General features: G+C 48.9%; 9 protein-coding genes and 1 long non-coding RNA gene across 17 annotated transcripts; 7 read left to right on the top strand and 3 right to left on the bottom strand.

Annotated features, from left to right (window-relative positions):
* BUB1B (BUB1 mitotic checkpoint serine/threonine kinase B) lies at positions 14,631 to 65,445 on the top strand. Of its 3 annotated transcripts, XM_021097818.1 has the most exons (23): positions 14,631 to 14,911; positions 18,031 to 18,177; positions 22,478 to 22,537; positions 22,957 to 23,101; positions 27,705 to 27,901; positions 33,817 to 33,983; positions 35,945 to 36,159; positions 36,332 to 36,423; positions 37,858 to 38,087; positions 43,150 to 43,262; positions 44,175 to 44,290; positions 44,846 to 44,895; positions 46,575 to 46,635; positions 46,755 to 46,860; positions 52,186 to 52,460; positions 53,298 to 53,431; positions 54,247 to 54,387; positions 54,714 to 54,814; positions 57,716 to 57,865; positions 59,353 to 59,495; positions 62,469 to 62,640; positions 63,419 to 63,525; positions 64,900 to 65,445. In XM_021097818.1, the coding sequence occupies exons 1-23, from the start codon at positions 14,877 to 14,879 to the stop codon at positions 65,129 to 65,131; spliced, it is 3,189 nt and encodes a 1,062-aa protein (XP_020953477.1). In that variant the 5' UTR covers positions 14,631 to 14,876; the 3' UTR covers positions 65,132 to 65,445. The 3 variants fall into 3 exon arrangements, with proteins under 3 accessions (XP_020953477.1, XP_020953479.1, XP_020953483.1); XM_021097820.1 differs by lacking the exons at positions 44,846 to 44,895; positions 46,575 to 46,635 and having other exon boundaries at positions 14,646 to 14,911; XM_021097824.1 differs by lacking the exons at positions 44,175 to 44,290; positions 44,846 to 44,895; positions 46,575 to 46,635; positions 46,755 to 46,860 and having other exon boundaries at positions 14,646 to 14,911.
* Positions 81,051 to 119,158, top strand: PAK6 (p21 (RAC1) activated kinase 6). Of its 3 annotated transcripts, XM_021097791.1 has the most exons (12): positions 81,051 to 82,529; positions 83,246 to 83,326; positions 86,024 to 92,036; positions 92,567 to 92,688; positions 105,171 to 105,379; positions 105,971 to 106,627; positions 113,938 to 114,435; positions 114,522 to 114,655; positions 115,005 to 115,131; positions 115,245 to 115,370; positions 115,840 to 115,974; positions 117,598 to 119,158. In XM_021097791.1, the coding sequence occupies exons 5-12, from the start codon at positions 105,176 to 105,178 to the stop codon at positions 117,763 to 117,765; spliced, it is 2,049 nt and encodes a 682-aa protein (XP_020953450.1). In that variant the 5' UTR covers positions 81,051 to 82,529; positions 83,246 to 83,326; positions 86,024 to 92,036; positions 92,567 to 92,688; positions 105,171 to 105,175; the 3' UTR covers positions 117,766 to 119,158. The 3 variants fall into 3 exon arrangements, with proteins under 3 accessions (XP_020953450.1, XP_020953445.1, XP_020953461.1); XM_021097786.1 differs by lacking the exon at positions 86,024 to 92,036; XM_021097802.1 differs by lacking the exon at positions 86,024 to 92,036 and having other exon boundaries at positions 81,051 to 82,694.
* Positions 118,123 to 125,852, bottom strand: ANKRD63 (ankyrin repeat domain 63). Its single transcript, XM_021097815.1, has one exon. The coding sequence runs from the start codon at positions 124,217 to 124,219 to the stop codon at positions 123,065 to 123,067; it is 1,155 nt and encodes a 384-aa protein (XP_020953474.1). The 5' UTR covers positions 124,220 to 125,852; the 3' UTR covers positions 118,123 to 123,064.
* On the bottom strand, positions 126,607 to 153,063 carry PLCB2 (phospholipase C beta 2). Of its 3 annotated transcripts, none has more exons than XM_021097762.1 (32): positions 152,792 to 153,063; positions 147,157 to 147,234; positions 146,520 to 146,588; positions 145,355 to 145,495; positions 145,128 to 145,207; positions 144,991 to 145,044; positions 144,809 to 144,884; positions 140,798 to 140,898; positions 140,473 to 140,639; positions 140,235 to 140,381; positions 139,910 to 140,067; positions 139,552 to 139,634; positions 139,202 to 139,286; positions 138,461 to 138,623; positions 138,208 to 138,341; positions 137,989 to 138,085; positions 136,944 to 137,028; positions 136,678 to 136,802; positions 136,039 to 136,193; positions 135,351 to 135,515; positions 134,676 to 134,775; positions 133,936 to 134,040; positions 133,677 to 133,771; positions 133,461 to 133,536; positions 133,185 to 133,229; positions 132,832 to 133,063; positions 132,580 to 132,745; positions 132,391 to 132,467; positions 132,200 to 132,295; positions 131,613 to 131,670; positions 130,826 to 130,912; positions 126,607 to 130,509 (listed from the first exon to the last, which is right to left on the bottom strand). In XM_021097762.1, the coding sequence occupies exons 1-32, from the start codon at positions 152,873 to 152,875 to the stop codon at positions 130,309 to 130,311; spliced, it is 3,585 nt and encodes a 1,194-aa protein (XP_020953421.1). In that variant the 5' UTR covers positions 152,876 to 153,063; the 3' UTR covers positions 126,607 to 130,308. The 3 variants fall into 3 exon arrangements, with proteins under 3 accessions (XP_020953421.1, XP_020953432.1, XP_020953442.1); XM_021097773.1 differs by having other exon boundaries at positions 129,528 to 130,509; positions 133,185 to 133,226; positions 152,792 to 153,059; XM_021097783.1 differs by lacking the exon at positions 152,792 to 153,063 and adding an exon at positions 152,041 to 152,728 and having other exon boundaries at positions 129,841 to 130,509.
* On the top strand, positions 165,879 to 168,734 carry INAFM2 (InaF motif containing 2). The gene has a single exon (XM_013985582.2). It carries the CDS (start codon positions 166,116 to 166,118, stop codon positions 166,575 to 166,577), a length of 462 nt encoding a protein of 153 aa, XP_013841036.2. The 5' UTR covers positions 165,879 to 166,115; the 3' UTR covers positions 166,578 to 168,734.
* Positions 174,498 to 183,836, bottom strand: C1H15orf52 (chromosome 1 C15orf52 homolog). Its single transcript, XM_003353393.4, is given in 12 exon segments — positions 174,498 to 178,383; positions 178,466 to 178,508; positions 179,085 to 179,184; positions 179,581 to 179,634; positions 180,207 to 180,265; positions 180,571 to 180,770; positions 181,424 to 181,549; positions 181,641 to 181,796; positions 182,382 to 182,489; positions 182,774 to 182,887; positions 183,679 to 183,764; positions 183,767 to 183,836. Coding segments are annotated over 12 exon segments (1,659 nt in total). The 5' UTR covers positions 183,822 to 183,836; the 3' UTR covers positions 174,498 to 177,825.
* Positions 186,564 to 188,127, top strand: LOC110261415. Its single transcript, XR_002345440.1, has 2 exons — positions 186,564 to 186,741; positions 187,962 to 188,127. It is a non-coding gene; the product is annotated as an uncharacterized LOC110261415 (long non-coding RNA).
* DISP2 (dispatched RND transporter family member 2) lies at positions 195,691 to 226,562 on the top strand. Its single transcript, XM_005659749.3, has 11 exons — positions 195,691 to 195,982; positions 200,734 to 200,780; positions 202,772 to 202,779; positions 204,513 to 206,635; positions 212,852 to 213,181; positions 213,466 to 213,495; positions 213,647 to 213,770; positions 214,036 to 214,151; positions 214,339 to 214,463; positions 214,767 to 214,864; positions 216,804 to 226,562. Exons 4-11 carry the CDS (start codon positions 206,523 to 206,525, stop codon positions 220,068 to 220,070), a joined length of 4,203 nt encoding a protein of 1,400 aa, XP_005659806.2. The 5' UTR covers positions 195,691 to 195,982; positions 200,734 to 200,780; positions 202,772 to 202,779; positions 204,513 to 206,522; the 3' UTR covers positions 220,071 to 226,562.
* On the top strand, positions 228,299 to 241,515 carry KNSTRN (kinetochore localized astrin/SPAG5 binding protein). Of its 2 annotated transcripts, none has more exons than XM_005659751.3 (9): positions 228,299 to 228,862; positions 229,026 to 229,120; positions 233,323 to 233,452; positions 234,258 to 234,305; positions 235,935 to 236,052; positions 236,248 to 236,341; positions 238,090 to 238,145; positions 239,147 to 239,221; positions 240,366 to 241,515. In XM_005659751.3, exons 1-9 carry the CDS (start codon positions 228,654 to 228,656, stop codon positions 240,495 to 240,497), a joined length of 957 nt encoding a protein of 318 aa, XP_005659808.1. In that variant the 5' UTR covers positions 228,299 to 228,653; the 3' UTR covers positions 240,498 to 241,515. The 2 variants fall into 2 exon arrangements, with proteins under 2 accessions (XP_005659808.1, XP_005659809.1); XM_005659752.3 differs by having other exon boundaries at positions 228,301 to 228,862; positions 235,947 to 236,052.
* IVD (isovaleryl-CoA dehydrogenase) lies at positions 247,889 to 261,983 on the top strand. Its single transcript, NM_001167635.1, is given in 12 exon segments — positions 247,889 to 248,041; positions 250,268 to 250,357; positions 250,570 to 250,621; positions 254,287 to 254,456; positions 255,808 to 255,901; positions 256,106 to 256,242; positions 257,650 to 257,746; positions 259,041 to 259,134; positions 259,614 to 259,695; positions 260,718 to 260,822; positions 260,924 to 260,996; positions 261,850 to 261,983. Coding segments are annotated over 12 exon segments (1,281 nt in total).

Raw genomic sequence — 279,663 nt, 5'->3', positions numbered from 1 at the left:
GCGAACTACACCACAGCTCACAGCAACACCAGATCATTAACCCACTGAGGGAGGCCAGGGATCAAACCTGCATCCTCGTGGATACTACTCAGGCTCGTTACCCACTGAGCCACTATGGGAGCTCCAAAACAATTATTTTAAATATGTGGAAGTGTTCACAGGAAAAGATGGCTATAATGGATGGATAGAAGAGTTGTTTCAGGAAAGAAATGTAAACTCAAAAACAAAAAACAAATGGAAGTTCTAGAACTGAAAATATATTTAAAAAAAACCCTGATTTTAATATTTTGAAAAAATATTTAAAATTTTATTGGATTGGCATAATAGCATATTGGACACTGGAGAAGAAATTATCAACAAACTTGAAGACAAAACTATCAAAATTAAAATTAAACCAAATTGAAACAAAGAGGAAAAAATTAGTGAACAGAGTATCAACAACTGTAAGATAATATCTAGTAGTCTAACATGTGTAATTGATGTCTCAGAAAAGAGAGGAGGACAAATAGTGCCAACACACTTTCTGAAGAAATAATAGCCAAAAAATTACAAATTTGATGAAAAGCATCAACCTACAGATTCAAAAAGCTCATCAGATCCCATATAGGATAAAACACACATAGGTATATGACAGTCAAATTGTTGAAGACCAAAGATAAAAAGCAGCTAGAAAAAAAAGGAATATTATGAATATATGAATGATGACTAACAGTAAAAATAATGCATGCTAGGAAACAATGGAATAACATATAAGGAAAAAAAAACAGAAAATAGAGAATTTTATATCCAAGAAAAAAAAATACCTTCTAAAAATGAAAAAGTTCCCTTGTAGCACAGCAGGTTAAAGATGGAGCATTGCTGCAGCTGTGGCACAGGACACAACTGCAGTGTGGGTTCGATCCCTGGCATAGGAACTTCCACATGCCATGAGTACAGCCAAAAATAAATAAATATATAAAACTAAAAAATAAAAATGGAAAAGAAAGACATCTTCAGATAAGCAGGAGCTGAGAGAAATCACTGCCAGCAGACTTGTACTTCAAGACATACTAAAGGAAGTTCTTTAGGCTGAAGAGAAATTATATTAGTGGGAAAATTAGATCCACCAGAAGGAATGAAGAGCATTGGAAATCATAAATATGTGGATAAATATAAAAAATTATTTTCTTTATTTTAAAAGAACTGATTGTTTAAACATTAGTAATAGCTATGTATTATGGGTTTTTTTTTTTTTTTTTTTTTTTTTTACATATACAGAAGTGAAATAGATGACAGTAATGGCCAAATGACAGGAAAGGGCAAATGGAAGCTTACACTATTTGCAAAATGGTACAACATAGATTCAAAATAGACTGTAATATGTTAAAGGTGTATATCATAATCCCTAGAGCATTCCCTAAAAATAAAACAGAACATATGAACCAATAAAAATTAATAGCAAAATGGGAGACTTGAACCCAAACTATATCAATAATTAAATTAAATGTAAATGGACTAAATGTGTCAAAGAAAAGCCAGAACTTGTCAAACGAGTTTAAAAAGCAAGATCAAATAACGTTTTTTTTACAAGACATGTACTTTAAATATGAAGACAAAGTTTAAACCAGCTATAATGGAAAAAATAAAAATCTTTAAAAAAGACAAAGTAAAGGATGTAAAAGTAAAAGGATAGAAAAAGATGTATCACAAACACTAATCCTGAAAAATAAGTCAGGTGGTATTTATGTCAAATGAAGTAGATTTCAGGACAAGGAGTGTTGCCAAAGGTAAGAGGAACATTTTATAAGGATGAAAAGGTCAATTATTCAAAAGAAATAACTATCCTAAATGTGTGTGCAACTAATAACAAAGTTTCAAAACACAATAAAGCAAAAGTTGACAGGCTAAAGGGAGAAATAAATAAATCAATAATAGTAGTTGGAGATGTTATCACTCACTCCTTTCTCAGTAATGGTAGAACCAGTAGACAAAAACTCGGTTTTTGTTTGTTTGTTTGTTTGTTTTAGGGCCACACCAGCAGCATATGGAAGTTCCCAGGCTAGGGGTCGAATCAGACACAGTAACACCAGATCTGAGCTGTGTCTGCAACCTGCACCACAGCTCATGGCAACACCAGATCCTTAACCCACTGAGCAAGGCCAGGGATCGAACCCGCATCCTCATGGGTCCTAGTCGGGTTGGTTAACCGCTGAGCCATGAGCCACGACAGGAACTCCAGACGATTTGAATACTATCAACCAACCTAATCTAACTGACATTTATTGACCACTGTAACGATAAATGTAGAGGGTATATTCTTTTCAAGTACACTAGGAACACTCATCAAGATAAACCATACACTGGGTCCCTAATATCTAGACATGCTTCTACCTCAGGACCTTTGTTGTTGCTATTCCCTATCCCTGGAAAAATCTTTCCTTGGCTGTCCATATGGCTTATTTCTTCACAATATTTATGTCTACTAAAATGTCACCTTTTTAGGAGGAACTTCCCTGACTATCTTATTTTATAGCTCCTCTCCGGAGCAACCCCCAGTTTTTCTTTCTGTGGTCCCAGGGGAGTTGGCTATCCTTGGAGTGCCAGATCTGGGATGTGCCCATTCTTCCCTGGCTTGAGCCTCTGAAAGGCATTGCCCAAATACTGCAGCTTGTCAAGAGCAGTAATAAAACCAGGCACCAGTTGCCTCAACATGGCCCTTTCTATTACTGAAAAGTTACAGATGGTGTAGAATGTGTAATAAAGGGCTCAGATGTCCCTGAGAATTTGACCAGGCAGCCAGGAGAGCAGGAAAATGAAAGAAGAGAAGACAACTGACGGACAGGGGCTAGGAAGGGGAGAAGAAGGAGCTACCATCACCATAAATTATTATCATAAACATTCTTTCTGTGTCGAGGTCCTACCACTGGTGGCTATTAGCACTCCATGTCACCTATATCTCTCCCCTTCTCTGCAGCATCTACTCATCAGAGGCAGAAGGCATGGTGACTGAAACCAAATAGGTTTCCAAGGCAGCATGTCATGTTCTGTCCTCCCAGGGCAATGGCAGCTGAATATCAGCTGGGGGAAATGTGTGATATCCACATAAGACCTACACTGAAGAGCTTATGGTCTAATGGGGATAGTATAACAGACCCACAAAGATGTCATTTCAAAAGTGCATTGCGTCTGTACTGTATACCCACTTCCTGGCTCAAGCCAACGTTTAAGGAGTGCTATGCTGAATGCCTAGTACAGTGTGCCCAAACCTTATTGAATCACCTGGAGATCTTATTGCAACACAAACCACACTTTGATTAACAAGGCTGTAGAAGATCCAAAGAGGAAAAAGACCAAGTTCCTGCCTTCACTTTGTTTAAAATCCAGACAATATAGCATGAGAGAGGGGGTAAGAAGGTGTAGCAAAGAGAGAGGTGATCTCATTGGTTTCAATCAAAAAGCACAAGATATCAAACCTCAAGCCACCAGGAGTTCCCATTGTGGCTCAGCGGTAACAGACCCAACTAGTAAACATGAGCATGAGGGTTCGATCCCTGGCCTTGATCAGTAGGATAAGGATCTAGCGTTGCCGCAAGCTATGCTGTAGGTTGAAGATGCAGCTCAGACCCCACATTGATGTAGCTGTGGCATAGGCAGGTAGCTGTAGCTCCGATTTGACCCCTAGCCTGGGAAATTCCATGTGCCGAGGGTGTGGCACTAAAAAGCAAAGCAACAAAAACAACAACAACAAAAGCTCTCAGGCTACTAGACAGATGTAATGCCTGAGGGCATTTGGCAAGAGAGAGGGTTGGGTGACAAAAAATTAGAGAAGTATGGATGAAACCAACACATCTGTGATCCAAGGGAATATGTTGTTGGGGTCCTCACTTTTCCTCTCTCCCTTCTGATGGAAATAGCTGGAGAGGGAAAAAAAAAAAAAACCCATTGCGTCATGGCCAGTATAGATGTTTTACCATAGGCAAAGGGCACCCAGGGTTGGTCTTGGGGAGCCTCGGAGAAAGGAGCTGGAAGAAGGGCAGCAGAGGGAGGGGCATAAGGACCCAGGTGTGGACTCCTTTTATATAAAGAGAGGACCAAGGGGTCAGGGAGAGCTTCACTCATTCTGGCTTAGTCTATAATTCTTGCCATTTCTAAGCCTGGAGCCCTGCTTGCTTCTTTCAAATCAGGCCTGCTCTAATGGGTGCAGATTTTGGTACAGCCTTAAACATAACTCGTGTCTTGATGATGCAAAGCTAAGACTGAACGCTGTCAGGCTCATCACTCAGTGTCTGTGCAGGGCAGGAAGCATCATAGAACTATGGGATTTTAGATCTGGAAGTTCCTTCTTTGAGCCCAATACCTTCCCTTTGGCTACTGAGAACAGTAGAAGTTATCCTAGACTGCAACCCCCCAAGCATGATAGAGGGCCAGTGGGAGTGGGGCCCAAGAGGTACCATCCCAGAGTTAGGAAGGCACTGTGTCCATATTTGCCTAGGATAGTCCCAGAATGTAATGTACAACCACTACCCAAGCATAATGATATAAAAGTGTCCCTTTCACTACCCATCACTACTGTTATTTTAGACAATCATTTCCAGGGTCATCCTGGTATACTTCCAAGTTTCTGACTGCAAACTCTGAAGGGTGGGGTTGCTGAGCCCCTGCCCAGGCCACATGGGGACTTCCTTCCTTCCTTCTGGACACACCTCCAAGATCCAACAAAGGAAGGAGAAGGGGTCTGGGCTCAGGACTCTGTAGGGAGCCCAACTTGATCTCAGGGTAGCTCTAGAAGGGTAGAAAGGGGCCAGGAAACACTCTTAGGCTTACACAAGATAGGATACGGCCCCTGGATGCACCAAGTCCCAGCCAGGCCTGTTTTATAGCTGATTCAATACGCCTTGCTGGGGAGGAGCAGGGCTTGGGATAGGGCCCACACCGCCTCAATATTTACACTGTGACCTTAGACTTCTTTCTCCTGGGGTGAACCAGGGAGACAGCAGGGACTGTATAGTGGAGGATCTGGACCCAGGAAGCTGATGGAAGGTAATTAATGACAATTAAAACTACAATCACTCTATTCATTGACTATTCATATTGCTGCAGGTTGCCTTCTATACCTGGGGACTGGCTCTAGCACAGTTGAACTATAGGCCTATGAAGAGGGCACATTCCTAGGAATTACCTGCCAGACTTGCCTTCCCATGGGCTGCAATCTGGGCCTTTGCCTCTGAAGGAGCCACAGTATCTTCCTTCCATGGTAGCTGATGGCCCTGACTCAACTCTCTCCTCCCTTTCTCCACTATCACGTGCTGCTCCCCGAGGTGGGAGGCAAACTTCATACAAGCCTAAGGCGCTCCTGGGACCCAGGTGTCCAGAGGTTCCCTAGGCCTCAGGGAGGGACCTCACCACAGTGAGTATGATGGAGCAGGAGCCAAGTGATGAAGCCTAGGGCTGGTTCCTCTGCTCAGCTGAAAGGCCTTTCACTTAGCTCCCAGCAGATAATTATCTTACCTTTGGCAGACAATTAACAAGGGGACCAAATTGCAGCCAGCAGCCAGCACCCCAAGACCTGTGCTCCTGAGGACTTCGTGGAGCAGAGCCACCATGCCAGGCATGGCCTACCTCCCCACAAAACAGTCCCTTAAGAGAGAAACTGCCTCTACCTTGTTGAAGCCAGGGTTATTTTGAGTTACCCAGAGCCAAGCCGAAGCCAGCTATAAGGACATTGAGACTTATTCTTCACACTCCATTTATTTCCAAAAATAATTTGAAATAAATTACAGTAAATGAGAAATAAATGACAGACTCATGCAAACAAAGAGACATAAATAAGAGACATATAATGAAAATGGGTGGCAGTTTTTCCAGAAGATGAGCAGTAAGGGCAATTATTGTCATTGCATGCAACATTTCACATCTAACTTCCTGGCAGCCAAGTCTAATAAGGGGTACCCAAAGATGTAACATATCTCTCATCATCAACATGGGTGGTCAGACCAGGCTTCTACCAGGGGTACTGCTGGCATGTCACGAAGCAAAGTTTCACTTTCAGTAGCGTCATACCACAGGGAGGAAGTAAGATAGAAATCTGCGTTGGATGGTGGCTGCATTTTGCCCACCTGCCCCACTCGATTCTCTTTCCATTCTTTCCCCAAAAGCATCCTAGAAGGACTGTATCGACCAGCCTCTTGCCCTCTGACTTTGGGTTGGTTTGGCTATTGAAAGGTCCCGGTAAGAGGTCAGAAGATGGGAAGAGGATTTGTTGATTTAGCCACTGAGTGACTGAATAAAGGAATGGGAGTTGGGTTGTACTCTCAATTTTGCTCCCATTATACCTTGTGACCTTCTAGCAATAACTCCTCTGAACCTTAGTTCCTTGTCTGTCAGTTGAGAGAGTCACCCTAGAAGGTCTGTAAGACCTCTTCCCATTCTGACATTTAGCGATTTTTTTAATTCCCACCACTGTCCAAAGAACTCCTGCTTCTGGAGGTGTTTCTTTGGATTGAGACATTAGCTATCGAGATATCATATCTCATGTTAAAATGCACTTACACCACCTGGTGAGGTTATCATAATAAAAAATCCATCAGGATCACAGAGGGAAATTCTTTGGTGTTTAGATTAAGCTGGTCTCATGCAGTGGTGTCTAGAGGGAGGCAGCATAGGAGAGGTAAGCGTTCACACAGACAGGATTGAAAATCTGAAGCTAGGTGTACTGTGTACTCTGGGACTAATTGAGATCCTGAAAGAAATAGAAAGGAGGCAAGGAGCCTGGGTAACTGGAACATAGGAGACATAAGGACAGTGGGGAATTGTGGGGGCACAGAAAGTTGCCAGAGAAAACACCATCGACTGCCTGTGTCTGTCTAGCGGAATAGCTGAGCACAATGAGTCAGCCTGTGGATCAGCAAGTTTGTGGATCACAGACCAGCTGTGGGGTAGGGGGTGGGGCAGGGGCTGATACCTTGCGGGGCTGGGCTGGGGGACCAGAGGACCTGAGGGAGGCACCTCTGGGCTCTGGCTTGTCAGGATGTGGCCTGGAGCCATGATACTCCATGGGAGAGTCCTTGCATGACTAAAACTGAGCAGAAGAGGGATGAGCCTGTCGCCCGTGCCTTCCAGATCCCCCTCCACTCTGCATGTGCAAGGAAGAGTCAGACCCAGTGCAAGGAAAAAGTCTGACCCGAGGCAAGTGGCATTTTCTCAGGGTTCCTACTTTTGTCTTTTTGCAACAACTTGCCATGTTCTCTCCCCCTCACAGATATTTTTGCCATGAATATAATGGTATCACTTTATTATTAGTCGCTCATCCTGTGTGATTCACTTAAAAAATAAAAAAAAAAAAACAACTCCAGGTACATTAGATTAATCACAATCCTCAGTCTATAGCCCTCTTTCTTCACTGATCCAGGCATAGCCAAACTTTGTGTTTATTTAGATTTAATTATATTTAGTTGGAAATAATATAAGAAACACCAATGCACACCCAGTGCTAGAGCTAAAATAGGGATCATAGCCAACTCTACCTATGTGCTCCTCCTTCATCCTATCCCTCTTCTGGCCACCCACTACCCTCCATAGAGGGTAGTTATTGGTTTGTTTTTGGTTTTATGTTTTTGGCTGCAGCATATGGAAGTTTCTGGGCCAGGGATTGAACCAGCGCCACTGCAGTAACAATGCTGGATCCTTAACCCACTGAGCCAGCAGGGTACACCAGATTTTTAAAAATTTGCTCTCCAAGGCTGATGAAGTGTCACCTACTGCTACAGTTTATTCACCGCAACCCATTCCTTCTGATTTCTAATTGGCTGAATGTGCTCATGCTCAGAGGGGCCCCTCTGACAGGTCTTCACTTGAAATGAAGTCAGATTGCCCACAAGTATATTTCCCATTGTTTAAAAATTTTATCTATGCCAGGAGATCCAGCTGTGGCTCAGCAGTAACGAACCCGACTAGTACCCATGAAGACGTGGGGTCAACCCCTGGTTTTGCTCAGTGGGTTAAGGATCCAGTGTTGCCATGAGCCATGGTGTAGGTTGCAGAGGAAGCTCAGATCCTGTGTTGCTGTCGCTGTGACACAGGCTGTCAGCTGCGGCTCTGATTTGACCCCTAGCCTGGGAACTTCCATATGCCACAGGTGCAGCCCTAAAAAACAAAACAAAATTTATCTAAGCCAGGGTTTCTCAACCTTGGCACTACTGATGTTTGGGGCTGGATCATTCTTTGTTGTGAGTGGCTATCCTTTCCATTGTTGGATATGCAGCAATATACCTGGCTTCTACCCACTAGATGCTAGTAGCACCCACCCTCCACCTCCCTAGTTGTGACAGTCCAAAATGTCCCCTGGGGGAGGAGGCAAATTCTGTCCTCATTGAATACTATTGATCTAAGCAAATATTTGGCAATAATCAGCTTAACAAATTCAGCAGATAAAATGCTCTCCCCCAAATACATGCACATTTGTGCTATAGAGCCTTGCTTCAAAGAGTGTGGTCTTGAACCAGTACCTGGGAACTCATTACAAATACAGACTCTCAGGCCCTGTCCCAGAGTCAGCATCTGCTTTGTTGTTGTTTTGGTTTTGGTTTTGGTCTTTGGTTTTTTTGGCCACACTGGTAGCCTATGAAGTTCCCAGGCCAGGGACTGAATCCAAGCCACAGCTGCAACCCATGCCATAGCTGGATCCTCAACATCAGATCCTTAACACACTGCACCACAGCAGGAGCCCCAGGATCTCCATTTTAACAAGATCTCCAGGCAAGGAAGTGTGAGGAGCCCTGCTGGAGATTACACAAACGGGCACCCTTGGAATAAAGTGGGCCTAGATGCAGTGCTTCCCAACAGGAGAATTTACTGCCATGTGGGGTGGGGGGCAATCCATTGTTCTGCAAGGTTGTCCCCTGCTTTGAAGGACATCCCTAATCCATCTCCATTAAATGTCCACATAGCACTCCCCAACCTCTGAGGCAAACAGAGCTACCCTTACCCTCCAGATGCCCTATGGGGAGCAGGACCATCTCTGGGTACAACTCCTGGAGGGGAATGTTTCTTGCCCTATGGACAATTTGTCCAACAACGAGCCTGCCTCCGTCTGCAGATGTGTCCAGAAGGCAAGAAAAGAGGAAGGAGTTAATGCATTATAGTGTTCTTGACCACATCCCCAAGGGGTAAGGGAGTCAGCTGATGAGCACTGGCCAAGGAAGAGCCATGCCATCCAATGCCAATGGGAACATGTCGGATCTGGGGCAGTAAGAAGGGAATAGGGGAGACATGCAGGAACCCTCTGGGAGAGACCGAGCTGCAAAGTGCAGCCCAACCAGTCAGACCAGCTAGGGCACTTCCTCCCCCCACCCCGTGTCATCTTCCTCTTTTTCTCTTCTTTCCTCTTCTTTCTCTTCTCTCTTCTCCATCCTTTCTCTTCCCACCCCCCCACCCCGCCCACCCACCCCCTGGCAGCCTCACTAGCCTAATCAGGATAAAGAAAACACATGAAAACAGCTTGGCATCCAAGAGCAGAACATGTCTGGAGTGAGGAAGGGAATGCACCCAGGTGGGTGAGGTGTCCATTCTGTGCCCTACCCTGCCCCCTGCTCACCTGGAACAGGGAAGGAGATGTTCAGGCCCTTCCCAGAGCCAGGACGACTAGGAGGCTCTGTAGCTGGGAAATGTGAGAATTCTGTGGAAGAGATCCAGCTTCCAGACTGCAGCTGGACGCCTGCCCTCGACTGAAGCAGAAGGGGCTCGGTTTGCCCTCCTACCTTGCTGTTTGCTAGGTGCAGTGAGTTGGGGCTTCCTCAGCCAGGTCTCCACACTTCCCCTAAACACAATCTGTCTTGCCTCGGAAGGTGTGCTGTTCATTTTTCCTAGAAGGTACTTCCTCTCCTTCCAGTATCTCCCACTCGTTTTATAAGACCCATAAGGAGGAGTTCTTTCTGCACTTCCTTTCCTTCTACCCTCCTGGTGTGGGGCACGTGTGTTTGGGGGACCACAGGAAGTCATAATGGTAGGAGCTCTGAGTTCCCCTAACTCTGGGCACACACTGGGTTTTAGTTCATAAGCTGCCATGTTATAGAATGTTTTTTTGAGCACAGGACTTGTGCTATTTTTTGTATATATATGAAAATGTTTCCATACCTGTCAGGTACAGCACCTGACACGAAATATTTACTGTTTGTTGACTGAATGAAGTGTATCCTGGAGTGCTTGGTCTAACAAGGTCATATGCCAACTCTTTTCTTTTGCTTCTGTCAGTGTGGACAGAGCAAGGTCCTGGGAATTTAATGAAGAGCAAGAACTGCCACACCCAGCCTCATGGATCTGACACTCCAGTGAGGGACACAGCAAGGAACACAGCCTTTCACTGCTCAGAGGAGCCAGCAGGCCCATTTCTTTGTTCACAGTTGAGGAGGAAACCGCCACCCACAAATGGGAGGGCTGAGCCTCTTTCATACCTGTCTATGAGGTGGGCTCTTCTCCAGGACAGCCACCAAAGGTAAAACGTGTCCAGGGTCTGTTTGTTCCTGACTCACATCTCCCTGTTGGCAAAAGCCAGCCTCTCAAACACCACAGCTCTCCTGGTGACATAGTGACCATGGCTGGCAAACATCCCTGCCTCTTCCCTTGGAATGCCCACTTTCTTCTCTAACTCTTTATTAAGGGGCTAGATAGAAAATCAGAAACTGGATCAAACTGATCCATTTCTGCCTTTAGCTGTTAGGAGATGTTTTCCTTTTTCTTTTTTTTTTTTTTTTGTCTTTATGTCTTTTGAGGGCTGCACCCGCAACATATGGAGATTCCCAGGCTAGGAGTCCAATCAGAGCTACAGCTGCCAGCCTACGCCACAGCAAAGCAAGATCTGAGCTGCATCTGTGATCTACACCACAGCTCACGGCAACACCAGATCCTTAACCCACTGAGTGAGGCCAGGGATCGAACCCGCAACCTCATGGTTCCTAGTTGGATTGTTTCTGCTGCGCCACGACAGGAACTCCTAGATGCTGTTTTTCTAACTCCACCTGTCTCTGGATTCTCTTCTCCCTCCTTCAGTTGGGAGCCTATGTTGGAAGAAAGACATTGAAACTTCCCAGAGGCAACATGGCCTGAAGACCTCCGTGGAGAAGGGAAGCTTGTGTGCTTCTGACCTGGCTCAAGAGCCCAGGTGGTTCTCATCACTGGCATGTTCACGCCCTGGAGTGAGTGTGGGATTCTGAAATGTGAAGAGTTCCTCTCACATTGCTCTCAATGTGGTCCAAAGTCAGGTTTCCCATTGACCCTCAGACTCAGAATTGTTTGAAGAAGGGAAGAATGTTGACCAGTCCTGAAAGGACCCACACCTCCAAGCAAGGATCAAAAAAGGACAGGCTTTAGGCAAGAAGGTGGAGGTGGGAACAGAAGCCAAACAGCTTTTCACCTCACTTAATTCTCTGAATCATCTCACATGGAGCCATAGCTAGCTTCTCACTGTGCAATCCAAACATTTCCAGGCTTGGCTCCCACATTCAGCCAAACTAAGATCTTTCTAACCATCTCATTCTCTGCCAGCCTGGGGGCCTCTGACCTCTGGCCATTTCTTGGAAAAGCAACACATAGCCCAGATCCACAGAATGCCTCCCATGACTGGGCCCCTTAGAATTTCAGAAGCCAAATTTCTCCCGCCCCCACTCCACCCTCCTATCAGCTTTCCCACATCAGTTGGCTCTGACCAGAGCCATCCTAATTTTGCCCCCAATTACCTCCTTGAATAAGGACAGACCAATCAACTTGTTCCTCAGGCCTCACTGGTATGGAGCCACAAGGGCACAAGTCAGAAAAATGCCACACACAGTGCTTCGTGTGATTAGAAAGAGGAGGCCCCTCTGGGTGAATTTTTCCAAATACCTCCTCTGAGTAAATGAAGCAGGAAGAAGTGTCCCCATTCAAGCCATTGGCCAGGCACCCTTGCCAGGCTTAGCATAACTGGTACATATCTATATTCAGCCCTGAATCAGCTACCTTTTCAAAGCCTCCCCCAGGTCCTCTGGGTGTTTTCCAGAGCTTTTGTGCTCACCAATCAGTCTGTTTCATGCTGTCACCCCCCAGAATCTGCCATGTTCTTTCTCTCCTTCTCAAGCTCCCTGGTTGATGGCTTCTACCTCTGAAGCCACTGGAGGATGTCTTCCCTCTGCTGGAGTCTGCTGTGATGAATATTTGGGAACTCTCTAGATTCTTCAAGAACTTCCTGGAGCACAAAACTCTGGTTGGGCTAATTCCAAGGCAAAACAGCCTAATTTTGCACTTAGTATTAGCAACATAGCTTATTAAGCTCTGCACCGTACCTTGTTTCTTAATAGCCCTGACATAGGACTGCTACTGTTCTCAGCTTGTGATCCATTTTGACATTTTGGTTCTTTTCTGCCAGATGCAGAAAAGTTGATAACTGGTATCTCTTTCTTCAGTATGTGTATTTCTTACATATATCAGTGTGGAAATTCTGGGTCAGACAATTTCTAATGGCTTGAGAAGGGCACTTTTGCAGAAAAGCAGAAGCAGAGTCTGGAAAGAAGTTTCCATGGAACTGAAGAGAGAGGAACCTAGCTCCTAGGAGAGTTCTCTAATACCCTGTCACAACAGCTACTGTGAGATGCAACCAGGCAGCAGCCAATAGCCCCCAGCCCCGGGGCTAATGCATCTTTTCACCCTTCACCTCCCTTCCTCTTGGCAACACAAGATGGTTTGGATTATTATGCCTCCTTCTCATTGGTTCTTCCACCTCAAGACACCTCATCACTGGTAAATACAAGATGCAGCTGCTACTCTGATTGGCTGATCTGTTGCTGGGGTAAAAGCCAGCATGGTGATGCTGCTTTGCCAGATGTGGTCTCCTTCAGGCCCTGAATATACACCCCCATTAGGTCTCTCTTGACCTTCCTCCCACCCCAACATAGTCCCTCCCTCTTCTTGTGGTTGCACAGTAAACAAGCAGTTCGTCCAAGGGTTCCCTGGAGACCCTGAGGTTTTCATCTTTGCAGTCTTTGGCCTGCTAAAGTAGGATTTTGTATAATCCATGAATGCAAAGTTGAGGGAAATTAGCCTTTGACAATCAAGAACACACACATCTCCACAAGACCAAGCAAGAGATCATAGATTTTCTAACTAAATCCCTCTAACAGCCACTGATGCAGATAGGTAGGGCTTTGCATGTACGTGGGTGAAAATGAGAGGCTTCCCAGTCCCCAACTGCTACCAGTTGCCACTGCACCTGAAATTCCACAATTAAGATTTTTTTCCGTTATGAATTTTCTTCTCCTGGGACTTACTATGGAAATACAAAGAGCCCAAAATCTGCTCTGAAAGATGCGTGAAAAGGTTTCTTTATGGTCAAATAAGTTTAGAGATGACAACATATTTTAGCACCCCCTGTAGTAGGCAGAATATTGGCCCCCAAAGACATCCATGTCTTAATCCACAGAACCTGTGAATATGTCACCTTACGGGGCAAAAGAAACTTGGCAGATGTGATTAAGCTTCAGGACCTTGAGATGAAAGGTCATCCTGGATTATGTGGATGGGCCCAGTATAATTACATGAGCCCTCAAAGCAGAGAGATTTTCCTTGACTGCACCCAGTGAAAGAGACACAATAACAGAAGCTGGGTCAGGGAGATGCTAGGTTATTGGCTTTGAAGATGGAGGAAGGGGGACACAAGCTAAGGAATACCTGCGGATGTCTGTAAAAACTAGGGAAAAAAGTAAACAAATTGTTTTGAAAGGCCTCAAAAAACACAGTCCTGCTAACACTTGTTTAGCCCAGTAAGACTAGAGTCAAATTTCTCACCTACCAAATTGGAAGGTAGAAAATTTGTGTGGTTTTAAGCAACTAAGTTTATAGTAGCTTAGTAGAGCAGCATTAGAAAAGGAATACACCCCCTCTCTCAGGGATTCATAGTGTGCTTGAGCTATTAGGGGCTCTTGGAAGCCTCTCAGGACTCCTGTGTAGCTGGACTTGTTCAAAAGTCGCTGCTCCCCTGGTCACATCTGATCCCATCATAGTTTCTTCCTCAGGAAATCAACTGAGACTAAGAATGTCTGTCGAAGCTAGTCTGCTGGAAGGGAAAAGAGGCAAAACCTTGAGAGCCGTGGCACAGCTGATTTTTCTGCGTGGGACTGTCCAGCGGAGGAATAAAGGCACTCCCATCTCATTATGGATGAGACAAATTGAAGGTCAGAGAGATTACGTGACTTGCTTAAAGTTGCTCATTTCACACGGCTTTTACAGAACAAGAATCCAGCTTTTCTCAGTTCAAGCGTTGGGCAGGAAACAGCTGGGTCAGAGCCGCCTAAGAACTCTAGACACATGCGAGACTTGGGGCAGACAGCAGTGTGTGGTCATAGCCTGGCCAGCCACCCCAAAAAAGAGTCAGGCTAAGCGCACGCACTCAAAAATATCTCACTATACTGAAGACATCGGATAAATCCTAGTGCTTCAAATGTCCCTCACGGCGCAAAGATTAGCTCTAGAGCCGGGACGCGGAGAGCACCTGCAGAGAATTTACACCTCTTAAGGTCGCGGCACCTGGACAGCCAGAGTCTTCAGAAACTACGACTCCCATTATGCACCGCGACCGCGGGCCCAAAGTCAGGATAAATTACAAGTCCCAGAATTCCTTGGGTGAGAGGCGCGAGCGCAGAGGAGCGGAGGGGCGTGGCACGTCGTCTGCGCGGGACCGTTAAATTTGAAAGTTGGCGGCTGGGCGTGAGGGCTTGAGGTAGCTGGTTTGTGAGGGGGTCTGGTGTGTGGTTTCGTCTGGGGGCACTCCGGTCGCTTAAGTACCTCAAAGGGCAGGTTGCAGAAGGAGGCCCAGGAGGTCTGTGCCTCAGAGGAAAGGCCCACGGCAGTTCGAGGTCCTGAGCCGGGAATGCAGGATGGCGGCGATGCAGAAGGGAAGCGGTGTTCCGAGGTGGGTACCGGAGAAGGGCGGCTGGGAGCCGAGCCTGCGAGCCCCGCGGGTGCCTAGCAGGTGACACCGGCACGGTCTGGAGAACAGGCCCGGCCGGAGCCTCCCTCCGGCTGAATTCGGACGCAAGGGACGAAGGTGAAGGCGCAGGGTTAGCACCGACCTCAGTGGGGTGCAGGGCGCATGAGAATCCTGCTGCATCCACCTTCAAAGCCAAGGAGGCTGCGGGACACCAGCGGTCCAAAGCGCATAGAATGTGTAGTGTTGTTTGTGTTTGTATCTCAGCCCAGCCATATGCTAGCTGTTTGACCTTGGTCACGTCTTAATATGGAAATGATGATATTAAAGCTACCATGCCAGGTTCTGGGAGAATTCAAGTATTAGTAATGTGACTACCTCCAATTAAGGGCTCAGCAAACTGTAGACGTTATAATTAAGCTGGTAGCTTAGTTAGAAATCTAAAATGCCCTTCCTTATTTATACACATTATCAGTTCTTCAGGGTTGGGTTTCTATGTGCATTTTCAGTAGAGGGGTACACAGTACTTAGATAAACGCCATTTCACGAGCTCGTTAATTCATGCAGGAAATATTTGTTAACCACCTGCTAAGTGCTAGGTGCCACAGATATTACAAAAGACAGAAAAATCCCTACCCTCATGAAAATTGAAGTTCTGGGGCAGGTTGAGGGTAGGGGCAACAGACAATAAACAAGATAAATAAACTAAAAGTTAGATGGTGGTCAGTACTTTAAAAAAAAAAAAAGTGGGGAGGAGGGTTGGCTCAATTTTGACCCTTCTCTCACTGAGAAAGTATCATTTGGTCAAGACTTGAAGGAAACTCAAGGCCTAGTCATGCATATACCTGGGGGAAGTACAAAGGCTGGAGGGTAGAGTTGGGGGAGGGAGGTGCACTGGGTGAGTTGCTGGAGGAAAATGAACCAGAAAGTAAAAGGAAATGAAATTATAAAGATAAGGATTCAGGCTTTGTAAGGACCTGGCTTTTACTGCGTAGTTGAAAATTATTGGCAGGTTGTTTTTGTGTTTTGTTTTGTTTTTTAAGAGCCACATCTGTGGCATTTGGAAGTTCCCAGGCTAGGGGTCAAATCAGAGCTGCAGCTGCCGGCCTATGCCACAGCAAGGCCAGATCCTTAACCCGCTGAGTGAGGCCAGGGATCAAACCCGAGTCCTCATGGATTCTAGTCAGGTTCATTACCACTGAGCCACAACAGGAACTTCATGAAAGTTATTGGAAGGTTTTGAGCAGAGGAGAGGAAAGACATGATCTGATATTAGTTTAAATGGGATCACTTTGGCTGCGGTGTTAAAAAGACTAAAGAAAGGTAGACAAGAATGGAAGCAGAGAGACCAATTTAGAAGTTAATGAAATAATCCAGGCAAGAGAGGAGATGGTGGCTTGAGCTAGGCTGGAAACTGTAGAGATGGTGAGATGAGGTTGATTTCTGAATAAGTTTTGAAGGTAGAGCCAACAGGACTTGCTGAGTGACTGAGGAAGAGGGCCGCAGGAGGGGTGTTGAGGATGGCATTAAGATTTTGACTTGAGCAGCTGAAAAATGAAATTGCCATTTATTTGATATGAGGGAAGGAGCAGGTCTTTGAGGAGGCAAGAGGAGGAGGGAGGGAGGAAGCAGTCCCGGCTCAGTTTTGGACATTTAACAGAAGTAGTTTCATTTTAAGAACAAGGGAAATCCAGATGAACACAAGAAATACTTAATCAGTTCTTACTAGTGTTAGATCCTGTATTAGATGAGGATACAAAAATAAGTGACATGGCCCTTATATTTACATGATTCACACAAAATAATTAAAAAAGTATGAGTAATTACAACCTAAATTGTGAATCACTCACAGTTAACTTTCTTGAAGGGAGTTTTCAATTCTCATCTAGACTGAGGTCACATAGAACTTTCACTTTATTTTGAAGAATAGTGCTTATTCTGTCTCTCTGTTTTAAACTCAGAGATAGTGTCTCAACCGTAAGTAAGGTTCTCTTTGACCATTGCAGAGCTCTGAAGTTCAGAGTACATACCCTTTATGATGATTAACTCCAAAAAACTTTTATAAATTCCCCTCATAGACAGTCCCGTCGTGGCTCAGTAGAAACGAATCTGACTAGCATCCATGAGGACACAGTTTCGATCCCTGGCCCTGCTCAGTGAGTTAAGGATCCGGCATTGCCAAGAGCTGTGGTGTAGGTTGCAGCTGCAGTTCAGATCCTGCATTGTTGTGGCTGTGGTATATAGGCTGGCAGCTACAGCTCCAGTTCGATCCCTAGCCTGGGAACCTTCATATGCCGTGGGCACAACCCTAGAAAGACCAATAAATAAATAAATTCCCCTCGTAGGCTTAATAGAATTGGGGGAGCAGTTTGTGACCAGTTAACAGTACTTTTGTCTGCTTCTGCTCTGGGCTACTTATTTATATAAACTTCATTTTTAAGTCATCACTTGAAACATGGGATGTTAGTCTGATAAATAGTTTGCTAATTTTTTCTTTTTGCCTTTTCTTGAGCTGCTTCCATGGCATATGGAGGTTCCCGGGCTAGGGGTCCAATCGGAGCTACAGCTGCCGACCTACACCAGAGCCACAGCAACGTGGGATCCAATCCTCGACCTATACCACAGCTCTCGGCAACGCCGGATCCTTAACCCACTGAGCAAGGCCAGGGATTGAACCCGCAACCTCATGGTTCCCAGTCGGATTCGTTAACCACTGTGCCACGATGGGGACTCCAACAGTTTGCTAATTTTAAACTAGGTGATGCGTTCAGTGGGAGGCACTGAACTGTTTTTTGTCTACTTTGCCAAATTTATAATATTTCTTTCTCCTCTTTTCTTCCTGCTGTAAACTTTATTCTTATAGTACTGTCCACAGTACCCTAGCCACATTCTCTCTTCTGTTAGGCAATACTAGAGCCATAAACTTAGAAACCAGGTCACAGAAAGGCTCAGAATCTTAGGGTTATAGTAACATTACTAATGTGCCAACCCACTATATGCAACCAAAGGTCATGAATGATCATTTTCCTGAAAACATTTATAATGACCTAGTGTAAAATAACTCAGTATTGGTATAAGATTTACTTGTGTTCACCTTTTCACAGTGAAGTCACATCCTTGGAGGGAGATGAATGGGAGCTGAGTAAAGAAAATGTCCAACCTTTAAGGCAGGGGCGGATCATGTCTACACTTCAGGGAGCACTGGCACAGCAAGAATCTACCTGTAACACCACTCTTCAGCAGCAGAAACGGTGGGTGTGTAGAATGGTTGGTGCCCAACCTGCCATCATTTATCCTCAACTGTGCTGGGTGATACCGGTGTGGATCCTTGCAGGGTAGAATAAGTAGTACTACTCTTCAAAAGATGGTAGCATGAGAATCTGTTACCTTCCTGCTTTCCTACCACATAGCAGCTATCTAAAGGTCTCAAGTGCAATTAAGAACAAGAGCTATAGGATTTCTTTATTTTTGGCTGCACCCACAGCATATGTAAGTTTCTGGGCCAGGGATCAAATCTTCCACAGCTGCAGCAAGGCTGGATCCTTCACCTACCGCATTGGGCCAGGGATGGAACCTGTACCTCAGGAGCTACCAGAGCTGCTGCAGAGGCAACTCATGATCCTTAATTCACTGTGTCACAGTGGGAAATTCCAACATAGGATTTCATTTCATTGTAGAGCAGCCAAACTCTTAATATTGATAGAAATAATGAGAAACTTCTCATAAAGGGGAACTGATAAGTGAGTATCACATTACAATATTTCCCCAAAGTATTCTGTCATTCTGGATCCCTAAACAGAATTAACTCTTTGAAAGTAATCAATTAAAGAAATTGCTTCCTTTGATTCTGAGTAATGGATGGAGAATGAATCTGCTATTATTTATATGTACTCAAATATTAACTTTCTAGGAAAGTGTTTTTGAGAATGCGCCACAGCTTAGGGCAACACCAGATCCCTAACCCACTGATCAAGACCAGGGATGAAACCTGTGTTCTCATGGATCCTAGTTGGGTCCGTTACTGCTGAGCCATAAAGGGAACTCAGATTGGTGGACATTTAGATTCTTTTCAGTTACATGCTTTAAGAATAAAACTGCTATGGACGTTCTTGCTTAAGGCTTTTTGTGGACATAGATTTTCATTTCTCTTGGAATAGAATTGCTTGGTTATAGAATCCACGTATGTTTAACTTTTTAAGAAATTGTTGGTTTTACAAAGAAGTTGTAACATTTTACACTCCTGTCAGCATTGTATGAGAATCTTTTTGCCCTAAATCTACTCCCGTATTTGGTGTGGTCAGTTTTTTTCATTTTGGCCATTCTGGTAGGTGTAGAATATCATTATGGTTTTGCTTCTGATCTTCTAGGTGACTAATAATGGTGAACACTTTTTTCACTTGCTTCTTGGCCATTTATGTATCTTCTTTTTGCTGCATTTGTTCAGATGTTTTGCCTAGTTTTAAAACTGGATTGCAGGAGTTTCCTCATTTCCCGTGGAAATGAATCTGAATAGCATCCATGAGGATACAGGTTTGATCCCTGGCCTCGCTCAGTGTCTTAAGGATGCAGTGTTGCTGTGAGCTGTGGTGTAAGCCTGCAGCTGTAGCTTCAATTTAACTCCCAGCCTGGGAACCTCCATCTGCTGATGGTGTGGCCCTAAAAAGACAAAAAAAAAAAAAAAAAAAAAAAGGGATTGCAGAAGTTCTTTATACAGTCTATATATAAAATATGTTACAAGTATTTTCTCCCTGTCTATCTGTTTTCTTGGTGGTATTTGTTTAAAAGCAGTTTTTTTTTAAATTTTGATGAAGTTTAATTAATTAACGTTTTTCTTTTTAGTTCTTTTTGTGTCCTCTCTAGGAAATCTTTGCCTGCCCTAAAGGTGCAAAATATTCTCCTGTGATTTCTCCTAGTAACTTTTTGTTTTAACTGTTATGTTTATGATTCATCTTAAATTTATATGTGTGTATGTTGTGAGGTTGGAGTAAAAAGTCTTTAGCATCTACCCCCACCCTCACATGAATATCTAATTAATTGTTCAGCCTACATTTGTTGGAAAGGTATTTTTTTTTCCCTTAAATTGCTTTGGGGTGCTTGTCAAACATCATTTGATTGTATATGTGTGGATCATTTCTGGACTCTATTCTGTTCCATTGATTTAATTGTCTTTTATCCAGTTATGTATCATCTTGATTAGCTTTATATAGTAACACTTGAAGTCAGGTAGAGTGAGTTATCCAACTTTTGTTGCTCTTTTTAAAATTTTTTTAGCTGTTTTTGGTCCTTTGCCTTGCCAAATTTTATTTTTTTAATTGAATTAAATTTTTTTTTTCTCTTTAGGACTACACCTGCAGCATATGGAAGTTCCCAGGCTATGGGTCAAATTAGAGTTGCAGCTGCTGGCCTATACCACAGCCACAGCAATGCCAGATCCAAGCTGCATCTGTAACCTACAGTTCAGCTTGCAGCAGTGCCAGTTCCTTAACCCACTGAACAAGACCAGGGATTGAATCCACATCCTCATGGATACTAGTCAGGTTTTTAATCCACTGAGCCACAACAGGAATTCCCTGCCTTTCCAAATTTTAAAATGATTTGGTCAGTTTCTAGAAAAGAGATTACTGGGATTTTGGGTTAGATTGTCTTTTGTGTGTGTGTGTGTGTGTGTGTGTGTGTGTGTGTGTGTGTTTTCTAGGGCCACACCCGAGGCATATGGAGGTTCTCAGGCTAGGGGTCTAATTGGAGCTGTAGCCACCAGGGCCACGGCAATGCCGGATCCCGAGCTGCAGGCTGCCACCTACACCACAGCTCATGGTAACACCGGATCCTTAACCCACTGAGCAAGGCCAGGGATTGAACCGGAAACCTCATGGTTCCTAGTCAGATTTGTTAACTGCTGAGCCACAAGGGGAACTCGAAGATTGTCTTGAATTCATAGATAATTTTTAGAGAATTGCTGATTTTTATCAGTAGTATCTTAGTTTGTTTTTTTTTCACCCTCTCTGCAGATAATCCCCTCATTACCTCACACTTAAATCACCATATTAGCTACATAATTGTGGCCCCTTCTCTAATTTCTCCTATTCTTATGGGAGAAGATTAATCTTTTTGAAATCTTTACTTATTTTCATAGTCAAGATACTCTTCAGTTGAAGAACCACTACTGGCTTGAACAGATGGAATCCAAATTCTTTAAATTTGTATTTAAAGCATGCCCTTCTTACCTCTCCAGATGTTTCCATTATTCCCAAAACTACCTTAGTTTCCTCTGGATAAACTCTCCCACTTTGACAACTTTATTCAATACTGATTTCCTTCTCTTGGAAGACTCCCCTTTTCTTTCAAATCTAATGGTTCCTTCAGAGTCCCACCTTCTAAGATTGCTTCTGTGATACCTCCTTTTGACTTTATAAAGCCCTTAATATCTGTTCCTGGCAATTGTAATATACTGTATGGCTCTGTATTGTTAGTTAGTTTTTCATTTATGTGCTTTCTTATTAGAGTATAAATTCCTTTGTGTCAGAAACTATTCTTATTTTTTATGTCAAAGTCAAACATAACCCCTTATACAGTTTTTATTGATTAATCACTTATCTAAATTGTGGTTTGTTACTCAATACTTCCCCTGTTCTAACTGTCAATCTTAACTTAGTCTTAGCCCTCTGCATTTCCACACTCTCTACAAAGACATATTTCACACTTTCTCTAAAGCATTCCTCCAATTTATATACGGTATAATTCTCTGATGTTATTCATGGAATTTTTCTTTAAGATCCTTATTTCTATATATTTGTGTGTGTGTGTTTCTTTAATACTATCATATACATATAAAATAATAGTTACCGTTTTATTATTTACTATGTCCAAACACTTTACACTTAAAATTAGTCAACCTCAGGAATTTCCATCATGGCTCAACAGTAACGAACCTGACTAGGATCCATGAGGTTGCAGGTTCCATCCCTGGCCTCATTCAGTGGGTTAAGGATCCAGCGTTGCTGTGAGCTGTGGTGTAGGTCATAGACGCGGCTCAGATCCTGTGTTGCTGTGGCAGTGGTGTAGGCTGTCATCTGAAGCTCTGATTCGACCCCTAATTTGGGAACTTCCATGTGCTGTGGTGCGGCCCTAAAAAACCAAAAATTAAATTAAAAAAATATGAGTGAACCTAATAAGATAGGTACTATTATTACCCCCATTTTACAGATGAGGAAACTGAAAACAGAATTTAAATAGTTTTTCTAACGTCACTCAGCTAGTGATTAATGGAACCTAGAGAGTCTTGGTCAGAGCTTTAAACTGCTCTGTAGTACTGCTTTTCTGCATGTTGTCTTGGAATTTCTCTAATTTCTACATATTTTATCTCCTGTTATGTTGTCAGGCAGAATCTTGATTATTTCTGTGCTTTTTGTTTCTGTTTAACAAACCCTCAAATTCCAGTGCAGCATCTGGACTGGTATTAAACATTTAGTAAATGAATAAAAATGAAGGGACACTTGTTCATTTGGCTCTTAGCACTATTGATTTTGCTAACATTTTCTGTTTAAATTTCAGGGCATTTGAATCAGAAATTCGATTTTATGCTGGAAATGACCCTCTGGATGTTTGGGATAGGTGGGTCTTTTTTATTTAAAAAGGGCAATAGAAACTTAACAGATGAGTCCTTATGGACATGCTTCTCAAACTGGGGTGAGTGGAGCACTGTGGAGTAGGGAATAGTGTTTGGGGGACACGAAAAAAAAAGAATAATCAGTGTTTCTTCCTGAGGTATTTGGGATTGAAGAAATTTCAAGCTCGTGGTATGTGACTGTGAGCTTAACCCTTCTATCACCATCCTCATTATTTCCCACAGGCACATGTTAGCAATATTTGGAAAAGTTTGAGGGGTACAAGCTTAGGGCATGTCATTGAGGACCTCTAAATAAACATACTCTCAGTATATTAGATATTGCTGCTTTAAAAAGCCTAGAATGGGCCTTGGAGTAAGACATGTTAAACTTTAAAAATATTCTTTTCCTTCTCTTCCCATTCAGGTATATTAATTGGACAGAGCAGAACTATCCCCAGGGCGGGAAGGAGAGTAATATGTCAACTTTATTGGAAAGAGCTATAGAAGCATTACAGGGGGAAAAACGGTATTACAATGATCCTCGATTTCTTAGTCTCTGGCTTAAGCTGGTAAGTAAGTCTAAGTACCATCTGAGTTTAAAAATTAAACCAAAAGATTTTCTCTGGAAGTACCTTGTACACCAAAAACCTGAGCCACTTAGTAAATACTAAGTATTTAATAAATACTCAATATTTGTTAAATTATTTCTATTTTAGAGATGGATTTTACTATAAGTTTTTTTGTGTTTTTTTTTTTTTTTTTTTTTTTTGTGTGTGTGTGTGTGTGTTTTTGCTATTTCTTGGGCTGCTCCCGCGGCATATGGAGGTTCCCAGGCTAGGGGTCGAATTGAGCTGTAGCCACTGGCCTACGCCAAAGCCACAGCAACAGGGGGATCCGAGCTGCTTCTGCAACCTACACCACAGCTCACGGCAACGCCGGATTGTTAACCCACTGAGCAAGGGCAGGGACCGAACTGGCAACCTCATGGTTCCTAGTCGGATTTGTTAACCACTGCGCCACTATGGGAACTCCTATAAGTATTTTTTTTTTAATCCCTTTAAAAGTGGTCGTAAGGCTGTGTATTTCCGTAGGCGTGCGGGATTGGGTCATTTGTTGATTTTCTTTTCTTTTTTTTTTTTTTTTTTTTTTTTTTTTTTGTCTTTTGTCTTTTTGTTGTTGTTGTTGCTATTTCTTGGGCCGCTCCCGCAGCATATGGAGGTTCCCAGGCTAGGGGTCAAAGCGGAGCTGTAGCCACCGGCCTACGCCAGAGCCACAGCAACGCGGGATCCGAGCCGCGTCTGCAACCTACACCACAGCTCACGGCAACGCCAGATCGTTAACCCATAACCCACTGAGCAAGGGCAGGGATCAAACCTGCAACCTCATGGTTCCTAGTCGGATTCGTTAACCACTGCGCCATGACGGAAACTCCTGTTGATTTTATTTTCAGTTTATTTATTTAGTGATTTTTATTTTTTCCATTATAGTAGGTTTATAGTGTTCTGTCACTATAAAGCAAAGTGACCCATTCACACATATATATACATTATTTTTCTCACATTACTCTCCATCATGGTTTCCTGTGCTGTATAGCAGGATCTCATTGCTTATCCACTCCAAATGCCATAGTTTGCATCTCTTAACCCCAGACTCCATATTTGTTGATTTTTAAACATCGTTGGTCCATGCAGCTGTATTAGGGAAGGATGTATAGGAGCCAACACATGGCAGTAGTAGAATTTTGGGGGGAACATCTTTTGTAGGTGATTCCGGTATCACTTTCTCATCTGTCCTGAGGTTTCTTTCACCTAGTATATTAACCTGACCACTTGATACTGTCTTTTTGACATGTAATTCTTGTAAGAACACTCAGGATTTTTTTATGAAAACATCTTCGTAAAAATGATGACTAGGGTTTCTTTGACATTAATGTCATTGCATTTATCCTAAAAGAGATTAGAAAAAAGGAAGTGATAAATATTTAGAATTTTAGGTGATAGGATTAGATGTTGGATAAAAAAATAAGTATGTAAAAATAAAAATTTTAAAATAAATTTGTTAAAAATTGGTAATTACATAATTCTGGATAATAGAATATTTATAACACTCATTGTAATATGATAAAATACACTGGAAATTAATAAGATTTCTGGTTAAAGGAGTTCCCATCGTGGCTCAGTGGTTGACAAATCTGACTAGGAACCGTAAGGTTGCGGGTTTGATCCCTGGCCTGGCTCAGTGGGTTAAGGATCCGGCATTGACATGAGCTGTGGTGTAGCTTGCAGATGCAGCTCGGATCCCTCGTTGCTGTGGCTCTGGTGTAGGCGGTGGCTACAGCTCTGATTAGACCCCTAGCCTGGGAACCTCCATATGTCGCGGGTGTGGCCCTAGAAAATACAAAAAAAAAAAAGTTTTCTGGTTAAAATATATCTCTTGAGGAGGACTTATCTTAAACTTGAAATTGTTACTAATATAGGAAGTTAGGTGAATCTTGAAGATATAACTATCTTGACTTCTGCAGGATACTTGACGTATCTTGGCATCCTTATTGACAAATTGGAGAAATTACTCTAGGGATAATAGTTACAGGAATTGATAACAAAGGATGGCATACAAAGAATGCTTAATGGATTTGTTAGTATAGAGTTTATGGTTCCCGGTGGTTTGCTAATGGATTTTGTTCTTTATTCTATCCCGCATAATATTCTTCTATGTGATTTATAAAAAAGTCGAACTAGATAAATCACTAAAGTTATTTTTAATCTCAGGATTCTATTATTATATTTAGTTGGAGCTCTTAAAAGTAACAATTGGAATACTTTCTCTGTTCTCTTGTGTTAATCTGGTGTTTGTTATTGAAGAGCAAGGATTATTATAAAGTAAAAAGCATAGTCTAGACTAGTGCTACCGAGAGAATGGTCTGTAAACTGTTCAAAATAAGTACAAAAATTGAGAAGAAAGCACTTAGAAATTTTGTTAACAATTTGGCATTGCCACATTTAAATGCACGATCATTTTTCTGGTAACTTCTATTTTTATTGTATATTTTAAAAATATCAGTCAATAATGGAATAGAAACTTTTAAACACCCACACACCTCCAAAATTATCCCCTTCACCACAGGTAATCTAAGAAGTGCTGGTCTAGATAACCCTCAAATTCAAGTGATCAGCTCTAGAGTAATAAGCAGTAATCTGAACTTTTACCTGGATAACAAGGTGCATATTAAATTTTTTTGCTGTCTTTTTCTTAGTCAAGAGGAATAACAAATGGGTTCCTCACACTACTCTTCTGCTTTGCAGAAAGATTTCTCCACTTAGTGTTATTTTTGTAAGGGATAAATCTACAATCTAGCTAAGGAAAAATTTGTTCTTAGAAAATATCCAATATTTTTAGTTAAAAGTGTAAAATTGTTTTAGTTTGGCTTTTTAAGGGTTGCCAAAAAATATGTTTAGCTTTTGAATCTATTCATCTAACCATCTTGTCCTTCTATTTATATTATTTATTAAATGATATCATTTAGCACTTTGGAATAACCTGATCTATATTGGCTGTCCCATGCTGAACCAGAGCTATTCAGAGAGCCGTTAATGAAGTACAGTCAATTTTAAGCTTTATTTATGTAGTAATAGCTGTCAAGGACTGGGTCTTACACTGGTAGCACAGTCAGAAATATAACTATGCTTGAAATAGCATCACATATGGGAAGACATGACTAATTTGGATAAGCAGAAAAAATTCAATAAAGTACTGATTGTTTTTGTAAATATATAAGTGGGGCATTTCATTTATTCAACCATTTTCTATCAGACCCTGGCTAGGGACAGAAATATAGTTGCTAGCAAGTTTTCTGCCTTTGTAGGACTTGCTTTATTGGGGAACATAGATGGTAAGCAATTAATTGTAAGTATAACAAAAGGGAAGGAGGGAAAATTGTGAGTTGTATGGTAAAGTATACAAGGAGGACTTAACTGAAGATAGACAATCGGGAACAGATAGATAGGAGAGAAAATGCGTAGTAAATGAACAGAAAAAAAGTTACCCTCTGTAGTAGTAAAAGAACTCTTAATTAGAACACTGAAATACTACTATGAAAGTAGACTTTAAAAAGTATTATCTGAGAAATTATACTTGGGAATTACTAGCATTTTAAATGTATACAACCCTCTTAGAAAGTAATTTACTTTTTAACATAGTTCTACTCGTAGGAACTTATCTTGAGGGTATAATGTAAAAGGTGGTATGCTTAAAGATATATATTGTACAATTATTTATAGTTGGGCAAAATTGGAAGTGGTTTGTCAAAAAATAGGGAAATAGTTAAATAAATGATGGAAGATCTGCTAGATGGAGCATTGTTCATTTATTTGAAAATAATAGTGAAGAGTAAGTAGCAATATGGAATAATGAATGATGCACTGTTAAATGGAACAAAAAAATGGTACATATAGTATCTCCAATGATTATTTGGCACATAATAGACAAAAACCCTTTTATCTGGTGTTAAATGGTATATGCTCCTTTTTTTCCTTAAAAGAAAAAAAAAGACTAAAGAAAATATTAAAGTATCAAAATACTGTTAATGGCATGGCATTTTTAGTGATTCCCCCTGCCATACCCCTTCTTGCTCCTGGAATTATCTGCATTGTATCTGGTTTTATAAGGTTCCTTCCAAAATATAGATTTGACCATGTCATTTCTTTGCTTATAGCTCTCCTACCCCAACACATATCACATTGGCCATCAAGTAAATTTTAAATGGATTAACTTGACATTCAAGACTGGTCAGACCTTTTTTTCCAAACTCCTTATCTTGCCTACACCCCTATATACTTTTAGTCTTCTGTGTCTTTGCTTATGCTATTTTCTCTGTCTAGAATGCCCTTCCTTTCCCATTCTCTACCTTATATAAGTCTATTTCTCCTTAAGGGCCTGACTCAAATGTCATACTTCTTGAAATCTTTCCTCCTCATCTCTTTTTCTTACAAATTAATCTCTTACTTTCATCTACTTTTTAGGTCCTCCCAATGTATTCCTGATAATGCTGTATTATAATAGATACATTTTTTTCAATGCAGAAGCTACATATAGTATCTCCAATGATTATTTGGCACATAATAGACAATAAATGAAGAGAACTTGGTTAACTGCTAATGCTTTGAATTGTTACAGGGACATTTATGCAACGAACCTTTGGATATGTACAGTTATTTACATAACCAAGGAATTGGCATTTCACTTGCTCAGTTCTATATCTCATGGGCTGAAGAATATGAAGCTCGAGAAAACTTTAAGAAAGCAGATATGATATTTCAGGAAGGAATTCAACAGAAAGCTGAACCAATGGAAAGACTGCAGTCCCAGCACCGGTAAACTGCTTCTCTTGAACTTGTTGTCTTCACTCTTTAAAACTAATAGCTATAAACAGTTGTTTTACGTCTGAATAAAGTACTCTCCATGAATTGATAAATTAACTTAGTTATAATCAAATTTTTATTTAAATATTGATGAGTTACTAATAAATGTTTACATATTTGCCTATTTCATATTCAAATAGGCAAATGTTTAATTATTTTCTATATACATGGATTTTGCCATATGTTAAAATATTTAAATATTTTAATATTTTAACATGCAGTAAAATCTGCTTTTTGGTGTACAGGTCTCTAAGTTTTCACAACTGAATAAAGACATGTAACCGTTGCCATAATCAAGATATAGAATAGTTTCATTACTGTAACATTCCTTAATGCTGTCCCTTTGTAGTCAACACCTAATCACAGTCACAACCCCTAGCAACCACTGATCTTTTTTTAGTCCTATAGTTTTGCCTTTTCCATAATGTCATATACATTGAGTCATACAGTATATAGTCTTTTGAGTCTGGCTGCTTTTTCATTTAGCATAATGCATTTGAGTTGTAAGAGTTCTTTATATAGTCTGAATACAAGTCTTTTGTCAGATAAGTGATTTGAGAATCTTTTCTCCCAGCTTAGATCTGGGAGTGTCTTTTATAGAACAAACTTTTTAATTTAATTTTTTTTGTTTTTTTTTTTTTTTTTTTTTTTTTTTTTGTCTTTTTGCTATTTCTTTGGGCCGCTCCTGCGGCATATGGAGGTTCCCAGGCTAGGGGTCGAATCAGACCTGTAGCCACTGGCCTACGCCAAAGCCACAGCAACACGGGATCCGAGCTGCTTCTGCAACCTACACCACAGCTCACGGCAACGCCGGATTGTTAACCCACTGAGCAAGGGCAGGGACCGAACCCGCAACCTCATGGTTCCTAGTCGGAGTCGTTAACCACTGCACCACGACGGGAACTCCCCAAACTTTAATTTTAAAGAAGTTTAACTTACCAGTTATTTCTTGTATGGATCATGCTTTTAGTATATTAGAGAATTCTACATAGCTGAAGGAAACAAAGATTTTTCTTTTACGTTTTTATCCTGAAATTTTATAGTTTTACTTTTTACATTTGAATCTGATCCATTTTGAATTAGCTTTTGTAGAAGGTATCAAGGTGCTTTTTTTTTTTTTTTTTTTTTTTTTTTTTGCATAGACGCCTCTGTTTATTCTTGTGCCACTTGTTGAATAAGACCCTCCATTGAATTACCTTTGCATCTTTGACAAAAATCAGGTGATCATATTTGTGTAGGTTTATTTCTGTTACTCTGCAGGTGTGGAAATCAAGTAATATTGAGTCCACTAATTATGTTCTTTTTAACTCTTCTAGTTCCTTTGACTTTCTGTATAAATTCTAGAATCAGCTTTTTGGGATTTTCACTAGTATTGTAAAGGTACAGGGTATATTTCTCCACTTATTTAGAGCTTTTATTTCTTTGAGTGGGCCTTGGTAGTTTTTGTCTTTCAAGGAATGGGTCCATTTCATCTAAGTGGTGAGTTTATGGGCATAGAGTTGTTCATCGTATTCCTTTGTTATCCTTTAAATGTCTGTAGTTTACATAGTGACTTCCTATCTTTCATTTTGGATATTAGTAATCCTGGTATTGATCTTTTTTCTCTGTCATTTGGGTAGAATTTCTATTCACCTTTTTAGAGAACTAGGTTTTAGTTTCATAGATTTTTTTTTTCTCTTTCTTTTCTTTGTTTTTTGTTTTTTGTCCTTTTAGGGCCGCACGCACAACATATGGAGGTTCCTAGGCCAGGGGTCTAATTGGAGCTGTAGCTGCCGGCCTGTGCCAGAGCAGCGGCAATGCCAGATCTGAGCAATGTCTGCAACCCACACTACAGCTCAGATCCTCAACCCACTGAGCAAGGCCAGGGATCAAACACACAACCTCATGGTTCCTGGTCGGATTCATTTCCGCTGCACCACAAGGGGAACTCCAACTTGCCCTTTTTCTAATTTAAGGTGAGCACTGATTTCTAGAACTTTCTTTTCTAATAGAAAAATTCTAGAGTTCCTGTCATGGCTCAGTGGAAACGAACCCAACTAGTATCCAAGAGGATGTGGGTTCAATCCCTGGCCTCGCTCAGTGGGTTAAGGATCCAGTGTTGCCGTGAACTGTGGTATAGGTGGCAGACATGGCTCAGATCTGGCATTGGTGTAGGCTGTAGTGTAGGCCGGCAGCTGTAGCTCTGATTAGACCCCTAGCCTGGGATCTTGCATATGCCATGGGTGTGGCCCTAAAAGGACAGAAATAAATAAATTTTTTTTAAAAGTAAAAAAATTCCAGGAGTTCACGTCATGGCGCAGTGGAAACAAATCCAACTAGGAACCATGAGGTTGAGGGTTCAATACCTGGCCTCGCTCAGTGGGTTAAGGATCCAGCGTTGCTGTGAGCTGTGGTGTAGGTCGCAGACACGGCTCAGATCTGGCATTGCTGAGGCTCTGGTGTAGGCCGGCGGCAACAGCTCTGATTAGACCCCTAGCCTGGGAACCTCCATATTCCGCGGGTGTGGCCCTAGAAAAGGCAAAAAGACAAAAAAAAAAAAAAAAAAAAAAAAAAAAAACCCTCCATCCAAGCATTGCTTTAGGTGTATCCCACAAATTTTGATGCAATACTTCATTTTCATTCCATTCAAAATGTTTTCTAATTTTCCTTATGTTTTCCTTTTGATCCATGGTTATAAAGAAGTGTATTATTTAATTAGGAAACATTTGGAAATTTTTCAGATATCTTCCTGTTACTGATTTCTAGTTTAATTTCTTTATGGTCAGAAAACATAATTTGTATGGTTTTAACTCTTGATTTTATTAAGGTTCATTTTCTGGCCCAGTATATGGTCTCTTACGGTGAATGTTTTATGTATAGTTGAAAAATGTGTTTTCTGTTTTGGAATGAAATGTTCTATAAATGTCATTTGATCAAGTTGATTGGTAGTCTATTCTTGTCTTCTGTATCCTTGCTGATTTAGGAATTGTGTTTTTCTCAATTCTCATAATATCTTTTATACGGTATATTTAGAACATTTTAATGGAATTATCAGTTATGTGGGACTTAGATCTATTACTCTTTTTTTTTTTAAGTTTGTTCTCTGTCCTTTGTTCCTCTGTTGCCTGTTTCCTATCTTCTTTTGGATTATTTGAACTTTTTTTTTTTTTTTTTTTTTTTTTTTTTGTCTTTTGTCTTTTTGTTGTTGTTGCTATTTCTTGGGCCGCTCCGCGGCATATGGAGGTTCCCAGGCTAGGGTTGAATCGGAGCTGTAGCCACCGGCCTACGCCAGAGCCACAGCCACGCGGGATCCGAGCCGCGTCTGCAACCTACACCACAGCTCACGGCAACGCCGGATCGTTAACCCACTGAGCAAGGCCAGGGACCGAACCCGCAACCTCATGGTTCCTAGTCGGATTCGTTAACCACTGCGCCACGACGGGAACTCCTGAACTTTTTTTAGTATTTTATTTTATTGATGTTTTGACAGTTTCTTAGTGGTTGCCTAAGGTATATAGTACATATACCTACTGTCTACTTAGAGTTAATATTTTACCACTTCAAGTAAAATATAGAAGCTTTATAAACATATAGCTTCTTTATCTTCCCTACTTTTTGTTGTTGTTGTTGTTGTTGTAGTTGTTGTTGCTATTTCTTGGGCCGCTCCTTCAGCATATGGAGGTTCCCAGGCTAGGGGTCGAATCAAAGCTGTAGCCACCAGCCTACACCAGAGCCACAGCAACGTGGAATCCGAGCTGCGTCTGCAACCTACACCATAGCTCATGGCAACGCCAGATCCTTAACCCACTGAGCAAGGGCAAGGATTGAACCCGCAACCCCGCAACCTCCTGGTTCCTAGTCAGATTCGTTAACCACTGCGCCACAACTGGAACTCCTCATCCCCCTTTTTTTTTTTGTAATGTGTTGATTGTCAAAATTTTTTTTCTTTAACATTGCTTTTCAGCAGTTTGTGTTTAGGTGTGATTACCTTTATGTTCATTTGGGGTTTGCAGGGCTTTTTGAATTTGTAGATGCATGTCTTTTTATAAAATTTGAAAAGTTTTCAGCCGTTATTTTTCTATACGTTTTATCTTGGGATTTCAGTTACACATATGTTAGCCTTTTTGATACAGTCACACAGGTCCCCGAAACTCCGATAATTTAAAAAAATTTTTTTAACCTTTGTTCCTTCTATTCTTTATGGTAACCAATTTTTATTGATTTGTCTTCAGGTTCATGTATTCTTTTCTCAGCCATCTCCATTCTGATATGGAATATATTCAGTAAATTTTTTATTTCAGATACTGTGTTTTTCAGATTTGAAAATTCCATTGGATTCTTTTTTATAGTTTTTGTATCTGCTGAGAACTTCTGTCTTTCCATTCATTTCAAACATTTTTGCTTTTTTCTTATGATGCATCATAATAGTAGCTGCTTTAAAATCTCTGAAAAGTCTAACACCTGGGTCTGTTTGTTGATTTTTTTTTTTTTTTCCTTTGAGAATTGATCACATTTTCCTTACTCTGTGTGTCAGGTAATTTTGGGTTATATCCTGGACATTTATCCTGGTATTATTAGACTCTGGGTCCTCTTGGTTGATGATCTCTGGAGAAGTTGATATCTTTGTCTTATTAGGCAACCAGACATCAGCTATCATAATTCTTTTTCATCTTATATGGGTAGTGGTTCCAGTGGTTCCAGTGGTTCCAGTTCAATTTTCAAGACCTTTGAGTCTATCCCATATGTCTGTTGCTCCAGGGTAGTCTAGGACTTAAGCAGTGGTTTGTATCATAGTTCAGTTCTCAAAAGCCTTTTCTGTGCTGCTTTGGGTCTGTCTTGTATATGTATAGCTCAAGGGTGAGTCCCGGGCTTTGTGCCAGTACAGAGTTAGGAGGTCTTCTTTTTCAGCTCATCCTCTCCAATATTTCTCCATATTCATTGGCCCTCAGAGTCCCCTTTTCCCAGTCCTCTGGCCAGAAAGATGGGTTTTCTCTGGGAGTTTTAGCTTTCCACACCACCAATTAACAATTCAAAACCATGAGGAAAAGAGAAGAAGGAAAGAAAAACAAAACAGGAAACAGCCCTGCGTGGGTTGTTTCTTCAAGTTTGATTCCTCTCCACAGTCCACTTGCTTTTGTTTGCTTTTCAGAGACCTCAGTTGCTTGTTAAAATTTTGTCTAGAATTTTTAATTCTAATCAGTGAAGAGAGAGAGGCTACTGTGGGTTTATTCCATCTTGGCCAGCATTTGCAGTTTATTCAGTTTTTTTTTACCCTTTTGTTAACACTTAAAACTTTGGCAGCCACACAGGAAGTTTAGTCTTCAAACTTATGTTGGTTTTGCTAAAGTAAAATGTCATGTTGTATGCAACTTCATTTCAACTGATTCAGGAAAAATGGTGGCATGACGAGGGCAGGGTGGTGGTGGTTGGAGTCTCTGGAGAGAGAGAGAAATAGAGGCATATAGTAATAAAATAGATTTAGGAAAAGGGTGTAAGTGTGCTTTTTTACTCTTTCAACTATTTTGTGAGTTTAAAAGGTTTTATAATAAAAAGCTAATGAGAAACTCTGATCTTAATAAATTCTGTAATCTTAATCTCACTCACTGTGATTTAATTCTGAGATCAACTGACCAATGCTCTTCAGAATATTTTTAATTGGTCAAATTTGGACATATGTTGAGGGGGGAGGCTAAATCATTCTAGCCAAAACCGTCTCTGATTTCAAGGTGGCTTTCTTTATTCCTGAGAGAATAAACACTTTCATTGGCTATTTCTATGTATTTCTTCCCCTATCCCACTCTTCTCCCTTTTTTGGTTAACAAATTAGAAAATTTGAACCTGATGGGTAGTGTTCATTTCATCAAGTGTTAATTGTCCATACTCTTTAGACATTTCCAAGCTCGTGTGTCTCGGCAAACACTATTGGCACTTGAAAAAGAGGAGGACGAAGCTTTTGGATCTTCTGTACCTCAACGAAGCACATTGGCCGAACTAAAAAGCAAAGGGAAAAAGACAGCAAGAGTTCCAATCAGCCGTGTAGGAGGTGCTCTCAAGGGTAAGTTTGTTAAGTATTATGGAAAGCACTTAGTCTTGGGTGGTGGGCAAATCATGTAAGGAGATCATGTATAAATATATATCTGGACATTGTCCTAGTGTTCTGCGTATTAGGTAGCAAAAAAGAAGTCTAAGGAGAACTAAATAGTGTGCAGTAAAGCTAAAACATGCCAGCATTTTGTGTCTTAATTTAAAAAAAAAAAAAAAAAGCCTATTCTGGGACCCTTATAATGGAAAAAGAAAAGGAAAGGAAAAACCTAGTATGTAGGAAGTATCTAGAGTTTCTGAATTTGATTTGTTAGTTGAAAGAAGATATGCAGTATGCAGGTGGTATTAAAGTAAAGCTTAGACGTACCAAAATCTCAAAGAATGTGTTATCTTGGTGTTCAGCATTTGGGGGGGCAGAAACTGGGCTCTCTTTGTATACCTAAAGATGATCAGCAGTAAGCTTTTTATTTATTTATTTATTTTTGTCTCTTTTTTGCCATTTCTTGGGCCTCTCCCACAGCATATGGATGTTCCCAGACTAGGGGTCGAATCGGAGCTGTAGCCACCAGCCTACGCCAGAGCCACAGCAACGTGGGATCTGAGCCGAGTCTGCAACCTACACCACAGCTCACGGCAACACCAGATCCCCAACCCACTGAGCAAGGCCAGGGATCAAACCCTCAAACTCATGGTTCCTAGTCAGATTCGTTAACCACTGAGCCACGATGGGAACTCTGAGCAGTAAGCTTTTTTAAAAATATACTAATTTTGGAGTTCCCGTCGTGGCGCAGTGGTTAACGAATCCGACTAGGAACCATGAGGTTGCGGGTTCGGTCCCCGGCCTTGCTCAGTGGGTTAACGATCCGGCGTTGCCGTGAGCTGTGGTGTAGGTTGCAGACTCGGCTTGGATCCCGTGTTGCTGTGGCTCTGGCATAGGCCGGTGGCTACAGCTCTGATTCAACCCCTAGCCTGGGAACCTCCATATGCCGCGGGAGCGGCCCAAGAAATAGCAACAGCAACAACAACAACAACAAAAAGACAAAAAAAAAAAAAAAAAATACTAATTTTTAGGGAAATTTTAGGTTCACAGCAAAATTGAGTGGAAGCTAAAGAGAGCAGTATGCTTTTATTAACCAGATTTATAGCAGATAGACATGTAGACCATATGTTTAAAACTCTCTTATCCCTTTCCTGGTATCAGTTTTTAATGTTCAAAATGTTCCTTGCAAATCAAGAATTAGGGAGTGAGTATAGTCCTAAAAAATATTTCATCCAGATTGTGATGAAGCTTGATTCTAAGAAGCAGCCCCATTAAAGAGAATACCAGTAATAAATAGGGTAATTTGTTTTTTCTAGATTCAGTACATTTTAGCTAATTTCTATCAGGAAAAATTTTTTATTATTATTGCTGTCTTTTTAGGGCCACATCTGTGGCATATGGAAGTTCCCAGACTAGGGGTTGAACTAGAGCTGTAGCTGCCAGCCCATGCTATAGCCACAGCAATGTGGATCTGAGCCACATTTGTGACCTACACCACAGCTCATGGCAACACTGGATCCTTAACCCACTGATCCAGGCCAGGGATCTAACCCATGTTCTCATGGATACTAGCTGGGTTTGTTACTGCTGAGCCACATTGGGAACTCCAGGAGAAAATTTTAAACTGAAAAGTGAAGGTTAATATCAGGTTAGTCTCTGATAAAATTAGGTGATGTTAGAATGATGACTGAAGGAAGATGTAGAATTTGTTTTTTGGATATCTATGAGTAAAAGATTCCAGTTGAGGGTAAAGAAGGGGACGGTATAAGTATCAAAACCAGAATGGTCTATTAAGGGGTTTTTTTACGTATTATTTTTTAAAAATCTCTTTTGAGTCTATGGTAGTAGCAATAATCTTTATTTGGGAAAGAATTAGGTATACCTCATTGGGCATTAAAAGATTTTTCATGAAATTTTAATATTTTTTCCTTTAGCTCCAAACCAGAACAGAGGACTCCAAAATCCAGTTCCTCAACAGATGCAAAGTAATTCTAGAATTACTATTTTTGATGAAAATGCTGAGGAGGCTTCTAGAGCAGAGGCATCTAAGCCTACAGTCCAGCCATGGATCGCACCTCCTATACCCAGAGCCAAAGAGAATGAGCTGCAAGCTGGCCCTTGGAACACAGGCAGGCCTTTGGAGTATAGGGTAAGGACTCTTAGATCCAGTGTATTTGCCAACGTAACAAAGACTTCAGAGTTGGAGTGGAGGAGTACTTTTAGCATCTCATTTATTTCCTCTTGAATAATCAGGCACAGTCTGCATATGTTGTGTCAGAATGTAAAACTATGATAATTTTGGTTTTCTTCTTCATCGCCAGCCTCGGGGCAATACAGCTTCTATGACAGCTGTACCCTCTATGCTTCCCAGTTTTACTCCATATGTGGAAGAGACTGCACAACAACCAGTTATGTGAGTTTGGTTTCCAGATATTTTAAGGAATTATTAAGAGTGGGCAGGGGCGCTTATCCTAGTTCCCAAAGGCATTTTTTTTTCTGCGGATGAAAGTAACCAAAGTTTTGTTTCCTTTGTATGTATATTTTAGTGTGTTAGACCATTTGCTGATATTCTTATTAAGGAATAAACTTAATAGATTTACATGTACATTGATGTCAAAGATAGTCACTGTGATTTAGGTAAGATGTTCCACCTTTATTATTGACAGTAATTGGAAATTTTTGCAGTTTTTCCTCTTAACCTGCTTTAATCTTTCTGGATTTCTTTTTCCTTTTCTTCCTAACCTTCAGCATTTCTATTTATAAGAAAAAGTATAAGTGATGATTAGATAATCAGTAAGTCTAAGATTTAGTCTAGTAAGTAACATTGTGGAGTTCTAATACTAGGTTGTATTCTGTATCCCATTGCAAGGCTTTCCTCATAACTAATCTAAAACCCCTCACTACATACTAGATATAATGTTTGTGTGGGTTTTTCATAGAGTCCTTTATCAGTTAAACAAGTTGAAAAAGGCTTTTAAGCATGTAGATGTTTGGACCATTTAAAAGTTCTGATGGAGTGTTTCTGAGGTGAGGATCAAGTATCTTTTGTTGTAAGAGGGTATATAAGAAAATAAAAGATAGATAAGTGATTCTGATTAATAGCTGGATTGCGAACATTTGCCCTGTCCTGATTGAGGTACTTTATGTTTCATTCTTTTAAATCTGTATTACCACTCTGACTTTTCCCTCTCAGCTGAGAAGCTTGAATTTCACATTATCCATTCCCTAGATGGTATATTCCTAACTCTCTTTTTGGTGCTAAACAGTGGGATATGGGCTATATTGCATAGGCTAATTTGTTTCAGACACTGAGTTTGATTAAGACATGATATTAAGACTTATTTTTATCTATAAATAATAAAAACTATTTGATAGCCCTAACAGCTAATTTCCTTCCTCTTCATACTAGCACTCAGAACATAATTGTCAGTGGACCGTGAAAATTATTTTTGACCTCTTTTCTCAATCTTTTTTGCTTTTTAGGGCCACATCTGTGGCATGTGGAAGTTCCCAGGCTAGGAGTCAAAACAGAGCTGCAGCTGCCAGCCTACGCCACAACCATAACGATGCCAGATCCAAGCTGTATCTGTAACCTATACCACCACTCGAGGCAACACCAAATCCTTAACCCACTGAGCAAAGCCAGGGATTGAACCTGCATCCTCGTGGACACCAATTGGGTTCTTAACCCAATGAGCCACAATGGGAGCTCCCTTATTTTTGTTTTGTTTTTTGAAATCAGTCACATATAGCCTCACTATTAATATTGTTGCTGTATTTTGTCAAAACATGTAAGAAATAACTCATATGATCTGTATGGTGAGTAATAAATATCTTCCTTTTTTAGGACACCATGTAAAATTGAACCCAGTATAAACCACATTCTAAGCACAAGAAAGCCTGGAAAGGAAGAAGCAGATCTCCTGCAAAGAGTTCAAAACCATCAGCAAGAGTCCGAAGAGAAGAAGGAGAAGATAATGTATTGTAAGGAGAAGATTTATGCAGGAGTGGGAGAGTTCTCTTTTGAAGAGATCCGGGCTGAAGTGTTCAGGAAGAAATTAAAAGAGCAAAGGGAAGGTATGTGAATTGATCTAGTTCAGTTTGTAAATATAATTTAGTTGTAGGAAGGTTGAGTTGATACATTGAGTCTGAGGAAAATCACCCAATTGTATGTACCTTTATGTACAATGCTTCTAAGGTTTCTGTGTTTCTCTATGTAAGCTGAATTTGGATTGCTTCTTTCCAATACTGAGCAAGTTTACATTCAAAAGTAAAGGAGAAGAAGCTCTGAACTGCATAAACAAGTCATATTTCCCTGCAATAGGCAGACAGCTATAATCCTTGAAATGTGTACATGTATATGTCATGCCTCTCCATTAAGTGCTTTTCCTAATATTTTATAGATATTTCACTTTTGATACTTTGCCTGAAATTTCTCCCAGGGCTTGTTTAATATAGTCATTTAGATGATTTTTATTTGTGCTGTTTATTAAAGACATTATCTTCTTTAATAGTTAAGGGAAGGGAAGTTAAGGGAAGCTTCATTATAAATTGAAAAACTGGGAATTTGGGGGAAGTAGTACTGATTCTAAAGCCTAGAAGTGCTGGGGCAAGAGGTAGAGCAGAATGGGCTGAAAGTAGGGAAGTATAGCATTTGGAGCTTAAGGCATTAGAAAATGAGGGCGAGTACAGAAAAGGACATAGAGATTAGGCATTTTGATTAAGATCTATACCAAGAAAGAAGAAATAATTTTGTCTTTTTTACTTTTTTTTTTTTTCTTTTTACAGCTGCACCTGTGGTATGTGAAAGTTCCCGGGCTACAGGTCAAATCCGAGCTGCAGCTACAGGCCACAGCCGTGGCAGTATTGGATCTGAGCTGCATCTGTGACCTACACTGCAGCTTGCAGCAGTGCCAGATCCTTAACCCACTGAGCAAGGCCAGAGATTGAATCCACATCCTCACCAATGCTACATCTGGTCCTTACCCTGCTGAGCCACAATAGGAACTCCTATTTGTCTTTTTTAAACATAAGCATCCAAGGTAACCACCTATTGCAGCTCAGCTCACTTAGCAGAATATGACATCCGTAGGACTAGGTGGGAAACTTAACCATCACTTATAATTGATTTGAGAAAAAAATCATTTCAGAGTTCCAGATGTGACAAACTAGAAGCAAATGTCTGTAAAGCAGACTTCTAGTAAGTTTGGAATTGCCTGTGTGTGTGTGTCTTTTTTTAGGGCCACACCTGTGGCATATGGAGGTTGAATTAGAGCTAAAGCCACCAGACTAGGAGTCAAATTAGAGCTGTAGTCATAGGCCTACACCATAACCACAGCAATGCCCAGGTCCAAGCTGCATCTGCAACCTACACCACAGCTCACAGCAACGCGGGGTCCTTAACCCACTCAGTGAGGTCAGGGTCATGGATACTAGCTGGGTTCATTACCACTGAGCCATAACAGGAACTCCTAGAATTGCCTTATTCTTACATCAGCTAGTGCCAAGATTGACAGAAGTGCTCTGGGCTCAAATAATATATTGAAAAATGGAATCTGTGTGTCCAGTAGTAGACAGGGAATGTTAAAAAAGCAAGGAGCTAGTTAAGTAAAGCTTTTTAAAACTGGAAATCACCCCAGCCAAGAAGTAGGCGAGCAGTATAGCTAAATTGGAGCTGGGAAAGGAACTGGGTACTCAGATTAAAACTACTGTTCCGTAAAGGGAAGGCTCTAGCTAAACAAGGTATATAAAAGTAAAATAGTACCTTTTACTCTCAACTAGCCAGAGAAGGACCTGAGCTAGGGTTAGTTGGGATTCGAGTGGTTAAAAAGAAGTATTGACCTCTGAGGATATTTTAATACTCATTTGAGTATTAAAATATCCTCTGAATCTAGTTTGTACTCTTGTCTCTGAATCTAGCTTGTACTCTTATAAATCCTCATGCCTATAAGAAAGTGTTTTTTTGTTATATTGAAAACTAGCTTCAAAGATTACTGCTAACTACTCACTCTCAGGCAAGGATATGAGAAGTGAGGAAGCCCACAAGCAGGGCCCAAAGACAAGATGGTTATTCTTTCTGCCCATTGCTACTTCCTAACCATTTTCCCCTTCCTCCTTCAAAAAGTTTCTTTTGGATTTATGTCTTCCGATGTTTTTTTGCTATCTCTCAAGCCTCCTTAGACTTTCTCAACACTCTCTAACATTCATTAACTGACTAAGCACCTGGCTCATACCTTACTTTTTAACCCCACACCATCCACTATACTGTATTCACCTGGCAAAACCTCAACCCTGGTTAAATCCACCTATCACACTCTGTACTTGGATCCAAGTAGTTTAAATGTAGCTGGAGAAAAATGCAGTAGTATATATTGGTCTCATTTAAAATTCTTTGACTACAGATCTCAAATGAGCATTTACCAGTACTTAACGGTTCTACTAGTATCTTGGTAGGTCAATTTCTTCTTTCTGCTAAACAATTTTCTCTCATATTTTAAAATCTTCTACATACCGGTCCCTTCTCACTTATGATCTTATTTCTAACTTCATTAAGAAAATGTAAAGGGGAGTTCCCTTGTGGTTTAGTGGGTAAGGAATCCAATTAGTATCCCTGAGGTTGCAGGTTCGATCCCTGGCCTTGCTCAGTGGGTTAAAGGATCCAGCATTGCCACAAGCTGTGGCCTAGGTCACAGATTCAGCTCAGACAGGGCATGGCTGTGGCATAGGCCAGCAGCTGGAGCTTTGATTCTAGCCCTATCCTGGGAATTTCCATATTCCACGGCTGTGGCCCTAAAAAGAATGGAAGGAATATAATGGTAACTCCATTTTCTTTCACCAAATCTACTATATCTGCAGTCTGTACCTATACACTAACATTCTTTCTCTTGAAATTAATAGTTATCTCTTCCTGTCAAAGGAGTAGTCCTTTTTCCTTCCTTCTTCAGCATTTTCCCTTTTTACTAAGCATTCTCACTAATTTATCCAAATATACTGTCTCCATTCTTGAAGAAAAACAAAACAAAACAAAACTCAAACTCCATTATCCTCTTTCTTTTGTTTTGTTTTGTTTTGTTTTTTGTCTTCTTAGGGCCACACTGGCAGTATACAGAGGTTCCCAGCCTAGGGGTCTAATCGGAGCTAGACCCCTACTGGCCTACACCACAGCAACACCAGATCTGAGCCGCATCTGCGACCTATACCACAGCTCATGGCAATGCCGGATCCTTAACTCACCTAGCAAGGCCAGGGATGGAACCCTCAACCTCATGGTTCCTAGTCAGATTCATTTCCACTGCGCCAAGACGGGAACACCTCCATTATCCTCATTCTTCTGGAGCTGCTACCACTTTTTTATCCTCTCTTTCACAACACAATTTTGGGGGACTTGTAATCTTTTTATTGCCTATTGATTTCCTCCAGCATCCCTTCTAATTCCAGTGATCACAGTGACCAGAAACCTCCTTTTTGCTAAACCCAATGGCTCTTTCTCGGTCCTCATCTTTATTGACCTCTATGCTTCTTTTGGCACAGTTGATGAAATACTACTTTATGAAATGATTTTCTTGGCTTCTTCCTAGATATGTATTCCCTCTCAGTTTCCTTTACTATTGTTCTTATTCAGGAGCTTTTCCTGAGGCCCAGGAGAATATCCTGGAATATCCCAGAATATCCCAATTACCTTTTCTTTCTACAACTTTCTTCAGGTAATAGAATAAATACTGTTTTCAAGCCATGGACTATCAAATTGATAACCCCATCCCTGACATTTCACCTGAACTCCAGATTCATGTTTAGTTGCCTGCATCTACTTGCTATCCCAATAGACCATTTAAACACAACGTTGCTGAAACAGTTACTGATTTTTGTCACAAACCGTATCCCAATATGCAAGTGTACCTCAGGTTTCCCCATCTCAATAAAAGACATCACCATACACCCAGTTAGTTCAAGCCAAGTAAAGTCCAGAAGTCATCTTTGATGCCTCTATCCTTAGTATCCCCCCCGCATCTAATGAATAAGCCTATCAACTTTACCACCCAGAAATGTTGTAAATCTTGGGAGCTCCTCCTGTGGCACAGTGGGTTAGAAATCCGACTGCAGTGGCTCAGGTCACTGTGGAGGTGCAGGTTCTATCCCAGCCAAGCACCGTAGGTAAAGGATCCAGCGTTGCTGAAGCTGTAGCATGGGTCGAAGCTGTGGCTCAGAATCAGTCCCTGACCTGGGAACATGCATGTGCCACAGGTGCAGCCATATAAAAATGTTTTTTTTTTTAATGTTGTAAATCTTGAATTTATTACCATTCCCATTATTTCCTTAATCTAAACCATAGTCTTTTGGCTGGACTACTGCAATTAGACTTTCTACCCTCATTCTGGCCCTACACAGTCCATTTTGTTCAGATTATTTTTTTAAATAGTCAGATCATGTCTCTCCTTTACTTAAAATTCTCCAGTGTTTTTTCGTTGTCCTAGAATGCAGTATAAACTCTTTACTCCTACATGATCTGGCCCATCCCTACGTGTCCAACCTCATCTTTTACTTTCTTCCCTCTTACTATGCTACAACCATGTTGGCCTTCTTTTGGATCCTTGAACACAGTGATCTTGTTCCTGCATTAGGGCCTTTGTACCACCTAGTCCTTTGGCTTAGAATCTTTCCCTAGATCTTTATATGACTGGCCCTTTGTCATCCAGCTTTCAGCTTTATAATGTAGCTTTTTCTTAGCTGATCTTCCCTCATCACTGGTCTTAAGTAGCCCCCGAACTCTATCCCCCTACGCAGTCACACTTTCTTACATCACCTATTTTATTTTATTTTTAACAATGATTTTTTTTTGTTAATTTCTTTGTTTGTCCCCTCCAAATTGAATGTTGGCATTGCATGACCAAGGACTTTTTGTATTATGTACCACTAAAACCTAAATCCTCAGAGTTGTGCTTGGCATATAATATTCTATTTTTTATTGACTGAATAAATATAAGAATAGAGACCTGGACCTCAAGTTGAAGACTTTGCTCCATTTGTATCATTTTCATCTGTAATATTAACGTAAATGTTGAAGACATGAGCCTCAAAGACAGCTTTTGACAGAATAAATTGCTATGCAGAGTAATGCCTCAGCCAACTTTACTATTTCTAGCTGAGCTACTGACCAGTGCAAAGAAGAGAGCAGAAATGCAGAAACAGATTGAAGAGATGGAGAAAAAGCTAAAAGAAATCCAAACTACTCAGCAAGAAAGAGCAAGTGATCAGGTTATTTCTCTTTTTTCAACATATGAAACTAATGTTTATTGAGATAGATTTAAACAATACAAAAATATAGAAGGTAAAAGCCCTACCAGTACCCATTGTGAGTTTCTGGTAGTTTCTTAGCTGTTAGTAGCAGCCAAGTTGAGCAGGAAAGTAATTTAACAGATGACTTTATTTTATTTTATTTATTTATTTTTTTTTTTGGTGTTTTTTTTTTTTTTGTCTTTTTGCTATTTCTTTGGGCCGCTCCCGCGGCATATGGAGGTTCCCAGGCTAGGGGTCGAATTGGAGCTATAGCCACTGGCCTACGCCAGAGCCACAGCAACGCGGGATCTGAGCCGCGTCTGCAACCTACACCACAGCTCACGGCAACGCCAGATCCTCAACCCACTGAGCAAGGCCAGGGACTGAACCCGTAACCTCATGGTTCCTAATCGGATTCGTTAACCACTGCGCCACGACGGGAACTCCTTAACAGATGACTTTAAATAGAATTTGCGTTACAGCAGTGATTGGCACAACATTGTAAATCAACTATACTTTAGTAAAAAATAAAAAATGATAATAAATGGAACTTGTGGCATATAAGTGATGCTTTGACTTAATTATACTCTGAACCACTGTTCTATTACTTCTGACATTAGCTTTTTATTCTAGTCATGTTCCATTAAAATGGGATTAACCGAAGAAATTCCGTATGTATATGCTTGCCACTCCTCAGTTGACTACAACAATACCAGTTTATACTAGGAACATAAATTATTGGAAAGAACTTTTATGGTACAAACATTTTATATGGTTGGTGGATGTCTAGAGGAAGAATATAGTAAAGTTGATTTTGGGGTTAAAACTTGAAAATAGGTAGCATTTTCTAGATAGGAGAGACACACTGATTTTGTTTCTTTAATGCAATAGCAAGAAGAGAAGATGTCTACAAAGGAGACAGCTGAATTGCGAATTGCTTCAGAGTCTCAGGAAATACCAGCACTGTCTCTATCTAATTCTGCTTACCCAGTAAATGCTTGTGCCAGGTAGGACCACACTGGTGGAAGGAAAGATGCTTATAGGGGGGCATTTAGAACAAACCTTTGACTCTCCAGTGACTTAAAGTCTCTGACTTTTATGGTATTAAGACATGATTTTTATAAGCTTTGATGCTGATGTGGGAGGTCTGGGTACTGGCTTTTTTCCATTAAAAAATACATTTCTTATTTAAAAAATCAAATATAAATAATTTTTTAAATGACAATATCATACAGTCTACCACCAAGAGGTGACTACTATTAACATTGGTATATCTCTCCTTAGGTGTTGCTTAGGTTTTGTTTTTATCAAAATGAAATTTTACCATTTTGTAATCTGCTTATATTGTTAATGTAACTTAACATCTACAATCAAACATATTTCTATAGTAATTTTAATAACTGAAGGTTTGGTCTTAAAAAACTTGAATTGGTGGTACTAGAATTTTTTTTTATCTTAGAATGAAGAAGATTCTGATTAAAAAGAGCCTCTTGGACTTTTAAAAATTAAACAATTCTTTCTGTGAGTACTAAGCACATGTTTTAAAACAAGTTTCTTCACAGGGAAACTTCACTTGCAGAAAACATTTGGCAAGAACAACCTTGTTCTCAAAGTGAGTTGTATTTGGCAATCTCATGAAGAATTTGCTGGTAACAAATGCATTATGTAACAAGTGTAAATACTTTGCTTGATTATGTTAAAAGGAGTTGAAAGAAGGCAGAGAGGGAAACTAAGGTATTGCTATCTTTGAATCATTGAATTCAGTTATAAGCATATAATTCAAGATAGGATAGACATTTGAAAGCATATTTTTGTAAAATAACTCATTGCTTTAAAATGTTTGTAAGTAGATATTTAAGTAAATGTAAATTTGAATTTATACTAACTACAAAATAATTTTCCACTTTAGCTAGGATACTCGATGCTAAGCATTATCAGTATCCCCAGTAGCCAAGACTGAAAAGTGGTTTTTTGGAAGAAAGTAGGGGGGAAAAGCTTAAAACTAAAGCTACTTTAGAGTCACATCTGTTTATTTTCAGAAACATGTTAAAAGTCATAGAAACATGAATATCTTTCTATAAGTATTAGAAAAAAAATTAGTAGAATCTGATTAAACCTCTAATTCTAAACATCATTTTATAGGAAATGACAAAATAAATAAAGGAGTACCTGTCGTTGCTCAGCAGAAACAAATCTGACTAGTATCCATGAGGATGTGGGTTCAATCACTGGCCTCGGCTCAGTGAGTTAAAGATCTGGTGTTGCTGTGAGCTGTAGTATAGGTCACAGACATGGCTCAGATCTGGCATTGCTATGGCTGTGGTATAGGCCAGTGGCTACAGCTCTGATTTGATCCCTAGCCTGGGAACCTCCATATGCCATGGGTGCAGCCCTAAAAGACCAAAAAAAAAAAATGTATAGGAAATGCAAAGCATGAAAGAACATGTGAAACAAGAGAATATAATGGCAAAAATTCCAGCATTTATGGGCAAACAACCCAGTTTTTAAAAAAAAAAATATTGCTAACAAAAACCCTGTAGAATAAAAGCAATTTAAGAGGCATTTCAGCTAGTCACAGGGTATGAATCTACTTCGCATTTCTAATTCACACTTTCTGAAAAGTTTCTGTAAAATGTGAAACTTGTGACTGGGTATTTAATACTCAGAAATTGTTGATTCTATAGGTATCATGTCTTAAGATTATGCCTTTTAAAAAGATGCTGTCAGAGTTCCCGTCGTGGCTCAGTGGTTAACGGATCCGACTAGGACCAAGAGGTTGCCGGTTCAATCCCTGGCCTGGCTCAGTATGTTAAGGATCTGGTGTTTCCGTGTGCTGTGGTGTAGGTCGCAGATGCACCTCAGATCCCCTGTTGCTGTGGCCTAGGCTGGCCACTGTAGCTCGGATTAGACCCCTAGCCTGAGAACCTCCATATGCCGTGGGTGCAGCCCTCAAAAGACAAAAACTAACTAAATAAATAAAGAGGCTCTCTTTAAGAAATATGTACTGGCATATGTACAGATACATTGATGTAGTGTTTTGTTTTTACTTCAAAATAATCCAGGGTTGAGTTAGGTTTGGGTAGTTGTGGTGGGGTGGGGAATAAAGAAACAAAATCATCCATGTTTAGATAATTATTATTAAATGATCTCTACTTTTGTGTGTTTGAAATTGTTTATTGTAAAAGACAGATTATCTTTCTGCTTCAAACAGAATGTTTATTGGACTAGTTGTCTTGAAGAAGAGTAGGGCATTTACTCTCTAGAATATAAAGCTAGTCTCTCTTTCTATAGGTTCCAGTGTACCTTTCTCCATTTTTGATGAATTTCTTCTTTCAGAAAAAAAGACTATCAGGTTTGAAGTTGTTTGTTTTAACACTTAAGTTTTCTATTATTATAAATGAGGATGAAATAGGGGGTTACTGATAATCTATGTTAAGAGAAAAATTGCTAAATGGAATATGTCTTTTCCAGTCCTTCTGCAGATCCACCACGAGTTTTAGCCCAACGAAGACCCCTTGCAATTCTCAAAACTTTAGAAAGCATCACCTCGAATGAGGATGTATCTCCAGATGTTTGTGTAAGGACCAATATCCCTAAATTAATATAAATGGACTAGAGGATTATTTCATTCGATTCTCACGAAAGTTTAGGATTAAAATGAAAATTGCTGGCTTGAAATAAGCACATGGAAAGACTCTCAACACTTTTGTTATCAGAGAATGCAAATCAAAACCACTCCAAGAGGAGTTCTCCTCGTGGCTCAGCAGTTAATGAACCTGACTGGGATCCATGGGGATGTGGGTTCGATCCCTGGCCTCACTCAGTGGGTTAAGCATCAGGCATTGCCGTGAGCTGTGGTGTAGGCCTATACAGCTCCAATTCGACCCCTAGATTGGAAATTTCCATATGCCACAGGTACAGTCCTAAAAAAGGCAAAACAAACAAAAACCACTCTAAGATACTGCACACATGCACTAGGTTGGCTATAATAAAGACAGAAAATAACAACTGTTGGTGAGGATGTGAAGTAACTAGAACCCTCATACATTGCTGATGAGAATGTAAAATGGTGCACAATTTTGGAAAACAATTTGGCAACTCCTCAAAAATGTTGAAGATAGCATTGCCATATGATCTAGCAATTCCCTCCTAGGTATATATCCAAAAGAATTTAAGACATGTCTTCACAGGAGTTCCTGTCGTGGCTCAGTGGTTAACGAATCTGACTAGGAACCATGAGGTTTTGGGTTTGATCCCTGCCTTGCTCAGTGGGTTAAGGATCTGGTGTTGCCATAAGCTGTGGTGTAGGTTGCAGATGTGGCTTGGATCTGGTGTTGCTGTGGCTGTGGCGTAGGCCGGTGGCTACAGCTCCAATTAGACCCCTAGCCTGGGAACCTCCATATGCCACAGGTGCGGCCCAAAAAAGACAAAAAAATAATAATAATAAAAAATATGTCTTTACACCAAAAACTTGACATGAGGAGTTCCCATTGTGACACAGTAGGTTACGAACCCAATTAGTATCAGGTTTGATCCTTGGCCTCACTCAATGGGTAAAGGATCTCATGTAGCCATGAGCTGTGGTGTAGGGCGCAGACACAGCTCAGATCTTGAGTGGCTGTGGCTGTGGCATAGGCCAGCAGCTACAGCTCCAATTAGACCCCTAGCCTGGAAACTTCCATATGCTGAGGGTGTAACCCTAAAAAAAAAAAAAAAAAAAAAAAAATTTACATGAATGTTTATAGCAGCATTATTCATAATAGCTAAAAAATGGAAACAACCCAATGTCCATCAACTGATGCATGGATAAACAAAATGTACATCCATACAATAGAATATTATTCAGCCATAAGAAGGAATAAAGTACTGATCCATCTTACAACATGAATAAACCTTGAAAACACTTTGCTAAAATGAAGCCAAACACAAAAGAACATGTATGATTCCATTTTTGTAAAATGCCCAGAATAGGCAAATCCATAAAGACAGAAAATAGGTTAGGGATTTCTAGATGATTAGGGAGAGAGTGGATTAGATAGTGACCACTAATGGGTATGGTGTTTCTTTTGGGGGTGATGAAAATCTTCTGGAGTTAGATAGTGGTGATGGTTTCACAATCTTGTGAATATACCAAAAACCAGTGAAATGCATTCTTTAAAAGGTGAATTTTTTGGTATGTAAATTACATTTCAGCTTTTTAAAGTGGGAGGACAGATCTCTGTCTTAAAAGCCAAGGATCTTTGTTCTTTTTATATAAAAAATTTTTGTGGCAGTGAAAGAATTAGGTGGACCAATTATTTTTTTGTAGTAATATTCTATTTTAACCACTATGGACAAGTGACATGATACTACTTAGGATGAAAAGACCTTGCATATGGGAGTTCCCGTCGTGGCGCAGTGGTTAACGAATCCGACTAGGAACCATGGGGTTGCGGGTTCGGTCCCTGCCCTTGCTCAGTGGGTTAACGATCCGGCGTTGCCGTGAGCTGTGGTGTAGGTTGCAGACGCGGCTCGGATCCCGCGTTGCTGTGGCTCTGGCGTAGACCGGTGGCTGCAGCTCCGATTCAACCCCTAGCCTGGGAACCTCCATATGCCGCGGGAGCGGCCCAAGAAATAGCAACAACAACGACAAAAGACAAAAAAAAAAAAAAAAAAACTTGCATAGACATTCAAGTCAAAGTAAATAAACTTTATTAGTGACATTTCATGAAGTTTTAAACTAGCATCTGGAAACTTGAATTCAGATTGAAGAGAATTCAGTGTGTTTAATCTGAAGACTTTTAAGGGGAGACATGATCAGTATCTATATAGTGATTTAAAACAGTATATTTTCTACATCCTAGGGAATGAATCACTGGGGTAAACATTTTTAAGCATATTTTTTTGTTTACTTCTTTATTGAGGTATAATTTATATCCAATACTATGCAAATATTAATTGTACAGGTAGGTGAATTTTTACGTATGTAAATATCTATGCAATCTTCACCCATATCAAGATAGAGAAATTTTCTAGCAACCCAGAAGAACCTCAGGAGCCATTTATGACTATAAATACTCAGGCCTCATTCCAACCATACAGAATCAGAATTTCCAGGATAAAGCCCAAACATGTATTTTTTCGTTTTAAATATTTTTCCAGGTAATTCTAACATAGATAATCCACTGACTGCTATGAAATGATGTAGAAGAATAATTAATTCTATACTGTGTTCCAGAAAATATCACCAGAGAATATGATAAATAGATAAGCTGGATTTAGAGGAAGTAGTTCTAGGTTCAGCTGTTCAAGGATGGACTAAATATATAAAGGAATAAATTTTAATCTAGTTTTTTGTCTTAAAACTTATATTTGAATTTTATCAAGTACCTCTTAAAAAATTTTTTCCCCTTAAAAAAATCATATTGAAAGTGTCTAAAAGGACCATAAGTACTATCTGCATAAATGTATTCTTAGACGATAGTGATATATTTTACTCTAATCTTATTTTTTGTTTCATTTATTGTTTCTTCTTGATGTCTCTCTCGCCTCCTTAATAATGTTGAATCAGAAATTCAGAGTGTATATCATATTGGTAATAATCTAGATTATTAGTATCTAGTATCTATAAGGATTAAATGAAATAGGCACTTTTGTGTACTTCAGGTAAATGTATTAAAGTGGTACAATCTCTCTGAGGGCAGTAGGCAGTGTATATAAAGAACCTTAGTGTTCATGGAGTACCCATCGTGGCTCAGTGGTTAGCGAATCCGACTAGGAACCACGAGGTTGCGGCTTCGATCCATGGCCTTGCTCAGTGGGTTAAGGATCCGGCATTGCCATAGCTGTGGGTGTAGGTTGCAGATGCAGCTCGGATCCCGCATTGCTGTGGCTTCAGTGTAGGCAGGCGGCTACAGCTCCAATTCGACCCTTACTTAGCCTGGGAACCTCCATATGCCCTGGGAGCAGCCCAAGAAATGGCAAAAAGACAGAAAAAAAAAATTCAGAGTATATGTCATATTGGTAATAATCTAGATTATTAGTATCTAGTATCTATAAGGATTAAATGAAATAGGCACTTTTGTGTACTTCAGGTAAATGTATTAAAGTGGTACAATCTCTGAGGGCAGTAGGCAGTGTATATATAAAGAATCTTAGTGTTCATGGAGTTCCCGTCGTGGCGCAGTGGTTTACGAATACAACTAGGAACCATAATGCTGTGGGTTTGGTCCCTGGCCTTGCTCAGTGGGTTAAGGATCTAGTATTGCTGTGAGCTGTGGTGTAGGTTGCAGACGCAGTTCGGATCTGATGTTGTGGCTCTGGCGTAGGCTGGTGGCTACAGCTCTGATTAGACCCCTAGCCTAGGAACCTCCATATGCCGTGGGAGTGGCCCTAGAAAAAGGCAAAAAGACAAAAAAAAAAAAAGAACCTTAGTGTTCATGACCTTTTTGACCTGATAGTTCTACTTTTATGAATTATTCCTAAGAAAATTAGCATATTCCTAAAGATTTAAATCTACAAGGATATTTAAAATAGTTTTGTGATAGTGAAAAACAGAGAATAGGAGTTCCCGTCGTGGCGCAGTGGTTCAGTGGTTAACGAATCCGACTAGGAACCATGAGGTTGTGGGTTCGGTCCCTGCCCTTGCTCAGTGGGTTAACGATCCGGCGTTGCCGTGAGCTGTGGTGTAGGTTGCAGACGTGGCTCGGATCCCGCGTTGCTGTGGCTCTGGCGTAGGCCGGCGGCTACAGCTCCGATTCAACCCCTAGCCTGGGAACCTCCATATGCCACGGGAGCAGCCCCAAAGAAACAGCAAAAAGACAAAAAAAGAAAAGAAAAAAAAAGAAAAACAGAGAATAACCTAAAACAGTGGGTCAACTTCTGATAGACCTACAGTCTTAGCATCGTGTTTCTAAATAGTTTTAAATAGCACCGAAAATATGCTAAAAATGGGAAGGAATAATATAGGCTAGCATATATGCTATAATTTCACTTGTTTTAAAACCTCTTGGAGTTCCCATCGTGGCTCAGTGGTTAACGAACCTGATTAGTATCCATGAGGACGTGGGTTCGATCCCTGACCTCACTGTGGGTTAAGGATCCAGCATTGCTGTGAGCTATGGTGTAGATCACAGACATGGCTCAGATCTGGTGTTGCTGTGGCCCTGGCATAGTCCAGCAGCTGCAGCTCCGATTGGACCCCTAGCCTGGGAACCTCCATATGCCACGGGTGTGGCCCTGAAAAGACACACACACAAAAAAACCTCTTGCATGCACAGGAATTGCTTGTGCTCATATTTTACCAGTTATAGCAGTTGCTTCTGGGGAGTAGTAGTTGGAGTGGAGATGTAGGGGGATCAAGTGCAGGAGAGAGACTTTCACTGTATATCTTTTTTAACCAGTACACTTTAAAACTATCTGTATTTTAAAGCAAAGGCATGTTTTAAATGTTTTCCATTATTTTGTACTTTGTTTTCCATACTTTCTACCATGACCATGAATTACCTTTAAGAAAAAAAGTAATAATTAAATATTTGTCATAGAAGAAGACTTGAAAACTAGGAAGATAGCAGATTATTAGAACATTTTCTAGGCAAAAGCCAGGAAAAAAAAAGTTTTAATCCTCTAGTTCCCAGGTGAAATTGGCTGGGTAAAAAAATTTGTCGAGTATTTTTCCTTTGTGTAGAGAATACTCACAGTGTATTTTTTTATGAAATATAGTTTGTTGTTTTTGTGATAAAAAGCCTTTTCCCTCACACATTATGTGCTTTTAAAAATTATCTTTCCCTAGAGATTCTGATATGATACCTTTGTACCCTGTGTTAAAAATCACTTAGTTAATATGTCTCTTTCAGTAAAAAGATAGGCCATTCATATGCTCATTGAAATGTTTCAGCTACATTTTATATGGTTTTTATTTCAGGATGAATTTACAGGAATTGAGCCCTTGAGTGAGGATGCTATTATCACAGGTTTCAGGAATGTAACTATTTGTCCTAACCCAGAAGACACTTGTGACTTCGCTAGAGCAGCTCATTTCGCATCCACTCCTTTTCATGAGATGATATGCTTGAAGGATCTCCCTTCTGATTCTAAGAGACAGTTGCAGGAAGAAGATCTAGATGTAAAGACCTCTGAGGACCAACAAACTGCTTGTGGCACTATCTACAATCCAACTCTCAGCATCAAAAAGCTGAGGTGAGATGATTTTATGTTGTACACACCAGATTGTTTGAGGGCTCTCTTATTCTGTGTGTGCTTGTCAGCTATAGCATTCAATTATCAAGCTCTTACTATCTGCCAGGTACTGTGCTAATTAAGTGCTTTACATGACAGTAGGACTCCGCTGGATAAAGTGTCAGTAGGATTTAGTAATTGATGAATTGAGGGTTAGAAGTAAATTTTCCTGTTGTGGCTCAGCGGTAACAAACCTGACTAGTCCTTGAGGATGCAGGCTCAATCCCTGGCCTCGTTCATTGGGTTGAGGATTTGGCATTGCTGTGAGGCAGTGAAGGTCACAAATATGGCCGGATCCTGTGTTGATGTGACCATGGTATAGACTGGCAGCAGCAGCTCCAATTTAACCTCAGCCTGGGAACCTCCATATGCCACAGGTATGGCCCTAGAAAGACTAAATAAATAGTTAAATTGCATTTATTAAAAAAAAAAATTTTTTTTTTTTTTTTTTGGTCTTTTCTAGGGTCACACCGAGGCATATGGAGGTTCCCAAGCTAGGGGTCCAGTCAGAGCTGTAGTTGCTGGTGTACGTCAGAGCCACAGCCACAGGGGATCTGAGCGTTATCTTCGACCTACACCACAGCTCACAGCGATGCCAGATCCTTAACCCACTGAGCAAGGCCAGGGATCGAACCCGAAACCTCATTGTTCCTAGTCGGATTCATTAACCACTGAGCCACGACGGGAACGCCTATAAAAAATTTTTTTAGTGAGGCTATTGAATATCAAATAAAATTATAATAAATATAAGTCTATATATTATTCCTATGAGGATTGACTCATTTGTGGTTCTTTCAGCCCAATTATTGAAGACAGCCGTGAAGCAACACACTCCTCTGGGTTCTCTGGGTCTTCTGCCTCAGTTACAAGCACCTCCTCCATCAAATGTCTTCAAATTCCTGAGAAACTGGAGCTCACTAATGAGACTGCAGGTAGATTTAAGTATAACACTTGTAAGCAAATTTCTACATGTCTACACTTATTTATCATAGCAAACTAAGCTATGTGTATTTCTTCTATACAAAAGTTGCCATAAATCGTTAACTCCTTAGAATAAATGAGTACTAACTGAACTCAGTATCATAAAGGAATGAGATACATGATTATTGTTATGTTAGCAGTGTTGATCATGCAATCTTGGTTTTTTCCCTCTTTCTCTGCTATAATATCCACTTTAAGTTCAGCGGGTAATTTTTTTTTAATTTTTTAATTTTTTGTTTTTAGGGCTGTACCTGTGGCATATGGAGATTTCCCAGGCTAGGTGTCCAATCGGAGTTGTAGCCATCAGCCTACACAACAGCCACAGCAACTCGGGATCCAAGCTGCAACCTACACCACAGCTCACAGGAACTCTGGATTCTTAACCCATTGAGTGAGGCCAGGGATCAAACCACATCCTCATGGATGCTAGTCGGGGTTATTAACCACTGAGCCACAATGGGAACTCCTAGAGGGTAATTTTTTTTTTCCTTAGGGCCACACCTGGAAGGTATATGGAAGTTTTCAGGCTAGGGGTGGAATTGGAGCTGCAGCTACCAGCCTGTGCCACAGCCACAGCAGTGCCAGATCCGAGCTGAGTCTGCAACCTACACTGCAGCTCACGGCAACACCAGATCCTTTAACCCACTGAGCAAGGCCAGAGATTGAACCTGCATCCTCATGGATACTAGTTGGGATCTTAACTGGCTGAGCCACAAGAGAAACTCCTTTTTTTTTTTTTTTTTTTTCCCAACTTCTTTCCCCCCAGATGGCCCTCCTCAGTCACCCTGGTGTTCACAGTATCGCAGACAACTGCTAAAATCCCTGCCAGAGCTGACTGCCTCTGCAGAATTTTTTATAGAAGATCGACCAATGCCTAATTTGGAAATAGAGAAGGAAATTGAATTGGGTAAGTATCATTGAATGCATGTCCTTTTGTGTATGACAGTATACAAATAAGTGATTATTTGTACTTGAAATTGCTACTTAAGCACAATCAATATTTCTAGATTGTAAGAAACAGCATTGTAGAAGTTGACACTTTGATAAGTTCATGTCCCATTAACAAGGAATTCTGTCTTCTCTTTCAATATTTAACAAGTGATTTTTCAAATTATTCTACATGCTACCAACTGGCAAATACATAATGCCTTTAGCCCTTAAACCAGGAAGTAAAAGTTAGGGGGCTGTGCATATTCACAGTGATTTTTAAATGGAATCAAACCTTCTCAACAGATAATGAGGATTACTGCATTATACAAGAATACCTGACATGTGAAGATTACAAATTATTCTGGGTGACGCCAAGAAACTCTGCAGAGTTAACCATAATAAAGGTGGGACTGATTTTTTTCATCTCAATTACTTTGTAAATAATGTGGGTTGAAGCAGTAACTGTGGCCCCCTGGTACTATCAAATCCTTCTACTAGTCTAAGCTTCCTTATAGGAAAGTCAGTGATGCATCAAGAAATCACTCTCTGTTGTATTGCCAAGATCAGATACCAAAGATGAGAGGGTATTGGAGTTCCCTAGTGGCTCAGCAGGTCACTGCTGTGGCTTGGGTCACTGCTGTGGCACAGGTTTGATCCCTGGCCCGAACTTCTGCATGTCGGGGGCATGGCAAAAACAACAACAACAACAAAAATTAAACATTCCCCCATCCCAAAAAAAAGAGAAAAATGAGAGGGCATTGTGTAAATTTCTAAATTTTTCCAAACATGTTAGGTAGTCTATCAGTTTTATCTTTTTGAGAACATCTCTCCTGAAATTTCTAGGCCTGCTCCGATCTGGGCAAATTACATTCATTCTAAGCTACACTCAGTATGTTACCCTGAAATTTTCATTCACCATTGTCCCGGGGATTCACATTGTCTCTTTTTTTATATTGAATGTCCAGTTACATTGGATCCTATTTTTTCTCCTTCTTGGTTTAAGTCCTCATATTTTAGCTTCCTGAGAAAGGATGCATAGGACGTAATTTTTTGAAACCTTGAATGTCAGAAAATTTCTTACTCCACATCTTTATTTGATTGGTAGTTAGGCTGGATATTAGAATTCTAGGTTCAAAACTTGTTGCTTTTTATGGCTGCACCCACGGCATATGGAAATTCCCAGGCTAGGGGTCGTATCAGAGCTACAGTTGCTGGCCTATGCCACAGGCACAGCAACGCAAGATCCTTAACCCACTGAGTGAGGCCAGGGATAGAACCCACATCCACATGAATACTAGTCAGGTTCGTTACCACTGAGCCATGACGGAAACTCCTAAAAACTTTTTTCCTTAGTTTTAAAAATGAACTCCATTAGCTTTAGGCTTCTAACATTGCTTTTAAAATCTTTTGCCAGTCTGTGTGATTCCCACCCCCGGATCCTTGTAGGATCTTTTTTTTTTTTTTTTTTTTTTTTTTTTTTAGGGCCACACCCACAGCATATGGAAGTTCCCAGGCTAGGGTTTAAGCCACAGCAATACCAGATCCAAGTCACGTCTGCAAACTACACCACAGCTCACAGCAATGCCAGATCCTTAACCCACTGAACGAGGCCAGGGACCAAACCCGCAACCTCATGGTTCCTAGTCAGATTCATTTGTGCTGTGCCACAACAGAAACTCCCCTCATAGAATCATATGTTTATCCCCAGTATTCTGAAATTTCAGTTACACACTTTGGTAAGTCTTCTCTGTACTCTCATTGAGAATTCTTTTTATTAGGATTTGGGATCTCCTGAACAGATTCTTTAAAAATCTTATCTTTCTCCATCCTTGGGTATTTATCCAGGAAAGCCGAATAGTTATGTCCATAGAAATATTTATTTTTTTTGTCTTTTTGCTATGTCTTTGGGCTGCTCTTGCGGCATATGGAGGTTCCCAGGCTAGGGGTCGAATCAGAGCTGTAGCCACTGGCCTACGCCAGAGCCACAGCAACGCAGGATCCGAGCCACGTCTGCAACCTACACCACAGCTCACGGCAACGCCGGATCGTTAACCCACTGAGCAAGGCCAGGGACCGAACCCGCAACCTCATGGTTCCTAGTCGGATTCGTTAACCACTGTGCCACGACGGGAACTCCCCATAGAAATATTTTAATCCAGTATTTATTGCAGCTTTTTTTATTCATAATAGCTGAATATTGCAAACAAATGTCCTTTAACAAGTGAATGGATAAACAACCTGTTTTATCCATACAATGCAATGTTATTCAGTAATTAAAAGAACAAACAAATGCTTTGTGTAACAGAATGGATGTTTCTCAAAATATTCTGATTGAAAAAGACTCAAAAGGATATATACTGTATTAGGCTAACCTTGTTAAAGATGTGCTGGAACAAATCTCACTTATATAGATGGTCAGCATTTTCTTGGGGTCAGAGTTAAGAAATAGGGATATCTTGGAAAGAGAATATGAGATTTGGGGAGGTGTAGTAATGGTCTGTGTTCTAGGTTTCTATGTTTTGAGTGTGGTAGTAATTGCCCTGAAGTATATATGTGTCAAAACTCATTAAATCTTATCTTTTTTTTCTCCTTTTTTCTCTTTGTCTTTTTGCTTTATTTTCTGGAATGCTTTGTCAACTTTATTTTCAGACTTTTTACTGGGTTTTTTCATTTCTTTTATACTGTATTTTATTTGTGAGAGCTCTTCTTTTAATTCTTTGAATTTCCTTTGTAGCATTCTGATTGTTTCTTAGGTGAAATATTCCTTATCTCTGAGTATATTAATGATGCTTTTTTTTTTTTTTGCCCTGCATCATCTGTTTCCTTTTGTATGTTTTTCTCTCTCTTTCATGTTAGACGCTTTTTTCAAATCTTTGGCCCTCGCTTTAAGTGTGGGACTCTAAGAAGACAGTTGAAAGTTCTGTGTATATGGAGGGACTTTGACAGCTGTAGACCTCACTGTACAGTGATCTCACTTGGCCCTTTAGTTGGAAAATCCCCAATCTTTACGTCTTTTCTCATGAGTTTATCAAATTCCTCAGAGAAAATTTCTGGTCTCCCACCTGGAGCATATAATCCTGGCTGCTTAGCCTCCTGAAAGCTGAGTAGAGAAATTAGTCTAAAGAGTAGAGGGGAGCTCTATCCTTTACTAAAGTTTATGCCTTTAAAAATATCCCTTTATTAGTAGTTCTTTTGGGATATCAGAAGGGCTGGAGGAAATCAGAAGGGCTGGAGGAAATGTTTTCAATCTGCCAACCAAACCTATAGATTCTAATGGCTCTTATTTTTAAAATGTTTTCCTACAGGTATCGTCTCAACCTGTCCTATGGGACTTTTATATCAACCTCAAGTTAAAGGAGCGTTTAAATGAGGAGTGTGATAATTTGTGCAGCTGTTACCAATACCAAGATGGCTGTATCATTTGGCACCAATATATAAACTGCTTCACCATTCAGGTTTGCAATAATATGAAATATTTAAAGTGTTCAAGTAGAGAGATTTGTGCTCCATTTAGCAAAAAAAAAAAAAAAAAGTAGTACGGAATTCCTTTTAATCTTGTAGAAATAGAGAAAATAAATTATGAGTTTAAAGCATTGACTATTTTCTTTTCCTAGGTTATTTTGACCAAAAACCTCTTTTAACTTCATTAGGTCAAGTTTCAAGCGTATACAAATAACTATGATCATTACTAGCTCATGACTGCACTTGTTTTCAGTTCCAGGTCTGATAATTCCAATATCCCTGCCATTTTTGGTTTTGATTCTTGTTTTGTCTCTTCAAATTGTATTTTTTGTCATTTATTATGCCTTCCTTCCTTTCTTTCTTTTTGTAATTTTTTTTTTTTTGATAGCCAGACATGATGTACTGGGTAAAAGAAATGGCTGTGAATAGGCCTCAAGTAATGTGGTAATGAGGTGTGGGCAGAGGGAAAGGGTTGTGCAGTGCCATGATTTATCATCTTCTATAATGAGCCTGTGCCTTTGGACTGTGAACTTTACAAGTTTCTCATTCTTACCCCCCCAACCCCACCCCCTGCACCTACCCTGGCTAAAGTGGGCTGGAACTGGGTATTTCCCATCCCCAGGTCATGTAGTCTCTGATAATACTCCAGCTGATGAGGTTCTGGTTAACTAGTTTCCCCTGAAGGCAGGTCTTGTTAAGAAGAACAGAGTGCTCTGGCCTATTCCAAATGATTTCTCTTCCCCTTCCATGCCAGACCACAAGGGGACTTTTTCTACAGTATTCACTATGAGAACCTGGTCTGGCTTCTAGAGATAAAATTCACAAAAATGTGGGGGGGCCCCCCATGCTTACAGATCCTAGAAGAGTTAGTAATTTTTCAATTTGTTTAGCTTTTTACTTGTTAGGACAGAGTGGCAACTTCCAAGCTCCTTACATGTGAAATAGAAACCAGAGGTCTAGTTTTGCCACTCTTGTTTTATCTATACTTCCCTCGCCCCGATTATTTTTGGAACCCAAACACAATATATCATTTTATTCTTTGGAATTTTCTTAAGGTTCTCCTGCCCCCCCCCCTTTTTTGTTTAGTGTTTCCAAGGTTTTTATTTCTCATCCCTTATTTTTAATTGAATTACAGTTAGTATAGTGTTATATTAGATTCAGGGTACAACATAGTGATGGTTTTGCTGCGTATTTTGATGGTAATATTCTCCAAAATGGTTGGAATGAGGATATTTTAAAACTACCATTTATAGAGCACCTATTATGGGTTAGGTTCACCCTGATACTCTTCATTCATTATTTCATTAAATCCTTATAAACAATCTTATCAGAAAGCAGCATTGTTAAAAATGGGACAAAAACCCCACCTACAAAGGAGTCCATGTTTTAACTACATGGGCTTAGAGCAGCAGTAAGCAAGGTATTGAGTGTAAGTAGTAACCCCAACTTAAGAACTAATTTTCTATCCTTCTGTTTCCAGGATCTTCTTCAACACAGTGAATTTATTACTCATGAAATGACAGTGTTGATTATTTATAACCTTTTGACAATAGTGGAGAAACTACACAAAGCAGAAATAGTCCATGGTGACTTGAGTCCAAGGAGTCTGATTCTTAGAAACAGGTTGGTGCTTTTCATTCTCTTATAATTTTGTCAGCTTTGTCTTAAAACATGGTTAGTTGCCATTTTCTTTTGCCTTTTGATAAATGCCATATTAATGAACATAGTATGTTAAGATAATATTTGCTGTCTAAAAGTCAGTAGCCACCAGAAATAGTTTTTTAAAACTCAAAAAGGAGTTCCTGGTGGCTCAGCGGGTTAAGGATCTGGCACTGGTTTGATCCCTGGCCCAGGAACTTCTTCATGCCATGGGTATGGCCAAAGAAAAGACACATTGAGGAAATAATTCAGAAAAAAAAAAAAAAAAAAAAAGAATTAACCACTCTATTGTGATGATTCCTGTCAAGAAGAGATATAAACTATGAATATTTGGGGAAATGTAAAGATGATTGTTTAGTCTTTGTGGGGAGCCAGTACAGAACTAGTGAGGATGCTAAGGCACTGCTCAGTTTCAAAGACCAAAGCTTAAGTCACAGCAAATTGAGATAATTGCCAAGAGAAGTAGGTAAAGCCAGAGTGCAAATGCAAACCATGCCAAGAAAATTAAATCCAGTTTAGCCATCAGGTTCAAAGGATGAGCACAGAACCGGAAATAAGAAATGAAGCCCAAATAGTAAGAACTGAGAAAATACAGAAAACATTGAGGTATAAACAAGGCAAAGAAGGCAGACAATTTTTGTTCTATGGAAAGGATTAGAGGACCAGCGCACCCTTCTAGCAGTCATTGGTCTTATGGTATTTAAGTATAGCAGTCTGGTTTAAAGATACTTTGTCTGCCCCAACCTTGTATCTTAGGTAAGCAGCTAAACTTTCTCTCTGAGGTCATTGGTGTACGCTACAAGCTGGAATCATTGTTTACATTTCTCTTGACTATTTATTCTGTAAGAGGAAATTGAATTAGACTAAATCATAGTTGGCATGGAAGTTAAAAGAGCCCTCAATGTATTTCTGCAATTATAACCAAAAGAACTAGAGCATACCTTCTTTCCTGAGATGGCAGAGGTTTCCCCAGGCATAAGACAGCAGCATTTCTCATCCAGGGCACCATGGGTACTTTGAGTGAGGTAAGTCTTTGTGAAGGCCAGTTCCAAGCACTTCTGGATGTTTTATATCTACTACCCCCATAACTATCCCCAACTCTATTAAATACAAGTTATTTCATAACTTGTCTCCCAGCCGTTATGATCACCAAAAATCTGCCTGTATGTTTCTAAATATGAAAAATCCTTGAATAATACGTTTTTATTTTCATTGTGTTTCACAATACTGAAATTTTTGAGGGTATTCCCAGAGTTCTCAGGATTTCTTTTTTTTCTTTTTCTTTTTTTTTTTTTTTTGTCTTTTTGCCATTTCTTTAGGCCACTCCCGCAGCATATGGAGGTTCCCAGGCTAGGGGTCAAATCGGAGCTGTAGCCGCCGGCCTACGCCAGAGCCACAGCAACGCGGGATCCGAGCCGCGTCTGCAACCTATACCACAGCTCACGGCAACGCCGGATCGTTAACCCACTGAGCAAGGGCAGGGACCGAACCCACAACCTCATGGTTCCTAGTCGGATTCGTTAACCGCTGCGCCACGACGGGAACTCCCCAGAGTTCTCAGGATTTCTCATGGAAATTGTAGGCAAAGGGATTTTCTGAGCCCTTTTAGGATTGGGCATTTGAGTGCTGTGTATTCACATAGCCTTCTCTCAGTCACTGGAGTACTCCAAGAAAGCACATAGTGTTGAAGCGACATTGCCTATTACTTCATCACAACTTTTGAAATTTGATAGGGAATTTCATATGGATTCACAAGGAATTGAAAGAGCCTTTTGAAATCACTTAATGCAATGTCTCTCTCTCTCTATCTATCCCTCTCTCCCTCCCTCCCTCTGTGTGTGTATGTGTGTGTGTGTGTAAAATGAAATCCAAAAAAGTGGAATGTCTTGCCCATGGTAACAGTGAATGGCTGATTAGAGAGCTAGGAGATCTTCCTTCTTCTTTTTATTAATCTAAGAAACATTTTTTCCTACCTCTTCCAAGTTTTGAAAATATTTTGGTATTATAGTTTTATGATGGCCAAAAAAAGAGTTGCATCTTGTAGTAAGGAAAAATGGGAGCACTTGAAATTTTTAAAGTAAAATAGATTATTCTGTGCTGTGGAGGTGTATGTGATGGGATTAATCCTGTATTTAGGAATATAAGACCTGCCAGTGATATCAATCAAGGATTTGAAAGAACTGAGAAAAGCAGAGAAACAAACGGAACACATAAAAATCCATTCTTCTCTCACATAAATAGTACCTGTTTTTTGGAAGAGTATCTTTATTGCATGAAATAGATAAGCCCAAGAAAAATATAATAGCAAGTTAGTGCTATAAAGTTTTTTGGGTTTTTTCGGAAGTAATCGTTGGAATTACAGATAGAATATGGTGTTAGTTAACAATATTTTGTAAACGTGTCAATTTACAGGATAAAAACAGCCTTACGCTGTTTTCGATTAAACTCTGGGAAGGAGGGATCTGAATGACACTCAGAAAACCTAATATATGATAATGTATCATAAACAAGAAAGGCTATAACACCTATAAGAGCTTAATTTCCTCCATCATAATTCTTGTCAGTGTATAAGTCATTCCTGTTGTAGTTTTAATATGTACAGTGCAAGGCAGAGACCTGCACTCTACTTTTAGTACTTTATATAATATGGAAACTTGATAAATGTTCTGTGGTGGTTATGTACTATGATTTAGATATAGTTTATGTCACTAATCTTGACATTTTCTAGTTGGGAGGACACTTACACTGCTCTTACAGGTGCATTTTCATAACTAACCACTGGAGGGAGTTGTTTGCATAGCTAAGACACACCTGCAGTACCTCCTTTTTTCTTTTCTTTTTTTTTTTTTTTTTCCCTTTTTTTTTTTTAAAGACCAGCTATGCAGCTCGTTTCATGGCCTCTATTTTATTATCTCTTTCTCTTAAATCTGGGCTTAGAATCCATGATCCCTATGATTGCGATAAAAACAATCAAGCTTTGAAGATAGTGGACTTCTCCTACAGCGTCGACCTTAGGGCACAGCTAGACGTTTTTAACCTCAGCGGCTTTCGGACTGTACAGATCCTGGAAGGACAAAAGATCCTGGCTAACTGTTCTTCTCCCTACCAGGTAAGTGTGAAAACAAGCCTGAGCAAATATGGAGAGGGTTTCTTAATCTCTTTCTTATCTTGAAAGCTTGTATTTACTGATACTTTCTCTCCTGGAACAGATGACCTAGTTTTTAGATATCACCAAGTCAAGCAAAATATGCCATTTTTCTGTCACAACACTGAAGAATATACACATACACGTGCAGACACATGCCTAACTCAGTAACCGAAGTGTCAGGGCCATTTCTACCACTTAACCTGTGTGGTCTTTTATAAATCATTTTCTGTAATCTTCTGTGTAAAATAAAGATAAATAATCTGCGCTGTGTACATCAGAATTCTTGTGAGGATTAAATGAAATAATATATATAAAAAGAATAGTAGGACAAATGTAAAATGTTTTATGTGGTGGCAGTATGTGCAAAAATCCCTTCTGATTCGGTAGTGGATATATGGCATTTGCTGATTGAATACGTAGGATAAACCTGAACTAGTCATGTGGACCACATTTAGATCACAGCTGGAGTCCATGCAAATTCAGTAGGTGTACAAATTTGACAGTCCGGATATTTTTGTCATCTTTTGTTCTTAAGGGTACTTCTTAGAGTTGACTCTACTGATCATTTCTTTGGGCAGTTTCTCCCTTTACTATAAGGGTAAGGAACAGTTTACTAAAAATGTATGTCACAAAATAAACTTAGTTAAGCACTACAATACCTATTAACTTCCTACATATATAAATTGGCATGATATTAGCAGAGAATTACTTTAGCTGATGGTGCTTTTTGTGATTTCAGGTAGATCTGTTTGGTATAGCAGATTTAGCACATTTACTATTGTTCAAGGAACACCTACAGGTCTTCTGGGATGGGTCCCTCTGGAAACTTAGCCAAAATATTTCTGAGTAAGTATTTGTGATATCAGGGTCTTTGCCTGTCCAAATAATTTTCTCTTTATCTTGTGTGATCTCTGCTTCGATAGTTAGTCCAAATGCCCCACGATTTCATTAATTTTAACCATTTTTCATTAAGAGTATCAGTGGAGCACCTAGTGCAGGACAAGGGAATTGCTAATTAAAAGTAGGACTCAAACTATTCAGACATCATTCTGGACCTACACATATCATAGACATACAGATTGCGACTGTGTTATGGAAGCCTCTCAATTTAGAAGTCTTAATAGAAATGTTTTGTGAGAATAATTTTCTAACCAATTGGTTTTAGTCCTGTATCCCTTTTTAGTAGCTATTATCAAACATTAATAAGCATCTCTTGAAGAGAGTTAAATTTCTTAATTTAGAAAATTACATACTGATTTTAGGCTATTATTTATTTAATGAATGGGTGAAACCAAAGCAGAGAGCTGAATCTCCTTGGTAGAGAAGTAAATACGCTCTTAATAAGAGCTTCATGGTCTTAGAACCTCAGTACTCCCTCAAGCCTGCTCATGAAACTTACTAAATATCCCGTGTTCCACTTTAGCTTATCATAGCTAATAACTTCCCAGAACAAGCTTTCAATGTTGAAAATTTAATACCCCTTCACCTCCATTTTCCCCTCCCAACAACTGAATTGTATTTTTCTCTTTAATTCAGAATTTGGCCAGTCTTATTTGTCTCTAACATGTACTTTCAAAATAGGTTTGAAATACAATTTAAGACATATAGGATAGATTCAGGTATCTCATTTGGTTATGGTTCTAGATGGATCTTATACAGACAGAAGCAGGGGCATCTAGTGGGGTTTCCTAACAGCCTTGCCTTATACAATAATAGAAGCTTCTCTGGTTTAAAAAAAAAAAAAGTACAAACATAGATTTAAGCAATAGTTACTTCAAGCTTAGGGTTCTGAGAAGGTTGTAAAGATAATAAACACTGGGTAGAGGGAGAGAGGAAGTTGCAGTCTGTCTAATGACCTAGACTTTAGGAAAGTTAGAGGAGACAAAATTCATTTTTCTTCTCTTGGTAGAAAAGTGCTGCATCTTCATACATGGAGGAAATTTATAGATTCAGATGAAAGGTTTTCTTTCTCTTTATGTGCATTGCATTATGGCTTTTTCCACCAGGATAGTTTTTTTGTTTGTTTGGATTTTTTGCTTTTCTTTTATAGTTACATTTTGGGCTTTCAAAAGACTACTTTAATGATCTCTAACCCTAGATATCTAGATATTACCTTAAATCATGTTGGTGCATAAGTGTACCACTGAGTTAAACACAGAGAGAATTAATTCTAACTCTTATATGCCTAATCTTGATGGATATGGTTTTATATATTTTTAGGCTAAAAGATGGTGAATTGTGGAATAAATTCTTTGTGCGGATTCTGAATGCCAGTGATGAGTCCACAGTGTCTGTTCTGAGGGAACTTGCAGCAGAAATGAATGGGGTGTTTGACACCACATTCCAAAGTCACCTGAACAAAGCTTTATGGAAGGTAGGGACGTTAATCAGTCCTGGGGCTTTGCTTTTCCAGCAAGATAGGCAGTCAAGTCTCTCACAGATTCCTGCCTAAAACCAATGGTTGTACTGTGTAACAGTGGACCCGTACATGCTATGATTTAATTTAGGTACACTACTAACACTTTTTTACTTTTTGGCAGAAGTATATTTCTAGGTTACTGGCATTTTCTACTTAACACTGTACCTACTCTTGGCTTTGTTTAACAAAGAACTGTTTTATACTAAATGGACTCCGTATTAATGGGTACCTTATTGCCATTTAACATATTTGTCTCTATTTTTCCCTGTACTTTTCCCATTTGTAATTTGTGACATGTACCCTTATGATCACTGTATTTTGTAAATAATAAAATTGTATTTGTTAAATTGCTGCTTCTAACATCTCATCTACTTTTTGCCAAGTGAGATAATAAATGACCCAATTTTGCAGACTGGAGCTACTTTACTATGGAATTTATATGTTCTAGACTTGGATCTATTTTGATAGGATCATAACAAGACAGAATAGCCAACCATTCCTTTAGGTGTCCCTGACCTTCAACTAAATGATCTAGATTGAAAAATAGATAAAGTAATTTACACAAGCCCAAATTTTCTTAAATTTCAAGTGGAAAAATTGAAATTTTTTGTGTTTATATTTTTATCATATTTTAATGTTTTCATTTTTTATCCACCAAGCCCCTTGGTCTACTTATATAATCTAGTGCTGCAACTGCTACTGGGTCTCTTGGTTAGGACTATGAGTTAGAAGAGGTTTTGAATGGGCTTTCACAACCTTTAAGAAATGGAATAATCATTCTGTTATATGCACAATTACTTGGTGGGGGAAGGAATAGAAGTGGGTTTTGTTGTTTGGAAGATATGAAGTGGCAAAAGGTTAGAATAAAAAGATGACTTTTAAGCACGGAATCATTTGGGAGAGAACAGGTCTAGATGAAGTATCTGACCACTAAACAGAAGCATGAGTTACACCAGGTCTTGGGGGTAGGGAAGAAAATTGGTAGAAAATGATGATGAAAATTACCTATTTCACATCTAAATATCAAAATTATCAAATGTGCTTCTGTGCTGGTGCTTGATTATATTTTTCCTACTCTAGTTGTCACTGTTACTGCTCTAAGATTGCTGGAAAGCAGAAGATTCTAAGTATATCTCAACTAAAAATATTTAAGCATATATAGTTAAAGCACTGGAATATGACTTGGATCTGGAAGATGATCAATGTAGAAATTTTGCTCTTAACCAAAATGTGACTTTTTAAACCTTTTCATGTTTGCTTCTCATACAACTAAGAATATACAATTATATGCCTGCTTCTTTTATGTAATTGAACCCATCCACCCCTCTCACCCATCTATTCTCCTCTTCTCATTTCTCAGTCCACCGCTTGACACAAGGTCATTACTCTGAAGCTGGGTGGTATATTTAGATTCTTTCTTAACATAGGCTTAACTACCATCCAGTGAATGTTACAGCAACCTTAATAGCAAGGCTGACAAACCACTGGTCTATGGATAAAGCTTTGTTTCTGAAAGTCCACTCAAGGAAAGAGGAAGACTTGCGGAAGCTAATTTATTAGAGAACTTGCAACTCTTGCTACCTCTTCCTCCATTCCTCTTCCCCCTCCAATCCTGACCCTTTTTTGTAGAGGGGAGAAGATAGTACCTGACCAATTAGTGCCTCTGATGTCTTCGTTTTCTCTTTGCCTGAGCTTAAAACCACAAAGCGGGCGCATTTCCATTTCCCTTATATTTTATGTTGTTTGTCTTGAGAAAAGGAAGCCTCTATTTGTTGGCAGAAGCTTCAGATGGTTCTTATTTCTTGTCTCACTTGGGCAGAAATAGAGTAATGATGGACCTGAGAAAAAGAACGAAGCTGAAAAGACAGGGTTTTGTTTAGAAAGAGACCATGGAATATATAGTGCCTCATATTCACAAAGTGCACATCCACTAATCTACTGTTAGAGCCTTCATCCCCCTCTGACAGTTGTATAAGAAACCTTCCACCCAAGTCAGAAATGCCCTAACTGATGCCAAGCCTGAATCTGAAAATAAAAAGATTTCCTATAGCATTAGGACTCTAGACTGTTAGTTGGGCTCTTATTTCAAGGTAGATAAGAAAGCCTTTCAGAGGGTTAGCACAAGGCTCTTTGAAATGATGCTTATGTTTAGGCTAAAGTCTCTAAGCAATGACAGCAAAGAAATGCTTCTTTTCTGTTGCATTGGAATTCATTCTCCAGCTGCAACTCTAATGCCAAATTTGCTTCCAATCTGGCTCCTAATATTAAGACTTCCCTAGTGAGGAAAGTATTTTGTTTGTTTTGTTTTGTTTTTTTCTCTTTTCTAGGGCCGCTTCCCACGGCATATGGAGGTTCCCAGGCTAGGGGTCTAATCAGAGCTGTAGCCACCGGCCTATGCCAGAGCCACAGCAACACGATCTGAGCTGCGTCTGTGACCAACACCACAGCTCACGGCAACGCCAGATCCTTAACCCACTGAGCAAGGCCAGGGATCGAACCCGAAACCTCATGGTTCCTAGTCGGATTCACCAACCACTGCACCACAACAGGAACTCCCGGAAGGTGCATTTTTTTTAAAAAAAAATGTAATGTGGCAAGCTTCGACCTTAATGAGGTTCTTGGTTCCACCAAAGACACAAGAAGCTATGAATATTTAATAAGATAAAGGTGGTATTTCAAGTCAGTTTGGGAAAAGATGAATTATTGAATAACTGATGTTGAAACAATGGATTAGAATTTGAACTCTTATCACCAGTGCCACTAGTTCATATAGCACCTTTGTGCAAATTAGAAAGAGAGCCCTTCCTCTAGTGAATTCTTTATTTATCATAGCTTGACTAGATTTCAGTCCCCACTTACCCCCTCAGCCTGGTGCCCTTGTGCAGTAAGGGCATATACAGTGGTATTTCTTGTATCACTACTTATCTGCAAAAAAAATTTTAGATAGATCAAAAATGTTAGTAAAACTACTGAAAATATAAAATACTAGATGACTTGTGATTTTTTTGTCTTTGTGACATAAAACCAAGATTTGCACAAAAAGGTTGCTATTTATTATCATAATAGATTAAAAAACAAAATCTATGAGTTCCTGTTGTGGCGCAGCAGAAACAAATCCAACTAGGAACCGTGAGGTTGCAAGTTCGATCCCTGGCCTCACTCAGTAGGTTAAGGATCCAGCATTGCCATGAGCTGTGGTGTAGGTTGCAGTCACGGCATGGATCTGGCATTGCAGTTGGCCAGCAGCTGCAGCTCTGATTTGACCCCTTGCCTGGGAACCTCCATATGCCATGGGTGCAGCCCTAAAAACAACAACAAAACAATAACAACAACAACAAAATCTAACCTAGCCACCTATCTCTCCCCACTCTCCTCCCCCCAAAATACCCTAAACTCAAACTGGGAAAAATTACTGCTACACATTTATATCATCTTTCTCTTGCATTATTTCAAGGTCCCAACTATTCTGTTTCCCCCATCCACCTCCAGTCATATCAGAACCCTCCAATGGCCTTCCATCTCACATGGTGCAAAATCTGAAGACCAATCACAGCCTGCAAGACCCTACCCCCCTCTTCCCTGACTCCTCTTTTCATTGCTCACTCCACTGTACCCTTCCCACCTCCTTTCTGTTCCTTAAACATGGTGACCTGTTCCTTTATGGCCTTTTTGCTTTTCATTTCCTCTGCCTGGAATATTCTTTCCTATACCTTCACATGGATTATTCCCTTACTTCCCTTCAGGTGTCTTCTCAGATCTCCACTTTATCAGAGGTCTTCCCTGGCCTTTATCTACAAAAGAGCATCCCATGCATGCAGTGCTCTTCTGCTGTTACTCTATCCCTCTTTATTTTTGCCACAGCACCTGTCACCTATTTTTTTCATTGCAGATATTTTTTTATTGTACATGTATATTTTATGTGTATACTCTTTCCTCCCGTTTCCCACTACTAGAATTTATGCTCCTTAAGGGCAAGGATTTACTTTGTTCCTGGTTTTAACTCCAGTGCCTAGAGGACTGAAAAAGCACTGTTTTACCCAGGGTACCAAGAAACTCTTTTTTTGTCTTTTTTTTTTGCCATTTCTTGGGCTCTCACGGCATATGGAGGTTCCCAGGCTAGGGGTCGAATTGGAGCTGCAGCCACCGGCCTACGCCAGAGCCACAGCAACGCGGGATCCGAGCCGGGTCTGCAACCTACACCATAGCTCATGGCAACGCTGGACCCTTAACCCATTGAGTAAGGCCAGGGATTGAACCTGCAACCTCATGGTTCCTAGTCGGATTCGTTAACCACTGAGTCACGACGGGAACTCCCAAAAAACTCTTTTAAAAAAGTTGAAAACCAATAGAAATAGATAAAGGGCATGAATAATCCACTAAAAACATTTTGATGGCCAACATATTAAGTGTTCACTCTTACTCCTAATTAAATAAAATGCAAAATAAACCTGAAATTTTCATCATCTACATAGTAAATGGTTGAAAATTGTATTTCTGAGGGTGAGGGAAACAATCACTCACATATTATTAGTGGAAGTGCAAATTGGTACATTAGCAGAAGGTGATTGGGCACTGTTTATTAAATTTAAATATTCATTTTCTTCAGCTGAGAAATGTTTTATCTTAAAGAAGCATTGGCACAGGTGCTCAAAAATAAAGCACTCTTTGTAATCTTTGTCCTCCCTGCTTCCAAGGCTCATTAGTTCCAAAGGGATAATCAGTGTGACAGACCCTGGGAAAAGAGGAGTCCTGGAACTCTTGCAGAAGTGATATCAGATTTCTATGGATGGCAGGGTGCCTTGGCACTGGTGCAGAAGCCCAATCTTCCAGTTTGGCATAAGCCTGTAGATGGCAGAACCTGAGTTAAGCTTTGGAAGTTGAGTTAAGCTTTAAAAGTTGAACTCCAGGTATTTCAGCTTATGTTGAAATAAAAAAGTTGAGGGTGAAAAAGTGATTGCCTTTGGGGAGAGTGTATAAGAGTGGAGAGGGGAACAAATGAAGGCTTTTACTTTTTAATTTGTATGTTTCTGAACATGTTGAATATTTTGATTATTCTTTTATGTCTATGGGATAATCTAGGCTAAGAAATTATAGGCTATGGTTTTGTCATCCTTTCCCTTCTCCTCATTTAACAAAAAAGTAAAGCCTAATAAGTGTTTAGGTTTTTTTTAGTGGGAAATTTGGGAGACTTTATTGTCTAAATATAAAAGCAAGATTAATTTGGAATTAAAATGAGAGAATGAAAACAAATTTAAATTATTGAAGATAATATATCTAAATTTCTATTTTTGGTATGCTAAAAACTCATACATGTTCAAATGTTTTATAATGTTTCTATTCAAGATATGCTTTCTAGGAGTTCCCGTCGTGGCGCAGCGGTTAACGAATCCGACTAGGAACCATGAGGTTGCGGGTTCGGTCCCTAGCCTTGCTCAGTGGGTTAACGATCCGGCGTTGCCGTGAGCTGTGGTGTAGGTTGCAGACGCGGCTCGGATCCAGCGTTGCTGTGGCTCTGGCGTAGGCCAGTGGCTACAGCTCCGATTCAACCCCTAGCCTGGGAACCTCCATATGCCGCGGGAGCAGCCCAAGAAATAGCAACAACAACAACAACAACAACAACAAAAAAGACAAAAGACAAAAAAAAAAAAAAAATTAACAATGTTCTGTGAAAAACAAGGGGGGGGAAGAGGATAAAAAAAAAAAAAGATACGCTTTCTAAAATTATCATTTCCCTACTATTACAACTTCCTCTGTCTGAATGAGGGATTGAATTACATAAAACTCAACTTTTTTTCAAAACAAAGTACATTTTATGGCTTTCCTATAAAAACTTGTTTCCACAAACTGACATTGTATGATGAAGAAAGGAACAAACAATGATGAACTCAGGCTAAATGTCTATAAACATACTTTTTTTAGCCCCATTGAAGCATACTACTTGGAGGAGTTCCCTCATGGCTCTGGGTTAAAGATCTGGCATTTTCACTGCTGCAGCTCTGGTTACAGCTGTGGCACAAGTTTGATCCCTTGCCTAGGAATTTGTGCATGCCACAGGCATGGAAAGAAAAAAAGCATACTACCAATAATGTTGCTCTTTCTGTAGAGGCTCCTACAGCAAACTTTCAGCTACTGAGCAGTATTGCCTAAATTCAAATTGGCTTCTCCATGAGAAGTAGTGGTTGCCTAGTCACACTGCTAGTTTTCAAACCCCTGTGAGCAAAGGGGTATTAGTAGTGAATTAAATATGTAATGAGTTTTAAAAAATTAGGTAGTGAGTTAAAATATTGGAAAATACAGCCACAAGTACAAAAACTAGTTATGCTGGAGTTTTGGTGAAAGGGTGGGGGAAATCTATCCTAGACCATAGATGTACCTGGAATCATAATCTCATCTTCATTTCTAGTGTGTCAATTTGTGTCTTTAACCTTCTGTTATAATCGACTGCTGAATTTACCTTGTGATACCCTTCATTGTCCTGTTTATTCCTTTCAAATTTAAATGCTATTTTCACAGTCATATTTATTCCATCAAAATGTATACTTTGTTTTCCATGTGTGTTTTTTTTGTTTGTTTGTTTGTTTTTTTGTCTTTTTGCCATTTCTTGGGCCGCTCCCACAGCATATGGAGGTTCCCAGGCTAGGGGTCTAATCGGAGCTGTAGCCACCGGCCTACGCCAGAGCCACAGCAACGCTGGATCCGAGTCGCGTCTGCAACCTACACCACAGCTCAACGCCGGATCGTTAACCCACTGAGCAAGGCCAGGGACCGAACCCGCGACCTCATGGTTCCTAGTCGGATTCGTTAACCACGGCGCCACGACGGGAACTCCTCCATGTGTGTTTAATTCAGCTTCACATTCATTTGAAACAGTTATGTGACTCAGTGTATGCTGCAATTTCAAAGTAGTTTTAATCTTACTGGCCTGGTCATGTGATGCATTTTATTTAATTGCTTCAGTCCTGCAATTAGCAAAGTGAGGATGGCATTTCATAAAAACAAATACCCATAAAAATCTGTGAACAGAAAGATGAACATATATTTGCTTTTGCATTTTTAAGCAAAATTTTAAAAACTGGTAATCCTAGAATAAAGTGATAAAAATATTGAAAAGAGTGACACATGAAGTTTTAATGAGATTGGCTTATTCCAGGAAATGAGGTAGCTAAGGGTGAATGAATGTGTAGTACAGCAAGTCAAGGCATCTCAACAAGTCGAGAGGATCAGACAGGCAGAAACAGGAGCCAGGCAGAACAAATAGAAGTTAACTGGCATTGCTCGGCGACACCTCCCAGATCAGCTGTATCCTGTTGCTGAGCAGATAAGGAAGCCCCTTGCTCAGGACTCACCCAAACAGGCCCATCCAGCATCCTAGCATGGGGACCAGCAGTTGAGGTTTCATGGTGTAGGCACCGGAGGCAGCCCCATGGCTTCTGCATGCATGGTTTTGTTAGTTGCCTTGGATAGTACATATTCATGCCTTGCCTCTCTAACTCAGATGAGCTCTTTGGGACATCTTTTTTGTGTCCTTTTATTCCCTAGTTATAACTTGCATGTGGGGCTTACATTATAGAAAGTCAACTTCTCAGGCCTAGGGCCTGCTAGAACCTCCTCAGTATTGAGCCTGTTGTGCCAAACCATACACTAGCATGGCAGTTAGAGATGCTGCCTGTACAGCCAGAATACCTGGGTCTGAATTTCCTCTGTGTGGCAATGAACAAATTACTTATCCCCTCTGAGCCAGTGTCATCCTCTATAAAATGAGGATAACCTGGGTGTCTACTTTACCCAGTATTGAGGACTAAATAAAGCTTTTAGTACAGATGCTTGGAGGTGTTTGTATAAATTTAGTTCTAATGTTGTTTACATGGAAACACTGGAATCCCAGCTAGTTGATTGGAGCCTTGCTGTCTTGTGAATTCATGTACAGTACAGAGTACCACTATATCTGTAATAATAATGAAGGTAGATGAAAAAAACATGGTGTTGTGCAATCTGAAAGGGCAGTGAGTTGCTGCTATTGAGAGCGACCTTGAGGGAACCAAATATTTGTACTTAAAGAAGATAGTCTCAAGGTCAGCCAGGTACCAAGTTATGAGGAAGGTCCACCTGATCCTGTTTTCACTCCACAAATCTGCTTCCATCCTCAGGTCTCTGGCTCACAGTGCTACTGCTTCTGTGCTATGTTCAGAGCACAAGCATCTTTTAAATGGCCCCATTTGCTCTGATGTACCTGACAGGGTCTTGCTGCCCACATTGGTGGGAAACAGGATACACATCCCTTCCCTCTAGCCACCTACAGATGCATCTTACTCCTCCTCTGCCCTGTTTTCTCTTCTTCTCCCCTACCAGGGGAAAGACTTCCTGGCTTAGGTAACAGGGCCTACTCACCCCATTTAAAGCCAAGACATTTAGTCTCTTCCTGCTAGAGCTTAAGCTTTCAGAACTATTTCCATATTACACTCTGCTAAATCCCTCTCCTGAGCCAATGGATAAAAAGGGACCACTTGCTCCATAGGGGGCGGGGGGGAAAGAGGGGACATAGGAAGCCCAATCAACTTGATTCATGACCCAGAAAATCTGGGCTCCAACTGCAGATCTGCTCTGTACCGGCTGCTTAATCAGGGCAGATCAATCTGCCATCTATAGCCTAGTGCTGATGGCTTCTACCCCAAAGGGCTGTTGTGAGAATTAATAACACAGCATGGTTGCTAAAAGTGAAGGTTCCTTGGCTTCTAGCAAGCAACAGATTCATGTCTTTCTGCCCAGCAGCCAGCCCAGAGCTGGGCACACAGGACGCAGGGGGCACTGGTTTAATCTCTCATGGAATCTATGCCACAAAGGAGAATGCTGACATTCTTAGTCATTCAATCTTCCAGCTGCAACCTGTTGACTCCTCTTTTACTTTTTGTAAAAACATGTTCATTTACCCCCTTCGGGGCAGCAAATAATCTTTCGGAATGTGGCAAAGATCAGCAAGTAAATATTTATTAAACTCTACTGGGGCTTCACATTTAATGATAGGCACCGTGAAGGATATAAAGTAATGTAAGGCGGAGTTCTCTTGTGGTGCAGCAAGTTAGGGATCTGGCATTGTCACGGCAGCAGCTTAGATTACTGTTGTGGTGCAGGTTCGATTCCTGGCCTGGGAACTTCTACATGCTCCAGGCGTGGCCAGAAAAAAAAAATGTAAGGCACGCTTGCTCCCTTCAGGGAGTTTATAATTTAGAGGAACAGGATATTACGGGTTAAAAGCCAAGAGAATATAGATGGAAATAAGTCAAAGGATATCTTAAGGTAAGGCATGACCAAGGCCAGGAATGAAGCAGATGTGTTGGGACACTTGAAGTGAGGGCCAGAATGGGTTAGGGCATCTCAGGAACCATCATGGCATGGCAGGTATTGGAGCTGGTCTGTACTGGGTAGTTTTCAGCTGCAAAAATCAGAAAATCTAAACTATCCTAAAGGGTAAGGATATCTGTTGTCTCATGAAACGACAGCCTGAAGCCCAGCAGTTTATGAAAGACCCACATTCTTTCCATCTCTTCTGCCGTCTTCAGCCTTTTGGCTTTTGTCCTCAGGCTGGTCCCCTTACAAAACCTAGTTGGCCACCACAGCAAGCTCAACAACTTGGAGCTGCACAAAGAAATTTTCCCAGCAAACTTGCAGTCCTGTTGCCATTGTCACATGCCTAGGGCCTAAACCAATCCCTGGCAAAAAGAAGGGAATTATCAAGATTGGTTCAGACTCATCAAGATTTACCCCTAGGGCTGGGTGCTGGGGAAGGGCCCTTCCCTGAGCGCAAAGGAAGGAGACAAGTATACCTCCAAATAAGTTGGGTTTCTTCCAGAAAGTGAGAAAGGAGATGAGATGTATTTAGAGAGAAGGGAGATACTTTTTTTTTTTTTTTTTTTTTTTTGCTTTTCAGGGCCATACCTACGGCATTTGGAGGTTCCCCGGCTAGGGGTTGAATCCCAGCTACAGCTGCCAGCCTACACCACAGCTGCAGCAATGCAGCATCCAAGCCTCATCTGTGACCTACACCACAGGTAATGCCGGATCCTTAACCCACTGAGTGAGGCCAGGGATTGAACCCGCAACCTCATGGTCACTAGTCGGATTCTTTTCTGCTGCACCACAAGGGGAATTCCGATAAGATAGATTTAGAGAGTAGTAGTATCCACCACATGGGTGATGTTTGAAAGGAAAAAGACAGAATTTGGTAGGAAATTGAATCCTGGACTCTGAAGCTGATTGCCTGGCTTCAAAACCCCTGCCTTGTCACTTCGTGTCCTGAGCAAGTAAGTTAACTTCAGGAGGCCATAGTTTCTTTACCTCTGAAACAGGATAATAATAATTCCTGCCTAGATTGTAAGTTTCATGAGGACAGGGACCGGTCTTGTTCATGAAGTTCACTTGTCTTGTTCAGCACCTGGCACAGAGCTTTGTACCCAGCAAGCACTTGATAGATACTTATTGAATGGATTCAGTCATTGGATTTGTGGGGAGTTAATGAGTTAATGTGTGGCAGGGGCTTAGCACAGTGCATAGCCTGTAATATGTGGTCAGGAAAACGAGGTTCCAGCCACAGTCACTGACACAGTAGGAGCCCTCACAGGAGTCCTTTTGCTGCTTCACATCACTTCTGCTGCCAGGTTATCACCAGCCCCTGTTCGTTGCAGCAGAAGCTCAGATGTGTCAGGAAGGCTCTGTTCCTGCTGACCTGGGCTGGGATGGCAAAGTCCCATCACATCCTCCGCTGTAAAGAGGACGTATCTGTGAGTCCCAACACTTGGGGCCCCACAGTTTATAACTCTGCTCTGACTAGTTTCTGAGCCAGCGCTCATGTTGACATAACCCCTCAGTGTCAATCTCCAGAAGTCCCCCTGGGCCCACTTCTCAGTAAAACTCACTTCTAGGGCTATGTGGCCAAAGTGAAGAGGGGTGCCCATTTCACTGACAAAGGCTTTTCTTTTTTACTCTACTGGAGTCAAGTCCCAGCCAGTTTCCACTAGTCCCTCCTTTCCCTGCCCTGTCGGAGGTGGGCCAGCCCCTCCCTCAGAGGCTGCTCCCAGGAAGGCCAGCCATAGGAAATGCCACAGCTGGGCCTGCTGCCAACCACAGAGCTTCTGGCACTGAGCGCTGACTCCCTCCTGAAGTCCAAAGGCCTTGTCCTTGTCTTACAGGGATGAAAGCCAGCCAGAGGCAGTGCTCAACCCAATCAAAGCAGGTTGTGACCAGACCCTAATTGAGCAGCTCCTTTCAGCCATTTGCACAGTGTCTCCAGAAACAGTCATGCCAAAGCTTCCCAGGGAGTTCTTGCCTCAGCACAGGGTATCTCGGTGAGAGCCTGGTGAGAGCTAAGGCTTTGAATTCAGATCCTAGCTTTGCCACTTCCTGGCCAATCCAGGGAAAGTTATTTAAACACTGAGCCTCAGACTATTCATCTGTACAAACCAGGATCCTAATAACTACCCCTTGGTATTTTAGAATTCAGTGAACTAATAGGTGGGAAAAGCCTATACCCAGATCGTGGTAAATACTTCATTAAATGTTTCCCTCTATTGCCACCTCCATCTCACAAAACCAGGCTGTCTTCACAACTCCACACACCTGATTCTGGAAAAAGAATTCCATTCCCTATTCACTTACTGGAAAAATCCTATTTCTCCTGAGAGGAAACTCCTGGAGGACAACAATAGAAAGCCTAGTCAAGGTCACTCAGGATCCTGATGAGTTCAGGTCTGTGCTTCCCTCCCTTATGTTCCCTGTAGCATGGTGACAGATCAGGAAAGAAAGGAAAACCAAACAAAACAGTGCCACTTTCTGCCTTCTCAGGCCATCTGCCAACACTGCCGTCTTCTCTGGGTCTCCCCACTGGCCACGACCCTGTCATCCTCTTTTACCCCAGAAGCAGGGCGCTGTGGGGAAGGAGGCATGGGGGGTATTAAACCAGCTTCTCAAGGAATAATCCCTTTCTTCCCTCAGTCTTCGCTGTGGTCTCTTGGCCTCCTCCCATCTCTCCTGCCCATCGGTGTCCAAGCAGGTTCTGCAACCCAGCCTAGACCACTGGAAGACCTCTCTCCATCGCCTTGAAGCAGAGGGCCAGCATTGGGCCTCCCGGTCAAGGCCAGAGGGGCAGTGGCCAGACAGCAAGGCTGTTGGCCAGCAGCAATAGTAACTCCTCCTGGGCTTTTCCAATTGGCTTTTGTTGAAGAGAGTTCTTGGAGAGGAATTCCTGTTGTGGGTCAGCAGAAATGAATCTGACTAGCATCCATGAGGATGCAGGTTCAGTCCCTGGCCTTGCTCAGTGGGTTAAGGATCAGGTGTTGCCATGAGCTGTGGTATAGGTTGCAGACGCAGTTCAGATCAGGCGTTGCTGTGGCTGTAGTGTAGGCCAGAGGCCACAGCTCCGATTCGACCCCTAGCCTGGGAATCTCCCTATGCTGCAGGTGTGGCCCTAAAAAGACAAAAAGAGAAAAGAGAGTTCTTGGAGAAATTCCCTAATGCTCAGCCCGGTGAGCATTCCTACTCCATGGAGCACTGTGCAAAGAATCCCATCAGTCACACACCTTGCCCCCAACCAGGGCACCTCATCACCCTGGGCTCCCTGCCCCACTCCACCCCCACAGGAGGGAAAAGAGCAGGGCAGGAGGAGAGGGCACAGAGGGGATCCAAGTCTAGCTGCCAAGGCCCTTAAGCTTCCTTTCCACTTGTGAACCCCAAGGACTTGACCGGTCATTCTCCCTTGCTACCAGCACCTTGGAGGGTGAGTGGGTGCCCTGGAGGCATCTGCTCCCCAAGAATCCCACCTGCTGTGCAGGAAGCCATTTGGGGAAATCTCTTGAAGGTGGGGCCCCTGCCTCTGACCTGGAGGCCCAAGGCTGAGGGGCACCTCTGAGGTAATAGCAGCCCTGGAATGCAGGACACAGGCCACCAGTGGCAACACCTGCTCATTAATCCAGCCCTTCCTTTCCAGAGCCTGCCCTGGCCTGGGATGGTAGAGGGTAAAGGCAGGCAGGTCTGTTCTTCCCTTCCTGGCCCTGTGGTGAGAGGTGCTGACAAGTGTAGGCAGGTGGAGACAGGCCTGTGCAGCCATCGGAAAGGCATCCTCTATATGCACAGCACGAGGTGGGGAGGGGAGCAGGAGGTGTGGGGAGGAATCTAGAAAGCTAGAACACATTGGCAGTAAAAGGGCATTTTTCCAACACACTAGAACCCTAGACTTTGCTTCTGACACTCGTTATTCTTTAGGAAAGCCTGGGAAGCATTAGTTTATGAAAATTCGAGGGCTTCACTGTTACGTGGCATTCAAACTTGTCCCCAGATGATCTGTTTAAAGCCACACAGTGGGACATTTCGGTATAAGCCATCAGTCCAGCGGAACTTGACTCGCCAAAAAGGTGTAGATGAGGCAAGCTGCTTTTGAGGCTTTAAGTATATCTCCATTTTCAAAACCATAAGAGAGTAAAGTGAAAGACTTTATTAAGTGATTATAAGGACACCATCTTGGCTGATTCACATGCTGCCACTCCCTGAGAGCCCAGAGTAAAAGACAGAAACGTCCACAGTGACAGTACCACTGCTGCCTTAGACTAAGTTACCCTCCATGCTTGAGCTTGAATGGACCTGCCTGGGCAACAAAGGGAACAACATGGGCTTATGAGGAGGAAAGCTGAGTTCCAGTCCTAACTGCCTCTAATTTCCTCTTCGGCTTTGCTGAGTCACTTAATCTCCGGGGGCTGCAGTTTTTTCACCTGCAAAAGGCGGGGTGGGGCTGACTCACTGTATTCCAAGTAAGGGTGGCCAAAACACAGAACCTATTTAGATGTTCTTGCATTCATTCATTCAACAAAGTTTTTGGGAGTTCCCCTTGTAGCTTAGCAGGTTACGAACCCAACTAGAATCCTTGAGGGCGCAGGTTTGATCCCTGGTCTGGCTCAGTGGGTTAAGGGACCGGCATTGCCATGAGCTGCAGTAAATTTTGCAGATACAGCTTGGATCCCGTGTGGCTGTGGCTGTGGCTGTGGCGTAGGCTGGCAGCTGCAGCTCCAATTCGACCCCTAGCCCGGGAATTTCCATATGCCTCAGGTGCACCCTAAAAAGCAAAAAAAAAAAAAAAGAAAGAAAAGTTTGCATGAGTATCTACTATGAGTGACATGTTAGATTTCCTGCCCTTAAGAGCTCAGCCTACTGGGATTAGCAGAGAAGTGACTCCACTGGGATAAAGACAGACACAGGGAGTTCCCGTCGTGGCACAGTGGTTAACGAATCCGACTAGGAACCATGAGGTTGCGGGTTCGGTCCCTGCCCTTGCTCAGTGGGTTAACGATCCGGCGTTGCCGTGAGCTGTGGTGTAGGTTGCAGACGCGGCTCGGATCCCGCGTTGCTGTGGCTCTGGCGTAGGCTGGTGGCTACAGCTCCGCTTTGACCCCTAGCCTGGGAACCTCCATATGCCGTGGGAGCGACCCAGGAAGTAGCAACGACAACAACAACAAAAGACAAACAAACAAAAGACAAACAAACAAACAAACAAACAAAAAGACGGACACAGGCGTCTGCCTGCCCACCCTCTGCAACAGGCACCCAAGCCTTTGCATGGGTTTTTCCAGTGACTGGTAGATCCCCCCTTTCCTACAAACTGTAAGAAAAAGGATCTAAGTTGGCAGATATTCTCACCAAATCAAGAAGTCATACAACATGACAAAGTAGAGGAATGACCTCAGGTCCATGCTGGCATCAGCTTTCAGATGTCCCTGAAGAGCAAAGGAACCAACACTGACTATCATGCTCAGGAATTAAACTGATGAGGAAAAGTGTCCAAGAGGCCCTAGTGTCCCTTGGCTGGTTTCTGGTCTCCAACACCCTTTCTTTTAGTAGCCGCACCCGAATCTTCCTCCCCACCTGAGTGTGGTGTTGGGAACACTTGCCCAGGCTACCCTTCACTCCACCAGGCCAGAGCCAGGCACGTGACCTGAGCCTCCAACCAGACTCCCACAATGGTGCATGAGGCAGAGCGCATGCTGGGAGCACCTATCCAGGTGGGGGAGGTGTGGGGACTTCAGAGTCAGGCCCACTGCCAGGAGACCTTGGGGGGCTGCCAGGCTTCTGTCCCAGATTCTCCAGACTTCTCATCAGGCTGGGAGTTAGTTACCTGATGGCTGGCAAAAAGTTATTTTCTGGGAGTTCCCATCATGGCTTAGCGGTTAATGAACCCAACGAGGATCTGTGAGGATGCAGGTTTGATCCCTGGCCTCACTCAGTGGGTTAAGGACCTGGCATTGCTGTGATGGATCCTACATTGCTGTGGCTGTGGTATAGGCCGGCAGCTGTAGCTCTGATTTGACCCCTAGCCTGGGAACTTCAACATGCCCCCGAGTGTGGCCCTTAAAAAAAAAAAAAAAAAAAAAAAAATTCCTTTTCTTGTGCAAGATAGCTGGGAGTTAGAAGACCTGACCGAGTTTTTATGATGAATGCCACGGGGTCCAACAATATGCAGCTCAATCAAAATGTCTGTGAGTGTAACCTGAGCCTTTATGAGGGAGGTAACTGGGGTCATGATTTGGAAGATTAATTTTCTGCTGTTTGGTGAGTGGATAAGAATGAGCCACAGACAGCACAGCCGTGAAGCTGAAAACAGAAGAACATTCATGTACTGAGCTCTCAGGATGAGCAGTCACTGCGCCAGGAGCTTTGTTCATTTATTTCCCACAACCCCCTAGGTAGGTGAAATCATCCCCATTTTATGGATGAGGAAATTGAGGTCCAAGTGGTTAAATAACATGCCACATTTCCTTCAGCCGATGGACGCCAGAGCTGGGATATGAACTCAAGCTGGAAAACTCAGAGCCTGGGCTTTTAACCAAACACCACATTGTTTCCCTATGGAAGAAAATTAATGGAGGAGTTTTTAAAACTAATGTGAGCAGCTTAGTGCCATGTTGGATGTAAGGGGCTGGGGGCAGGGAGGGCCAAGGGGAACAGCAGATTTCCATCTGCCTGTCAGCAGCAGGGGGCACTGGGTGTAGGAGCTGGCCAGCCAGGGTGGTGCCTGCAGTGGGGCAGCTGTGACTTGGGCTCTGGGTGAGCATTTCTAGGTTGATGGTCAAAGCCGCAGAGAGGATGCTCTTCCAGGAAGAGTGCTGGGGAGTGTGGGAGAGTGGAGCAGAGGGGAGGGCCATGACCAGGCTTGGGCAAGGGGAGAGGAAAAGGAGCCAGTGAGGGGACAGGTGGGCTCAGAGACCCAGAAGAGGACGGAGTGGAAGCCCGCTCTCCACCTGCTGCCTGGGGAGCTCAAGCTCCCACCTGAAGAGGCCCCTGTTTCTGATCAAGGCCTGGGAAACAAAGGGTCTCTACCAACCCGGAAGCTGGTGCCCACGTTGCCCAGCACTCCCTGGGTGCCACTCTTTCACCGTTTACAGCAAAACTGACCAAGCCCCCGAAAGGGGAGCTCAGCCAGCTGGGGCGAGCAGCCAGGTCTGAGTCCAGCAGCTCTGGGGGTAGGGAGCCTGGGCGGTCTGGCTTCCCATGGGCTGAGGGAGGCTTGCACTGAGCCTTCCTTTCCCTCCCCCTCAGTAAAGGAAGGCAGGAAAAAAATGTGTTTTTATAAATAGCTCCAGCCCCAGCTGATTTGTAAATTCAGTGGGTTTTTTGTGTCAATGACATCACCCTCCTCCCCATGGCAACCCCCGACGATATCAAAATTGCCAAGCAACGTTGAAGCAGCTCAGCGCCCCAAATGAGCAGGTCGCTGCCTGAGGATTTAATGGAGAAATCCCAAAGTGAGCCCTGGTGCTCGGTGGCGGAGGGGGGCCAGGCGGCTGGGGAGGAGGCCTGAGCCTGCCGGTGCCGCCTGCCAGGAGCCCTGGGCCAGCCAGCTGGGGCTCCTTGGCTGTGCTCCCTTTGACAGCCTGCTGCCAGCAGCAGTGGGGGAGGGCACTGCTCCCGCCTGATGTGCCAGGAGCCAGGAGCAGCCATCCAGGTGACTAAGCCGGCCCACAGGCACTGAGTCACCCACTGGTCTGGAGGTTTCTTCCTTCTCTTTTGAATCTGATTATTTTGGGAGCTGGAAATTTGGAGCTGCACCTGAGTCCCGCCCCTTCTAGCTCTCTCCCCTCCCTACCTGGGGCTCTGAGGAAGATGGGACCAGCCACGAGTCTGCCACCACCCCCTACGGCTATGGAAGACGCTGTGGGGGCCGGAGGTGCCCAGGGAGAGACAGCAGCCGGGCCAGTGCAATAGCAGATATGGTGACGAGGCTGCCTGTCGTCTGGAGGTGCCGGGAGAGAAGGGGAGTCCAGTCCATGCCAGCTGGAGTCCTCCCAGGCTGGCTTTGAACTCACCTCCTATGGGACATTTCTGCGAATGAGCGGCTCCTAGGGTCAGAGTGGCTTTTGGAGAGCAAGGCTGGATTGGCTTAGGCTGGCCCAGGCAGGTAGGTGGCTCTGCCCTGGGTGTGGCCCCACGTGTGTATGAGCAGCATGTGTGTGAGAGACAGCGGACAGAAGGGGGCCGGCAAATTGCTGGGCATGGGGGATTTGGCAGCATTTCCTCTTCAGTGATGCTGGGCAAAAGGACACCAGGCACCAGGCCTGAGCAGGTGAGGTGCAGGTCCAGCTCGGAGAGGTGCAGGCCTCACTGAGTCCGTGGCACAGAGACCCAGCATGGGGAGTGATCCAAGGATGAAGCCAACCTGCCAGGAGGCCAGATAGCCCAGGGCCTTAAGGAAACAGCTTCCTACCAGAATTCTGTCCCTCTCCCATGCAGTGTGGCTCAGCACCTACGTGTGTCCTCCGCCGAGCTTGCACAGGTGCATCTTGGGGAAGGTTGCTGCCCAGGGCTCCCCTCTCCCCTTACTCAGTCCCAGCCGGGCCATTGATTGGCCTGCCTGTGCTCAAGCCAGCCCTTGGGCTCCAGACCCTTCAGAGCCTGGTCCACTGTGTGTCAGGCAGGGGGACGTGGGTCCCCTGCCTCCCCCACGCAGCTGGCAGCCACACAGGCACACCGGTGAGTAAGCTGCCGGAGGGAGGAGACTGTGTGCCCACAGAAGCAGGACAGCTCCAACCAGGAGCCTTCAGGAGACGAGGCTGGGCGAGAAAAGCATTGAGGTTTCCTTTTTCTTTTCCTTCTTTTTTCTTTTCTTGCCTGAAGGGAGTGCCACTTCCTGGGCTAGAGACAAGCACCAGCCTGCAGCAGGGAGCTCAGGGCCCAGCCATCCAGAGGACACCCAAGGTAAGGTCCCCGCTGCCGCTCGGGCACAGGCCTTCTGGGTGGGGTGCAGGTACAAGCTGTCTAGGTTGCTCCCCACCTGGGACATGACGGCAGCAGTGGGTTCCTGGGCTGAGGGGCCCCACATCCCACCTGACCTGCCACACCCTTCCAGATGGCTTCTGAAGCTGCCCAGTCCCAGCTGGCCTCTGGCCAAAGACAGAAATGCTGGTTCTTCTATTCCTGCCTTTGCCTCCCCTTCCTGCTGGGCCATGACAGTGCCACAAGGACACACCTCCAGGAGGCCCCACCACCTCTGGGACACTCTCCTCAGGCATTCATTGCACAAGTATTTATGGAGCATCCACTGGGTCCCGGGATCCAAGTCACACCCTTATGCTGAGCTTGACGTGGCACAGCTTCTGACTCTGAAACTCAGTGTCAGGCCGGGTTTGGGGGCTGCCTGGCTGAGGACACCATCTTCCCTCACAGGCCTCTGACTCTGTTTCAGGGTTAAGAACCCGGTCAATGCCAGGCCCAGTGAGCTCAGGGGTCTGGGGTCTCACGAAGAGGCAAGGCTAATACAGTGTAGTTGGCTCTTTCCCTGGCATCACACACCAAGGTCAGAAGGTCCTGCTTGGGTCTTTCCTGAAATGGTTTTTGTGGGACCAGTTTCCTGAAGTAGAGGATGAGTTCTGGGCTGCAGAGTCTCCAGGCCTGGTGGGACAGCCTCACAGAAGCTCATCTAACAGCGAAGAAGTCCTTTGGGCCAAGCAAGGGTTCCCTTCCACAGCTCAGGAGTGGCAACCCCAGGAGCCCTGGTGACCAGGATGTCTAGTCAGGAGGGGTCAGTACCAGGGGCAGGTTTTTTGAGTGGAAGGCTCTATGCACTTGAAAGTGTCCATAGGGGAGGAGGACGGGGGCTGCATGGACCTTTTGGTCTCCCAAGGACAGACATTCTTTGTGAGCTGAGCTCGCTGGGATGTGCCAGGCCCAGGGAAAGGTGCAAGCAGATCTGGGACAAACCCACTCTGTGCAGGCCAGAGTCAGGATGGACCCAAGTGTCTCCCACTTGATTAATTCCCATACCTGGCTCCAGGATGAGGAAAATGGGGGCATTTACTAGCTGTGGAATTACCAGCTATAGGGCTATTCCCACCTCCTGGAAAAAGGCAACTCCCAAGCCTAGGGTGCCTGGTGTATGCAGAGCTGAGCAGCGGCTGGTGCCTGGAGGGAGTTAGGGGAGGGTAGTGGCAAAGGCTGGGGAGCACCAGGCAAACAGCAGACCAGCAGGTTGGCAGCTGGCTGGGCCAGGAGGGACAGAGGGTGGAGGCCAGGGCACAGCCAGGAGAAGAAAAGACTCAGGGAAGGCTCTGGATGCTGGCTTTCTTATACCTACCACCTGGGTGGGAGGGCCAGCATGGAGGAGGCGGAGATCCTGAGAGAATGCGTTCCTCACCGGACGGACAGCCCCAGAGGCTCCTCTGCACACTGTGTCCTGGGTGCAGAAGGCAGGAAGGATTTGAGGGAAGCTGTCCTGTGGCCTGAAGCAGAGCCCTTCCGGAAGGATGCCCACCACACTGGAGTGGGAAGGTGACTCGGGCAGTAGGAAGGGTGCTGGTAAAGCTCATGATCAGGCCTTCTGCGGAGGTGCTCTAGCCAACAGGTTGGAATAGAGCATGGAAAATGGAAGCTTCAGAGGCAGGAAAAGCTCTCAACTTCCTGAAGCCAGGCTGATGCTCCTGCCCCGGGTGGACAGGCCAACTGGTCCTGGGAAGCTGGCCCTTCCAAGCTCAGCCCGAGGGTCCACAGTGGGGCTAAGGTGAGAGGTGTGAGGGGTGGGGTAGAGAGGACTTGTCTTTTCTAGGCAAGGTGTGGGCTCCAGGCAGCATAGGAGATGGCCACTGGTGCCTTGCTCTGGCTCACTTGCTTGCAGGCAGGGAAGAGCAACAGCCTGACTACTGAGTACTGGTGGTGGGACTGGGCGGGGGAAGGCTGTGAGTGCGATATATGAATGGGACAGAGCCCTTGCCCCGTGGGAGCTCACGGTCCTTCAGCAGAGCGGTGGAAAGGAAAGCTGAACATGACAGACTTTCACACCCTGGGGGAAACTGCATGAGGAGAACTAGGTTCCCTCACAACTACATGTGGCCACATCAGCCTCAGCAAAGGGACACCCGCACTGGCCAGCATTGTCTATAAAACCTCTTTGTGACCCACCTAGCAGTGCAGAGGCCCAGGTCTTTACAGAGGGACAATGACCTTCTTTGAACACCTGTTCGTTCTCTGTGGCAACTTTTCCTGCTCCAACTGCTGCCTCGGTCAGCAAATGCTGGCACCTTTCTGCTTGGCTCCAGTTTGCTGTGCACTGAGGCCCCCAGGCCTCTGGCTAACAGGATGAGGGCAGGGCTGTGTTCTCTTGCACGCTCAGGCTGCCCAGGACCTGAAGGGGTCCTCTGCGTGCTCAGAGAGGCAGGCCCAGGAAGCTCAGGTCAGCTGGTTCCTTGTTCTGGTTGCTGATCCCAGTGAAGCGAGAACCCAGCCCACTTACCCCAGGGCAAATAGCAAAGAACCAGTCACCTTGCTCAAGGCCCCTGCTGCCTGCCTGCCTGTCTGCATGGCTCTAAGTGCTGCAGTGGTGGTGGGGTTAAAACTGGGAGGACCGGTTCTCTGGTTCAGTTCTGGCCTGGCACCTTCAAGCCTCCATTTTCTTTCTTTCAGCTTCGAATGAGGCTCCATAAGGAATTGTGCAAGGAAGCACAGAGAGTGCAGGGAGCCGAGGAATGACTGCACATCCAGAGCCCAGTCCCAAGTCAGTGGGGAGGAGCACAGAGAAGGAAAAGTCTACCCCAGAACGGAGCTGGCCACCTGGGATGGCCTTGGTTTGCTGAGCCAGAGGGAGGGCCCAAGAATGTTAACTGCAGCCCGCATAATTTCACAGAGGGAAACAGAACCCAGCAAGGGGAGGTGGGGCCCTGAGATCATAGAGCTAACTCATGGCAAAGCCAGTGCCAGGCCTGGGGGTCCAGGTGGACTTTGCAAGGGCAGCAGCAGGGGCAGGTGAAAGCTGCCATGTAACATGATGGCTGAGAGAGGCGGCCTGGCCCAACACAGTAGGAGGCCAGACAGGTCCCCTTGCTCCTCTGTGCCTCCTGCCCTAACAGGGCTGGGACCAGTCATCCCCCACACCCTGCATCTTACTGGACAAGAAGCCCCAGCTCAGCCTGTGCCCTCTGACCAGCACCCCCCAGGGAGAGTCTTGGACCACTCCTGGGACCAGACCACCCTGACACAGAGCCAGCTAATGTGGAAATGGACTGATTCAAGTTCTCCTTGTCCCAGGAAGCATTTTACATTTTGACCATAAGCCTGTTAATGTCTTAAACCAAAGGAGGAGGGTAGCAATGATAGTGTCTAGAAAAGAAAGAGATTTGGGGGCAGACTCTGTGAGCAGGGAGTACACAGAAGACCCTTTACCTCAGGCGGTCTTTCCACCAGTTATATACCATGACTCTAGGCAGGAATTTAAATGTCCACCATCAGAGATCAGATCCCAGCAGCAGGCGGCACATCACTTGTCATGTCTCCCTATCACCAGGCCCAGGCTGGAAAAGAAGACCTTTATATTCCACTATAGTGTGTTTTGCTGGAAGATGGGGGGTCTGGGATGAGGAAAGGTGGGGAAAGGTGGAGGTCTCAGACCTGGGGAGGGATGGAGCCAGACTCAGGGGCCAGAATGCAAGGCTGGTAGTCCGCAAGCACACAGGCTCCTGTGGGAGGAGAAGGGACGACAGGAGGAGGAGCCGCCTCAGATGAGCCATCAGGCCAGCAAGGAAGGGCATTTGTGCCAGCTGTTGGGGCGGGGGCACAAGCCTGCCACTCCCCCCAGGTCCACTGTCCCTCCTGAAAGTCAGGCCCTGGGCTCCAGGCCGGGTCACAACTCTGCCCCAGCCTTAGACTGGGGGAAGCTTCTGAAGGCCCAGAGGAGAGAGGAAAGGACAATGAAGAGTTTCCATTCAGGAAGCTTCCAGCTGTTAGTTCTGCCAGCAAAAATGCCAGCCAGAGAGCTAAATTGCCAGCAACAGACATTTGGATGGAACTTTGGAGCCCATTAAGAGCAGAGGCTGCAAAGTGATCATAGTGAGAAGATATTAAATGAATTCATCATGTCTCTAAAATGAGTGTCCTCAATACAGAGGTGGCTCTTTTGGCTGCCACCCTCCCCAGTATAGTTCATACCCCCATGCACCTGGGAAGGGTGCCGCAGGCTGCCCTGTCCCTGCATCTGAGGTGGAGTGGCCTCTGCATCTAAGTGGCTTGTCCAGGTCACCAGGGCCCTTTGGGACTCCCAGGCAAGTTGGGCCCCCAGTGTCAGTCTGCATTTAGGGAAGACAGGCTATGGATTCTTGCCGGCAGAGAAAACCTAGTACACATGCACACTTTAGAAAAAGGCAGAAGGAGGCTGGGGGTTTCTGGGTATGATAGTTTCCTTCTGCTGAGGTTCAGGGCGGCAAGAAGGACATGTCTGTCCAGCAGCCAGGCAGGGGAGTCCCATGGACTTGTCCCAAACCCCTAACCAGGCCCAGACGGTTCTGCCACCTGGAGCTGGGGTTCTCTCTCCAGGATCTAGAGTGGACAGACCTATTGGAATGATGTTATAGCGAACTTTCTTGGGAGGACTCTGGGATTCTGCACCCCCCAGACCACACCAAACTGGGCTCTGTCACCCCTATGGCAGCTGTGTACACACCCGTCATGGGGTAGGGAAGTTTCCTCCTTGGTCCCTTCAGCAGCTATAAGGGCTGAGGGCCAAGAACTCTCATCCTGTTTGGGAGTTCTGGTCCTTGGGACCCCTGTACCCCAATGCTCTAGACCTCATCATTCCACCACCTTCCCAAGGGAGAGGGGCGCCCTCTCCTGCATCATCCACCTCAGGGAACTAAGGTTGGGGCACGCTGGAAGTCTAGAAAGGCAGAAGGGCTCCAATCCTGCAAGAAGCCAATCCTGGTCTCTGCAGCTAGATTCTACCCACCTCCTGCCTAAGGATCCCGAGGGCTTGGCAGTATAAGCTCCCTCAGTTTCATGGAGACTCAGGGCAGCTACCACTCCTGGAGCCCAGGCCTCAAGGGGCTCCACCAGCCAAGTAGTAAGTAGGCATGCCAGCTCCCACCTCCCCTACAGCACCTGCAATTGGGTCTGATGGCACCCCACTCATTCTGGCTCTGTGAAAAGTCAGACAGTTTGATGCAAGGACTTTAGGCAGGGTGCTGGCTCATGACTCAAAGACAGGGTAGGGGAAACTGAGGCCCGCTCTGCCCCTCACACCGACCCCACCTGGGGGGTCTTCAAACCCTCATCAGAAATGGAGGAAGGATATCCCCCCCTGTCTCTGGGTCATATGACTTACTCTTCCTGGTGGCAGTCAGAACTGGCACAAAGAGGCAAATTACCAGTGCTTCCCCACCAACTGTTTCAGGGACCTGACCCCTCATGACCAGGTCATATCAGACAGTCCCTGGAATCAGGGACCTCCAAGCAGTACAGAGTTAACAGAATATCCTAGGGGCAGATTCACCTGAGGTGAAATTCTGGCTCCATCACTCAGTAACTACAAGACCCTGAGCTGGTGCCTTAACCAGTCTGAGCCTCATCTGTCTCATGTGTAAAATGAGAATAGTAATAGTAATAGTATAGTACTTCCATGCTAGACTTGTTGGGAAGACGCGAGTGATGATTTGTGTAAATAGCTTAGTGTGGGGCCTGGCCCATAGGAGCATTCAATAATTGGCAGGCATTATTATTACTATTCTTAGAGGAGGGCAGAGTCATCCAGAGAAAGGACCCCGAGGAAGCTCTTCAAATCACGAAGCAGACAGGTGCAGGGAAAGGATAATGTGTTTGTGTTTCTAAACCACAAGTTGATGCGTATCTTTCCACTTTGGCCCTAACCCGGGCTCTCAGCCCTGGCTGTAGGGGCTCAGATGTTACAACAGGCCCTAGCAGCCACAGGCTGAGAGCCAGGAAGTGCCTGCCCTGCCCATGTGCCCTGCTTGACACCCTCCCAGACCAGGTTGGTTGACCAATGCCCCAGAGCTGGCAGTGCTCCGAGAGCCATTGCCCACAGTGAAATGCCAGTTCTCAGTGTCCGTGTCCAACTCTCTTGCCCATTTTATAGACTGGCCATGCGTGGACAACTTCAACCAGAAGGACTATGCCAGATGCTGAGGTTCTTCAAAGGAGGGTGTGCCTGGTCCCTCTCCCTGTGCTTGGCGCAATGGCAACCTGGGAATAGGCACTTGGATGCTGGAGGAGAAGCAGTCCCCAGACTGTCCCTGCCACTTCCCAAACTGTTGTTGTGGCCCCTCCTCCTGGGCAGGGCTGAGCTGGGTGTGGATCAGAGGAAGATGGAGAAGAGGGGAGAGTCATACGTAGAAATTAATCAGCCAGGACCCAGTCTGCACATCCCAGCCATCCCAATATGCAGAGGGTCATCCAACCAAGCCACCTGTAGACCCACGTGGAAGTGCAGAAGTGGTTGTGATGGGCTCAGGAGGCTCCCTAGTCTGGTCTGGTATCCACTTTGGGAATCTTTCTCTAGCATATTTGACTGATAGCTTTCTGCTTCTTGAATATCTCCGGTGATGGGGGAATTCATTACCTCCTCACTCAGTCTTATTTGGGAATCTCTGTCCCCCCTTAAGGCCCCAAAGAACACTATGGCCACTATGGCTCTTGAGACACCCCCTTCCCCCAAGTTTCCCTAGACTCTCTCCCTATAGAGTAAGGATGGGACTTGGCTAGTAGCCTTTCTGGGATACCCAAGCCTGGATTCAAACCAAATTAAACACCAGTTCATTTCTGATAATATGCTTTATGGTAGTTTAACAGTTCAAAAGTACTGCTTGGAGCTGTTTTGGTATATAAGGTATTTGTATTAAAAGGAAATAATTCATGTGTTTGAAGTCCCTGTCGTGGCTCAGTGGTTAACAAATCTGACTAGGAACCATGAGGTTGCGTGTTCGATCCCTGGCCTCACTCAGTGGGTTAAGGATCCGGCATTGCTGTGATCAGTGGTGTAAGTTGCAGATGTGGCTCGGATCCCGCGTTGCTGTGGCTCTGGCGTAGGCCGGTGGCTACAGCTACGATCTGACCCCTAGCCTGGGAACCTCCATATGCCCTGGGAGCGACCCAAGAAAATGGCAAAAAGACAAAAAAAATAAATAAATAAATAAAATAAATAAAAAATAAAAATAGGAAATAATTCATGTGTGAGTCAGTTAAAAATAATTTACAGTGTTGATTCTAGGTTCAATAATGTAGTGCATTTCATTCTAGCTTTGGTTCCTTGTTCATTTCAAATTCTCAGCAACCAATCTCCACCCTGCCTGCACCCTCCCACCCAGCCCAACCTGCTTCCCATAGCCAGCGTTTCCATCTGGCACAACCACACCTTCCCCAGGGAGGCTGAGAACATCAGGGTTTTGTGATGCAGCTAGATAGGGTGCAGGCCTGTTTCGGGGTGGCGAATTTCCACTGGCCACCTCAGCTGTTTGATGGGAGCCTATAGCAAACCGTGTCTAAGCCACTGAGCCCATAATGCAAATTCTGTCTCCAAAAATTGCACTGATATGTCCAAAGAATCAGTGAACAAAAAAGATACATGGCAACAGTGATCTCAATAACTAAAGTCTGAGGTACCCAACAATGACAAATACCCCTGCACTGTCCTCGGTGCCTGCACTGCTTGGGGACAGCCATTTAGGATCCAAATATGCTGAATCTCCAAGCTAGAATCCCCTAAGCACTCAGTTAGACACCGTCCTCTCTGGGGGCCCAAGGACAGCTGAAGTCTTCTCACTTCCTTGTTTGGGGAAGAGACAGATGGCCCCAACCCCTCCCACATAACATATAAACACAGGAGAAACCACCCCCAATCCAGAAGAAGCAGGGCAAAGGGCAGCCTCGCATAAGCCACGTGGGATAGCCATCCAGATCCTAGGCCAGGGCACTGCTGGGGACAAATAGGGAACGGTGCCTAATCCTCTCTTTAGGGGTGCAGAGCTCCTGGATGCTTTCTTTCCTCAGAGATCCCCTACAATCCTGAGGCCAGAAGGCTCTCAGAACTGAGCAAAGGCTGACAAAGGAATTGGAGTCTCTTTAAACCCCCTTTCCTGCCCGCACAAGGGGGCTGCCCCAAGGCAGTCTTAGGGACTTGTTCCAATGGGCCATACAGGCCAAGGTGGCAGGTTCCTGGACTCCATCTGGGCTCTCCAGGGTGTGTGGGTGGGCACGTGCCACCCCGCAGCACCTCCCGACTGTGCGTCTGCAATGCAAATTAAGGAGTTCATTACGCGGAAAGGCGCTCAGCGGACAATCCAGGTCAGGCCTCTACGCGGCAGCCCAAGGTCCGAGGGGCCACGTGCAGGTCATAGCGGGCCGGCGGGAGCCAGAGCCAAGCAGATAAAGCACTGAGCTGGGGGGCGTCCCTCGGGCTGAGAGGCCCGGAGCCGCGGCCCCTGCGACCCTCGGCGACTTTTCCCGGGCTCTGCGTTTGCCGAGTCCTACCTGAGGCCACACCCCGAAATCAAACTCGCGGCAGGTGAGGCCGGCGCGGCACAAACATGTAAGCGCGGCCTCTCCTCTTCGTTCCCGGCGCCGCCGAAGTGCCTCGGGCGGAGGGCGGGCCGGGCTCCTGCGGCCACTGGGAGAGCTCCGGGCGCTTCCTGCCCGGCAGGTGGGTGCCCCGACCACCACGGGGGTGGGGGGGAGGGGGTTGTAAGCCCTGCCCCGGCTTGGGCCGGGGCGAGGGACAGGCCTCCCCGCACGCGCGGTCCCCAGTCCCCGAGCTTTCGTTCCCCGAAGTGCGGGGCCGCCAGCGCCAGCGGAGGGGACTCGGCGGCGCCGGGAGGGGACCTTCCTGCTCGTGTGCGCCCGGCGCTCGCGCCCAGGCGGGCGGGGGCTTCCAGAGGGCTCCGGGCTCCGGCCGGCGAGGCGGGGGCGGTGGCCGCACTGAGTCCGAGCGCGGCGTGCAGAGGGGCCGGAAGCGCTGCGCCCACCGCCCTCTCGTCCCCCGTGCGCCTCGTTAGGAGCCCGCCGGCTCCCCTCGCACCTGAGACTGTGGCTCAGTCGGAGACCGGCGGCGGGGGTAGGGAGAGAGGATGGCGGGGGGAGGGGGAGGCTCTGACTGCTTTTCCGCCAGTCGCAAAATCTGCGGGGACACTTACTACATTGGTCACAATGAATTTCTGATCTGTTTCCATCCAGGCCTCGGAGGACTGGCCTGGGAAGGTCCCCAGGGTCTTCTCTCTCCTCGGTGCCTGAGAGCTCTGCCCACTGAAGAGTGAGGAGTCCGGAGAAAGAGGAGGCGGGGAAGGCGGCGCCCAGAGGTGAGTAAAGGACCTCCAGCCTTGGGAGGGCGCCCAGGGGCCTTCTCGGGACCTCCATAAGGGACAGGCTGGGACAGTGGGCATGCAGGTGGCCTTTCTGGGCTGGCCCCTTCTCTGTACTGTTAGGCCAGTGGTCCCTTCTAGGTGCCATTTCTCAGTCCTTAGTGGATGTGCATTGTTACTTCACCAGCTTTGGCCCATTGCAGACGGTTGGATGGCAGGGCTTCAAACGCCCCGCCCTGGCACCTGGCCCAGCCTCTGCTTGTTGTCAGGTCTGATGCCTGTCTGGGGTGAGGCAATGTCACCAAGGCCAGTGCACTGAATTCTTGTTTGAGAAAGAGGCTCCCGAACCGGAAGGGCAGAAGCTGGCCCAGCGTCTGTGCAGAGCCCCAGCTAGAAGCAGCCCTGGCCAGAGGTGCTGCTCAGCACATCCCCGCCTGTCATCTCATCTCCCAGCTCCCCAACCTGCTAAAAGCGCCAGCTTTGCCCACACCCAGTGAGTGGCATCCAACCTAGGAGGAGATGCTGCCAGGAACACCAAGGGCTAAGACAGGAAACATTCCCAGAGCGGGTAGGCTTCGTTTTCTGTATCTTGCCCCATTCTGGTGTGAGTTCTGCTGTGAGTTCTCCTCCGGCCACATACACAGTACAGTGGCCAAGAACACGACATTTGCAACCAGGAAGAGCTGGGTTCGAATCCTGACCCTTGGCCTGTGATTCTGTAGGCAAGTTGCCTTCCTTCTCTCCAAACTTGAATGTCCACATCTGTAACATGGGGTGATCATGCCTTCCTGATAGGGCCTTTGTGAGAAGTCACTGTGATAACTGATGAAAAAGTACAGCCCTAGCATTGGGCTACCTGTGTAGCCTCCAGTTTTGGAAAAGGTTAAGCTACCTGAGAATGGTCTGGTTAGGTGGCAGGAGATTGCGGAGGTTGTTAGAACAAAGCAATGGGGACAAAGTAAAGACAGAGGGTCCATGTAGTTAGTGAGGTGGCCCAGGGAAGGGGCCATTTCTGGAAGAGGATCCGACTTTGGAGGCAGAAACAGCAGTGGGCTGAGGTTCCAGTCCTACCTCTGCCCAAAGCAGTTGTGTGCTCTGGAGCAGGTCATTTGACTTTTCTGGGGACACAAGACCAGGGAAGAGCTTGGAACTAGGGATGAATCCAAGCTCCACACACACCATCTCAGACAAGCACTTCTCTCTGAGCCTTGGTTTCTTCACTTGTAAAACAGAGCTCATATAGATGCCTTGTAGACATGTGATCATTAAATGCACTAATGAAAAGCGCCGCACACAGTGTCTGACCTGTGCTAGATGCTTTGTACACGTATATGTCTATGTTCCCTTTCTTGGCTCCTCTGTCCTCTCCCCAGCTGCCTGTCATCCTTAAAAATGCACCAAGCAGGAGTTCCCGTCATGGCGCAGTGGTTAACGAATCCGTCTAGGAACCATGAGGTTGCGGGTTCAGTCCCTGCCCTTGCTCAGTGGGTGAAGGATCCGGCGTTGCCGTGAGCTGTGGTGTAGGTTGCAGACGCGGCTCGGATCCCGCGTTGCTGTGGCTCTGGCGTAGGCCTGTGGCTACAGCTCCGATTCGACCCCTAGCCTGGGAATCTCCATATGCCGCAGGAGCAGCCCAAGAAATAGCAAAAAGACAAAAAAAAAAAAAAAATGCACCGAGCAAAACAGGTTTGGCTCATCTCACTGCAGTATTGTGAGCTTGGAGTGAGGATGGGAAAAAATATTGAGATATAGAAAGTTAAGGTCTGTAAAAATATAATTTTTCCATGTGATTAGGGGACTTAATCATGTGACCAGGGGACTCTGCAGGTTCTTTCTGGCTAGGCATTGAGGACATTGTGATGAGGACTCATGAGTCTATATGTGGAGGCTGTTGAAAATCTGAGACAGTGAAGAGGTGCCTGGCCTACAGCACCCCCCAACTCCCGTTAGGTCATCCTTGGAGAAAACCTGGGGCCCAGGAAATCCCAGTGTTGCAGACTGGGGAAGCAGTTAGGATTCTAAGCACAGTGAACAGAGGTCAGAGGGCTGCTCTGGCTTGAGCCGCTGCTGGACAACAGCACAGCACTTGCAGGCTGGAGCTGGGCCCAAGAGGCAGGCCTGAGTCAATATTGACCTTCCCTGGCTGGCCAGCCTGGCCCTTCGGCCTCTCATTCAGCTGGAGTGTTGACACAAGTGATTGATTGAGACTTATTATCATATTCTTTTCAACAACAGCCCCATTATCTTTCCCCTGGGGATTCACTGGGACCTGTAGTGTGGGAATGATGACAAGGCGTGCTGGAGGCGAGGGGGGGGGTGCACCCAGACATTTTGGTGTGTTCTGTGTGTAGTGCCCTCTGCTCTACATGCTTGGCTTCACTCTGGACCCCTCCAGTGGGGCAGAACCTCAGGGTACTTCTGCACCCCAGGATCACTCCACACTTCGGTGCAGTGGCTCTGGGCAGATTTTACAGAGCCTGCAGGCAGTGGTAGAAGGGCCATGGCCTGGGTCTAGCCCCCCCACCCCGCTGCAGGAGATAGCTTTGGCAGAAGAGCAAATGAAATTCTCTTCAGGCCCCTGTCACAGGCGTATTTCTAAGGGCCAGGAAGGGTGCTAGGGTGTCACCTCTCATGTCATGTGAAGAGGGCAGATGGCAGGTCTGGATCCCTTTTGGAGGTTGAGGGAGGACAAAGCTCAGCCCTGCACAAAGGATGAGCTGTGAGGGACAGGGGGATAGAGGGCAGGGGCCTAAGGAAGAAGGAGGTGCCCCCCCATCACTGAAGGCATTGGAGCACGGGGAGCAGGGCATGTCCAAGCTCTGGTCCACAATCCCACTGAGGGATTGAAAATTGGACAAGGATAGATGGAGGGGAGACCAGACCCCATCAGCAAGTCCCACAGGCAGGCTCTGCAGGTCAGGGTGGAGTCTAGCAACATATGTTTGGAAAAGCCAACTAAACTGCAAAAGAGCAAGGATTTTGCTTGTTCATCATGATCCCCAGGACCCAGAGCAGAGTAGACACACAATCAATGAGTTGACTGAATAAGTGAATGAATAATATCATTTTATATTTAAACAAACCCTGGAAAGTAAAATTTGAGAAAAATCTTCCTGGCCAATGAGAAAACTCCAGTGAAGTCTTCTGTCCAGGGTATTCTCAACCAGGGGGCTGGTGAGGCACATCACTCTTCACAGAAAGGTCGGGCTGGGGGGCGGTGACAGTTCCCAAAGGGCTGTATGAAGAGATCTCAGGGTGGAAGGGCCCAACTCTGGAGGTGACAGGGTCCTCCAGCAGCCCCTCATGTCTGGATGGTGGCAGTAGCCAGGGGTACTTTTATAAGTGCCCTGGAACCCAGGGGCTTATCTCTGCTTTGTATCACAGAGCATGTTGCATGGGTCTGAGAATGACCCAGGGTGGGCTGGTAGGCGGTGACAGCTGACTGCAGCCGCGTTCACATCAGGGTCTGAGTCAGATGGACACGGGTCTTCCTCTTTGCTGCTCCACTTGGGCCAACCACTTCATCTCTCCGAACAAAGGTTTCCTCACCTGCATAATGCATACAATAATAAGGCCTACCTCCCAGGCTTGTGTCGAGGATCCTGCGTAGGGAACACTTAGCCCAGATCCGGGTGCTGACACTGCACACTCCCTAGTGACGATTACTCAAAGTACCCAAGCAGCCCCTCCAGTGAGCCCAGATGCTGCTTCTCTCCTCACTGTACCTGGAGAAGCTGGCAGAGGTAAACGAGCCCATTCCCTCGTCACCCCCAAAAATGCTAGGCCTAGAAATGAGGAGCAGGCCAAAGGCACAGCAGAGCTTAGGGACCGCCGAGCCAGCGCTCAGCCCTGACAAGACAGCCGCACCTCCCTCAGGAGGAGCCTAGACGTGTACCCCACTCTCCCTCACTGGTGCTCAGAGGGAGCAGGGTTCACGATACTGCTGCTTTCCTTCCTCCCAGGCTTCTGGAAATGGTGGGGAATCCCACCAGCCTCATTCCTAACAGACAGGTTGCAACTTCTCAGACCTTACACAACCAGCCACATCCTGCCGCTCAGAGTAGTTGCAAACTCCTTTGGACTCTCTTTCTGGAAACCACCCTCCCAGCCTGGAGTGTGTCCTAATGAATATCTCCAGTGGACCAAGTGTCCTTTCCTTGAAGGGGATTTGATGTGTGGGAGCTGCCAAATCCCACTGGAAGCTGGGGCTAGGGGGTCAGGCAACCACATCTGATAACCAGCACTTCTAGTGAAAAGAGGAGGCCACAGGTTAGGAAAATAGCTGATGCTGTCTCAAGACAGGCCCCAGAGGTAATTCCCAGAGGGACCTCTGGAAGTCCTGGAGCATGTCTTAAACAGGCAGATTCACTCCTAAGGGTCTGCCTCAAATGGCGGCATCCATGGGATTTGAGGTTTAAATGCAGACTCATTTCTCCATGGCTCTGCCTTGGGTTTATGGGGCCCCAGGCCCTGGCAGACAGATGTCCCCTCCCCCAGAGGAAAAGCAGTTTGAGGGGATGCCCCACCCAGCACAGCTGTCTGCTGTCCCTGTTGTGGACCCTGGACCACCCAAGCCACAGTGCTTGGCTCGGGGACCCCCACCTACCGACCCCTTGTCACCATGGAACGGTAGCATGAGCCACAAAGCTCTGTCCACCATTCCTCAAGCAAGGCCTGTGGGTCACCTGATTTGGGGCTGGGATCCTACTGAAGGGAAGTGGAGCTGTGCTGCAGAAAATACTCTCCTACTGTTTCTACTGCTCTTTCCATGAATGCCGGGCCCTGACATCATAGCTGCCAATGTGAGCTCTTTAGAACACCCCCTACCCCACTGTAGGGCAAACCCCCGCAAAAACAAACAAACAACAATTAAAAAAAAAAAAAAGAAAGAAAGAAACTGGTTCTAGACAAAGTAAAGGTCAGCCTGCAAGTCAGGACAGCACCAGTCTCCCCTACCTCTGACTCACAGATCAGCCGGGGAAAGAACCTAGCAATCTTGGTGGAGGGAGCTGGCCCTGGCCCACCCCCTTCTTCTCAGGCTGCCCAGCCCCCTTCCTGTTTATAGACCCCTGAGAAGGAGATTAACCATAGCCTTCAACCGGGCACGGTGGACAGAGCAGAGGCCCTGGAACCAGATCTGGCTTCAGAAAATGAGCCAACTTGGTCATTTTCTGGTTCTGTGACCCTGGGCAAGTTATTCAGCCTCTCTGAATATCATCTGGATTTGTGGATTCTACTAAGTCCTATCTCTCAGGATCATTGTGAAGATTAAATTAGTTGGTGCTTGGAAAGGGCCTAGCACATAGCAGGTGCTCAAGAAAAGTTACTTCTCTTTCTGTCTTGAGTCTCCTGCTCCTCTGAAGCTGGTCCTGTGGCTCCCTGAACTCTCCCCCACCAGCTCCACCCTCAGTTTGTCTGGGTGTGGCAGCATGACCTCCAGAAACTGACCAGCTCCCCATCTGCCAGCCTCTGGCTGGAGGAAACAGCCTCCACAGGAGCTATGCCCGGGGAGCTTCCTTCTTAAACTGCTTCAGGCAGGGCTCTTCCCACCCCCACCATCCCAGCGCCGAGCATCCCTCTCCCCATCCAGTCGTGGGCCAGCCTGCTGGCTGGAGGGTGATGTCCATCCTGAAGTGGAACATTCAAATCATTCCTCAATCTCAAGGTTGCCTCCCAGCCTGAGAAAGACTCCTCAGCAGCACCTCCCTCCCCTGCACTGGGGCAAGGTGGCACACCAGACGGGAGGGGCTGGGGCTGCCGCCCTGCCCCTGCCCATTTCTACTTCACGTGTGAGGCCCACATCATGTCAGGCAAGGCAGAAGGAAAGGCAGGGACTGGCTTTCTCAGGGAACATCAGCCTCCTGCCGCCTTCCTCCTTCTTTCGTTGTATCTTTAAGAAAAGCTCTTCCACTAGGTGAATGGAGTGTGGTTGCAAAGAGGTGGAGATTCTTGGATGGCAGCTTTAAAGACAGGCACGGCTTGATCTGATTTAACCCCACAATGACTCAGCGACCCCTCTCCCTCAGCCCTGGGAGCCCTTAGACTTATCAGAAGGTGGGACACTGACTAGAAGATGGAGGCCTAGGGATGGCAAGTGACAGCCCCTGTCTGGACCTTCGTGTGGGTTCCTAGGCACGGAGCTGCAGAGATACAGGGGTGCTTGGGTCTCAGGTGACACACCCAGTGACCCAGCAACGCTAGATACTTAAGTGGGTGTGTATCTCTTAGGGACTCAGTCAGCATGGATTGCCCTTTTCTTTATTTAAACATATTTTGCTTTTAGGCGTTCCCCTTGTGGCTCCTCTGGTTAAGAATCTGACTAGTATCCATGAGGATGCGGGTTCGATCCCTGGCCTTGATCAGTGGGTTAAGGATCCGCCGTTGCCCTGAGCTGTGGTGTAGGTCACAGATGCAGCTTGAATCCTGTGTTGCTGTGGCTGTCATGTAGGCCGGCAGCTGCAGCTCTGATTTGACTCCTAGCCATGGAGCTTCCATATACCACAGGTGCAGCACTAAAAAAAGTCATAAATAAATAAATAAATAAATTTGTTTTTAGAAAAGCAGCCTGTCATCCTTAAGGAAAATTTAGAAGAGCAGAAAGATTGGATAATAAAGGTCCAAACACAACAACAAAAAATATTTAGCTGTATTTCCTTTGAAAATTCATTGTGTTCATACTACATTTACAGATTAGTCTAGGTAAAATCTGTAGAAAGAACTCCCTACTCCTGGAGTTTGCATCGTGGTGCAGCGGTTAACGAATCCAACTAGGAACCATGAGGTTGCAAGTTCGATCCCTGGCCTTGCGCAGTGTGTTAAGGATCCGGCATTGCCCTGAGCTGTGGTCTAGGTCGTAGACGTGGCTCGGATCCCACGTTGCTCTGACTCTGGTGTAGGCCGGTGGCTACAGCTCTGATTAGACCCCTACCCTGGGAACCTCCATGTGCCGTGGGAAGTGGCACTAGAAAAGACAAAAAAAAAAAAGAAGAAAAAAAAGAACTCCCTACTCCTAACCTAGGCCATCAAGAATTCTTTGGGAACTTTGGGAGTTCTCTGGTGGCTCAGCAGGTTAAAGAACCAGCATTGTCACTCCTGTGGCCCAAGTTCAATCCTTGGCCCTGGAACTTTCGCATGCTGCAGGCACAGCAAAAAAAAAAAAAAAAAAAAAAAAAAAAAAAAAATTCTGCTTTAGACAAAGAAAACCTTGATAATTTAATTTGTCCTTGAGTATGGACAGGTTTTGGCCCCCACAGGTCAGGGACTCCAGGAGACCCCACCAGATTGGAGGGCCCACATAGTCACTCACACCAGACTTGGGGCAGGGAATGGCCAGATGGTGGGTTTCCCTCTCTCCTGCCCCCCACCATCACACCTAGCAGTTTATTATTTTACTTTTCACATTTAGATCCAATTAATTTGGGAATAGGATATGAAATCTTTTTCCAGATTTTTTTAATACGGATGTCTAATTGCTTCAGCTACATTTATGGAAAAGATCATCTGTTCCCTACCATATTGCGGTGTCACTTTTGTCATAAATTAAGTGACCTTATGTGAGTGAATCTATTTCTGTTCTCTTTTCTATTCCATTGGTCTACTCATCAATCCTTGTGCCAGTTCCATACTGCAGTAATTAGTGTAGCTTTGTAATAAATCTTGGTATCTAGTAGGGTGACCCTCATTTTTGATCTTCAAGATTTTCTTGGCCATTCCTGATTTTTGATGTTTCTCTGTACATTTCAGAATCAGTTTGTCAATTTCTACCAAAAGACGTTTGCTGGGATTTTGACTGAGGTTGCAATAACTGCGTAGGTTAACTAGGGAATAATTGATATAATATTAAGCCTTCCAATCTATTAACATTCTTCATTATCTTTAATGTTTGATTTTTTCAGTGTAGAGACCTTGCACATCTTTGATTGTATTTATTCCAAAGTGCCTGATTTTTTTTTTTTTTTGTCTTTTGGCTGTTGTGTTTTGAGGGCCGCACTCTTGGCATATGGAGATTCCCAGGCTAGGGATCTAATCGGAGCTGTAGCCGCCGGCCTATGCCACAGCCACAGCAACACCAGATCCGAGACACATCTGCAACCTACACCACAGCTCATGGCAACACTGGATCCTTAACCCACTGAGCAGCGAGGCCAGGGATCAAACCCGCAACCTCATGGTTCCTAGTCGGATTCATTTCCACTGTGCCACGACGGAAACTCCGAAGTGTCTGATATTTTTAATGTAAAATGGTGAAAGGTGTCTGAGGGTTTTTTTTTTCCCCTAATGACACTTCTGACATCAAATGAGAAGGGTTTTTTTCCCTCTTGAGACTCTTTCTCCAACTTTCTGATACCAACTGGGTGTTGAACAATTCGATTTGAATTTAACACTAAGTCAGTGACACTAGAGTCAGCACAGACCCCTCAGGCTCAGACCCACAAACAGACCTCCACTTTAGACTACAGTTTCAAGTTCCAAGCCACTGGTACTTGTGATCAACTGCCTATCCTCACATTTGATAATTTGCTAGGATGGCTAATGGAAATCAGGAAGGCACTTGACTATATGACCTGTTCACTAGCAAAGATATAACTCAGGAACAGCCAATAGGAAGAGATGTGTGGGGGAGGAGCACAGGGCTTCCACACCCTCCCCAGGCCTCACCCTCTCAGGACCTTGATGTGCTCACCAGCCTGGAAACTCCCTGAATCTCATCACTTGGGGGTTTTTATGGAGATTCCATTAAGTTGGCATGATTGATTAAATCATTGGCCATTGATTAACTCAGACTCCAGCTCCTCTTCCTTCCCCAGAGGTGGGGGCAGGGAAGGCTGAAAATTCCAACATTCTTGTCACTTGGGGAATTCCAAGAGTTTTAGGAAGCTATGTGCCAGGAATGGGGCTGGATTGGAGGGAGGACAAAGACCAAAGCCTTTTTCCCATTTCCCATTGTACCACAGAAACTTTAAATTTTTTTTTTTTTTTTTTTTTTTTTTTTTTTTTTTTTTTTTTTTTGCTGCACCTGTAGCATTCAGAAGTTCCTGAGCCAGGGATCGAACCTGTGCCACAGCAGTGACCCAAGCCATAGAGGTGACATGCGGGATTCTTAACCTGCTGAGCCACCAGGGAACTCTACAGATCTTTTTTGGGGGGAGTAGGGGGCAAGAAATAGTGACTTTATTTGGAAAGCCAGAAGACCAAAAAGATGATGGGCTGTGTCCCAAAGAATCATCTTGATACAGGTCTTTTTTTTTTAATTAATTAATTAAGGTTCCCAGGCCACAGTTCAAATCGGAGCTACAGCTGCCAGCCTACACCATGGCCACAGCAACGCAGGATCTGAGCCTTGCCTGAGACCTACTCCACAGCTCATGGCAACGCCAGATCCTTAACCCACTGATCAAAGCCAGGGATTGAACCCACAACCTCATGGTTGCTAGTCAGATTCATTTCCACTGCACCATGATGGGAACTCCAATACAGGTCTTTTTTTAAATTTCACTTCTATTTGTCTCTTGCTGGTGTGCAGAAATACATTGATTTTATAATATTGACCTTGAATTGGGAACTTTTAAAATTCCCATATTTAATCCCAATAGTTTACATGTAGATTTTCTGGATTTTTCTATGTAGTCACTCATGTTGTCCCAGGCAGTGTTATCCTCACCATTATTTTGGATGAGCCCTGGCAGCCTCCCTTTAGGTGTGGATTTCCCACTAGCAAAGTGACTGGCTCTGATTTCTAAGTCTCTGCTCCCCGTCCCCTAAAGCCTGAGCTCAGTTCATTGCTTCCCCACCTCCTACCACAAGCTCTGGACCCTGGGACCCTGTGCGGCCCTCCTCTCTCCTCAGGCCCTTCCTGCTGCCTGTGGAAGAACCTACTCTGGAATTGCTGTGAGGGGATCCCACAGTCGTGTAGACCACTGGCTAAAAATGCTATCTGTGCATTCCTGCAGCCAACAGTGGACTCTTGGGGCTACGGAGTTGGGGCGAGGGATGTTGTGGGGGGCAGAGGGGGCATTAGCCAGCTCTTCTACAATTCTCAGCTGTGTTTCTGCACCTCCAGAGGAGTCCATAGAGTGAGGAGAGTAATGGGAACTCCCAGAGGAGGTCAAGTTTTACCAAACCACAGAGTCTACTTTGTGGAGAGGTGGCGAGGGCCTGAGAACCAGAAATCAGGCATGACCCCTGACAGGAGAACCTGAGACCCATAGTTGGACATCACTCCCAGACCTATATCTGCTCACATCCTGACATATGCAGGGCCCTGAGCTTAGAGATAGGATGCACAGAGGCCAACATAGAAAAAGAAATAGCCCTTGTCTACTGGGAATCTGCTCATTTAACACTCCCTAAACCCTGTGAAATACCTTTTATTAACCCTGTTTTATAAAGAACAGTGAGGCTCGGAGTTCCCGTAGTTGCTCAGCAGTAACGAACCTGACTAGTATCCATGAGGATGCAGGTTCGATCCCTGGCCTCGCTCAGTGGGTTAAGGATTTGGGATTGCCATGAGCTGTGGTGTAGGCTGGCAACTGCAGCTCCAATTTGACCCCTAGCCTGGGAACTTCCATGTACCTTAGATAAGTCCCTAAAAGAAAAAGAAAAAAGAATATTGAGGCTCAAATCATGTAGGTGATTCAGTCTCTCCCCAGATTAGTGGAAAACTCCCTGCAACTCACCTGTAACCCAAACAGTATATTTCATTCCAAAGTTTCTTGGTCCTTGGGGCTCCTGCACATGTGGCTTTGCCTGATGGGATTGTTTGGTAGGTTCCTGAACCTCGAGGCCCCCAAACTGGCTTCAGTTCCAAGAGGTCTGACACAGATTCAGATTGATTCATGGTTGGCGAATGCCCAGTGCAGAGGCTGTGGCAGTTAGATAGAGCACCCTGCCTTCCTACCAGCTGCCTCCCAGATCTGTGACCTGCTCCAAAACCTGCCAGACTGACCAGGAAGGTTTTGTCTCCAGAGCAGGAGCAAAGTGAGAATGCCATGGCACAGATCTATCCAGTTCTGTGGACAGGTGATTGATCCAAGCATTCAATTCAAGAAACAAACAGGTCTTGATGAAACACACCTATGGGAGTGTCTGACGTGGCTCAGTGGTTAATGAATCTGACTAGCATCCATGAGGACACAGGTTTGATCCCTGGCCTTGCTCAGTGGGTTAAGGATCCGGCATTGCTGTGAGCTGTGGTGTAGGTTGCAGACGTGGCTCGGATCTAGTGTTGCTGTGGCTGTGGCTTTGGCCAGCAGCTACAGCTTCAATTTGACCCTTAGCCTGGGAACCTCCATGTGCCACAAGTGCCACCCTAAAAAAAGTGAAAAAGAAAAAAAGAAAAAGAAAAAATTTAAAAAGACCTTTCCAGGTGACACAAGGATCCACTGTCCTTTGCAACCTCCACACAAAACCATTAAGCTGTTTTGAGCCACTTCAGATACAAAGCCTTCAAGTGAACACACCCAACCCTGTCTTCCATCACATGTGGTCCCCGCCCAGGGCTCCCTGAAGTCGTGGCCAGACTGGTACTCTAGAAGGGTCACCTTGCCTCCTGAATTTCCAATCTCCCTCTCTCAGATCTGGAGCTTAGGTAAAATGGAAGCCAGCAAGGCAAGGGATGGGGGTTTGCCTGCAAGTGATCTGTATAGTCAGAGAGAAAGGGGCCCAGAAGGAGGTGAGCTGTCTCTTCCTGGAGAGCTTTTCCCCTAAGATAACAACCCTCACCAACCCCAGCCTTGCCCTTGGTCCAGAATTAGGGCCAAGCTCCTGGGAACCATCAGGGCCCCTTCAGTTTGGTTTCACATTGGGCAACATGTCTGTGAATCAGCAGCTTGGCTTTTTATGGAGTTGTATGTCACATTCACAGGTTTTATGTCTGTGAACCATCCTGGGACAAACCTGAGTTGACTGTGATACAAAAGAAAACACAAACCCAAAAACCCTTTTAACAAAGAGTTGAATTCGATTTGCTAATTTTGTTTAGGATTTTCATTTATGTTCATAAGCGAAATGGATTCAAATTTTCCTTTCCTGGTACTACTCTTACCTGGTCCAAGAATCAAGATCAAACTCACTTCATAAAATGAGTTTGCTGGCTTTCCTCCCTTTCCCCTATCCCACATTTTAATTTTTTGACAGTGGATGATATTTGTCCTGGGCTTTGGATCATATGAAAACACCCCAGAGTCTGCCTGCTCAGCAGGAGACTTGGCGCAGACGAGAAGACAGACAACTCTTTTCTTGTTTTTAGTCTGTGTTGGCTTATTTATGGGGCTTTTGCTGTTTCTGGGACCTATCTGCAGGGCACTAGCCATTTTCTTGAGGAAGCAGTCCTGAGAGGTGGGGAGAAGCCCTTGGGCTGGTGCAGGGGGGCTGTTCCAGGGAAGGGAATCCGGGGTCCCACCTTGGCCACCTGTGCTTCCTGGGGGGGGCAGGTTCCTGTGAAGCCACTGCTGGAACTCAGCCTGACCCTCCCCACACAGGCACCATGTTCCGCAAGAAAAAAAAGAAACGCCCTGAGATCTCGGCCCCACAGAACTTCCAGCACCGTGTCCACACCTCCTTCGACCCCAAAGAAGGCAAATTCGTGGGCCTCCCCCCACAATGGCAGAACATCCTGGACACACTGAGACGACCCAAGCCTGTGGTGGACCCTTCACGCATCACTCGGGTGCAGCTCCAGCCCATGAAGGTGAGGGGAGCAGCAGGGATGGCAGAGGGGAAGGACTCAGGCCACCCCCTCCACAGAAGGCGGCCACAAAGCCACACACACGTCCGAAGAACCACCCAGTTACCAGCTCTCTATTAGCCAGGCTGTTTCCAGTCCTGCTGATCAGCCTCGTTCCTCCCTGGGTGACCCAGGGAGGAGGAGCCTGGGGTATCCCTCTCCTCAGGGTGGCAGGGTTGCCAGATTTAGAAAAACAAAAGCAAAACCAAGATGCCCCCCCCAAAAAAATTCGAGTTTCAGATAACAATGAATAATCTTTAAGTATGTCCCTTGCAATATTTGAACCTGCAGCCCCACAGGGGCTAGGGGGCTCTCACAGACCGGGGGGGTTGATTCATGGGTTAAGAAGGGTCGGCCCAAGGGCCTAATAGAGGTTAGGGTCAGGGTCATGGTTTGGAAGCCCTGCTGTGGGCCCTGGAAAGGGATGGAAAAGTTAAGGACTAGATGGATGACAGCTATGTGAGTGCTTGGGCATTCTTCCCCAAAGCCCTGGGGGAGGCTCTGTGACCCGGTCTGTGAACAGGCAGCTCACTAGCTCTCCCCACTCCCCTGCAGACGGTGGTGCGGGGCAGCTCGGTGCCCACGGACGGCTACATCTCCGGGCTGCTCAATGATATCCAGAAGTTGTCGGTCATCAGCTCCAATACCTTGCGAGGCCGCAGCCCCACCAGCCGGCGGCGGGCACAGTCCCTGGGGCTGCTGGGGGATGAGCAATGGGCCAACGACCCAGACATGTACCTGCAGAGCCCCCAGTCTGAGCGCACCGACCCCCACGGCCTCTACCTCAGCTGCAACGGAGGTGCACCAGCAGGCTGCAGGCAGACAACGCCGTGGCCTGAGCCGCAGAGCCCACGGGTCCTGCCCAATGGGCTGGCCACCAAGGCACAGTCCCTGGGCCCCGCCGAGTTCCAGGGTGCCACGCAGCGCTGCCTGCAGTTGGGCGCCTGCCTGCAGAGCTCCCCACCTGGCACCTCGTCCCCCACAGCCACGGGCAGGCGTGGGACCAAGACTGCCAGGCATGGCTCCGAGGAGACCCGGCCACAGTCCTGCTTGGTGGGCTCAGCCGCAGGCAGGCCGGGTGGGGAGGGCAGCCCCAGCCCTAAGACCCAGGAGAGCAGCCTGAAGCGCAGGCTGTTCCGAAGCATGTTCCTGTCTGCCTCTGCCACCGCCCCTCCGAGCAGCAGCAGGCCAGGCCCTCCACCACAGAGCAAGGTAGGTCAGGTTGGGCTGCCTCTGGGGCCACTCTCAAGTGGGCAGGGAGCCGGGCCCAGCAGCCTCCACTGGGGACACAGGCCCTGCCTGGCCTTCCCCACTTACAGGGTTGGGTCGGGGAAGGCATGAGGGAAACAGACCATCAGCTGGGGATTCTCACCTGCACCAGCTGAGCCCTCATCCTCCAAAGGCTTAGCATGTATGAGTCAGAGGTTGCAAGCCAGGTCGTTTTCTGGGGCCTCAGAGGGGCTATGGCGTGCCCCAGCTTACACTCATGCCCTCTGGGAGTGTCTAGGCAGACCACATTGCGTGGCAGACACTCCCACACCCCCAACTCCCCACCCTAGAAAAAGCAGCCTCTTTAGGAGTTCCCATCATGGCATAGAGGAAACGAATCCAACTGGGAACCATGAGGTTGCGGGTTTGATCCCTGGCCTTGCTCAGTGGGTTAAGAATCCGGCGTTGCTGTGAGCTGTGGTGTAGGTTGCAGACGTGGCTCGGATCTGATGTTGTTGTGGCTCTGGCATAGGCTGGTGGCTACAGCTCTGATTAGACCCCTAGCCTGGCAACCTCCATATGCTGTAGGTGCAGCCCTAAAAAGACAAAAAGACAAAAAAAAAAAAAAAAAAACAGCCTCTTTGAGCACACACCCAGACCCTCCCCTATCCACAGTACCCAGCATCCCCCACCCAGGCCCCAGCAGAGGTAGGTGCTCGAGCACTGGGGGCAGGGAAGGTCTCTCTGGCTCCCTCTTCTCAGACCTTCTTTTAGCCTCAGCCCCTCGCTAGTCCCAGTGCTCTCATGAGATCCTGCACAGCCTCCCCCATAGAAACACTCATGTTAACTCCTTAGCTAGTACGGATTCTTCCCTCCCCCTTTTTTCCTAATGCTGCTTTGTTTAGCACTCCTGTGATTATTTATTCTCATGTTGTGTGTCCTATGAAAAGCTAGAGGACTAAACTTGCCTGGGTCTGGGAGCAGCAGGAGTTTGGGAGAGCAGGAGTGTGTGACAGCCTCAAATGCACATATTTTTCTTGTAAAAAAAGAAACAGTGAAGGGAGCTCTAATGGTGACATTTCTTGGCAGGCAGAGGAGGAGAACACTTTTGCTTCTCGCATGCCCTATGACATCCTGTCCATGGTGACAGTAACATCCTTTCCCATTTGGCAGATGAGAAGACTGACTCAGAGGCGATACGTCTGCCAGGTGTCATGAATGAGTCAGCCGAGCCAGTGGGAGGGGCCCTCTGGGCTCTCGCCTCTTGCTCACTGAAGGCTTTCCAACCAATCATGACATCTTTTAGCTCTTTCCTGAGAGACAGGCAAAAATGAGCTTGGGCTGTAGCACAAGAATTGTTAGACGTAAGTGTGAGCCTGGAGCCTGCCGTCCCTGGATGGTGCCAGTGTGTCCAGCCTGACCTGGGGGTGGGCGTTGAGGAGTGGCCTGGACCCCAACCCTTGTAAGTCACTGCCAGCCCAAGGCACCCAGCGAAGGTTCTGGGCCCGGTGCCTCCCACTCCCCCACAGGGACAAAGGACAGCAGGCTGGGATCCCCCATGGGGTGGGGGTTTGAGGGAGGAACAGATGAGATATGGCTTGATGTGTCCGTGTGAGAAACATGAGTGCCTGTGAGCTGAGGGGTCTCTGGAAGTCTGTGCCTGTGGAGAGACATTCTCCAGAAAACTCAGGTGGGAGCAGAACAGCGCACACTGCTGGAAGTGCACTTGGGGAGGACTGCGGGGTGGGTGTGGTTTCGGGGACTTGGAGGAGGGGGTGTCACTACTGGGCTGGGCACTGACATGTATGGTCTGGGCCCCTGCCAGCACCCCACAGCAGGAAAACAGGCTGACCTCCAGCCTCTGTTGGCCTATCCGTCCCTACACCCTTTACCCACCACAGCCGCGGCCATGGGGTGTGCAGGCTCTTGTCAGAACCTGTGGAGGTGCCTTTGGAGGCAGATGGTGCTTGTCTGGGGCTCAGAAACACCACAGTTCCAAATCCAGGGGAGTAGTTTCCATCTTGGCCCCCGGGCATACCTTTCTAGATAGATGCTCTCCAGGCAGCCTCCTAAAAGGCAGAGCCAAGACTGCCCGCAACTCAACCCTGGGCCAGGGCTTCTCAACCCTGTACTCTTAACATTTGGATCCAATAATTCTCAGTTGTAGTGGCTCTCCTGGGCACTATAGGGTATTTATTTAGTCTTTTGTCTTTATAGGGTTGCACCCCTGGCATATGGAGGTTCCCAGACTAGGGGTTCCATCAGAGCTGTAGCTGCCAGTCTGCAGCTCAGCCACAGCCAGAGCAACGCGGGATCCAAGACATGTCTTCGACCTACACCACAGTTCATGGCAACTCCAGATCCTTAACCTGCTGAGCAAGGCCAGGGATTGAACCCAAGTCCTCATGGATACTAGTGGGGTTTGTTAACCACTGAGCCACGACAGGAACTCCAATTGTAGGATGTTTAGAAGCATCTCTGGCCTCTGCCCACTAGATGCTAGTAGCACCCCTCAGGTGGTACAACCTCATATCCCTCCAGATAATACCAAACATTCCTTGGGGGGGGAATCACCCACAGTTGAGAACCATGGCTCCTAGCAGATCACCACACAGCTAGGAAACATTCAGTTTCCTCCTCCTCCCCCAGGACCCTGAGCCCCAAGAACTCCCAGACGAAGCCAGCAGCCAGCCCTCTGCACTCAGCACATCCTGGAGGTTGGGTCTGGACACTCCTAGCAACTCCAAAGGCAGCAGTACTGCACTGGTGCCTCTGGGGAAGGCAGGCCACCAGTGGTCACAGTGTGCTGGGAGTGGCTGCAAGAGAGTCTGTGGTCCCAGGCAGCTTAGCCTACAATCACTCACTTTGGCTAAAGAGTGAAAGAAGACCTTAAGTGGGGGCAGGGAGGCCAAAGGGGTAAGACAGGGAGGAGCTTGGGGGATTTAGAAGTAGTCCCACTTAGTGGCAGAAAGGCCAAGTCAGAAAGACCTCAACAGAAGTTCCCTGGTGGCTCAGCAGGTTAAAGATCCAGCATTGTCACTGCTGTGGCTCAGGTTTGATCCCTGACCTGGGAACTTCCACATGCTATGGGTGAGGCCAAAAAAAAAAAAAAAAAAGACTTCAGCAATCAGCAAGCCTTGGTTAAGCACCTACTGTGTACCATGTTCTCCATTATATGCTAAGGATGCTCAGTAGGACCACAGCACAGGGGCCAGAGGTAGAACTGAAGTCTGGCTTTGTGCCTTACTGCTGAGTGACTCTGGGAAAGTTACTTAACCTCTCTGAGTACATTTCCTCATCTACTTTCCTCATCTATCTAATGTAGATAATAATAGTATCCAGAGTTCCCATCGAGGCGCAGTGGTTAACAAATCCGACTAGGAACCATGAGGTTGCGGGTTCGGTCCCTGCCCTTGCTCAGTGGGTTAATGATCCGGCGTTGCGTGAGCTGTGGTGTAGGTTGCAGACGCGGCTCGGATCCCGCGTTGCTGTGGCTCTGGCGTAGGCCGGTGGCTACAGCTCCGATTCAACCCCTAACCTGGGAACCTCCATATGCTGCGGGAGCAGCCTAAGAAATAGCAACAATAACAACAACAACAACAACAAAAAAGACAAAAAAAAATAATAATAGTATCCATAGGATAATAGAACAACCCATGGGGCTCTGAGAATTAAATGCATAATGCATTTGAAGCCCTTGTCAAGGTGGTAAGTCCTCAATAAATGGTTTTATTATTTCTAGTGTTATATGGCTTCTGCCTATGTGGTATTTATGGTACAGCATCCCAGGCCCAAAGCTGGAGAGCCAGCCCTGTCACCAAGGCCCAAGAAGGGAACATGAGGCATCATTGTAACTCCACAATACAACTCTTCTTTCCAGTGGCTTCCTGCCCAAGAAGAGGTCTGAGTCACACAAGTAACTCCAGAATTAATCCAGAACCCTTTGCAATTAGTCCTCCTTTCCCTTTCTTGGAGTGGCTTACCAAGTTTTATCTGGTCCTTTCTAGTGGTTACATTAAGCAAAAGCTCCCTCCTTGTGGAGATAGGCAGCAAGGCCAAAAAAGGGACACTTGAGACCAGACCCTGATAAGGTGAAGACCAAGCCTAGCCCCACCACACCATGTCCTCTGTCCCATGTCCCAGGCCACGACAGTGCTGGCCTCTCAACCAGACACATCTGCCATTTCCATCCCTGCCACTGCATCCTCAGCCCGCAGCACCTGGGGCAGGGTCTCCACAGGGGCCTTGACAGGAGAAAGGGAGCAAAGCCCCTTCCTCATTCCCTCCACATGGCTTGTCCCCACCATCCCCATGTCCACTCATCCAAAGATCAGAGAGCTCGTGCAGGAGGCTGGGAGGCCAGAAGGTGAGGAAAACTGTCTTACCGTCTTCCTTAGATATCTACAGAGAGGAGTTCCTGTTGTGGCTCAGCAATAATGAACCCAACTAGTAACCATGAGGATGTGGGTTCAATCCCTGGCCTCACTTAGTGGGTTAAGGTTCTGGAGTTGCCATGAGCTGCAGTGTAAATCGCAGACGTGGCCCAGATCTGGAGTTGCTGTGGCTGTGATGTAAGCTGGCAGCTGCAGCTTTGATTTGACCCCTAGCCTGGGAACTTCCATATGCCACACATGTGGCCTAAAAACAGGGAAAAAGGAAGGAAGGAAGGAGGGAGGGAGGGAAGAAAGGAAGGAAGGAAGGAAGGAGAGGGAGAGAGAGAGAGAGAGGGAGAGAAAGAAAGAAAGAAAGAGAAAGAAAGAAAGAAAGAAAGAAAGAAAGAAAGAAAGAAAGAAAGAAAGAAAGAAAGAAAAAGAAAGAAAGAAAAGGAAGAGAAGAAAGGGAAGAAAAGAAAAGGAAAGGATCCAGATAGAGGTCCATGGCTGTCAGAGTAATCTCAAGAGCAGCTTTAGGAGTTTTTCGGGTCCCCAAGCTCTGCCTGGCCCCACACAGATGCTCAGAGAGCATGTTTTCTGTGTTAAGCCCTTGCCTCCCAACCAGCAGGTAGTCTTTTTACAGAGCCTTGGGGGCTGCCTCCAGGTGACATCTCATGGAACTCCTGCTCTGGGAACTGGCCTCACAGCCTCCCTCTACCCCCAGTCCCAGCCCTCCCAGAAGCCATGGAGTCAGAGCTGCTCAAACTGTGGCCCACGGTTCCTCCCACATCAAAGCCCAGAGGCCTCGTTAAAATGCAGAGGCCCTGCAGTAGCTGGAAGCTGTCTCCAGGGCCCAACAATCTGCATTTTTATCCGGCTCCCCAAATCACTGTGCATTTATAGAGGAGAATGGATCCCAGAGAGGAGGACTGATCTAAGATTCATCATAAGTCAGAGCAGAGTAGGACTGGAACCTGGGTCCTGATCCCCAGTCTGGCAGTTCCACTGCTCCATCACAACAGAGCAGGGGAGGGAGGTGCTATGAGGACATGGGAGAATTTATTTACTGTACCATGTGCTCACCAGGCAGCAGTGGAGTGGTCCTAGGAGGCCTCCCTGGCCCCTTCACCATAAAGGCCAAGCTCGAGGCAGGCCCGCCTCCCAGAGGCTGGCGCACATGGAATGGGCAGGCGAGGCTGGGGTGGCAGAGGCGCCATGCACATGCTTGACTCCAGGCAAAGCCAGGGACTGAGGTGAGGGCCCTGATGTCTAGGGGAAAAGGGGAAGAGGTTGAAAAGGCTCTGGCCGAGCCTGTGAGGACCCAAGGCCCAGATTCAAGCAGCATAGCCCCAGCTGAGTGTCGAATAGATTCCCTAGAAGTTGATTCAGCTTTGAAGGTGAGGATGGGGACCCCAGGGCACCAAGACAACCATCTGTGAGATACTCTGAAATGTCCTGGGAAGGCTTCTCTGTAGCTTCTGAAGTGTGTGTCCCCCTAGGTCACATATGGCCCTCTCCGGGTGCCCCTTTTAAAAGCACACAGTCCCTGGATTTCCCTTGTGGCACAGTGGGTTAAGGATCCCATGTGGTCATTGCAGTGGCTCAGGTTGTTGCTGTGGCACAGGTTCAATCCCTGGCCTAGGAACTTCCCCATGCCTCGGGCATGCCCCCCCCCAAAAAAAAACAAAAAACAAAACAAAAAAAAAAACTTGGGTGGTTTAAAAAAAAAAAATCCCTGTTTGGAGTCATGTTGCACATCCTAGCCCCTTGGGAATAACCCAAGGATGGGACCCCGCCCCCCCCCCTTTTTTTTTAATGGCCGCATCTACAGCCTATGGAAGTTCCCAGTTTAGGGGTAGGGATCAAATCAGAGCTGTAGCTGCCTACCTATGCCATAGCCACAGCAATGCCAGATCCAAGGAACATCTGTGACCTACACCACAGCTCACAGCAACTCTGGATCCTTAACCCACTGAGCAAGGGCAGGGATTGAATTCACATCCTCACAGATCCTAGTTGGGTTTGTAACCTCTGAGCCACAACAGGAACTCCAGATGGGACCCTTCCTTGCTGGGGCTGCCAGGAGAGCTGGGCCTGGAGAGTCAAGGAGCTTCCTGGGCTGGGCCTGAGCAGGGCTCACTGAGGGCCCAGTCTGTCACTCAGTTCCACCTTCCCTCTTTCTCTCCCCACCAGAGACCAGAAGGATAGGCCTTCCCTTCCTTGTTGGGGGTCATCAAGGAATTCCATGGAGGAGATCCATGTTCAGGAGCAAGTGGAGGGGCTGCTCTGGGGCGCCCTTAGGAAACCCCCTCTTCCCTGGCTCCAAGGTTTGGGCTTGGCTAGACCTACCTTCCTGATTCTAGATCTCTCTGGCACCAGATCCCCAGCCCAAGGGACACCCGAGATGCTAACATGGCTCTCTGGTCCTCTGTTGCATGTCACAGCACAGACACTCTGCCTTACTGCACCCCCTACCCCAGTGCCCAGGGCCTTTTCCTCCCACATGGGCCCTTGGGTGGGGAAGCCACGGTTGTCAGTGCTTCTGGCCCAGATTCCCTGTGCAGCCCCACAGCACAGAGGGAAGATTGCCCTCGGTGGCCTCCCAGGGGTCTGGCTGTCAATCACCCAAGGAAGAAATAAATACCCAGCCCAGGAAACCCCAGGGAGTCAGCTTTATCTCCCCAGGAGGGGCAGAGAGGCTGTAAATAGCTGTTGTCTGCTCACCTGGGGACACTGGGGTTGGTTTCTCAAACAGGACTACGGTTTAGTTTCAGTTCCATTTGAAAATCTTTGCTTGCTGCGACTGACTTGGGAGACGATGGTTTGGTTTGATGCCCTGCCTGATACTGACCAAGTCCAGAGGTCACAGCAGTCACCCCCTGCCTCTGGGAAGGGTGCACTCCCACAGCCAAACCCCTGTTTCTTTCTTTCTTCCTGTAGCCCACCTCCTCTTTCAGACCACCACAGAAAGAATGCCCCCCAAGCCTGGTGGCCAAGGCCCAGTCCTTGCCCTCGGACCAACCTGTGGGAATCTTCAGCCCTCTGACCACCTCGGATACCAGCAGCCCCCACAAGTCCCTCCGAATAGCGCCAGCTGCCGGCCCTCCTCCAGGCCGGTCTTCCCCGGCAGGCTCCCCCCGCACCCGGCATGCCCAGATCAGCACCAGCAACCTGTACCTGCCCCAGGACCCCACGGTGGCCAAGGGTGCCCTGGCTGGTGAGGACACGGGTGTTGTGACGCATGAGCAGTTCAAGGCTGCACTCAGGATGGTGGTGGACCAGGGTGACCCCCGGCTGCTGCTGGACAGCTACGTGAAGATTGGCGAGGGCTCCACAGGCATTGTCTGCCTGGCCCGGGAGAAGCATTCGGGCCGCCAGGTGGCCGTCAAGATGATGGACCTCAGGAAGCAGCAGCGCAGGGAGCTGCTCTTTAATGAGGTGGGAGGGGAGGGCAGGGCGGGGCGTTTGGGACAGTCAGGTGCAGGGAGTGTGCCCCACACTCAGGCATCCCCTCCTGCCCCCAGGTGGTGATCATGCGGGACTACCAGCACCTCAACGTGGTGGAGATGTATAAGAGCTACCTGGTGGGTGAGGAGCTGTGGGTGCTCATGGAGTTCCTGCAGGGCGGGGCCCTCACAGACATCGTCTCTCAAGTCAGGTGGGCAGCTTGGAGGGCTGGGACCCAGCACCGGCTAACCCCTGCCCCACTGCCCGGCGGGGCTATTAGGCAGCCTCAGGCCGAGACAACTGGGGTGCCTGTCCTGAGCCACCTTCCCTGCCCCACCCCCATCTTTGGCTTAACGGACCCAGGGGGCTCAGGGAAGGGGAAAGACACTGGGTCTCCAGCCTAGGCCCGGGGGCTCTGGCCTGCCTGGGCTCCTACACACATTGCCCAGAAGCTGTTTTCCCCGGTACCCTGGGGGACCTATGCGGCCTGGCCCATCTGCCCTGCAGCCCGGCCAGAGCTAACATTCTCTTCCACCGGTGGCCCTGCCTTCCCTGTCCAGGCTGAATGAGGAGCAGATCGCTACGGTGTGCGAGGCCGTGCTGCAGGCCCTGGCTTACCTGCACGCCCAGGGTGTCATCCACCGGGACATCAAGAGTGACTCCATCCTGCTGACCCTCGACGGCAGGGTAGGGCCCTTCCCACCCTGGCACGACCACACCCCCCACTTTCCTGCTCCCTGCCTTGCTTCTCCTCCTAGTTCACCACTCACGCTCCTTTCTCCCTCTCACCCCAACCCCAGGTGAAACTCTCAGACTTTGGATTCTGTGCGCAAATCAGCAAAGATGTCCCTAAGAGGAAGTCCCTGGTGGGAACCCCCTACTGGATGGCTCCTGAAGTTATCTCCAGGTCTCTGTATGCGACGGAGGTAATGGTCGCCTTGTCTCCCAGTCCTCCCAGAAGAGGCCTGGGAACACACAGATTATTCATGGTCTCCTCCAGAGCCCCCCCCCCCCACCAAAAATAGCCCAGTTCTCAGGGTCCCACTTAGTCAATACCCTACTCTGCTGTCCCATCTCCCCTCTTGGGTGGATCTTCTCTGGCCTGTGCTACCACAAACTGGTCCCCAGAATGCTCCCCAACCCAAGCTCAAGGTCAGGCTGGGGTATGGCCAGCCTCCCCATGTGTGATGGTCTTTCTAGGAGAGTGGCTGACAGCTACATCTTTACAGTCAGTGGTCACTGCTGCAGGAAGTAGCTGACCACAGGGAAGGTAGCCAGGAAGGAGGCCCACTCCCCAGGGAAACCTGGAACCAGCTGCTCCCTTCTCCCTCCAGCATGCTGCTACCATGGAGCCAGACTCTGGCCAGTGGAGTCAGGGACATTCTCCTCCTGCAGGTGGATATCTGGTCTCTGGGCATCATGGTGATTGAGATGGTGGATGGAGAACCACCCTACTTCAGTGACTCCCCAGTGCAAGCCATGAAGAGGCTCCGGGACAGTCCCCCACCCAAGCTGAAGAACTCACACAAGGTCAGTCAGTCACAGGGTATGACCTGGCAGGCCCCATTCTTCCTGAGGCTTCAAGGCTCTCAGGCCCAGCCTTTCCCTTCCAGAGAAGCCAGAGAATCTGGGCTCCTGGAAAAGCCTCCTCCTTCTCCACACAAAACTCGCATGGTGTGGACTGCAGTGTGGAGCCTAGTCACAAACTCCCATGGTCACCCCTGCAGACAACTGACGGGAGCCTGGGAGAAGGGAAAGCGAGCCTGCCCAGAATCCTGATGTCCTGGGGAGGAATCTGGAGAAGCTAATTGAGCAGGAACTCCTCCACCTCATGGCCCAGTGTTCCCAGTCCATCACAGAGAATTGGCCTGCCCCTCATCAGTATACATCCTGATCATATCTGAGCCAGTTTTCCCCTTAAAACAAATGTGTGTGTGTGTTTAACCCTTTTCTGTTAAATCCACCCAAACCCACAATCCTTACCTGCCGGCACCCCCTGCTGGTAGCCAGGCCAGCACAGGGCTGCAAAACGGCACTGCCATCTGGTGGCCAGAGTGAGAAATGTCCCAGAGAGTTGAAGCTCGGTTCCTAAATGGCAAAAGAGTTCTGCAGCCCTACTGGATGGGAGGACAGACAAGAAACAACTAGTCCTTGGAGCTTGCTCTCCTGACCCCTAGACTAGCAGATATAGGGGAGATTTCTAACTGGCTAATTCCCCAGAGGATGTGGCTTTCTGTAACAGCCCAAGACAGCCTTATCTCAAAATACTGGCTCAGATTAAACCAAGATAAGCCCTTGACTTTGACTGTAAGGCTTAGAACAGTACAGAAATCTCCCTTTTCAGGTCCCACTTTGTCCTTCTCTATTTTTCAAAGCACTTCTTCATCCTTGACCTCTTTATCTTCACTAAAGCCCTGTGTGGCAGACAAGGCAAGTACATTTTATCATTAGCCCATTTTACAGATGAGAAAACTGAGGTCTAGAAAAAAGTACAACTTTCCAGAGATCAGGGATAGATCCAGGACAGGATCACTGGTACCAATCCCATGCCCCATTCCACAGAGCCTGAACACAGAGCCCTGAGAAGCAAGGTTAGGGAGTTCCTGTCGTGGCTCAGTGGTTAGCAAACCTGACTAGCATCCATGAGGACGTGGGTTTGATCCCTGGCCTCGCTCAGTGGGTTACTGATCTGGTGAGCTGCAGTGTAGGTCGCAGATGTGGTTCAGATCCCACATTGCGGTGGTTCTGGTGTAGTCTGGAGGCTACAGCTCTGATTTGACCCCTAGCCTGGGAACCTCCACATGCTGCTGGTGCAGCCCTAAAAGACAAAAAGACAATAACAACAACAACAACAACAACAAAAAAGAAGAAGCAGGGTTAGGGATGGCCTGTATTTGGAGCCAGCACCTCAGCCCTCCAGGTATCCTAATTCCATTGCTCAGCAGCTCCCCCTATAGGTCACCTGGCTACTTTTCCTGGGCTGATGCAGACTTTCTTTACCTACCTGAAAATTCAAAAAGTGCTGAGTCTGGGAGGAAAGAGGAAGTAAGAAAAGAAAGAATTTAAGACTTTCAGATGAGGTTGGGCCAGGCAGATTGGGTCACCCCAAAGTGGCTCAAACTGTGGCTTCCTCTCACTGCCTTGCCTCCACAGGTCTCCCCTGTGCTGCGAGACTTCCTAGAACGGATGCTGGTGCGGGACCCCCAGGAGAGAGCCACAGCCCAGGAGCTCCTGGACCACCCCTTCCTGCTGCAGACAGGACTGCCTGAGTGCCTGGTGCCCCTGATCCAGCTCTACCGCAAGCAGACCTCCACCTGCTGAGCCCACCCTCGGAGTGCACCTGCCACCTGTGCCCACAGGCAGCGGACACCAGGCCACCAGATTGCCAACAGGGCCTGCCTGCCTGCCTCATTCTCTCAGTATTCTCTCCAAAGATTGAATGTGAAGCCCCACCCCCCCCCACCACCCCTCAGCCCACTGGGCCAGGCCGGACCTGCCCCTCGGTCACTCTCCCTCCCAAGAGTCCCCAGTTGCCTTTGGCATGATGGAGACCCCTTCCACAGGATGACCCTTTGTTATTTGCACAGGGATATTTCTACGAAACATGGAGACCAGCGATTCTGGCCTCTGTAGCCAACACAGCAGAAAAGGCTGCTGCAATTTTTATAAAGGTAGTTGTACGTGAACATCCCAGGTCACCCAAGAGGCAGACTGCCTGTCTTCACCAGGATGCTTGCTCTTCTCAATTCCAGTTCCAGACCCTGGGGTGTTAGGGCCACAGGAAAGGTGTTTATTGCCCGAGTCCGTCTTCCTCCCTTGTGTCTGACCTTCTGAAGGCACAGTCCAACCTGCACCTGCTTCCAACCCACCTGTGCTGACAACATTCTCCCTGCACAGCCCATGCCCAACTGTGAACAGCCTGCCTGCTCAGGGCCATGAGGGGGGGCATTTTCTGGGTGAAAGAGGAAGAAGGCAGCTGGTGGTAAAGGTGGTCTCACTTTACAGGATGTGTGTACGTGTGTGCGTGCGTGTGGGTGTACACACGTGTCAGAAGGTCACCCACAGCTGGCTTCCCTCCTCTCTCCCACTAAGTTCTGAAGGGACCTGCTTCCTTGGCCTGGCTTCCCGCCTCTTACATCCCAAGTTTCTACCTGACCAGTAAAGAGGTCTGTGTTGAAGCTTGGCAGTTTTCTGAGTTTCTCCTGTCCTGTGACCAGAATGGTGAGGGAACAAACTCTGTTTTACCTGAGGGCTTCATCTCAATAATCAGGTCATCAGGGACCCGATCTTTTGTGTGTGTGTATGTGTGCATGTGTGTGTGCTCAGGGGACCTGTTCTTTTCAAAATCCTGTTCTGGGGGGTGCACCAGCTCCCGGGGTTCCATCATGTCACCAGAATGGGTACCCCATCTGTGCAAACCACCTACCCCCAGCTGCCTCCTCTGACACCTGTCTCCTTGTCCTCCCCTCCCCTACCTTCAGGGCTGTTGTGAGACAAGGAATCCCAGGGAAGAATCCAGGTGTCTGGACCCTGTCTAGATAATATTTTTAGATTCCTCTGCTCCCTAGTGGTCTGCTTTGGGGCAAACAAACAAAAATTGTGATGACTTTTTTTTAAGGGGTCAGAGTTTTAAAAACAAAAGCATCTACCGTAGAAACTTTTGTGAAGTTTGTTTGCACTTGTGCCCGTTTTAAATTAAACTGAGTGTTCAAAACCCGTGGCCTTCCTGCTGTCTCTGGGAGTGAAGCCAGGCTGTCTTCCAACTGGCCATGCTGTAGTGGGTGTCCAGGGTGCCCCCCCCATGTGAGCTCCCCAGTGGTCACTCTGATCCACAGAAAATCCAACTCCCTAGAGACACGTGAGCCTGAAATGAGGGCAGAGGAGGGAAACAGGAAGTGAAAGGCCGTTGGGAGAGCAAGGGCTGAGAAACAGACAGGCCTCCTTCTCAGGGGAGAAGAACCCAGCCTCGAAAGTCAGGGCACCTCAGGGGCTGGGAGGGAGCCAGCAGGGCTGATGACCACTTTCTTCAGCAGCATCTCCCTTCCCCCATTTGCTTCTCACCCCCTGGAAAGTCAAGAGGCTGCTCTCCCCAAGCTGTTCATTAGGAAGTAGCCTGGAACTGCTTGGAGTGAGAAAACAATCTCTGTTTCAGTTCTCAGAATGGAGGAAGACCGGGAGAAGTACAACCAGAAACCAAGAAACCTGGGTCTTTAACCTTCTAGCTCTTGACACTGATTCCAGCACTTCCTTCCTAAGGTCTCATCCTACCCCTTCTCTGCCCTGATTCACTGAAACTTCTTACCCAGGAGCAGGGAGTCCTGCTGAGCTTCTTCTGCTCCCCACTGCATGCCCACCTAGACAGCCGCCTAGGTCCGAGGGCCCCAGTCCCACCCGCTCAGCGGGAAGTAGCCCTGAGTCTTACCTGCAGGAGGCAGCAGCGGAGGGCGGGGCAGTGTTGGAGGCTGAGGAAGCAGGCTCACCCTTCCACCTCTCCAACGGGAGCCCGGAGTCAGGCGTGGTTAGCAAGACAAAGAGAGGCCAGTTCTTGCAACTGAATAACACTGGATTTATTAACTATTCTTTTGAGTTCTAACAGTCCTTCCACCAAAAGCGTGCGCGTATGTCATTTAGCCTCACACACAGAACAGTTCTGAGCTTGAACCAAGAGTACCAGTGCCAGTGGCACAGGTGTCTTCACAACAACGAAAGCAACAAGAGTTAGAAAAGCAAAATATTCAGAAAAGTCTCTGCTAAAATGGAGCGAGCTTGAGAGGCCCCTCAGCCTCAGTGCTCCAGGGCTGACAATGAGAGGAAGTTCAGCTGAGTGAAATGTGGTGAAATGTTTTAACTTCTGAACAGAGCTGGACCTGGTAAGAAATCTGCAAGAACAGCAAGGCAAGTCAAACACACAATTCAGTTCAGACAGGAAAGATCTGCTGTGGTTTTTTAGAAATATCACTTTCAACCACCAAACCCTTGGCGACTCCACAGAGAGGAGACTTCGTGGTTCTTTACCCAATAAAAAAGGCCCAAGGTGAGTTCAAAGACCTGTGTTAGTGACACGTGAAACATGACTGACAGCACCTTCAACATAACTGCAACCAAGACCTCGTGGTATTTTGAAGCCAAAACATTCATATTCTTACACCATTAAAAACTTCATGAAAATCAAACAGTTGGATAAGGATAAGTGAGCAAGCAAAGATCAGAAAAAAGGAGTTTGCTCTTGGGGTGTCCAATTATCCTCCACCCCACCCCAGATCCTCTCCTCTGGCTTTTCAGGTGCTTCAGTATCATCCCACCACCACCCAGACAGTGGGACAGAGAAGAGGCAGATATCTGGGCAGAAAAGAGTAGGGAAAGGGCAGAGCACCCCAGAAACAAAGCAAATCTTATCAGAAGAAAACAGTGCATAATCAGTAGGTTCCAAGGTTCAGAAGTCATAAGGGATGGGTTGGAAGCTCCAGTTTCTCAGAAGACATCAGGAGCTCTCCAAACCGAGCCTTAACTGGGAAGATCTTGGGAGTCCTAAGTGAAGGGTCTGGGCTCCTGCTACTCCAAATGCGAGTTTTTTGTTCATTGTCTCTCACTTCACTGCTGTGAAATGACTTCAAGTATCCGGATTTAATATACTACAAGAAGAAGTGAATTCCATGGGTAAATACACACGTAGGGAGAAGTACATGGCGGTGATTCCAAAAAACCCCAGAAGTCAGACTCCGTGCCAGAGTGCAGCGAGGAAAGCGCACCGTTGCCACCAGAGGGCACCAGAGATCACGTCCACTGTCCGGGCCCTCGCGCCCTTGTGGCCTCTGGAGGGGGTTAGAAGCATAGACAACGTATCTGACACCTACACAAGGCCCGCCCCTGATCACCCAATCCTCACCCCAGGCCTAATTTCTCATCATAGATCATTCTTGCTCTGGGTAGTTCCCTTGGAGTTACTGGTGAGAAACTTCCGTTTTGCGAAGACGAATAGACCGACGTTTTAAAAAGACCCCATTGCAGGCAGGTGAGGGGCTGCACGATCAACCTTCGGGGTTCATTAAAAACAAAAACGAAACTTCCCCTCGAGCCGCCACCGGGCAGGCTGTATATACGGGCGCATAGATACACGTGCAGGCACTGCCACAGGGTTCTGGGGCACGCGATTCGCTAGACACCGCCCCACCTCCCCCCCACCCGCCCTCGACCCTTCTCGCTAGGCGGACACAAAGAGGAGTCGGGGGCGAAGACAGAGGGGACAAAATACCAGGCCCGAAAAAGGCCGTTAACCATCTCTCCGCGGTGGCCTCTGACTCACTAATCTGCCCAGTACTGAAGCAGGGCCGGGCCAGCGTCCCACGCGTTGGGCAAAGGCAGGGGTCCTTGGTTTCGACCTCTAGCATCCATCATCCGCCCTGCCCTCCATTAACGGCTCAGCGAGAAGCAGGAACCGTTTAACAGCCCCCTTCCAGCAACCGCCGGAGTTTGATGTAATTTAAACTCGGACCTGCGGCTCGTGTGGGCTTCAGACTCCCGCGCGCCGCCCGTTTAACGTGGCAAACACTTCAGTCAATTATCCCCCTCGCGGAGCTTCTATTTAAAGAGACGTTGTCAGGTTCTTAAGCCTCGGATCAGACCCGCTGCTTTCTGCTTCATATACAAAGACTCAAAACACAAGTTCTTTGAGGATTGGAAGAAATACAATTAAAGCCCTTGCAACCATTCTACCCTGCGGGAGCACCCACGTGCAGGACGGGGGAGCTGGGAGGGGGTGGGGGCGGGGGAAGTGCTAAATCTTTTCCATTTCAGGCTTCAGAGAGTGAGAGGAAATAGGCTCTAGAGCCCAGAGCTGCGCTGGGCTGGATAATGGTTGGCAGGAGGCAATGACCCCACATGGTCAATGAAGTTGAATCTAGGGTCTGCCTTGGGCTGAGGCAGAGTAAGCTGGAATTACCCAGAAGCTGGTTCAAGGGACAACTGACCTTCCTACCACCCCAAAAATGTTCTTTAAGGTCTTGAGGCAGTTTTTCCCCAGAAAAAAAATCTAACCTCCAGATTCTTTCTCTTCTGTGGAGAGAGGCTCCGGGGCCTGTCTCCTGGCTCCCCTTCTCCAATACCTAAGGGGAAGGGAGACTTAAGTCCTGTGGGTACTATAGTCAGCATCACTGGGGTGGAGGGTGGGCTGGGAGAGGCTAGGCCTTTGTTCTACAGGTCAACTCTCCTGCCCGCCTGGCTGACAAAGGTGTAGAAAAACCTGGCAAGGGCAAGGGGAAGGAAACTCCCCTTCCCAAACCGGAAGCACTCAGGTCGGAGCATTAGGGCTGAGGGAAGTAGGCCCGGCTTGGGAGGCTGTAGCGGATGGAACCAGTCTTCTATTCCCTGCTTCCATGACATGAAGGGCCGGCCTTTAAAGAAGGTGAGAGACTTGGTCAGGGAATACCAATAAGCACAAAAAGGAAATAAGATGGGGGTCCCTTTGAGAGAGAGAGCAGATGGTGGTCTCGCCTTGGTTGGAGGACAGGTTCTAGGATCAGGGGGTGGGAAACTGCCCCGAAAGTAAGAGACCTGGAAAAAAGAAATCCCAGTGGAGCAGAGACGGGAAGGTGAGGGGAGCGCGTTTGGGCCTCAAGGCTGTTTACCGCTGAGCGTGCAGCACCACGGCCTCTGTGCCTGCCTGCCAGGTCTGAGGCCCAGGCTCTGACTGGGGCAGAGAGTTGGGCTCTAATTCCGAGCTGCCCTCGGGCCCAGGTGCCTCTCCGACCAAGCTGGGGATGTCTGGTGCTGTGGAGCGTCGGCGCAAACCCAAGCGGCCAGAGCCGGGGCCGCCCTCCGGGTGGGGGCTAAGGCCGATGGGGGCTTGCACTAAGGCTGGGGGCGCTCCCTCCAGCACCTCCTGCGAACGCCACCGCCCAGCCCCCGAAGACTGGGGCGAGTGTGGTCGGGCCATCAGGGCTCCCGCCCGCAGTCGAGCTGCCTCCTCCTCGGTCACGGCACCCAACGCCAGGCTCATGCTCCGGCCTAGCTCCGGCCGCTCGCTGCCCTGTGCCCGGTGCCGGCCGAAGCCCTTTCCCCCTGAGCCAGCCTCACCGCCGTGGCCATGGCCGTGGCCGCCCGCCGCTCGCGCAAAGCGCGCCAGGAGAGGCCGCGGTAGGCGGCGGGGGCTGGGTCGTCGGCGCTCAGGGCTGGGCGCGGGAGCCGGACGGCCAGGGGGGCTGTCGGAGTTGGAGCCCCGGGCTGCAGCGGCGGCGGCCGCGCGGCCCCAGGGCCCGGTGAGGGCCTGCACACAGGTCCCATGACCGCGGGCGGCGGCCAGCTGCAGCGCCGTGAGGCCCGCCCGGTTGGTGCGGTCCAGGCGTAGGCCGAGGCGGCGGAAAGAGCGCACCAGGAACTCGAGCACCGCCCCGTGGCCGCACGCTGCCGCCCACATCACCGGGCTGTTGCCCGCGGAGTCAGCCGCCTCGGGGTCGCCGCTGAACTGCACCAGCAGTTGCACGGCGTCCAGGTGGCCGCGCTCGCACGCCAGGCTGAGCGCCGTGCGGCCGCGCTCGTCCCGCAGGTTCACGGCCGCACCCTGCTCCAGAAGTAGTCGCACAAAGCGCGCGCGCAGCGCGGGGTCTGGCAAGCCCACCGCCACCATGAGCGGCGTGCGGCCCTGCTCCGCACGGCAGTCGATGATGCTGCGGTCCAGCGCATCCAGCACAAAGCGAGCTAGGTGCACTTTGCCTGCCTGCATGGCCTCCAGGAAGGTACGCGTTCCCGCTCGGGGGCACAGGTCCTTGGGCTTGAGCATGGCCTCGGCCGCCGCGCCCAGGCGGCCCGGCAGCTCCGCACGGGGGCGCCCCTGTTCCTGCGCCCCTCCGGGCTCCGCCTCCGAGGCGCTAGCGTTTGGCTCCCTCCGCGCGTGGGCGGTGGCGGCCGAAGGTCCTGAGCTTCCCGCTCTGTCCTCCAGCTGCCTCGCCGTTCCTGGGCAGCACGCCTGGCGTCTCACTGCTCCTTCCCCGAGCTTCCCGCCTGGAGGTGTAGATTGCGCGCTACTCCGGGCTCCGCGCCTGACCCGCCACAAGACGACGGGAGCCGAAGCTCCGGACCCTCCTGACTCTTCCGCTGCTTTCCCTTTGTCCAGTGCCCCTCAGTCCCTCGTAGCTGGAAGCCGCGCCACTCACCGGCACCCGGGGCAGCCCCGCTCCCCTGCTGAGACGGTGGCGCCAGCCGTGCGCGGCTGCCTCCAGCCCTGGCGGGGCGCGCCGCTCCTCAATCTGCTGGCGCCGCTTCTCCGCCTCCTCCCCTCTAGCGGGGGCCGGGCCACACCAGGGCGCTTGCTCCATACTTGGGGGGCTCGGCGGCAAGGGAGCGGCAGCCCGGCTGGGTACCTGGCTTTATAGCCTCAGGGGTCTCCATGGCAATAGCTGCCCTGAAAGCGGGCAGGCAGTCAGGGCAAAAACTGACGGGGCGGCGGAGACCACCCCTGACCCCCCCCCCCACTTGGGCCAAGACGTCGGGGAGCAGCTCCTCCTCCGCGCTTCCCCGGGGCTGCGGCGGCGGGGGCTGGGCTGGGGATGCACGCAGGGGGCCACATGCATTCGACCGGGCCAATCCCAAAGTCACAGTCTTCTCTCCCCACCCTCCACCCCTAGCGGAGTCGGTATCCTGGGCTCCTTAGAAACTAGCGGGACTCCGAGCCCGTCGAGGAAGACGAGGGCCACCCCTAGCGGTACGGGTGTAAGGAAATGGGACCTCATGAAGCAGAATTGGACCATAAGCGAGCTGGAGTTGGCGGCGAAAGGCAGACCGGGAGTAAATCACTCGCCAAATCGAAGGAGGGGGTACTTGCGCTGCGCGGGTTTGGGGGTGCTCAGCCTGCCTGCGATGTGCCACTCGAAGCGAATCACTCACGCACACACAATTGTTCCGCACACGCTCACTCGGCTCAGGGCTGGGGGTGGAGAAGTGCATGCTCCAATCTCAGACGTCTCCAACCCCGACAACGTGCCCGCCTGCCAGCTCCTGAGAAGCTGCCAGAGCCGAGACGCAGCGACCGAAGCGGGAGTCTTGGGATCTGGGAATGCTGCAGTCGCGTTAGCAACTCCTCCTCGCTGCCGCCCCAGAAAGAGTGAGGAACATGCAGGGCTCCCCCCAGGGTCCCTGTCTCCCTCTCAAGCAGAAAACAACTCCGAGACCACAGAGCTCTGACCGTGACCACTAGCTGACCCCTTCTAAGAGGAAGAAGAGAGCACGAGTCTATAGGGCGTGGGAAAACCACTACATACCCTCTCCCTGGCCCGCTGCTCTGCTCTGGGGGCGAGGGAGGGGTGCGCAGGCCTTGGTGGAGGGGAGACAGAGCGCCTCAGAGCTGCAGAGGGTGGGAGGGTGTGTAGAGCTGGAATGGATATTTGTGAAGTAAGAAGTGAGTCAGGTAGCGACCACAGAATTTACTGAGACTTGTCATGAGCCCGGTATTGAGTTTCCAGCTGTGGGAAGTACAGAGGGGGAAGTTTGGTTCAGGATAGAAGAGACCCCTCTTAAGCAAGAAGACAAAACTGGGACGTTTAAAAAAAAAAAAAAAGAATTTATCGCCTGGGGGCTGAATAAGTCTGTTAAAGACAAAACCAAGACCATCCCTAGATGAAAAGGTGAAGTGGTGCGGAAGGGAGATAGGGTCTTCTGAAGACAGGGCTTCTGAGATGGTCTTCAAGGATGTGTGGGCTCTGGCTGTTAAGCAAAGCAGACATTCCAGCTCGGGTTACTGAGGCAAGGGCATGGAAGCAGGAAAAATACTTTGAGGGGATAGTGTTGAGGGCTGCTTTAAGGAGTCCTTGCCTATGAAAGACAGGAAATTAAGGGAAGAATAAAGGTGTCCTCAGCCTGGGCACAGCAGTAATCAGAAGCTTTGCAGCAGGTCTGCCTGAGGGAAGGTATGGCTTCTGGGAAAAGCCAGTGGGCCCAGATGAGGGAGGGGCAGACAGGGCATGAGGCCCTGCTCCATGAGCCTTCCTCTCCTCTCTCCAGCTCCCTGGCTCCAGGGATGCCAACATGGAGCAGGGGCTCCCCCTCCTCTCTTTCCTGGGGGGAGCATGTGATGGATGCCTGTGTGTGTACATCGTGAACCCCCCCCCTTTTTCCTTTTGGTTGATTTTCTCTCATGGTGTCACAGAAAGGTCACAGTATTTGACAGCAGAGTTAAGTCCTAGTTTGAAGGAATTTACTAGCAGTGTGGCTCCAGGCCTGCATTCTCTCATCTGCAAAAGGAAACCCATAACACCAGCCCTGCTGACTGCACGCAACAGCAAGCTGGAGAGTGTCAGGAAAAGAGCTGCACAGTTTTTCAGAGCTCAAAAAGCCCAATCCCACTCCCAGACCTGGAAGTCCCTCCTCAGTGTCACCCAGGATGGGTATAGATTCTCCAACTCCAGGAAGGATGTAGAAACGTTCTCCCTGTTTACTCAGGTAGTAGAAGAGAAGGCTTTCTTTCTTTTGTGACTCAATTTCCCTTTTTTGTAGCATGAAGGAAATTTCTTTCTTCCTTTCTTACTGTTTCCAGGGCTAGGGGAGGGGGCGCCCTAGGAATCTGTGTGTGGCAGGCCAGCCTGACAAGCCAGGCAGTGACACCTCCAGGTGGAGGAGAGAAGCAGCAGGAACATGGAAGGGGGCACTGGTCCCAAAGAGCCATGCCCCTCCTCCCTGAGCCTCCCAGAGACATCTCAGCCTCACTGATGTCCCTGTTTTCTGTGGCGGATAGAGACAGTGCAGGGAAGAAGAGGAGCTGGGGCAGGACCTGGTCTGTAAGAGGGTGCCAGGCTGGGTCCTCTTGCAGGGTCCTCTTTGGAAGGAGCAGCCCTTTCTGTTGCTCCAGCTAGCAGTGCCATCCCAGTCCTGGCCTGGCTGACCTGTGGGGGGGGTGGGGAGCAGGGGGTATTGCCAGGTCTCAGGCCCTGGAGCCTTTGCTCTGACTTGCCTGTGGGCTCAATATGTTCTGAGCAGAAAAGAAATAGCAAAGATGAAAAAAAGCTGCGACTCTGCTGCGGAGCACAGAGGCACCAACAGCCGGAATTAGAAGCTGTCGCTTAGAGAGCTGAAGGCTGACAGGAGATGCAGCCGAGGCAGGCAGGGGGCAGGCAGGCACTCCACACGCCCCTCCCCTCCCACCTGCTGAGCCTCCCCCACTGCAGGCCCCGGGGCTGGCAAAAGGGCCTCCCCCCAGAGGCGGCTTGGGTCTGCAGTCTGTCACTCTGTCTGCAGCAACCCCCACCCGCCCCGCCCGGCCCCCTCCTTTCTTCCTCAAGTGTCACCAGCCCCCTCACCCTGTCACGTTGCACCAGCTCATCAGGGTTGGGCCTGGTGGCACGTGGCTGGGAGATCCAGAGAGCTGGTGTTGGGGGGTGCGCAGAGGGGAGGGTGAGTCAGCAGGGGACTCTCGCATCTGAGTCGGCAGGTGGGATTGGGAAGGGGGTAGGGGCTCTGCTCTCTGTGCAAAAGTGAAACTTAGTGGATAGGGAACCTGGCCCCAGCCCCACAGAATCTGCAGCAGGGGACAGAACCCAGTGCCCATCCCTTGCCCCAGCGCCCTGAGGGAGGGCATCAACTCTTCCTCTGCACACCACCTGCGGCCAGAGATTAACTCACTTCCAGGGCCCAAGGGCTATGGAATTTTCCCAGGGGCGCCCTACCTTTTTCCAGGGGACAGACAGCAGGGAGGTTGGTGTTTGCCCTGGCCTCCTAGGAAGCCCAGCCTGCTGTGCAATCCAGAGGCAGGATTGCATCCCCTTCCGAATTCTGGGCTTCCCAGCTCCAAACTGGAGGCCCAGAGACCCTGCCCAGCCTGGCTACAGGATGAAGGGAAGGCATTTGCCTCCCCTGGAGCAGTCACTGGCCAAAGCCAGGGGCTGCCCAGTGGGGCCAATTTGGCGCTGGCACTAGCTCATGCCCCCATGCCCAGGTCAGTGAGCTACTCTAGGCCTGGGTCCTCATCCCTCTCTACCCCTGGCTTGGGAGGAGACGGGGCAGCTGAGTGCCCAGCTGGAGGACTGAAGACTGGGCACTGCCCTGGGGTGGAGGTGTCCCACCCTCAGCTGCGTGCAGGCTGATCAGTGACAGGCCTTACTTCTGTGAATGAGCAGGTCCCCTAGCCTCACCCTGTATCCAGGGGCTGCTAGCATCCCAGAGGAATGGGGGAGGGAGCTCCTGTTTATTTTCTGAAGGCCCAGGTGCTCAGGGCTAATGGCATTTGCTAGAACTCTCTGATAAAAAAAAAACCACCTCTTCCCAGAATCAACCCCCACCCAGCCTCTCCCAGGCCAGTGTCTGTCCTCCTTTAGGATTTGGGACCATGCCGCCACAGATGCAGTGAACAGCTCCCCAGAAGCCTCTCTACAGTGCGTGCTGGGGTCAACCATAACTGCCACAGGGGCCTGAGAATCCAGCCCCTTTAAGTCTGCCTAAAGGGGTGCAGGTGGCCTGAAGCCTTGTGACTCCCCCAAAAGGGTGGGGCCACCTTTGCATGAGGCTCTTCTGCTTCAGCCCTGAGGGTGGAGACAAGAAAAGGCCACTTGTGGTGGGGAATGGCCCGGAAGAGTGACATCATTTTCCAGTGGTTGTGGCCTCAGGGCTGGCAGAGGGGAAGTGAATCCTCTTCAAGCCCAGAGGCAGGCTCATTCCACTGGGCTCTAGAAGGGACCTCAAGTCTAGTCAGCTCTCAAGGATTTTTTTCCCCCAGCTCACTTCATGGTTGGGGGGGCACTCTGCTCTGTTGCCCCTCATTTCTTAGCTATAGAGCAGGTGCCATGTTTAGGCAGGAAATCTTGAGACAGAGCTCTTTAGTAGGAGTAAGAAAGACAAAAATAAATAAACTTCATAAAGTCAGGAGAGAAAATGGTGCTGACCTTGTCAAGCAGCCTGAGTGGGAGCACAGGTAGGGAAGTACCTCCCACCCCAACCCCAGGTCTAGGAAAAGGGGTGGGTCAGGCTCTGGGCCTGAGAGAGCACAAAAGGCATCCTTCTTCCCTCACCCCCAGCCCCAGGCTGCTCAGCTGAGGCAGCTTTTCCATCACAGCCTCCCATCCCACATGCATTGCGGGAGCAACTGTCCTCAGGGAGCTGGAAGGTAGTGTCAGTCTCTGTATCACACAGCTGACAAGGAGGCCAACTCATCGCAAGCCTGTGATGGGGTCAAGAAGCCGGGGTGAGCTGCCTGCCTTAGAGCAGGAGGATTTGGAGTTTGGACCAAGAGATGCTTGTACTACAGATGCTAGAGTTAAGGTTCCAGGTCTTCAGGCCTAACTCTCCAGGCGAGGAAGCTCAGCACAGAACGGCACACTCAGAAAGGCAAAGTGGGGCGAGATCCCCATTTCCTGCCTCCCAGTCCATATTCTTCTTTTTTTTTTTTTTTTTTTTTTTTTTTTTTTTTTTTTTTTTTTTGCTTTTTAGAGCTACACCCACAGCATAAGGAAGTTCCCAGGCTAGGGGTCGAATTGGTGCTGCAGCTGTAAGCCTACACCACAGCTCACGGCAACACCGTATCTTTAACCCACTGAGTGAGGCCAGGGATTGAACCCACATCTTCATGGATACTAGTTGGGCTCATTACCACTGAGTCACAGTGGGAACTCCCAGTCCATATTCTTTTGACCTCAACAAATATGATGCTTATTCAGATGAAGAGCAGGAGCTCAGCTTGAGAGGACCCCTAGGCCCCAAGTGGGCCCCAGATGACATCTGGTTCCTGCCTTCTCCTTAGCCTGGCTGTGAGGAAGGGGCTCTGGCATCCAAGGGAGCCCCAGCTGCCTGCAGCCTCAGTGTGCCCGGGCCTTTTCCTCCAGGGGAGATGGAGCCACATCCCAGAGAAAGATGAATGCTCTTGCACAATGTCCCAGTGGGGTGGGGGTATCAGAGGTGGTGCTCCTGGGTGTCTGCCTTCTCCGTGAGTGGGTCCTGCTCACACAGCTCTGTGGGAACCCCACAGGGCCTCTCAGCCTTGTCCTCCTCCCAGGGGAAGCAGGCCCTGAGGCAGGACCTCACTGACTCCTTCACTTCCGCCTCCAGACCCTTCATCCTGTCCTCGTACTCTGCCAGCAACTCCTGCTGGAACTGTGGAGACAGCAAGAACCACCCCCTGGTTCAGGAGGGGCTACCTGCCCACTCACCCCACCCCTGGACTGTGGAACCAGAACATGACTTGTTTGTTCAGACCTCCCGGGAGACCAGAGTGGAGGGTAGTGGAGCCCATCAGGGGGCCTCTCAGGAGAGGGTGTGCCAACCTAGCAAAGAGATCTACAGAGCTGCCTCATGACCCCAGGGAGGGAACCAGAGCCCTGGCCCTCTGGGAAGAGGCGGGTGGTTCCTCTCCCACCTCCTGACCAGCAGCTCCTTGGAGGTGGGCCAGGGTAGTGGTCCCTGCTGTCACCTGCTTTTCCATATCTCGGATCTGTTCCAGGCAGGCTGCCTGCTTCTCTTCTAGCTTCTCCTGATGCCTCTCCAGATTCTCTGTCATCTGGGCGGGAGGGAGAAGCAAGGATTCAGGACAGCATGGGCAGGCAACCTGGGTTAGAATCCAGCTACAATCCCAGTTAACCAGCTGTTAAGACTTTAGGCAAATTCCTTAACCTTTAAACAGGTTTTTTTTTTCTTTTTCCTTTTCTTTTTCTTTTTTTGTAAAATGAGGACAATAGTACTTGTCTTGCTGGCTTTTGTAGGATTACGTGAGCCAGTTCATGTGAAGCACCTGCCTGCACGGGGTCAGGACTCAGGGGCTGGTAGCTCTGTTATTGTTGTTAATAATCCCCAGGGAGCTTTAGCACCATTCTCAGCAAGGCTTTCCTTCCTCTCTGAATCCCTGGAAGCCTGACTCAGGAAGCCTCTTTGCCCCCTCTTACCCAGCCAGCCACCCTAATCCCACCCCCCCCCATCAAAACCTCCCCCCAGCCCTCCTGGAGCCAGCCCATATCATTTCCATTGAGGGCAGCTGGCCAAAGGCATACTCCTTTAGGCTAGTATCCCAACCTCCACACAAAGGCCAGAACCCCAAATGGCCTAGGAGCAGCCCTTCTCTTGCACTGCCTTCCCCCATCCCTAGCTTCAGGGGCCACTCAGGACAGTGTATTTCCCAAGGGCAAAGTAAAGGCCTGGGGCTACCCCTTCCCTCTGAAAAAGAGAGAGTGTGTGTGTTTGGGAAGGACACAGCTCTTACCCACCTGCTTGATGACCTGCACCACCTCCTGGATGTGGGAGTTGTTGATCTCTCTTTTCAACCTGTTGGGGTGATCAGAGTTTCAGAGAGGGCAGGAGGCCCCTGGGAAGAGCTGGGTGAGACAAAGTCTCCATGGGGTATAGGTGAAATGGGAACTCAATCATAGAGCCATCCTTGGCTGGCTGCATCTATGTCTGGTCTGGGAACCAGCCAGAGGCCTAAACATGGGGACCCAAGGAGACTCTGAGGAGCCACTGGGGGCCCTTGAAGAACACACTGTTTTTCAAGGCACGCATGGGAAAGTGCATGTGAGAATCAGCGGATCCAAGGTTTCACCTCCCACTTTGCATGCTTGATTTTCCCTTAAACTTTCCTCTGCTCAAGCAGGGTTGGCATGTGTGTTTCACCTAAGGAGGACATTCTCTGATCAGATGTGACAGAGTACAACTAACTTTCAGGAACCAGGAGACAGGGACATCTCTGGGAAGCCAGTCAGGATCCACCTGCAGGGTGGCCCCTTCCCACCAGAAGTGGTTCCTGCTCAGCTCTGGGCCTGGAGTTTGAGCCTTGCGCCTCCGCTCCAGAGCTCACCTCTCCTGAGCCATTTTGTCTGTAGTGACCTTGATCATGGCCTGGATCCTCTCTAGCCTTTTGGCCTCCAGCTTTTTCTTCATCTCTTTGGTGTCACTACAGAGAAACATCAGGTCATCAGGAAAAGTTTCCAGCTGCTCGGGCCCTCCTGGGAGGTTTAAGAGGCAGGCGTAGAAGGAAGGCAGGCATACGTCTCCAGGGTCTCCTTGAGGGTCTTCAGCTCTGCAGCCTGTTTCTCTCTGGCCAGCTCCATCATCTTGGTCATTTGCTGCGGGAGAGGAAGAAGGACGGGCTAAGCTAAGTGAGAAGACTTTTGCTGTGCGGAGCGTGTGGGGTTGGTTGGTCTGGGCCGTCTCTCCCTCCCCTCCCCAACGCCAGACCTCGGCCACGTGCTGCTCCTTGCGCTTCAGGACGCACTCGCACTGCTCCTCTCCTTGCTGTAGCAGCTCCTGCTCCAGCCTCTCTCTCAGCTCTCTCAGGCGCGCGTCCGCGCCCTCCGGGCCCTCAGCCGGCTCCAACCCGGCGGTGTCCTCGCCCGGCAGGGTCCTGCGGTGGCCACATGGGAACAGGCCCTAAGCCCAGGGACGCCCGCGCGCTCGCCTCGGAGTGTAGGATGCCGCCGCCGCCCTTACCTTTTCTTGCGGGAGCCCTTGCCCGGAACGACTTTGCGGCCACGGCACCCGCCGCCGCCCCCCGCACCTGGCGGCGCGAGCTCGGCCAGCTGTGCCGCGCCCCGCTGCAGCAGCTCCTCCCAGCGCCGCGCGCCGCGCCGCTCCAGCTCCCGAAGCTCCTTCTCGTGCCGCCGCTGCAGCTTCACGACGCCCTTCAGCTCCCGCAGCTCCTCCAGGCTGGCGGTCCGCGGCTCTGTGGGGGCCGGGGTGAGGCGCGCTGCTGCCCAGGGGCACCCCCACCCCCACCCCGACCCCGGTGTCCCGGACCCTCCCCAGGCCTGACCCCAACATCTCTGGGTCTCAGCAGGCCTTACCCGCAGCTTCTTTGGTGACCTCTTCGCTGGCCTTGGCCCCAGCTGCTGCAAGAGCCAAAGGTGGGGTTCTCAGGTGCTTTGCGGACCCCCGGCTCGGGTCTTCCTCGGCGCCCCCCCTGCAGTGCACTGCCCCAGCCCGAGGCTTCACACAGAGGCTTTCCTTCCCCCGGTGAACATCTTTGTTTTAAAGATCTGCCGCCAGGCTGGGATGTGCCTATGGGTGCAGCAGAGAAGTCGAGACCCTTCGGGTAGGTGGGAAGACCCCGCAGTGCATACCTGCTGACCCGTTGCTCGTTGGGGCCAATGCCCCATTGACCTGGCGGGCAACCGGACTCCCGAGAGGGAAGGGATTCTGTGGAGGGGAGAAGGTTAGGAAGGTGACTCCAACAACAGCCTCTCTCCCTGAGCCCTAGACTCCTCCCCCTCTGTCATCTTCCCACAAAGAGGACACAGCTCCCATGGGGCCCTGGCAGTGGACCTTACAACACAGACCTCAGGTAGACCTCCCATGGCTTCCTTGAGTTTCACAGCCTTCTTATCATGGGCATTGAAGAACTTGATGGGATTGGCGAGGGCCACCGTGAGATCTAGGTACACAGGAACATCGTGGGCCTGGTAAGATGTACCTGGGAGCCTCCACCATGCTCACCTACCCAGGATAGCCTGTCCTGTCCCCCTCTGGAGGCCAGCTTGAGGAGAGAGGAGGGGAAATGGAGAGCCTGGGGCTCCCCGCATTCCATGTGCCTCCTACCTGCCCAGGTGTCAGGTACATAGTCCTTCATCTCCAGGAAGACAAAGAGTGCAGGCATGGTGAGGGGCATGTTGCTTTCGCTGTGCAGGCACATGTGGTGGTATCCTGTGGGATGTGACCAGATGGGCAGTGAGCCAGAGCCCAGTGCCACCCAGCCCTGCTCACCAGGAGCCCAGTATGCAACACTTCTGACTTTGGTCTGGTTCCTGGCTGTGCAATATTGGGCAGGCTTACTTTAAATCTCTGAGACTTTCTTCATCTGTGAAATGGGATAGTAGTGTCTACCTTGTGCGATTATTGTTAGGATTAAGGGAGAATGTTTTAAGCCCTGCAAGCATTTTTTTTTTTTTTCGGCACCCATGGCATGTGGAAATTCCCCAGCTGGGGATTGAACCTGTGCCGCAGCATCAACCTGAAGCTCTGGGGTGATGATCCCAGACCCTTAACCCAATGCACCACAAGGAAACTCCTTTTTTTTTTCCTTAAAGCATTTTAAGTGCCCAGTAAATGTTAGCTACTTGGGAAACTGCCCCAGTAGTTACAGAAAATTACATTCTGTTAGGTGGGCAGAGTCCACCTCTGTCAGTTTCTTGGAGAGGTACGGTTCCTGCCCTGCTTTCTAGGGGTGATAACATGAGAAGGCCACCTCCCTGAAGCTGCCCCACCCTTTGGATAGGATCCTGATGCTGGCCTTGGTCTTAGACCCACTGGGAACAGCAAAGAAGGACCCCTATCTTTACCAGAATTCAAGGCATTGACAGGAATGATGCGATGTCCAAGAAACTTGTTGCCTTCCTCCATCACAGCCACCCTGAGGGAAGCCAGCTCGGGCATCAAGATCTGGGGAGAGTTCAAGATGGGACAAGCTGGAGAGGGGAGAGGGTGTCCAAGCTGGCCCACTCTCTGCCTCCAGAAACCTAGAGTCAGTGTGAGAACATGGCAGTTGTTACCAGACTTGGTGAGGATGGAGGGCCCACTCTAAGCCTCACACATAGACATCCTCACAGCTCATGCCATGGCTGGTCCACATAGAGCAGAGGGATGAATATGCTACCCAGGGCTCCAAGGGGGCCTGATGGAGACAGCCCTTGGCAGCTTTGCCAAAAGTATCCAGTGGGGCCAAGACCCCCTGATTCCATGGGACCCTGCTCTCTGGTCTAGGAGTTCAAATTTCTGCCTCTGATTGTAAACATGAACAGGCATGCACATACACACATGTGTATACACACAAAACCTGCCCACAGAGTAAATTTCTATAAGCTTGGGTTTTGGACTCTTGAAACAGGAGGGCATAGGTGAGGTTTAGAGAGAAAGGGAGGATCAAAAAACTCTTTTATGTATTTCCTCTTCTACAAGGAGAGACCAAGAACCAGGGATAGATCTCAACTCCTGCTCTACCCTAACCACTCCCCCACCTTCTCAAAGACAAAGGGCTCCTCCTTCCAGACGGGATTGATGGAGTTGGTACTGGGTGACAGCTTGGTGCGATAGCGCCTCTTGGGGTCCCCAGGCAGGCCAAACAGCTCCACTTCCACATAGGTGCGCACACTGCGTTCTGACAGGAACTGCCCAGATATCACCTGGAGGTGGGGGCCCATGGCAGGCTAATATCAGCTTCCCCGCCCAGGCCACTCTCCAGAACTTAGGGCCTCCAGCTCCGCTAGTGGAACCATCCAATCTTGGGTACTGTGAAGAGCTCTATTCAACTCTGGCCATGGAATAGAGACTGTGTGGCTTGAAGTTACAGCTAAGCTCTGGCACCGGGGTGCTTCCAGCATTCAGGGAACAGGTGTGGGCCTCCCCAGTGAGCAAGGCACAGGCCCTCCCCCAGGGCCTGGGGCTCTGGCTGCCCTACTCTGCCCACTCTTCTCCCCTCCCCCACCCCAGCCTCAGCGCTTCCCCTTGGTTTCCATGGGGACCAAGAGGCAGCCTCCAGTGCTGAGGAGGAGGCAGTTTCCAAGGCAACTTGCTACTGCACAAACTGGCTGGGGCTGAAGTTTCCAAGATATCGAGGAGGGGGTTGGGAATGGAGCGATGGAGCTCCTGTGTCTTTCTCCTCAAGACCCCAGCCCTCCAGGCCACTTGTCCACCTCGGGGCCTTGCCGTAATAGAAAGGGTGGTGGCCACCACCACATCGATGCGGTCCACCGAGAAGGGGTTGAACTGCTTGTCCAGCCGACGCATGAACTCATGCTTGAGGAGGTAGCCGCTCTGCCCGTTGAACTCAAAGAGCGCCATGTTCTGCTGCATGGGCAGGTCTGGGGGAACAAGGGCATTCAGGGAGGGGGCCTGGCTCTGGGTCTGCACACAGCCTTTCTTCCCAGCCTTTCCCGTCTTGTGAAGGGGGAGGTTGGGCGCACCATGAAGATGAGGGTTTCTCATGTCCCAGCCTAGTCCTTTAGGGTCTCATCTCTCAGGATGGGCCTGCACCCTGGAGTCAGCAGGAGCAAAGCCGCGACCAGACCTCAAGCCCATGGTGGCAGGCAAGGCCAGTGGAGCAGGTGTCACCACAGACCCCCCTCAGGTCAGCACTGATGTCTCCACCTACAGACTCATGTACATGCAGTCACATAGGCACGTGAGACACACTTATATCCCTAAACGCTTGCTCACCTGCACGTGCGCCCAGAGCCCAAAGGAACATCAGACATCCCGGTCTATTCTAAAGACCCCCCTCCCCTGGGCTAGGGTAAAGGTGAGAGGAGTAGGGGAAGGTTCTCAAGAGCCTGAGCGTGCCCTCACCCATCGTCTGGAAGTTGAGGGCAACCATCTGGCAACCAGCATTCCAGAACATCTGGGGCATGTAGTTGGAGGAGTCCATGCGGGTGCCCTTGGGGTAGATGCGGCTCATTTGGCGCTTGTTGTAGCTGCCACAGTATATAGGAGCCTAGGGACCACCTGCACGGGGAGCATCCACAGACACCCACCCCCTGTCATGAGCCCAGACCCAGGCAGTCTCCTTCCCTCCACCCAAGCAGGGATCCTGGCTACTGAGGCCTCAAGGATACTCCACGAACTGCACTGAGGCCTTGGAGAGCAGGTCGTAGGCCTTGAGCTCTGTGAAGGAGGAGATGACATAACTTCGGTTCTTCTCTGGGGGCAGGAAAAGAGAAAAGGGAGTCTGCGTCAGGCTTTCCTCTCCCTCGGACCTGCCCTCCCCTTTGATGTCTCCGTCCAGCACAGAGATACCTCCAACCCAGTGTGTCCACTGAGGCCTGAGGGTTGAGGGGCCAACCCCAGGCCAGGGAAGGTGCAGATTTCTGTGAGTAACAACGTGTGCTGGGGGTAGAGGGCATGCCCGGGGGGGTATGCATAGGGTGGGGTGTCCTGGTGGGTGGGGTGCACGCCCTGGGTGGACACAGAGGGTGTGGGGAACACATGGGGAAGAGCCTGGGGGTCAGGAACATGCTGTGATGTACAGAGGAGTGGGGGGAGGGGTAAGAGGCACACAGCAAAGGTGGTGCAGGTGGCACAGGCCATGGGTGGGCACAGGAGGGAGTTCAGGCTGGGGATTCAGGAGTAGGGATCCAGTGTCACGCAGAAAGAGGTGTTCATGTTGGGGGTGTGCAGAGGGTACGAGGAACTCGCCATGTGTGTGCCTGGAGAGGATAAGGTAAACAGCATGGGTGAACTCAGGGGAGAGGACAGGGGGCAGATGTGTACTGGCTGATCTTGTTGCCTTTCACTTGTCCCAGGAGTCCTCCTGCCCTGGCAGCTGCAGAACCTGCAGGTGGAGCCCCAGGCAGCCCGGCTGAGGTAGCCTGTCGTAAATGGCCTTCCTGGCACTGACACACTCCAGAGCATTCTGCTCGGTGCCAAGTCCTCAGTACAGGGACAGGACACTAGGAGCCACCACCACTTAAACAAGCCCTTTGCCTGGCTCCTCTGCTGGGTGTTTATAGACAGCGCCCCCAGCCCAAGGCAGGATGCGCCCCCCCACTCTTGCTTTTACCCCTACCCATCAGGCTGCTCTGGTGTCAGGCCATGCTTCCTAAGAGCCCTCTCCTGAATCTAGCCTAACCTCCAGCTTCCCACCACCCCATGTTAACTCACGGGCAGAGAACTCAAAGGAGATGAACTTGGTGGGCTGGATGTAATTGACAAGGCTGGACATCTCCTCATAAGCCGTCACTTCCAGGCCCGCTGTGCCCTGGGGATGAGGACGGCAGTGTGGAGAAGAGACCAGTACCGAGCCCAGGAGCCCAGCCCCCACCCCCACCTGGAGGGCTCTCCGGTGGAGCCAGCAGGAGGAACTCGGGGCTTCCCACGCACCTCATCTGACTGCATCTTCTTTATCCCTTCCTCATCCAGGTTTCCCGACTCCTCCTCCTCTTCCTCGTCCACCTCCTCCTCCAGCTCAGCCCCTTCCTCACCAGCCCACGCTGCCACACAGGGCTCCATCAGCACTGGGGGTGGGGGTGGGTGGTGTTGAGATCCTGCACAAGGCCAGCCCTCCCCTCCAGACCCAGCCCCTCCCTCCCATTCCAGGTGCTCCCTCACACCCATTTCTCTCCAGTTCACTCACCCGTGTCCTCACCCACAGGGGCACTGGGTGGACCGCCACCCTCAGCCTCCCCACCCGGCTCCTTGCTGGGGTCCGTGGGGCCAGAGAACTGGTTCTTCTTGTTCTTGATGAGGATCTTACCCCGGAGATCCTCAGGGCTGGGCAGGGGGATACCTGGTTTCAGCTGCAGGAGGGAAGAGAGGGTCCTCAGCACCATCTCCTCACCTTCAGGGTGTAGCCTAAGCTCCTTGACTCCAAGCTGCGCTCCTCTGCCCCTTGCCTGCTTCTCCAGCCTTGCCTCTCATCATTCCCACCTGGTGGGCTAAACCCTGCCTGACCCAACTTATCCCAGCACCTACTCCACCTGCCTAGACCACCCTTTCTCCACGCTCACCAAGATAAATCCAGTGCCTCCCTCAGATTTCAGCCCAGCCAACACCTCCTCCAGGAAGCCTTCCGTGATCTCAAAGACTAGATCTGGACTCTCCAAGGATTCCCACAGCAGCCACAGGCGGTAATGTCCTAGTTACTGTGCCTCCCCATGAGAAGGTAAGCCATCTGAGGGCTGGGGACTGCTCCTGTGTCACTACCATAGCTCCTAAGCCCAGCACAGTGCCTGACATGGTAGATGACAGGATCCCAGCCCCATAACCTTCCCAAATGAACCCAAACATCCTCTGAGGACACCTGCCTCCTTAACCCAGCACCCTGCACTGTTCCCCAGCCCTCAGGCCCCAGTGTCCTACAGTGAAATCCACTCACTGGGAACTTTTCCAGGGGCTCTGTGAGCAGCATATCCCCAAATAGCGTCCGGCAGTACTCGGCCATCTTCGCCTGTTGGCGGGGTCTGCAGGGAGCAGAAGCAGGGTGGGGTTCAGCAGCTCCACCTCACCCTCTTGTCCACCTTTTTGTGCCCCCTGATGACCCAGATCAGGGGCTCAGGAAGTTGGGGAGGCAGGAACACAGGAGCGCCTGGGGTCCCAAGGAAGTTTTGTTGAGACCTGGGAGAGCGCTGGAAGGCATGGCTGGATGGGGACAGTTGTGGGGAGGGCAGCTACAGGCAGGAGATGGGGACCAGGTGGCAAGTGAGGCTGGATGGCCTGGATACGCACGAGTCCACGTGGTTTTCAAATGACAGGATGACCGGATAAGGGGAGGTCTTAAAGGCACTCTCTGCAATAGCTTCGATTGCTTCCTGGAGAAGAGGAGGACCCCATGGAGAGGCAGGCAGTGCTCCCAGCTTCCCCTCCCCCAGGGGCACCCTTGTCCACTCCCCAGTCTCAACACACACATAGAAATTAGAGGGTCACTGTTGGCCTCCTGTCTCTGCATCCCTCTGGTCCCCACACCGGTCCAAGGCCTCCCAGACATCCCTCTGCTCTGGCTTCACTCCCCCCAACCCCAGAAGGCTCATGTCCTAGGGCCCTTCCCTTGTGCCACTGCCACCAGCCTCCACATGCCAAGTGTCACCTTGAAATAGATGTCTGTGGTCATGGTGAAGCCGTGAGTGATAATGGGCTCCTCATCAGGGGGCTTTCCCTTCCAACAGTCCAGCTCCACGCAGCGGCAGCCAGCCAGCAGCACCTGGCGGTACATCTCGGCCGAGGAAAGGCCTGAGAACTGGCCAGCTGAGCCAGAGGAAGAGAGAGGGGTAGGGGCTTCACTCGGGGCAGTCCAGCTCTCCCCCGCCCCCCTCCGTCCTAGGCTGTCCTGTGGGCAGCCCCTGTAGGAGAGTCAGGGCACAGGAACTGCCACCATAAAAGGAGAGGTGGACAGTGAGGTCTCCAGAGCCCACCTGTCAGGTAGGTGTTGTGTGACGAGTTGATGAAGTAATGGTTGAGTGGCTGCGTCATGTCCTGATGCAGCAGCAGCTTGTCCTGGACCAGCACGCTGTTCTCTGGCCCACAGAGAAACCACACCATGCCCTCGGGGGACAGCTGGCCTGGGGGACAAGGGTGGTTGTCAGGGCCACAGCCCAGCTGCTGGGACGGGAGAGGACCTTGGGGGCGGTTAGAGGTTCCCTGGGTCCTCACCCCTCTGCACGTTGATGCCGCTGGGTTCGTACTTGTCGATGAGGCCCTGCACCTGGTCAGGCCGCGCTGGCGGAAACAGTAGGGAGTTCAGCCTGGAGTCGCGCTGTTTCTGGTTGATGAATTTGGTCAGGTGTTCCTTGGTCATGTAGGGTTTGGCCTTGGAGTGGCTGCAGGCCAGAGAAAAGGGCACAGGTCCCCTCTATGTCCCCTAGGCCAGGGGTGGCTCAGACAAACCCCTTCTCCAGTGACACCACCCAGATGTCAGCATGGCAGATTGGGAATTTTAGCCACCACCCCTTCTCCAAGCCCAGCCCAAGAAGCTCACTAGGAAGTGAAGATCTCGTCTATTTCAGGCCGAGGACAGAGGCTCATGAGGAAACTCCTATAGACGGATTCTGGGAAGTCCTCGGGATTGATGGCATCATTCTGGGGGACGAGGGGGATAGAGAGTCACCTGAGGACCTCCTCTGCCACCCCCACCACCCCCCACCCCAGCTTCTCAGTACTAAGAGCCACAAACAAGGCCCAGCCCTGTGCATGGGGGTCTGGGGAGAGGGAGGGCTTAGGTCAGATGGAAGAGCAATTTGGGCACCTGAGCCCTCACTTTTCAAGGCCCTAGTTGCTGAGCAGAGAGCATCTTAGCTGGTTTGCTTTGACTCTGAATTGACACTGGCTAGTCCCTTGCCTGGGACAGAATTTGAACTAAGAGTGACCAGGACGGGGAGGTAAAGAGATCAGAAGCAAGCAGTGCTATTTGCTAGAAAAGTGAGCTACCATTTTCTTTTTAAGGGGAGGATAAGTTTTCAAAAAAAAGCAATTCAAATACAGACAATGGCATCTGAAAACAGAACCTCATGATGCATGAAGCAAGACTGACAGAACTGGAGTTCCCATTGTGGCTCAGTGGTTAACTAATCCGACTAGAAACCATGAGATTGCAGGTTTGATCCCTGGCCTCGCTCAGTGGGTTAAGGATCTGTCATTGCCATGAGCTGTGGTGTAGGTTGCAGGCGCAGCTTGGATCCAGCGTTGCTGTGGCTGTGGCATAGTCGGGTGGCTACAGCTCCAGTTAGACCCCTAGCCTGGGGACCTCCATATGCTTGGGTGCAGCCCTAGAAAAGGCAAAAAGACAAAAAAAAAAAAAAAAAAAAAAAAAAAAGACTGACAGAGCTGAAGGGAGAAATAGACAATTCAACAACAAAAGTTGGAAATAGAGACAGTACAAGGAACAGTAACAAAAAAATAGATTGGACTTCACCCAAATTAAAAATTTTGGTATTCCAAAGGACACCATCAAGAAAATAAAAAGGGAGTTCCCCTTGTGGCTCAGCGGAAACAAATCTGAGTAGTATCCATGAGGATGCAGGTTCAATCCTTGGTCTCACTCAGTGGATCCAGTTGAGGATCCAGCGTTGCTGTGAGCTGTGGTGTAGGTTGCAGTTGCAGCTTGGATCCCATGTTGCTGTCGCTCTGGCGTAGGCTGGCAGCTACAGCTCCAATTCAACCCTTAGCCTGGGAACCTTCATATGCTGCAGGTGCAGCTGTTAAAAAAAAAAAAAATTCTTAAAAAGAAAGTAAAAGTAAAAAGACAACCCACACTATTACTCAGCCATTAAAAGGAACGAAATACCAGCATTTTTAGCAACATGGATGGACCTAGAAATTATCATGCTAAGTGAAGTCAGCCATACAATGAAACACCAACATCAAATACTTTCACGGACATGTGGAATCTGAAAAAAGGACACAATGAACTTCTTTGCAGAACAGATACTGACTCACAGACTTTGAAAAACTTATTTTCCAAAGAAGACAGTTTGGGGAGTGGGGGGGATGCGCTGGGGTTGTGGGATAGAGATCCTATAAAATTGGATTGTGATGATAATGTACAACTATAAATGTAATCAATTCATTGAGTAATTAAAAAAAAAAAAGACAACCCACAGAATGGGAAGAAATACTTGCAAATCATATATCCAATAATGGACAATTGCACAGTAAGACAACTCAATTGAAAGATGGGCAGTTGGAGTTCCCGTCGTGGCGCAGTGGTTAACGAATCCGACTAGGAACCATGAGGTTGCGGGTTCGGTCCCTGCCCTCGCTCAGTGGGTTAAAGATCCGGCGTTGCTGTGAGCTGTGGTGTAGGTTGCAGACGTGGCTCGGATCCCGCGTTGCTGTGGCTCTGGCGTAGGCCGGTGGCTACAGCTCCGATTCGACCCCTAGCCTGGGAACCTCCATATGCCGCGGGAGTGGCCCAAGAAATAGCAACAACAACAACAAAAAGACAAAAAGACAAAAAAAAAAAAAAAAAAGATGGGCAGTGGATTTGAATAAATATTTCTCCAGAGAAGATATGCAAATGACCGATAAGCACATGAAGAGATGCTCTACATCATTAGTCATAGGAAATGCGAATCAAAACCACAATGAGCTACCACTTCACAATCACAGAGTGACTAAAGCCAACAACAAAAAGCCAAAGGCAAATATGAACAAGTGTTAGTGCAGATGTGGATAAGTTGGAACCCTCAACACTGGTGGGATTATAAAATGGTATAGTCCCTTTGGAAAACAGTTTGGCGTTTCCTCAAAAATGTTAAGCACAAAGTTACTATATGACCCAACAATTCCAACTCTAGATTTGTATCCAAGTGACTTGAAAACCTATGTCCAGACAAAATCATTCATAGCAGCATTATTCATAATAGCCAAAAAGTGGAAACAACTCAATGTCCACCAATTGGTGAATAGTTAAGCAAAATCTAGTATATCCTTACAATTAAGTTATTCCACAATCAAAAGGTATAGAGTACTCATGCATGCTATAACATAGATGAAAACATGGTGCTAAATGAATGAAGCCTGACATCAGAGATTGTATTATATAATTCCATTTACATGAAATGTCCAGAATAGACAAATTTTTTTTTTTTTTTGCCATTTCTTGGGCCGCTCCCGTGGCATATGGAGGTTCCCAGGCTAGGGGTCAAATCCGGCCTACACCAGAGCCACAGCAACGCAGGATCCGAGCCGCGTCTGCAACCTACACCACAGCTCACGGCAATGCCGGATCTTTAACCGACTGAGCAAGGCCAGGGATCGAACCCGCAACTTCATGGTTCCTGGTCGGATTTGTTAACCACTGAGCCACGATGGGAACTCCAAGACAAATTTTTGTTTGGCCACACCCAGGGCTTGCGGAAGTTCCTGGGGCCAGGGATCAAACCCATGCCACAGCAGTGACAATGCTGCTGGATCCTTAACCACTCGGCCACTAGGGAACTCCCAAAAGAGACAAATGTATAGAAACAGAACGTAGACAGGTAGCATTCAGGGATTCTGTATTTTTGCATTCTCTTCCAGAAAAGCCCATCAAATGTTTTTCAGGATAGCTCTGAAAGGCCAATATCAGTCTTAGTTTGGAGCAGAGGCTCTGAGCAGGAGAGCTAGACAAGAAATTGGACCCATCAGCTCCAAGCAAAGATGGCTCAGTGGCCCCTACTGGGGCACAGAACTGATCAGTAAGGAGGCCTTAGCTAAGGTGGGAACTCTCGAGAAAAGGAGTGTAGCAAGTGGTGTCTTCAGCAGGAGCCTGTTTCCACCTTGTCCCCAGCCCCATGCTTGCATCCCCTGAGACTGATTACACCAAGAAGTCACCAGGTCCTTGGAGCTAATTGTGGGGGAAGTATTCCTGCTAGGATTCATGTGGACAGGTGATCAATGAGGTCTTAGTTTTATTTACTTACAATGTTCCAAATTCCTACCAAGAGGACAGTCCCCATGGGGTGCATGTGGTGCTCTATACAAAGGCCAAGGGAGGACAGGGGGCTGAGATCTACTCCTGGCCAGACAGAAACCCTGGCTCAAGGCTGCATCTGCCCAGAGGGTGCTTTTTTCCCTTTGGCTGCATTCGTGGTTCACAGAAGTTCCCAGGCCAGGGATCAAACCCATGCCATAGTAGCCCCCAGAGCCACCAAGGAACTCCCAGAGGGCTCCTTTGTGTCATTCACATAAGGCACCTCATGGGCTGACCCTGCATATAACTTGTAATTAAAAATCAATTACTTAAGGGAAAAGAAAAGAAGGTGTTCTCTTGTGGTGCAATGGGTTATGGATCTGGCGTTGTCATTGCAGCTGCTTAGGCCACTACTGTGGTGGGTGTTTGGGTGTTTAGTCCCTGGGATTAACTGGCTTTTTGGGCTCTCTGGCTGGGACAGTACTGTCCTTCCTGTCCCCCACCCCCCAGACGCACCCAGGTTGCCCCCTAGTCAGAGGCAGCTCCTGTGAGAAGGAGAATTCTGGGGATGGGCTGGGTAGTGGGGGAACCACTCACCTTGCCTTTGGGGAGGTGGCAGGCGCTGAGAGCAGCTTCCACCCGCTTGCGGTCAGCAGGAAACATCTGGAAAAAACTGAAGAAGCAGAGAAAGGCACCAGGCAAAGAGAAGGGTGAGGCCTGGGGAGCGAAGGCTTTGGGGAGCTCGGAGGCCATGTGGGGAGGGAGCAGGGGAGACTCACTTCTTCACAGGAATCTTCCCTTCAGGGTTGAGCTGCATCCTGAGCTTCACCAGGCTGATGGGCAGAAAGCAGCCCGTCAAGGCCCAGGGCTGGCACCCTTAGCCCCACAGGCTAAGGCCAGGCTGGCAGGCACTTACATCTTGTCCAGGAAGGTGCTACGGCAGGCGTTGGCTGTGAGCGGATGCTTGGCCAGAGCCAGGACATCTTCAGCCCAGGCCTGCAGGACCCCAGAGCACAGCAGTCAGCACCCCCCGCCCCCACCACCACCACGAGATGCCCCCACCACCTCGCGGCCCAGGCCTGCCTCTGAGGAGGTCCAGGCTCTCCCAAGTGCCCAGCCCCAGGCCAGCTGCCCCTGAGGCACCTTGCCCACATTCTCCTTGTAGGAGACGAAGTTATGGAAGGTGAGGTCCACCATGTCTGGGCCGGACACCACAGTCAGTGTCTTCAGCAGGAAGCTGTTGTCGGGAAAGTCCATGTTGAAGACTTCTCGGAGCTTCTGGCTCTGCAGCAAGTGGTGATGTGAGGGTCAGAGGTGTGCCCCTGTCCCTGCCCCCTGTCTTTCCCTCTCAGCCGCTTGAAATATGGCCCACTGGGGTGGCATCCCATCCCTGCCCAGCTCAGGAGCCACCGGCCTCAGCACCCAGGAGCTGGGGTGGGCAGGGAGAGGCCCACAGGGAGGGATTAACCCAGTATTTTGATTGCCATTTTTCATTTGAAGACAGATTTTTTTGTTTTTGTTTTTTGTTCTTTATTTTATTTTTTTATTTTTTGTCTTTTTTAGGGCCACACCTGTGGTATATGGAAGTTCCCGGGCTAAGGATCAAATTGGAGCTACAGATGCAAGCCTACACCACAGCCACAGCAACGCAGGATCCAAGCTGTGCCTGTGACCTACACCAGAGCTCACGGCAACACCAGATCCTTAACCCACTGAGCAAGGCCAGGGATTGAATCTACATCCTCATGGATACAAGTTAGGTTCGTTACTGTTGAGCCATGGCAAGAACTCTTTTATTGTTTTTGGCCTCACACACAACATACAGAAGTTCCCAGGCCAGAGCTGGAAACCCTGCTATAGTTGGAACCAGAGCCACATCAGTGACAATGCCAGATCCTTAATCTGCTGAGCCACCAGGAAACCCCTGAAGCCAGATTCTTAGTCCCCAGTCTCAAGGAATCCTGCTTCCTCCAATTTTCCTACCAGCATAATGCAAATATAGGCAAACCAGTCAGGAAGGCAGGGGGTGGGGGTGGGGGTTGTAGAATGCAGGCAACACCTCACAGACTGCCTGGGGTGCTCTAGGGGCAGGAGCTGGCCCTGAAACCTGTCCATTCACTGTGTGTCCTGATACTACAGCCCCAGCAAGCCCAGGGGCAGGTATGCTGCTTCCTCAGCTCAGAGGAAGACCCTCTGCTCAACCAGGGACCCTCCAGAGGTTGGGCTCCCCATCCCCACAGGGACTCCTGCCTCAGCCCTGCAGAGCTGGTGACCCCTCTGAGCCTGGGCTGCTGCTGGGCCCACTTACCTTGGGCATCTTGGCAAACTTCCCAAAGCGGGTGTCCCGGATGCTGGTGATATCCAGAAACTCCATCTCCTGGTGGGAGCACAGGTGGGAGGTGGACAGAGATGGCAGGTCAAGAACTAAGAGCAGGGAGGAGGGAGCTTCACACACATTCACATCTTGGCCAGCTGCCCTCTCTAGATGCCAAAGCTGTGTGGGGCCTCCCAGACCCTAACATTCCTTTCCCAGCAATCCCCACCCCCCATAGTGACCCTTGTCCCTTCCTACCTTGGCCACTCTGAGTTACTCAGGGCCCATGACCTCCAGCCTCCCCTCCACCTTCCTGGACTCTCCCCGGCTCCCCCTCCCCCCTGCCCAGGTGTCTCGGCCCTTCTCTGATCTCTTGGGAGCCCTCAAGTTTAACCCCAGCCTTCAGCAGCTGCTCTTTATCTTTTCTCTCTCTCTCCTAGGGCTGCAAAGGCTAGAGCATCTGAGCCTGAGGCATGGTTGGACTTAATGCATCCTCCAGCCCAAAGCAAACAGCCTCTTCCCCAGAGTCACCCTTCCAGGTCATCCTATACTCAGCGTCCACGCCTCCACCCCTGCAACACTAGGAAACTGCTTGGACTCCATGGATCAGCAGGTGCTCAGGCTGCCTCACCTTACTCTGATACGTCCAGTATAAGTAGTAGCCCTTGGGGTCCACACGGAGGATAACCGGGGAGGCTATTGTTGTTTCCTACGGAGAGAAGTCTCAGCTCCCTGCTCTGACTTCAGGTCGAGCTTTCCTGGTCCAGACCAGGAGTTTCAGAGCTCACCATCTGCCTAGGAGGCGGCCATCCTGGGAATCTGCAGGCATTTCCCTTTGTTTTCCAGAGCTAAGGGCTGAATATGAGTCTTTAAAGCTCAGAACCAGGGGTGGGGAGAGGTAGAGAATTGGAAATGACATTTCTGGAAGAGAAGAGAGTTCCCCCTCTAAATCCCAAAAAGAGGTTCTCCTTCTAGACCCCAAGAAGGGTCTTGGCCCCGACATTACCCTGTTTTCAAGGCCTTCAGCCAAAGGGGCAGAATGTCCCTCTCCAAGAGTCTGTACCCTTCCCTGCCCCCAGCCCAGGAGAGCCCAACAGCTCCTTTGCAGCAGGCTGGCTTCCCCTCTGCCCAGTCCTCCCCTCCAGGAACCGTGCCCACCCCACCCACCCACCTGTCCCAAGTGCCTTCCTACCTCCCAACCTAAGCACCCAACCCTGCCTGCCTAAAATACTGTTAAAGACCAGCTTCTGAAGAGCCTTTCCTGAAATGTGCTATAACAAGGGAGTGAGGGCCGGTTCTCAGATCTAGAAGCCCCTTCTGGAAATCCCCAGGGGCTCTGAGGAAACAAGCCTGTACTAGGCTGTGACTCTGTGCCCCCATGTTTGCTGAAAGAGCAAGGGAATGAAGAATGACCTTGCTTCTGAATTCCTGCTCCACTCAGAGCACACAGGCTACCTTTTATTTTAAAGGTCTGTGTGTATGAACAACAAGCTATTAAAATTGAATTTTGGGGTTTCCTGGTGGTGTAGGCATGGTAGTTGCTGCACACCAAACCAGACCAAATGAAGAACTGGCAAAGGAGTTGGTCCAGAAAAAGGTTCTCAGATCAGGGGTGGTTAGGGAACAAGGGAAAGAGAACACTGACAGGAGTTTAATTTTGGAGAAAGCTGTGTTCTGAGCTTCATCCTCCCTCCTGCCCCGTCCAGGGAGGCTTGGGGTACCTGACCCCTTACCTTAAGGCTGCCCTTGGAAAGCTTTTGTCACTCCTTGCAGGTGTGGAGTGTAATAGACTGGAATCTGACTCCTGCCCAGGTAACACTGGGGACAGATTGACTGTCGGAGACAGAGGTGCTGGTGTGCTACGTGAGCCCTAACTCCCAGAGCCTATGGGGCAGGGAAGCCATGAGTATCTCCTGGGTCCAGAGTGGACCCACGGGAAAGAGGGGCAGAGAGTCCAGAGCAACAGGAAGCCGAAGGCAGAAACTGGATTCTGAGGGGCCGAAGAAGTAATTGCAAGTGACCTCCCAGAAGCAAGATGGAAGGAGGACCCTGAGTAAGAGATTCCCCAGCTAAGGGGGAGGGTCTCCTAAGAAGCCTCAAAAATGTGTGCCTTGAGGAGTTCCCATCGTGGCTCAGTGGTTAACGAATCCGACTAGGAACCACGAGGTTGCTGGTTCGATCCCTAGCCTTGCTCAGTGGGTTAAGGATCTGGCGTTGCGCGTGTTGGACGGGATTAAGATGGCGGAATAGAAGGACTGGAGCTCAACTTCTCTCCTAAAAACAACAAATTTCACAACTAAAGACTGAGCAATCTCCACCCAAATGGACCGGAAACCCATACCCTACTCCAGAAGAAAAAGTGAAGGCCACATCCACAGGTAGGAGGGGTGATTTCATGATATAAACAACCCCATACCTCCCGGGTGGGAAGCTCCAGAGACTGAAAACTAACTGGCTCACAGAGACTCACCTCTCTCAGAGTGAGAGTTCTGAGCCCCACATCAAACCCTCACATGCTGGGATCTGTCACTGGGAGAAAGAGCCCCTGGAGCATCTGGCATTGAAGGCCAGTGGGGCTTGTGTGCAGGAGCTCCACAGGACTGGGGGAAACGGAGACCCCATTCTTAAAAGGCGCACATAGACTTTCACGCGCACTAGGTCCCAGGGCAGAGCGAGGTCTCCACAGGAACCTGGGTCAAACCTGACTGCAGTTCTTGGAGGACATCATGGGAAAACAGGGGTGAATGTGGCTTGTTGTGAGGGAAGGACATTGAAGGCAAAGCTCTCAGGAATATTCAGCAGCATGCCTTTCTCTGGAGGTGGCCATTTTGGGAAAATCTGGCCCCAACAGTCGGTCAGCTGCTGAGAAGCCCCAGGGCAAACAACAATCCAGGTGGGATCACAGCCCCACCCCTCAGTAAACTGGCTACCTAAAGAGCCTCAGGCACACAGCAGCCCCTAATCCCATCCAGAGACTAAGCCCCACCCACCAGAGGGATTAGAATCGGCTCCACCTACCAGTGGGCAGGCATCAGCCCCTCCCATCAGGAAGCCTACAGCAAGCCCCCCATACCAACTTCAGCCACAAGGGGGGCAGACACCAGAAGTAAGAGAGGCTACAGTTCTATTATCTATAAAAAGGTCACCACACCAAAAACCTATAAAAATGAAAAGACAGAGAACAACAACTCAGATGAGGGAGAAAGGAAAAACCCCAGAAAATCAGCTAAGCAATGAGGAGATTCTCAGCCTCAAGGAAAAAGACTTTAGATTGTCAATGCTGAAGATGATGCAAGACATTGGAAATAAACTGGAGGCAAAGATGGATAACTTACAGGAAACACTAACCAAAGAGATACAAGATATAAAACTTAAACAAGAAGAGATGCAAAATACAATAATTGAAATAAAAAACTCACTAGAAGCAGCTAACAGCAGAATACAGGAGGCAGAAGAACGAATAAGCGAGGTGGAGGACAGATTAGAAGAAATTACAGATGCAGAACAGAAAAGAGAAAAAAGATTGATAAAAAATGAAGAGAGTCTCAGGGAACTCTGGGACAATGTTAAATGCACCAACATCCGTATTATAGGGGTGCCAGAAGGAGAAGAGAGAGAGAAGGGGACAGGATCCGGCGTTGCCATGAGCTGTGGTGTGGGTCGCAGACACAGCTCGGATCCCGCGTTGATGTGGCTCTGGCATAGGCCTGCGGCTACAGTTCCTATTAGACCCCTAGCCTGGGAACCTCCACATGCTGCAGGAGCAGCCCCAGAAAAGGCAAAAAGACCAAGAAAAGGAAAAAAATAAAAATTGTATGCCTGGAGTTTCAGTATGTTAAGAGCCCGACTAGCATCCATGAGGATGTGGGTTCAATCCCTGGCCTCACTCAGTGGGTTAAAGATCTGGTGTTGTGGCTTGGGTCTGGCGTTGCTGTGGCTGTGTTGTAGGCCAGCAGCCGCAGCTCTGATTTGACCCTAGCCTGGGAACTTCCATGTGTCAAGGGTGTGGCCCTAAAAAGGAAAAATCAAAACAAAACAACTGTGCCGGAGGAAGAAGAAGCCTTACCCTTCTGTTAGGCCTGGTTTATGAAAGCCCCTGCTCAGTTAAGAAATTTGGTACCCCTATCCCTCCCTGCACCCTTCCCTAGAGGAGGTGCAGGGAAATCTTCCCACCGGCCTTTCCAGGGGGCCTGGAGCCTACCTGACAACATTCTTAGAGGGAGGGGCACAGGAGATGTCATTCTAAATTACAGTTGGAGTTTTGAGTTAGAACTATTTTCTTTTTTTTCTTCTTTTTAGGGCCACACAATGCCAGATCCAAGCCTCATCTGCGACTTAAACCACAGCTCACTGGGACTTCCAGTTGTGGCTCAGTGGTAACAAATCCAACTAGCATCCATGAGGATGAGGGTTCAATCCCTGGCCCCACTTAATGGGTTAAGGATCTAGCATTGCTATGACTATGGTATAGACCTGCCGCTACAGCTCTGATTCAACCCATAGACTGGGAACTTCCATATGCTGCAGGTGTAGCCCTAAAAAGCCTAAATAAATAAATAAATAAATAAATTTTCTTTAAAAAAAATCACAGCTCATGGCAATGCCACATCCTTAACCCACTCAGTGAGGCCAGGGATCGAACCCACATCCTCATGGATACTAGTCGGGTTGGTTACACCAACTGCCCCACAACAGGAAATCCTAGAACTAGTTTCTGAAATAAGACTGGGCTTTGTGAGGAGAAGTGTCCAGAGGCTTTTCTAGTCTTTTCCCCAAGAGCAAATGGAGTGTCTCATGACCAGCTCTGTTTCCTTCCACAGAACATAGGAGAGCTTCTCCCACAGGATACCTTGTAAAAGGGCCCTGGGACACAAAATGAAGTTGGGAGCTGAGCACATCCCATGCATCATGCTTATCCACTACCCAGCTCATCTGCCAACTGGGTGGGAGGTAGTCTGAGAGCTAAGCCCCATCTGCACATGTTCTGCAACTGGGTGATCCCTGCTCCTGGGAGTCAGGATCCAGGACCCTATGGTACTCTGCCTTGGGGAAGACAGCAGCCAGCCAGGTACACAGATGGGGACTTGCAGAGAAGGCCGCATAGCCTATCACCATCCTTACTGACCCTCTACACAGTCATGTTATACACACTTCCCAGAGGAACCGAGAGAGGCCACTTCACTTTTCATTCTGAGCCACTTCCCTCAGTCCACAGCCTCGTGGGCCAGGGTTCTACCATGCCAGTGACCGCACCACTCCCAGAGAAGCAGAGAGCCTCCCTGTAGTCATAGCAACCAGATTACTCAGTTTAGCCCAGCCCAGAAGGCCTTAATTCGTAGACCCAGAGCCCCCTCATCCCACCTGTGAGGAGGAGGGCCCAGTCCTAGGGGCCCTTCCTTCTCCCCCACGGCCATTAGATTCCCTTCCTGGGACCAGCTGGCTCAGACTCTCACACTGGGCCAGCCCAGCAGCCTCCCCTCCCTGAAGCAGGGCCCCATATTTTCCCCTCACTTGCCTAGGAGAATCCCTGGCCTGTGGCAACACATTTTCAGGGCCCAGGAGGACCAGAGGCTGGGCAGCAGGCCCAGTCTGGGAAGGAGCAGACGCGGTGGAGACAGGTACAGGGCAAAGCATGGCTTCCCCCTTCCCTACAGACAGGAGGGTGTCAGCGGAAGCAGAAGTCTATAGGTTCCCTCCCAGGCCCCTGGGGGCAGAACCTCCAGTTCTGACTTGGGGTTCACTGTCCTTTTGTGGCTGCCCCACAGCAGCTGGGAGAGAGCGGGGCCTCCCGGGGAGTGGGTAGGGAGGGATGAGGATTCCAGTCCCAGGCATCCCACTGGGGCAAGACTGGGATGTCAGTCCTGGGAGAAGGGGTCTGGCTCACCTCAGTCTCTGGTGCCACCTCAGCTCGGGACACACTTTTCTCCCACCACCACTAAGCATGGGAGCAACAAACACTACTCTTCTTGAGCGCTTTGGAGAAGGACAGACCCCCATCCAAAGAAACTTCCTCCTGTGATCACCTGGGAAGCCATCCTTTTCCCACATCCAGATGCAGAGCCTGGGCCATGGTGGTGGCCACTCGGGGCACAGGCCCTCACCCACAGATTTGTTTATCTGGGCAGTTGTATCAGCTACCTGGCCAAGCCACACAGGCACCTGAATCCTGGCAGACATAAACTAGCCCAGTCCCCTGGCAAAGCTCCTAGCAGCCTGCCCACCTGCCACCCCCACGCCCCAGCAGCCCCCAGCCAGGCCCCACTCACATCATCCCATTTGATGAAGCGCTCCCCTTGGCTCAGATAGGCCTTCACCTTGGGGGGCAGCAGGACGGGGTTGAGCAGAGACATGGTGCCAACTGTCCCTCTTTGGAGAGGCTGGGCAGGCACAGCGGACAGGAGGAAGGGAAGAAGGAGGGCGGGCAGGAGGGGAGCCTAGCTGGGCTCACATGTTACCCGCCCACCCCACCCCCCAGCAGACCCGGAAGTCTGGGTGCCCTGACAGCCCTCGGGCCGGAGGTAGCTGGGTACAGTGCTGCGCTTGGGCCAGAGGCCCATCTGGCTTTTAAATCAGCCTCATCCCGCCCCCCTGCACTGGGGGGGCTGTGGTCACTGCTCCTGCCCAGGGAGGCTGGGCTCCCCCTCCTTAAAACCCCCGCCCTCACCCGGTGCCTCAGCACTTCCTGCTCAGGGCTTCCTTCTCGGCTCTTCTAGACTGAGAGGCAAGTCATGAGGCCCAGTCGTCCTGGAGCAGGGGCCTCTCTGTCCCAAGAGCCATCCCCCTCAGTTAGATAGGGGGGCAGGGGTCCAAGTAGGGATGCTGTTGTCCAGGTGAACACAGAGGGGAGGAAGCAAGGAGCTCACCAGGGGAAGGGACCCCCACAGAGGTGGGGTCCAGAGCACAGAGGTCCCTCCCAGAGGCAGGGGAGGCTGGGGTCACCCTGGAGGTGGGAGTTGAGGGTGGGGCAGGGTCCAGCCGGGATTGGTGTTTTGAATAAGCAAAGTTTGCTGAACACCCAGCTCCTCTTTCTCAATACTTCCTCCGCATGAAAATGAGGTGCAAGTGAGGCAATGTGCCCCTCACTCAGCACACCTGACTCTCATCCCCTGGGTCCTCTGGTCTAGGCTGAGGCCTGGAACCTCACTGACCAGCCACCACTCCACATACAGCCACTTTGAGCAACCCTAGGCCACCAGCCTCCCCTGCGCTCTCCTGCCAGATCCCTCCTCTGCCCTGGACTGGGACCTGACAAGGAGAACACTTGGGGCTCAAGGGCTGCTTATAGAAGCCTCTGCTCAGGCTGGTGGGTGCTGCTCAGGGTATATGGCCCTGACACTGCTCCGGCCTAGGCCCCGGGAGCCCATAGCCCCGCTCAGCCAAGCCCACTTCCTCTTGCCTAACCTGCTCTTATCGCCCTTAACTCAGCTGGGGGAGCCTGGAGCTCTGCCCAAGACTTCCTTCCCCTCTCAGGGCCTGGCTTTCTGCCCCAGGTGCCACCATGGACCTTTGTGCTACCCCTTGACAACCTCAGGACCCTTGCCCCAGACCTAGACCTGCTTTTGATGGCCAGTCCAGCCCAGGGTGGGAGAATGGAGGCCAAGGGGGGCTGGAGCTAAGGGGGCTCCTAGCACAAAAATAACCCCCAGAAAAACAATTCTAAGACCACTGGGGTGGAGGCTGGAGTAAGGCCTGACAGAACCTGTGGAAGCAGCATGGTGGGAACCCACCATGCTTCCGGGCCCTCAGGACTCAGACGCTCCCCTCTCCCTCTGAGCCCTGCTGTCTCATGCCTCCTCCATCTCTCCAGCCTTGGGCCCTTCTGGGGGCCCCTCTGGTGTCTCCTGCTGTTCCAGTTCCCTCCCCAGGATCAGGTTCCCTCTCTGTCTGTTTGAATGGATTTTGCAAGGGAAATCCCTGACCCTTCCCAAAAGCCCCTGCACCTGACACCTGCACCTGCTCTTGCACCCAAGTCCCCTACTCTTGTCTGCCCTGCAGTCTTCTTCTCTACTTTGGGCCTGGAAAGACAATCTCCTCCCCCTCCCCCTCCCTTGGCTTGGGGAGTGGGGAGGGGAGGTTCTCTCACTTCACAGGATTGGGGGGGTTACACAAGGAAGTCAGGGATTTCAAGACCCTTCACTCTTGTCCTTTCTCAGGCTCTGAAGGTCGAGGCTCTGAATCCACAGAATAAAACCTCACCCATCTTTACCCAGTGATCGCACTGCCTGGAATGAGTTCTTGAGATCCCACCCCACCCTACAACTCTAGCTTCAGTGGGGCTGTCCTCTCCTGCCCACATCCTACAAACCAGCCTTCAGAATGCAGGAAAGCCATACAAGCCAGTGGAGCTGGGAAAACTTTCATCCAAGAGAGCTTTTTTCCTTTAAAACTAGTTAGGTTTTTAAAAATGTGACTTACAAAAATATTGTGTAAGTAATGGTAGGGTGGATATAGAGAAAATCAGAGAGGTCATGCAAATACCCAGCTTGGGAAACTGACTCCTGGGGTGAGCTGAGTAGAGGCGCCTCAGACTGTTGGGCAGTCTTACCCACTCCCCAGGGCAGAAGGTGGAAGGGCGAGGGTGCCCCCTGCTGGGTGCACCGGAAAGCGGGTGCCTCCCAGGTAAAGTCTGGGAAAGCAGACCCTAGGGGAAGTGGCTGGTGGGGCTGTGGAGACAAGTATGCTGGAGAGTTTGGCATGTCTAAGCCTTGGACCATGGAAGGCAGTGAGAACTCACCTGCAACACCCAGAGAGATACTGGTGGCCTGGAGCCCCAGAGGCAGGTCCCAAAGTTACCTGTTCACTTGGTAGCTTTGTGTGGGGACGTGATGCGTTTTGGTTGCTTGACCTGTTCATCAGAGAAGTTTAATGGTGGAAGTAGAACTCAGATCTTTGGTAGTGCAGTTACCAGCCAAACAAGAGAGTCAGATTAGGTAGGTGTCTTACCTGACTCCACAAGGTACCTGATGAAGCAGCAGAAGCCTGCAGACCTATGGTGAGGCTTGGGCCAAGGGCTATCTTGGAATGAAACGGGCTCAGATGTGGCAACCTCAAAGATCTGTTTTCTAGTCTGGCACAGACTAGACTCACTGTCTGGGCTCACTGCTCTATGAACCCCTCCACTTACTAGCTGGTTGATCTCATGATATAGAACCTTCCTGTGCCTCAACTTTCTCACCTGTAAAATGGGGATAATTGGAGTTACCACCGTGGCTCAGTGGTTAATGAATCCAAGTAGGAACCATGAGGTTGCGGGTTCGACCCCTGGCCTTGCTCAGTGGGTTAAAGATCCAACGTTGCCATGAGCTGTGGTGTAGGTTGCAGATGCAGCTCAGATCTGGCATTGCTGTGGCTCTGGTGTAGGCCAGCGGCTACAGCTCCGATTAGATCCCTAGCCTGGGAACCTCCATATGTTGTGGGAGTGGCCTTAGAAAATCAACAAGACAAAAAAAAGGAGGGGGGGATAATTATGCGCCACAGGACTTTATAAGAGTTTAATAATATAATGGATGTAAAGTACCTAACACAGTGCCTGCATGTGCACTCAACAGTATTATCATTGCTGTTGTTGCTGTTGCCGTTGTCGTTGTTACTTGTTTAGCAGACACCTCCAGGTCAAATACAGTTTCTTATTACTTCCTCCGTATGTATTGCTATTCTTTCCACAAGTATCTTCACTGACTTCTTTGAATTTTTTTTTTTTCCCAGCAGTTTGTGTGGATCATGGGCCAGACGTGTCTTCCTTGGAGCAGGCTGTCCTCCAAGCAGCCTGGACATGTGGAGTCATGAGCACAGGGGCTCACATCATGGACAGGCACCCACCTGCCACCATCTTCACCCTTCACAGGTGATGAAGCAGATGTGAGAGAGAGGACCACGAGTTGTCCATCTCTCCAGCTGTGTGTCCGGCTGTGGCTCCAGATCCAGCCATCCTCTGGGTGCTAAGAGTTGAGTGTGAGTGGAGTCAGGGGCAAGGCTGGGTAGCAGTACTCAGGTTCTAATCCCTCAGGTAGGAAGGACAAGCAATCAGGAATTTTCTGCAGAAGCTCAAGAGGGAGATGATGCCTGTCCTCTCCTGGACTCAGAAGGAACCACTGGGGACTTAGAAGTGGAAAAGAATCAGTTCCAGGTGTTTCCCTTTGAAGAGTCATTTTGGATCAAACTTACCTGGAGGTAAACCTGGGGGAACGCTGGATTGATCAGCCAGAAACCTAGCTTTTACTTTTTTTTTCTTTTTAGGGCATTTGGAAGTTCCCAGGCTAGGGATTGAATCAGAACTGCTGCTGCTGGCCTACCCACAGCCACAGCAACACTGATCCAAGCCAGATCTGTGACCTACACTGCAGTTTGCAGCAATGTTGGATCCTTAACACACTGAGCCACAAGGGGGACTCCAAGAAACCTAGATTTTAGACTCAACCAGAGCCAAGGTTTGCTGTGAGATCCTGGCAAGTTACCCAAGCTCTCTGATCTATTAAGCTTTTGATCATTTCTAAGATTCCTTCCAGCTCTAAAAATCCCTCTCTTTCCAATCGGAAGGGCCAACCTTTTCACTTTCATCACCTGTTTTTCCTCTAAGAGATGACAAAACTAGAGATAAGTGCTGAAGATGGCAGGAAAGGATTGGCTCTCCCTGTTCACACCCCACCCCCTCAGGGTGTTCTTGGACACATTACTCATCTTCTCTGCCTCCGTTTATTTATCTGTGAAATGGATCTGTTTTCACAAGTGTGATGGAAACAAGTTAGACGACATTCTTCTGCAGGCAGACACAGTGCAATGCATGTAAAGAATGCCCTCAGAACTGACTGAGTTTTTCCATTCTTAGTCCTATCCTGGTCCACCTTTTTTAGGACCTGGGCAAAGTCACAGTGAACAGGCCCCTCTACTTTGTGAATAGCAAGGAGCCAACGAGATCAGGGGATGTTGGGAGACACACCCAGGATCCTCAAACATCCTAACCCACTGGAGCAACAGCCTGAACCTCACAAGGTAAAATGAACAAGGCTGAACTCAAAGATCTGGGCTTAGCTCCAAGGCACCGACTGTACAAGGACAGGGTGGGGAAGTAGCAGCTTAGCAGAAGCATGTGTGAATAAAACTGAGGGTTTTCATTGACAGCCAGCTCCATATGAGTCAAATGAAAAGGCTGCCAAAAAGGCGGACAGACTCTTAGGCTGCTGAATTGAAGTCGAGTCCTGAGCCCAGTGACTCTCCATCTTGATTTCAGTCAGAATGGCCTGGGAAGCTCTGGTGACATTACATATTCCTTGCTGTACCCAGACCTTGGATGGGTGGGTGGGGAGAGGGGAGAGAAGTGGGGAGCTTGAATTTCTAAAAGTCTTCAGCGTTGGTTCCAGCGTGCAGCCAGGGCTCTAGAACCAAGGAAAACTCTATCCCATTCTCATTCTTGGCATGTCAGACCACATTGAATATACCCAGGGACTTCAGTTTCAGTGGTGACTTTATCCCGGGGAAGTGTACATCCTGGTGGAGGGTGGCCAGGATGTAGGCTTCACCTGACACGCTGTGAGCCCTGGTGGACAGAACCATAACACAGAAGGTGGCCAGGAGGTCCCCCTTCAGATGGATGAGACTTGTTTGCCTGGGCCCCAAAAGTTGGAATCTTATTTAAATGACTGTTTTAGGTCAGATTTCTCATGAAACACTGTGAAATGGAGATTTGCTTGAAGGAAATTTATTGGGAATTGCTCTCAGAAATAACACAATACCTCTGAGGGAGAGAAGGAATCAAGACTGAGTGGAGTAGGAGTTCCTATCGTGGTGCAGTGGAAACGAATCTGACTAATATCCATGAGGATGAAGGTTTGATCCCTGGCCTCACTCAGTGAATTAAGGATCTAGCATTGCCATGAGCTGTGGTGTAGTTTGCAGATGGGGCTCAGATCTGGCACTGCTGTGGCTGTGGGTATGGCCGGCAACTGCAGCTCTGATTTGACCCCTCACCTGGGAATCTCCATATTCCATGGGTGCAGCCCTAAAAAGACAAAAAAAGAAAAAAAAAAAAAGACTGAGGGGGAGGAAGAAATTGATCAAGGATGCAGTCACAACAAAGGATGCATCTGCAGGGAGCTCAGGGGTTGGAATGACCCTTCAAAGCTGACCTCAACTGAGGTAAGAGAGCTGGACCTTTAACACCCACCCCCCGTTATATGGACAGATTATCCCTCATGAAATCAGGCCAGGGAGCTCCCTTTGGCAGCTGAAGGAAATGCTCAGGGAGACACTCAGCTGTGGGCCATCAGCAGCCAACACTCCTGCAACTTGGGGATAAACTTCTCAGTCCCAGAGGCAGGATCTGGGTAGTGCACCATTGCAACCAACTAGCATCCCCTTTGCGCAGCTCAGAACTATTTGCATCATGTGGTGAACACACTCTGCCTGGGAAGACCCCCTCCAGAAATTCAGTGACTGCTTTCTCTGGGTAACTTACAGGAAGGTAAGTGGGATGAACTATAGCTCCACTACTGCAGCTTGTCACTCTGCTCTTCAGCATCCCCCCATTAACCATTCTAGATTCTCTTTAGCTTCAGCTTGTACCTCTCCTTGGGAAGAGGAAACTATGGCAGCATGATTTGAGAAGGGTGAGGTGGTTAGGACTCACCTGGGGGGTGACTTGGTGGCTCACCTGGGGGGTGACTCAGATCCTCATTCCCAGGGAGGCTGAGCTCCTAACCACTTTGCCCTTCTCAAATCACACTGCCACAGTTTTCCACTTACTGTCAAGACTGGGCAAGGTAGTACCAAGAGACATCCTTGAGCATCACCTGGGTGCCAAACGTATTCTTTCGTGACCTCATTATGTAGGGGCAGCCCTATTTCTTCCCAAGGATCAGGGTCAGGTACCCCTGGTGAAGTGACTCCCTTTTCTGCTTGCTGGTATCTTGGCACAAGGAATCTAAAAGGTGGGAAGCAGCCCAAGGGATTCTTGTTCTGTGCCCTTGTAGAAGTGTTCCATCTCTGGGAGCCAGATTCTCTAAACTCAGAGGTCCTGGATTTATAGGAATAGGAACCACAAATTCCCCCCCCAAAGGATCACTAGGCATGATGTAAGTGTGGGTATACCTACTTTTTTTTTTTTTTTTTTTTTTGTCTTTTTAGGGCTGCACCCTCTGCATATAGATTTTCCCAGTCCAGGTGTCAAATCAGAGCTGTAGCTGCTGGCCACAGCCATAGCCATAGCAATACCAGATCCTTAATCCACTGAGCAAAGTGAGGGATCGAACCTGCATCCTATGGATACTAGTCAGATTTGTTTCTGCTGAGTCATCTTGGGAACTCTGGGTTATTTCTACTTTAATCACTTGTGCATTTGCTGTCTCTGTAGCCTATCTGTTGGGCCATAGCACCGTATCATAGTCTTTCAGTTTTGTTGTTTTTTTACTTTTTTGGCTACACCCATGGCCTATGGAAGTTCCTGGCCAGTAATTGAATCTGTTGCTGCAGCAACATCAGCTCCTTTTACCCCACGCTGCACTAGGCCAGGGATCTTACCTGCACCTCCATAGTGACAAGAGCTGCTGCAGTCAGATTCTTTTTTTTTTTTTTTTTTTTTTTGTCTTTTTGCCATTTCTTGGGCTGCTCCCACGGCATATGGAGGTTCCCAGGCTAGGGGTCAAGTTGGAACTGTAGCCAATGGTCTACTTCAGAGCCACAGCAACTCGGGATCCGAGCCGCGTCTGCAACCTACACCACAGCTCACAGCAATGCTGGATCTTTAACCCACTGAGCAAGACCAGGGATCGAACCCAAAACCTCGTGGTTCCTAGTCATATTCGCTAACCACTGAGCCACAATGGGAACTCCTGCAGTCAGATTCTTTACTCACTGTCACAGTGGGCACTCCTCATAGTTAATAAATAGGGTGCCTCCTTCATCCTGGAGCATGGTATTCCCTCATCTCTAAAATGGTGCTTCAGCAGCACCTTTGAAAGGCTTTTCTTTCACTCTTTCAGCTCTATTCACCAGCGGGTAGCAAAGTATGATAGGGCCAGAAGATTCTATGACTCTTTTGCTATTGAGTGGGACTCTTGGTCTGATGCAGTGTTATGTGAGATCCTACGTCAGTGAATCAAACACCCTTCAAGCCCTCAGAGAGTGGTGCTAGTGGAAGCCTTTTGCAGGAAAGAGAAAGCCCTATCCAGAATACGTGCTGATTCAAGTCAGGATGAAACACCAACCTTTCCAGATGAGAACAGGTGCAATGTAATCAACTCGTTACCAAGCAGCTGGTTGGCCATCCGTTGCTGGCAGGTTGGAGACTTGGCGGCAACAACAACAAAGTCAGCCTTGGTGAGTGGGTACCTATTCTGCTGGGCCCACCCCTGCCACCATAGACAACATGCCTATGTGTGGCCAACATCTGTGCCAACATGGCCACTTTATTCATGGGCCCATTGTGCCTGCACAGGTGGTCAATGACAGAGCCTGGCTAATATCACCTAGCCAGGTCTTTTTTGGGGGGGGCTCCTCCGGGGCATATGGAGTTCCTAGGCCAGGGATCAGATCTGAACTTCAGTTTCGACCTAAGCTGAAGCTGTGGCAAGGCCAGATCCTTGCCCACTGTGCCAGGCTGGGGGTTGAACCTGCATTCTAGTGCTCCCAAGATGCCATTGATCCCACTGCACCACAATGGGAACTCCACCAAGTCATTCTTTTTTTTTTTTTTTTTTGTCTTTTCTCATTTTATGGCTGCACCTGAGGCATATGGAAGTTCTCAGGCTAGGGGTCAAATCGGAACTACAGCTGCTGGCATATGCCAGAGCCACAGCAACGCAGGATCCTAGCCGCATCTGTAGCTTACACCACAGCTACAGCAACGCCGGGTCCTTAACCCATCGACCAAGGCCGAGGATTAAACCCAAGTCCTCATGGATCATAGTCAGGTTCATTAACCCCTGAGCCACGACAGGAACTCCTCCACCAAGTCATTCTTGAAACTGTACATAGTTTTGTGTAGGGCCACTCGACTAGGGAGCCATGATGATGATCAAGTCTCCAGCTATCAGTGTCCACTCAGACACTGCATGACCTTAAAATGTTTGGCTGCTCCACTTTCTCAGCTGTACAATTACCCACGCAAACAGTCAGGGAAGTGTACAGTAGGTCCCTTTGGGGACGAAATAGTGAAATCCTTACTCTATTACCGCAGTATTACAGAAGCCTTCCTTCTGTGAACCCAACCTCTCTTTCAGTGAAAGGGTTCTGGATCTGAAAATCGATTCAGGTCTGGAAACCAGACAAGGTATTGTGACTTTTATTGGAGCAACTGCCATCAGCCTCCTGATCTTTCATTCTCGGTTTCTCAGCAATTCTGTATGTGGTCTGAACATCCCTGGGGGTGACTGAGATCATTTCAGGTATTTCACAAAAGTCAAAATCTTTGCATAATGATACTAAATAATACTATTATTTAGCTTTTAACTGTGTTGACATTTGCACTGATAGTGCAAAAGCAATGTTGGATAAGATTCCTGGCACCTTAACAAACTTAGGCCATGGTACACAACTGTTCACCTACACACAGAAATGTAATGGTTCTTTCAAGGAAAAGCACGTATGTGATTAAGCTATGAACTAAACTAGCCACTTTTTTCATAGAACACCATTTTCTTTCTTTCTTTTTTCTTTTTTTTTTTTTCTTAGGGCCGAACTTGCTGCATATAGAAGTTCCCAGGCTAGGGGTTGAATCGGAGCTACAGCTGCTGGCCTGCACCACAGCCACAGCAACTTAGGATCTGAGCTGAGTCTGTGACCTACACCACAGCTCATGTTGCTGGATCCCTGACCCATTGAGCGAGGTCAGGGATTGAAACCACATCCTCATGGACACTAGTTGGATTCGATTCCACTGCGCCACAATGGGAACTCCCTGGAATACCATTTTCACTTGAAAAAATAACTGACAGATAAACTATGTTTATTCAGACTTGGTTATCTGGCAGATGTTTTTGCAACTTCTCAGCAAGCCTGTAACTTTGAGGAAAACAACTGATAGAATTTGTTGCCAGGGTTCTGGATCTGAAAATTGATTCAGGTCTGGAAACCAGACAAGGTATTGTGACTTTTATTGGAGCAACTGCCGTCAGCCTCCTGATCTTTCAGTCTCGACAATTAGAGCTTTCAAACGAAAATTAGGATCTTAGAAAAATTGTACATACTATCATGAGATTCCCAAGACCTAAAACTTTTTCTGATGATATTAACAAGTGTGATTTTTATTATTGTGTAATGAAAGTATCACTATTTGAAAGATCTATATAATTCAATGAATCTATATATATATATATATTTTTTTTTCTTTATCTCTTTAGGGCTGCACCCACAGCATATAGAAGTTCCCAAGCTAGGGATTGAATTGGAGCTGTAGCTGCCAGCCTACATCACAGTGACAGCCTCAGCAATGCGGGATCCGAGGCATGTCTGTGACATACATCACACCTCGTGTCGATGCCAGATCCTTAACCCACTGAGTGAGGCCAGGGATCGAACTCGCATCTTCATGGGTACTAGTCAGATTCGCTTCCACTGAGCCACAACAGGAACTCTGTAGTTAGTGAACTTTTTTGAGGCAATTTCTTCATCTCTAAAATGAAGATAAAAAATGACTACCTGATAGATTGTTGTGAGACAAATGAGACAAGAAATATAAGTGCTTATGGTGCCTAGCACATAATAAAGGTGTGAATGTTGCTGCAGTTGTAATTGCTCAGAACTTTCCAAAGCCTGAAAAGGCTGCCTTAGGGAACAGATAGCAAGGTGCACCAACACGGATGGCCTTTTAGATGATGCTGGAGAGCACTAGCATCATAGGAATGCTGTGAGGGAAGTTCTAGGGTCCATGAGGGTATTTATAAAAGAGAAACTTCAGGACCCATTCTGTCCCCAAGATGCCTTGATTCTCTGCTCTGACTGTCCACCCTTAATCCAGAAGAGGCATTTAGAGGCATATTCACTTTCAGGCCACAACCCTTAATCCAGAAGAGGCATTTAGAGGCATATTCACTTTCAGGCCACTAGGGGGCCATTTAATTGTCTGCGGCAGGAATATGCTAATGATTCCTTAATGGCTCAGGCACCAGGGAGATCGGGCTCTATTATATCTGAGAGCATTTTGAGTTCCTAGGGTAAAAGACACTATGTAAATCCAGATAATAAATAGGACTCATTGATGAGAGGTTAAAGAATCTGGCACTGTTTAGTGGAGAAGAATAGGATGAGAGGAATTAAATAGGGGTTTCAGGTATATTTATTCTTCAGTATGGGAAGAAGTGACATGCTGTTTTCTTGCTCCACTGTGAACCAATCAGGAAGAAAAAAATTTACTTTGCAACAGGAGAAATTCAGAGTACATTCAAGGAAGTGGATGGGAGGAGGCTTTAGGTTGGCCTCACCTGGAATCTTGAAGAATAATTCACTTTGGTAAGGCTGGTACAATCGGTTCTGTCAGGAAGGCCAGAGAGTAAGGGAGAGAAGAGAGTTCAACATCCAGAGACAATTCAGAATTTTCGACCTAACAGGCCACCCGGCTAGAAGGGCTCTGGCCACCCTGGGAGCAGGATGGGGAAGGAGTAGTTATATTTTCCTCCTCAGCCTGCAGAAGACAATAAACATTCTAAACTTTTAATGTCTTTGAAATTTCCCAGAAAGTAAAAGTCAGGCTGTTCCTGGAAATGAGCATCCTGTTAGCCTTTGCTAGTGGCAGACTTGCATCCAGGCCTCAGGAGTCAGGGTCTGCGCTGTGGACCTGCAGTTCCAGCAGCTGATCAGCACACTAAGCTCTGGTAGCCATTTGACTTGTATGCAGTTGAGGTGGCAGGGCAGCAGTGTTGGGGTGGAGCTTCTTCATAAGAGGGCATGGTGTCTGGAAGCTAAGGGTTCTTATGGAGCAGGAAGAGAAATGGAAAAGTCAGAGATGGTCCAGCCCCGCAGTGTCTGAAGCCAGGAGTCAGGAGGGGTGGTTCACTCACAGAACCTCCAACCCCAGTTCTCCCCACACCACCACTCACAATCTCCAACACCCATTGAGATACCCAGGCAGTCCACACACCCAGCTCTGGGAACACAGGAAGTAGAACTCAAGAGGGAGGGAGCCAGAAATTCTAAAAAACCTCATACACAGGTAAGGGGAGAAGGAGAGAGCTGAAGAAATGTGGAGGGGAGGAGAGGACTGAATGTGGAGGGAGAAGAGGAGGGGTGAAGGAAGGGGAAAGTAAGCGGCTACCGAGCTTTCCCAGCTTGGAGAGGGGTCTGAAGGATGACAAGCCTCACATGGGAAGGGTGGTAGAGGAACAGCCCCCTTCAGGCTCTGAGACCCCAAGAGGATCAGAGAAGGGAAAAGCCCTGGGAGCCGCTCCACCGGTTGAGTGCGGCCTCTAGAGTTCAAGTCAAACCCAAATCCGGGAGGCGGAAAACCCTCAAAGCAGGACCTGGGACCTGTTGCAAACTTCAGGGCTAAGGTGGGAGGCGAGTCTGGAGAACCAGCTCAGCACGTGTACTGTCCCGAAAGCTCCGAAAGTTCTGGGCAGCCCACTCAGGGATCTAAGAGAATAGGGAGTCTGGGGAGCCTTGAAGCCCAGGCGGGACCCCGGCGGGGGTTGGGGGCAGGGATAAGGCGCGACCAGCGGTAACCGCAGTGCACCTCCAAGCTCCTTGACTGGCTGAGCCAGACATGGGCCAGGCTCTCCAGGTGTAAAAGGGTCTAGAGAACCCAGCGGGAGGTTACGTGTACTGGGGCACGAGCCGAGAACACCAAAGTAAAATCACTCCTACTTCTGGGTGTAAACTGAGGCCTGGAGTGGAAGCGCTGCTGCTTATACCACCTGTCACTTCGGACAGTCGGGAAGCAGAAAGGAGGTGCCAGAGTTGACAGCTCTGCGCTCCGACCGCCCCTCCCCGCCCCCCTTCCAATTCCGCACTCCGCCCCAAACGACGCTGTTACCCTTTTAAAGAAGAGCCCGGAGCTCCCACCCTCGCCGCGCCTGCCCGCGCGGGGCTGCGGCAACGTTGCCCTTTTAAGAGCCAGCCTCCGTTAACTCTCTCTTAACGGGGCGTCCCGGCGGGGGCTCCCGGACCCCGCCAGCAGCCCGCCTCCTCCCCGCGCGGCATTTCCGGACCCCGGCGTCGCCCTTTTAAGAGGCAGCCCCCAGCAGCGCTCTCCCCCGCCCCTTGTTGCCGGCGCGCGAGGCGGGGGAGCTCGGCTGGAGCAGAGCGCGCTGTCCGCGCGGCCACTGGAGACCGGGCGACCGGCGGCCGGGCAAGCGGCGGCGGCGGCGGCGGATGGGGACGCGGAGCCGGGCGGCTGTGGCGGCTGTGGCTGTGGCGGCAGCGGGGAAGCAGCTGACTGGCCGGCGGCGGCGGCGGCGCTGGCGGCGGTGACTGGTCCAGGCCCCGGCGGCGGCTGCAGCGACGCGGTGGAGGGCTGCGGGCGGTCGGCTTGAGGAGCGGCGGCGGCGGAGCGCGGAGCGGCCGGGAACGGAGGGCGCCGGGCCGCCCCTTGCCCAGTCCTCGCAGGCCGCCAGGCCCCCTCCAGCCGGGGCCGTGGAGCACCGGGGCAAAGGCCGGGGCCCCCCCATGAAGGAGCGCGACTCGGCCCCGGCCGAGCGGGGCAAGCCGGCCACCTACACCGGGGACAAGAAGGCGAAGATGGCGGCCAAGACCAACAAGAAGTGGGTCCGGCTCGCCACCGTGTTCGCCTACGTGCTCTCCGTGTCGCTGGCCGCCATCGTGCTCGCCGTCTACTACAGCCTCATCTGGCAGCCGGTGGGCGCCGGGACCTCAGGGGGAGCCGCCGGCCCGCCCCCCGGCGGCTCCAACGCCACCGGCCCGTCCGGGACTTCGGGGGCGGCCGCAGCGGGGCCCAACACCACGGGGTCGTCCCGCCGCGAGGCGCCGCGCGACGCGCCCCCGCTGCAGGCGGTGCGGCCCGTGCCTCCCGAGCCCTTTGCGGACAGCCCCTTGGCCGGACCTCTGGAACAGCCGCGGGGGGCCGAGGAGGACGAGGAGGAAGCAGCGGCGGCGCCTGGGAGTCGTTGAACCCTTCCGAGCCAGGGGCGGCCGGAAACCATCCTCACCAAGCCCGGAGGCAGGACTTTGCAGCAGGACCGGGTGGGGAGCCCGCAGGAGTGACCCCCACGGGAGTGAACGCCTCCCTTCCCCTGATGATCGCCGGCTCGCCCCAGGGGCGAGGGGCCTGCAACCTGCTCTTCAGCCAAGGGACCACGATTCTCCTGGGGGTTCGGGGTTTGGTCTTCCCAGGACCGTGCCGCGCCAGGGCCCTGAGCCCTAAGGGGGATGGGGGGAGGGGTGGGGAGAGCCCAGCACCGACCCCTTCTGCGCTGCTCGCTCTTCTGTATCCTACGTACAGGAGTGACTCGGGCTTTCCCCCCAAGACTCAGGGGAAGGAGGGAGCTATATGGGCTCTTCTTTAATAAACCGCAGCTCTCACAAGGAGGAGGGCACCAAAAGTAGTGGAGCTCAGGTATGTCAACCTAGTTTTCAGTGGCCACAGATGCATTTAATTTATAGATCCCTGTATATAGTTGTTGACATATGCACTAGAAGCTATAATTGCATAGAACTACATGTATCTTCCCACACCTTGGGTAGACTCCTGGCTGATGGGGTTAAGCAAGGGCTACTTGCTGGCCCCCAAAGTGCAGCTAGCTAGAAGGGCACAGACACTTTTTTCATTACCCACTCTTCCCCCCCCCCCATTTCAGAAAGATGGGTTTATGACACAAAAGAGTATAATCATTCTTAGTCTTTTTGGAAAGGACAGTGGAAACCTTTGAAGAAGTAGAAGCAGTCTAGAGAGGGTGGGGAATGTATGGATCCCATCTTCTTCCCACCCTAGTGCCCCCACCTAAGGCTTGCTGGTGAAGTCCTAAGTATCTGGATATGGGCCAGGGAAGGAGGAAGGGAAAGAGCACTGCCTCTGTGCTTCAACCCTTGGCCTTCTCACAGAGTTCTTTTAGGAAGAGCAAGCCTTGTAGAGTGGCTGTCAAGTGTTTTTATCTTTTTCTTTTTCCCTGCTCTTCAGAATCGCATCTTGTTCCAGTAATCACCTTTACTTTCTCTCTTCCCTGTGCCTGTAGTGAAAATGTACCCCTGTTATTAGGATGAAATCCTTTGTGAACTAGAGCTTTAAATTTTAAGGTAGAACCCAAAAGGCTGGAAGGTGGGCTTCAAACTCAGGAGTGTGTTTCTATAGCCGGGGAAATAGACCAGTCATGCTTTGGAAGGTTAAATTGGCTTGTCTTTACCTCTCCCGATAAGCCCCACTTAACATGCAGCCTATACTTTTCATTGAGATGAAAAACATCAAGAGAAATGACATATGTCTGGGGCAGCAAGAATTACACATCCTCAATTTGGATTCTGTTTCCTTCCGCCACTTGCTTTTAGGCAGTTGAGTGTGGGTAGTGACAAGATATCAAACCCCTTAGTGTTTCCTTTTTGGGAAATGAGGCACTTTAAAACAACAACTTATCCACCTGAGTCCTGAAACAATTTGTCTCTCCAGTTTTCTGGCTTACACTCAAGTTAGCTCTGATCCAAGTTTACAGGACGACAGCCTTGCTTTAAGCCATGTCCTATGGTGAGCAAGGTAATAGCAGCTGAGCTGTCGTAGCCTAGGGGTGGACGGGTAGCACCCCCAAGGTGTCTTGGCTGGAGGAAGTTTCTGAGCAGCTGACTTGACTTTGGTCATCAAGAAGCCTTTAAGTCCTTTTTAAATTTTTGGTGAGGGCCTCGGGGAAGAAACAAAAATGCCACTTTATAACTTCAATAATAGCCTGTAATTTGTATTTATTGTGTGAATTTTTAGTCCTATATTTTAATAATTTGTAAGTTGATATCTTATTCCAAGAATCCTTTGAACTTGCAGGAGAACATCTGGGAGTCCAATCCCCTGTCCCCATCCTGACCCCTGCATTCTGGACTGTTTAATCCACTTTGGGATGGATCAGAGAGTCTAGAGAGACCACTCCTGGGTCCAGCTGCTGGCCTCCTGACTCTCTAAAGCCTTCACTGGAATTGGACATTAGCTCCAGCTCTAGCTGTGAGCCTGACCAGAGACATTATTTATAATTCAGCCATTTAAGATATACCTGTACTCAAAAAGTCCTGTATATTTTTTAAAAGTTTTATTTTTCAGGTGAACAAAAATACATTCTAAAAACTCTACGTCAACCTGCGTAAGTTGATAGTTTCTTTTTTCATGCTTCTTGGGGAAGGAGTAGAGGTTGGCAAAGGCAGTGGTCCGATGTGTGGTGAATGTGGCGTGATGAATAGGTGTAGGAGGAAAAAGCAATTGCTCTAATGTTCCCTTTGCCTGATGGTTTGACCAAATTGATTAGTGAAGGGTGACAGGAATCCGTCTTAGTCGGGAAGCAATCATGTGGTCAATCAGAAGAACAATGATAACGAGCTTAGCTATCTTTTGCCAACCTTAAAAAAGATTGAAAAAGGAGTTCTCTTGCGGTGCAGCAGATTAAGCATCCAGTGTTGTCACTGCAGTGGCTTGGGTGGTGCAGGTTCTATCCCTGGCCCCACATGCCACAGGAGAGGCCAAAAAAAAGGAGTTCCCGTAGTGGCACAGTGGTTAACAAATCCGACTAGGAGCCATGAGGTTGCGGGTTCGATCCCTGGCCTTGCTCAGTGGGTTAAGGATCCAGCGTTGCCGTGAGCTGTGGTGTAGTTGCAGACATGGCTCTGATCCCGCGTTGCTGTGCCTGTGGCATAGGCTGGCGGCTACAGCTCCGATTAGACCCCTAGCCTGGGAACCTCCATATGCCGTGGGAGCGGCGCTAGAAAAGGCAAAAAGACAAAAAAAAAAAAAAAAAAATTAAAAATGATTGAATGAAAGTTCTGCTTTTAGAAAACTCTGAGCAGATGTCTCAAAGAGGAAGTTCAGGGACCAGTAAGCACAAATATTAAGAATTATTATAGGAGTTCCCGTCGTGGCGCAGTGGTTAACGAATCCGACTAGGAACCATGAGGTTGCGGGTTCGATCCCTGCCATTGCTCAGTGGGTTAACGATCCGGCATTGCCGTGAGCTGTGGTGTAGGTCGCAGACGTGGCTCGGACCCCGCGTTGCTGTGGCTCTGGCGTAGGCCGGTGGCTACGGCTCCGATTAGACCCCTAGCCTGGGAACCTCCATATGCCATGGGAGCGGCCCAAGAAATAGCAACAACAGCAACAACAACAACGAAAGACAAAAGACAAAAAAAAAAAAAAAAAAGAATTATTATAAATATTGAGCTGGGGTGAGGATCAGCCACATGATAGCATCACTGTTCTCACCTTTAAACCACTAGCCCTCAGCTCAAGAAGCGATAATACCGGGGAGACAAATGGATTCGTCTGCAATGGTTGGTCAGAGCTTTGTCTATGGTGGGGGAGGCAAGAGAGCCACAGGGCTGAGAGAAGGTGTAGGTTGCTTCATAGGTGAGGCTTTTTCTTTCGTAAAGCAAACAATAAAAGACATGTGGGTGAAAAGCACAAATATAAGGCATTAGTTGTGCTGCAGAACAATTCAGCTCAGCTCATTGTTAGACAATGCTGCCCAGTGCCAAGTGGAGTGAGAAGCCAGTGTCGGTGGGGCCCCCTGAGGCCTGCATTTCTCTGGAGCTGTTAGGGGGTGGCTGCTGTTCTTTTACATCACCTTGTAGTCTGCAGGAGAGCAGGGGAAAGTCCGCCCTTCTTTTATTTCCCTCTCGAGCCTACACAATGGCTTTCTGTGAGAGGGCTTGGTAAGGCAGAGCAGAAGGGGAGTGAAAGAGTTTCTGTGTTCTTCTAGTCAGCCCCTCCTTTCTGTAGATGGTGACATGTGGTTTCTGCAGTTGCACACGGCTTCACACGTTGGGCACATACAGTGGCATGTGCAGCAGGAGCCTGCTGGCCAATTCGAAGGGCACTCTTCCACCAGATCAGGGCCTGGTGGCAGGGAGCAGCGGTTGGAATAGCTTTATTTTCAAGGGTTAGAAATTGGCTGCAAATTAATCCATCAGGTTTTGCACCGGGAAGGAGAGGTCTGGGCAAAGGGGGATTACTTCCCTTTAACTGCTTTGTGCCAGGACTACCCAGATCATTTCTAGGTGTTTGCTCATATTAGAAGTGACCGTGTGCATTTATTCCCCGACAGCCTGAGTTTGAAGAGATAATCCTCTTTTGAAAGTGAAGTTGTGAAAGGTGAAGGGTGAGGAGTTTGCCAGTAAGCCATTTAGGCTGGGCTTGTGTGGGTATCATTTCTTTTCCCATTGTGCTGAGGTGCAAAGAAGTGCTTCTCTGAAGTTTCCAGCACAAGAAATGTTTTTTCTTCCTAACAGCTCTAGATTTCTACACGGTATGAGACCACAGCTTTGGAATTTTTTTTGTCTACCTTGTTTTTCAGTTTTATGAGGGAATCCTAAGATAGTGTATCCTTTTGTTGAGTATTTATATCCTCTTTTGAAATGCTGAGTGAAGTGGAGAGCATCTGCTTGTTCCTCCATGTTTCTTGAAGGGGAATTGAAAGGTCAGGTCCTGAGCTTTAGGGCTACCACAGCTATTTAAAAGGGGTAATAATGGTCCTCCCTTCCTGTCTGCAGAGAATGGAGGTATTTCTGGATTGCAACGCAGTAACAAAAGAGCCAGGGCTGTGCTTTTGTTGGTCTCCTCCCCTGGAGGGAGGAACTGCAGTGGCCTGGCGCGTTTCACAGGACCAGCCCTAACTGAGCTCAGTGCCTGGCACACAGGAGAGGGACTCAAGTTTGCTGATCACCTGGTTGACCACTGCACTGGATAGAATTGGCCCTAGTGTCCTTGTGGTGTCACTGTCATGATCCACATGTACCATGTACCATTTACCACGTGATGTACCATGTGATCCACATGTCATGTACCCACCTCCACAGCCCATAATCCAGTTGGGACGAGTGGATTGCCACATCACAGCTGCACTGGCCATTCTGACTTCAGTTTCTTTACTGCCAAGTCTAGGAACCTGGGCTTGACTTGACTGTTCTTACCAGGCACCCCCGGTACTCCAGGTGGTGCTCAACGGAGGCAACGCAAAATATGTGACCCAGTCATTGTCTCCTTTGTCCTGGCCATGTGGCCTGCTTGAACTGTAAAAATATCTGCTCTATCGACAGTTTTTTGGTCACATCTGTTTTACTTGCTGACATAACCTGTGGGCCTCTGCTGCCAGAAAACCTGTGTTATACTCTTTGTTCCCTACAGTAGCTAATTTAAAAAATACAAAGACAGGGAGTTCCTGTTGTGGCTAAGTGGGTTAAGGACCTGATGATGTCTTTATGAGGATGCGGGTTCAATCCCTGACCTTGCTCTGTAGGTTAAGGATCTGGCATTGCCAAAAGCTGTGGCATAGGTTGCAGATACAGCTTGGATCCAGTGTGGCTGTGGCTGTGGCTGTGGTGTAGGCCAGCAGCTGCAGCTCCGTTCGACCCCTGGCCTAGGAGGGGCCATGGATGCGGCAGTAAAAAGAAAAACAGGGAGTTTAAGTCATGGCTCAGTGGAAATGAATCTGACTAGTATCCATGAGGACACAGGTTCAATCCCTGGCCTTGTTCAGTGAGTTAAGGCTCTGGCATTGCCATGAGATATGGTGTAAGTCACAGACATGGCTCAGATCTGGTGTTGCTGTGGCTATGGTGTAGGCTGGTGACTACAGCTCTGACTCCACCCCTACCCTGGGAACTTCCACATACCACAGGTTCAGCTCTAAAAAAGACAAAAAAAGTTCCAAAACTTGTCCAAAAAAGTACTTGTTAGTTACCCAAGACTTCCTCTTAACGATACCTCCCTCTGCCACCACAGTGCTCAGAGAATGAATCAAGGTCTCCTCCCACTTAGTCCTGGAGGCCACCTGTCCCTTCAGCTCCCAGCTAGTAGTCTGGGCAGGGTTGAGTCACAGCAGCCAGTCTCACATTATCATCAGGACCGGGGTTGGGGAGCAGTGTGCTCTTGGGAATCTGGGACCCCTGAACTGGAAGATAGGTGGTCTATGGACTCAACGATGGCATTGGTTATCACTCTTGACCCCTCTCTTCCCTCCTAATTGACTGGGAGTTCATGAGAGCAAATGAAGCTAATAGATGTGATGGAGTATAGAGAGTTTAGGAATAAAAGTACATAAGATGGAGTTCCTTCCCGTTGTGGTACAGCAGAAACGAATCCGACTAGAAACCATGAGGTTTCGGGTTCGATCCCTGGCCTCTCTCAGTGGGTTAAGGATCCGGTGTTGCCGTGAGCTGTGGTGTAGATCGAAGATGTACTTTGGATCCCCTGTTGCTGTGGCTGTGGCCTAGGCCAGCAGCTGTAACTCCGATTGAAAACCCCTAGCCTGGGAACCTCCATATGCTGCCCTAAAAAGCAAAAAAAAAAAAAAAAAAAGAGAGAAGAGTACATGTGGTAATTGATTTTCAAAAGAATGTCTGTCTCTTTGGGCAAAAATGATGCACGGAAAGAAATGTGAAGGGACAGGTAGTAAACATTACACATGTGCCCAGACCGTCAGCATCACTTGGGAACTTACTAAGAGATGCCATGGCTTAGGCCCATCTCATTTAGGAGGTGGTGCTCAGCATCTTTTAACTAGACTTCCAGGTGATCCTGAGGCACACTAAAATGTGAAAAGCACTGGCCCAGCCTTTCCCTCTGATTCAGTAACTTGGGGTTAGGGTATTAGTGTTTGGACAGATGGTTATCAAAGGTGACTTTTGACCCTCTTGCTTGGTTGAAGCAGCTGCCCTGCTGGGAGAAGAGGAAACACTGTCTCTAGAGTTTTAAAAGGGAAAACGCCTTCCTTGTTGGTTATTTTTGAAGATTGCAGGAGAGCTTGCCCTGGAATGCTTGTTAAGAAGGAGGCAGGCCTGAAAGAATCTGCCCTCCCCCTCCTACAAAGGTACCGTTGTGTTTGCCTCACCTCCTGCCTTGGGGCCTGCTGCTCCTCAAGCCAGTCCTTAAAAGGAGCAGTGGGTGCCACATTTGTTCTTTCTGGTGCCAGGTCTGTGCTGTTTCACTTCCCCGGCGTCAAGTGGATGCTTAATGAGAAGCTGTGACGTAGGCAGGCCGGCAGGCTTGTTGAGAGAGGCAGCCTCTCAGTCTGTGCTTTCTGTGAGCATCTCTCATTGCTTTCCTCAGCCTCCAGCTCTCCTCCTCGGTGAGGCTGTGGTTGCCCTCTGTCAGCTCTTCCTCATAAGCCCTGAAAGCCCTTGCTCGGGAAGAGATGCTTGCGGGGTCTGTGGACACTGATAAATCACTCAGGAGGCAGAAGTGAAGTGGTGCCTTTCGTTCCCCTTATTCCCTTGACCACCTTAATTTAGTCCCCCAATGAAGACAATATGGCCAAATTGCGATTTTCGCCACTTTTTTTTTTTTTTTCAGGGGCCAGTGCCTTCTTTTCCTGTTATTCCTGTCCCTGAGGCTGGGCTTTGGGACTGGAGCTGATGGTGGTCAGACCTTGCAAACTTGGGCCTTGTTAGATGGCTGGGGATCCCCTGCTTTCAGGGGTCCCCAATTACCTGTTCCTTGACCATAAGAAAATACAATCATGCTGCTCCTTTGGATGGTAAAACATCAGGAGGCATGGAACAAACCCCACGAGGAAGCTCATTTCTGGGGAGTGAGTTCATGAGATTGCTGCTGATGTAAACAGAAGAAAAGAGGAAACATGCTGAGCTGCAAGAGCCAGTGTGCGAAGTTAGGGGGAAATGCTTCAGACATCCTTGTGATCAAGTGGCTGGATGAGGGCAAGAACATTCCCTGTAAGAGCAGGGTCGCTTCATGATGCTTTTAACTCAACCAGACTTCCCTGGGGGATTAAAAGCAACTCACTGTCCTAGAAGCCTGGGTAACTTTTACAAACCATCCCTTGTTTCCCTCAGAGTGTATTGGCCCCAGTGAAGATGAGCCTAGAAAGAAAAGATTAAAAAAAAAGTAGACAGAGATCACAACAAATAGCTACTCCATTTATTCAACAGATATTTACAGAGTGCCTTCTGTGTGCCAGGCTACTGTTAAAAGAGTGCCTTCTGTGTGCCAGGTATGTTTTGCGTACTCTTTTTAATGTTCTTAACTCTTCAGCATAGATATTACTAGTTCCATTTTGCAGATAAGAAAACAGTGGCTTTTAGAGGTTAAAACTGACCAGAGTCACCCAGCTAGTGGATAGCAGACCTAGAATTCAGATTCAGTCTCTCGGATTCTAAGGCCCATGTTTGTTCGACTCTACCATCCGAAAAATACCTCCCTTGCAGTATGGTCTGCTGTTCCTCTCTGTAAGGTGATGTGGACCAGGACAGAGATGCCTTCTACCTCTTCTGCCTCCTTGGGTTTTGATTGTTTGTTTGTTTGGCGGCACCCATGGCATGCAAAACTTCCCAGGCCAGGGATCGAACCTGCACCACCGAAGTGACAACCACAGGATCCTTAACTTGCTGAGCCACCAGGGAGCTCCATCTGCCCTCCTGGTTTTGAGGCCTCAGGTAAAGCTTTCATTCATCCCCCTGCTGGCTCCCTACTACCCTCTGCCCTCTCTGCTGGCAGTTCCTCCAGCTCTGGCTGGGTTTCTGAAGCCATGTCCCACAGAGGACCTCCCGTCTTTGAGAAGTAGGCTCGTCTGTTGTTTGGAGAGGAGAAAGGGTATCCAAGGAAGGCTCCCAGTCTGGCCTTTAACCAGAGGAGCCACGAAGAAACAGACCAGCCTTCCATGGCCCCGAGCTTCGTGGGGGAAGTCTGCACTTCCCTCCCTCTCCTTAGCAGGTCCCATCCTAGAGCAGGTGGGGTGGCCACCATGGCTACTGTTTCAGTTATCCTGAAGGAGGGCTCTCCCTTTTTGAGAAAAGTTCAGTGGTACCCATCTTGCACTACAGCCTCCCTGTAATGAAGAGGTCCTGTTCTAGTCTCCATTCTTTCCAACCCCTAGTGACTCACTCCTGTGATGTCCCTTTCTCCCAGCATCCAGAAGGGAGAGAAGCCCTATATCTCCATAGCCCTTCTGCCCAGCTTTCTCTCCTGCTCCGGTCTTGTGGTGAGTCCTGAACCAGAGCTCTGCCCGAACTCTACCTCCCCATCCCATAGTCAAACGTGCATATATCCTTTAATGAAGGCACATCTGTACAATTGGCAGCCCTGGGGGTTGGGGGAAGTTTGTGAATCTTAGAATTCAAATTCTGGATCACAATTTTTTGGGAGACATCTGAGTTTGGGCTCTGCCCAAACCTGCTCTACACCAGCTCCATCGTATGGGAGTCGTGGGTTCCAGAGCCAGGGCCATGCTCCAAAGTCACATACATGTGGCCAGGAGGCAAGAGGAAAACTTGAGTTTGGAGTCTTTTACCCTTGCCTTTTCATATCTCACAGGGGTCTTCTTTCCATAAGCACAGAATGTTCCCAAGCCTTTCCAGAATTATTCTGATCAGTCTCCACCTCTTCTAGCCCCACTCATGCCGTTCCCAGCCAGCTTTATCACTCCCCACTATAAGAAGTTAGCCTACCCGCTCTTAAGCATCTACCCAGTGCCTCAGCCTCCCACTCAGCTCTGAGGCCAGGAAGCTCCCACCAGCAGGGGCAGCCCACCCCCCTGTCCCCTGCATGGCCAGCAACCAGCCCTGAGTCTAGGGTCAGTCTTTGGCCTTAGCCCTCTGTATATACTGGTCCAAACCCTTACTCTCCAAGTGTGATGTGGGAGCAAGCAGCATGGGCATCACCTGGAGCTTGTTAGAAATGCACATTCCCAGGCCCACCCCAGACCTCCCAAGTTAGACTGCATTACCCTGCACTGTCATGTATGAGAAGCACTCCTCTGAACAATCTGATCTGCCAGGAAGACACCTTCATGTCTCCTGAATGGAGGGAATGGAGAGTAGAGCAAGTGCCAGTGAGGAAGCCTGGCCCTCACACGGTGGAGCCACAGGGTAGGCCTCACAGCGCCAGCAGAGAAATGCCGGGTTTGGTCTGGACACGCCCTAGAGAACCCAGAGAGGCTGGTGAGGCCCAGGGCTCTCAGCAGAGAGGAGGGGAGTCTCAGGCCCACGTGGAGCGGGAGAACTTGGGGACAAAGGGCACACGATGAGAAAGAGAGGGGCGTGCGCCTTCATGAGCAGAGGTGGGATGGTCCCCTTTGGGCTCCTACCACCATCCCAGGCCCTGTGGGCACCTACAGCCAAGGACAGCTCCTGCTGTGCAGCCTGGATCTGCCGGATGACTGGGTTTCCTCCCTCCCTCTGCTGGCAGAGTTGCCATCGCCCACCAGCTGCCTTGCTGGTAGTGGGTGCTCAGGAAATGTTTGTTGAATCGAGAGGAAGCCACAGCTTGTGCGGAGTCTGGATAATTCACCAGACGTGGGCCTCAGGGGAGGGGCAGGAACGGAGACTAAGTGGGAAAGACAAGTCCTGATGTCGTACTTAGCTGGAGTTGCTGTTGCTCTGCCTCTCAGTCCCTGACTGAGACCTTGCTCTGGCATGATGCAGTGTAGGGAGGGGGTGGGTAGAGAAAGTTGGAGATGGTGGGAAATGGCCTTAGCGGGCAGGGCCCCGGCCCCCATTCAGGGTGTCTGACCTGGGTGTGGGGGAGGAGGACCCTGCTATGGGGGAAAGCAAGCTGTCCCTCCCCACCTCTACCCCATTTCAGAGGCTTTCTGGATGCCCTTCCTTGTGCAGAGAGACCTGAACTCTTCTCTTCTGTCCCCAGCTCCAGCCCCAATGGCTGTGGCCTCCCTCTTCCAGAAAGGCAGGAGGCTGCCAGCTGATTGTGAGATCCTGGGTTGGCTGTTCTGTGAGTACGGGACTCTGAGTCACCTGGGAACAAGGCAGGGGCATAGGGAAGGGCCCAGGCCAGGGGGTGACCATGCCAGCTACTGAGGCTGCCTGTATTTGAGGACCCAGGAGCGGGCAGCTGGAGAGGGAGGCCAGGCCCTGGGGAGCCAGGCGAGCCAGATGCTGAGGGCTTCCAGGCCTTGTCCTCTCACCATGGTGGGGGAGCTTGTGGCTGGGGCAGCAGTAAGCGCAGGACAGGGCTTGGCAGCCTCAGAGACCAGGAGTGACGTGGGGATATACAGGGGTACTACCCGTAGGCGATAACACACATGTGCACAGGGAGGTGCCTGGGGGTGTGGTGGGCATCTTGCCCTCATGGTGTCACTCCACTGGAGAGTTTGCCAAACTGCTGAGCCAGGCTGTCGCAGCCACCAGCCATCACACACCCATTACACGAAGGCTCTTGACAATACCTTCCCTCCTCTCCCCAGCCTGGCCCCCTACTCCCAGGAGCTTTTGCTCAGCATCTCCCTGCAGGCCCAGGACCCCCTGTCCTGCTCCTCACACCTCCTGTGCCCCTCGCCCTTTGGCTGCCTCCTCTGGGAGGTCTGCTTCGAGGTACCAGGCCCTGCTGGGCCCTGGCTTTGCCAGACTTGCCTTCTCTGGGCTCCAGGGGCCCTGCTTCTTTGGGGGGCCCAGAACAAGTCTGGGCTTCTGGCTCAGCCTGGGACTGGTTCCACCCTAGAGACTGCTCAGAACCATCCGGCCAGGACACAGAGCTCTCCTGGGCCCCAGGCCTTGGACTGAGCCGACACGTGCTCTCCCGGGGCCCAGGGCTGTTGGCGCCTCCTAGAGAGAGGTCCAGGGGAACCAAGTCAGTATTCTGTGGAGGGCCAGATGCCGCAGGACTGGCTGGACTGGCTGGCAAACCTCCTAACTCCCCTTTTGGCCCCTCTGGCGATACTGATGCTGGGGCTGGGCTGGTTGCCGGGTCACTGGTGGGTCTGCCCAGCTCTATCCTGCTCTGAATCTGTGCGTGTTGCTTCTCGTTCGGAGTCTTTCTGGTGTCTGAGGTTCCCTGAAACAAGAGGTTGGCTCTGCTGGCTGATGAATTCAGGGCTCATGTCCCTAGCCCACCCGTCCTATGCCCAAGTACCCACCTCCTGGCTCTCCAGCTCCTCTTTGCCTTCCTTCACTTCCCACCTGCAGAAACACAGCACATGGCAGACCCTACTCCTCCCCACCCCACTTCATGTCTCACGTGGTCGGCAGCCCACATTCCCCCATGAGAAGCAAGAACCCAAGAGTCTTGGAGGAAACTCAGAGCCAGAAGGAGGCTCCAGAATGCTTCCCTTCCAGCCCGACCTTGGTCCCCAAATCCAACCATCCCCCCTGAGCACTGGCCCCTCACCCCTGATCTCCAGCTGCTGTTTATGGCCAAGCCTGCAGCACCTTGAGTTCTGTGGGGATTCCAGGCATGTCCTGGCCTGCGCTGCCTGGGAAAGGCTGCCTGACTTCCCAGGGGAAGGTAACTGCTGTAATTACCACCAGCCTCCCTGGGCACAAGGCTCTTGCTGCTGCTGCCGTTGCTGATGGCCTCTCCCTACATCTCATTAATCTGCCACCAGGCAGCAGTCAGCCAAGAGGCAGAGGCCCTAGGGGCTGGCACAGGCACCTGGGCCAGTGCCGGTCCTGAACGCCCCCCTCCCCCAGGGCAAGGGTGATCCAGGAAATCTAGGAGCCAGATGCCTCCCTTGACTTTGCTCCCTGCCACGTTACCTGCGGGCCCTGCCAGTCAGCCTCTCTGTCCCCCGAGCTTTGCTGCGTGTGGCCAGTGCCACCAATGGTCTGTTGTGTGGCCCACCCCGAGTAGTACAGCCTGCAAGAGATGGTCCAGGAATCAAGAGAGAATAGGTCCAGGAGTTCCTGTCGTGGCACAGTGGTTAATGAATCCGACTAGGAACCGTGAGGGTTCGGTCCCTGCCCTTGCTCAGTGGGTTAACGATCGGCGTTGCCGTGAGCTGTGGTGTAGTTTGCAGACGCGGCTTGGATCCCATGTTGCCGTGGCTCTGGAGTAGGCTAGTGGCTACAGCTCCGATTCAACCCCTAGCCTGGGAACCTCCCTATGCCTCCCTTGGGAGCGGCCCAAGAAATAGCAAAAAGACAAAAAAAAAAAAAAAAAAAAAAAAAAAAAAAAAAAAAAGAGAATAGGTCCACAGAAGCCCAGCTTCTAAATCAGCTCATGGTCCCTGCTCTTCCTTCTCTCCCAACTCACCTTTGCCATCTGGGGTCAACAGTGGGGGCTGTAACTTTCGGTGGCTCCTGGGACCTAAGTGAGGAAAGGAAATGGGGAAATGATGGGGTCACAAAAGATCTTAAGCAGGAACATCAGTTTTTCAGGACCAGGAAGCTGTTGGTCCTTCTCGGTCCTTCTCAGTCCCCAAAAGAGCCCTGGCCTAGGGGTCAGGGGAACTGGGTCCCTGTGCTGGCTTTGCCACTCCTGGCTAGGTGACGGGCAGAGCCTCTCCAGCCCCAGCCCACTTGTATATAAAATGAGGGACCAGCAATTCAGAGCTCTGTTCTGTTCCTATAACAGGCCAAGAAGAGCTGCCACCCATGAGGGACAACACCTCAAAGGGACGCCAGGGCTGACTTCCTCATGTGCCTTCTCCCCAGACTTTCGGTGGTCGGAACCCAGGGCAGGGGCTTAGAGGATAGGAAGAGAAGTCACGGTGCCCTCCTCCCACAGCGAGGGAGAGAAGGGAAGATGTTCGTCTGTGCCTCCTTCCAGCTCTGAAAATAAGCGATAAACCAAGAGACAGAAAAGAGAAGAAGAGGGGGTGGGGGTGGGGGACAGTGTGGAATCCAAGATGGATGGGGGTGAGGTGGGTGTTGGCTCACCCCTTGTGCTGCCTGCCCTGGCCAGGCCCTCTTCCCGGGGCTTGCTGGAGTCCTGTAGCCTGCAGAGCAGAGAGAAACAGTCAGGAAGCACCCAGGCTGCAGAGCTGCCGGTGGGCGGCCGCCTGCCCCAACCACAGCCCCTGAGCTGAGGACAGCAGGGAGAGGGTGGGCCCAAGAAGGATGGGAAACCCAGTGCCCACAAAAAGCCCTGAGCCCAGGGCCCAACCAGAGGACCAGGCAGATCCTCACCACCCTGGTCCCAGCCCTCCAAGAGGCACCCATGGGCAGCCCAACCCCCAGCCCCACAAGCATGTCAGCCCAACAGGCCGCCCAGCCCAATAGGCCGCCCAGCTCTGCCACCCACGTGGACTTGGCCTTGTCCAGGTCCCATGGGCGGCGCCAGTCACCCTGTGCATCTCTGTGCCGTGCAAGGCGGGCCAGGTCGATCTGCTCCCTCTCTTGCTTCCACTGGGCATAGTCCCAGCCTGCTTCAGGGGACCCCCCTGCTGGCTGCTGGGGAGCTGGGCCTGAGAACAGGCCTGGACTCCGGGGCTCCCGAGCACCCTGCAAGGAGAAGACAGTCAGCACCATAGGGTTGAAGTGGAAAGCACCCCGGGCTTGGCATGGAGATCAGAGTGTCTACTAACCTGCTTCTCTCCCAAGGTTTTGACGTCCCCACCCAAAAATCAGATCTCTTCCAGCTGTCTGCCATGGGGACAGTTTCCACTCATCCATTAGCTGTGCCTTTTGGGCAAGTTACTTAACCTCCCTGTGTATCATTTTCTCCTTCATAAATAGGGATAATAATTGCACCTACCCACGAGGTTGTCACAGGGGCGTGTGGTCAAGCCCAGGGCAAAGAGGCGCCCATCAGCCCTGAGCAAGAGCCAGAACTAGGGGCTGCTGCCACCTAGAGGTCACACCTGGCACATGGCCAGACTCTTACACCCTCCTGACCCACCTCCAGACCCCCACCAGCTTGTGACCAGGGGTCCAGGGAGCCTAAGGGGCTGCGTCACATCTCTGACTTAAACTGTCTCTCACTGCAAGTCCTACCCAATGTGGAGACTGACCAGAGAAAGGAAGAAGCAGTGGGAATTCTTGCCAGTGCTGACTGGGCATGTCCCCACAGATGGGGACATATGTGATTCAGCTTCTATGTCACTCCCAAATGGGGACCACCACATACATGTCCCCATTCCCTCTTGAAGAGGTACCTTCCGTGTAGAATCTGAGCTGATGGCCATCTGCACAGAGGGGCTCGGGCCCAAGCCCCCTCCAGGTGACCCTTCTGCCCCCTGGTTCCTTGCTCTGGTGGGCTTCTCACTTACGATCCGCTTGGCCTAGAGGGAAGTGAGAAAGGTGGCGTGGCAGAGCCCGGGAAGAAGAGGCTGCCCGCCTGATGCCTGGGCATCCCTCACCCACCCTGCTCACCTCAGCTTTGTTTTCCATGGTTACAGCCAGCTCCACCCGCTCCCCCAAGCAGAAGGTACCAATGTAAGCCTCTGCCTCCTCATCCTCAAGCATTTCATTGGCTGCTCCAGGTCCAAGGGTGCTCCTGGCCCAGTTCCGGCTGACCACCCGCTTCCCCTGTAGAAGGAGGTGCTGGGCCATTAGGCCACATGGGCGGCACTGGGCAGAAGCTGAGGGCTGGGTCCTTTGAGTGGTTCCCCAGGCTGGGTTCCAGCCCCAGCCCTCCCTGGAATGCCCACAGAGGAGCTGACTCCGCGAGGCGTTCACATACCAGTGGCATTAGGTTATCCAGGCCTGAGGCCACCCAGGGGCCCAAGACGCCACAGTGGCCCATCATCTCTGAGCTGGGAAATCCAAAGCACTCAGACAATGAGGCTCTGTCCCTCAGACGCTCCTCCTTGCATTCAGCCCCAACTTCTCTGTGCCCCCGGGGTTTGGGGTTTGGGAGCGGCCTGTGCTTGGGGGCACAGATGCAGAGCTCTGAGGCTGGAAAAGGGCATGAGGAGGCTTCCGTTTGGTCACCTTTCAGCAGTGCCTCTTTGGGGATAGGGGCCAGCAGTGGCCTGGGCTGCATGAGGTTGAGAGCTGGTAGGTTTACCCCAGAACATGAATGGGGAAGCAGAGGAGCAGGGGCAGCTGGGCCTCCCCCTCCTAGCCAGCACCCGACCACCCCCCACCTCCCAGCTCTGGAGTGGGGCTTACTCCAGGAACCTGGCTGATGGTGACAGTGAGGCCGTCAGGACGGAGGAGCTCCGGCGTGGTCACCGCTATGCCCCCCTGCTCCGCCTGCCGACGGTCTTCCTGTATCTCCTGCAGGAGGGCCTGGGGTCAGCACAGGCCATACCCGCCCCAGATGCACAGAGACAGAGACACTGACAGGCCTACACAGAGAAACACCGGTGAGACACCAGGGGCAGAGGCACCCCATCATGGGGTCCCCAAGACCCTCTCAGAGCCTCTGAGATGGAACACACCCACCCTACTCCTGGCCCCAGGCCCAGAGCCTGCAGGGAGAGATCACCATGCAGGGGTCTGTAGGTCAGATCTCGAAGGCCAACTCAGTCAGTCCTCCCGGCCCGTCACAGCCCACTCACCTGGTACCTGCGCAGTAAGGCCTGGTTCTTCTTGCGAAGGGCAACTATCCTCCGGTCCAGCTCTGCATCCTTCTCCTCCTGCCTGCTCATCGGGGACTCAGCCCCATGAGGCCCCTGCTGAGGGCAGGGGGCCCAAGCTCCTGACTCCTGGGCCCAGGCCTTCCTAGGTCCTCAGCTTTCACATACCCACCCAACCATACTCTTACCACCCAAAGAAGAGACCCCAGACCCAGAGCTAGGGTCCCATGGAAGGCCCCAAGCCCCCACCCCGCTAGACCTGCCTGTCCATCTCTCTGCCTCCTCCGGGGTTCAGGTTAGGGCCTCATATCCAGGCCCGCAGCTCCCAGCACTGGCTGCCCCTCCCCCAGGCTCTCCAGGGAGCGCCACTGCTGAGCAGAGCCTGGAATGGGAGTTATAAATGGCTCTGGCAGCGGAACCTGCCGTGACTGGGAAGTTGCCAGGGGATTCAGGAGGTCGGGGGGAGCTGTTTGGCTCCCAGGCCCAGAACCGCAGTGAAGAGAAAGGTCCCTACTCCGTCCTGGGCTCCCAGGCCCTGCACCCCACTCCCCAGGCCTGTGCCCAGCTTGTGGGAAAGAAGCGCTCCCACAGGCCCAACCTCTCTAGGCTGCGAGCTGCTGGCAGTCGGGGCAGGAAGGAGCCGGCTCCATGGGCAGGCCCAGCCCAGGAGGCGCCCTGGGAACAGGGTGCCTCGGCATTGAGATCCCTGGGTCCCTCTCTTCTGGCTGCTGAGATTCCGTTGTGGCCAATGCCCCTGCCCAGCTCCCCCACCCGCCCCGGCACAGCCCTCTTCCTCCCAGGCCCAGCTGTCCCCAGCTGCCCCAGAGTGTGGCCGCCTGATGTCCCAGCCCCAAGAAGCCCCCCGCCAAAGGCAAGGTGCCACTCACAGCCGAGTGCATGGCCACAGAGGGCACCGAGAGAATTCCAGAACAGTCTTGGGGGAGCCAGAGCGGGAGGGAAGCCGGAGCCACAGAGCCGGGCCTCTGCCGGTCTCTCCCTGCCGGCTTTGCAGCTCAGCACACGAGATCATGTTGTGATTACAAAAGACTCCTCTGGGCTCCCAGCCAGGAACTCCGCGGCCACTGCCCCCACCCATCCACTCTCAGAGGGCGAGGACCCAGGGCACCAGCAGCCAGCTGGCCCTGCCCGGCACCTCCCTGCCCCAGCGTCCCCAGACAGACTGGTAGGGGTTTCTTCCTGGCAGGCTAAGCCCCCATAGAGGGCCTGGCTGCCCCAGGCCCTGTGACCCAGTAACACCCCTGCCTGGTCCTGCTTGCAGACAGAGGGGCACCTAGGAGGCCTCTGTCCCTCCCATTAGTAGATAAAGACCTACAGCCCAGCCCACTGCACTCCCTGGTATGAGGGACCACCCCCACCCCCCACCCTCAAAATGAGCCTCACCTCACTCTCCTCATCTGCGCTGATTTAAGTAATTCAAAGGGATCAAGAAGCTCACTTTCCCTAAGCCACCAAGTACTACTGCATACCTAAAATAACACTATTAGTCATGCATTCCTTAGGTGGAACATAGCCTGTATTTTATTTTGATTTTTTTTTCTTTGTAGGGCCTCACCTGCAGCCTATGGAAGTTCCCAAGCCAGGGGTCAAATTGGAGATGCAGGTGCCAGCCTACACCATAGCCACAGCAATAGGGGATCTGAGATACATCTGTGATCTATGCCAGAATTTGCAGCAACGCCGGATCTTTAATCTAATGAGTAAGGCCAGGGATCAAATGCACATCCTCAAGGACACTATGTCAGGTTCTTAACCCATGGAGCCACAACAGGAACTCCTGGCCTGTATGTTAAAGTACAGCTGCTTCCCTTGCTATGGGGAAATTCCTGCAGGGCCTGTGCCACCACAGCTCAGGCTCCTGACTCTGGGCCCTTCCTGGCCATGTTCTCCGGGGATAGTCCTTTCAGCCTCTCGGATCCTGAGAAAGGATGCAGCTTTTCTTGGGAAAATTTCTCCCCACATCTTCCCAGTACACCTGAGGCTGCTGTCTCTGCTCAAGGGAGCAGCTTGTCTGGTGATCCCAACCCTTAGATCCCAACCCTTGGTATCAGGAGCACCTGGTTCAATAGTAATATGTCCTCTGGAGTTCCCACCGTGGTTCAGCGGAAACAAACCCAACTAGTATCCATGAGGATGCAGGTTCGATCCCTGGTCTCACTCAGTGGGTTAAAGATTCGGCATTGCTGTGGCTGTGGTGTAGACCAGCAGCTGTAGCTCTGATTTGACCCCTAGCCTGGGAACTTCCATATGCCCTAAATGGGGCCCTAAAAAAAAGAAAAAAGGGCAGAAAAAAATTAATACAAAATAGTAACATGAAGAGTTCCCATTGTGGTGCAGCGGAAACAAGTCCGACTGGCACCTCTTCCTCCCTCCTCCCTGGTAGTATGGGAAGAGGGAAAGGGGCTGGGCTGCCATGTTTCACCCTATGCCTTCCACTGCGCCAAACGGAAGGCCCCCTGGTGGCGTTCTTCCAATTTACAATGGCCTGTTGGGATCACAGCCTTTGCCCTTTTCCAGAGCATATATAGCGTCATCCCACTTGGTTATTAAAATAATTATAAGGAGTTCCTGTCATGGCGCAGCAGAAATGAATCCGACTAGGAACCATGAGGTTGCGGGTCCGAACCCTGGCCTCACTCAGTGGGTTAAGGATCCGGTATTGCTGTGAGCTGTGGTGTAGGTCACAGATGCAGCTCGGATCTGGCATTGCTGTGGCTCTGGTGTAGGCCAGCAGCTACATATCTGATTTGACTCCTAGCCTGGAAATTTGCATATGCTGCAAGTGTGGCCCTAAAAAAAAAAAAAAATAGTAACAGGTCCCCCACCTCCAGGCTCTGAATTGGGGGCAGGTGGGCAGCAGTCCTAGCAATCCCCCTTATCCCTGATTGACCAGTTCTGTTTCCCTAATCCCATACACGCCTTGTCCTCTTCTGCCCCCAGAGCAGAAAGTCATGCTGTCCTCTGTCTCCTCTCCAGACCAGCCCAAGCAGCCAGAGGTCCAACCTCTGCTCCCCTTGAACTATGCCTTCCTGTCTGTCCTCCCCTCCCCACAACTCTTAGCCTTTTTCCAGGCCAGGCCTTGGGGCAGCACCTCTGACCCCACAGCCAATCTCGCCCCCCCCACCCCCAGAGTTCCCATCCTGCTTGCAAATGCCACTGCACTCTCTCTTCCTTTCATGCCGGATGTTCCCACTGAGTCAGATTCCTCTAATGTTCCCAGCAACAGTGACGCACCCAGGCTACACACACACACACACACACGCACACACTCCTTCTCTCACCCTCTCCACATGCTGCCTACTGAGTTCCAGCCTAGCTTCTGAAGGCCAAGGGCAGGGCCTTGGTGGGTGGCACTGGGGTCTCCCATCACCATGGTTGGAGCTGGAAGTCCCGCAGAGCACCAGAGGGGGAGAAGCAGCTGAGACCTAATGTTCTCCATAGTCTTTAGAACCCAGCTCCCCAAACCAGATCTGGGTGTCGGGGGTATTGTAGACAGAGGAGGCTGCAGGGGTGATGCAGGGTCTGCCTGTCCCCCTCGCTCCTGCTCCCGGCCCGGGTTGGGTCAGGACAGCAGCAGGGAGCAGGGAGGGTAACCTAGCTCTTCCTGAAGAGTCTACAGAGAAAGCCTCCCTGAACCTAGTGGCAAAGGCCTCCCCACTGGGCATGCTGAAGGCCCACGTGACCAAGACGAACCAATAGGGCCCCACAGTTGCCGACCATGCACTTCCCAAGTGTTACTCCTAACATGGCGCGATTCAGAGCCGGCCGCACATTCTACTATTTTCTCGAGTCTGTGGTGTGCCTATCTGCTCCCCACTGGAAGCTCTCCGAGGGCAGGAATGGGGTGCCCAGGGCCTCTACATCCCCAGGGCCTGTTATGGGGCCCTTGCAAACTATGGAACCTTCCTCGTGTCTGCGGAATAAATACACAGGTGAGTAACCCATGCTGTCCTCCGACGGCTGTGTATAGGCTGTGGCTGCCTTTCCCTCCATCCAGAATGCACAGAGAGGCGGTGGGTGTAAAGTCCCTAAGAGGGAAATTTCTTTCCAGACTGTTGGGCTGGTGTGACCAGCATGTTGTTCCCCAGGTGAGACCCTGACTCTGTTACTCTGTCACCACTAGAGGGCAGCAGAGTTATAAAATCTAGCTGCGAGGCTCTCTCCCCCTCTCCCTTCTGCTCCCCAGCTCCTCTCCCGCAATTCTCCATACCCCCCACCTCCCAAATTCACCAGACTAGAGAAGCTAAGCATTGTAGAAGCTTTACTTTATTGGAAAAAAAAAAAAAGGAATATGACCAGTATCAATGAGGACGCAGGTTCCCCATCTCTGGCCGCACTCAGTAGGTTAAATGATACAGCGTTGCCGTGAGCTGTGGTGTGGGTCGCAGATCCCGCATTGCTGTGACTGTGGTGTAGGCTGGCTGCTGTAGCTCCGATTGGACCCCTAACCTGGGAACTTAAATATGCCGCAGGTGTTCCCCTGCCCAGGCTACACAACCTCTCCTTAGTGGCACAGAGGAGACTAACAGCCAGGCACCTGTCTGCCTGTCCTGTGCCCTTTCCCTGGCTGTGTCAACAACAGTTTCTATGGACCCTTCATTCTGAGCCCTCCCTCTTTCCACCCTGACCTCCGGGTCATATCTGTCCCCTGGCTGGTCCCCCACCTCAGGAGGCCTGCCACCTGGCCCATAGACCCAGCCCTGAGGACATGATGGCCACAAGTCTGGGGATTCCCACTGAGGAAAGAAGGGGAGGGAGGCCTGCAGGGAGGAAAGACCCTCTGGACTATACACTGAGACTGGGAGCATAGACCCGGGCAGAGGCTCTGCCCATGGGGCCTGCACTGCTCAGACCTCCTTCCCTGTACCTGGACGATGGCTGATCTACAAAATATGACTGCTCTGCCCTTGCCCTTCACCTCAACCTTGTCATAAGATGGGATAGAGTGGGATGCTGGATTCCAATGAATTTCCCCCCTCACTGGCTATGTGACTTTAGGCAAGTCCCTTATCTCTCTGGTCCTCATCTGTAAAATGCGGTGTGCCTATTTCACCGAGTCACTGGCAGATGAAATGAAAAAACACAGTAACAGCTGTATCTGGAACAACATGTGATGGAGAATAAAGCTCAAAATAATTTTTTCTTGCCTCAGGTACCTGTGATGGCCACCTTTTGGATGTTACCCCCCTGCCCCAGCCTCCTTTGAGGGACCCCAGAGGCCACCTCCCAACAGCCCACTGGGGCCTGAACACATTGAAGAACTCTGGGATATGGAGATCATTTGTGACCTGATAGCAGAGATCACCTCAGCATTGTCACTGTGTGCAGTATATCCTTCCAGGCCAGGCCCCTGCCCCACCCTCTCCAGGGAGTCCTCCCTGCTACTCCCCTCCCCCACACCCCATCCCCTCTGCAATCCTAGACTCTGGCTGCCATCTGTCTCCAGCTAGAGGTCACTGGTGCCACCTGCCAGCTCTGGGTGAGTGGATACATGCTGAGGAAGAGGGGAGCAAGTCTGGATCCCATGAGAACCTGGCTACTAGGCAGGTGGCCCTTCAAACAGGAAGGGGCCAGAGGGTGACTTAAACACAGTGTTCCTTTCCCACAAACCCATATCACCCCCACGCCCCACTGGGGCCACTTCCCAGCTCGAGAAACTACTGTCCAGGGTTTCTGCTGTGGCACAATGGGATTGGCAGCACCTCTGGAGCACTGGAGGCAAGTTCAATCCCTGGCCCTGCATTGCCACAGTTGTGGCATGGATCATAGCCGTGGCTCACATCTGATCCCTGGCCAGGAACTTCATATGCCATGGGACAGCCAAAAAGGAAATTACTGTCCTGATTCCTATTGATTCAAGGTTCAGTGCAGGCCTCTGGTCAGGCTAGGCGTGGCCCTGAGTGTAGAGGACTGCGTACATGATGGAAGAGCTCCAAGTGACAGGGCCGTTCTGTGCCCTACCACTCTCAAGAACACGCATGCCAGAGCAAGGCCTTTTGAAACATCAGGGGGCAAAGGGTGAACCCTGGTGTGGGACTGGAGCCCGGGGCTACTTCACCTGACCCCAATCAATGTCAATGAGGGAACAGAAGGTGAAGACCCAGGCACCTGAGGCCACATTAGCCTGAGGTTAGGGCAGCCTAGGACTCAGATCACCTGAGGAGTTTTCTAGGCCATAAGCATGGGTGGTGGGGGTTAAGCAAGACTCAGCATGGGGATGGCAGCCGGAGTATTGCAGGAATGCAGCCTGAGAGGCTATGGTGGCTTCTTACCAGGTAAGAGAATGTGAGGTCAGGGGAGGTCACTGAGGGGGCAGAGGAGTCCAGAGGGGCTCACTGAAGCTTTTACAGCAGGGGTCAGAGGAGGCCCTGCAATGGTTTAGGAAGCCGGGGAGAAGGCTGGATCCAGATCCTGAAGGGAGGGGTCTGCACCAGCCCCGGGGTGGGGTGTCCAGGGAAGAGTAAGCAGGAGGACTTTGGGGAGCCTCAGAGCATCAGCATGGGGAAGTAGGGTTTCAAGTGGGGAAGGGGCTGCCAAGACAGCACTGAGGCTCAGGCCTGAGCCCTTGTGCATGTAGGGAGCAGGCCAGGCTTGCCGGCATGTGCTCCTTTCTCTGGGCAGGCAGAGAGGCTGGCAGGCCGGCTGGGAAAAGACACACTGTGCCCACCTTGAAGCTTCATCACCTGGGCCTCTCCCAGGAGGGAGGTGTGGGTAGGGTATGGAGAGGGAAAAGGTCTGGCACAGTTTTGAGGGGTGAGAACAGAAGCCCAACAGGAGGCTGGGGGGATTGGAGAAGGCTGGCTGGGTCCTGCTGAGAAGAGGAAAGGGCCTTTGGAATGGCAGGGGCTGGCATGCCCCCTCTCAGGCTGGTGTCACTGGGCTTAGAGGCTTCAAGGGTAGGAGAAGGCAACCAGGGTGAGAGAGAGCAGGCTGAAGTGCCTGAGTCACCACAGTCACCACAGAGAAGAAGAAGCCACGGGGGAGGGGAGGGGGTGACCAACTGTCCAGTTTGCCTGGAAGTGGCCCCATCTCAGCACTGAAAGTCCTGTGTCCAGAACTCCCCTCAGTCCTAGGCAGACCTGAATGTTCAGTCACTTTATGGGGAAAGAGGCTGTGGCCAGATGCTAGGGCAGGGAGGGAACCTCTCAGGAGTCTGTCCGTGAAATACTGAGAGACGCCAAAGGCCGAAGGTGGAACTGTATCTGGCAGAGAGATCCCAGTGTGAGCAAAGGAAAGAATGATGAGGCCAGGAAGACAAATAGGTCATCAGTGCTGATACTGATAATCATAATGACACCTTGCACTCACAGCTCACGCTGCCAAAGCCTTCACACACCTGATGTCAGTTGATCTCAGCAAGTGTTGAAATATGTGAATTAGCCAGTGCTGGTGTTATTCGCTTTTCTTCAGGGTCAGTGATCTGCCCAGGAGCCTCCGAGTTGGGGTGGGGGCCTCCCACTGCACCTGCCCCAGCCCTGCAGCACTCCCTCCAGCCCCGGCCAGGGTCAGCCACCTCTGCCCTCCTGCCACCAGAAACCTGTTCACCCAAATCCTGCAAAGGCGCCTGGCTGTTCTGCTTCCCTCCCCACCCCACAGGACAGCCCAGGAGCAGGGGCCTTGCTGGCTCTGCTAACAGGGATTAGGGGGTCACAGAGAGAGCTGCCATCCTGCCTTTTGACCTTCACCATCAGTCTACACCCTCCCTGAGACCGCCCCCACTCCAGCCTCTACCGCTCCCAGAGATGCCCTCAGCCTCTCCTCTCCCTGAGCCCAGACATGTCGTTTCTTGCTTCCAGAGTACCTTTCCAGCAGGGAAAGGCCACCATTCTCCACGAGGCAAAAAATCCAAGCCCTTTGTGAGCACTTAACTCTCTGTAAGGCATGGTGCCAGACCACACATGATCGAGGCTCTCTACAGCATCTTAGGATTGTGTAGCCAGGCGCCCATGAACTTCATACTCTGCTATAAATTAACCCCAGTGTGCTGCGGTGGGCATCCTCCTCACCTCCCAAAGGCCTCCGCCCCACCCAGACCCTCATATTCTCCTCACTTCTCTGTCCACCCCGTAAAGATGGGTCTACCTCCTACCACCTGCCTGCCATGACCTGGACCCCGATCCCAGACCCTGTCTACTGAGATGGTGAGAACCAAGGTCCTGAACCTCCAGATCACAGAGCATTAGCCCCCACCGCCCTCGGCCCTGGAGCTCCTCCTTCCCTCCCTCCAGGGGTGGGGTTCCATGAAGACACAGCCCTCTCCTTTCAGCTTCCTGCCAAAGGCTGGGGCTGGGGTGAGGAGGGCATGTCATCAGTGACCCCAAAAACGGGAAGAGGAAGATGCCTGGAAGAGAAATGCTGAACGCTGGTGAGGGCAGAGCGTGGTGTCTGCCGGTTGTACCATTTAGCAACAAGGACTGGAGAGTGCTCCCACTCAGGCACGGTACCTTTGTAAACCTCCCCTGCTCCCTGCCCTGGCTCCCCAAAGGCTCACAGAAAATATGTGCCTGTTGGATTAATAACTCCCCACTTACTTGTAAACCAAATCCTTTGCCGGCAATGTTACCAAAGCAGGATGCAATTTCTTAGAACAGCATTCCTGAAAAGAGAGAAAACATAAGGTGAAGAAGAGGCCCCAGGCTCTAGATTCACAAGGCCCAATTGGGACTGACTAGACACTGGCTGGGTGGCCTCCGAAGGCCTGGCTTTATTAGAAATCTATAAAAGAGAGGAAGAAAACACCTATCTCCAAGAGCTGATGTGAGATAATAGATTATTTTTTGATTCAGTGAATTTCTTTATAGTTGTACAGCCATCAACACAACCTAATTTTAGAATATTTCCAACCCAAACCCCCAGTCTATCCCTCCCACCCCAACCTGTGTCCTTTGGTAACCATAAGTTTTTCAAAGTCTGTAAGTCTGTTTCTGTTCTGCAAATATGTTCATTTTGTCCTTTTTTTAGGTGTTAGCACTTGATTTTTATGTCTCCCTAACTTCACTTACCATGAAAATTTCTAAGTCCATCCATTTTTGCTGCAAATGCCATTATTGCTTTCCTTTTAATGGTTGAGTAATATTCCATTGTGTATATGTACCACATCTTCTTTATCCACTCCTCTGTCATGGACATTTAGGTTGCTTCCATGTCTTGGCTGATAATTGATATTTTATTTTATTTATTATTATTATTATTATTTTTTGTCCTTTTGCTATTTCTTGGGCCGCTCCCGCGGCATAGGGAGGTTCCCAGGCTAGGGGTCAAATTGGAGCTGTAGCCGCAGGCCTACGCCAGAGCCACAGCAACGCAGCATCCGAGCCGTGTCTGCAACCTACACCACAGCTCACGGCAACGCCGGATCATTAACCCACTGAGCAAGGGCAGGGACCGAACCCGCAACCTCATGGTTCCTAGTTGGATTCGTTAACCACTGCGCCACGACGGGAACTCCCTGATAATTGATATTTTAAAAGAACCTGAGGAATTCCCTCATGGGGTGAGCGGGTTAAAGATCCAGCGTTATCACTGCTGTGTGGCATGGGCTTAATCCCTAGCCTGGAATCTTCCATGTGCTGCAGACTTGGTCAAAAAGAAAAAAAAATAAAAGAACTGAACACATAGCAATACTTTCCTTTCCTCCCCACCCCATGGAAATAAGAGAGAATCACTATTTTCATCTTATCCATTTTCCCAGTTGTTTTTTTCTTTCTTTTTTTTTCTTTTTTTCTTTTTGTCTTTTTCTAGGGCCAGACCCACTGCATATGGAGGTTCCCAGGCTAGGGGTCTAATCGGAGCTGTAGCTGCCAGCCTGCGCCACAGCCACAGCCACACCAGATCCAAGCCATGTTTGCGACCTACACCACAGCTCACAGCAACGCCAGATCCTTAACCCACTGAGCAAGGCCAGGGAACAAACCTGCAACCTCATGGTTCCTAGTTGGATTTGTTAACCACTGAGGCATGATGGAACTCCCTAGTTGTTTTCTTCTGTTTTTACAGCTCTTGTTGAGCAAAATGATATACCAGAAACAGCACAAATTGTACAAATGTGATGAGTTTTGCCATGTGTTTACTTCATGAAGCTATCAGCACAGTCAAGATAATGAACACATCCACCAAACCCCAAAGTTTCCTTGATTCCCTTTCCAATGACTCCCTCCAGCATCTCCCCCTTCACACCACACTGTCCTCAGGCTACCTCTGATCTGCTGGCACTACCAATTTTTCACATTTTCTAGAATTGTACACCATTCTAGAATTTTATAGACAATTGTACTGTATTGTATTTTCTTTTTTTTTAAGGGCCACACTGGCAGTATATGGAAGTTCCCAGGCCAGGGATGGAATCCGAGCTACAGCTGCCAGCCTACACCACAGCCATAGCAACGCAAGGGATCCAAGCCTCATCTGCAACCTATACCGCAGCTCACAGCACCACTGGATCACCCACCCACTGAGTGAGGCCAGGGATCGAAATCTGCATCCTCGTGGAACCTAGTAGGATTCTTTTCCTCTGTGCCACAACAGGAACACCCAGGTAGGTAACTTTTTAAAAATCCAGTTCAGCCAGGCTTTTTATAGGAGAGCCTGGAGACAGTGGCTGGTTTAATTTCTCTGCTTCCTCCTGCATGTTTGTGATTTCACATGGTCCTTGTTGTCCTTGATTGAAACAGGAGCCGACAGAGCCCCTTCGCCTAGCTGAGGGTGGGAGTCCCAGCTGGCCTCAGTTTCATCCAGCATGGGGAGCCCACGGTGGGCAGCCAGAGGGCAGCCAACATGGGAGAGATCCCCCTTCTCCTTTTTCTGGAAAAAAAAGATTTTTAGAAAAAAATATGTAAAAAAGAGGAGTTCCCATTGTGGCGCAACAGAAATGAGTCCAACTAGTAACCACGAGGTTACAGGTTCGATCCCTGGCCTTGATCAGTGGGCTAAGGATCCAGCATTGCATGAGCTGTGGTGTAGGTCACAGACGAGGCTTGGATCTTGCATTGCTGTGGTTGTGGCTGCCTGCTGTAGTTCCAATTTGACCCCCTAGCCTGGAACCTCCATATGCTGTGGGTGTGGGCTTAAAAGGAAAAATAAACAGAAAATACACAAAATATAAACTACAGTAATGGAGACCAGTTCTTAGCCAACAATAATTCAATAATTACATTCCAACCTTGCCTTCATTCACCAGATTTTTTTTTTTTTTTGCCACACCTATGGCATGCAGAAATTCCCCAGGCCAGGGATCAAATCTGCATTACAGCATTAACTCAAGCCACAGAAGTGACAATGCCAGATCCTTAACCTGCTGTACCACCAGGGAACTCCCATTCACCATATTTTTACTGGGCACCTGCTAAGTGCCAGGAGATCTGCTGAGGGCTGGTCCTTGGGATACAAAGGTAAGCAGACAGTCCTGTGGAGCAGGAACAGGAGAGGAAAGGATGCAGGGAGAGAGAGGAACTTGTAATAGGGTCACCCAGTCTGTCTGCAGAGGTCTAAGGGAGGCCAGTGTGACCAAAACACACAGAGCAAAGGGGTGTTGCACACAGCAGAGGCCAAAGGGGTCAGAGGGGCCAGGCCACAGAGGCTTGCAGAGTGCAAAGTGAGCTGGCGGCCTGGACTGCAAAACCCTAGGCTCCCCCCATGCTTGTCAGCATTCTACCTGGAAATAATCTCTTTTCTTCTTTTTCTTTTTTTCATTTTTCCATGTCCTGGATATGTATTCTTTTTGTTTGTTTGTTTTGCCATACCCCAAATCATGTGGAAGTTCCAGGGCCAGAGATCTAACCTTCACCACAGCAGTGACAATGCTGGTTCTTAACCTGCTGAGTCACCAGGGAACTCCTGGAAACTTATTAATTTTATCTCCAGTTTGTGTCTGCAACGTACACCACAGCTCGAGGCAACACCGGATCTTTAACCCACTAATCGAGACCAGATATTGCACCCTCATCTCATGGATCCTAGTTGGGTTAGTTAACCTCTGAACCACAAAGGGAACGCCCCCTGCAGTTCCAATTTAAAACTGCTTTAAATGGAAGTATAGGAGTTCCTGTTGTAGCTCAGCAGTAACTAACCCGACTAACATCCATGAGGACTTGGGTTCAATCTCTGTCCTCCCTCAGTGGGTTAAGGATCTGGCATTGCCATGAGCTGTGGTATAGGCTGGGAGAAGCAGCTCCAATTCAGTCCCTAGCCTGGGAACCTCCATATGCTGTGGGTGTACCATAAAAAGACAAAAAAAGAAAAAAATCAAAGTATATAATTATTATTTAAAAATTTTTTTTGCTTTGTAGGGCCACACTCACAGAATATGGACGTTCCCAGCCTAGGGGGTCTAATCGGAGGCACATCTGCCAGCCTACACCACAACCACAGCATGCACAGGATCTGAGCCGCGTCTGCGACTTACACCATAGCCCACGGCAATGCTGGATCTTTAACCCACTGAGTGAGGCTAGGGATCAAACTTGCGTCCTCATGGATGCTAGTCAAATTTGTTTCCGCTGTGCCACAACAGGGACTCCTCAAAGTATCTTTATAGAGTAGTCTACACCTGTTACTCTCATAGCCCATATTTGTCCATCCCCCCTTTGGTAAACACAAGTTTGTTTTTTTTTTCCGGGTGACTCATTCAATTTTTACTCTCAGGCTAGTGCCCTGAGCTGGAGCAACACCTATGAGAACTCAGGCCTGGGGCTTGGTGCCCAGGGCAGAATCCACAGGCCCCTCCACAAAGGTCACTATTTTCTCCTCCACTTTCCATTATTCTCCTCTTTCTATTATTAGCAGGTGATAATCCCATCTGTTTTGTATGAGTCAGTGAGTTAACTGAAGAGTGTGAGGCACCTCATGGCCTGGCATTCAGTAGGAGCCCCACAAGTGTTTAGAGCTGGCCCCTGGATGCTAAACAGCTTCGCCAGGGTTTAGGCCCCCTGCCTGGGTTATGTGGCATCTTGTCACCTGCACACACACATGCCTGCATGCATGTATACCCTGCTTCCAGCTGCTCTTTGCCCAGTTAAAGATTAGCCCAGTCTGCCTCATTCCTCCACACCCTCTGTCCATGACCCTCCCAGGGCACCTGACCTATCCCATCCCCTCCCCACCCTTTACAAATACGCCTGAGCTCCTGAGGACAGTCAGAACCTCTCCAGCCTCCCGCTCCCTGCTCTGCACGGTCAGGTAAGGACTTGGCTCTGCTGGCTGTGGAAAGGGGACCGGAGTAGCTCTGTGAGCATCTGTTGTGGGTTTGTGTGATCATGGTCTCCCCGGGTATGTGTGTTTATGTACTGAATTGGTATCTGTGCCTCTGTGTCTCTTTGTGTGGGTGTCTTGAGTATGTATGTTGGTCTGTGTCTTTCATAAATGCGATGTGGGTCTGTGTGCTGTGTGTCTGTGGATCTGCCTAGGTGCCTACCCCTGCCCTGCCCCCACTCCTGGGCCAAGCTCTGCCTGCTCTCTACCTGAGTTATCATTGAATTTATAGCCTCTTGGGAGTTCCCTCCATGGCATAGTGGGTTAAGAATCTGACTGCAGCGGCTCAGGTTGCTGCAGAGGGACGTGTTTGATCCCTGGCCCAGAATAGAAGCTCTAGTATTGCTGCAGCTTTGGTGTAGTTCACAGCTGTGGCCTGGATTCGGTCCCTGGCCCAGGAACTTCCGTATGCTGTGGATGCAGCCATTAAAAAAAAAAAATTATATCCTCTGACATGTCAGGCAGAGGAGTGTCGCTGAGTGTTGAGGGGACTGCATTAGTTCCTTTCCAGAGCCACCAACACTTATCCCTCAAGTACCATGGCGTGACCTGGGGAGAAACAGTCCAAGGCTTTTTATTATATTTTATTGAGGTATAATTAACATTAAATTAATTTCAGGAGTACAACTGTTTGTACCTTTGACCCAGGCCCCACCCTCTGTATCTATGAGCTGGAGGGTTTGGTTTTTTTGTCTGAGAAATTATTTTTAGATTCCACACATAAGTGAGACTATGTGGTACTTGTCTTTGTCTGACGTATTTTGCTTAACTTAATACCCTCAGGGTCCATCCACACTGTTGCAAATGGCAGGATTTCATTCTTTCTTACAGCTGAATGATATTCATTGTGTATAATAATACACTTAACCATTCATCTGTTGACAGACACTTAGGTTGTTTCCACATCTTGGCTGTTGTAAATAATGCTGCAATGAACATGGGGGTGCATTTATCTTTTCAAGTTAACCTCAAGCACCATGGCGTGAGCTGGGGAGAAGCAGTCCAAGGCCTTTTATTATTTTATTGAGGTACAAGTAACTATAACATTAAATTGGTTTCAGGTGTACAACCTTCTGTGCCTTTGACCCAGGCCTCACCCTCTATCTATAAGCTGGAGGGTTTGTTTTTTGTCTGAGGAATTTTTTTAGATTCCACACATAAGTGAGACTATATGGTACTTGTCTTTCTCTGTCTGACATATTTTCTCTTAGCTTAATGTCCTTAGGGTCCATCCACACTGTTGCAAATGGCAGGATTTCATTCTTTCTTACAGCTGAATGATAATCATTGTGTGTAATATACACCTAACCATTCATCTGTTTTTTGGGTTTTTTTTTTTTTTTTTTTGACTCTTTTAGGGCCACACACACAGCATATAGAGGTTCCCAGGCTAGGCGTTGAACCGCTGGCCTAAGCCACAGCTATAGCAATGCCAAATCCTTAACTCACTGAGCGAGGCCAGGGGTCGAACCTGCATCCTCATGGATCCTAGTCAGATTTGTTTCCACTGAGCCATTACGGGAACTCCAACCATTCATCTGTTGACAGACATTTAGGTTGTTTCCACATCTTGGCTATTGTAAATAATGCTGCAGTGAACATGGGGGTGCATTTATCTTTTTAAGTTAGTGTTTTTGTTTTCTTTGGATAAATACCCAGAAATGGAGTTACTAGATCATATGGTATTTCTCTTTTTAATTTTTTGAGGAACCTCCATACTGTTTTCCACAGTGGCTGCATCAGTTAACATTCCCTTTTGTCCACATTCTCGCTAACACTTATTTCTTGTCTTTTGGATGAACAGGTGTGAGGTGATATCTCATTGTGGTTTTGGTTTTCATTTCCCTGATAATTACTAATGTTGAGACTTTTTCATGTACCTGTTGGCCATTTGTATGTTGTCTATGTAAAAATGTCAGAGTCTCTGCCCATTTTTTATTTTTTATTTATGTGTTTTTGGTTTTTAGGGCTGCACCCGTGGCATATGGGGGTTCTCAGGCTAGGGGTTGAATCGTAGCTGTAGCTGCCAGCCTACACCACAGCCATAGCCACTTGTGATCCGAGCCACATCTGTAACCTACACCATAGCTCACAGGAAAGCCGGATCCTTAACTCACTGAGCAAAGCCAGGGATTGAACCTGCATCCTCATGGATGCCATTCAGATTCCTTAACCGCTGAGCCATGATGAGGACTCCCTCTCTGCCCATTTTTTAATGTTTTTATTTCCCCCCAAGGCCTTTTTTCTTTCTTCTAAGCCAAATTGTGGCTGGCTGTAAAGTTTTCTTTACCACTCTCTCCCCCCATGCCCTGTCCCATGGATCTCTTCCAGACTCATGACTCAATAAAGGGAAGGAGGAGGGGGCAAAAAGGACCATGGCAGGGTTCAGAGGCAGACCTCAGCTGAACATTTATGGCCCAAGTAGAAGCCAACAAAAATGATTGGCTCAAATGTTGCTAGGGGCAGGAGTTCCCGTCGTGGCTCAGTGGTTAATGAATCTGACTAGGAACCGTGAGTTTGCAGTTCAATCCCTGGCCTTGTTCAGTGGGTTAAGGATCCGGTGTTGCTGTAAGCTGTGGTGTAGGTTGCAGACATGGCTCGGATCCCACGTTGCTGTGGCTCTGGTGTAGGCCGGCGGCTATGGCTCTGATTCGACCCCTAGCCTGGGAACCTCTATATGCTGTGAGAGTGGCCTAAGAAATGGCAAAAAGACGAAACAAACAAACAAAAAAGTTGCCAGGGGCCTGTCTTGCAAGAGGCTGGGGCAGTTGTGGTACAGCTATGTGTGTATGTATGAACATTTGTGTTTTGTGTGTTTAGCAGCCATATGAGTACCAGAGTGTCCTGATGTCAAGTATTTTGTCCACTTGTCCGATTTGTGGGTCAGAAAACAATGAATCTACCATGTTTATACTGGCTCTATTCTGGAGTTGTCCCCCATGACCTATGTGGCAGCCCCAAGCAAGACAAGGCCAGCCTTGGCACCAGAGCAAGCTCAAAAGCTCCATCCTATGAGAGCATATTTGTTGGCTAATGACAGATTGACTCAGACACCAAGCCTGGTAGGAGGAGACAGCAACAAGCAGCTTGGACCAGGGAAATTTTTCTATTCACTTGTGCTGCAGGGACAAAGGTCTTAGGGTGTTCCATATCCTCCAGAGCCCCTACCCACCAACCCCATCCTCCTTGCCCTAGGTGCACTCATCTCACCAAGCCTCCCTCTGTAGCTTTATGCCAGGTGTCTACATAGGGGCAAGAGTCTCTAGGGACTGAGTGCCATGACCTGACCCATGGTAGGCATGCTACATGAAAAATTAACATGATTGAAACTAACCCAAGTAGAAATGAATTAAAACATGATTATGAGTCTAGGGGTGGATCTGGGAGTGGGGGGTCAAGTATGAGGAGGTAGGGTTCAGGGGTGCATAATGCTCTCATGTCTGCGTCTACCCCCCATGTAGATGAACCAATCCATTGCATCCATTCAACACCCATTCCTGATGCCTACTCAGGACCCAGCTCTATACCAAGTACCAAGCTAAGCCAGATGGAGCAATTCTTTTTTTTTTTATTTTCCCACTGTACAGCAAGGGGGTCAGGTTATCCTTACATGTATACATTACCATTACAGTTTTTCCCCCAACCTTTCTTCTGTTGCAACATGAGTATCTAGACATAGTTCTCAATGCTATTCAGCAGGATCTCCTTGTAAATCTATTCTAGGTTGTGTCTGATAAGCCCAAGCTCCCGATCCCTCCCACTCCCTCCCCCTCCCATCAGGCAACCACAAGTCTCTTCTCCAAGTCCATGATTTTCTTTTCTGAGGAGATGTTCATTTGTGCTGGATATTAGATTCCAGTTATAAGTGATATCATATGGTATTTGCCTTTGTCTTTCTGGCTCATTTCACTCAGTAGGAGAGTCCCTAGTTCCATCCATGTTGCTGCAAATGGCATTATGTCATCCTTTTTATGGCTGAGTAGTATTCCATTGTGTATATATACCACTTCTTCCGAATCCAATCATCTGTGGATGGACATTTGGGTTGTTTCCATGTCCTGGCTATTGTGAATAGTGCTGCAATGAACATGCGGGTGCATGTGTCTCTTTTAAGTAGAGTTTTGTCCGGATAGATGCCCAAGAGTGGGATTGCAGGGTCATATGGAAGTTCTATGTATAGATTTCTAAGGTATCTCCAAACTGTTCTCCATAGTGGCTGTACCAGTTTACATTCCCACCAGCAGTGCAGGAGGGTTCCCTTTTCTCCACAGCCCCTCCAGCACTTGTTATTTGTGGACTTATTGATGATGGCCATTCTGACTGGTGTGAGGTGGTATCTCATGGTAGTTTTGATTTGCATTTCTCTTATAATCAGCGATGTTGAGCATTTTTTCATGTGTTTGTTGGCCATCTGTGTATCTTCTTTGGAGAAATGTCTATTCAGGTCTTTTGCCCATTTTTCCATTGATTGATTGGCTTTTTTGCTGTTGAGTTGTATAAGTTGCTTATATATTCTAGAGATTAAGCCCTTGTCAGTTGCATCATTTGAAACTATTTTCAGATGGAGCAATTCTAACCCTTTCATTCTTTGAAGGGGCCATGTGTGTCCATCCCTGGGAGGAAGAAGAAAAACTGAAATTTAAATTACAGTAAACTAAACTTTATCTTTTGAACCACAGGTGTTGTTTTTGTCACTCCCTGCACTTGCCTTCAAAGATGGAGCCAGGTAAGTACTGTGGTGGGAAGCTGTAGGGTGGAAGAAGGGAGAAGGGTGGTGAAGGCAGGGGCAATCAGTCAGTCATATCCACTGCAAGCCAAGAGCATGTGTGTTTGTGTGTGTGTATGTGAAGGTGGTAGAAGGGTTCCAAAATGAAAACAAGCCCTTATATTTTGTAGTACCATCTACAGTTTAAGAAACCAAGTTCCCCTTCCGGCTCAGTGGATTTCAGACCCGACTAGTATCCATGAGGATGTGGATTCAATCCCTGGCCTCACTCAGTAGGTTGAGTGTTGCCATGAGCTGTGGTGTATGTTGCAGATGCAGCTCAGATCCTGTGTTGCTGTGACTGTGGTGTAGGCCAGCAACTGCAGCTCCACTTTGACCCCTAGCCTGGGAACTTCCATATGCTGTGGGTGCGGCCCTAAAAAGCAAAAAATAAAAATAATAAGTAAGAGACATGCCCACTGGAGAGTCCTCATGGCTCAGCAAGTTAAGGATCCAGAAGTGTCAATGCTGTGGCTCTGGTTCCAGCTGAGGCGTGGGTTCAATCCTTGACCTGGGAACTTCTGCATGCCACAGGCACAGCAATAAGAAAAAAAAAGAAAAAGTAAAGACAGTAAAAGAAACATGTCCGCATTGTTCATCTCACTAGAACTTCAACCTCTGGAACAAAAGAGCAGGGGCTCCTCCCTTGGTACACATGAGCTCCAGGGAAATTAGAGGTCATGGTCAGGGTGAGGCCCAGGAAGTATGGCTGGTTTGGAGTGCAGATGCATTTCTTGGCAGCTCTGCCATTGGCTCCTCTCCAAAGGAACAAAAGACTGTGCTGGCCCTCAAGAAATAGAAATCTCATCGAGGGAGTTCCCGTTGTGGCTCAGGAACAAACCTGACTAGTATCCATGAGGATGCATGTTTGATTCCTGGCCTCACTCAGTGGGTTAAGAATCCAGCATTGCCTCAAGCTCCAGCATAGGTCACAGATGAGGCTCACATCTGGCATTGCTGTGGCTGTGGCTCTTATTCGACCCCTAGCCTGGGAACTTCCATATGCCTCCGGTGTGGCCCAAAAAGCAAAACAAAAAACTCCTCACCAAGGAGGCAATTCCCACCAATGGAGCACTTCAGAACACCCAGGACCATTCAGATTGGTTGCTACAAGACCCACTGAACCCACAGTCAGGCAGTCAGGATGACTGCATCTAAGCAGTCTTCCTGCAGGAATGCATCAGAGAGTTGAGCACGAGAGATTTCCAAGTGGCAGGAGACATGAGCCAAGGCTGAGCTGGGACCAGAAGGTCATAAGCAGAACCAACAAACAGCTGAGGATCTGAGTAGAGATTAGGCTGGGAAAAGTGGGGTCTTTGGGGGAGAGGGAGAGGAGGAAGAGGCTATCCAGACCTTTTTTTTGGGGGGGGGGCACACCCTTGGCATGTGGAAGTTCCTGGGCTGGGGTCAAATCAGAGCAGCAGCTGCCGGCCTACACAGCAGCCACAGCAGTGCCAGATTCAAGCTGTGCCTGTGACCTATACCACACCTCACAGCAATGCCAGATCCTTAACCCACTGAGCAAGGCCAGGGATTGAACCTGTATCCTCATGGATACTAGTCGGGTTCTTAACACACTCAACCACAATGGGAACTCCCAGAGTACCTCCTTAGCATCATGGAGTTTGGCTGAGGTTGGGAAGGCAGACAGCTGACAGAGTAGGGACAAGAACAGCATTTCCCCACCGGGGAACTCAGCCACCTCCTGAGCAAACAGGAATGCACAACTGAACTTTGCATTGACTTTCAATATATATAACCTGTTCTTAAGTGAGTGAATGAGGGAATGGTGGTCAGGAAAGGAGCCAAGTCTGAGAAGCCTCATTGTGGAGGGATGGGGGAGGAGAGGGGAGGGGAGATGGGCACAAAATCAGCGTCAGGAAGATTGCAGGATTCTCACTGCAGAACAAAATAACCAAAGCTATTTCTTTTTGTCCGCTACTCTTCCACAGGTCCAAAGGTAAGAAATTTCCCCAGCCATCTCTCCTTTCTCTGCCCACTGCCAGGTCCTCCAGACCTCTAGCCCCCTACCTAGACCCTCAGCAAGCTGCCCACAACTTCCCCCAAAATGCAGAGCAGGGAGCAGGCTCAGGCCTCACCCCATGGCCTGGGGTGGGGGCTGGAATCACAGCACAAGTCAGCACAAGTCCACCCCCTGGCGCCTGCAGCCTTCTCCTCCTCGCCATTCCTGTTTTCCCATCTGTCTCTCTCCTTTCCCCACTTCCCCTCCCTGCCCCAGCAGCCCATCCTCTCTCCTGCTGCTTCCCCTCCTGTTCCACGCTTCTCTGCTTTCCCAGCTACCCACAGCCTTCCCAGATAGCTGGCTTGCTCCCAGACCCCAACCACACGGCAGGGCCCCAGTGACCTGCCTCTGTCAGAAAAGGGAGGCTGCCAGCCCTCCTTCCTGCTTCCCCCTCCCCCAGCTCCGCTTTGGCTACCGCCAGCAGACCCAATTCCTAGGCATGGAACTGGCCCCACCACAAAGAGAGTCATAGGCAAACAGGGTGGGAAGTGGCCATTTTCCAGGCATCTTTGAGCCTGGATGGGCCAGCAGCTGCCCTAACATGGTCACAGGAAGTTCCCCTAGCCCTGAGGCCCACCTCTTCCCACCCACTGCAAGCCCTTATCAAGTTCTAGGAGGCTGGAGCAGACTGGGAAGTTAGCCAACCTCTAGAGTAGGGCCATAGCCCCACCCCTGGTCCTCAGGGCCCCAGACCCTCAGTGCCCATCACTATAAGCACGGTGGTGTCTCTTCCTGTCCCTGGGCTTGTGGCAAGAGGCAAAGAAACTCCTCTGGTCCTGGGGCCTCAGGAGGGGTTCCAGCCAAGACAGAAGGGCAAACCACTCTTTCCAGTCCTCTTCTGTCCCAGGCAATTAAAGCCTTGGTTTTACTTTCTATTCTTCCTCATTTCTTGAGTCTGGCACCTGCTCTGCTCAGGTGCCAGAGCATACACTCCCATTGTCATGTACACAGCCAGGCACGTGTACCCATATGCATGTATCTGTGTGCACATCAGCCATGTATAGGCCCCCACCCATGCACGTGGGTACAGACAGCTATGTGTATGTAAATGCAGCACATCCCCTTGTACCTGCACGTGCTACCTATACAGAGAGCAAGCACATCCTTATCTTGCTGCCTCCTACCTTTGTCTCCTCCCGCTCTCCAGCTGTCCCCTCCTTGGCCCTGCATCTCCTGTCACCCTGCCTCCTATCTCCTCCTTGCCCTCCTGTGAGTTCATCTGTAGCTTCCCCCAGCTCCTCCTTCACTTCTAAGTAGTCAGCCTGGCAAAACCTCTAGTCACTCTGCAAGGGTTCCCGGGTGAGGGAAGGGAGAAAATGAGATCATTCTGCTTCTTAGCTGCAGATAAGATAAACTAGGTCCAGGGAGTGGGAGTCATATCTCAGTTCAAGGAATGGAACCCAATGAATCTAGGTTCTTCGCCCCCCCCACCCCCGTGTCCCCTCTGTGCTCTGGCTTTATCAAAGCAAAAGGCTCAGGGCTAGGAGCAGTCACTAGCTGTCCTTGACTCTCAGACCTCCACCCCAACCCCCTGCTAGTGCCCAGGAATCCTGAGTCCTCTAGAGTTGGGGTTGGAGAGGAGGAAGGGGGAGGGAGAAGGGGGAGTTGATCTCAGGTAAGATTGGCACTAACCTCTGACTCTTAACATTGTTCATCTGGCTTTTCTGCAGGGGCACTGCCATGGAGGTGGGCACCCTCCTGGCCCTGGGCACCACCCTGGAGGCGGGCCGCCCCCTGGCCCTGGGCACCACCCTGGAGGCGGGCCCCCCCCTGGCCCTGGGCACCACCCTGGAGGTGGCCCCACCCCTGGCCCTGGGCCCTGTCCTGGGAAGGGCCACCCCCCAGGGCCTCCTGGTCCACATCACTGAAGAAACCGAAGAAACAAACCAAGAATGGGGTGCCTGACCTGGCATGAGTTCTGAACCAGAATCTTCTGTTCAAAATAATCAGCCTCCTGGAGGCCATGTCTCCTCTTAAAAGAGCCTGTCTTTCTTCACATCCAACCCAGTCCTCAGTCCAGTTGTCTCTGAGTTCCCTAGTTCTAAAAATAGGGCCCAGTCAGGCTTTCTCAGATGTTTGACTCATTGGTGTCCATAGCATATTAATGTCACCCCTCCCTTTTGTTTTCACTTCTGTCCCACCCCCCATCAAAAGGCCCCAAGTAGGGCCTTATCACCTCTACCCCATCACACATACCCAGGGCTGGTGGGCCTTCCAGGGTTCCTCTTGCTGGCCTCACTACAATTCAGAAGCCTTCAGTGGATTGCTACTGTCCACAAGTTATTTCTCACTATCCCCTGAAAATACTTTCCAGACTCCTTAACTCTGCCCAGTTTACCCACTACCACCACATCCGCCCCTCCCAGGAATGCCTTCCTTCCAAGCCACCATCAACATACAGCCTTCTCTAAAGCCTGTTAGAGTAAGAGTCCTTTCTGTGCACACTGCCCTCTTTTCTGAAGCTTTTATCAACCATCACATGGGCCCAACCACAGCCTACCCAATTGGCACCAATTAACTGGCTGGCTTTTTATCTCTTCAGCCAAAACAAGCTACTCAGGGCTGGGTCAACACTTCTGCACTTCTAGACTCTCCCACCCTCATTGCCTACTGGTCTATGCCTTGCATAGAGTGGTATCTGCACACAGTTTAGGGATACCCATAGTCGAAGCATCTCTGGGTTCTAACTCTTCCCCCAGCCACATTCTTCAACCAAGGCACCTCCCACACAGAGACAGCATGCCTGGTATGAAACCCCTTCTGCTCGCCCAAATCACATCTAGGATCCTCTCCACTCTGCAACTCCCAGGCTTTTCACACTGCTCAAATCTAATCTAGTGCTACCACAGCCCTCTAGCCAGGCCTGTCCACTACTCATCACACCTCCTCTCTCTCACAGTCATTGCCTGACGGGGGTGGCAGCAAGTTCCCGCAAGTGAGACGCTGTTGGGTACCTTCCAGGCTGAAGAGGGGTGGTTATAAGAAAAGGAGCTGGAGATTCTCTGTGTCTCTCTTCTCCTCCCCCACCACACTCTGCACTTCAATAGCAGAATCGAGGCTCCTTGTCTAAGGGGTGCAGACCCAGGTCCAGAACAACATCAAGACCCAACTTGAGCAGATGTCTAGCACCGCTGGAGAGGAAGGTGCGGGGGTGGGGTTGGGGGCGTGGAGCGGAGCCCAGAGAAATGTGGGACTAAAAGTAGCCCAACCTCTCTCAATCCCTTGGCGTCCTGAGCAGTGCAGTGCCGGCCTGGAGCTTCTCCCTCTTTCAAGCTGGAAGAGTCTGCGTTACAAGTCAATAAGGCTCTCTACATGGTGCTTGGGGTCGCTCTTCCTGGTCCCTCACGGGAAAACCGATGCCCCCCAGGAAAGGCCGGTGTGCGAACTACAGCCCGGTGCCAGATCCCCAAAGGCAACTCTCAGATCTGGCCCGGGTAGAGGGGCGCACACCACCAGTCCTGGGGTCTTAAAGACAACAAGCCTCCAGCGCTGGGCAGGGGTGCGGCGGGAAGCCTCTGTCCCCGCCCCCCAGTACCGCGTGCATTGGCTGAGATCCTCGTCGGCCACGCCCAGCGATCGGCCCGCTTGGCTTGCACGCATGCGCCGGAGCCCGCCGCCGCCGCCGCCGCCGCCGTGGTCGCTTCAGCACCAGGGCCCGGACAGCGGCGCCGCCCACGGGCATGGAAGGTGGTGGCGGCAGCGGCAGCTGCGATCCGGCTTCTGGCCCGGGTCCGGAAGGGGAGCAGCGGCCCGAGGGGGAGCCTTTGGGCCCAGACGGCAGCTCCCCGGACAGGTAGGGGCGGACTGTTCCACAGACCCAGCTCGCAGACTTTCCTAGATCCCCGCCCCAGGTGTCCCCAGTAGCCGCCATATGTCGCCCCATTCATTCCCCAGCCCCTCTTAGAGCCCCTTCTGGTGCCTTCAGACTCTCGGCCCTCCTGGCCACGCCCTCGTTCCGCTAGGTCAATTTCCTCTCTCTCAGGTACCCCTTACGGTCAGCCCCCTTCGCTCTCACACCCCCGCCCCCGCCCCTGGACCTGCCCCACCCACAGTTCCTACCTTACCTCTAAGGCCCTGAGTTCCCCGCCCCTGCTGCCTCCAGAGCACCTCCCTCTAGGCCCTGCCCCCGCGTCTTCTCAGTAAGCCCCAAGCCTCCAGCAACCTCAGTCCGGGTTCTAGCGTGTCAGTATTCTCCAGGGTGCTGGTGTATTGCAGACGGAAGGCTCGCCAAGGTGTGTGTCCTGGGGGGAGGGCAGACACCCGGTCGCCAAGCAAGGGTCTGTCTTTGTCCGTTACTGTCAGTCTCCAGTCTGCCCGGCATGGCCAGCGGCGCACGTGTGGCAGCCACCTGCACTCTTTGGAGGCGCTGGGTGGCCAGGCTCTGAGGCTCAGGTGGAGGTCGGTACAGTACCTGAAGGAGCACCAGGCTGGCTGGCGGGACAGAAGGAAAACCTTTCATTGAGATCCCAGACCTTGGTGCCTTTCTCCACCATATGTGTGAGGGAACAGCCCAGCCAGGTAGCAATATGGCGCAATTTCTGTGCCCTGCCTGGTCTGCCTCCTCCAGAATCCCTCCCCTAACATGACACTGCTTCTCTCTCCTGCATGGCCTGAAATAAGAAGCATTCTTTGGGGGCAAAAGCAGAGGTGGATTGCCCCAGTTAAAATGTACATTCTGTACCTCAGAGTGAACAGGAGGCCCCACAAGTGGGGAGAAATGTTTTATTTTCTCTACTGTTAGCACATCAACCTGGGTAGATTTAGCTACCTTTTGGTCTGAAAGGCATAGAACTTTCTTCAGTGGGTAAAGCACAGGATGAATGTGTTCCATAGACCAGAGGGCAGCCTAGGACTATGGCCTGACTAAAGAGCCAAGAGTGGGCAAAGCAGGGACAGCGACAGAGCAGGGTATCGACAGAAGCATCCCTAGAAGGGGCTGGAGAATCATTTTCTGCCTTGAATATTTTGCCAAGGATCAGCCCTCTTTGGCCTCACTTTCCCTGCACATGGGGGTCAATACTTGAGTGTAAGAAGCACTGCTCTCTTCTAGCAAATTCCTGAAACCTCTGACCCCTCACTGCACTTCCCCAGAGACTCTGGACAAATCAGGCAAAGAGACTCATTTCAATTAAAAACAACAAATATATTTCTGCTGAACTAAGTGGAACTCTGGGGGAGTGAATAAGACAGCACACACACACAGTTCTTTATTAATGCATTGACTACGGGGCAATTTGAAATAGTTCATTCTTGGAGTTCTTGTCATGGCTCCGTGGTTAAAACCTGACTAATATCCATGAGAACGCAGGTTCCATCCCTGGTCTTGCTCAGTGGGTTTAAGGATCTGGCATTGCCGTGAGCTCTGGTGTAGGCTGGCAGCTACAGCTCCAATTCGACCCCTAGCCTGGGAACCTCCATATGCCGCAGGTGAGGCCCTAAAAAGACAAAAGACAAAAGACAAAAAAGAAAGAAGGAAGGAAGGAAAAAAAGGAAAGAAGAAAGAAAGAAAGAAAGAAAGAAAGAAAGAAAGAAAGAAAGAAAGAAAGAAAGAAAGAAAGAAATTCTTGTGTTTTTCAAATTACCATTTTATTTTCCTAGTGGTGTGAACAGCTCCCCACTTGTCCTGGCCACTCTGAGGGATCATACGGATGTCCATATGGCTATGTATCTGGGGCTTGGGGGCATGGTTAATACACATGTACATTTGCCTTTTATGGGGCTCCCAAGTTGAGGGTTCTGTGTCTGGGGCACTATTAGCCAGGCCCTCACTGCTGTGACTTTGGCCTTTGAGGAGACCTGTGTCATCACTTTCCATTCCCCTACCTGTGTGCCCTAGTCACTTGGCTTATAGACCAGTGGGCCCAGGCAGGCAGCCCAGGAAATTGCTCATTCCAGTCAGAGCCAAGGAACTGAGAGAGTGAGAATGAAAGCTCCCTGGGGAGGCAAGGCCTAGGGTGCTTAACTCCTATAATTACTAGATCTCCTGAGAAAAGAGGGCAGCAGGGGCTGGCACAGAAAGCTTTTATTCTGAGAAAAGTTTGGCTCTTCTTGGGAGGGTTAAGATAAAGACTCGGTTCTACAACAGTCAGAATGTTTCAAATTCTGCCACATTCTCAATGATGGACACAGTCAAGAGGAGTAAGATCCTAGGACCCTGGAGAGGGGTAGAAGGATTGAAAGGAAGAGGCTGGGACTAGGGAGACCCCAGTAGAAGCAAACCGGTGGTGGAGGCTGGAATCCCCTTGAACAGGAGTCAGCTAAAAAGAGGCGGGCTTATGAGATTTGGTAGACTGGTTAAGGAAGAGTGCTCCTGTTCTCTGTAAGCACTCCCTGGAATGCTGGCTTCCCTTAATGAAAAAGAACCTATGGATTTCCTGTTGTGGCTCAGCGGAAAGGAATCTGACTAGTAACCATGAGGATGCAGGTTCAATCCCTGGCCTCATTCAGTAGGTTAAGGATCCAGCATTGCCATGAGCTGTAGTATAGGTTGCAGATGAAGCTTGGACCTGGCATTGCTGTGGCTGTGGCATAGGCTGGTAGTTGTAGCTCTTATTAGACCCCTAGCCTGGGAACCTCCACATGCTGAGGGCAAGGCCCTAAAAAGACAAAAAACAAAAAGAAACTTATACTCCAAATGGGGGCCTGGCTCACTGGCCTCACTCCTCACTGAGTGCTCTAAGGCTGTGGGTGGCTGAAATAAGCACCCTGGCTGCCCCAACCTCCTGACTCTGGAAGACAGTCCCACTCTAAAGAGGGAGACCTAGACTAGTGGGTCACATTCATGCCTTTCAAGATCCAACCCAAACCAAGCACAGTACCCAGCATGTGTCAAGTGCTCAAAAAAGACCTGCAGAATAAAAAAATCTCAAAGAAGTAGATGACCACACTTATACACACAAACTCAGATCATTTGTCCAGCTTCTCTTTGGCCCATGGGGATGGGCCTGTAAGGTCTTTTATCTGCCAGGACACTGGTTGCTGTGCTGTTTTTTGGGTTTTTTTTTGGCATTTCTTGGGCCACTCCCACGGCATATGGAGGTTCCCAGGCTAGGGATCTAATCAGAGCTGTAGCCACCGGCCTACGCCAGAGCCACAGCAACGCGGGATCAGAGCCACATCTGCGACCTACACCACAGCACACGGCAACGCTGGATCCTTAACCCACTGAGCAAGGTCAGGGATCGAACCCACAGCCTCATGGTTCCTAGTCGGATTCGTTAACCACTGCGCCACGACGTGAACTCCCTGTGTTATTAATTTTATGGGGTCACCTGAGGTCTTGTTTGAGAACAACTATAATCAAATTCTTATTTTTCTAAATGTTCAGTTGTCTTTTTTTTTAAATGCAGTGATTTAAATCATGAGACAAATTTCAATGCAGCTTTTGGGTAACGAAAAGTAAAGTACTTATATATGTAGTGTGAGTCCCAAGGTGTGAGAAGTTCTCAAATGGGGATATGTTAGCTGAGGTGCCTAAAGAGGTCAAATTGTAAGTATAAATATACTTAAACACCATGCTCCCTGCAGCCCTAAGTGTAGGAAGAGGCAGGAAAGCAAATGGCTTCCCCTGCCAGGTACCTCACTAATGTTACCTCAGTTAATTTCTGTACTACACCTGAGGGGAGGACATTATCATACCCTTGCTCAACAGACAAGGATGCCAATGCTCCAAGAAGTGTGTGTTCTTTCCCAAAGCCCCAGGGCTAAAGAATGATGGAGCCAGGATCCTTCCTCCACTGCTCCCCCATTTTAAAAAAAAATTTTGTGGCCACACCTGCAGTATATGGAAGTTCCCAGGCCAGAGACTGAATCTGAGCCACAGCTGGGACCTACAGCACAGCTGTGGCAATGCAGGATCCTTTGACCCACTGAGCAGAGCCAAGGATCAAACACGCACCTCGGAGGAGACCTGAGCCTCTGCAGGAGGCTTCTTAACCCACTGCCCATAGGGGGAACATCTGCTCCCCCATTTTTGTCTCAGCATGGAGGTTATCTCCTGCCCCCCCATATTACCCCACCACCACCACCCCTGAAACTGTCTGCCATCCAGCCTTCCGGGAGGAGAGGAAGAGCTTGCCCATTTTTTCCAGTTCCTTTACTTGGTCTCTGGGCAGAACCCAGCCTCTGTGGGCAATGTGCACTTGCCACCACAGCCAGGACTCTGGCCCACGGCCCCTTCAGCAGTCCAGCAGGCAAGACTGGAAGCCAGGGTTGGCTCGGCATAGACCCAGCTCTCCCAAGGGAGCTATGCAAGTTCTGGTAGGCCAGGTGAGTCAGGCAGATGGGGGAGGGGAGGAGACTCGCTGGCCGGCCCAGCACCTTCTGGGAAACCCCCCATGGCCCTCAGGCGCTCTGTTCCATCCTAGGTCTGGCAGTCCTGCACTAAGGTGGGACTCCAGCTCCCCCTACACCCAAGGAGTGAGGCTGGGTCCATGCACAGAGTGCTGCCCTCATGAGTAATTTGGAAAGAGGAATCGGCGTTCCTGTTGTGGCTCAGCGGTAACAAACCCAACTAGTATCCATGAGGTTTTGGGTTCGATCCCTGGCCTCGCTCAGTGGGTTAAGGATCTGGTGTTGTTGTGAGCTGTGGTGTAGGTTGCAGATGTGGCTCGGACCCCAAGTTGCTGTGGCTGTGGTGGAGGCCAGCAGCTGTAGCTCTGATTCCACCCCTAGTGTGGGAACCTCCATATGCTGCAGGAGTGCCCCACCCCCAAAAAAAAGAAAAGAAAAGAAGGAAGCAAGGAGGGTATGTAATTATGGTTGACTTCTGCCCGGCAAGTTCCTTGCTGGGGAGAGGTTCCAACTCCCTCTCCCAACCATGCACACCCTTTCAGAGCAAACTTTCTGCCCCAAGGCCTAGGCTTGGTGGAAAGACAGTAACTGCCTCTGCCAAATTTTCCTGATGCCCCCACCCCTGTTGGGCCCTCCTCTGGCCCCTTCAGCCCTCTGTGACTTCCTCTCTCACAGCACTCAACTGGCTTATTCATCCCAGCACCACTATTAGCAGCCTGTCCCTCACTCAGCGTTAATTCAACAAAAATCTCTTGGGCACCCTCTGTGCACTGAGGCCAGACAGATTAACAAATGTATCAGGTTCTGCTATCACAAAGCTCACCTTCCATAGGAGAGACAGGCAGTGAACATGACAATATATATATAGTGTCCAGTTGTGACAAATGCTAGGAAGAAATATAAAGCAGGTAGGGGGACAGGGAGCTGATGGGTGATTGTTTAGTCAGGAAGGATGTCTCTAAGAAGGTAATGGTGTGAGCTGTGCAATCATCTGGGGAGGAGCATCCCAAGCAGCAGGACGAGAACATTCAAAGGCTCTAAGGTGGGAACAAAAGTGCAGCAAGTGCTCAATAAACATCTGACAAGAGGATGAAGAGATAGTTACAGCAGAAATAGCACAGGGCTGCAAGTCAGAACCAGGTTCAAGGCCCAGCTCTTCAGGGCTCACTGAACCTCAGGTTTCAAATCTGTAAAAGAAGGAAAGTACTTCCTCTGCAGGGTTTTTAAAGGAGTAAATAAGATCATAGAATTGTGTTTGGGGGTTGGGGTGTTCCCATCGTGGCTCAGTAGTAATGAATACAACTGGTATCCATGATGACGAGGGTTCGATCCCTGGCTCTGCTCAGTGGGTTAAGGATCTGGCGTTGCTTTGAGCTATGGTGTAGGTCACAGATGTGGCTCGGATCCCGAGTTGCTATGGCGGTGGTGTAGGCCAGCAGCTGCAGCTTTGATTCAGCCCCTAGCCTGGGAACTTCTATAAGCCGCAGGTGCAGCCCTAAAAAGACCAAAAAAGAAAAAAAGAATGTTTTTGGGTGCAGGGACAGATGATTGATTGAGACAATGAACCCCAAGAACTAGGCAGGGGAGACCCAGAGCCCTACCTTCCCAGTCTCTCCCCTGGACTAGTAACAGAACAACCCAAGCCCCATCTCCTCGGCTCAGCTTACTGAGCAGTGCTATCTCTCATCCACATTTTCTGTGCCTCCTCTCTCTGCAGGTCCCAGAGCAAGGCTGTGGCCCCCGAAGCAAGCCCAGAAAGAAGCTGCTCCGTCCACAGCTGCCCCCTGGAGGATCCTTCCAGTTCTTCAGGACCCCCACCAGCAACTTCCACCCTCCAGCCTGTGGGCCCTTCCAGCCCCTTGGCCCCTGCCCATCTCACCTATCCACGGGCACCACAGGAATACCGGGGTGGCAGCTCCCTGCCAGGGCTTGGGGATCGGGCAGCACTGTGCTCCCATGGCTCCAGCCTCAGCCCTTCCCCAGCCCCCTCGCAGCGGGATGGGGCTTGGAAGCCACCATCTGTGCAGCACCATGTGGTCAGCGTCAGGTAAGGAGATGTCCAGCAGCCTGCCAGCTACCCTGGTAGGTGGAGCAGGGCTTGAAAGTGGGGCTGACTCACCCCAGGCTCTGGACTTCTTCACTAGGAGGCAGCCAAGATGCCCACTGCCTCTGATGGAGGAAGAAGCCTAGACGGAAGATGAAGGAAGGGAGCTTGGGAGTGGGAAGGCCTAAAAGGGTTAATGCCATCTTCCTCTATCCTCTACCCCTACCGCAACCTCCCACCCTGCAAGAGGACTCTGGTGAGCAAGTGTCTTTTCTTCTCTTCCATAGGCAGGAACGGGCCTTCCGGATGCCAAAGAGGTAGGCCTGGGCCTTCTCTGGATCCCTAGGGTGACCAGGCCAGTGCTCAGTTTAGTCCCACCATTTACTCTTGGTGGCTTCTAAGCTCACCCACCCCCTCCTGCTACCACACCCAACATCAAATCATGTGGGCTCTCTTCCTCTTTCCCAGCTATTCCCAGCTGATTGCTGAGTGGCCAGGGGCTGTGCTGCTGCTGTGCCTGGCTGTGATCCTCCTCTGCACCCTCGCTGGACTGCTGGGGGGCCAGCTACCCGATTTCTCCAAGCCCTTGCTGGTGAGGGGCCAAGGGGAGGGACAGGGACCCCCATTCTGGTCAGCTCAGCTCATCAGGGCAGAAAGTTGGAGTGGCCCAGCTGGGAGTGGAGTGGCAATGGCGGGTTCTCCAGAGAGAGAGTTGGGGAGGTGGTATAGAGGTAATACTTATGTCCACCAGTCCAGGCCAGGCCCTCTCTGCTCCAGGGACCCAAAGAGGCAGAGCCAAGAAGGGAGAAGGAGAACTTCCCCTCCTGCCTGATCTTCTCTTCCCTCCTCCCCTGCAGGGCTTTGAGCCTCGCGACACGGACATTGGGCGCAAGCTAGTGGTCTGGAGAGCATTGCAGGCCCTGACAGGCCCCAGGAAGCTGCTTTCTCTTTCCCCAGACCTAGAGCTGAACAGGTAATAGGTTCCCATCTTTCCACTCTTAGGGGAACAGGGGAAAGAATGAGGTCTCCAGAGAGGAGCCAAAGGCAAGTCAGAGGGCCTTGCTGGGGCCCCTGGGCAGTGGTGTCTGGCCTCCTCTGAGCACCCCCACCCCGCCCCAGCCCCTCGATGGTGCCTGGCATACATCTTCTCTCTACCTCAGCTCAAACCCCCACACCACTCTGAGTCCTGCTCCCTGGAGCAGTGCCCAGGAGAGCATGCTCCGGCCTCGAAGGATGGTGGAGCCCCTGGACGACAGGCAGGAGAGCTTCTTCTGTGGCCCCCCTGGTAAGCGGCAGCCTGACAAGTTCATAGCTTTAGTGGTGGTTCTCTTCCTTGTTCCCTACCAGATCAGGAGGGCCCCAGAGAACAGCTGGGAAGATGAGACAGGTTTCAGGTGCTCAGCCAATCAGAGGCAAGCTGGGTGGGGGTGGGGCACAGGGGAAGGATGAAGGGCCAGGATCAGGCAGCCACAGCACAAGTTTCAGACTCCTGTGAATCTGAGCCTCATATGGCCCTGGGTAAGCATCTTCCCTTTAATGGGCCCAGGACCTGGGGCCAAAAGGCTGAGCTCTGGGTGATGTGTTGCAGAGAAGAGCTACGCACAGCTGGTGTTCATGTCCACCTCAGCGGGCAGCCTGTGGAACCTGCACGCCATCCATTCCATGTGTCGCATAGAAAAGGATCAGGTGAGCTGGATGGGGAGGTGCCAGGGGCTGGGAGGGAACCAGGGATACCAGGGACCTACCTGATCATAAGGTGAGCCAGAACTGCCAGGCTGGACTGGGGAGGAGCACTCCTTGCTTTAAAAAGTATCGCAACCCTGGAGTTCCCGTTGTGGCTCAGTGGTTAACGAACCTGACTAGTATTCATGAGGACTTGGGTTTGATCCCTGGCCCACTCAGTGGGTTAAGGATCTGGTGCTGCTGTGAGCTGTGGTATAGGATGGCAGCTACAGCTCCAATTCAACCCCTAGCCCGGGAACCTCCATATGCCACAGGTGTGGACCTAAAAAGACAAAAGACAAAAAAAAAAAAAAAAAAAAAAAAGTACTGCAACCCTGCTGAGAGGCTTTGGTTTGGGGTGGGGAGAGAAGAGTCAGCTGTTTTCAAAAAGAGCCAAGACACAGGTGCTGGAAGACAGACCCTGCAGACCCTGAAGATTTTCAAAAGGTCCTAAAAAGGAGCCTCAGGAGCTATAGAGGAGGCCCCAGCCCAAGGCCCAAACCTTCATCAACCCAAGCAGTGTCAATCCACTGGTGCTAACTGGAGAACCGTGTACCATAACATGTGAAGAAAGATTTGCTACTAAAAACAGTATGAATACCACTGAGTAACTGAAGCCGCTCACTTCCACACAAGAGTATTTCAAGTACCAAAAGACATTGATTAAGATTATGTGCTCTAGGAGTTCCCGTCATGGCGCAGTGGTTAATGAATCCAACTAGGAACCATGAGGTTGCAGGTTTGATCCCTGGCCTTGCTCAGTGGGTTAAGGATCCGGCATTGCCGTGAGCTGTGGTGTAGGTTGCCGACACAGCTCAGATCCTGCATTGCTGTGGCTCTGGCACAGGCTAGCAGCTACAGCTCCGATTCGACCCCTAGCCTGGGAACCTCCATATGCCACGGGAGAGGCCCTAGAAATGGCAAAAAAAAAAAGATCATGTGCTCTAGGTGTTCCCCCTGTGGTGCCAGGATGCAGGGTTGATCCCTGGCCTCATACAGTAGGTTAAAGGATCTAGTGGCATTGTAGGTCACAACTGTGGCTCAGATCTGATCCCTGGCCAGAGAACTCCATATGCTGCAGGGCAGCCAAAAATAAAAATTAAAAAAACAGCATGTGTCCTGTAGTTAGATGCCAGAATTCAAAGCCTTGGCTGTGTGACTTCGGGCTCATTTCTTAACCTCTTAGTGCCTCAGTCTTTGTATCTATGAAATGAGAATAATAATGGTATTTTCGTCACAGGGATGTTGTGATGATGAAACAAGACAGAGTTTGTAAAAATATGGCATACTGATTGACAGTTGTAATCCTCAATAAATGTTACTATTGTCAACATGATCTCAGGCCCACTGCCATACAGCCAGTTGACAGCAGTACGGGGCCTCTGATTCCCAGGCCGGCATTCTCTGTAACTTACACCACCTGTTGTGATGGCAAGAGCAGGGTGGGAGGGGAAAAAACAGGCATGAGGTCTGAAACCCTGTCCCTCAGAATGTGGACGGGGGTAGGGGGCTAGTGGCAGTGACCCTGATCCTGGAATGTTTTGACCTCCCCTTTTCCCAGTGTTTGCTTCTGGTTCCTGGACACTTGCATCTGTGGCTGCCACTTCCATACCTACTCCTGACTCAGGCAGTGCAGAGTTTGGGGGGTGTGACCTGCTGGGGTCCTTAGGGTAAGACTTCTCAGGCTGAGGCCTCAGGCAGCATTCCTGATGCTCCTCTTTGATGGAGTCCAGATGTAGCTGCTGGACCTCGGCCTGACCAGTCAGGTTTTGCTGGGCAGTCAAGATGACTCTCTGCCTCTGCCCCGCAGCCTGAAAGGAGCTGAGAGGGCCTTGGATAGCGGTGGGGAAATCTAGGCCCCTGCACTTCCCCTGAGCTCTCTTCCACTGTGTGTGCCCTCCAGATTCGCTCCCATACCCACTTTGGGGCTCTGTGCCAGCGTACAGCAGTGAACGAGTGCTGCCCCAGCTGGTCTCTGGGCAATTATGTGGCCGTGCTCTCCAACCGCTCCTCCTGCCTGGATACCACTCAAGCTGACACAGCCCGCACACTGGCCCTGCTGCGGGCCTGTGCCCTCTACTACCATCGCGGTGCCCTGGTGCCCTCCTGTCTAGGACCCGGGAAGGACAAGCCCCCACGCTGTGCTCAGATTCCCACCAAGTGCTCCCAGAGCAGTGCTGTCTACCAACTCCTGCACTTCCTGCTGGACAGGGACTTTCTGAGTCCCCAGACTGCTGACTACCAGGTACCCTCCCTCAAGTACAGCCTGCTCTTCCTGCCCACCCTTAAGGGTGCTTCCATGATGGGCATCTACCTGGATCGCCTAGCTGCCCCCTGGAGGCTCTCTGACAACTACACATCCATCACTGGCATGGACCTGGGCCTCAAGCAGGAGTTGCTGCTGCACTACCTGGCCCAGGATACAGTGTACCCCTTGCTGGCCCTGGTTGCCATCTTCCTCAGCATCGCCCTCTACCTGCGCTCCCTCTTCCTCACACTCATGGTGCTGCTAGGGGTGCTGGGCTCCCTGCTGGTTGCCTTTTTTCTTTACCGAGTGGCCTTCCGAATGGCCTACTTCCCCTTCGTCAATCTGGCGGCCCTCGTCCTGCTCAGCAGCGTCTGCGCCAACCACACCCTCATCTTCTTCGACCTGTGGCGCCTCAGTAAGAACCAGCTGCCCGCTGGCGGCCTGGCGCAGCGCGTGGGCCGCACCATGCACCACTTCGGCTACCTGCTGCTGGTCTCAGGCCTCACCACAGGTGCAGCCTTCTACGCCAGCTACTTGAGCCGTCTCCCGGCCGTGCGCTGCTTCGCGCTCTACATGGGCACAGCCGTGCTGGCGCACCTGGCGCTCACGCTGGCCTGGCTGCCCTCCTCCGCCGTGATTCACGAGCGCTATCTGGCGCGCAGCTGTGCATCCCGGGCGCGGGGTCCATGGGTCGGCGGCGCGCCGCGGCGACTGGCCCTGGCGCTGCACCGGCGGCTCCGCGGCCTCCGGAGGGCGGCCGCCAGCACCTCCCGCCTGCTCTTCCAGCGCCTCCTGCCCTGTGGCGTCATCAAGTTCCGCTACATCTGGATCTGCTGGTTCGCCGCGCTGGCGGCGGGGGGCGCTTACATCGCCGGTGTCAGCCCCCGTCTGCGGCTGCCCACGCTGCCGCCGCCCCGCGGCCAGGTCTTCCGGCCCAGCCACCCTTTCGAGCGCTTCGACGCTGAGTACCGCCAGCAGTTCTTGTTCGAGCGGCTGTCTCAAGGCGAGGGCGGCCACATGCCCGTGGTTTTGGTGTGGGGCATCCTGCCCGTGGACACTGGCGACCCCCTGGACCCTCGCAGCAACAGTTCGCTGGTGAGTGACCCTGCCTTCTCGGCCAGTAGTCCTGAGGCCCAGCGTTGGCTGCTGGCCCTCTGCCACAGAGCTCGGAATCAGAGCTTCTTTGGGACCCAGCCGGAGGGCTGGCCCACACTGTGCTTTGTGGAGGCCCTCCAGCGCTGGATGGAGAGCCCCGGTTGCGCCCGCCTGGGGCCAGGCCTCTGCTGTGGCCACTCAGGCTTCCCCTGGGCCCCCCAGCTTTTCCTGCACTGCCTCAAGATTATGGCTCTGGAGCAAGGCCCAGAGAGCACCCGGGACCTAGGGCCCCGCTACAATACCCAGGGTGGCCTAGTGGCTATGGTCCTGCAGTTCCAGACCAACTTCCAGTATAATCCAGACTACAGCCAAGCCCACCACTTCTACACTGAGGTCAGCCACTGGCTGGCAGCCGAGCTGGGCAGGGCACCTCCAGGCCTCCGCCGGGGTTGGTTCACCAGCCGTCTGGAGCTGTACAGCTTGCAGCACAGCCTGAGCACGGAGCCTGCTGTGGTGCTGGGCCTGGCCCTAGCCCTGGCCTTTGCCACACTGCTACTGGGCACCTGGAATGTTCCGCTCAGCTTGTTCTCTGTAGCGGCTGTGGCTGGCACGGTGCTGCTCACTGTGGGACTCCTGGTTCTGCTCGAGTGGCAGCTCAACACTGCTGAGGCCCTCTTTCTTTCTGCCTCTGTGGGCCTCTCAGTAGACTTCACTGTCAACTACTGCATCTCCTATCACCTGTGCCCCCATCCTGACCGCCTGAGCCGTGTAGCCTTCTCTCTGCGCCAGACCAGCTGCGCCACGGCGGTGGGAGCTGCCGCCCTGTTCGCGGCTGGTGTGCTTATGCTGCCTGCCACAGTGCTGCTCTATCGCAAGCTGGGCATTGTCCTCATGATGGTAAAGTGCGTCAGCTGCGGCTTTGCCAGCTTCTTCTTTCAATCTCTCTGCTGTTTCTTTGGACCAGAGAAGAACTGTGGGCAGATCCTCTGGCCTTGTGCCCACCTGCCATGGGACGCTGGAACTGGGGAGCCTGGTGGGGAGAAGGCAGGCCGCCCACGACCAGGACCAGTAGGAGGAGCGCCCGGGTCCTGTTCAGAGCAGTACGAGTTACAGCCCCTGGCACGACGCCGGAGCCCCAGCTTTGACACCAGTACAGCCACCAGCAAGCTTTCTCACCAGCCCTCAGTGCTCTCTGAGGATCTACAGCTGCATGATGGCCCCTGCTGCTCCCGGCCCCCGCCAGCCCCCGCCTCCCCACGAGAGCTGTTCCTGGACCACCAGGCAGTCTTCAGCCAGTGCCCAGCCCTGCAGACCTCCTCCCCCTATAAGCAGGCTGGCCCTGGTCCCCAAAGCCGGGCGAGGCCAGACTCCCAAGGGCAGAAGGCTGAGCCCCTGCAGGCCTCACCAGAAGCGCCAGCCCACTCCCCCAAGCCCCAGCCCCAGGTAGTGGAGCCTCCTGATTGCCTCTGCTCCTCAGCCAGCACCCTGGAAGGGCTCAGCGTTTCTGATGAGACCTGCCTCAGCACCTCTGAGCCCAGTGCCCGTGTGCCAGGTTCTGTGAGTGCCTCCCCGGAGGACCTGGACGAAACTGAGCAGACAGTACCTGAGCGGGGCCAGCTGAACGGGAAGCGGGACACCCTGTGGCTGGCGCTGAGGGAGTCTACTTACGACCCATCACTGCCCACATCCCACCAGAGCAGCTCATCCTGGAAGGGCCGTGGGGGACCAGGAGACAGCAGCCCTGTGGTGCTGCCCAACAGCCAGCCAGATCTGCCAGACGTTTGGCTGCGCAGACCCAGCACCCACACTTCAGGCTACAGTAGCTGAGGGAGGCCCAGGGAGTGCCTGGGGCGCAGAGCCTGTCAGGGATGAGCAGGCAGGGCCAGCACCAGGCTGGAGCCTAATGATGTTTCCCCACGTCCTCATGGAGAGGTCTTACCCTCCAGCTGTGGATTTTAAACCCTGCCAGATGTTCCAGCCTTGGGCTGCTGCTTACTCCCCACATCTGGAGGATTCAGTCGGGGAGGGGGGTGTCTTTGGAGTGAAAGGCCAAGTTCTTCTTGTGACCTGCTGAGGGCCTATCTGCCCGCATGGTGCCAACCTAGGCACCCCACCTCTGGAAGGGGGAAGGCCAGGTGTGTAGCTGTATGTATCAGGGGAGGCTGACCTGGCCCCCCTGCCAAGCAGCAAGATTCAGTGGGACTAAGGGACCCAGTCCTTGGGATCCTGCTGGAACACCTCACCAACAAAAAGAGCCCTGAGCAACCTCAGCAGCCTCTTGGGCCTCACACCTTCAGGGGCTCTTTATCAGGACTTCTCTGTGGGAGGGTTCTCTGGGCCAGAGTTGGGCTGGAGCGTCTGTCCTGAACTGCCTGCCCACCTCACATACCCCCATTAGACCAGAAATTTGTCAAGGCCAGGCAGAGAAATGGCTGCTGGGAATGAAGCAGGAAGAGGATGAATAGTCAGCCTCAGAGCATCCCTAAATCGCTGGGTGGTCCCTCATGGGAAGCTGCTCTGGCACAGATGGGACAGGTCCTCTCCCCATTAAGAATCCCTTGCATCCTGCATCTTTTAGTTTGCAGAACACTTCCACACCCATCGCATCCTAGGAATCTCACCACTTCCATATGGGGTAGCCCACAGTTGGTCAGGTCCTTTTGCTTCCAGTTTACAGGCAAAGGTATTGAGACTAAGTAAGGTTAAGTGATTTACACCAAGTCACACAGCTAGTAAGTGGCAGAGCAGATTTCCTGACTCACTCCACCGCAACTCCCATGCACCTCCTTCTTACCTGCCCTGATCTTTCACCTCTGACACCCTCTAGCAACCTGCTTGCAGGTGTTTTTTGAGTAAACTCCCCTGTCTCCACCTTAAGCCTCCATCTCCAGAATGAGCTAAACTCTGAGCAAGGCTGGAGTTCCTCTGAATCTCCCCTGTGCTTCCCTTCCCGCTCCAGCCATGAGGCATCCCGAGTGACCTGATTCCCCAGGTCAGGGGCAGGGGCAGGGGCACTCTTCCATGCCCATAGTACGTGGAGAGCCCCTGCCAGTAGAGGCACTGAGGGCAGCAGAGGTTGAGCAGAGTTCAGTGAAGGCAGGAACTCAGGCCTGCCCTTTTTAGGAATAAGTTTGAAGCTGTTTTACAAGTCAGGGCCCCAACTTCCTAAGGACAAGTCTCTTGGGGGCACTCAGACTACAGGCGGACGCCCCCTCCCCAAAGCAAAGGGTCTCTCTGGACGTTTTGTCCCATGTGAGAGCTCATGACACCTGGAGCATCGGCAAGTTTACTAAACACCTATGGCACTGCAAGGGGACAGGAATGTGGAGGGATTATCGAACATCTGCCCTCAGAGCTCACCCTCTAGCTGAGGAAACAGTTCATGTGTACACACAGGCATCCATGGGTCACTGATGGCACCATGCAGCATGCACTGAGGGCCATATGCCTGTTACCCTGAGTATTGCTGGAGCTCTAGTACCCAGGACTGGTAACCAGGAAGGCTTCCTGGAGGAGGAATGGCTTGAGCTGTGCTTCAGGCATCCAAGTGTCTCGGTCAGGGAGGGAACTTATCAGTTATTCTAGAAGTTTTCAAACTTTGTAGCCTCAGGATCCTTTCTTCAAAGAATCCCTGTGTGGAAACAGTATATAAAACAGATAAAAAGCAGTGACACTGGTGGGTTCTGGATGGGGGAGTACGGAGCCAAATCAACCTCCCTCTCTCCTATACCTCCCAGGGGACCCTGGGGAAACCCTGAAGCTCCTGGCAGCTCCAAAGAATGTGGTGTGAAAACCGCGGATCCAGGTCATTTCGTGGGTGAGAGGTGAAAGATTTTTCTGGGGCCAGTCTGCGGCAGGGCTGGAGGCAAATCAGGGGATGTTTTTTGTTCTGTTTTGTTCTGTTTTCCTATGTTGTTGAGAGCTACCTCCCACTCCAAGTAGCCCAGGAGAAATGGGGCAGGAACTCCAGTGAGATGGAGGAGTTATGGAAGAGAAAATGCCACGGGAAGGAATGACGGGTTAGGTCGGCTCCTTCGAATGTTAAGTACATTAAACCCACTTGACTTCTGACACCAGGAAGGAGAAGCAGTGAGTGGAACTTCACTGGGACCATCTCCCCAAAGGTCTGCTGGAACCTCTCACTTCATGGCCAAGTGGAATTCAGCCTTTCTGTCCTGGCCTCTCTGTACCATGCACTCTATCCTGTCATTGCACAGCCAGGCCAAGAGAGTTCTGGTCTCAGCTGAGACCGCCAGCCAGAGGGAGGAAAAGGTGAGCCCTTCCTGAGCATGAGCTGAAGTCTGGCCTTGACTCGATCGAGAGTCCAGCATCTTAGTTGCCTCTCAGCAACTCCCCATGGCTCTTCTGCCCCGTGTTGTGGGAGGGCAGCTGGGCCCTGGATGCAAAGAACCTGCTCCCCACATCCTCTTTCATGTCTTGCAGGGGGACACATTGGTGTCTGGGACAGGAGCTTCAAAAACTTAGCCTGGGGGAGTTCCCGTCGTGGTGCAGTGGTTAACATCTGACTAGGAACCATGAGGTTGCAGGTTCGATTCCTGGCCTTGCTCAGTGGGTTAAGGATCTGGCATTGCTGTGAGCTGTGGTGTAGGTCGCAGACGTGGCTCTGATCCCGCGTTGCTGTGGCTCTGGCATAGGCCAGCAGCTACAGCTCCAACTGGACCCCTAGCCTGGGAACCTCCATATGCCGCGGGAGCGGCGCTAGAAAAGGCAAAAAGACAAAAAAACAAAAAACAAAAAACAAACAAACAAAAAAACACTTAGCCTGGGGAGTTCCCGTTGTGGTTCAGCGGTAACAAACCCGACTAGTATCCATGAGGACACGGGTTCAATCCCTGGCCTTGCTCAGTTGGTGAAGGATCCAGCCATTGCTGCAAGCTGTGGGGTAGGTCAAAGATGTGGCTAGGGTCTGGCATTGCTGTGGCTGTGGCGTAGTGTGGTAGCTGCAGCTCCAATTCGACCCCTAGCTGGGAACTTCCATACCTGATGGTGCAGCCCTTAAAACAAAAACAAAAACAAAAAACCCAAAACTTGGCCTGGAATACAATGACTGGAATGTTGGAGAGAATATGAAGGGGTGGGCATCAGAGATCTGGGCACAATGGAGGCACTCTTCAAGGATTTCTGGGTCCCCCTTCTTGCGGGCCATGGACACACAACACTTCAGGAAGGCAGATGAGCCAAAGCAGCTGATGTACTGACTGAGTTTGTTCTTTATGCCACTGGGCCCAAAGGACTGCAAGAACCCAGGAGTAATCCAGAGCCTCACCTCACATCTAGGGAGGCCTGGATCAGGCATCCCACAACACTGAACTATCCCACCCTCCTCTCTAGCCTCAACTTTGGAAAGCATGATTTGAAGCATTTTCCATTTCCTTTGAGTTTCCACAGATCTGTTCCATCATGAGTGGTTACAGTGAGTGTATGGCCCTGGACATGTGCTGGGAAGGAGGGGAAAGCCAGTCAAAGCATTCACATTTGCTCTGGAAAATTCAAGAAATGGTTTCTCAACACAGAGACACTTCGTTCCATTCCTCTGGCACTTAAGGTCATTTCTCCTATTTGAGCTCACACCCAGAGCATGAGTATGTGTACTATATGTTTTAAAAATGTAACGTGCGGAGTTTCCATTGTGGCTCAGCAGTAATGAACCCAACTAGTATCCATGAGGATGCAGGTTCAATCTCTGGCTTTGCTCAGTAGGTTTAGGATCCGGTATGGCTGTGAGCTGTGGCCTAAGTCGCAGATGCAGCTCAGATTCCAAGTTGCTGTGGCTGTGGTGTAGGCCAGCAGCTGTAGATCCAATTTGACCCCTAGCCTGGGAACTTACACATGCTGTGGGTGCCACCCTAAAAAGCAAAAAATAAAAAAAATTAAAATTAAAATATAACTTGCTATAGTTTGTTACTATGAAAAACCCATCATCCTTCCTTGGCTATGACACTTTGGTGACAATATTAGAGATTGATTTGTCTGGCAGAATCTTGGCTATTTACAGCAATATACCCATACCATGGTATTTAGGCAAATCTCAGCTTGAACCTGATTCTGAAAGAGACATCACACAAGAGATTTATAAGCCAAACACCCTCAGCCCCCTCCAGTGCATTCCACTTTCTCCCAGTCCATGACAAGACAGGGACACAGGTGAGTGGTATTGGGAAAGAAAAAAAATTGGAGAGTTTTTTTTCTTCTGTGCTGGCGTCATTTTAGCCTTTGAGAACACACCTGGGCAATGGCAGCTCTCTGGCACCCATGCCGTGCAGCAAGATCCCACTTGATTGGGGACAGGAAAAACAGACTTTCCTCAACCTTTCTGCCCTCACCCTTGTTCACAGGGATGACAACAACTCAAGCTGTGGAGGTATTTATGCTTAAGAGAAGAAAATTGTAACTCGGTTCACTGGAAAGACAAGAAATAAAAGAAAGCCACTATGTGCTATGTAAATGGCTGGCTGTCCCAAGCCGCCCTGTGCTGAAGAGCACTGGAAGGACCTTGATAAACTTAGCATTATCATCAGGCCTCTGTGTGATTATTCATGTTATACATCAACATAGGAAAAAGGCCAGCATTTTACCAAATTCACAAACATCAAACAAGAGCTTTAGGATTGATAAAATCGCTGAGTTGGGCAGACTGATTTTGTGAGATTTGAATTCATGACCATCAACTTCAGCTGCAGCCTCAGTCCCACCTAGCAGCTAGCTTCCATCCTAGTTTCTACTTTCCATTCTTTCCAGCAATCGTTTCATACTTTGTCTACCTTCCTCAAACACCCAGAAACCCTTCACCTCCTTGCACCCCTACCTTAAGTAGACAAAAAAAAAAAAAAAAAAGTCTTCTTCAGAAATAAACCTGGAGGCATCAGAAAGAAATTTCCCTACCTTCAAGACATCAAGTCCCCAGTTTACCTACCCAGCTCTTGACTTCTTCTCTCCCCCTCCCTTCTATTACAGAGAGGGAAGCAGTGGAGTTCCCATTTTGGCGCAGTGGAAAATAAATCTGACTAGTATCCACGAGGATGCAGGTTTGATCCCTGGCCTTGCTCAGTAGGTCTGGGATAGGGCATTGCTGTTGAGCTGTGGTGTAGGTCGAAGATGCGGCTTGGATCTGGCATTGCTGTGGCTGTGGTGTAGGCCAGTGGCTACAGTTCCATTTTGACCCCTAGCTTGGGAACCTCCATATGCCCCGAGTGAGGCCCTAAAAAGACAAAAGACCAAAAAAAAAAAAAAAAAGACTACTTGAGAATGCTTGGGGAAGTCCTTGAGACAGCAAAGCAAAACATTATTATAACTGTATTACATATGTTCACATAGCTAAATAGAGATGGGAAATATATATACATATATATATATATTTTTTTTTTTTCCTTTCTTTCTTTTTTGGCCACACTTGTGGCACATAGAAGTTCCCAGGCCAGGGGTTGAATCCAGGCCACAGCTGCAGCTGCACTGGATCCTTTAACCCACTACACAAGGCCAGTGCCTTGAACCTGCACCTCTGCAGTGAGCAGAGCTGCTGTAGTTGGATTCTTAACCCACTACACTACAGTGGGAACGCTGAAGAGGGTACATTTTGAAAATATATATTTTGTAGGGGTACAAGAACAAAAGGGTTTGAAGATGCTACTCTAAGTACCATCTGCCTTGCCCCTTTCTCTGTGACTTTGCTCCTTTGATCATGCCATCTTCCTCCTGAAGCATCCTTTTCTTCCTCTCAGCTGCTCATTCCCATTAGCACATGTATCCACTGTTATCTACATCTTCGAGAAAACCCTTTCTTGGAGTTCCCATCGTGGCTCAACAGAAACGAATCCAACTAGGAACCATGAGGTTTCGGGTTCTATCCTTGGCCTCAGTGGGTTAAGGATCCGGCATTGCCGTGAGCTGTGGTGTAGGCTGGCAGCTGTAGCTCCAACTGGACCCATAGCCTGGGAACCTCCATATGCCGTGGGTTCGGCCCTAAAAAGCAAAAAAAAAAAAAAAAAAAAAAGAAAGAAAGAAAAGAAAAGAAAACCTTTTCTTGACCCCCACAATGCACCTCCAGTTACTGCCCAATTGCTCTACTACATCCACAAACTCTCTTCTGCACTTGCCGTCGCTGCTTCTTCATCTCTCCTGCACTTTTCAGCCTGTTCCAATGTGGCTTCCACTCCAACCTCTCCACCAAAATTCTTCTTCCTTTACTCACCAATGACTTTTGGGTGTATGAGAGAAAACTTATGCATGAGTTTATTCATTACAGGATTTTGTATACACCAATGACATCTTTGTTGCCAAATTAAATTCTTTAAATTCTCATCTTGCTTGCCCTTGCAGTTATTTTCAATAGTTTACCACTCCCTTCAGCAGTTTACCACTTCCTCCTCCTTAGCTTCTAGGAACTACCCTTTCTGTGTTCTTCTCACCTCTTCAGCACCTCTTTATCAGATTTCTTGGCTGGCACCTTCTTATCACTGCAGTTTCTAAGTACTGCCATTCCTGTCCTTGGTCCTAAGGCTCTCTGTACTTCTGCCCTTGGTGATTTCATCCAATATTATAGTTTTAAATACATACAAATACTCATAATTCACAATAGTATATCTCCAACCCAGACTCTCCTCTGGGCTCAAAGCCTGTATTTCCAGCTGCCCGCTTGACAGCTCCACTGGAATGTCTCAAAGGCATTTCAGATTTACCATGTTCAAAGCTGAATTTTCAGCCCCCACCCCCCCAAACACAAAATAATGACTCTATCCACACAATTATTCAAGCCTGGGAGTCATCCTTAAACTATCCCTCTTCCTTACCCCTCCTTCCCCCATATCCAGTCTAATACTGAGTCCTGAGATTCTGCTTCCAAAAGCTGTCTTAAGTGCGTCTGCCTCTCTCCATCTCCACCACCACTATCATCTCAGCCAAACCACCATCATCTCTCACTTGATTAATTACAGTAGCCTCCCAACTCTCTCTAATTTCACTCTTGCTCTCCTTCAGTCCATTCTCCATGGAGTAGTAGTCACAGTGAACTTTTTAAAATATAAATTGAATGGCACCCTCCTGCTCTAATACTTCAAAGACTTCTAATTACTCTTAAGGAAAAAAATCTCTTTATATTTGAACTACAACCTGGTTATCTTTGGTCTACAAAGATAGACCATTTGACTGTCATTTGACTGCTTATCTCTCCAGCTTTGACGGTGACATTCTTCTCCCATCTTTTTTCGTCCCTCTAGGAAAAGCCCATTCCTACCTTGAGATTTCACATTTCTCTCCTCTTCCCCCATTGTTCACCTGATTAACTCCTCCTCATCCTTTGTTAGTCAAACATCACCTCTGATGTCTTCCTTGAACTACAATTTAAACTAGGTTTTGAGAGTTCCCATAGTGGCTCAGCAGGAACAAACCTGACTAGTAACCATGAAGACAAGGGTTTAGTCCCTGGCCTCACTCAGTGGGTTGGGGATCTGGCATTGCCATGAGCTGTGGTATAAGTTGCAGAAACAGTTCAACATTGCTGTGGCTGTGGCATAGGCGGGCAGCTGTAGCTGCAATTTAACTCCTAGACTGGGAACTTCCATATGCAGTGGGTGCGGCCCTAAAAAGCAATAAACAAACAAACAAACTAGGTTTCCTTGGAGTTCCCTGGTAGTGCAATGGGTTAAAGATCCAGAGTTGTTACTGCTCATTGTTCTGGGGTACATTCCATCCTGGTCCGCATGCTGCACGTGCTGCCAATATAAATAAATTAAAATAAACTAGGTTTCCTTGCTTTTCCCTCTTCCCTCATAGTTTTACTACAGTTGGTAAATATAAACTTTTTTTTACAGCTGAATTGAGACACATTGACTAGTTTATGAGATTATTTGCTGTTTCCTAGAGGGCAGAGTCCAGGAGGTTAGACTTTTTTTTTTTTTTTTTTTTTTTTTGTCTTTTTAGGGCCGCACCTGTGGTTAGGGGTCGAATGGGAGGTGCAGCTGCCCGCCACAGCCACGTGGGATCCGGGCCACGTCTGCCACCTACACTGCAGCTCAGGGCAACTCCAGATCTTTACCCACTAAGCCGGGCCAGGGATGGAACCCGCATCGTCATGAATACTAGTTGGTTTCTTAACTCTACCATTCTCCACCCCGTAAGGTGTAGTTTTCGGCCCACCCACCTCTATGCTCCTGGCAATTGAGCATCATGCAACACCCCTGACAATCACAGACCAAATAAAGAAAAGGATTGTGACATGAACTCTAAAGGTGACTGCGTTTGCGTCCCAAGGCCAGAATATGACGCTGGTAGGTTCATAGCTCCATTCAAGTCGGCGAAGTGCACCACTCCCCTCCCCCGCCCAGACCTGGGGGCTCTCACACCCATCGCCAGGAAGCTCAAGCTCGCCCCTCCACTCTGGACCTTCCGTACAGCATGGCAGCCCCCAAAGGCGTCACCCATAGTAGTGGCTTCCGTACAACATGGCTGCCTACAGGGAGCTCACCGCACCCCCTCCCGCCAGGCCACCGGAAGTTTCCATTTGAAACCGAGGCGGCGGACTCTGTCGGCGCTACGGCAGTTGCTGCCCGGCATCTTTTGAACTCGAGTGACGAGGCCTGCGGGCAGGAGCAGCAGGCGCCTAGGTTCGGCTCTCCTGGGTCTGGAGACTGGCTGGGTGTAGGAGGCCCATGGGATGGACTGGGAATTGAAGAATTTTCTCTATTCCACGTCGTGCTCTCCTGGGGCCCTCCGTCAGCTTGGGTTCCCTGGGCCAGCCCTGGGTAACATTCAGCTTGTGCCTTCCAGGCCCCAGTCGTGCTGCCTCGTTACGATGACCAGCGTGGTTAAGACAGTGTACACCCTGCAGCCCACTTCTGTGCTGAGCAGCTGTCTGGCCGCAGGTGGGTGCCTATGCCGTCCCCACCCCCGCCCCCAGGGCGCTGCCTGGGGTGGTCAGGCCAGGGAGTACGAGGAATCAAATTGGCAGCTGAGAATGGAGGGTGTCGGCAGGGAAGGGCATTCTGTCGGCTCTGAGAGCCCACTAACTCCCTTAGAACCGGACTGTCTAGACTTATGGGAGTTAGGGAAAGAGCCAGATGGTGGGACTTTGTAGATTCGCCCTATATCCGGATTCCCCCAAGCTGAGCATTCACCAATTAGATTTAAGTTGATGATTATTTTATAGTGTTATCCCATTAAGCTAGGAATCCCTTTTTAAACATTTGCCAGTTTTATTTCCAGACTTGGGGTATCTGGAGGTACTGGGTTTGTTGTGACTGAGGGGAAAAGAGAGTCATTTGAAAGACAGGATACTTATTAGGGAGAAGCAGTCGGTTCACATGGTATCTGGTTCACATTTGTAACTGTACAGTGTGTCTCACATAGAACATAATAAACATTTTTTTGGGTGAAGTGAGAGAGAAGGGACAGGCCTAGCTAGTATTTGGGAACCTTGGAAGAAGAGACATGGTTAAAAGCAATGTTTGATTGCTTTGCCATCAGGCTTTGTGTTCTTTGGTTTGTGGTTGCAAGTCATCGCCTAGAGCCTGCAGGTGTGGAGCTGCCTAATCTAGAGATTGTAGCCCAGAACAGGCTTCAAACATCAGCACCTTTGGTGGGAGATTTTGAAGCAGCTGGTTAAGATCCCTTCCCAGTGACTCCACGCAGTTGATTGATGAGCACTAGCAGGATTGACCTGTGAAGTAATAGGCTTTTCTCCAAAAGCCTAAAGTGCTGTGGGAGTTCCTGTCATGGCGCAGTGGAAACAAATCAGACTAGGAACCATGAGGTTGCAGGTTCAATCCCAGGCCTCAATCAATGAATGAATTAAGGATCTGCCGTTGCCATGAGCTGTGGTATAGGTGGCAGATATGCCCCCAAGCCTGCGTTTCTGTGGCTATGGCACAGGCTGGCAGCTGTAGCTCGGATTAGACCGCTAGCCTGGCAACTTCCATATTCTGCGGGTGCAGCCCTAAAAAAGAAAAAAAAAAAAAGGCCAAAGTGTTCTCTTTGCACCTGGTGTCAGCAGGGCTTAGGTGTTGCTGGGGGAAACTGGATCTGCTTTTATGCTGCCTTTCCCTTAAGGGAACAGTGTCTCCCATTCAGTGGGGCATGACTGGCTCTCCCCAGCCAAATTGGAAGTTTTCATCTCTTTGATTTCTCTCCTTGTCCCAGCTTTGTGATCCTGTGTAGCCTCAATAGTTTAGCATTTTTAGGCTGCCTCCCAGGTTTTTTAATTTTGATTTTAGGCATGAGTTGGCTGGTTTTTAGCTTTTGAATCGGTAATATATGCACATGTAAAAACAAAAAAAAATTCCGAAATTAGGAAATGATAGCAAAAAACAAGTCTTCCCTTGACATAGCCAATTAGTTCCTTCTTTAGCGTCTCTCTTTTTTTTTTTTTTTTTTTTCCCATTTAGGGCTACACCCTGGGCATATGGAAGTTCCCGGGCTAGGGTTCAAATTGGAGCTGTAGCTGCCAGCCTGTGCTGCAGCTTGTGGCAACACCGGATTCTTAACCCACTGAGCGCGGCCAGGGATTGAACCTGCATTCTCATGGGTACTACTTGGGTTCATAACCCTCTGAGCCACAACGGGAACTCCTCCTTCTTTTATTTTTTGAATTTATTTTTTATTTTTATTTTTTGGCTGTGCCTGAGGCATGTGTAAGTTCCTGGGTGGGGATTGAACCCTCATCACAGCAGCGACTCAAGCTGCTACAGTGGCAGTGCTGGATCCTTAACCTGCTGTGCCACAAGGGAACTCTGCAATAGAATTCCTTTTTTTTTTTTTTTTGTCTTTTTGCCATTTCTGGGGCTGCTCCCTCAGTATATGGAGGTTCCCAGGCTAGGAGTCGAATCAAATCAGCGCTGTAGCCGCCAGCCTACTCCAGAGCCACGGCAACGCAGGATCAAAGCCTCGTCTGCGACCTACACCACGGTTCACAGCAATGCCGAATCCTTAACCCACTGAGCAAGGTCATGGATCGAACCCTCAAGCTCATGGTTCCTTGTCGCATTTGTTAACCACTGAGCCACGACGGGAACTCCAAGCAATAGATTTCTTACTGTGTATAATGAATTAATACTTGAGAGAGGAGAAGATAAATTCATTCACCCAAGTCTGCCTCTTACTTCAGACAGACTTCAGAAAGAACCCTTTTAATATTTGTTTTGGGGGAAAGAGTACAGAAAATAGGGTGTAAGTGCCCACTGAATGTACTGATAAGCGGAATAATTTGTTAGCCTGAGAAATGATATTTATTCCAAATTGTTATGCAACTGGAGTCATCAAAATAATTCTCTGTTCAACGCAAATATAAAGTTTCCTAATTTTTCTGATCCAGTGCTTCATATTATTTCTTCAACCTGATTTAATTGTTATGGCTCTTAATTTAGGTCAAGCTTAAAGGAGACAGTTTACAATGAACAAAGCGAAAGCATAAACTAGAAGAACCTCTGTGCATGTGCTGGGGGGGTGTGCCTAACTCTGGAACAAGTTACTTGAATTTGTTATGGAATGTAAATGGTAGAAAACATGTGTGGTGGAGCACTGGAGCCCCTAAGGGCTTGGGGGGAAATGCTCGTTTATGGGGAAGAAGAGTGTCATGTCAGGGCCATTTGTCTGGTTATCTGGCAGTAGCCTAGCAAGGTCAGAACAGAATGCTAAACAGGGAACGTCTAAACTTAATGATGGATAAACAAATTTAAAGGGCTGGAGTTCCTGCTGTGGTGCAACTGGATGGGCAGCATCTCTAGAGGGCTGGGACACAGTTTCTATCCAGACCCAGGATGGTTGGTTAAGGACCTGGCCTTGCCACAGCTATAGCATAAGTCACAACTGAGGCTCAGATCTGATCCCTGACCCTGGAGGCTCCCTATGCCCCAGGGTGGCCAGAGAAGAAAGGGGAAAAGAAAAAAAAAAAAAAAAAGCTGGTGGTAAAAGTAGTCAGCATTGAAGAGGGGAAGAAAAATAGAGAAGTAGGTTTAGAGAGTCTGCGAAGAGTTCCCTGGTGGCTTGGTGAGTTAAAGATCTGGCATCGTCATTGCTATGACTTGGGTCACTACTGTGGCACAAGTTCAATTCCTGTCCCAGGAACTTCTGCCTGCCACAGGCACAGCCAATAATAAATAATAGAGATGGTCTATGAATCAACCCATGAAACTGTGATGTGTTCTATTTATTCAATAGGCGGGTTTTGAACCTCTCTCTCTCTCTCTTTTTTTTTTTTTTTCTTTTTATGGTGCATCTGTGATTATGGAAGTTCCCATGCCGGGGGTCAAATCAGAGCTGCAGCTGCTGGCCTATACCACAGCTCATGGCAACGCCAGAACCTTAACCCACTGAGTGAGGCCAGGGATCAAACCCATATCCTCAGAGACAATGTCAGGTCCTTAATCTGCTGAGCCACAATAGGAACTCCTGAACCTCTCTAAATATGCCAGGTACTCTCCTAGATGCTGGGGCCACAAAGGCATCCCTTAGAGTACTAGTTAGACAGCCAGTCTGGTCAAAAAATCTAAGCAACAGCTGAAACTCAAAGCAGCTTGAGGGTAACCTTAGGAGAGTGGGCAGAGTGCTTAGAAGCAGAACAAGATGGTCCCCTCGTCTGCTGTTTGATGAAGGGTACACTGTGTCTTGCCTTGCTGACTGCAACACTGCCTCTCATGCTGTCTGCTTGTGTGAATCTCCACTTTCACATCTGTACTTGCTGGCCATTCAGTCTGATGTATCATCAAGCTTTTGGCTACCTTCAAACACACTGCATTGTCACATTTAAAGAATTTTGGGGAGTTCCCATTGTGGCTCAGAGGTAACAAACCCAACTAGTATCCAAGAGGATGTGGGTTCTATCCCTGGCCTTGCTAAGTGGGTTAAGGATCTGGCATTGCTGTGAGCCATGGTATAGGCCAGCAGCTGAAGCTCTAATTTGACTCCTAGCCTGGGAACTTCCATATACTTCAGGTGTAGACCTAAAAAGAAAAAAAAATTTTTTTTTTGGTTTCTATCCCATTATTCTGGAAGTCTTATTCTTCTGAATTTATGGAGTTGCAGCTGTTAGGTCATGATGCCTGAGGTTTCACCTTCTTGTTTTCCTTTGTAGATGCACAAACTCGAGCCACTTCTAAGAGCCTTTTACCTGTCAAGTGCAAAGAAGTTGATGTTTCCAAACCTCGTTCAGGAGGTTCAGAGAATGATGGTACAAAAATCATCAAACCAAGAAGAGAGAATGGGTGAGAGTCAGAGCACTGGTATCCCATTGGCATCTTGCTAGAAATTGCTCAGTACCAAGAGTAAGGAAAAAGAGCTTCTGAGAGCGCAGGGTGCCTGAAGGGCTGGCCTGCAATCAGTGGCCCAGAGCAGTGTAGTGTTGCTGAACTGTTGGTCACAACCCTCTGTGGGTTGATAAGTTTGGAAGAGGCGCAGCCAGGGTTAGGGTAAGAAGTATCCTTTCCTCAGCCCTTGCTCTGATATATAAGCAGCGGGACCGGGGCAGACACCAGCCCTGAGTGGTGGGCAGGGGGAGGGGGCTAGTTGTTAGCCTCGGTTGATGGTCTGAGCCCGGTGTAACCAGCATATGTGTCCCTCCACTGGGTGTGCTCAGCTCCCCGGAGTGAGGTTGACACGAGGTAGTTGTACCATTTTGAGCAGCGTCAGGTCTGTCAGCCTATTGAGCTGGTCAGGAAGGAAGCCTATTTCCTCATCATTACCTTTTGCCAATAGTCTGGGCCAAAACAAAAGTACATGGACTCTTAGGCTTTTCGGGCTTCTACTGTCTACATTGTATGGAATCTCTGGTTCTTGCTCTAGAAAACCAAACTCTTTGTTCTGCCTTGGTTACAACATACACAACAATAGCCTATGATTCTCTGATTGATTTCTTGGTCGTGGTTCTGGTTTCACTGAGGCATAGTTGACGTACAATGTTGTATTAATTTCAGGTATACAACATAATGATTTGATACTTGTATATATTGCAAAATGATCACCACAGTAAGCCTATCTAACATCCCAATTTCTTTGCTTTTGCTTCTCTAGGCAGGTGAAAGCTTTAGACACTGCCACTAGGAGGAACATCAGAAAGGGGTAAGCATCAGGGTCAGTGAAACTTGACCACCATTACAGGGCAGTGGATCTCAATCCTGGTTGTACGTCAGAGTCACTCATGGACTTTTTTTTTTTTTTTTTTTTTTTCCCCGCTTTTTAGGGCCATACCCGTGACATAGGGAAGTTCCCAGGCTAGGGGTCAAATCAGAGCTACAGCTGCCAGCCTGAGTCACAGCCACAGCAACACCAGATTCGAGCCAAGTCTGTGACCTACACCATAGCTCATGGCAGCGCCGGATTCCCGGATCCACGTGAGGAGTGAGGCCAAGGATTGAACGCACATCCTCATGGATACTAGTCGGATTCGTTTCCACTGCACCATAATAGTAACTCCATGGACTTGTTTTAACATGTTAGAGTCTGGTGCCACCCCAGAGATCTGAATGGAATTTTCAGGGGTGAGGCACAGCTGGGTTTGAGAACCACTGTCAGGGCCAGAATCCATGATGCCACCGTCTAGAGTACTAGACAAGAGCTTTTTGGGCTCCACGCCAGGACCACTGCTCAAACCCAGTTCTGGCCTGTCAGCAGGAGCATGAAGCCCTCAGGAGAGGAGAGGCCATGTGTCGTTAGTGTTCTCTAAATTTCAAAATGAGTGCTGGCGGTGGCGGTGGTGGTGAAATGCTAGAGAAGGATCCATCTCTCTCTGTTAGAGGCTGGCTTGGATGTTTTGTAGTCCTGAAGACAGAAATACTAGAAGCTGAAAAGTTTGTAGAAATAGGTTTTTAATTCCACATCTGTTAGCCAGGTATGTCTTAAAAGTTCTTAAGACGGGAGTTCCCGTTGTGGCTCAGTGGTAACGAACCTGACTAGTATCCATGAGGACTCAGGTTTGATCCCTGACCTCACTCAGTGGGTTGAGGATCCAGCATTGCCTTGGTTCCAGCATTGCACAGTTTGAGCTGTGGTGTATGTCACAGACACGGCTTGGATCCTGCGTTGTTGTGGCTGTGGTGTAGGCCAGCAGCTGTAGCTTCTATTTGACCCCTAGCCTGGGAATTTTCACATGCCATGGGTGAAAAAAAAAAAAAAAGGAGTTCCCTTCGTGACGCAGTGGTTAACGAATCCAACTAGGAACCATGAGGTTGTGGGTTCGATCCCTGGCCTTGCTCAGTGGGTTAAGGATCTGGCGTTGCTGTGAGCTGTGGTGTAGGTTGCAGACGCGGCTCGGATCCCTTGTTGCAGTGGCTCTGGCGTAGACCGGTGGCTACAGCTCTGAATAGACCCTAGCCTGGGAACCTCCATATGCCGTGGGAAGCAGCCCTAGAAAAGGCAAAAAGACAAAAAAAAAAAAAAAGGTTCTGAAGACAACATTCTAACAAGAAGGACTCTGAGAAGGATTAATATTGATGATGGTAATGGCTATTATTTATTAAGTGTTTATTAGATGGTAGTAGCTTTGCTAAGAATTGTATGTGTATTCTCTCTTGTTCTTCACAATAATAATGAGATCTGGGTATTAATTCTAGAAATGAGGAAACAACCTCAGAGAGATTATTCAGCTCCCTGCTGTTCATATACCACCATGTGGTGATGCCAAGATTCGAACCAATCAGTTTGTATGACTCCATAGCCCACACTCTTAACCCTTCTGCCTATGGAGTACAGTTATCATTACAGCTACAAGCCATTGAGTGAACGGAAATCAGAGGAAGAGCTCAAGGATAAGAACCAGCTCCTAGAGGCTGTCAACAAGCAGTTGCACCAGAAGTTGACTGAAACTCAGGTAAGAAGCCCACCAGGCTTCTGCCATCAGCCGCCCTTGGTGATGCGTGTGGAATCCCAAGGTATGGCCCCTCAAGTGGGGGCAGGCTGGCCATACCTGGGTGCCTGAAGGCAGGAAGTGAAGGCTCCAGGTTTGCACTGTCGCTGCCCCTGAAGAATGGGACAGGTCTGATCTGCCTGCACGGCACCCCCACAGGGAGAGCTGAAGGACCTGACTCAAAAAGTGGAGCTGCTGGAGAAGTTTCAGGACAACTGTTTGGCAATTTTGGAGAGCAAGGGCCTCAACACAGGTAAGTGTCAGCGCAACAACTGCCTTCAAAGAAATCCTCCGCGTGCCTCCTCTTGGGTGATTCTGGACTATATGTCAAGGGTCTGGCCTGGTGTCAGCTGACCCAGTCAGTACAGGGGTTGCCTAGCAAAGCCCTAAAGATTTGGGGGCACTCCCCTTTATTCCCTTACGATATTGCTTTGCCTGACCAATGTAATTTCAGGTGATTGTGGACAGAAGATTATCTTTTTTTAAAAAATTTTTTATTATTTATTTATTTATTGTCTTTTTGCCTTTTCTTGAGCCGCTCCCGCATATGGAGGTTCCCAGGCTAGGGGTCTAATAGGAGCTGTAGCTGCCAGCCTGTGCCAGAGCCACAGCAACACAGGATCCTTAACCCACTGAGCAAGGCCAGGGATCGAACCCACAACCTCATGGTTCCCAGTGGGATTTGTTAACCACTGAGCCACGATGGAACTCCTATTTATTTTTTTGCTTTTTAGGGCCGCACTCGCGGCATATGGAGGTTCCTAGGCTAAGGGTCAAATCAGAGCTATAGGTTTTGGCGTATGCCACAGCCACAGTGATGTGGGATCCAAGCCATGTCTGTGACCTACACCACAGCTCATGACAATGCCGGATCCTTAACCCACTGGGCAAGGCCATGGATCAAACCTCCATCTTCATGGATACTAGTCAGATTCATTTCTGCTGCACCACAATGGGAACTCCAAGATTATCTCTTTCTTATCTGAACACTCTGCCATTCGTTTGGTCCTGACAGGTATGCTGTTGCAAATAGCTCAGAAATATTTTCTTTCAGGGGATATACCCTACAGGTAACCTTCCCAGGTGCAGGGGGGAAGAGAGAGAAAGGATACTGTTTCAAGGGTTCCTAAAGCTGGGTAATGAGTGATATCACGGTGGTTAAAATGTGATTCCTGTTCTGACCCTGTCGCTAGAGAGCAGAGCCTGTAGCAGAAAGGAGAGTGGAAGAAGGAATTACCCAAAGACTGCAGGTGGGCCTCAACCTGGGTTGAGGAGCCTGGGAACACCCACGGAAGGGGCCCAGTCTTCACTGGATTAAGGAGTGCTGTCTTCAAATTAACCTGTACATTTTAGGATATATTCTTTAATCATGTTTTTGTATGATTACTAGGTGTATACACTACTTTTTACCAAAAATAATACATTTTTTTAAGGCCTGAAAAGCCTTTAAAAATTGTGAATCGTAAACAAAACCAGAACATCCACCCTTTTAGACAAATTTTCCACTGAGCTGAGGAGAAGATAAATTTTTGGCTATATCCAAACCTAGAGAGGAAGGGGAGATAAAATCCAGCTCTGGGAATTCCTACTGTGGCTCAGTGGGTTAAAGACCTAACATTGTCTCTGTAAAGATTCAGGTTCAATCCCTGCCATCACTCAGTGGGTTAATGATCTGGTGTTGCCATAAGCTGTGGTGTAGGTCACGGAAGCAGCTTGGATTCAGTCTGCTGTGGCTGTGGTATAGGCCTGCAGCTGCAGCTCCAATTTGACCCCTAGCCTGGGAGCTTCCATATGCCACAGAAAAAAAGGAAGACAAAAACATCCAGCTCTGGAGGGCAGCTGTGGGTGTCTCTGCCAAAATAAAAACTCAGAGGAGAGTCCAGGACCAGATGCTTAGAGAAGTTTCCCTCATGAATACGCCTGTGGAGGAGGTTTTGTTTTCTTTTGTTTAAGTCGCAGTTCCCTAAGTGAGGCTGACTTTGTTGTATCTACTGGTTTTAGGCAGTGAGACCCTGGCGTCACAGCAAGACTCTACCATGGATCACATGGACTCTATGGTGAGGACACGGGTGTGAGTGGGTGAGGGCCCAGCGGCAGCTGGGCCCTGAACCTCTCTGCAGATCTCTACCATATGTGTGGTAGAGCCCAAGAAGCAGCCTCTGGTTATCCAGATTGTGGAGGAGAGTGGTGTATATTTTATTTGGAATGTATGAAAGCAGAAAGGTGCTTACAAATATGAGTGAATCTAAGTTGAAAATGTACTGCTTTAAAACCCATAATGGGGTGGACCAGGATAGACAACTTTCTGGTTTCTCTATTCTATGCTTTGCCAAATTTTTCTCCTTGTTCCTCTGCTGAGAAGTGTCTTACAAAGGTCCAGCCTGAATTAAATGTGTCTTTTCTTTGGTTCCACCCCTGAAATATGAATGTGATTGTTTGCTCAAAGTCTTTTGGGAAAAGAAAAAAAAATGAGAAAAAGAGAGTTCTGGGAGTTTCCCTTGTGGCTCAGCAGGTAACGAATCCGACTAGTATCCATGAGGATATGGGTTCAATCCCTGGCCTCACTCAGTAGGTTAAGGATCTGGCATTGCTGTGGCTATGGCGTAGGCTGGCAGCTGCAGCTCCAATTCTACCCCTAGACTGGCAACTTCCATATGTCGTGGGTGTGGCCCTAAAAAGACCAAAAAAAAAAAGTCTTTGGAGCTTCTGTGATCTCTTCGCCAGGAAGATCAGTTGTCGTCTTAGAATCCAAAGTTTGGAATCCTTCCTCAGCTCTCTCAGGCTATTTAGTCACCCTTTTGGTGACTATCACGATTTGTTCCTGTTGCTGAATCCTGGCACAGAGCACATGAAGGTGGGGTCCTCTGTCTGTCCTGTGGACTGATGTCCTCCAGGGCACCCATGAGAGTCTGGCATGTTTGTGGACACTCAATAAGTGACTGAACAGAGGGGATGTTAGCAACCATCTGGAGTCAGCTCCTGTGAAGAGATCAGTTTATGTGAAGAAAGTTTTTACATTTCAATAAAGATTTATTACTGCATTGTTCTTTCCTCTTAGTTGCTGTTAGAAACTCTGCAAGATGAGCTGAAGCTTTTTAATGAAACCGCCACAAAGCAGATGGAGGAGTTGCAGGTGAGAGGCAGATATCACCCCAAGGCAGAATTAACATTGTCTACCACAATAGGTGGATCTGTGGAGGACTCTTTCTTGTTTATCTACTTATTCTTTATTTTTTGTCCATGCCTGCTGCATATGCAAGTTCCTGAGCCAGGGATTGAACCCGTGCCACAGCAGTGACCTAAGCTGCTGCAGTGACAGCGTTGGATACTTAATTTGCTGTGCCACAAGGGAACTCTTCTACTCATTTTTAATAAAATTTTTAAAGGGCTTTTTTTTTTTTTTTTTTTTTTTTGTCTTTTATCTTTTTAGGGCTGCACCTGCAGCATATGGAGATTCCCAGGCTAAGGATCTAATCACAGCTGTAGCCACCGGCCTATGCCACAGCAATGCCAGATCTGAGCTGTGTCTGCAACCTACACCACAGCTTACGGCAATGCCAGATCCCTGACCCACTGAGCAAGGCCGGGAATCGAACCTACATTCTCATGGATACTAGTCGGATTCATTTCCACTGCACCACCATGGGAACTCCCTTAAACTTTTTATTAATAATTTTAGATTGCAGGAAAGTTGCAAAGATAATACAGAGAATTCAAGTCCCTTAATATTAATATCTTACATTATTATGGTATAGTCTTGTTGAGACTAAGAAACCAATATTGAGGCATTACTATTAACTAAATTCCAAAACTTTATTTTCCCATTTCTTTTTCAACTAGTTTTCTTTTTCTGTTCTCAAGACTCTTAGAAATGTTCACTTCCGCAGATTGTGAGGCCACATGCAACACACTAGGTTGCTCCAGATTGAAAGTTGACACCGGTGTGAAATCCATGCAGTGGACACTCGGTATCTCAAGGAAACCTGTAATAGGAAACCCAGATCCTGGGTCTGGACTGCTCTGGATTGCTTAGATGAACCATAGGGTACGACACTGAATCCTAGAGGATATCATTGCCCCAATTTAGACAACAGATTGTATAGTAGGGAGGGACAGTTCCTAAAACCAGCACAGATAAATCCATGCTAAAAAGACAGTGTATTCCCAGTCTTCCTCAGTGGGATAGAAGCATAACATTTTGGGTATGGTATTGTCTTTCCTGTGAGTCAAAGTTTTATAGAAGATTTTTTTTGTCCTGTCAATGTCTTTCCACATAGGCCTTAAAGATAAAGTTGAAGATGAAGGAAGAAGAGAGGGCCCAGTTCCTAGAACAACAAACTTTATTCAACAGTCAAATAAATGATTTTACTACAGCCCTTGAGGAAATGGAGCAGCTCTTAGAAATGTGATGAAAAAGCAAGTGGCCATGTGGCTCCCTCTTGGGGACAGACTCTCAGAGGAAGCCACTTAGGACATCTGCTTCTTGGCCGTGATCTTCTAGGACTCACCATCCCCAGAGTGAAAACAGTTTCTGCAATAGGATCAAGAACAGTCTATGCTGAAATAGCGGTTCCCCACTTCCAGACTGGCCAGCTCTCCTGAGCCTCACAGTACATAATTGAGGCCTACAAGACAGGGGGCCTGGAAGCTTGGATCAACCTCCTAGGCAACAAAGTAGCACACATTAGAATCAGGAGACTAAACCAGCCACAGCCAGAGGATCCAAAAGGTCACATTCAGATGTGCAGGAAGAGACAGTGGAGCACAGGTGCCCCACGGGAGACTTCACCAAGGAGCCGTGCGCTCCCCTCCTAACTTGGAATACATTCTGTCCCATCCCGGTTGGGCTCCATAACCTCCCTGTAAATTCACACTCACTGTAAGTTACTTAAAATGGCTTAATAAATGGGGTGAATGTATAGAGAGCAGTAACGCCTATGAAACAATACACCTGGGAGCTTCTGATCTAAATCACTTCTGTTACTTTTTTTATTAAGTGCTATTAAAATAAATATTTTTGTAACTTCAACAATGAAAAATGAAAATAGCCAGTGTAACTTAAATACCTCCACTGAATCCTATTGAACTAATCTAGCTAACATGTTCAAGACTCCAATGTAACCCAGAGTATTTTTTTTCTACTCATTAGGTGCTCTGTGGTTAGCGCCCCTGTCTTCCAAGAGCATTAGCTAGTCTTCCGCGGATATTCAGTATTTGTAGCAGCGGGTGCCAGACTTTGTCCAGGTTTGTATCACTAGCTGTATTCCTAAGTATGATTATTATATCTCTGATGTTTGCTTTTTGCACAACCAATCTGGCACCTGGCCCCATGAATCCCTAGTCAACCAAAGTCCTTGGCAGGCCTCCCCACTAGTTTCCCAAAGACCTTGCTCTATTTCATTTTGTAATAAAGTTAGTCAGATTTTGGCTTCAGGCATCAGCTTTTTTTGCACCTCTACCAATTTCTTCACCAGCAGCCCCTACTCTTAAGGATTATTGAGGCTGCCCAGAGCCACCCAATGAAGTCAAGTAATGTACCGCCCTAACTTGTAGAGCTAAAATTCTCTGCCTTCATACACAGACACTCACACAGCTGGCTATGTCCCACATATTTTGAGAGGGAAATCCAGTAAAATAATTCTCACCAGTGAGAAGGACTGAATATTTTCTTCTACCCATTTTCAGGATGAGTCTAGTTTAAAAGATTGCTTGCCCAGGTGAATTCATAATTGACATTCCTGGTCCCCCATCTCCCCAAAGTTTTATTTCATTCTTGGAAAGTAAACTTGAGCTGAGTTGGGGAATCTCAGCTGTGAGATACCCACTTCCTTGTCCTGCCTCCCTAGTTAATGTTTAAGAATGGAACTGTCTCACCTCCTCCATTACTTACCTTTCCTAGTAGAGACCTGTTTGCTCAAGTTCTGGCCCCTTGCCTCACGGCTCTGCTTGACACCACCAGCCAGCGTTTGTGCACTCTCGCCTTTTCTCTTGTTCTCTCTGACCTCTGCTGCTCCATCTGCCTTTTGTACCTGTGGAGGTGTTTTGGGAACTTATTCTGATCTGGAGCCTGAATAATTTCATGTATTACACGAACTCAGTGTGACCTGTAGCCTTCACTTTGCTAGATGCTGTAGGAAGCTTTAATGTACCATGACACTCTTCACCTCAGAGATGCTTACAGCCTATTTGGTGAAATGTTGAAATATACTATCTAGGTTAAATAATAAAGCAGTAGTTTATTAAACAGTGGATAGTGTTATCTAGTGGTGTACTGTAGTAGTTAACTCTGAGCTACTTTGCTTGAGGAAGGCTTGATGGAGAAGGTAGACTGGATTGAAGGAAGAGTAATATTTGGAGAGGCTAGCTAAGAGGGATGAGGACCTTCCAGGGAGAGCAGTGCACCGTGGCTACGAAAGCTTCAGGCCCTTTCCCCATGCCTTGCCCCATGCATCTCTTCCATCTGACTGTTCCTGAGTTATCTCCTTTTATAATGAACCAGATCTAGCAAATATTTCTCTGAGTCTGGGAGCCACTCTAGCAAATCAAACCCAAGGAGGGGATCCTTGGAACTTCCAAGGAAAAAATAAAATTATGAGAGACTGAGAAAAGAGTTGAGGGGCTATCCAGATGAGCCTTGAGGAACTGATAATTTGTTCAGAGGGTTCAAGATGAAAAGGGATTAGGTCTGCCATTTAACCAACCCCCCTTTATTCTTGCTTTTTAGGGCCGCCCCTGCAGCATATGGAGGTTCCCAGGCTAGGGGTCGAATCGAAGCTGCAGTGGCCGGCCTACACCACAGCCACAGCAACGTGGGATCTGAGCCAAGTCTGTGACCCACACCACAGTTCACAGAAATGTTGGATCCCCCACCCTCTGAGCAAGGCCAGGGATCGAACCCACCTTCTCATGGATACTAGTTGGATTCGTTTTCCACTGTGCCACAATGGGAACTCCTTTTTTTACTTTTGTCTTTTCAGGGCCACTCCCAAGGCATATGGAGGTTCCCAGGCTAGGGATCCCATCGGAGCTGTAGCTGCAGGCCTACACCACAGCCACAGCAACGCCAGATCCTTAACCCACTGAGTGAGGCCCGGGATGAAACCCACAGCCTTATGGTTCCTAGTCGGATTCGCTTCCGCTGCACCACGACAGGAACTGCTAAGTAGCTAGATTTAAATAAGAAGTACTTACATCCTAACAACTTAGGAATTTGTAAAAAAAATACGCATAAATCTAAAGAAAATATTTGTGTATTTAAATAACTGCAATTATTTGCTAATACGATATTGGGCACTGTATAACTTCTCAAACCTTGGAATCAAATTGGACACTGTTTGACAGTCAAAGGAACACAGTGTGGCATGTCATGTGTCCCTGTGGTTCCTCCCACAGTTTAAAGTATCCTGTGGCCTCCCTGTGAGCTTCCTGGCCAGGGGTGCCTTGGCTCAGTCTGGGAACCATGAATCTAGGCAATAAGAAATCACTGACACTTTTTAAGCAGACAGTCACCATAAGGAATGTTTTAGAAAAATAATCTAGAGAGTTCCTCTTGTTACTCAGTGGAAACAATCCGACTAGTATCCATGAGGATGCCGGTTTGATCCCTGGCCTTGCTCAGTGGGTGGGGGATCCAGCCAAGCCAGGAGCTGTGGTGTAGGTCGCAGAAGCGGCTTGCAGTTGGCGTTGCTGTGGCTTTGGTGTAGGCCGGCAGCTACAGATCTGGTTCAGCCTCTAGCCTGGGAACCTCCATATGCCACACGTGCAGCCGAGACCAGCTCAGCAGGTTGAGGCTGAAGAATGGGTGCTGTGAAACTTAAGGGAAAAAGTTAACATAAAACAAAACACAGAGACATTTATCTTAATTAAAGGTGGGAACCGGGGGATTCAAGGCCTCAGGGACCAAGAGCCCAGCCTCAAGAAACCACACTGCTTTTATTGTGCTCTTGAGGATTACGTCAAGTGAGGAGGGAGTCGCAGGTGCAGGGTGTAGGGTTTTTTTAATTATTTTAAAAGTCACATAGCTGGTTGCTGACTAAGCTTTCATTCCTTTAGGCATTCAACAATCATTAGCATTGAGGAAGCTCGGTGTCAGCTATCTGGGCATAGCATTCTAGAGAATGCACCTTGGTTCTCTTTGCTAATGCATATTCTGCTAATGACTACTCATAAACCCCTTGGGGCCATGAGGCTCATCTTCCTCTTATTCTTTAGAGGACATATCATGCTTGTGCAAACACGTGCCTATCTGCCCAGGTCCAGTGCGCCTAGACCAACGCATCATGTCCTCATTCAGCTGACCCTATGAATAACTTATGCCTTTAGGTCTTTGTTCTTAAGTCATTTACCAGCACTGCCACTTTTTCAAGCAGGAAGATGGGGTAAAGTAAAGCAGAGAAGATGGAGTTTTCAACATAGAAAATGGAAGCAAAGAGGCTAAGTAAATATTGTAAAAACTTGTAACAGGCAAATTCAGAGGGGCAGAAAGAATAAAGGTCACAAGGGACTGGAGGACAGAGGGAAGAGTTTTGTTTGGCATGATGAAGCTTGTTGAAATAGTAGGGATGGTTGCGCAATATTGTGGATATACTTGATGCCACAGAACTGTACACTTAAATATGATTAAGGTGGCAAATCTAAAGTGTACAGGTCTTGGAGTTCCCGTCATGGCACAGTGGTTAATGAATCCGAGTAGGAACCATGAGGTTGCGGGTTTGATCCCTGGCCTTGCTCAGTGGGCTAAGGATCCAGTGTTACTGTGAGCTGTGGTGTAGGTTGCATACACGGCTTGGATCCCGAGTTGCTGTGGCTCTGGAGTAGGCCAGCCGTTATAGCTCCGATTTGACCCCTAGCCTGGGAACCTCCATATGCCTCGGGTTCAGCCCTAGAAAAGGCAAAACGACAAAAAAAATAAAAATAAAAAATAAAGTGTACAGGTCAATAAATTAATGCTCCCTCCAGAGATGAGCACTGTTTGTTTTTTGGTTTGTTTATTTAGGGCCACCCTTGTGGCATATGGAATTTCTAGGGTAGGGGTTAAATGGGAGCTGCAGCTGCTGGCCTATGCCACAGCCACAGCAAGGTGGAATCTGAGCTAAATCTGTGGCCTACACCATGGCTTGCAGCAGTGTCAAATCCTTAACTCACTGAGTGAGGCTAGGGATCACACCCACATTCTCATGGATACTGGTCTGATTCTTAACCCGATGAGCTACAACAGGAACTCCAAATGAGGACTGTTCTGACAGGAAATCACCACCTATTAGGACTGTCTTTTCTTGAACTTCATGTAAATTGATTTGTCTATTTCATCCCTGTAGAATGGAATGGTTTGAATTGCTCAAAATATCCTCTTATCTGCTTTTGAGTCTGTGGGGCCTGAAGGCTGCTCTCTCCTACATTCCTTTTTTTTTTTTTCGTCTTTTTGTCTTTTTAGCGCCGCACCTTTGGCATATGGAGGCTCCCAGGCTAGAGAGTCAAATCAGAGCTACCGCTGCCCACCTATGCCACAGCCACAGCAGCGCAGGATCCAAGCCACATCTGCAACCTACACCACAGCTCACGGCAACACCAGATCAAGGTCAGAGATCAAACCCGAAACCTCATGGTTCCCAGTTGGATTCATTTCTGCTGTGCCAGGACAGGAACTCCCCATGTATCGATTTATATCTGGAATCTAATAGATGGCACAAATGAACCTTTCCACAGAGAAGAAACTCATGGATTTGGGGAACAGACTTGTAGTAGCCAAGGGGGAGAGGGAGGGAGTGGGATGGACTGGGAATCTGGGGTTAATAGATGCACACTATTTGGAGTTCCCATCGTGGCTCAATGGTTGACGAATCTGACTAGGAACCATGAGGTTTCAGGTTCGATCCCTGTCCTTGCTCAGTGGTTAACGGATCCGCTGTTGCCCTGAGGTGTGGTGCAGGTCGCAGACGAGGCTTGGATCCCACGTTGCTGTGGCTCTGGTGTAGGCCGGCGGCTACAGCTCCGATTCGACCCCTAGCCTGGGACCCTCCATATGCACGGGAGCGGCCCAAGAAATGGGGAAAAGGGGAAAAAAAAAGGAAAAAGAAAACTATGCATTTGGAATGGATAAGCAATGAGATCCTCCTGTATAGCACTGGGAACTATATGTAGTTAATTTTGACAGAGCATGATGGAGGATAATGTGAGAAAAAGAACATATATATGTGTGTGTGACTGGGTCACTTTGCTGTACGGTAGAAAATTGACAGGGAGTTCCCATTGTGGTACAGCAGAGACGAATCCGATTGAATCATGAGGTTTCGGTTTGATCTCTGACCTTGTTCAGTGGGTTAAGGATCTGGTATCACCATTAGCCATGGTGTAGGTCACAGACGTGGCTCCGATCCTGCACGTTGCTGTGGCATAGGCCAGCAGCAATTGGACCCCCAGCCTGGGAACCTCCATATGCCTAAAAAGCAAAAAAAAAAAAAAAAAAAAAAAGACAGAAAACTGTAAACCGACTATAATGAGAAAAAAATCATTAAAAAAATGAAACAATAGTACAGTGATAAAGCAGAGTCCCAGTTCCTCCTCAAGGAATATATATATGTAGCTATCTTTGAGGGGTTGTTTGTTTGGAAGTTCTCTGGCTAGGGGTTGAATTGGAGCTGTAGCTGCACCACAGCCACAGCAACGCCAGATCTGAGCCACATCTATGACCTACTCTGCAGCTCATGGCAATGCCGGATCCCTAACCCACCGAGGGAGGCCAGGGATGGAGCCTCATGGATACCAGCCGGGTTCATCACCTGCTGAGCCACAACAGGAACTCCTATCTTTGAGTTCTTTTGCAGGAACTAAGGCCTCTACCCAAGTGGAGGATGGTAACCTCAATCTGAATACCAGATTCCTGGAACATCATCACCCTGTTACCTCACCACCAACTAGTCACAAGAAAGTCTGCACACAGTTAGTGGTAAGGAAGAGTCTGACCCCCTCACAAAAGACTGATTGTGATTATCTCCCCTACTTTATCCCTTTAAAACCTTTCGTGGTCCCTCAGAATCTTCAGAATTGGTTCTTCAACACAAGTCCACCTTCTTACCAGGTTTCTGGTCATCTAAATAAAGCAACTTTTCCTTTCCAACCAACACCTGTCTCCAGCGGGGAGGAGCCCAACCTGAGCTCAGTTTCCTTCTCTTCTTAAAAGTGTGTCCTGACTGCCCTTCTTATGTACAGTAAATAATTTGGAACATAGCAATTCCTTAACAACCACTTTCCCATAAAATTCAAGTCAAAATCAACAAACCTTGTTACATAATAAAGCAAATTTTACTGAGTCATAACCAGAATGCACCCTAGAGCAAGCGCTCTTCTCCCAGATTTGCTTTAACAATGTATAGACCACTCTGGGGCATTGGCGGATTTTTCCATTTGCTGTTCTAGCATTTGCTTTCTCACAGCCTTCTGCAGTTAGGACTGCTATTTTCCACGCAGGGGGGAACACTATAGCCGCCCCTCAAAAAAAAGAAGACACTTTTCCGGCTCATCTACTTAAAAAAGACAAACCAATGATGACGGCCCTCACTTCCCACATCTCCCAGCTAGCACCCTTTCCTTTCAGGGCGTGTTTATGCTGGCGGTCACCGCCGATTGGCTGGTGCCGCTTACAATGATCGAGGGGCCTTCAGCGGGCAACGGAGGGTGATTGGCTTATGGGGACCCACCCCCTCGCCAATTAGTTGGCGTCTGCAAAACCGCGGACTGGTGGAGCGTGTGGGCGTGCCTGGCTCAAGGCTGCTTTACTTCCAGCTCCCCTTACAAGGCAGAGATGGCGGCTTCAGCTTGGCTACTCGGTAGGCGCTTTGCGAGCTGGAGGCCGCGGCCGCAGCTACAGGCGTTCAGTGGCCTGATTACCCAGCAGGCCAGCTCGCTGTTGCCGGTGGATGATGTGATCAATGGTCTCAGTGAGGAGCAGAAGCAGGTAGGGAGCCCGACCGCCTTCCCGGCCCCTTCTCCCTGCTTCGTGGTCGCCTGGGCGCTTTTCTGCGCGGAATTCACTCAGCTGCCGCTTTTGATAAGGGAGCGCCAGCGCTGGGGGGGTAGCGGGCCTTAGCCTTCCCTCTGTGGCGGTAGCAAGGCTGAGCTGTCGGAGTTAGTGGAGAAATTGCGGACAGGAACGCTCCAGGGAGTCTGAGGGGTTTTTTGGTGGAGGGTTGGCAAGGTTATCCGTGTGTGGCAAAAGGGCCTGTAATCTGTCCGAAGTACTCTTACACCTCAACACTGTCTAAGGCTGCAGTCCTCGAGCCTGATTAATCATCACCATAGAATCTTTATGTGAATACCCACCTTGGGGTGGGGGTGAAATACACATTGTAGTCTACTCCTCCTGTCAGAGTACAAAGTGGAACAAAAACTTGAATGATGTCGTTACAAATGGAGCTGAACTGTGGTGTAGGTCGCAGAGGCGGCTCAGATCCCGCTTTGCTGTGGCCATGGTGCAGGCCGGCAGCTACTGGTGCGGCTCTAAAAAGACCAATAAATAAATAAATAAATAAATAAATAAAAATGGAGCTGAACCAGAGCCATTCTTGGGGGAAGGAGACTGGGTTCACTTGGACACTGGTTTGGATTCCTGGAAGAGTGATTCTTCCATGGCTCTAAGCAACTGTCTGAACTTGGCCAGAGGCCAAAGCCTAGTTGCATTTACAGTCAGCAGATAGAGTTTTGAATCACTTCTGGCAGAAAGTGTTCAATCCTAGTTCTCAAGCTTTCCAGCCCAGAAGAATTTATTTTTCGTTCTTTCCTTTTTTTTTTTTTTTTTTTTTGCATTTTAGGGCTGCACCCGAGGCATATGGAAGTTCCCAGGCTAGGGGTCAAATTGGAGAATTGGAGCTGTAGCCACTGGCCTACACCACAGCCACAGCAAAGTAGGATCTGACCTGCGTCTGTGACCAACACCACAGCTCAGAGCAACGCCCAGATTCCCGATCCACTGATCGAGGCCAGGAATTGAATCTGCATCCTCATGGATCCTAGGATCCTAGTTGGATTGTTTCTGCTGTGCCATGATGGGAACTCCCAGCCCAGAAGAGTTTCTAATTTCTCTTGAGTAATAATCCCTTTTAGCCAAAGGCTTTGGTGTGTCTAAAAGTGCCTGAAAGTGCAGAGAACTGAAGGGAGTGTGACTGGAGAGCAGTGAGTTGGGGATGAGAAAGGTACTTGGGGAGGCTGGAAAGGCCTGCAGGGAGTCACCTCACAGGGCCTTCTAGTCCTGAGTAAAGAGTTGGGGTTGTTTTGGTTTCTGGTTTTTCGTTTTTACCATTTTTAAAATTGAAGTGTAGTTAATTTACAATGTTGTTAGTTTCAGGTATACACAAAGTGACTCAGTTATGCATACATATATATAATGAGTTTTTCCTTTAAGTACAGTGGAAAGCCATGCAATGATTTATGTAGGGGAGTGACATTTAAAAAAAGAATCTTCAGGGAGTTCCCCTTGTGGGTTAAGAACCCAAGTAGTTAGTATCCATGAGGATGTGGGTTTGATCCCTGGCCTCACTCAGTAGATTAAGAATCTCATGTTGCCTCAAGCTGCAGTGTAGGTTGCAGATGCAGGTCAGATCTGGCATTGCTGTGGCTGTGGTTTAGGCAGGGAGCTACAGCTCCAATTCAACCCCTAGCCTGGAAACTTCCATAGGCCACAGGTGCAGCCCTAAGAAAGGAAAATTAAAAGAAAGATAATCTTAAAAAAAAAAAAAATCTTTCAGCAGTTCCCGTTGTGGCTCAGTGGAGACAAATCTGACTAGCACCCATGAGGATGCAGGTTCAGTCCCTGGCCTCGCTCAGTTAAGGATCCAGCATTGCCATGAGCTGTTGCGTAGGCACAGATGTGGCTTGGATCCCACATTGCTGTGGCTGTGGTGTAGGCCAGCAGCTGCAGGTCAAATTCGACCCCTAGCCTGGGAACCTCCATATCCTGGCAGGTGCAGCCCCAAAAAGACAAAAAAAAAAGCTCTTCAGAAAGAGAGGTGAAGATCATCTCTGAGGAAGCATAAACTGGTAGGGCCTCTAAGTGTTGTTTCGATGCTGTTTGGTGAGGTTACCTGTGGCCCGTTTCCCTGAAGGGGCCCTCAGTAGTGGTGATGCTGTCCTCAGGGGCAGTATTATACTATATTTCAGCTGCATCTGCCCACTTGTCTCCCTCTAGCTTCGTCAGACCATGACTAAGTTCCTTCAGGAGCACCTAGCCCCCCAGGCCCAGGAGATCGACCAAAGCAACGAGTTCAAGAACCTGCGAGTGAGTCGTGAGGCCCACACTAAGGGGGACAGAGCGGGCAGTGTGGGAGCTGCATTGCTGCCTGGCAGGGCTCACCAGTCTTCTGATGAATGAAAGCTCTCTAAGAATGCAGCCCCTTTCTGTGAAGTGTTTGGGTCTCATTATTTCAGATGTGCCAGGCACCTGTGACTGGCTGCCTTCTCCCAACCCACTGCACTCTGTTCTGTTGGCAGGAGTTTTGGAAGCAGCTAGGGAACCTGGGGGTCTTGGGCATCACAGCCCCTGGTGAGTATGTTTTCTTTCCCTTCAGAGAACTTTTCTTTTTTATTATTATTATTATTATTTTTTTTTTTTTTGGTCTTTTTGCTATTTCTTTGGGCCGCTTCCGCGGCATATGGAGGTTCCAAGGCTAGGGGTCTAATCGGAGCTGTAGCCACCGGCCTACGCCAGAGCCACAGCAATGCAGGATCCGAGCCACGTCTGTGACCTACACCACAGCTCACGGCAACGCTGGATCGTTAACCCACTGAGCAAGGGCAGGGACCGAACCTGCAACCTCATGGTTCCTAGTCGGATTCATTAACCACTGCGCCACGACGGGAACTCCTTTTTTTTTATTATTATTATTTTTTTTTTTTTTTTTTCAGAGAACTTTTCTTGAATGCCCTTTAACACCATTGCCAAAAGAAGTAGGAAAGGAGGGGAAAGATGATACTCAAAGGATCCGAGAGCCTTCTCCCTCCTGACCTGATTAAGTGCCCATTTCAATCACTGCTGGCCAGACAAGAATAAACTCTTCTCTTTCTTTCTTTCTTTTTTTTTTTTTTTTTTGCTTTTTAGGGTTGCACCTGCGGCATATGGAGGTTCCCAGGCTAGGGGTCCAATTGGAGCTGCAGCTGCTGGCCTACATCACAGCCACAGCAACGAGGGATTCAAGCCACGTCTTCGACCTACACCACAGCTCATGGCAACACCAGATCCCCAACACACTGAGCAAGGCCAGGGATCGAACCTGCATCCTCATTGTTACTAGTTGGGTTCATTATGCTGAGCCACAACAGGAGCTCCTCTTTTTCTTTAGGCAGTGATGGCGCTAAGGAAAAAGTCAGCGTGGTTCACTTGCTTCACCCCAACTCTTGAACTCTTCATGCTTAATGAGTTCCCCCAGGTGTTTGGGGAATTTCGAAAACTCCAGATCAAGCAGTAGTCTTAGCATTTCAGTCTTGCTGCCTCCCCTAATCCCTAAGCTTTGGCCTACTAGTAGCATTTAGGCAGGACCCCTCAGGGCAGCACTCAGCCCCTTTAGGGACTGCCTGTGTCCTCTGCCCATAGCTTGGCCCTAGAGCTCATTTGGAAGCAGATGAGGGTGGGGTGGGCATGAAGGATGCCTGTCCAAGCCTCCACATGAGGTAACTATCCCTGCGCCTGTATAGAATCCTTTGTGGGTTTTAGTATTTGCTTCCAGGAGGAGAAGACAGGGAACCGATGGACCCTGCTCAGGTATTGGCCTCTAAAGGAGAGGCCATGCCTGGCTTGCCATGCCTAATAAAGAGATGATGAGCCTGTGGTCTTACTGGCCAAAGCCTGGGTGGCCCACCACGCCTTGGCCTGTGTTTGCTGGGCATTAGCATAGAGGTAGACCATGATATACCTCTCCTTACCTCCTCTCTTAACCACTCGGAGATAGTTCTTGGGATTTAAGCTGATTATAGAATGTTGCATCATGGGTAATGATGAAAGCACTTATAAATTAATTTAGACTATCTTAACATACAATAGTAGGGGGAAGGCTTCTGGAAACTTTTGAGTTAAGACTCTCTCAGAGTTTCTGTTGTGACTTAGTGGAAACAAACCCGACTAGAACCCATGAGGGTGCAGGTTCGATCCCTGGCCCTAGGCTAGGGATCTGGTATTGCCGTGAGCTGTGGTGTAGGTCATACATGCAGCTTGGATCTGGTTTGGCTGTGGCGCAGGCCAGCAGCTACATCTACGATTTAACCCCTAGCCTGGGAGCTTCCATGTGCTGTACCTGCAGCACTAAAAAAGAAACGACTCTCCCTGTGTCTCTTGGGGGTTTATGAGCCCCCATAGAGAATAGGCTTCTGAATCAGATGCTCAATAATGGAAAGAGGCAGTTAGGAATCAGAGGAAAACACTTACCAGAGGGAATTCTGAAAAGAAAGCCAGATATGAGTTCTGATTTCCACATGGTGTCCTGGTAGCTATTTCTAAAGTCACTTGCCTATGGGCTTTCCTTCTTGGAGTTGTGGTGGTTGAGCTAACTTTCCCTAGAGCCTAGGCAAGCCAGAGTGAACACGAATCAAAGGGAAGGGAGGCTGTGACCAGATAACCCAGCTTCTTTGATTTTGGATCTGTTGCAAAGGAAAAAAAACACATTTCTTATTAGGAGTTCTGAAATCCCCTCCCAGCATCTCTTCTGCTTTCTGCTGCACTGCTCACCAGACTTTCTTTTCTTTTTCTTTTTTTTTGGCATGCACGGCATATGGAGCCCCCAGGCCAAGGATCAGATCGGAGCCACTGTCATGACCTAAGGTGCACCTGCAGCAACACTGGATCCTTAATCCACTCTCTGGGCTAGGGATCAAACCTGCATCTTAGTGCTCCCAAGACACTGCTGATGCCATTGTGCCACAGCAGAAACTCCCAGACTTTCTTTCACCAGATTTTGTCCCATTACCGGCCCTTCTTTTTTTCTTTTTCCTCTTTTTTTTTTTTTTTTTTTTTTTTTGGTTTTTTAAGGCCACAGAATATGGAGGTTCCCAGGCTGGGGGGGGGGTGGTCACATTGGAGTTATAGCTGCTGGCCTACAGCAATGCCAGATCTGAGCCACATCTGCATTCTACACAACAGCTCATGACAATGCCGGATCCTTAACCCATTGAGCAGGGCCAGGGATTGAACCTGCAACTTCATGGTTCCTAGTCAGATTCGTTTCCGCTGCGCCACGACAGGAACTCTGGCCCTGCTTCTTTAGTCCCAAACCTACACTATGAAACACCCTCCTCAGGTCTTCTGCACACACATTTTCTGCCTTGTATCTTTTCTTAGTGCTTTGACCTTCCCTCCTTGTGTTTCTCTGATAAACCCTAGGTCTTCTTCCTTCATTTCTTCCCCAGGGTTGGTACCTCTATAGCCTTCTGAATAGTGGGTGCTCTGGTCCTCTTCATTAAGAGCAAGGGAACTCTGCAGAGTTCCCGCTGTGGTGTAGTAGGTTAAGAATTGGGTTGCTGTGGAGGTGCAGGTTCGATCCCCCAGCCTGGCACAGTGGGTTAAAAGATGTAATGCAAGTGGAAGCTGTGGCTCAGATTCAGTCCCTGGCCTGGAACTTCCATATGCTGTGGGTATGCCCATTAGGAAAAAAAAAAAAAGAGAGAGAGAGAGATCTTTGTGAGATAAAGCAGGAGCTGCAATGACTGTTTTCTGAACCACACCTCAGCTGACCAGGGGCAGCAGGCAAAATCAGTTCTGTGAGCTTATAAGCAGGATCCACTGCATGAGCCTATTGATCTTGCTGGAGGGAACTTGGAATAGGTACTGCAAGGATGTTTCTGTACCATAAATAAAAGTGAGATTCCTGGAGTTCCCATCGTGGCGCAGTGGTTAACGAATCCGACTAGGAACCATGAGGTTGCGGGTTCGATCTCTGCCTTTGCTCAGTGGGTTAACGATCCGGCGTTGCCGTGAGCTGTGGTATAGGTCACAGACGCCGCTCGGATCCTGCGTTGCTGTGGCTCTGGCGTAGGCTGGCAGCTACAGGTCCGATTCGACCCCTAGCCTGGAAACCTCCCTATGCCGAGGGAGCGGCCCAAGAAATGGCAAAAAGACAAAAAATAAATAAATAAATAAAATTTTAAAAAAAAGTGAGATCCCTATCAGTGTCCTCACCCCAGGCTGTCCTTCCCACTCCCCTGCCCCACCCCCACCCCCAGTTCAGTACGGCGGCACTGGCCTGGGCTACCTGGAGCACGTGGTGGTGATGGAGGAGATATCCCGAGCCTCTGGAGCAGTGGGCCTCAGTTACGGTGCCCACTCCAACCTCTGCCTCAACCAAATTGTGCGGAATGGAAACGAGGCCCAGAAGGAGAAGTACCTCCCCAAGGTGAGGAACCGGGAATGAAGGAACATACTGATATCATGGTGCAGCCACCAGCCATGAAGCTCCTCCCACTGGGAGGGCAGGCCAGACTTGTTCTCTGTAGCATGTTGCCCTGAACCTGATAGGGCTAGGAAAGGGGTCAGGGATCTGCTTTAAAATGCTTCAGTAAACCAACTATAATGGAAAGAGTAAAAATTATTAAAATAAATAAATAAATTACAAAAAAAAAAAAAAAGCGTTGGGAGTATCTGTTGTGGTGCAGCAGAAACGACTCCAACTAGTATCCATGAGGGTGTGGGTTTGATCCCTGGTCTTGCTCAGTAGGTCAGGAATATGGCATTGCCGTGAGCTGTGGTGTGGGTCGCAGACATGGTTCGGGTCCCCCGTGGCTGTGGCTGTAGCTGTGGTGTAGGCCAGCAGCTATAGCTCTGATTTGACCTCTAGCCTGGGAACTTCCATATGCTGTGGGTGTGGCCCTAAAAAGACAAAAAAAAAAAATGCTTCAGTCAAAAACAACAAAGGCCTCAGAGTTCCCTCTGTGGCTGAGTGGGTTACAAACACAACTAGTATCCATGAGGATGCAGGTTTGATCCCTGGCCTCGCTTGGTGGGTTAAGGATCCTGTGTTGCTATGGCTGTGGCATAGGCTGGCAGCTGCAGCTCCAAATCAACCCCCAGCCTGGGAATTTCCATGTGCCTCAGGTGTAGCCCTAAAAACGAAAACAACAAGAACAACAAAAAACAAGGTTCTACTGTATATATAGCACAGGCTCTGTATCCAATCTCCTGGGATAACCCATGATGGAAAAGAATAATAAAGAATGTATGTATATGTAAAACTGAGTTGCTTTGCTGTACAGCAGAAATTGGCCCAACACTGTAAATCAACTATACTTGAATTTTAAAAAATTATTTCTAAATCTAAAAAAAAAAGAGAAAAAAAAGTCAGTCAAGAAAATTAAAAGTATAAGTTCCCAAGTGGTTTCGCCAGGGTAAGAATCCAATGTTGTCACAGCTGTGGTGTGGGTTCGATCCCTGGCCTGGGAACTTCTACATGCTGTGGGCACAGCCAAAGAAAAAAAAAAAATTAAAAATAGGGCCAGAACACCTGAGCCCCTGGACAACATTTGCAGAGCATTTTAAGAAACGGAAGCCTAGGACTAGCATCCCTTGCAGAGGGAGTGGGAAAAGGAGAGATAGCTTCAGCCTTGTGAATATGGGGTTTCTCTTCTAGGACTTGATCTTTACCCTGGTCTGAGAAGTTCGAAGGGGTGTCATGTGACCAGGCAGTATCTGTGAGCCACCATAGGGTACTTCTGAAGCCATAACGAGGTCCTTTGGGGTTTTCCTTGCAGCTGATCAGTGGTGAATACATCGGAGCCCTGGCCATGAGTGAGACGAATGCTGGCTCCGATGTTGTCTCCATGAAGCTGAAAGCAGACAAAAAGGGTGAGGCGCCTCTCGACCTATGAGCTGCAATGGGCAGTGGGACATACGTTGCAGGTGAGGGAGTAGTGATGGGGATTGGTCTCTCCTGGGTTTCCAGAAGCCTTTCTCAGCTGTACAGCTTCTTGCTCAACAGAAAATCTATGGACTGACTGGCTAAGACAAAGCCCACACAGCTTGTTCAAGTAGCCAATTTCCTGTTCTTAGGAGATTACTATGTCCTGAATGGCAACAAATTCTGGATCACCAATGGCCCTGATGCTGATGTCCTTGTTGTCTATGCCAAGACAGATCTGGCTGCTGTGCCACCTTCTCGGGGCATCACAGCCTTCATTGTGGAGAAGGTGAGTGTATGGCAGGGCGAGAGGCCTTGGTCTCTGGAAAGTAGTCCCAGAGGTGATCTCTTCCGAGATCAGTGTTGTTTCCTCTGCCAAGACTTCCTCTGGGGGCGGGGCTGAGATAGGAGAGGGAACTGAAAGGCGGGTGGCCAGAAAGTGGAGTTGGGGAGGATTGGTCAAGTCTGAGGATAGTGGAGCCGTCCATGGGGCAAGGCTGTGCGGTTGGTTCAGGAAGGTAAGAACTGAAAGGAGGCCACCGGCTTTGACAATCAGGGTGTCACTGGTGGACTTGGAGAGAGAGCAACCATGGGAGCTCGAGGTGTGAGTGAGCATGCAGGTGGAGCCTGGGGCCTGCACCTTCTAAGTCTTGTTAGTAAAAGCACAGGGAGACAGAGCAGGAGTTAGAATGAAAAGTGGAGAGTTTGAGTTTGTTTTAAAGAATGGGAGCATTCTGGGAGTTCCCTTCGTCGTGCAACAGAAACAAATCTGACTAGAATCCATGAGGATGTGGGTTCGATCCCTGGCCTCACTCAGTGGGTTAAGGATCCAGCGTTGCTGTGGCTGTGGCGTAGGCTGGCAGCTACAGCTCTGATTCGACCCCTAGCCTGGGAACCTCCATGTACCACAGGTGTGGCTCCAAAAAGACCAAAAAAAGGATGGGAGAGTTCCCTGGTGGTGCAGTGGGTTAAAGAGCTGGTGTTATCACTGCTCTGGCACCAGTTGGATCCTGGGCCCAGGACAGGTGGTGGTAGAAGAACCTCCTGCCTGGTGGCCACTGGAGTCAGAGACAAGGAGAGTTGGTAGAGAGTTTCATGCATGAGTGTTGTAAAGGGGTGCAGTACCCTCTGTAGGGAACAGGGAGAGAGAGGGAGTAGCTGACTGGGACTGGAGGGCAAGAAAAGTGAGTAGCCCAAAGCCTGTGGCTGAGAGGAGAGTGCTCCAAGTTGAGTCATCTTCCTGGAGGAGGAGGAAGCAGCAGCTGGCAGTGCACTTCATCTGATCAGTTCAGGCCAAAATGCTGCAGGTGGTTGACTTAATCCCTGTTGGGACTTCATGAGGTGGCAGATGAACAAGGAGGCAAAGGATCAAGTGGGCTGGCGAGAGTGTCTTGGAAGTGATTTCCCTTGAGGAAAGAAAACAGAGCCAGGAGGGGTCAGGACAGCCTCAGGCATCTGGTGTTTCATTGGGCAAGAACTGCTCCATGGGAACTGGGGAGAATGCTGCCAGTAGCAGGGGGAATGGGGGGCGGGTAGGGTTTAGGCCAGCGACTCCAGGAGTGGAACATGGAGGTAGGACGCTGGTGTACCAGGTGAGTAGATGCACTTGATGGAAAGGTGGGTACTTCTCGAGGTCTTCCCTTTCCCTGGCCCCCTTGGTGCTTTGTAATCTGGGCCACCTTTTGTTCCCATCAAGGGTATGCCAGGCTTCAGCACCTCCAAGAAGCTGGACAAGCTGGGGATGAGAGGCTCTAATACCTGTGAGCTGATCTTTGAAGACTGCAAGGTTCCTGGTGAGTTTCCGAGAATGGGGGAGGCCCTGTCCCGACCCCATCACAAACTGTGAAGGTCCATCTATGGGTTGGAAAGCCTCACCTCCCGTTGCTAGCTCACCAATGACATGTAGCCAGACAGCAGGCCTGCCACTGTGCCCTTGTCCTCTGGCTCTTAAGTATGGGGCTCAGGCTGGACAGCTGTCCTACGGCCAGAGCCCCTGCAGCTGGAGGCCTGACCATGGCTGCAGGGGAGCATGGTGTGTTTCCTATGTGGAAAACACCATGCCTGGAGCTGGTATTCCAGAAGAAAGATCTGCCCTCACCCACTCACGTCCTTCAGATTTCCTTGCATGTACCTTTGCCTGTACAGCCTGTGTGAGGGATTCATTAATGATGCTAAAAAAAAAAAAAAAAAAAAAAAAAATCTAAATAAACTGATGGAAGCTGGACTCGGTAAGGGAAGGCTGTTCAGTTTATTAGCATTTTCTCCCCTGAAGTATAAAGGTGCCTCATCACAAGAGGCCAGCACCATTGTCATGTGCTAACGAGACCAAAGGCACAGATCTGATCACCAGTTAGGTTGGCTCTGTGCCTCAGTCATAAACCATCCCTCTCTCCCACAATCTGCCACCTGAAAGAAGTGTACTTTGGTTATAAGGACCATCTAGGGAGGGATGATGGGTGCAGAGCCTTCATTGTGGGCAAGAAGAAGTCTATTAGCATTAAAGGCAGGTCAGTGGTGTCTACTGTTTGCACTCAGCTTCCTGCTCACACTTCCCCAGGCCACCCAGTGTCCTGGCTTCCAGGGTGTGTGTGTGGAGATGCTCGGCAGTTTCTGTCAGTAGTGCCAAATGGTCCTTCTCCTGGACAGACTTCCACGAACCACCCTGGGGCAGGGGGAGGGTAATATTGACCAGAGCAGACTCAACCTGGGGACAGAATAATTCTCTGGTTCCTTTATGGGCACAGGTGTGAAAACAGAAGTAAGGAGGGGCTGGATGACTTCTAGACCAAACTAGCTTTGATTCTTTCCTACCCAAGGCAGCTCGAGAAGGGGAAGATTTAAGGATTGATCCTTTGTGGTCTGGTCTTGTGGATGGGTGGGGAGAGGGGGGCTGTCCCCTCTAGCAAGCTCCACTTCTGACTAGAAATGGTAAACTCCATCCTTTTCCTCACCTGGAACCTTTGTTGAAGGTCAGGTAACACATTTTAGTGTCTTGGGAGAGAGCCACATTACCAAACCCAGCAGCTTTTATAAAGGCAGTGTGGCTGTGGACAGCCCTCTCCCGCCTGACCAGCACTTTCCCGGCAGCTGTCAACATCCTGGGCCAACTAAGTAAGGGCGTCTACGTGCTGATGAGTGGGCTGGACCTGGAGCGGCTGGTGCTGGCTGGTGGGCCCCTCGGGTGAGTGTGAGGCTCAGGAGGGAGCTGGGCTCTTGCAGCCTCCTCGGGCAGGTGGTACCCCTGCAGTCTTCCCCTTGGCGGCCACCACCTGGCTGCTGCACATTCTCTCTTGGAGACAAAAAAGAACCTTCTCTCTCATGTTTATTTTCTTCGCACTGAAGACAAGTATCATTAGGTGATAGACAAAAGGCCTGAGGTGTTATTCTGCCTGCTTAGTTAGATGTGAAGCAGGATGCCTGGGCTCTAACCATCTACACAGTCCCACCATTCTACCTGGTCTCAGGGAAGGGCTACAAGGACTGGGTAGTGTGGTGACAGGGCAGGATGACAAGAGTCCTTACGCTCCCTTTCTCCTTCCTGGGATGCCAGTGCCTTGTCTTACTGAGCTGCCCCTAAGGCCTTTCCACACTAGCCTTTTGCACCTCCAGCCAGAAGTGGGGTGACAGGCCTCTCGGCCAGTGTTTCGCTCCTTCTTACAGGCTCATGCAGGCTGTCCTTGACCACACCATTCCCTACCTGCACATGAGGGAAGCCTTTGGCCAGAAGATCGGCCACTTCCAGGTGAGTGGAGCATTTCTGTTGAAATGTACTCCTTCGTTCAGTTCATGTTTTAACAAATGAGCACAGGGGGCACGTGCTGTGGGCATTTACTAGCCCTCCCCAGCAAAAATGAGTTTGGGAGTTCGTGTTGTGACTTAGTGGAAATGAACCTGACTAGTATTCATAAGGATGTGGGTTCAATCCCTGGCCTTGCTCAGTGGGTTAAGGATCTGGTGTTGCCCTGAGCTGTGGTGTAGGTCACAGACATGGCTTGGATCTGGTGTGGCTGTGGCATAGGCTGGAAACTGCAGCTCCAGTTCGACCCCTAGCCTGGGAACTTCCATATGCCACACGTGCGGCCCTAAAGAGCAAAAAACAAAACAGTTTGCATGTTTAGGGCGCAGGTTTCCTCAGTGAGCTACTTGGCTTTGGAAGCTGTCGAGAGGTTCCTCTCCCTTCCTGTTCCAGATGAAGGAACAGGGCGCTGTAGGGTTGGAGGGGAAGGCGGGCAGGTTGTGGGGAGGGAGTGACCTTTCAAGTCATGCTTTCTGTGCTGAGGACAGTCACGAGGGTCAGCGGGTGGGGGGCCAGTTCAGGGCACGGTGTTCACAGTGCAGCGGCTGCTCTCTGGTCTTGACTCCAGGTCATCTCTGTCATGCTAGGCAAGTCCCATTTCTCTGTGCCCTGGGTCCCCATTCCAGGCTGTCGGGTTGCCACTGCAGACCTGCTTTTGGTAACTAAGGGAATGATTTTTTTTTTTTTTTTTTTGCTTTTTAGGGCCACACCTGCAGCATATGGAGGCTCCCAGGCTAGGGGCTGAATCCAAGCTAGAGGTGCCGGCCTACACCACAGCCACAGCAATGCGGGATCCGAGCCTTGTCTGTGACCTACACCTCAGCTTGTGGCAATGCTGGATCCTCAACCCACTGAGTGAGGCCAGCGATGGAACCCATATCCTCATGGATACTAGTCAGGATTGTTACTGCTGAGCCACAGCAGGAACTCCTCCAGCACACTGAACTGTGACCTCCCTTTGTGCGCAGTTGATGCAGGGAAAGATGGCAGACATGTACACCCGCCTCATGGCCTGTCGGCAGTATGTCTACAATGTCGCCAAGGCCTGTGATGAGGGCCACTGTACCCCCAAGGTAAGGACCGGACCCAGAGAAGGGTACATGGGGCAGAGGTGGTGGCTGGGCCACCTCCACATCGCCCGGGCAGCCCACCTGACCTGGCACCTCCTCTGCAGGACTGTGCTGGCGTGGTTCTTTACAGTGCCGAGTGTGCCACAAAGGTAGCCCTGGACGGCATCCAGTGTTTGGGTGAGTGGCCTCCACCTCTCACTCTGCTTCACCTGGGCTGCACCTTGAGGCTCCTTATGCCCCAGGTACTGGGTGGACATGGAAACGTAAATGGGAAAACTACCAGAGGCCACAACTTGCTACTACCTTCAGCAGTGCCCCAACCCGACCCCACCCTCCTCACCTAGTCCTGTGGATGCCAGGAAATGGGGAAGTCAGCTGCCTCCCAGGTGGAACAGCCTGTTCTCAATGGCACACAGGGGTTAAGAGCACAGGCTTGAGCAGTTCTCACCGTGGTGCAGTGGGTTAATGATGTCTTATCTCTGTGATAGCACCAGTTTGATCCCTAGCCTGGCACAGTTAGTTAAGGATCCAGAATTGCCACAGCTGTGGCATAGGTTGCAGATGTGTCTTGGATTCGATCCCTGGCCTGGGAATTTCCATATGTCATAGGTATGTCTGAAAAAGAAAAACAAAAAAACCCCAAAAAACTGCAAGCTTGAGCCAGATGGGCTAGGTTTGAATCCCAGCTCTACCACTGTTGGACTTTGTGACTTGTACAAATTACTCCCCCTCTGGGCCTGGCACCCAGTAAGTGCTGTGCAGTAGGTTCTTGTCCCCCATCTCCCTATCTGCCAGGGGTTCTCCCCCACCTTTGCCTGGCCTCCTCAGCGCTTTGAGTGGCCTTCCAGCCTCCTGTCCACCCTCCCCACCACTTGATATTCCCCACACCCTCCCTCTCACCCTCTTTTTCTGCTTTTCTTCAATCAGTCTTTCCTCCTAACCCATGTCTATGAACTGGGTCTCCTTGCTGTGCTCACTGCCCATTATTTTTCCCGTTGTCCTCTCTTCTCTGTCCAAACCACGGCTGCAGGTGGCAATGGCTACATCAACGACTTTCCCATGGGCCGATTTCTGCGAGATGCCAAGCTGTATGAGATTGGGGCTGGCACCAGTGAGGTGAGGCGGCTGATCATCGGGAGAGCCTTCAACACAGACTTCCACTAACCCCAAGATCCTTTGCTTCCTTCCCCGGCACCTCAAGGCCTTTCTCTGGAAGGAGAGATGGGGCAGCTCCTGCCAACCCAGGAAAAACATGCAGTGGCTTCAAATGGACTTCTCAGGAAGCACGCTGGCTTTTCTGGGGCTCCTTGGATGGCTATGTGCCCTTGCCCTCTCTGAGCCTGATGCCCTCACCTCCCAGGGCAGGTACCTTTATCTCGGGTGTACCTCCGCCAGGGAACCCTGTGCTCAAGCACACCAGAAGCATTGCCACTCTCTATGAATTTGAACTTGATAGGCTCTTTTCTTTCTGGGGAAAGGTACCCCCCCAAACCTAGCCTTTGTTTCTGCCAGTTTCCAGAGGCATCAGCTCCAGCAGCTTGTGAGTGGGCACTGCCTCTGCAGCAGTCCCTCCGTCCCTCAATCCTTTTTTTTTTTTGCTACCCCACAGTGCATGGAGTTCCTGGGCCAGGGATTAGATCTGAGCTGCAGTTGCAACCTATACCACAGCTGCGGCAATGTCGATCCTTAACCCACCGCGCCAGGCCAGGGATCGAACCTGCATCCTGGTACTGCAAAGACGCTGCTGATTGCATTTTGCCACAGCAGGAACTCCCATCCCTTAGTCTTTAGGGCTGAAATCCTACCATACTGGGGTGGCACTCTGGGAATAGGCATCTCAACATCTGTGCCATCCAGAGCCTACAGTAGGGCAGAGGTCAGCATGCTCGTGAAGGGCGGGCTCAATGCTGCCCAGCACTGTGCTGACATTGCCACCATCCAGCCCTGGCCACATGACAGCCCACAGCTGACTGGGCAGCAGGCCTGGGTTGGCTGGCTCAGCTCCAGCCAAGGCTGTCCACATACCTTTCTCTGGACACCCTATGGCTAATTTTGTTACAACTGCACAGAGGCTGCTGCAGTTTTGTATTAAACATTATGAAGCAAACCCATCTGCTTCTTAACTGGTGGTTTTGGGGGAGAAGGACTCTATTTGCTACTGCCCTCTGTCTGGCTCCAGCTCTCTGTCCTTGGAGAGTGGCTGGTCCAGGTTCTGCTCCTGCCCTTCAGCCTACTCATTGCTTATTGGTGGGGCGGGCGGCGTGGCGGGGGGGGGGGGGAACGAAACAGCTCTTAGGATAAAGAAGTTCTCAACCTCCCTTTCCCAGACCTCCTAGTGATGTTCAAAAAAAAAGAGAGCGAGCCACAGTGGTAAGAGTGTTGGAGCTTGAGAGAAGCTCGTAAATTTCCTGAAACCATCACAAAGTGTTTTTAAAAATCAAGACAGTAGTTCCCGTCGAAGCTCAGCGGAAACAAATCTGACTAGTATCCATGAGGATGCAGGTTTGATCCCTGGTGTTGCTGTGGCTATTGTGTAGGCCAGTAGCTACAGTTCCAATTAGACCCCTAGCCTGCAAACCTCAATATGCCCTAAAAAGACAAAATAAAATAGGAGTTCCCATTGTGGCTCAGCAGAAATGAATCCAACTAGGAGCCATGAGGTTGCGGGTTCAGTCCCTGGCCTTGCTTGGTGGGTTAAAGATCCGGCATTGCTGTGAGCTGTGGATGTGGCTCAGATCTGGCAATGCTGTGACTCTGGCATAGGCTGGCAGCAACAACTGCGATTAGACCCCTAGCCTGAGAATCTCCATATGCCGTGGGTACGACCCTCAAAAGACAAAATAAAAATCAAGACAATTCGATTTTCCCAAGGTCAGAACTGGAGATAGAATCCAGACCAGCAGAAATAGGGGTTCTGAGAATGCCAGCCTGGGGCCCCCTTGCATGTCCACCTGGATGGAGCACAGTGGAAAAGGTTTGGGTTGTCCCACCCCATCGAAGGTCCCTAAGAGAGAACTGGTTTTCTTGGCCTGCAGCCCAGTGGTGCCTCTTCTAACTACTAGTCCTGGCCTGTAGCCAAGAGCTGTCCCCAGCCTGATGCTTCTGACAGGTGGTTTTAGCTCTTTACCAGCCCCAGCCCAGTCCTGTCCTGAGAGGCTTGTGTATCCAGGGCTTCTTGCCTACCCTGCTCCTTGTTGTGCTGGAGAGGAATGTGGCTAAAATGATCTTGGGAGTTCCCATTGTAGCTCAGCAGTAACAAACCCAACTAATGTCCATGAGGATGCAGGTTCAATCCCTGGCCCTGCTCATTGGGTTAAGGATCCAGCATTTCCGTGAGCTGCGGTACAGGTCACAGACATGGCTCAGATCCCATGTTGCTGTGGCCATGGCATAGGCCAGCAGCTGTAGCTACGATTTGACCCCTAGCCTGGGAGCCTCCATATGCCCTGGGTGTAGCCCTAAAAATACAAAAATAAAATAAAATGGTGGTTTTATTTGGTTTCAAGTGTATCTGGAACAACCAGCCCAAGATGTTCAGAATGTGACAGAATGGTATGTTTTAACCAGTTGGTGTGGGTGACGAAGCCCTGCCACCAACTTGGGGAGAATGATCTTTCTCCTGATACTGTATGTGAAATGTTTAAAAATAAAGCCAGGTGTTTCCGTTGTGGCTCAGTGGTAATGAACCCAGCTAGGATCCATGAGGCTGTGATTCAATCCCTGGCCTTGCTCAGTAGGTTAAGGAAAGATCCATCATTGTTGTGGCTGTGGTGTAGGCTGGCAGCTGCAGCTCCAATTCGATCCCTAACCTGGGAACTTCCACGTGCTGTGGGTGTGGCCCTTAAAAAGCAGGGGGAAAACAGCCCAAAAAGTGTAGCAAGAGTCGTGAATGGTGGAAGAGCAGGGGGCACCCAGTTCTCGAGGTTGGGGTTGTTTACCCCTATCGTGCAACTCTACAGCCCAGGGTTAGCACCACTTCTTCCTGGGCTGCCTCATTCCACTCCAGTTTCAGGTGGGTCATATGGGCCCAGCTCCCCTGTTGACTGCCATCCCACTCTTTGTTTTCCTCCTGCTTACCCTGTGGGATGGCAACAGAAGTTAAGGGAATGTTTTTCCAAGTGTGGTCTGGGCATACCCTTTAGTAGAATTTGGCAACCTGTAAAAAATGCAGATTCCTGGAGGGGCCCCAGACTTAATCAAATCTCCAAGGGTAATTCTGAGGCACAAGCAACCTTTTAGAACACCTGATTTGGGGCTAGAGGGTAACTTCCCCAGAGGCCTGAGTCCTAATTCCAAACCCATAAAACCTGGTAACAACAGTCCCTCACCTACATAGACCTCGGACGTTAGCTCCTTGATCGCCACAACTCAGTGCAGAAGACAAGGCTGCGCGGAGGCCCCCTTCCAGAAGACCGGTGAGCTGCCCAGGGTAGCCGAATAAACCTTGGGTGGTGGCTGAACTAGCCACACCCAGACCCCTGCCGCCCAGTGCAGCCAGAGCTGGTGTCAGCAGCTAGGCGTGGGGGTCGGGGAGGGGCGCACAGCCCACACCCCACCAGGGAAGCTGAGACCCAGGGCTGTTAGTTACGACCCCCAGCCTAGGACAGGTCCAAGGTCCTCCCTCTGCCCCCTCCCCGGAGACGCCCGCTCGTTGAGGTGCACGGCTCTGGCTGGCGGGCTCAGGCGCCGCTCTATGGGCCCTGCGTGGAGCTCGCCTGACCCCTGCCGGCCGCCTGCCGCAGAAGCAGGGTGCTAGGCCTGGAGGCTCCCAGTGTTGGATTTCAGGGTGCATAGGGCTCTATGGACGTTTTATTTTGCCAAATGAGGACATGGGGGGGGGGAGGCCGGCTATTCTCTATCTTGTGTCATTTCATACAGGAAAGGCCACTTTAAAAAGGCAATTTAAAAAATACCTAGGAGGAGTTCCTGTCGTGGCTCAGTGGTTAACGAACCCAACTAGAAACCATGAGTGTGTGGGTTCGATCCCTGGCCTTGCTCAGTGGGTTACAGATCCGGCGTTGCCATGAGCTGTAGTATAGGTCACAGGACCCAGCTCGGATCTGGGGTTGCTGTTCCTGTTGTGTAGGCTGGCAGCTATAGCTTGGATTGGACCCCTAGCTTGGGAACCTCTCAAAAGACAGAAAGACCAAAAAAAAAAGTTTCTACAACAACTGTCTAAGGTTTTGCAAGGCAGATCTGACTCATCTGATCAAGCCTTCCCCCCTGGCTGCCCCTCTCCCCACCCCTGCCCAGTACTTGTGTTCTAGTTGCAAACAGTCCTCCTGCCACTGTTTCTGACCCTGTGCCTTTGCCCCAGCTGGTCCCTCTGTGGAGGATGTCCTAGCCCCTCACCTTGCTCTTGCTTCCTCCTCCCTAAAGACTCAGTTCAGGGACTGTCTCCTTCAGGAAGGCTGCCCTTCTCTGATCTTGCCCACTCCTCTGTCCTTGTTTCCCCTATCCCAAGAGGGGTTCCTTCTTGCTTCTCCCCAGGCATACCTGCAGGAGCAGGCTTTCCCCACTGTTGTGTTTGTCTCATCTGTGTCTGTTTCCCTAGCATTAGGCTAAGAACTTTAGAGTCAGGCTTGTGATGGAACTGCCTTTATGTGCTCACAGTCTGGCATGGTTGCTGGCACATAATAGATGCTCAACAAATATTTGTTGAAGCATTTTAGAAAAAAGTGTCATGTGACACTTAGCTCAGATTTCGCTGGTACCGTAGTTATTTGTATATGTGATTACTTCTATACTGTACAGATCTTTGAGGTCAATGACCATTTCTCACTCAGCTGAACCCTCCCAACAACACCCAGTGCTCACAGTAAGCACTCACTCAGTGCTATGTTCATGCTGAATGAGTGAAACAACAGGTGGGCCAGAGCCTGGCCTAATCCCCAGAGTTGGCAGAGACAGCAGAGTCAGCCGGCCTGGCCTGGTCCTGCTTCCCCTAGGCCTTCCCACCCTGGAGTTGCTAGGGCCCAGCTGCAGAGGGGAGGCCTCACCTCCCATAGTCCTCTGAGCCCCTCAGAAACAGAAAGAAACTATGATGAGGGACCCTGGGTTCCCCACCCTACCCTGCCAGCTAAGGACAAGCACAGGGATTGGATAAAAAAAGAGGGCAGAGTCGGGGCACACACTGTCCTTTTTTTCCCTTGTATAAAGTGTATAGTATATACAGAAGAGTATGTGGAGTCCCATCATGGCTCAGCAGTAACGAACCTGACTAGGATCCATGAGGACGGAGGTTCGATCCCTGGCCTCACTCAGTGGGTTAAGGCTCCGGCATTGCTGTGAGCTGTGGTATAGGTCACAGATGTGGCTCAGATCCTGGGTTGCTGTGACTGTGTCTTAGGCCAGCAGCTACAGCTCCGATTCACCCCTTAGCCTGGGAACTTCCCTGTGCTGTGGGTGCAGCCCTAAAAAGACCCCTCCCCCCAAAAAAGAAGAGTATGTAACATATATATGCAGAGTGAATAATACTAAAACTTCTGTGTACTCAGTACCTAGGCCAACAAAGAGAGCATTACAAGTACCTTAGAAGCCAGTGTGGCTGCCCCTTACACGTTCTCCCTAGAGGAACCATAGTCCTGAGTTTAGTGACAGCCCTTGCCTCACTTTTCTTTATGGCTTCTTACCTCTGTGTGTCTCTCTAAACAATAGTATTTTGATTGCCTTGATTTTTGGGGGGAGGGGGTTGGCTGCCGCTGAATCATGTGGAAGTTCCCCAGGCCAGAGATCGAACCTGCTCCACAACAGTGATCTGAGCCACTACAGTGACAATGTCAGATCCTTAACTGCACCACAAGGGAACTCCTTAATTGACTGTTTTTAAGCTTCATGCAATGGGTCTCATACTGAATATATTCCTCTGTCTTTAAAATTCATTCATGTTAATGAGTGGAGCTATAATTTGTTCAATTTTTTTTCTTGTATAGTATTCCATTCTGTGAAAATACTGCAATTGAATTATCCATTCTTGTGTTGATGGACATTTGGGTTGTTTCCAGTTTGGGGCCACACTAAAACATTCTACATGTGTCTCCCAGTTTATGTGTGTTAGAGTCTCCAGGTATTTTCCCAGGAATGGAATTTCTGTGTTGTAGGATATATGTAGGGTATATTACTTTACTGGGTAATTCCAAATTGTTTTCCAAAGTTGTTGTGTGCCTGGGTTTTTTAGAATGATGCCACCAGAGATGACCCAGGACAGAGGTGGCACACCAGCCTTGGGGCCAACACCAGGAGCTTCTTTTTGGCAGGGGGGAGGGGAGCTAGATAACAACCAGAATGTACATCATTGCTTCCCTGCCTGGGGCTTATAAAACGGAGGCACCAGGAATTCCCGTCGTGGCTCAGTGGTTAACCAATCTGACTAGGAACCATGAGTTGTGGGTTCGATCCCTGGCCTCGCTCAGTGGGTTAAGGATCTGGTGTTGCCGTGAGCTATGGTGTTGGTCACAGATCTGGCGTTGCTGTCACTGTGGCCTAGGCCGGCAGCTACAGCTCCGATTAGACCCCTAGCCTGGGAACCTCCATATGCCGCGGGTGCAGCCCTAGAAAAGACAAAAAACAAAAGACAAAAAACAAAAATGGAGGCAACAAACCTTTATAGACAAACTGAGAACCATGCCCTGGGCTGGGGGCTGGGAGACTGCACTGAGTTAGCACGGGCACAGACCAGCCTCAAAGAAACAGTTGTTTCCACTTACTCTGCCAGGTGGCCTGACACAGCTTTGTCCTGTAAGACATTGGAGAGTAAGGGCTGGACAGGTAAAAGGGAATTTTCTTGAGGAGAGGAAGCATATTCTAGGCACAGGGATATCTCAGCACAGGTAGTATGCAGAGCAGAGGGGGTCAGTGGAGGAGGTGCAGAAGGCTGCCCTTGCCAGCAAGAGACAGGAGGAAAAAAGGAAGAAGTGAAAACTAGGGCTGTCCCCAGCCAAGAGAGGCGCATCTCCATCCAAACACACCCGTGCCTTTGTGCCCAGTGGGCATACCCGGTGGCATACACACAGACCCGCACAGGGCTGCACACACCAAGAGACAAGCTGTTAGACACACCACAGGAATGGAGGCAAGGAATGTGAACTCACAGCTGTTTGAGGGAGATAAGCCCAGCTCCAGGGGCCACCTGCCTGGCCTGCCTTGAGGGTCCCCCCAGTGCATCCGACTGGGCTCCAAGAGGCAGCCTCTGCAATGCTGAATATTTTCAGGATAACCCAGGGCCCACCTCAAATGTTTGTTCTATTTCTGAGACGGGGGTAGCAAATTCTCTTGGTCCACACCTGAGCCCTTGCCTGATGTTGCCCGGTTGGGCAGGTTGAGCATACTTGCTGGGTCCCTTTACTTACTGAAGTAAAATTATTTAATTAAATTTGATTATAAGATAAATTACAATCTAAAATAAGGGGAGGAGGAATCTGAAGTGAAAAGTGGCTAGAGTAGTGAGTCTTGATGTCCTTCATAACTGGCCTGCAGCCTACCTGGTCCTTCCCATTTCTTGTCTCTCTTTTTTTAAATTTTGCTCTTTTTAGGGCTGCACCTGAGGCATATGGAAGTTCCCAGGCTAGGGGTCAAATCAGATCTGTAGCTGCTGGCATATACCACAGCTCATAGCAACACCAGATCCTTAACTCACTGAACAAGGCCAGGGATCGAACCTGCATCCTCATGGATACTAATCCGTTTCCTTACTGCTGAGCCACAACGGGAACTCCCGATTTCTTTCCAGACTCCTGTTGTTGGCCCAGAGTGGAAGGGTGGGGTCTGGGCCATTTCAAGATTGTTCATTAAGACTGGAGGGGGAGGAGTTCCCGTTTTGGCTCAGTGGGTTAAGAACCCGACTAGTGGTGTTCCTGTTGTGGTGCAGTGGTTAACGAATCCAACTAGGAACCATGAGGTTTCGGGTTCGATCCCTGGCCTCGCTCAGTGGGTTGAGGATCCGGAGTTACCGTGAGTTGTGGTGGGGTCACAGACACGGCTCGGATCTGGCGTTGCTGTGGCTATGGCTGTGGCCAGCAGCTGTAGCTCCAATTAACCCCTAGGCAGGGACCCTCCATATGCCAGGAGTGTGGCCTAAAAAGCCAAAAAAAAAAAAAAAACCAAAAAAAACCCCCCAAAAAACCTGACTAGTATCCATGAGGATACGGGTTGGATCCCTGGCTTCAGTTAGTGGATTAATGATCCAGTGTTGCTGTGAGCTGTGGTGGAGGTTGCAGACTCAGCTCAGATCCCATTTTGCTGTGGCTGTGGTGTAGGCTGGCAGCTGCAGGTCCAATTAGACCCCTAGCCTGAGAACCTCCATATGCTGCAGGTGCAGCCCCAAAAAGATAGGAAAGAAAAAAAAGACTGGGGGGTAGTTCCCTGCTGGTGCAGTGGGTTAAGGATCCGGTGTTGTTAGTGCTGTCATACGGGTTCAATTCCTGGCTGCAGAACTTCCACATGCAATGGGCGTGGAAAAAAAAACAGAACCCAGAGGGATGTGAATTTTGTATGACTGCAGTTGCCTGGGACAGCAGGGATCTGCTCCGCAATGCTGAGACTGCTTCCAATGCCCAGAGCTGGCAAAGGTTCAAGCTAAAGAATCACCACCCAGATTTGCAGATCCAGCAAGTGCCAGCCCTTCTCACTACCTCTCTCCCTGCCCCCACCCTCTAGGGCCCCCAGGGCAGAGTCACCTTGGTCCTACAAGGCTGAGAAAAGGGTGGATAGAAGCAGGTTGGCCTTTGTGTTATCTCTATCTGCCCCAGGTACCCACCTTTCCTGGGAAGCTGCCTGGTTCCGGAGTGAAGTCCTCCCTGGAAAGCAAGTGGGGCCCTCCTTTGTCCTCTCCCCTGTGGGATGCTTGGGTGCTTGGCACCCTGCAACACACAACCCTAAACCCCACTGTCTGACCCCTAGGGGCCTTTTGGAGTTTTATGCTGCAGGGTTGTTTTTTGTTTTTGTTTTGTTTGTTTGTTTTTTTGGCTGCACCCATGGCTTGTGGAAGCTCCTGGGCCAGGGACTGAACCTGCACCACAGCAGTTACCCAAACCAAAGCAGTGACATTGCCAGATCCTTAACCAGCTGTGCCACCAGGGAACTCCCATGCTGCAATTTTTCTACTTTCCCCATCTGATCAGCCAAACCTCCAGTCTGAGCCTCTGGAGCCTTGGAGAGGTGGTGGGGAAGGGACAGAGCCCTAGAGGTGCCTGGAGTGTGCAGCCTGCTATCAATAGGCAGCAGGACCATTTGTAAGTGAGGCTGTGAGCCCTCCCCAAAGAAAGGTCAGACAGAGAAACACTGGCTCCTCAGTGTTAGTTCTGAGGTCTCTCCCTCACTGATATGTGCTCTTCCCTACTTTTCCTACTTCCCCATCCTGTATTCTGCATTCCTTAAACTTTCAAGTTCCCCTCTGCCCCAAGAAGGGAGCCCCAAGTGGCCACTCCCGTGGGCTCAGCTACCTATCTTATGCTTTCCCACCAGGTCCTCCCATCTGCTCCTTCCCTTCACTACTGCCAACACCCGTCCCCCGTCCTCAGCCTGCCCCACTCACCAGGAAAAGCCACCCACCCAACTCATTCCCCTGCTGCCTCATGGAAACTTCATCACTCTGCAGCTCAGAGAGTCTGCAGGGATTTCCTGGGACCCACCACGCAGTCCACCACCAGTCAGTGGATGGACATGTTTATCCCGGCTCCTGCCCCCCAGGTGGGGCACCCCAGGCTCAGCCTGCTTGAGTGATCTGCTGCTCTGCCCCACCTAGTCCTCAGCTCGGTGAATAACAACTGGCATGTACAGAGTGGCCACTCTGCCAGGATTCAATGCTGAGGGGCAGTTATGGGGTCATACAATCTAATCGGGGAAATAGACTTCAAACGCTGATAGATGTTTAATCACACCAATCAGTTCCCCCCCCCCACATTTCCAACTTTATTACATTTCTCAGCCTCTCTTGCAATTATTTTTTTAAGTTTTATTGCAGTATAGTCGATTTATAAGGTTGTGAAAATTTCTGCTGTAAAACAAAGTGACTCGGTTATACATGTACACACATCCATTCTTTTTCAGATTCTTTTCCCACATAGATTATCACAGAATATTGGGTAGAATTCTCTGTGCTATACAGCAGGTCCCCATTGACCAATCATTCCATGTAGCTCAGTGTGCATACGCCAATCCCAAACCCCGAGTCTGCCCTCCCTCCCCCACTCCAGTCAGTTCTGATGTTATCCTTCCTTTAACACCCAGCATGAGCACCGTTCAGCCATTACCTGTCCGGTTTGCTTCTATATCCTCGAAACTAAGCCTGGCTTAGCGGAGGTACCCACCGTTAAATACTTGCATAATGAATGCCTGCCCTAGGGGCCGCAGGAGGGGACCACCTCTCTTCCTGTCACCCTCCACCAAGCTTATTTAAATGAAATCAGATTTAACTAAAAGTTCAAGGGTGGACTTGCAGGAGGAAGGGCAGAAGAAGGTAGGGGAAGTCCCAAGGCTTTGCCTTGAACAAAATTCTCCGATCTTTTTAGCAGCTAGTAAAAGAGCAGAGTTCTGGGGCCATAGACTCTAGCTTCTTGGGAAAGCCATCCGACTGCCAAAAGCCAGTGCTGTAACTTTTACATCTCCAAATTTCAGAGTCTGCCCTGTCGAACCCCTAACTATTATAATCCAGTCACTGAACTAATCAAGCCAGAAAATTTTATAGTAAAAATATGCACGAATCACAAAACCCACACACCTCAGACTCAGAGGACAATCACAATTACTCTGAGGTAATATCACAATTACTCCTGAGAACAGGAAACTGGGCTGAGAGGAGTGAGTCTAAGGGCAGCAGGCAGGGCCTGAAACATAGTGTGGCTACTGGAGGTAGTTTTCTATACTGATATGAAAGCCCAGCCCTGTGACTGCTTGGCAAGCAGGCAGACCGCAGAGCCACTGCAGCACAGGCAAAGGCTGGCTTTCTCTCGGCCAGGCATTCATTTATTCATTCATCATTCAGTAGCTGCTACTGAGAACTACCATGTGTAGGTACCCTGCCAAGCTGTAGGGAACTAGTAGGTCCCAGTGTAGCCTCAGTCGTCACTCCAGCCTCAGGGAGACAGGCCTTACTCTTGCTGGCCTGGCTGGGCTTGGGAGGGAGGATGCATTGCTAGCTAAGGATTGTAAATGAAAGAGGGATGGAAGGTAGGAACCTGGGAGCCTCCAAGCTTCAGCAGTTTCAGTTGTCTGTTCCAGATTCAGATTTCCATCCTGACAGCCACCAGGAGCCACAGAAGTGTTTAAGCAGGCAAGGGATACGATGCTATCTGTTTTGGAAAGATCTCTCCGGCTGCTGTGTGGAGAACAGGTTGGGGGCAGTGCGGTGGGGGGTGGGGAGGGCAGAGCAGATGCAGGAGGCTAGGGCTGAGGTCGCTGGGGTAGGGAGGAGGTGTGAGGAGTGAAAGTAAATGACAGTCAGGCTGTGGGTGGTGGCTGGGGAGGGAGAGGGAGGTACCAAGGATGACTCCTGGTTCTTGGCTTTGGAAACTGAGTGGGAGGTGCTGCCCTTAACCCCAAAATCAAAACACTGGGAAGAGAGCTGTGTTTGCCTGTAGTTGGAAGTTGGTTGAAGTATCTGATGTCCCTGAAAGACCACATTGTTACATCATGTCAAAATGAGTGCAGAGGGCAAAGAAAGGGTACTTTTGATGAGGCTTTGCAAAAGGAATATTCTTTTTATAAAGAAACATGACAATACACTCACAACATTTTGCCCCCCAATCTAGTAGTGAGATGAATGTTGCTCACAGCAACTTCATGTGTAAAATCCAAATGACTTGCTAACAGACATTTAGAAAACAGAAGAATAGGGAATTGTTTGGGGAAGCTCATTCAGGAACAAGTGATGGAACAGTTAAAAGTGGCAAGGCTGGGGAGTTCCCATCTTGGCTCAGTGGAAACGAATCTGACTAGCATCCATGAGGACAAAGGTTTGATCCCTGGCCTTGCTCGGTGGGTTAAGGATCTGGTATTGCCATGAGTTGTGGTGTAGGTCACAGATTTGGCTTGGATCCCACGCTGCTGTGGCTGTGGTGTAGGCCAGAAGCTGCAGGTAAAATTCGACCCCTAGCCTGGGAACCTCCTTTAGCTGCAGCCCTAAAAAGACCAAAAAAAAAAAAGTGATAAGGCTGGGATTTGATCCCTGACTCTGCTATTTATTAGCTGTGTGACTCTGGGCAAGTTATCAAGTCTCTCTATGCCTCAGTTTCCTTATCAGTAAAATGGGACTAATAACAGTACCAGTTTCATAATACTGGCTGAATATGAAAGGAGAGTGTGTAAAGAACTTAACACAGGAGTTCCCTTCGGGGCACAATGGAATGAAACTGACTAGGAACCATTAGATTGCGGGTTCGATCCCTGGCCTCGCTCAATGGGTTAAGAATCTGGCATTGCTGTGGCTGTGGTGTAGGCCGGGAGCAACAGCTCTGATTAGACCTCTAGCCTGGGAAGCTGCATGTGCTGTGGGTACGGGTCTAAAAAAAAAAAGCAAAAAAACCGCCATAGTACTGAGCTCATGGAACCTCTCCAGGAATGTCACCTACCACTATAGAACACATTCTGACAGAAACAAAAAGGCAATTGCTGAGGTACCCATACACATTTCACATGGTTGCAGTTTTTTTTTTTTTTTTTTGTCTTTTTGCCATTTCTTGGGCCGCTTCCGTGGCATATGGAGGTTCCCAGGCTAGGGGTTGAATCGGAGCTGTAGCCGCCGGCCTACTCCACAGCCACGGCAACGCGGGATCGGAGCCACATCTGCGACCTACACCCCAGCTCATGGCAACACGGGATCCTTAACCCACTGAGCAAGGCCAGGGATCGAACCTGCAACCTCATGGTTCCTAGTCGGATTCGTTAGCCACTGAGCCACAATGGGAACTCCTGGTTGCAGTTTTTTTGTTTGTTTATTTTTTTATGGCCACACCCGAGGCACAAGGGTGTTCCTAGACCAGGGATTGAATCCAAGCTGCAGCAGTGGCAACACCAGATCCTTTAACCCACTGCACCAGGCTGGGGATCGAACCTTCACCTCCATAGGCACTAGAGCTGCTGCAGTGGAATTTTTTTTTTTAGGGCTGCAGGTGAGGCATATGGAAGTTTCCAGGCTAGGGGTCAAATCGGAATTGCAGCTCCTAGCCTACACCACAGCCACAACAACACGGGATCCGAGCCTCATCTGCAACCTACACTGAAGCTCACAGCAATGCCAGATCCTTAACCCACTGAGCAAGGCCAGGGATCGAACCTACATCCTCATGGATACTAGTCGGGTTCATATCTGCTGAGTCACAACCGGAATTCCTGCAGTCCAATTCTTAACACACTGTGCCACAGCAGGAACTCTCCCCATATGCATTTTAGTAATGAAGAGTTGCCCAAATAACCAATCATGATTTTGCAAATCCCCTTGTAAGATTTTGTGGGGTTTTTTTTTGGGCCACACCTGCCTCATGCAGAAATTCCCAGGTCAGGGATCTAGCCTGTACCACAGCAGTGACCCGAGCCAGAGCAGTGGCAATGCCGGATTCTTAACCACAAGGCCACCGGGGAACTACAAGATTTTTTAAAAATTAGGATCATAGGGAGTTCCTGTCGTGGCGCAGTGGTTAACAAATCCGACTAGAAACCATGAGGTTGCAGGTCAATCCTTGGCCTTGCTCAGTGGAGTTAAGGATCTGGCGTTGCAGTGAGCTGCAGTGTAAGCACAGACGCGGCTCTGATCCCACTTTACTGTGGCTCTGGCCTAGGCTGTCGGCTACAGCTCCAATTAGACCCCTAGCCTGGGAACCTCCATATGCCGCGGGTGTGGCCCTAGAAAAAGACAAAAAGACAAAAAAAAAAAAAAATTGGGATCATAGGGAGTTCCCATTGTGGTACAGCAGAAACGAATCTGACTAGTATCTATGAGGATACAGGTTCAACCCCTGGCCTCACTCAGTGAGTTGGGGATCCAGAGTTGCTGTGAGTTGTGGTGTAGGCTGCAGACTTGGCTCAGATCCTGATTTTCTGTGACTGAAGTGTAGGCTGGCGGCTATAGCTGTGATTCAACCCCTAGCCAGGGAAATTCCATATGCCATGGATGTGATCCTAAAAAGCAAGAAATAAAAATGAATAAATAAAAATAAATAAAAATTAGGCTCATATTCCCAAATCAGGGGAAAAGTTTGTCAGACTTTATGCCTGAGTCTTAGTGTCACCTCCCCAGCTGATTATTGCCTGGCTAAGTCTTGCTTGGCTCATATACCCTTGGCTGGGTTCTTCAGTTTCAGTGTGTCTCTCCTCTACTGGGTGGAGGGGAGGCTGTCCAAGTCAGATGCCACGTAATTGGCATCACTCCCAGGTCCACTGGTGCCTGAACAGTGCCGAGTGTGAGTGATGCTGCAGATGGTCAGCATAGCACTTGTGACCCAGACTTTAGTTTGGGGACCTCTCCAGGGGGTGTCTCTGCTGGAAAGGACTGACTCTGGCCTCTTGTGTGTTCACTGAGGTTGAGGGTGACTCAACCATGGGGTGACTCTCTGCCTCTGCTCTTGCTTTCAGAAGACTGAAGAGATCGGTGGCTTGTGGCTAGAAGCCTGTAGGAGACAGAGACTTGAGGAATGTGATTAGGGATGCCACCAAAAGTCTTTCTAAATGCATAGGAAGATGGCTAGGGTCATGGAAACTGCCCTGGTCTTGGGAGGGTAAAGTGGAAAAGCCATGCGGAGAGAGCCTGTCTCCTCCCCCAGATGCAATGAGAGGCATCCAGCCTGACTGAGGCCAGAGTGGGACATACCACAGCTGGGTGGGCAGATTACAGCCCTGGGTACCACGGACTAGGGGCTCCCAATATGAGACCCAGGTGTAAACAGGGGTTGCAGGACTGGATTCCAATGCCAATACAGAAACAGGGAAGGCTGCAGGCATGGCAGGTTGGGGGCATGATGAAGCAGATTCATAACTTCTAATGCTTTGGGGCCATCTGCTATAGATTCAGCACTGTTCTAAGCACTCTGCATGTTTAAGAAGCTATAGAGCCAGGACTCCAGCTCAGGGAGTCTGGCTAAAGAGTTTGTTTTCTTTAACCGCTACACTACATGAAAGTAAAAAGAGTATAAAGCTTTTAGTCCTACAAAGGGTCAGGCCTCTGTTAACCCTTTATGCTAAATGCCATATTTTTAAAAAAGCAAAGGTTTGGAACCACTCCAAGACTGTGTGATCTTGAGCAGTTACTTAGACTCTCCAGGTCTCAGGGTCCTTATTCATTTGTAAATATGAGAATGATATTTACCTAAAAGGGTTGTTGAAGATTACAGGAAAAAAAAAAATGTGTGTTGAGCGCCTGCCCATGCCTTCTGTAAGGCTTAGGAAGACACCGCTCATTCCAGATCTGGGTTTCCTCATCCCCCTGGGACCCAGTCTATGGGTCTGGGTTCAAAGAACCTCAGTGGTGGCACTCCTGGGTTTTCAGTTCACAGCCTCCCAGGTTCCTCAAAGGAGGGGTCCTCCTTGACATACTCCCATTTGATTTCTGAGCAAACAAGTGTCCTAATAGCAGTGACTCTGAGGAAACTGAGATCCCAAGCAACTCACACCCAGATCAGTACAGACATTTCATGCTTCTTGGAATGATCATCCCCCCTCCCCATTAATTTATTTATTCATTTCCCGTTTACCAAGATCATATACTGTTCAGCTCATCAAATATTATTAGGCACCTACTATTTGCCAAGAATCTCACCCTGTTCTTGGGAGTAGTCACCCAGTGGAGCCCACACACCCTGGACCACATTTAATTTCCCTTCTCATCTACAGCCTGGGTCCATGGAACTTGGAGTATGCCCAGTAAACAATAATGAAGGTAGTAAAGAGAAATAGGCTGTGAGAATGTAATGAGGCTCTCCAGGTAGGGCCAAGGAAGGCAGACACACCAAAGGCCTGGACAACCAGACAACCAGACAACCAGACAACCAGACAACCATCTGTGTCTCTGTGTCCACTATGCAACGGTCACAAACCCGAAGACCTTCAGAGGTCAGGCAGGCATAAATGCCACTGGAGCACCCCTGCCCCGTAAAAATGGCATTTGCTGCTTGGCACTAGCCTATTGTTGCAAATGGAAATATAGGCCAAAGGTAGCCAGGTCTTCTAATATTTCAAGAGAGACTGGAACTCTGCATTTTGATTTTAAATCTCCAAACATTTCATTATGGGTTCCTAATTTCAGTCTTCTTTGAAAGCCTTGTGAGGAAGAAAAAAAAAAAAAAAAACTTGTCAAACAGAACTCATCTGCCTGTTGAATTCTTAAAAGTTGCCAGGTTGGGACCCCTAAGCGGACCTGTGAAAGGAGAGAGGTAGAGGGCTGTCCTGAGGCCAGGTTCTGAGAGACCTAGAATGCCATCTTCCTTGGGTTCAAGGATATGCCTGACACACAGGAAACCATAAAGAGGAAGTTGAAGACACAATCCTGCCTTCCAGGTCTCATCACTGAGACCCAGGAAAAGCAGCAGCCAGTCAGGAAGGCATAGCAGGAGGACTGTGGGGCCCCTGGGAATCCAGAACATCAGCGAGCAAGGTGGACCTGATCTTTGAGAGACCTTCCCAGGAAGTCAGGCTTGAGGCTCTGAGGATGAGGATTTGGGGGGCAGAGAACCCAAGAACTCCAGGAACAAACATGAATGGGTATGACCTCTGCTGGAGAACCCCAAAGAAAAGCCCGGGAAGAGTTTGCTTCCAGATGTCATGGAAACAGGCTTTCTAGAAAGGGTAGGGCTATGATATGAACCTTTGTTGACACCCTCTCACTCTGTTCTACTCAACCTGGCAATCCCAACAGCGGCTGTGGTCAGGAGCAGACAAGTGGGGCATGGCTGTCCAGGCTCCTAGAAAGCAGTGCTGTGGATGGGGACCAGGGGATCCAACCTGACCTGAGGGTCAGGCAAGCCGGGTATAGATCACCTGTGTGACCTGGGACAGGCATTAATCGTTCTAAGCCTCAGTTTCCTAATCTATGAAATGGTGACAGAGGTCATACCTGCCTCTTGGGATTGGGATGCAAACAAAACCAGCTCTATACGGCTTTCATCATCAGTGTCCACTGCCTGAGAATTACAGTCCCAAGTAGGGCAGGGAAACAGCACATGGAGGGCAAAGCTGGTTCCCACCTTTGCGGACTTCATTCTCATCGCTGCTCTAGGAAATGGCAGGACTGCTTAGAAGGGCGAAGCAGGAGTTGGAGACATTGAGCCCTTCCCATCCCTTCCGGGGAAATGAGGTACAGCCCCTGCTTGGCGGTGGGAGCCGCACTGAGGGCTCTTCCCCAAGGATGGACCCTTTCAGCCCACCTAGTAGGGAGGGCGGAGCCCCAAAGTAAAACATCCCTCGGAGAGGCCAGCGCTGGATGGACATCGAGGAGGAGGCAACATCCCCCCTGCATGAGCCTCAGCCCACTGCTCCCCCAACTCGCCTCCCTGGATTTCTGTCAGCCCAGTTCTGACCGGGACCTTCCTTCCCTTAAAATCCCCCGTTGCCGGATGCGGTGGTTATGAAGCTCCTGGGCAGGGCTTACAAACCCAGGTGGCCCCAGCCTCCTCTTCAGCCTCAACCCTCGCCTCACTCTCCCTACTTCACAGCTCTGCGCCTTTTTTCAAGCCAGGACCCCTGCGCTGCACGGCCTCAACTTTGCCCCTACCAATGGCAGGTCTGCGTGGAGAATGCCTGCGCCTTCGTAGAGACTTTGCTCGCGGCTTAACCCTTTCTCGAACGTTCTCGCACCTCACCCCCTCGCCCCACCAAGGGCAGACCTTAGCACCCTGCCTTTGGCTTCCTCAGCAGCCACTGC

This window comes from Sus scrofa, chromosome 1, assembly GCF_000003025.6.
Source record: "Sus scrofa isolate TJ Tabasco breed Duroc chromosome 1, Sscrofa11.1, whole genome shotgun sequence".
NCBI lineage: Eukaryota > Metazoa > Chordata > Mammalia > Artiodactyla > Suidae > Sus > Sus scrofa.
Note: the sequence above shows the minus strand (reverse complement) of the source record. Positions and strands in the feature narration are given on the sequence as shown.

Excerpts from the sequence above, each read along its gene's own strand:
- ANKRD63 (XM_021097815.1), bottom strand. The coding sequence starts at position 124,219 with ATGCTCAAGCCCAAGGACCTGTGCCCCCGAGCGGGAACGCGTACCTTC.
- BUB1B (XM_021097818.1), top strand. The coding sequence starts at position 14,877 with ATGGCGGCGATGCAGAAGGGAAGCGGTGTTCCGAG. Across the intron at positions 27,902-33,816 it reads AGACTGCAGTCCCAGCACCG|ACATTTCCAAGCTCGTGTGT; the intron begins GTAAACTGCTTC and ends CATACTCTTTAG. Across the intron at positions 43,263-44,174 it reads AAGAAAGAGCAAGTGATCAG|CAAGAAGAGAAGATGTCTAC; the intron begins GTTATTTCTCTT and ends TTAATGCAATAG.
- INAFM2 (XM_013985582.2), top strand. The coding sequence starts at position 166,116 with ATGAAGGAGCGCGACTCGGCCCCGGCCGAGCGGGGCAAGCCGGCCACC.
- PAK6 (XM_021097786.1), top strand. The coding sequence starts at position 105,176 with ATGTTCCGCAAGAAAAAAAAGAAACGCCCTGAGATCTCGGCCCCACAG. Across the intron at positions 105,380-105,970 it reads TGCAGCTCCAGCCCATGAAG|ACGGTGGTGCGGGGCAGCTC; the intron begins GTGAGGGGAGCA and ends ACTCCCCTGCAG. Across the intron at positions 115,371-115,839 it reads GGTCTCTGTATGCGACGGAG|GTGGATATCTGGTCTCTGGG; the intron begins GTAATGGTCGCC and ends CTCCTCCTGCAG.
- DISP2 (XM_005659749.3), top strand. The coding sequence starts at position 206,523 with ATGGAAGGTGGTGGCGGCAGCGGCAGCTGCGATCCGGCTTCTGGCCCG. Across the intron at positions 206,636-212,851 it reads GACGGCAGCTCCCCGGACAG|GTCCCAGAGCAAGGCTGTGG; the intron begins GTAGGGGCGGAC and ends CTCTCTCTGCAG. Across the intron at positions 213,496-213,646 it reads GCCTTCCGGATGCCAAAGAG|CTATTCCCAGCTGATTGCTG; the intron begins GTAGGCCTGGGC and ends CCTCTTTCCCAG.
- PLCB2 (XM_021097762.1), bottom strand. The coding sequence starts at position 152,875 with ATGTCTCTGCTCAACCCCGTCCTGCTGCCCCCCAAGGTGAAGGCCTAT. Across the intron at positions 135,516-136,038 it reads CCACCACCCTTTCTATTACG|GTGATATCTGGGCAGTTCCT; the intron begins GCAAGGCCCCGA and ends CCCCACCTCCAG. Across the intron at positions 130,913-131,612 it reads TGGTGCAGGTCATCAAGCAG|ATGACAGAGAATCTGGAGAG; the intron begins GTGGGTAAGAGC and ends CCTCCCGCCCAG.
- KNSTRN (XM_005659751.3), top strand. The coding sequence starts at position 228,654 with ATGGCAGCCCCCAAAGGCGTCACCCATAGTAGTGGCTTCCGTACAACA. Across the intron at positions 236,053-236,247 it reads AGAAGTTGACTGAAACTCAG|GGAGAGCTGAAGGACCTGAC; the intron begins GTAAGAAGCCCA and ends GCACCCCCACAG. Across the intron at positions 236,342-238,089 it reads GAGCAAGGGCCTCAACACAG|GCAGTGAGACCCTGGCGTCA; the intron begins GTAAGTGTCAGC and ends TACTGGTTTTAG.